General features: G+C 33.3%; 1 long non-coding RNA gene and 1 pseudogene across 2 annotated transcripts; one reads left to right on the forward strand and one right to left on the reverse strand.

The window, feature by feature from the left end:
* Positions 1-27,882: 27,882 nt before the first annotated feature.
* On the forward strand, positions 27,883-225,685 carry LOC306657765. Its single transcript, XR_013762869.1, has 3 exons — positions 27,883-28,124; positions 161,902-161,979; positions 224,700-225,685. It is a non-coding gene; the product is annotated as an uncharacterized lncRNA (long non-coding RNA).
* On the reverse strand, positions 213,848-214,719 carry LOC306658264 (ubiquitin-conjugating enzyme E2 C-like; annotated as a pseudogene). The gene is made up of 2 exons: positions 214,365-214,719; positions 213,848-214,260 (listed from the first exon to the last, which is right to left on the reverse strand). The product of its transcript is annotated as a ubiquitin-conjugating enzyme E2 C-like (transcript).
* Positions 225,686-288,358: the final 62,673 nt, after the last annotated feature.

The following is a 288,358-nucleotide window of genomic DNA, read 5'->3' on the forward strand; positions in this document are numbered from 1 at the left end:
CCTTTCTCTTCACTTCAAATAAAAAGAATATTCTTTAGGATACGCTTTCCATTTCAGAATATCTCTAGTTTAAGATTTTAAAAATAGCACAAAAAGACAATTACAGAAAGGTTTTTAAAAAGTTTTCATTATTTAAACTATAAAATTAGAAGCATTAATAGAAATCACATCAGATTTTTCAACAGAGTTGTGAAAACTAACATAGAAACAGAACTCTGACACAGAATATCTATTATTTACAATCTAACCCAAATGAAAAGTTCAAATAAATCTAATATTATTATTTTGAATATTTAAACAAACCTTAAGGATCAATTATAGAAAATACCTTGTATAATGAATGCTCTAATAAAAGAGAGAAAAAACATTAAAACACTAAACACTAAAAAACATACCACTTTTTAATAATACTTTAAATTGCATGTTAAAGTTTTCCTCACAGTGCAAAATTGAGTCCTTAAAAAATGCAGTCTATAGATCAAAAGAAAAAATTTAAACTTGAAGACTCACTTTAAATTTTTTATTTGTTGTTTATCATTAGTCTTTGTCTTGATTGAAGTAACGGTTACATTGCAGCATATATTTTTGAAACACTATCAAATTGGTACTTTCCCTTCCAGGTATTGTGGGATAACACACTTGATTTCCCTTAAATAATTAACTATTCAGAAAAAAATGTAAGAGGCATAATTTTTATATTTGAACCAATGCTTAAAAAAATTTAAAAAATGATCAATTAGAGAACAAAACAGTAATAAGAAACAGCCTTGGAATTCAGAGTATGGAGGCCTCCTCAAGTGGGTGATCTAGAATTTACAATTTGAAAGAGGCAATGCATCTGTAATTCTCAGGGCAGAATACCAGAGGGAAAATAAATGCACAAAGAGGTTCAGATATCTGGAGGGTATGTCCCTTGAATATTCACCTCAATATTGATTAATGCTACACAGAAGAAAATTACTTGAGAGAAAGAAATATAAAAAGAACAGGTAGTAAAATTACCAGAGAACCTAAGGCCCTAAGTATGGTTTCATATTCTCATTAACCAGAATGGAAATATCTCTTCAACAGAGAAACAAGTAGATACTCCAAAAGGACCAATGTCAATAATGGGGTCAAATTAGTCATACTTTAAAGACTGCTTTACATTTGCCTTACAAAACTTAAAACCAAGTCTGAAAGATGATAAATTGCTTCTATATAAGCAATAAATGCTTCCAAGTACTAAGCAAGTCTAGTATTTAAGAATATATTAAAAAAAAAAAGCAAAATGAGAACAAGATCCTTAACATAAAATCACAAAGACTAGCATCCAATAAAAAATTTCCAGACATTTTGATAAGGTAGAATACATGATCCATAATGAGGGGGAAGCCAATCAATAGACAGACCTATGAATGACAGAGATTAAAAAAAAAAAAAAAAAGGCAAAGACATTAATATATGAATATATTTTGTATAACTGTGGAATTTACGTAGGATAAAGTATGAGTAAGATAAAGACAGACATTAACAAAAAAAAAAAAAGACAAATAAAACTCTTAGAAATTAAAAAAAAAGCCTCAGGGGGAAACACACTAGTGGTGTTAATAAAAGATTAGATATTGTAGAAGAAAATATTAGTTAAATTGTAGTTGCTGGAAAAACAATAAAATATCTCCAAAATACATTTTAACTTTGTCTTATTTACTTGTGAGCCTTTATAAATTTAGTGCTAAATTTAAGTATATGTTCTATTTTGTATTGAATTTATATATGGCATGAGGAAAGTGGCAAGACATTTTACATAGGGATATTCAGGAGTTCCAGCACAATTTGCTGAGAAAAACATTTGAAATGTCTTGGCTGTTATGATAAAAATTGAGCATACATGTTGAGGTTATTTCTACACTCTTTAATTTTTTCTATTGATCTGTACATCTATGCATTTTTATTACCAAAATTTCTTTTCTACTGTAGTTTCTATACCACTCTGAGTATTGCATCTTTCTCCACTTAGAAGTCCTTTAATTTTCTTCAGTAAAATTTTATAGTTTTCAGGATACAGATGTCCTAAATAATATGTTAACTTTATTTCTTAGTATTTCATATTTTTGTTACTGTAATAAAAGCTTTTATTTTAAAATTTTAAAAAATTTAAATTCAATAGCTTATTGCTAGTATGTAGGTATAAACAAACTATTATTATGCGGATAGTTCTTACCATGTATGGTAGTGTGACAAAATAAAAATTACTGTGCAAGCTAAAACTTTGCAAAGCAGTCATGATAATCAATGGTAAAAAATAGTTATTACATTGTGTATGTAGATACCACATTTTCTTTATCAGTAATTTCTTGAGTTATTACATTCTTATAACTACATATTCTTTGTATACCAACAATGGCCTTTTGAATACAGCAGATGACTTCTTCTGAAGTACCCTGGTGCTAAAATGCACACCTCTGTTTGAAATAAAGTTACCTGAAGGACGAGGGATCATAGATAACTGTACCACCTTGGACATAAGGACAGGAATAGTGGGTGATAATATACCTGCTTCTGTCTGAGGGTCACCAGGACCCCCAAGAGCCAACAGGCTAGTCTATGGGGAGGGTCAGTTTTCCAGTTATTGCAGTGTTTGCTTGCAATCCACTACTTATCAGGAAATGGGTGCAGTTCCAGGAGAAGGGAAGTCCTTCAGAAAATCTTATGTTATAGATCCAACCTGAAATGAGAACCCAGATCAAAAACTACTAGTAATCCTAACTATATACCTTTCATTGTTTACAGGGACACAAGCCTGCCTATAATTCAGTCCACTGCCTCCCTCTCATGGGTTTCTATTCTACTTTGAGTCATAAGGATAAATATAATGAAAATAAAAAGATTAAATGGCCCATACCCTGTACAGGGGAGATGAAGCAGTCTAATAATGTAAAGCCATCAAAGATACTGGAAAAATCTTATTTATGTGACACCGATTCCCCTCAAGAGTCAGAGTTTCTAAGTCTTAAGAAATTGCTAGAAACTTAAATGTTGATTTCTCCTTATGAATTATGGCTATAGTAGGACAGGGTTACATGGAACCTCACTTCTAACTGAAACACTAGATTGATCCATCACAAGATGATAAGAGAGCCGCTGAACTCCAGGAACAAAAAAGACTTCCTGAGACTCTAATTCCATTTGGGGACAGCCTACTGTATTAGAAAAGTTCTCCAACTGAACTGCAGAAATGTCTGAGAGATTAATGTTTGCTGGCACTGAGCCAAAGTCCCAGGAATTTTGCCAGCAACTGAAGCTCTGTGTCTGGAACAAAACCCAGACTGAATATGAAAGAACTGACAAGGAGAAAAATTTCAAGAATGGAGCCATTGGGATAATGACAAGAAAGCTAGAACAAGTCTAGGGAAAGACATATTGGGAGGAAGGGAAATATCACTAGGAAGACATTGCGTGGGGAAGTCCTTCGTAAAGGGAATACAATACCCTTCAAAGATCTGGGCTCTTGATTCTCTCCACACTGCACACAACCTGAGTTTTCAACCACATAAAAAAGGGAAAAATTGCTTGTTTTGTCTCAGAATTAAGAAAAAACAAAAATCTTTCCAATACTTTGCCACCCTGCCATTGGTCTCCTCTGAGACTGCTCAGATCAGAGAACCAATCCTGGAATCCAACAATGGCTCTTGAGATTGTTGCCATATTGGGGGAACTCCTGACATTCCTTAGTCAGGTGATCTAGATTCCTGGAAACTGAACTTTGGCTCAATTGATAAAACTGCTGTTTCTTCCACAAGAGCCAAATAGAGCCATCACAGATGACCTTGCTCACAGTAACAATAGCTGATGGATTATATGATGATACGTGAATCAAATTAGAAATTGCAGGATGGAATGCAGATGGGAAAGATGTCTTTGCAGGATTACATAATAAGAAGGCTTTCTAGACTTTAGGAAGAAGAGAATATAGAAATGGAAGGCCACAATGTACTTCTTCTCTTTTCCCACTTCATTTCAGTAGTTTAATGAATCTTTTAACAGGATAAAACAATTCCTGAGTCTCTATGGACAAACAAAAGTAATGTGACAGACTATCCAACTGATTCAGTTTTGGGGGAAAACAAGCAACCACAATTGGTTAGATATAAACATGATGCATTCTGAATACATCCTGAAGAGTAGATGAGTATTCAAGGCTGGGTAGAAGGACAAATAACCCTTCTTTTAACATCTCAGTTAACTGTGAAGAGCCCCTGAGTCAAGGGATTGACCTGGAGAACAATGAGCTGAATTTTCCAAGAGCCTCAGAACTTTGATATGCAGCTAACATATACTTTTAACAGAAAACTTATAAACTTTTCTGAAAAACGTATACAATGGTATTTCTCTTTTATGTGAGACAACAGCCCACACTTACTCTTGCTTCAGATCCTTATTCCTAACCCTGTTCTCTCAATATTGTCCACAGGGGTGTTGATATTGACATTTCTTAGAGTAGTATGAATATTAATGACATCAAGGTCATATGTACCCTGAGAACCTTGGTAAGTTGTATATAAGCCAAAACAAGGGAGGTGAACCTCACAAAATTTCCAGGGGCAGCAATACTGGTGAAATTATTATATACCCAGTGTCGTGGTCATGCTGAGACATCGTCCTTAGAGATAAGGCCAGACTATTGTTCTTCACAAGCCCTGCCATTAAGGAAATATTAAGGAAATAGCTTTGGTCTTAGTGAGTCTCTATGGATTTGGGAGAAATATCTGTCAAAAAATAGTATAAGAGCATGGTGTGTGAAATTCCAAAATTAACTCAATTGCTGTCAACCATTTGTGTCCTTCCCTTGATGTGCGCAGAACCTGTGAATACAATGCACTGTCACTCCTATGATTAAGATACATTAAATATGAAAAGATATTTTGCTAAATTAATTGTTTACACATTATTTTGTCTTAAGATAAAGAGATTTTCCTCTATGAGCCTGACCTAATCAGGTGATACTGTGAAGGAATGGGAATGAATCTTCCTGGAGACAAAGATTCGAAATGTGACAGAAATTTAGCAAGAGGGAGGTTCTCTGTAGTTGGCATTGAAGATGGCGAATTCCAGGTAACAAGGTTTGCAGGCAAAATCTAGCAGCTAAGAACAGCCACATGAAATTGAATTCTGCCAACACTCTGCATAAACTTGGAAGCAGACACTTCCCCAACACCTTTAACTTTCAATCCTGACAAAGAACTAGACAAATTCAGACCATACTTGGACGTATAATCTTTGGAACTATGAGATAAAAAATGAGTGTTAAGCAAGGCCTACACTCAGGCTTCAATATATTATAGTCCTTCAAAACGATAATAAGACACTTAAGCAAACATTCATTATATTGAATCATTTTTACCCCAGGAGGAACAACAATTATTCCTTATTGCTCATGATACTATGGTTTGTTTTTCCTTACTGCAATTTCTCTCCCAGCAAAATACCCTTATAAGACCCCACATAGTATCAATCCAGACCAAAGGATTTATTTTATGGTAAAAGAAGTTTCCATGGAACCTGAAACTATGACTCTCACCTGCTCATTTTGAATGTATTGTTTTGGTGGTACAGCAACCAAGGAAATGAGTTAACATGTTTTTGTATATTGCTAGAATTTCAGTAGTACAGAGAGAACTATATCTGGAATTCAGGATATTCACTGGGGCAATTCTTGATGATGTAGGCCCAATAATAACTCTATAAAAATTATAACAATTATTACTTGACTAGTGCAGTAACTGAAGGCTCTTTTCTTCAGGAATTTTATTCATTAGGTAAATGTGACCAGTTGAAGTGTTGCTGAAAGTGAAAGTAATCTGAAATACATATTTAAAGAGATAATGAAAGTTTTTTTTGTTGTTGTTGGAGATTTTTAGGCTGGTTGCTAACTTTATAGGGAACTGGAATCAATGAAGGCACAGGTCTTCAGTGGTGCAAGGATAGTAGTCTTCTAGCCCAAGCTTTACCATACTTTTTACTCCAGCATGACAGCTCCTTGCTGTGGGTCTACAACACATTTTTTGCTTTCTGAACAAAGCTCTTGTGCCTGTGCTGCATTGGACAACTGTTGAAACCTATTGAGCCAAGCAGATGAATGTACAGAGCTATGAGGCAAGAGAAACTCTGTGAGTAAACAAATATCACCCTCCTTTATGTCTTAGGTTGATAAACACCATACAAGATTCCTCGTAGAGTCCTTAATGGAATTAAGCCCCACTGGTACACATAATGGAAACATCCAATAATGCTCCCTCTTCCTTTGTTTCACTTCCATTTCTTCCACTTGAGTTCTTCAGTGTCACTTCTGAAATTAAAGCCTGCATGTGTGGACATGTGGTGGACAGTAAAGTCTCTGAAAAACTCTGTGTCAAAGTCACTGGGATAGATTTTCTCTTCTATACTGTGGTCTATCTGTTCAAGTTTCTACACTGGTTACTCATCTTAAGGAAGTTGTAATCTGGGCCAACAGCAGATATTGAACAATAAGAATAAAAAGAAAAAATAAAGCATGAGGAAAAATCTTTCAGAAACTGAAGCTACAAAACTTATCTTAAACAATAATATAGGCTCAATACAAATTTTAGCTAATTTACAACATGTCTTGCCATCAGACACAATAGTTTATAGTTCTTTCAATATGTCTAACTTGACTCAGGTACAATTAACCACATACCATATATGAAAAGTTACTTTAGTTATGCATTTGGCTTTTTCTTTATATAGATGCCAAACTATCAAAGTCAGAACACCCGAATGACAGTTTTATTGACATTAGAATTACAGATGAACTACTTTGTTATTTTTTTTGCAACATCTGTAGAACTTGACAGAAAAAATTTCCTTTTCCTTTTTCTCAATTGCCTCTTTATCTGTACTTTCATAGAAAAGAAGATGAAAAAGAGGCACTATAATTCTCTGATAGCTACTCTATTAATATATTTCCTCTCCTTTTATTGGAAAAAGGAAAGGGGGATATTTCAGTATATCAAAGCCTCTGAGACTGGGAAAACTTTGACCATGTGAGACTTTGACCATGTGTGACTATGTGTAAATAGCTAGCACAGCAATACGTCTGTCAATGATTTCATATGGATGTGAATACCTCAGAAAGAATACACTGCAATTAATCTATTGCTAAATTTGTAAACTAGATTGATGGTGCTCTATCAATTTCTTTTTAGACAACTGATGAATAAGAATTATGGTATAATAAGTATTAAAGCAAAAATAAGTGCTATTGTCAGTAATAGCTCCAGACCAATCCAAAATGTATAATATTTTGTAATGATAGCAAGTATTCAATCATTTAATAAGCAATACATCAAAGGTTTAGAGAGATTAAATAGGTACATTTTGTTTTAAAAATAATTTAACTTCATGTGAAGTTTTACATAGAAATCTATTCTTCTTCCTTGTAGAGGGGACTTAATTTTATAATTTAATATCTGAGACACTTATGAAAATGAATAGGAATGTGTATCATTACATTTTAATCTGAGCACTATAGCATGTTTTCATTGTGGGTAAATTTATATTAATATTTGGGTATAAGTATTCCATTAGATATTTGAGTAGCAGTCACTAGGTACACTGCATGATATTGAACAAAATATGATTTTAATGGAAACTGCTATAAACACATTTCATCCTCAGAAATTTAATTAATATCTTACAAGCCTTGCTTCTAACACACATTGATTATAGAATGGATGTGGATATCATTTGAAACTAAAAAAAGAAAGGTGAAACATACTCATAGTTACTTCATGTTTTCATTTAATTTTACTAATATCATATTTTCTTCAGTGATCAAATTAATAATTTTATGTACTTTAACATTAAATGATAGACAACTCACAAAGGACTTAAAATTAGTATACTACATTGATGCAATCACATCAATGTTCATAGCTGCTCAATTCACAATAGCTAGATTGTGGAATCAACGTAAATGCCCTTTAATTGATGAATGGATAAAGAAACTGTGGTACATATACACAATGGAATATTTCTCAGTCATAAAGAAGAATAAAATTATGGCATTTGCTGGTAAATGAATGGAGTTGGAGAATATCATGCTAAGTGAAATAAGCTAAGCCCCCAAAGCAAAGGCTAAATGTTTTCTCTGATAAGTGGATGATGATACACAATGGGGAGGGTGAGGGGGTAAGAGAAGAATGGAGGAGCTTTGGATTGTGTAGAGGGAAATGGGGCAGGAGGGGTGGGGAAAGGAAAGATAGTGCACTAAGACAGACATTATTATCCTATGTATATGTATGATTACATCAATGGTGTTAATCTACATTGTGTACAACTATAGAAATGAAAAGTTGTACCCCATTTGTGTACAATGAATCAAAATGCAGTCTGCAAAAAAATTTTTTTTTAAATTTTCAACTTTTTCAATAATAAAAAAAATTTAAAAAGGTAAACAACTAAAAATAATTAATATTAAATTTGATTTCATCACCTGTTCAAACACCGTCATTTTTCAAACTTTAAAATATGAAATACATTTTGAAAAGTGTATACATTCATATTTATGCCCCAAAGAAAAGACAAGCACTCAATGAGTTATGTATATTAGTATTCATCAAGTCATTGATCATAGACACTAAGGCAGACAGTTTGTTCTGAGAGACACAGTTGCTTTCTGAGAGTCCTGTAAAGGTTCTGAGAGTCCTGTAAAGGACAGTCTTTCATTGCAGCACTGTGCATGCTGGTGCAGCACTGTGAAGCAGCTTACTTTTCACAGAAAATAACCAGAGGAATCATTTCCAAAAGGGCTGAATTTATTGTGTCTTTCAACATTTTCACACTGAATGATATACCTGGTAAAGCAGAGGAAGGACTCCCATTTCGAAGTGAAGAATCACACTGAACATTTTTTCCTATTGTTTTTCATAGTATTTTCTGGAGATCAAATTTGGTATTAACATGATTTTAATAAAAAATATGCATATATGGAGAGAGAGAGAGAGAGAGAGAGAGAGAGAGAGAGAGAGAGAGAGAGAGCGCCAGCCTTTTAAGTCTAAAACTTCTTGGAGTAGAACAATGTTGAACAAAACACGAACAGTGTAATATTTTCAAAATATTTTGTATAGTATATTGCATTTTATGCATCTGATTATTTTTAGAATATTTGACTTTTAATCAAATTTCCCATCAAGAGTACAAAAATTAACTTTTATTCACAAATATTTTTAATTAGTAATAATCCTAGTAATTATGTTAATAAACTTTACTGTGTTTCCACTGTCAAACTATCTCAAGATCTGACTCCTAGCCACTGCCTTTTAGCTAAAATGGTTTAAGACCCTTCTCTGAAGAGTTTAGGTTTCTCATTTGGGAAGTGAGAATAATAACCATAAATGATAATTCCCTGACAACAGTGCAGTGGCTATATGATCAGGCTCAGAGTCACACATCTAGGGCCAGGCAGTATTCCTTGAGCTCTATATAACATTTTAAGCCCCCAAAAGGAGGTAATATTGCCAATGCTTCCTTTAAGAAGGCCAGAGAAGTAAATGAGATATGCTATGCAGCATTTTACACTGTATCAGGTATACATTAGGAAATATTATTATGTCTATTATTTTTATATCTAAGTATTGTGAATAGTAGATAATATATTTGTAAAAACAATTTGCATGAGTATCTGTTAAATACAATTTTCAAATGTAATTCATTTCAGTTTAATTAACTATTAATAATTTAAGCAAAAGTATAAATAGATGTTAATTTAAAATTTACTATTAATGTTTAAAAATATGCATTTTAAATATATAAGCATTATTAAAATTTTATCTTTATTCAGTCCAAATCTCAGGAAATCAGTTTACTGAAGTTGATCTCTATTACATGTCTATTAGGAAACAAATTTCTCTATTAATTTTTGTAATGTGGGGGAAATTATTAGATTGTGATAGAGTATAATAAATGTATATATTAATCATATGTCACTTATCCTGGCTCTCTTCTGCTCTGGCCCTAAGTCTTAGGAATGGACATACAGTTAGGTTTTCTTTTCTATTTTTTTTTAAACTACAGATGGCAGTAACCATATCAAACAAAGCATCTATGTTGGCAGGCTCTAGACCTTGCTACAAGGTAGCCAGACTAAGATTAGAATAAGACACAGGAGTGATGGGATGCCTAAAATTTAATTCAAGAGTTAAATTAAGAGAGCCTTAAACAGTTAGATGGCAAGGTATGGTAGATAATTACATGAACTGCCTAATTCTATCTTTAAAGAAGGACTTACTGCCCACCAAGCAGGTACCTCCAGCTGTCAGCTTCATGCCAGCCTCAGCTACAGAGAACCAGCCAACCCTGCCTTCCTGTGGCAGCACACATAGTTGCTAAGTCAGGTGGGGATACAATGGTCATTTCGGCAGGGCCTGAAATAGTCTAACAGGAACACACTCACAGACTTTCTGGCTTGTTGACTGAGGCTTTGTCGTTGCTGCATTGTGGTGGATTTCTTAGCTCATTCTGACTTCTGACATTCACAAGTGTTGATTTTCGATAAAGATTTTGCACTGTTCATCTCAGTGTCTGCTTGTGGGGAGTATAATTTGTGACACTAGGGCAAAGTAAGAAAGGTCCTTTCCTGACTTAAGCTTGAGATAGAAAATCAATGTAATATTTTTCTCTAAAACCATTATGGAAGATAAGAAATAGGTGTAAAGATTAAAATAATAGTTACCTTTGATAATTTCTGATAATAAAACAAAAGTTAATGATCTGAAATGTATATGAAGTTGAAACACTATTGTTTCACTGAGAAAATTAGAAAGTATAAAGTGTAAGAACCCTATCAATATTAAGGAACATTCATAAGATAGAATATCATGTAGTAATTATTTATTATATAATTATTATGTGTATTAAGTAGTTTGAACATCAAAAATGCATTTAACATTTTAGGAGTAAGGGGGATTTTTAAAAATTCTATAAATGTCATTAATGTATGCTTAAAAGCGATGTGAAGGATAACTATCATTTAATTTATGTTAAAAATCATTATGCATAGGAGATAGTAAAAAATTTAAAAACAGCTATTATTGTTTATTGCTTGTATAATTTAGATTATTTGTACTTTCTTCATGGCATGTATCTTGTGTTTTCCTTTCAAAAAATGAGCATGGAAACATTAGGCATTTCCTATTAACTAGATTCTGCCCTTAATCACTTATTTTTTACCCAGAGAGAAAAAGAGCATGTAATAAATGAATGTAATTGTCACAGGTTACTCCAGATCCTCTATTTCTTTTTGGTAAAACAGTGACTCTCGATTTATTTTAAGAATCTCGTTTTTCACCATTCTTACACTCCATGGTAGAACTGCAGTCTGCTGGGACCTTGCTGGAAATCACAAAAGCAAAGAACGTTGGGAGAGGCGTGTTAGGAGTAGGTGGTCAACTGAGCCCTGAGCATCCTTTTAAAATATACAACTGATTGCACACACGATATATGTGCGCTTACATTAGTATGTGCATATGTGTTCTGTAATACAGTCTGCTAACCTAATAGCACAACCTGCCAATCCTGTAACTGAGTAGTGAGCCACCATGAAGCAGCGAGATACACACTGGAATTAGAATTTAAAAATTATGTGTCCTACTTCAGGAAATTATTAGGTATGAGAATTAACCTTCTTGGCCCCCACCTTTCACACTTGTTCAGATATATATATCAAATATTTATTAAATACTCTTTACCATGACGGTCACCATTTTTGGCTCTGAGATACAGCAGTAAACAGAAAAAGGGTCCCTGGTCTAGTGAGATTCCAGTGACATGATACAGAAAACAAACAAGTTAAAAATAAAGAGTCCAAATAATTACAGTGTGACTTACTCTTAGGAAAACAAAATAAGGTAATTTGAATAAGATCGGGCCATGGTTGAAGGTTGAAGGAATTTTTTGGTAGGATAGATAAGACAATGTCTCTGTTACAAGTCACAATGAGAAGTGTCAACCACAAGAAGTTCAAGAGGAATAAGATTCCAAGCAGAAGAACAATTGAAGAAATGTTCTTTTAGAGGAGAGGATGTGATGTGTTGGAAAATGAACTGAAGGCCACTGTGGTGTATCTCCTTCCCTATTTTCCATTCTCCAAGTTAGATTTCTGAGAACATTAGGATAACCAATGTGAAAGTGATTTTCACGGGTGATATATGCCCCTTCAAAGAAATCCTTCAATGTGCTCATGAAAAAGTATGATTAACTATGAATTTGACATTGACTAACCAATAGTTTTCTGAACACTGGACACAGCACTGACATCCTTCAGGACGGCACTCCTTTGTGGAATGTTCTGGGTGTTCCTGGTGTGGCATCTTCTCCTGATGTGAGTGTGTGCAGGAGTGAATTACAGGATCATAATTTGTAGACAATAGTTAAAAAAAGATCTACTGTCTTCAGTGATTATGTTAAAAGCAGAGGCCAGGAGGAGCCCCAAAAAGTAGAGGGGAAAAAAGAAATTTAGAAAGAACATAAAGTTACTTTGGTGATTATCCATGCATAGTATCCATGAGTAGAAAAGCAAAAAAAAAAAAAAAAAAAAAAAAAAAAAAAAATGAATACTTAGCCATTTTGAAAAGGGAAACCATTTCAGATTCACTTAGAAATATGTGTCTCCTTCCACCCATACATATCTGTTAGCACACTCACATCAGGAGAAGATGCCAGATCCTCTATTTCTGTGTGGTAACCGGACAAGTTTAGATCTCATTTGGTAATTTTGATGGCCACATTGTTTCACATTAATTAAGAAGTCAACTCAAATGTTGCAGCTACTCTGTCACAATTCCTCTAAACACAATTCCTCAATGAGATTTTGGAAACTAAGGTCAGAATGTGTTCTGTATTGCTATTAAATTTTATCTTTCTAGATTCAGCACTAGTCACCATCTTGTTAAAATATTTTTGCATGGTGATAAATCTCCCATTCATCAAAGCTGTATGTCATCTGAGGTTAAATCACTTTCCATTATTATCTACTCAAAAATTTTGTCAGAAACACATTCCTTCGGCTACATAGTGGTCCATTATTTAGCACTGTCTGTGTTAGATTATTCAACATGTTGTAAATCCACTCAAATGCATACTTTCTACTTTGTAATTCTTAAACTTATTCCATCAATATAGTAGGAATCAATAGAACAAAAGGGGGAAAAAGGTTTGTTGAATAAAGGAGTTTCAGGGAGAATGAATGATATCACTGTAACTTTTATTATGATATTTGAAAGATTGATGAATATTTACAATGTCCAGATTGACATATGGACACTGGCAATGAGTTAATGTGTGAATGATCATAATATTTTATTATTGGTCAATTGTTCTATACAAAAAAATGTACATTTACAAAAAACAAAATAAAACAAAGACATTTTCCAGAGGACTTTTCCATTTGTTTCCCTGACAACTTCAAATCAGGTTTATAGGATAATTAAATTCAGCTTTTATTTTAATCAGCACAGAAGTTTCTTGTCCCTTTTGGTTATTTCATTTTTTTTTTTTTTTTTTTTTTTTTTTTTTAATTCCTGAGTGATTCCATGTTTCCCAGTCTGTAAAAATTTGGATTACTGAAATCAGTTGAGTATCTTCTTCCCTGAATTTGGAGACATGATCAAATTATTATATTCTAAGATCTCTTAACAATGTCTGGTTCATTTTAGAGGCGAATGGTTTCTTATTTTCAAAACTATTTATAGATATTATGCATGGATAAGCACCAAAGTGATTTTATGTTATTTCTGAATTTCTTTTTCCCCCTACTTTTTGGCGCTCCTCTTGGTCTCTGCTTTTAACAAAATCACTGAAGACAGTAGATCTTTTTTTAACTATTGTCTAAAATAGTCTGTCCACTGTTCCATACTCATTGATTCTTGTTCTTTTAAAAATCAATGTTTTGACCTTGAATATTCTTAATTTGAGTACTGAAAATAAATTTCTTACTTCAATTTCATTTTCTTTGACTTTGTTTTAATCTAATGGTCTAAGAGCTACGAAAAGAAAAGGTAAAGATTTTAGATATTTTTTTCTTAGTGAGTTTTCAATATTTTATTTAAATCAGGCCACAAAGATTACAATAAACCTGGAATTTTATACATTTTAGTATTTCCTGTGGTTTAGGTTGAAAGTACATCTTCTAACTCAACAATTTATTGTCTTACATAATTACTCGCTTTTCCCCCCCTTTCTACCTGTTTTCTGAACACAGTAGAGTCTTAGTTACTCCTTTCTGGATTATGTTTACTATACTCATGTAGTTTTCTTACTATGTCAACATATCTTTGCAAGATTTTCTTTTCTACTTTTTTTCTAATCTATTTCATTCACACCTTTTAGATACCATTTAAAATGTTACACCATTTCGTTTTACTGTGTAGTCACATCCATTCTTTCTACCTTCTCATATGTATTTAAATGTAATTCCTAGTAGAGTGATTTAAATGTATTCATATGTTCCATTTGCTTTCAAAGTTAGTTTTTCTCTGCTTATAGTCAAAATTCTTCCATCTTTGATATAAAGTTGTCATTACTTAGATATTTTCCTATTTCCACCAAGCAAAATTAATTGTTTGATCTTTGGTGTCACTAAATGATTATTTTGCATGTATCTTTCATTATAGGATGAATTCTATTAAATATTGCTTGCTTCTTAATAAGGGACAAACAGACCCCTAGTTTTGAGATTAAAGACTTTCTTTTGCCATTCATTCTTATTTTACTAAAGAACCTAGTTAGGATTGTGAGTGGAGTTAACTTATTGACTTAAAATATGAACTGTAGCCATCTTGAGATGTTTTATTATACTTTCAAACATAAGTAAGTTAACCATCAAATAGCAGTGTTCAGTAAGTATTTGCTGAATTAATTTTCATAATTAGAGTTTAAATGGTATTGGTTGCAATATATTAGTCACAGGAAAAGTAATTTTAAGAGCTAGGTAATCTAAATGACAAGATACTATGAAAATTTCAAAAGCAAAATATAAACTAGAATGGTGTGTTGAAAGTATAAAATATTTGTTCAAATACATAAATACTTATTTTCTGTACATTCCTTTTGATTTTTGTTCCACTATTTTCCTTTTTCTACTTTTATGTCATTCATTATCTTTTTTGTAACCATTTCTGTTTGTCTCTTCAAATTATTATATTTTCCTTTTTTATAAGTTTCTAGTGGTTGTGCTAGATTTTGGAAGTTTTTTGCTGGCCATATGTTCTCTGTTACACTTAGTCTGTTTTGCAGGTACATAAGAAAAACAGTCAATATATAAATGAATGGGCATGGCTGTGTAACTATAAAATTTTACTTATAAAACAAATGGAGGATATTTCATATCAAGGACAGTAATTTTCCAACTACCACCATGCTAGGCATTGCAATCTACACATACAATTTCTTATAGTTTAGTGATATCACTACCACTTCAAATAAAATTTTTGATAAAGATCCTTTATCTTCTTTATTTTGGATATGGTTTTTCTAATTATTATTTTCACTGCTTTGAAGATATTGGTCTGTTTGGGCCTTTGGTCAGAAAATATAATTCTATTAAATCAAGAAGACATTGATTATATACATATATATGATTTTATATTTTTAAAATATAAAATATGCAGAACATATGTGAAAAAAGGGAAGACTATTTTAGACCACAGTTTTTTAAAAAGTCTGCTGTTTTATTGATTATGTTAAAGGCAGAGAATTCGAGGAGCCATAAAAGGCAGGAGAATCAAGATTCAAGTAAAAGCAATAAAACTCATTTACTTGTATTACTGTCTCAAAAGGGTCTCTAATATGCTCTTCACTTTTTCACTGCTTCTCACACTTGGTAGTATGTACCAATCTACTTTTAAGCTGAATATTATTTGCTCTGTTGTCTCCATTCTCTCATTGCATCCATCCAGTGAATTTTAAATTTCTGGTTATTATAGTTTTTAACTCATAAATTTTCAACTAGTTCTTCCTTTTATCATCCATTCTATTCCTGATAATTTTTTTCCATTTGTTTCAAGAGTGTTGATAAGTATTTATTTGAACAGTTCTTTGACAAATACTTTAAAATTTGGCAGATAACTCCAACATCTGTTTCATTTTAGTAATGGTATCTACTGACTGACTTTTTTTCATGAAAGTTGAGAACTTCTTGATTCCTGGGCATGGGATGGTAAGAAATTTAGGGTTTATCCTGGAAATTTTGACTATGTTAGGAGTATGCTTTCTATTTAAATATATATTTTTACCCCAGATACCAAATATGTTCAGGTCAGAGCACACATCCTGGTCCACTCTGTGGGATGTGATTGAAATATCAACTTGGTTTTCATTGCCTTTGCAAAAATATTCTGGTCTGCCTCACTTTTGTGCTAGCTAGGGGTTAAACAGGAACCTGTGGTATTCCACACCAGAATTCATATAGCAAACGTTTTGCTGGTTTGTATTTGGTTGCTTACATATATGAATTGCTCTATGGTATCCCCAACACTTCATAGACCAATTTAACATATACTTGTCTGTACTTCCATGCCGTTTGCATAATTTTCCAGCCCTACAATTTTGTTGGGGATGAAAAAAAAAGAACACTGCCTCATTCTTCCAGGAAAGAGTGGTGGACAGAGCTCTGACTACTACCTTGAGAGCTGCAGTGTCAGAAGGACAGCGAGAAAAATGCAACCTCATTATTGCACTGTGTGGATAAACATCTGTTCTCCTCCTCCGTCTTTTGGTGAGGAGTGATGGCCCCTCCCATTGTGGGGCACAAATAAATGGTGAGTCTCCTTCCATTACCAGGGTGGTCAGGTTAGAGACATCACCTCACTGTGGTAGGATAGGGATAGAAGACAGAACACTGTCCACATTCCTGCTCATGATTAGAAGAAAGAGAGATGCAACTCTTTTTGGTAGTGCTCATTCCAAGCAAGGCAGAGATGATTAAAATGTTTCCGTCCCAAGGACCACCATCTAGCTCATCATCTGTCTAAAGAGATCAGACTTCTTTTGTTGGTGTGTTTTAATCTGTGTTTGATTTCTCTGCATGGTAGACTTCTCCATTTGAAAATTTCTGATGAAAAGATACAATTTTTCTTGTCAGATGCAGACAAAAGTAGAGTTGAGAAATAATGAAAGGGAGAACTCATGCCTGCCTCTCTGAGATAAGTATTATTAGGCACCACAGGAAATTCCTTCACATGCTATGTGCGCTCCCTGTTTTGCATATCTTTTGTGCATACACAGATTTCTGTAACAAATTTTATTTTTAACAAAAGACTACAGGAATTTAGATAAAATGTTTTCCCTAAAACACTTACTTGCCCAATAAAGTCCTTTTCATCAATGAGTTCACACCAATGTCTGCCTTGGGTCTACAAGATCAATGAAGTATGAATCCAAGGCAGCTTATATGAATTTCTCCTTTTATTTTTTTATTTTTTTGGCTAAAGAAAACTTTCCCAGCCTCAACATCCTGGAATACATCCATAGTTTACTATAGTATGTATTTTTCCATTTCTTTTCAAAAATCTCTCTCTGATTATTATTAAGTTGATATCCAGGACCTATACTGGTTATATACGAAGAGAGAGAAGGGGAGAGAGCAGGAGAGGGGAGAAGAATATAGAGATTTACTGCTGGGTTATTTTTTCAAGTCCCATGGTTCTTAGCAATTCCATCCTCTTTGCTCCATCTTTTGCAGTTGTTAGTCAATTGCTTAATGAGCTTTCTTCAGAAACTTTTAGTTAATGTCAGGAATAGAATAGGGTATGCTTACACTTTCATTTCTAGAACTAGAAACAGGAGGTTATTTTTGACATTTAAATAGTTATTTTAGTTGAATTCTCAAGGTGGAAGACAGGCAAGAATAGGTTGACATGAGAGAGGATGAAGGGAAAATATGAACATAGACACGAATTTGAGAAATTTAGCATATGAAGAATGCAAAAGACAAGGCTTGGTAGAGAAACACATAGGTTCATGAAAGGATGTTTTTCTCCCTAGAGAATGTCACAAGTGTGTATTTAAATAATGATGGGCATTTGTCTATATTGATACAATATACTAAGAAGAAGGAACCTTGGACAAGAAAATAGTCACATCTTCTATTGTAATATGACAGCATAGAAAAATAAGCATGTCAAAGAAATTCAGTATATTTGGTTACAAAGTTCTTAACTTGAAACTATAGCCCCTCTGAAGCTAGGCAAAGTAAAATTTGAAAATTTAAAAATAGAAATGACTTTGATATCTTCCACAGAGCTGCAGAGAAAGTTGTAGAGCTGACTGTGAAAATTAAAACTGGATAATTTAAAGGCATTTTCCAAAGGATTTGTTGTAGTACTGGTAAATGGAGCCTAGGAAGAATGACAAAGTAACTGATGACAAGAATGACTAACACATTGACATTAGATAAATTGTCAGGTTCAAATACTGAATATTTCTGAGATAGAAAAATTGATAAGAACAAAGTAAATGAAAAGTTTGGAAAGACAGAGGTAGTCATCAGAGAATGATGTAGTTAAGTTTACAAATGCATAGGGTAAGTAGCTCTGAATGACAAGATCTATAGTTTGAACAGAGTGACCATTTCAGAAGTCAGTGAATTAGTGAGGGAGCCCAGGATGTTATAGAGATTAATTTTGTGAATGTACTTTTACATAGGATGGTACCAAAAATTGAGATATGAAATATATATTATTTTAATTTTAACAGCCTTGATGATGGGAGAAAGGGAAGAATGGAGGAAGGTGTTTAGATGTGGGGTAGGTCAACAAATGGCAGCTGTGAGGTTAATACAAGCAGAAGGATTGGAAATAATGGGCTTATAAAAAGCAGGGTTAAATAAGTAATTCCCTGCAAAATAATTAACTTGGAAAAAATTCCTGGGATTAAATTGATTTGGAGTCATATGAAAAAAAATGTAGCTTTGATGGGCATCTTCATCAAAGTGTATCTTCAAAGAAGTACCTGAAGATGCAAAACATTTGTAATACAGAGGCAATAAGAGAAATGATTAAAAGTACAACTTTGGTTCAATTGGTCATTCTATATTTGATTTTCGAGAGCCTCATTTTGACTTTTGTAGTGGCAGTACAAACTTGCATTCCCACGAATAGTGTAAGAGTATCTCTCCTTTTCTCTACAACCTCACCAACACCTTTTCCCTTTTGTCCTTTGGACAACAGGTATCCTAATAGGTGTGAAGTGCTTTTTCATTGTGGTTTGAATTTTCATTTGTCTGATGATAAGTGATGCTGCTCACCTTTAAAAATGCCTGTTGGACATTTATATGTCTTCTTTGGAGAAATGTCTCATAAGCATGATGTCACTTACATATGAAATCTAAAATAGTCAAACTCACAGGAGCAGAGTGCAGAATGGATGGTTGCCAGGGACTGTGGGAAGTAGAAACGGAAGGAAATTGGTCAGATAATACAGTTTCTATTATTCAAATGAGTAAGTTCTGGAGATCTAATGTATAATAATGTCACTATAGGTCACAATACAGTAATGTATATTTGAAGTTTTCTGAGAGGGTAGATTTTAAGTGTTCTCAAAAAGGAAAAGATAAAGAAATGTGAACCTGGCATATTTCTTGCCTATAATCCCTGTTACTCTGGAGGCTGAGGTAGGAGGGTCCCAAGTTGACGAGCAACCTGAGCAATTTCAGGAGAACTTATCTCAAAATAAAATTAAAAGGGCCAGGATATAATGCATTGGTAGAGTGTTCCTGGATTCAATTCCCAGTACTGCCATTTTTTTTTAATGTAAAATAAAGTGAGGTAATAGATATGATAGATGGCAGTGATCATTTGTGTATACATTTATATGTATATATGTGTGTTCACACACATATTTTATATATAGAGAGATAAATATATATATATATATATACAAATATAAACATGACATTATTTATGTAATTTTTTCTTCCATTTTCACCTCAATAAGGTTGTTAAAACCAAAGTAAAACCAAATAACTTTGGGAGCCAGACTTCATGGGCTCAAATTCTGGTTAGTTGTGTAAAAATTAAGTAATCTTTATAACTTTCAGGTCACTCATCTTTAAAATTAGGATACATTGGTGTTCAGTCAAACTATTAAACAAGCTACAAATAAGCTCTGTACCTTATTAAACTCTTGCAGCTCATCCTTAACCTCACCATCTTAGAATTACCCTTCTAAACTCTACAGCAGAATTTGGTTGTAATAACAGCCATTGATGTTCAGTATTCAGATTTTTAGGCAGTTTTAATAAACAACCTGATACTATCCTATCAAAGACAAAGCACCAGATGGCTGGGTCCTCTTTCCTAGAACTATGACTCTCATCTCTGAAAGATCATCTCCAAGATCCTGAGGCAACATCAACTGTCAGGCAGCATTTTCTCTCCAGAGATCTGGGTCCTATATTATTGGTTCCCTTCTCCAAACTCCAAATTAAGTGCCAAATGCTTTGCTAGCTTTCCCTAAAACTTGCACTAAAACTTCATGTGTGAGAAAACTTTATTTTCCTCATCTTTTAGCCCATTGAGCCCAAACTTCTGTATTTCAAATGAAATTGATCCAGATGCATTAAAATATATTGTAAATCATAATTTAGAACTTATATATTATTGTGTTTATTCATATTAACTACTATTATTATTATATCAGAATACTAATTATTGTATATAATATATTTTGTATACTATATTTAGTTTTTATAGGCACTCCATATCTGGGATGATGGAACAAATTTCTTTCAACATTGTTTAAATAATTATTTGCATTCAGTTATTTCTCTTAAAAGAGAAGGATGTTTATATTTTTCTGATTATATGTTTATTGATTAAATTGCTAGGACATATACTTCTAATTATTCTACTTTTTTTTTTTTTTCCAGTGCTGGGGATTTGAACCCAGGGCCTTGAGCTTGTGAGGCAAGCACTCTACCAACTGAGCTATATCCCCAGCCCTATTTTGCTTTTGTTACAGCAGAAATATTTTGGAATAATGGGGAGTATTGGTTGTTGAGTTAAGGAAAAGAAAGCACAGATAATCATGAGAATGTGTACACAGAAGAGGATGCATCACTGTTTTCTCTTATGTTGCTATTAAGAATGATATTTGGGCTCAGGGGGGACTTAGATTTTCATATGCCTTTACTTTAATGACTCCATCCTGGTACAGACTTAACTTTGTTTCTAAGCAATAAGGTTGGCTCAGAACAGGCTCTAGTTGCCAAGGATCTGTCATCTAGGTATATAGACAACTCTAGTTCTGACCTTGATAGGTACTGGCTATGTTTTAGATCTCTGGGTTTGGTATTAATTAAACCCCAAATGAAACAAAAATGCATAAGAAAATGACAAAATGGTGTTTTTTATTTGTAAAACCAGGCCCTGCTGTAGTTTGCTTCTTTAATGTCCTCCCTCCAAATGCCATGTATTTAAGTCTTTGTCTCCAGCGTGCTGCTGTTGGGAGGTGGTGAATTTTTTAGAAGTGGGACCTACAGGGAGGTTTAGGTCACCAGGGGCATGGTGTTGAAGGAGCCCATCCCCATCCTTGCTCTTTTTGGCTCTCTGGTATGGCTCCATCATGATATGCTGCCTCACCATAAAGGGGCTAGATTGGCACCTCCAAAGCTATAAGCCAATATCTACATTTAATCTTTATAATTTGATTACTTCAGTTATTTCATTAAAGTGATAGAAAGCTCACAATGACAAAAAACATTGCAGCAGACAAGATCCCCAAAGTGATTATGACAATGTCACCTAAGATATAGTACTACATAAAAGTCATCTCACTCATTCAAGGTAAAAATATAAACTGGTACTAATGCTTCATACTGTGTATGTCTAGTTATTATCACGAGGAACATATAATAAAGAAAAAATTTTGAATTGCAGTAAAAACTTTGCTTAGGAGTTTACCAATACAAAGAATATCTATGGTATGGAAAAATTATAAAAATCTACTTTCTTCTGATGAAGGAATATCTGAATAAATTATCAAGTACCAGTGTGATGGAATAGTTCTCAGCTATTTAAAATGAGGATTCAGAAGATCACTTAATTTTATGAGAAACATTGAATCACAAAAACATCTGAAACGCATATATAGGTATATAAAGTATCAATCACCCCCTCACACATACCTCAACATGTAAAAGAGAAAATATAAGTACAATAAGTTTAAGATGATATTTTGGGTATCTGAAATTAATTTTTCCCATTTTATTGTTTTCTCTTTTTAAAACATTATATGTTTAGTCAATATTACTTTTATGGTTGTGCTGACAATGGCAAATAAAATTAAAAGAATATATGCATGGGCCATTATTCCTAGTAAAAATTGCTGAGCATATTAACTATAGAGATTACAATTTATAGAACCATTGTAAGATTCTTATTGCACTGGTATTCTTATTGCACAGAGTATTGTCTTTCAGTGCTGAATTTCCCAGGTTCTCTACTATATAGAGATAACAAAATAATTTATAAACCCCAGAGAAAAACATAGAGGCTATTTGGTTTGTTTTTAATCTAATTATTTGTGATACAAAATTTACAAGTAGTGCTGAACCAAAATATAAGTAGGCAAGATTATGATGCCTTAGGAGAATGAATAAAAAATGCAGAAACCAAGCAAAAAAACATACTTTATTGAATAAAAAAATGTATTCATGTATTTAAAAACCCTCATCTGAATTAGGCAAATGAGTAATCTAAGCCTATTGATTGTGTCCCTGCAAGGGATAAGAAGAATTCTATAACATCCTATCTCTTTGTGTTTAGGTCTAGTCAATATGCTTTTTCCTCTATCTGGATGAATTCTTCACTTTTACTGATATGTATCTGAAGACAATTTTTTTATGGAAGAACTGTCAAATATAGTCTCACTTTTTGAAGTACTGGATTTCTATTGTTTTACTCCTCTTTCTTGCATCTCCTCAAACAACTTTCCAAAATCGTTGTATCCGTATATGTGTTTTGCCTTAGATTTTTTAAAGTTAAAAGTAAACCAATTTGGAATTATAGAACATAAACAAATTATAGAGATCTTCCATGTACTGTAGTGCCTATTGCTAACTATAATGTATTGTATATCTAAACTTTGCTAAGAGGTTAAGTCATTTTTAACTGTTGCACTTCACACACACACAAATAATAATAAAAGAGAAGAGAGAAAACTTTGGGAGGTGATAAATATGTTTGTTGTCCTGATGGTGATAGTTTCATATGTATATCTGGGGATAAGTTCCCCAGATACATGGGGTTGTGTATATTAAATATGTACAACTTTCAAGTCAATCACAACTCAGTGAAGTGGTTTAAAAAATTAGGATAGAAATTCTAAATATTAAATTAGGTTATTGTATAACAATTTTAAGAAAATAGGTAATGAATGAATAGATTTAAATAGCTATGAGAAAGAAAGAAATACAATAAGTAAATATAATCATAGAAATATGCTAGTTTTTATTTATATGATTTCCCCCTCAGATATTATTTCAGGATAGTTCATAATATACAGGTGTGTAATTAGGAAGTGAAAATTTTAACAAATATTGGCATGCACATGAAAACATCTAATCTGGGTAGGTTGTAACTTTCAACCAAAATTCAGAATTATAACATACTCTGAAGTTAGGAATTTAAGGAGGGGAGACAGTAATTTTATATATGAGGATTTAATACTTTTTGATTTGATAAAGCCTAAAAGGTGAAAACAGAAGAAAATATGTTGCTAAGTGCTATATTATATGTGTTATTAAATACTCAATGATAGCAGGAAACTCTTAATGCAGATTGCAAAAAGGTTAGGGTCCAGGTATATTAAAAGTGAGAGACCAGATTTACCTGGAGAAATTCTCTGTGCTTTGTTTGACTAGAAAGTGGCCTATATAAATTTGTTTTATACTTTATTGGCAACATTATTTTTTGTGAAGATCAAGGCTATGTAGACTAGAACGATTGATCTTTATCTAATTGTGATGAAGTGTTCTTGGAGGATTAATAAAATAATGGGGAACTTGAAAAAAAAACCAATCACATCAAGGAAGATTTACTGAGGAGGAGGTATATACCAGAAGAAGCAGATTGTACATACACAAATTTCCAAATAATGAAGATCAAAGATGGGTAAACAAATAAATGTACTTAAAAACAATGAATTGTGAAGTTTTATATATTAATTAATCCAAGTCTTTCAATTAAGCATTTTGAACCTACATTTACAATCATGAATAAGGTCAGAAATTTTATCAAAAAGAATAGCCTACAGTGATGGGGACGTGTATAAATATTGTTAACAGGGCTCAAACTTGGTTGGTGGTTTTGCTCTGTGGTAAAATCTGTGCTTGTTATTTTTCTCAAAGGAATGAAAAGTCCTTTAGAGCCTTACTGTATAAAAAAAAATTATATATGACAGAACATTATGAATTCACTAATAGCATAAGATATGTGGGAAAATGTACTAGTATTTCTTGTCTACCCATAAGAACATTAAGAAAATTCTATTTCCCCACACCTTGTGATCTGACTTGTAGTACCTTCCCTACTTCAGTGATAGCAGACAAGGTGTGTCACCTCTGGCTAGTGGAACAAGACCACAAGTGACAATATGATGATTCTGAGTAGAAACCTCAAGAATCATTGCACGGATTTGTTGACTTTTCTTGTTCTTTTTCTTCACCATGAAAGGGATTTTTTGTATAGAGTCTTCTCCTTCAGTTTGGATCCTGGAATGAGAACAAATACAGGAACCAGAAAACCAGAGTATAACTGCCATGTGATACCAGGAGGTCACATCCCTTGTTTGCTTAAGTCATTGTCATTGTTAGGGTTACCCAGAAATTTTATATGTAGTACAAATAGCAGAAAACAAAGCTATAAAATGCAATACTGTGTGCATCTTTCAACTACAAAATTGGTATAAAACCAGAGACACTTGTTAAGTGAGGGGTTATCAACAAATCATGCAGTTATCTTACATAAGTCTTTATTTCTTAGTTTTAACAGGTGATAGTATTTTGAAGTTCTTTGATAAAAAAAGAAATGTGACGGTGGATTCTAAAATCAATTATTAGAGATATTTTGCCTGATTTTTTTTTTCAAGGAAGGGAGTACACTGCCCTTTAATTAAAGACTAGGTGAAATTAATCTACATGAGCTTATTATGAATGTGGCATGAATGCTTATCAAACGAATATGTGATTTTTAAAAAGACAGAGAGGGCAAATTCACAGAGAATTGCTAAGTCAGGTTGCTCACATTTACTTTGAGATGGAGCTAGTCAATTTGTGGATAGAAAAAACCTGAAGAGTATTTGAATTTTAACAAAACTTATGGCAAAGTTTTGGGATGTATAAGTATGACTTGGCCACTGACACAATATAGTGATTTCCTAACCATTAAGCAACCATACTTGAAAGCTGATGCATGAATTTGTATACTGTCACATAGCTTACCTTTTTAAGGAAGTCTTCTGTAACTACCCAATCACAACTTGCCTCATCCATTCTTTGCTACATTACACAGCTGACAAATTTTTGCTAGGATTTTAGACCCAGATATTGGACTACAAAGTAGTTGAGATCAAGCCTGTTGTATTTAACAGTGTGTTCTCTTCTTCAAGGATAGTGTTAGGAAGATAGTGGGTTGACCAATGAACATTCTGAATAGATGGAAAGAAATTTAAATACACCTTTCCACCAGTGCCTGTATTTGCCCTAATTATGAAACTAAAGTTTAAAAACTTTATTTTACTCTTTTTAAATGTGCTTTAAAAATTAAATATTATATTACTGTCCTTCAGTGAAATACCTCATTATGCCTATCATTACCTAATACTTGAATAAGTTAATTATGAAATATTTGGTGCTTTATACAGGTTTACTTCTGTTTGATTCAAAGTACATGAAAAGTCAGTATATTCAATGACTCATCATTTTAGTACAATGAAAATTTATGCATTTTTTATTTCAACTAATTAATAATTATGTAAGGGCAAATAGTTTTATGATTTTTTTCATATTTAAGATGCAGATATAAATGAAAAAGCAAACACCAAAAAAAATATCTTGCAGTAAGTATAAATGCAATCTATTTAGAATAAGTAGAAGTTCAGTCTGAGATATAGATGCTCTATCAATGGCTTTAATTGGAAGAAAAGAGGTTTGAAATCACTCCAAATAAAATATGATGGCTTGTGTCAGAGTGTTAGAAAACATATTCTTCTTAAGAACAGGAGGGAAAAAAAGAATGAAAAGCATGATGGACCTTGAATAACAGCTCAACAGTAATGCTGTATAATTGCTTTTCATCCTTTCTATCAGCACTGAAGCTTTAAAACATTGATCAAAGATGATGACTATCACAAAGTGCTTAAAGTGCAGCACATTGTTAAATTTCCTCAACCTCTGGAATAATTATAGCATGAGCAAGCATAAAGATGATTCCTCCACTTCCACCCTCCTTCCTCAAATGATTTTCCAGCCAAGGTAGATGGGATTAAAGGAATCTGACATGAATAAGCTATATTAGAACATCAATGTTAAAAGATATATCACAGGCATTTGCCTCAAAAGGATAAAATACCAAAAGAACATTTCACATTAATGCACACCAGAATTCATTCGCTCTCCTTACTAACAAACACTACTGAATAAAGGATGCAAAACAAAACCAATAGATGAGAAAGTGTAACCCAGAGAAATGAGAAGTGTTTATTGATGATGTAAAGGAATAGCTCTGGGCTGCTAAAACTTTACAGCTAAAGAAATGATTGAAGGAGAAAATCTCTTCATCATCTTATGGGAATAATAGCAAAATGACTTTTAATAAATTTTTATAGATTGCACTAAATTAATATTTTCAGCATATGCTTTCATTAGAAAGCATCTCACTAATACATTCTTCACTGGCAAATTAAAAAAAAAATTATTGTCATCCTACTAAGTAGCAGGCTCTGTGTAGGGACAGATGTGCTGCCCTTTGCAATAGTTGCCCTGTAGGCTGCCCTGCTGCATCCCTCCTAACCATGTGATTTTAGCACATCTGGGATGGAAAATCACACAGCCTTGTCATTTTACATCAATTTCTCACTCCAGTGTCTCTGATATGGAATGTCACTCAATTATAATTGGAGGAATTAAGAAATGAAAAGAATTTAATGCCCTGGGATGGAGTCTCAACCAGTGGTATAAATGTATGAATGATTCATTCCCCACATTCTCCAGACGGGTAATGGTGAGATGCATTCTCCATAGTGTCCAATGATTCCTTGAGAGCAGGCTAAGCCCTCATTGCCCATGGCAATCACCAGCTAATTAATGCTCAATCATTGACTTTTTCCCCACCTGTCTAATTTTATAGCTCCACTGTTTTACTATACTCCCGAAACTACATGCTTCCAAGTGCTTGTTTCAGGATCAACTTTGAGGGAGGAACTTAAATCCAGAGAGCTAGTACTGAAAACAATGATAGAAAATAGCCCCTAAGACTGGATTCTGAGGTTCGTTTTTCATAGGTCAAATACCAACAAGGACCTCATTGTGTCTGATCTGTGAAATCTGATCACTGCTGGTCTTATTTACCATCACACTTTTAAGGACTCATGGATGGAGTTAAATGGGATTCAGATGGAAGGAGATACAGGTGTAGGGAATAGCTCTAAATGGTAATCACTATAAGGGCAAAGTACATAAAGGGTTCCTGGAGCCGGCTTACCTTTTTTACTTGTCCTGGGAGGCTTGAAGTGAAAGAAATGTCAGACTCAGTTCGGCTAACTATTAATTCAGGACGTACTGAAAGTGCAGAAGGTCTGCCTTGCAGTGTTCAAAACCTGAAACTGGAGGACAGAGAGCACAAAAAGCTGGCCTCAATTTTATAGTAAGGATTGAACAAATCCAAAAGATACTTAAGCTCAGCTTGTGGAAGTTTCCTAACATCAGAGAAGTAGTAAATTTGGGGGACCCTGAAAACTTTACATGAAACACTGGAAAAGATTGACCTCAGAACCTGGCACCTTGATATCTGTGATTCATCTGAACTTTGACAAACAAATGCCAACCTCTGAGAACAACCTAAAGAAATTAGGTAAGTGCTTTATAATATGTTTGTCCCCCTTGAGATCATTCATGTCTTTGGTGTTTGACTCAAATGTATAAATGTGCTCAAATGTTAACATTGTTTAAAAAGGGAAATATCTCTTACAAGTAAGGTAGCACACCAAAAGGTTTCAGAACTGTGGAAATAATACGTACTAGCAGATTTGGGAATACATGTATAGGACTGAATATTGAGAGTGTTTCTATGGATACTTATATAATACAAGGCTAGAGAGAAGTAAAAGTTCAATCACTGGGAACTTTGGAGTGACATAAAGTATGACCTTCCCTGTGAGCACTGGAAGTTAGCACTAATGTCATGCAGAAGGACCACTTGTATCTTTCATGCAGTAGTGAATCACAGTAAATGAGGCTAAGAGGCCAGAACTTCCTTAGCAGAGTATTACAGAAGAGTTCACAGTAGTGGGCCTGAGCAAATAAGTTTATTACATGAATCTTGAGTTCTCGTAACCTACCTATGTCCTTTGGAAAACTCAGAGGACACTAAAGCAATATGTAATGCATGAGCAAGAAGGTCATCAACGTATCTGAGAAGGTTAATGTTGGTCATTCTCTGCAGGCTGGGATTGACAGTAAGTGACGCTTCCATGGAGCTTAGACTGATAGAATCCTGGCATAGGTAGAGACAGGTGATGGCATTTAAAGGCAATGTGCACATAATGATGATAATGGGGATAAAACAGTGCTGATAGAATGACTTTACCCAAAGAAATCTGAGGCTAATGCTATTAGGTCGTGATCACCCAAGAGAGGACAAACGGGTAAAATAGGGTAAATTTTCTTTAATTTGCTTAGCTTGAATAAGTCGTTAAGATCTATAAAGTGTCTTGTCTGGTTATAGTGTGAATGCATTAAAAGGAATAATGCAATATAAAATTATATTCATGAGAACTAATCATGACATGGACATATCTAAAACCCAGCAGAGGTGTTTGTATTTAATTTCTTGGCAAGGCAAATGTGAAGAAGTTATTTTGTAAGAAGTACATCAGAGGAAGTATATAAGATGGATTTGAGAGGGTTCATTTTGGAAATAGTGAAATAGTTTAGCTTAACTCTTTTCAATCAGTTATCTTAATATCACACACTGACAATGATGCATTGGTTTAATAAAAAGTGTAGGGCTAGAATTAAGATACTTGGAATTACACATTCAATATGTTACCTATAGTCTAGGGTAAGTGACCACCAAATGTTGGAAATGTCCATGAGAGTGAGTTTCATAATATATATCTCAAAAACATTATTCTTGGTGAGAATGAAGACACAAAACTAGTGGAGTTATATTTCAAAACTGCATGTTCAATCATGTCATTCCCTTGACAAATAGTATTAAGTATTTTCACATTAGGCATAGAATTAAATCCTGTTGTCTTGGCATTGCCTAGTCATTCATTTACTTAAATTTCCACACATTCACCATATTTTCCAATCTTTCTAAACACGAGCTCCTAGCAATAAACTTTCTCTGTGTTCTCAAACCCTTTTATAGAACTATTTATAGAGTATTTCTTCTTAAATAATTTTCTAGTACATTCCACCTAAGAAGCTCAATTGTGAGAATAGAATTGTTCACAGTCTCTCCTTGATATTCTTTAGTGGCTGTGGGAACAAGAGGGATGTCCTGACTTTCATTTGGTATTTTAAATTTCCCATGACTCCTTCTTGATTCATGGGTTATTTAGGAGCAGATTGATATTTTGATGTGGTATAGATATTTTTCTGTTATTGATTCATAGTTTAGATATGTTATGGTCTGAGAACAAACTTCAGATTATACCTATTCTTTTCAATGTTTGATAACACTGAAATTATTACCTGATTATAGTCTGTCCTGGTGAATGTTGCATTTGCATTTGAGAAGAATGGGTGTTCTAATACCCATTAAGAAGGCCATCCTGATGCCAATTACATTACATAGATTAATAGTGTTTTAAATGTTTCTTATGTACTTCCTTCTTGCCTACTAGTTCTATCAATTACTGAGAAATGAGTGTTTAAGTATCAACTTATAAATGTGAATTGTCTGTTTCTGCTTTCTGGTCTTTGTTTTGCTTCAAGCATTTTGAAGCTCTGATATTAAGAGCACATACATACATCATCATTACTAACATTTTGTTTTGGTAGTCTTCCATTATGAGTTCTCATTTCTTTTTGTGCACATTTTTTAGATTTTTTTTTAGTAGTTATAATGATGATTGTTTATTCATCCTGAAATAAAATATACATTAATCTAACTTGAATTGTTGACCACTTACTTTCAAATAGCATGAACACTGCTCCTATGTGGCTCCACAGTTCAAGTTGTTGTCACAGACTGGCCATCATTCTACCTGGGTACCCAATCACCTAGATATATAATTACATTTATTTATTTGACTTTTAAAACTTGTAAAAAAAAAATGGAGTTACAAATCAAAAGTACCATACTCACATTTACCTATACAATTACCTTTACTGGAGATCTTTGTTTTTTCATGTGACTTTCTAGTATCTTTTCATTTCAACCTAGAGAACTCAGTATTTCTCTGAAGGAAGATGATCTGGTAGTGAGCTCCCTATATTAGTTTATTTAGGAATTCTCTATTTTCTGTACTTTAAATGCTGTTTTTCAGATACAGATTCTTGGCTGACAAGTTTTTACTTTTGGGGCAAATATGTCATTCTACCTCCTTTGACCATCAGGACTTCTCATGGGTAATTAATTGGCTATTAATCTAATTGAGGATCACTTGTAGGTAAAAGTTAAATCTATTGTTTCTTTCAAGATTCTACTTTTATCTTTAGTTTGGAAATGTTTAATTATAATATGTGGTATGGGGTATTTTTTATTTTCACTTAACTGGAATATATTGAGGTTCTTGAATTTTTAGATTCACATGTTTAAGTATGAAATGTATGTATGTGAAACATATGTTCAAGTATTTTTTCTCTGTGTGTCTCTGGAACCTGCCTGTGGCTCTTCTGGAGCTCCCAAGATAAATATATGCAGATCTGCCTGAAATGTGATCCACAGTGCAACTAAGATTTGTTCACTTTTTAAATTTTTTCTTTCTATTCCTCATAAAAGATAACTCTACTTGTCCTATCTTCAAGTTTGCTAATTTTTCTACCTGCTTTAATTGCCTGAATTTTTCAATTTAGGTATTTTAATTTGCAGTTCCAGAATTTCTATTTAGTTTATTTTTAATAATTTGTATATTTGTAGTGATATTCTCATTTTGTTCAGACATTGATTTTGTGTTTCCTTTAGCTCTTGGAGCATATTTAAAATAGTTGATGTAGTCTTTGTCCAAAAAAGTGCACCATTTGGACTTCTGCAACCATTGCATTTGATCCATTAATATTTTTCAGGGAATGAAACATGCTCTTGTTTCTTTGTAAGATTCCTAAGTATTTGTTGAAAACTGATATTTACCATTGTCATGTAACTCTGTAAGCCAGATTGTCTTCCCTTCAGAGTTCACTGTTCTTTTTTAAAAAATTTATTTATTTTTTAATTTTTTACAGACTACATTTTGATTCATTAGTTATCCATTTGTTTAGTGCTTTCTCACATTAATTTTCCAAAGTTAGTTTTATTTGTCACATGCATTCATTGAAGTCTGCTTTTTTAAGATTATTTTCAGCTTTGTTGTTCACAGTGATTTCTGTAAACACTAGAAGCAAAAAAATGATTAAAAACACAAAACAAAACAAACAAACAAAAAACCTTTATCATTTTTCTATTGGCTCTCTAGTGGGAAATACCATTCACCTTCAACCAGTGTCCACAACTTTCATTGGCTGTGTGTATGATCCCCAGCTCTCCTTCCCAGTCTTTAGTCTGTCATGTATGTCACCACTGAATCTTTACTTCCAGTTAACTACATGATTTTTGTTCATCCTACAATGTTTTGGGCCAACACATGCTGCTTTTTAAGTCTGGGTGAGTTCTGAGATTGGCAAAATAGATATGAACATCTTTCATCAGTGTTTCAGGTAGCTCTCAGACAGTTTTGGAAAGATAAGTGCAGTATTTTATAAGTTTTCTTTTGCTTGTTTTTTGCTTCCTTGCTTCCTCTGGAACTAGTTATCAGTCACACTCTGAGAACATGGGTTGCTGTCTTTGAGACTGCTACCAAGTCACGGGAAGGTGAGGACAAGTAAAAATGTCATAAAGTTTTTCTACCAGTTTTCTCTTTTTACTTGCTTACGTTTGTGTGTGTGTGTGTGTGTGTGTGTGTGTGTGTGTGTGTGTGAGAGAGAGAGAGAGAGAGAGAGAGAGAGAAACAGAGAGCAAGTGAGCACATTTGCTTGGTTGCTATAAACCATGTTTTCCAGATTTCTGAGTTCTTTTTGGCAATTTCTTCTAGGTTTTTGATGTTTCTGTGAAGGGACAGGCATTTGTTATATACCTTCTTCATGGTTTTACTTACTTTAACTAAACACTTTTAATTTGGGTGTTAGGGCCGTACACACTTAAAGTGATCATTTATATGATTGCATTGAAGTTCACTTTCATTTTTTTCTCATTTTTATTCCATTTGTTCTAATTTATTTGTCTCTTCAAGTCTAACTTCCTAAATCGGTTTAATCCCACTGTTGACTATTTTTACTTCTCTAGCATTTTTTATTTTCTATATGGTCAGTAATATGAATTTCAAAATAATCTCACTATTCCTTTAAATAATGTTATACCCCGGTGCGTACCAAGGCCATATGACAATATTTTACCAATTTCCTCTACTTATCCCTGCCATTTTTATCATTCTCATTTTCATATGTAATAAAACATAATTTATTGCTATCAAATTATGATTTAAATATTTTTTAAAAGTCAAGATATATAAATGTTTTATCATCGTTTTTATTTCCAGAGCTTTTTTAAAATTTCTTTTTATAGTTTGTAGTTTCTGACCTATAGCATACCTTTTCTTCATTAACATTTCTTGTAGAATAACTATGCTGGCAATAGTTTTTATTTTTGTATCTCTGAGAAAAGTCTTTCTTTAAATCTTTTTTCTTCTGACTTTACTGAGGTATGATTGATGTACCTCAAACTGCACGTATTTAAAATGTATGATTGGACTGATTTTGACTGTCTTTATGAAATCATTGCGACATTCTTAAGTCTCTTTAGAGTTTTTGCTTCCATCTTTTTAATTTCTTTATTTGCAGTTTCTTTATAGAAGAAACCATGTTGTTCTGCAGTTTCCCACATTCTGTTTTGCTTATTCTAGTGCTATTGTGCTGTCTAACATGTTCCTTTTTTGTTTCCTGAAAAATTGGTAGTTAAATTTAGATGTCTAACTTGACTTAATCTTTATTTCCAAGCAATTGTGCGAAACTACTCCATAGACAGTCTTTTACCATAAGGAAGCCCTTTTTATTAATACAGTAAGGTTTCTCCTTGTGTTTGCATTCTTCATGTTTGGCAGATGTTTATTCTAGGTATAAACTGGAGGGAGAATAGTATTTTTTTTTTTTTTTTTTTTGCTTACACATTTTTATAGTTTTTACTCCATTTTATTCCTGTTTTCATGTTTTATATAAGAATCCTAATATATGCTTTATCATTTTTTTTCCTATGTGGGCAATGCATCTATTTTTCTCTTCACTTGTGCTTTTCAGCAATTTGAATGTTTATTGAATGTCATTCACCTAGGTGTGCTTTTGTTTGTTTGCTGTTTTGGTTGTGGGTATGTATGTAACAGAGCTTAGTGTTCTCCATTCTTAGATCTGTGAGTGTGTCTGTTACAAGTTTTGAAAAATTAAAATTTTCTAATATTTCCTTTGCTCTATGTTTAATCTCTATTATGTACAAATTTGAAATTTCATCATTATACCAGTTTTAAATGCTCTGTGATAACTTTCATTTTTTGTTCCCTTCTGTTTTTCTAGTACTATTATAGTATTTAAGCTGTCCCTTTGTTTTCAATTTTAATAATTTCTGTTGACCTGTCTTCAAGTTCACCAATTTTTTCCTTTAATGTCTCCTCTTTATCGCTTTTATTCTGCTTTCTTTATTTCTAACTCTCCCAATGGATGATTCTTCATAGTTTTTTCTCTCTCCTGAAATTGCTTCTCAAACCTTATCTAACTTTTCAATTAGAACCTTTAACACACAAACAAAATTACACGAAATTTCTGTTGAAAGTTTCAACATCTCTCATGTTTGGAGCTAGTTCTGCTTCCTACTTTGGCTCTTGAGACTGTAAAAACTCTCTTCATTTGCTTCAAATTTTTTATTTTTTAAATTTCATTTTATCTAATACATAAAACACAAAAATCATACATATTAATGGGATAGCATGTGTTTTAATACATGTGTACATTGTGTAATGTTTAAATCAGGTTAAACATATCTGTCTCCTCAAACATTTATCATTTCTTTGAGATGAAAACATTTTAAAATCTAGGTTTTGGAAATATACAGTGTGCTTCATATTTTTATTGCTGTTGAAAGATTGAATAGGACATAAGATACTATATTAAGTGATTTTTAAATTTTACTTCTTGGAAATCTTCAACATGTAGGTTAATGTTAATTTAGTCAGGTACAGAGCCAGTTTTGGAATTCTTATTTCTATGGTTACTCTCAGTGTACCAGAAGCTTCAAATTCTACCAGTGTTAATTTATGTTTAAGGAGAAAGCCAGTTTTCTAAAGAGTTTTTGTGAATGTATAACTTCTTTGCTTTCAGTCTATTTGTTTGACTTATGGTCATTTGTGCTGAACCTGAAAGAATATCACTGTACTGTAGTTTCCCCAATTATTTTATACTATTATTTTTACTTGATGTTTGTTAGTATAATGCTGTTTTGGGGGGTAGGTGATGAAGACACTACTTGTTTGATTGACTTTCAGACCTTTGTCAATACTATGATGCCTGAGGCTGGGTATTTACAAACGCTCCTCTCTTTCTAGATGCAGTGCTAAGCCTAGCATGTTTTGTTGTCCATCCCTAAGATGAGATTATTTTCCTGTGTATTTCTTACCCCACAAAAATAGGGATTCCCACCAGTGGATTTTCCACTTTTAGTTTATAGGTTTTTTTTTTTTTTTTTTTTTTTTTTTTTTTCCAGGTTATTTTGTTTGTTTGGTAACCTATTTATCTTGTAGAATGAACTTTTTTTTCCCCCCTAGAGGGAAAATGGGAAAGATAAGATAGATATCAGCAGTGGCTACTGTTGCCCTACTGCCACCACAGAGAAAGCTTTTTCAGATTTTTCTTGATCATCATCTTAGTGCTTGTTGGGGTTCCAGAAGAAAAAGTCTTCCAGAGGATACGAAACTAAGCGTCTGTGCGTCCCCTTTGAGCTCTTAAAGCTCACGCTAGCCCACACTTGACCCTTAGTAATTTGGTTAAAAACTTTGTTAACTATGAAGGTAGAATGGTTGCCACCAAAAGTTGTGGAAAGTAGAGGGGGAGGGAGATGGAGAATGATTGATCAGTGGTACTAATTTGCAGTTAAAGAGGAGTAGGAATTCTTGGGTGCCTATACATAACAATAATGAACTATACATTTCAAAAAGTAAAAAGAAAGTATATCCAAAGTTTTTACCTTAAGATATGATAAATATTTGAAGAGATATGTTTAACCTGATTTAAATATTGCACAATATATACGTATATCAGAACATCACGTTACTTCATTAAATAAATAAATTTGTGGTTTTGTGGCAGTTAAAAAATTAATTAAAATTTGCAAAGTTCCTAAGCTAATCACCTTCCTGGCTTGTGTGACACTTGGCAACTTCTGCCCCCCAATATCAAAATGCCTGCACCTTATTTCCCCCTTTGATCATTCCATTATTTGCCAGATTTTGTCATTTGTTTACCCTGTAATCTGTTTCCTCATGTAAAGTGGTAATTTGTACTTTTCTAGGTTTTTTTTGTTTTGTTTTGTTTTGTTTTTCCTAGATGTTAGCATGGAAGCAACATTTTCTAGTCTTAACATCTTTGAGCTGAGTGGAAATGGAAAGTATGCTCTGGAACTATTTTGAACAGAAATTTTTACAGAATGCTGGATGGTAGAATTGAAGGGGCTTATGTTGAGAGTGGAGGAAAGTTCCAGTTCTTCCCCTTTAATACTCATGCAACATCAGGTAGATAACTGGACCTCAGATATGCACAAGAAGAACCTAATACTAATCAATCTTATAGTTCTATTGTGAAATTTAAATGGCACAAGGAATTTGAAGAATTCAGCATACAAAATACACCCATTACTTTTCTTTCTCTTGCTATGATAAAATTTTAACATCAAATTGTTGGTTTATGTGTCTAAATGCTCTACATAAATACTGAGTTGCCTGAAAGTACAAACATTTTCTTGATTAGATTAAAATCAATCTCACCTTGCACAGAGCTTGGAACAAAATAATTTTTGTGGAAAAAAATATTCCACACACCCAGTTATGTTTAAAGTTAATCAGGGAGTACTGTTTAGGAAAAAAAATTACTCAATTTACTTTAGTCATGAAAACCTCCTACAAAAGGATTATGATATTAAATAGTAAGGAAAATCATGCAAAGAAGGGAGAACTGTCACCTCTAGGAGGTCATTTTTCCTACCTTGAGATCTTTGGCAGGTGATGAGTATAAAACACAGATTTTCCTGTTAGATAACCTTGGTTTTTATACTGATTTCTCTTCATTTTGTGAATTTGAGCATATTGCTTAACCTCTCTAAGGCTTCGATTTTTTTTTTTTTCCTGTCACTGTCTTCCAGATTTTTGAGAATTAGAATTTATGTGAAGGTTCTGGCACACAGTAATGCTCAATAAATACAAGCTAATCTTAGTTTTAACAGAAGATCACTTCCCCAGGAAATCTTATTATTTTAATAGAGAGGAATTTCCATAGCTTAAAGAAAAGGTACTCTATGCATGAAAGGAGATTTCCATATTCAGAAAGTAGGAAATGATGCATATCTTGACCCATAGAAAATGAGTTCTATGGAGAATGCAAATTCTTTTCAAATCATAATGTTTCCTGGGCCAAGAGTCAGGATGCAATAATGGTGAAAAATTCATAACTCAGCCAATTTTATACACATACTTGAATAAAGTTGTATTTATCTTTAAGTTTTAAAGATTAGTGTTGTACTCAATTATATAAAGTACCTCTTTGCAATTGCACTAATATAGGTAGTATTCATTTAGAAGCTAGAAGTGTATATCAAGTAATATCTCAACAATCTTTCCAACTCTCTAATGATTAATTAGGAAATGCAATAGTTTTTTCTTCTTTTCCTTTTTTCCTCTTGTAGTTTTATGCAAATATTAATATTAGTAAGGATAAGAACAGTACCAAGAACTTATGCAATCTTTTTAAAATTTATGTTGAATTTCTTTTTTGCAAAATTTTTAAAAACTTCATCTAATTCTTTTAAGCTCAATTTCTGTGGGCATGGTAGTAGCTTAAATCTATGATGATAAAATTATGGGCTCAGATTTTATCAAATACTTCTAGATTTTTAAGCCCAAACTGATCAGTCAGTTATAGAAACTGGAATTCACTATGTTTGTCTTTCCTTGAAGCAGGAAAGATTTGTTTTGACCTGTGGGTTTAGAGCTTTCAGTCCATTGTCAGCTGAGCCCATTGCTTTAAGGCCTGTAGTGAGGCAGAAACACCAAGATGTGGAAGGGCATGACAGAGAAAGGCTGTTCATCTCATGGCAGTCAGAAAGCAAGGGAGAAAGAAAGGGCTGGGGACAAGAGAGAGTCCCTAAGAGCACACCACAGGACCTACTTCCTCTAACTGGGTTCCATATGCAACAGTTTGTACCACCTCCCAATGATCCCAATGATATTGTCAGCTCTGACTCAGTGAATTAGTACATGATGAGGTCCACTTTTCTTGATCCAATCACTTCCCCAAATTCCTACCTATGAACATTTCTGCCTTCAATAAGTGAGCCTTTCGGGGACATTCTGGGTGCAAATCATAACATTAGTTAAAGTTCTGCCAACTGATGGATATAAAAAAAGACTCAAAATACTAACATTTCAAAATAGTTACAAGTAGGGAAGAAGAAATGTTTGGACATTATGGAATCTTTATTGTCAGAGATCATAAAAGAGACTTCAGAAAATAATGGGCTGGTTCAGTCTGTTCCCTGTTTAGAAATATTATTAGCACTACTAGTGAGAAATGTATTTCTATTAATAAAAGATAACCAGGACTGGGGATATTCAGCTCAATGCTTGCCTATGGGTGCAAGGCCCTGGTTTCAATCTCTCGTACTATGAAAACCAAACAAAATATCTGACCATTAAAATCTTTACATTTTTAAAATTATCTCTTTCAGTTTGATAGTAAATTTCCTTTATAAGCATTCAGAGGCAGATAATTTTCTCATCAAACTATTTAAATTCCTTAGAGTTTAATTATTGTGTAAATAACCAAATTTTATTAAAATGTATCTAACATTCATAAAAAGAAAATTTTAACTTAAACATTTGCATTATTTGGATAATTTACAGTTCATAACCAATGCTTTTATTTGTTCGAATGGAAAAATATGTATTTGAAAAGAAACATAAGATCAAATTCATAGAAAAAATGAAAATTAACTGATACATATTTTCAACTTATAAATGTATAGTGTGTAGAGTAGTTTCCTTTTATCTGTTCAACAGATTCTCAAGGTACTTCTTTTTTTGTAATACAAGAACATATAACTAATAAATGGAAGAACCATGACTGATCTCAGGACTGAATTCAAATCCTATACTTCATTCACCAAATATATTTCCAGTGCCTTTTATAACTCTAATTTTTTCATATTGTTTTAGAGTATACAATTTAAGCTCATGTTGATGGCAAATATATTTACTTTGTTCCTACTACTTATATGGTATATTTTTTCAAATTATCAAAGGAATATAAAACTGGCTTCTAAAATACTGGCCATTTTTTGTTGATAAAGATCTTGTTTTTTTAAATTCTGATTCATATAGGTCATAGATCATTATGTTGCCAGTTTTAATGTGAAACTGCTGCTGTAAAATCTTTAGTTTTGTATTGTTTTTCATGCATAAATGGGAATCTCCCTCTTCCCCACACTTCTTTCCTCCTTTCTTTCATAATGACAATGCAATGCCTGAGCTTGCATGCAAGATGATTTTAGAATCATTCTCTACAACAGGCAACTAATAGGCCAGTTACATAGGATTTCTCATTTGTAGAGTGAGATACTATGGAGTTCCACTCTGCAACAAGAAATAAGCTCTGTGAGAAGAAAACTATAGTGACTTAGTAGAAAATTATATATTTTATACAAATATTTATTTTTAAATCTATCATTCCATTAATTTTACATGTTGCTGAAATTCAAATCTGATCAGGTTCTGCCTTGGAAAATGATGCAGCAGGGCTTCCTTCGTTCTTTCACATAGCTTCAAACATAAAGACAACGGGACAACATTGGCACTTATGTAACCCTAATGTCCTCTTCTTTTCCTCTCTTCATGGGACTACAGGAAAATATGTATTGCCATTTTCATTGATGGTGGTGGTAGCATAAATTTTGTTAGGTTTATGTAAAAACTCACAATTGGCTTTGTGTTATGCATGACGCTGTCATAGGTTTATGTTAAAAGATATCTGGCTTAGGTTCAGAATGTTATTTGAAAATCTAATGGTCTACTCTCATTTTACTCATGAGTGCATTGTTCTCATTCTCAGAAATGAATCTTTAAAAGAAACATATGTTCTACATTTCTTTTAGTAAAGGATGACAGTTAAATGTCTGAAGGGGGAAAGAGTGGATCAAAGTGGAGAAGAAATAGAGATGGATGTACTCAGTTGTTAAATAAGAAGCTCAGTCATGAAATTTATTTGGAAAGCTCTCAAGGATAGAAAGTATAAAGAGAAGTTAATTAAAATAAATGTAAGCATCACTGCCTAATTGTGATCATTTTCCTCCTATACCTCCTTGATCTCACTTTAATCCTCACAGTCTAAATATAAAATAATGGTCAGCTATAGAAATTACTTTGCCAAAGTTAATCCTTCAATGACATTTAAAAAAAAAAGGGATCTTCGGAGGGATTTTGTTTTTGTTAAATAGTGATTGCTTATTTTTAACCTTAATCGTAAATTGGACGTTGCTCTAACTAGTTTTCTAGTTGGAAGATGAGTTCTCATATTCCTGCAGTATTACCTAGGACACCAGCCTTTGCTACATTTAGATACCTGCATAATTGCTCTATGTACATTATATCAGGTCACTTATGAGGCAAATATAAGAAAAGATTTAGCCAAGTGATATTTTAATAAAATGAAGTTTGCAAAATTATACTTGAATTATGTTATGTTTAACCTAGTCAAAAAAGGAAAAATGGCCTTTCTTTAATACAGATACTTAAATCAACCAATTTTTCATATGATGTTTATTGCTTCTAGTTTCTAATAACCCTCCTGCAAAACACAATTGAAATGTACTACTTTTTGTTATTGGCAATGACATTGATGACAGTAATTAAAAAAGAAAAAAAAAAACTATTCATTGCATTTTATATGTTGAGGTCAATGGTAATTTCTAAATTATTTTTAATAAAATTTGTATATAATCAAGTGAATAAAATCTCTATTAAAATTTTAATTGTATAGAAATACAAATTGTATACCAGAATCAGTCATCATATAAAATTATTCTATGTTTTTATCATCATTTCCTGACCTGCTTGCTCTCCAGGAATCCTCATTTTAGTGAATTATACCAGAGTTTAATTAAATGGTAAATCTAGTGAATTCTATCCCCTGCCCATGTTCACACTTCCCAACATCCCCTAAAAATCAAACCCAGGTTGCAGCAACTCATATTTTGGAATATTCTAATAGACTTTTAACAGATATTACTAGATTTTATTCTCATGATTCAATTTCTACACAGTAGCCAAATTGATCTTTTCAAAAGGAAAAGTAGATAACATCACTCACCTAGGCTAAATTCTCTAAATGTTCCTCATTGCACTTAATATAAAAGCCATACTTTTTTATTGACTTACAAAATCCTACATGATAGGTTGTTACTATTTGTCTGAATGTATCTATAATTACAGACCATTTCACCATGATCCATCCGCTGTACTGGTTATTGTATAGTACACAAAACAGCCAATTTTCAAGAGGCTGAGTTATTTTCACTAGTCATGTGTCATTTTCACTAGACTAGTCTAGAAGTTTTTCTCCGAGATATTTCATAGTTAACTCTGTATTAGTTACCTGCTCTTTCATAAAAATTTACCCCAAAACTCTAGAATAAAACAACACATTGCTTAGCTCAGTTTCTGTGGTTCACACATCCTCAACAAACTGCTATTCTTTCATATGGCTGCAGTCAGGATGTCTTCTAGTTCTAGGGTTTTATCAAAAGGGTTGACTGGGGATGAATCTGCTTTTAAGTTCAAATAGTCACTGGCAGGCTTCAGTTCCTCGCAGGCTATTGGACTAAGGGCCTTAGTTCCTTGCTGGCTGTTGGCTCAGGTTGGCCTCAGTTTCTTGCCACATGGGTCTTTTCAACATGGCAGTTTGCTTCATCAAAGCATGCTGACGCTGAAGGAAATAGAAAAAATCTAGCAACCTGAAATTCAATCTTTGTATTTCACTCACAGAAGTGATGGGCAATAATAACATTTGCTGTATATATTCTCTTGGCTTGAAGCACAGAATTCACACTCAAGTGAAGAGGTAATTACACAAAGACATGAATAATTGAAAGCTATCTTAGAAGCTGACCTGCCACATTCCATACTCCCTTCAAAATTCAATATTCACCTGTTCTAACTACCTTCCTATTCTCTCAAAGTTGCTGTTACTTAAGTAAAATGTGACTGAGTAAAATATCACTACTTTGATCTTTGGTTGAGAACTTAGAACACTGTCATGCATTTTGTTTTCTATAAGCAAGTATGAATCTTGTCTGTTACCTCTTGTGTTTCCTCAGTACCCACACAATGCTTGGTACATATTTAGTTTTAATAAATATTCATTGGATAAAATGATGGGGTTTTATGAAGAAGAAAGAGATCCTGTACAGACTTGTTTTGATAGCCTAATATCAATTCAATAGTATTCTAATTTATGAGCTCTCCAGAAGTATTGAATGAAGTAAAGCAGTAATCTCATTTTTCAAATTGTATTGCTTTATAATAATTGAGGGAGCTTCTTTTTTCCCCATCTATCCATTCATCTATTCATTCAAGAAAATTTGAGATACTCATCCTAAGCAGTCTGTGGAGCAATATGGATATAATGAATCTTGGCTCTATGGAGCTTACAGACCAGTATGAGTCAAATACTATTAAAATAATCATAAAAGGAAATTAATAAAAAACTTGGGAAAATGTTAAGGAGGGAAACTTTAGAACATAAGAAGAAAGTGACAATAGTGGTACGTGACCTGGTCTTGGGAGTGCTTCCATGAGAACATGGCATTTAATTTGTGATTTGAAGGATGATTAGGAGCCAATCTGTGAAGATTTTAGACCTTCAAAACAATGTAAAATCACTAAGATGAAAGGAGTTTAATCTCTTTTCTTTATTGTGATGTGTTCACTGATAGACCATTCACTTGGTCCAGTGTGATGCAATGGAAGGCAAATGTTTATCTGCAGTGAATTACCACAGGCCAATTGGAGCAGAACTTATTGATGAACTTAAAGTTCTAAGTGCCCTGTATTTGTCAAGTTAAAGCTCTGCGATGTAGATTCTCCCCACAATTGGCTTTCAGTCATCCCTGACTACTCGTATCACAGAAAGGGTACACCTTCAGTCTGCATCCATACAAAAGTGATTTTTGTGTGAACCATGCTTAGAATTATTTCATTATTTTGAGTAACACACCCAATTCAGTGTGATCAGTTTTTTAAGCAAATAAACACATATTAAGGAGGCATATAAGGGCAAAATTGAACAAGACAAGAATCTGGATTGCTTGTGCAGATTTTTACTTGTGAATCTACATGTACATTTTATAACTCTTCTATCTTATGACACATTGATGTAGAGCCTTCTTAACATTTTGGTGGACCTTACAAGACCTGATCATGGTGAGCATTATTAATGGAAGTTCACGTAATATTTCTCATTCAGGTTTTTTATCTCGAACAGTGCACAGTAGTATGGCAAGTACTGTTTTCATAGGGTGGATAATTCTCTGCTTTACATGTCATGACATTTCTACATAAAATTATAGGTTTACATTTTGATGCTCTGATCAGGACTTTGTATACATTCTAAGTAGTATGGTTTCTGTAGGATCTTAGAGCATCCACATTCTAGCTGCTGCAGATAATTTTTTTTTAAATTTTTACTCTGGATTTCACTACAATCTAGCCACTTTCCAATCACCTGGCAAATATATCAAATCAGTAATACCAAGTATATATTATGCTGTGTTCATAATACAAAAATGTCAAACAAGTTTTATGAGTTCTTTGTACTTGTGATTGGTGCCAACTGCATCTAAGGTACTTACTTTTGAGAAAAGCACACCATGGGGCTTTGGAATTGTGAAAACTTCCTGATATGATAGGTCCTGTAAACTTCATACTGTTCATTACATACACTCTGGCACACATGAATCTTACCAAGCCCTCAAACATGCTTCCTTTGTATTAGCTTTCCATCTCTGTGCTAAAATATCTAGAATCATCAACTTAGGAGGAAGAGAAGTTTATTTTGGATCACAGTTGGAAGCTTTTCATCCATGGTGGCTTGGCCCATACTTTGGTCCTGTGGCCAGACAGTAGGTCATGGAGGAAGTGCATGGTGGAGGATGCCTATTCACTTCATGGTGCTAGGAAACAGAAAGATAGGTGCAAGAGTCCCAAAATCCCCTCTAGGAGCATTTCCCTTGTTCTAATTTTCTCCCAATAAGTCCTACTGATTAAAGATTCCACTACTTCCCACCTTAGCCTGAGGCCCAAGCTTTTAATACATAGGCCTTTGTGGGAATTCCAGATCCCAACTACCGCATCCTGTTTAGGTCATTTGGTTTGATTATCATGCCTTTAATATAGTGTATCAGTCTAATAGCATATTGTCTCCTTTGATTAAATTCATTGGTAGCATTGAATGACAGGAGGAGAGTGCTTATATTGTACTGGTATATCCCACAGAGATATAAATAGATTGTAGACCTATTTAACATTAAGGTGTAAGAAAAATAGATTGACCAGGTCAATGAATATACATTCTGTACCCAAGGCAGAGTTAGCTTCTTTGATAGAAGTAGCAATCTGGATACTACTTGCTTAAGTTTAAAAAGGCTGATTGTCTAGGATCCATCTTCTTTTTGTAAGGTCTGACATGATAAATGAATGAGAAAAGAATGGAGACTATAATCCTGGAGTTTTTAAGGCAACAATGGTATTAACCTTTTCTATTTGCTCTGTTATGTGATAATGCTCTTCCTTAATAACTTGGTTCACAGACTTAGTAGTTTTGCAGGCCTTACTCAATGCATTAGTTTTTAACCACATAGGCCAAGGAAACAGTCTGGGGATTGGTTTACTGACAAATGTCAAGTTAAATTTTATATTGAAGCTTTGAGTATAGATAGTAGTAAATTCGAATTTAGTGGACCCCAGTCCAACATGAGCCAGACTTGGACCAGTTCTGAGCTCCTTACCTGATCCCTGAATTCTGCCACTCTAGAAAGGGTAAGGATGTTTCAAGTACCATATAATAGCATCAGCTAGGACTGTAGCCAACAATCCTCCAAATGTTGATGTATTTCAAATTTGCTAGTTTTGTTTTCTGAATCAATAGATCTTTTGGGGAAGGAACTAGATGAGTTATTACTGCTTACCATGTTGTGTTTCATGACCCTTCCATGAAGGAATTTGGACTTCCCCTCAGTCAAATAATTTTGGGACTGATAACGTGCCCTAGACCAAAAAGTGGGTGCAACATAATGACATTTTGGGAGAGGCTATCCTGATAATATATACTGATTCAACTTGATTATACAGATGGATTCTACAGATTGAGCCATCTGTTCTGCCATAGAGTTGTCTATATCTTTCTCCCAAAGAAGCTGTATCATATTAAAAATATCCCTAGTTTGGTATCAGTCCTACCCCAGTTTTACAGACATTGTTGCTTCAAAGAATAATTCCATATACCTTGTTTTCAATGGTGAAGAACTATCATGTGGCCTTCTTTCATTGAAGAACCTCAGTCCTTCTCCCATTGCTATTGAGGAATGAGTTGCAACAGCTTATCCAGCTGTCAGACCTATTGTGCACAGTTTATAGGGAAACCACTGCTCAATGAATTACTTATTATCTAGATAAATAGAGTGTCCTCCAGACTCCTTTAAAATATAGTTGACTGCTGGATCCCAGCCTTAAAATGTGTGTGTGTGTGTGTGTGTGTGCGTGCGTATGTTTTCCCTCCATCATTCCATTTTGATGATTTTCTCAACTTGTTTTTCTACTGGTTATTATAATAAGTATGAAATCTTTTTTCTCTCTCTCTCAGCAGAAGACATGCCTTCTCTAGGTTTTCAGTGGCCATATTGAAAGGTTAGAACTGTCTCTTACTCCTTGGCAGAGTTTTAAGCCTGGTCTCATAGAAGATTGCACCCAATTTATAAACTCTCCCTTTCCCAGCTTTCTGTTATGACTTTCTTTTTGATATAAGCTTCCCTGTGCAAAGTCCCTAATGTAGTCCTTTGACTTATGTCAGTACATGTTGACTAGACACTGCAGGTCGTTCTGATTATACTCTTCTTCTTCCCTTGGTAGATTATGTGCCATTCCAGCTGAGTTATGTTGTCACTTAACACTGTTTATGTCTCTGTTGGACAGAATGGGAGGAGGGGGGTGGAGATTCAAGGCAGCAACTGGTAGATAGCTCAAAGAAGGAGCATGTAAAATTTGAACATAGAGCTTTACTAGAGAATTTAGGGGAGTCCACAACTTTAGAATTCAGAAGATCCTAGAGGTTTGAGATGTTCATAGATATTTGATGCACATTCCCATCAAGTGAAAGGGTCCCCAGAAAAGTTCTAATCTTGGTATAATAAAATTACTAGGGTTGAGTTAATCTTCTCCAGTGCTGCATTACCATTATAACCACATCTTGACCTCAAGCCTTAGCTTTCTGCTGTACTAAGGAGGCACTATTGCTTTTAAACATCATCTAAGTTGGTGATGAATTAACTCATAATTTTGTTTTTCTCCAAGTTTTTGATCACCCCAGTCTCATGCCTAGTAATGTTTCTTAAAATTATTTACTTCCCCTGCACCTTTTATATGCCTGAGATATTGAAACTTACTGCATTCCTTATACTGGTATGCCACTTCAGTGAGGGTATGAATACAGAGATCTTTATCTTTTGCCAAAGGCAAAACGAGTGATGAGATTCATATTCCCAACTGTCTAATGAATAATACTTTTCCCAAATTCCAGTCTGAGACTACTTGTTCCTCCTGACATCATCTGTCATTAACCTATTTTGCAGAACACTGAGTCTTAAGAACACTGGGGAACACTTTGGGGAACAATAGTTTCAAGAGGCTGAATTAAGGAGGACTGGGCAAAGGGAACAACTGATCTACAGTGCAGTTGTAACAAAATTCTCAACCAATCTGGTGGTTTAATCTGTAGCTTTTCAGAGATACACAGTATTGAACTGGGAGGTTGAGGGGGAATGGGGAAGAATGCTTTGTACCTTGGCAGAAAATAGTCATTGTAAGCAGGCCATCCTGAGGAAAGAAGAGTAACTGTCAGTAAACAACTCTTAGGATCTAAAGAAAACTTTACTGGGAGATTCAATTGTGATCCATTGGTAGTCAACACTTTTAGTCCTGAGCAGGGTTATACAATTTATACTATAAGACACATAGTGAAATGGTCTACACAACTTTGCCCCACATATCCAGATCTATAACCTTTTATTTTTCCCTTCTCCTCTCTTACACACACATGCACACACACATAGCTCTTATAGAAACAAGACCTACCCTGATAATTTTCCATATAGAATATTACATAATTTAGGAATTCTGATGACAGATTACTTAAAATATGAGAAGTACAGCGGAGACTGAGTTAAAAATTCTTAATTCCTTAACTCCCCACATATATCACATTTCCATGGAAAGGGAAAGTATGGTATTAGAGTTGCCAAAATTAGTGGATGTAGAAACAAGAATGAATGAAGGGGAATGGAATGAAATTAATTCCATTTTAGACTCTCCATTCTTTTTTTTTTTTTTTTGGTAGTTCTGTGGTTCTTAAATCTAACTGCACATTTAGAATTCTCACAAATATATTTAAATATATACCAATAACTTGATTCACCACTGACCAATTAAATCAGAATCTCAGAATGATTCTCAGTCACTGCTAAATTATAAATGCTGAATAAACAATTGTAGAGTTTAGTCAGTAGGGCATACTATATTGTACTAATTGGTTAGTCTTACAACCATTATAAATCACTGTTGTAGCAGCTGGTTTTCTGAGGAAAGAGACCAGAACTCATATGTCCATATTTACAATTCAGATTTTTGAGTATTTACAATTATTGCTTTATGCATATTTTTGGAACTACTGGAAGGCAGTTTATTTTGTTCTTGGTATAGGCTTTGATGTAGATCAAGTATATACTGCTCCCTTAGCATAAATATAACTCTATTCTGTTTTGTCTTAAATTGTTCCCAAACATAGGTGGTATAGTGAGTCTAAATGGCAGGATAAAAATTCTATAAATATTCAAAAATTGGCAAAAGATAATAAAATCATTGAGTCCTCTGAAAATATTAGCATTCCATGATGAAATTAGAGTTCAAGAAATAAATTATCTTCTTTTTTAAGTTAAAAATTCTACATATGTAAAGCATTCAAATAAATTTCAGTCAAATGTCATTGAGATATTTGAGTAATTTTGAACTTTCTTGATTCTCATTGCAATAATGTAAACTTGCAAGTCCTCTGAAGATCATCTTATTTCCAAATCTCTAACATACTCAATACTTTGAAATCAGATTTATTAGATAATTTAAAGTTATCACACACTAGTCCTCAGACAGTCTTGAAAATGCACATTTTAAACTTCTTAATACAGTTAATCATCTTTCCAGAATCAGTTTCCAGTTAAAATCATATCAGGAAACTAGTAATCTTGGAGAAATGATAAAGAAGAAACAATTTTCAATTGTATCCTTGTGCAGATGAGGACATCTGTACAAGTTTCCCAGAACCTACAACTCATGAATTTAAACTCAATTAAGATAATCACCCCTCAAGAGCTTCACTTTAACACTATCCACTGAATAATTTCCAAATATTCCTCATCTCTCAGTGAATGACTTCTCGTCTAATTTTCAAGAGTTCTCCTCCTCTGAAACCTCGTGTTCTCACCACAGGGTTAGAGCTATCGAGTGGGCTGACCATGGACCGAACCCCTGAAACTTTGAGTAAGGATAAAGTTTTCCTCCTCTAAATTGTTCTTGTCAGGCAGTTCGGTGACTAGAAAATTAACTAGATTAGAAATTCATACTGAGAATTGGATTGTTGTTCTAACCATGTGGTTCAAAACCTTTGAATCTAGTTTGTAGGAAGAGGAATTTTTAAAAAAAATCTTAAAGATGTAATCTGGAAAAGCTTTAGAATATTTTAAGCAGAGCTTCATGGCTGAATTTGTTGGGAGCCCAGAAAACCAAAATGCTGATAGGACTATGGAGCATAAAGACTGAGTTCATGAGGTTTCAGAGATGGAGAACTCTATTAGAAATTGGACTAGAGGTCATTTGTGTTACATTTTGTCAAAGAAGTTGTTTATATTTTTGCCCAAATCCTTAGACTTGCCATGAGACTGAATTTAAAGGTGATAGACTAATCTACAGAAGAAATTTATAGACAGCATAGTATTCAGGTGGTGGCATGAATATTGCTGGCAGCTTTTTTATCTAAGTTTACTGTGATAATCGTGAGCAGAAAGCAGAGCAGAAAAATTTTAAAATCATGCAGTTTGGTTGGAAGAGTGTGACACTAATGAAGGTGTGGCTGTTGGAAATTATAGTTACTACAGAGACTATAGTACTTTAACCCCAAACAGGAGGAAACACCTATCCTTGCCTCAAGGATATAAAATTAAAAAACAAAATTTCTTTGAGAGGAGACCAAGTGGAAAACCTGCTACTACAGGGGTGCCTAGGACATAATTTTCCCATGCTAGCTACCCATGTATTTAGAGGCTTCTACAGCTAGGATCCCAGGAGGCTTGGCTATTATTTGAGATGGTGGCAGAACTTGGCATCAACCATTTGGTACTGGTCCTGCAGGAATACAGTATTCTGGAGTTAGGGGGTCATGGAGGTTTCCACCCCAGTTTCAAAGGAAGACCTAGGAGGTTAGGCAAAGTGTATCAGGGTCAGAGTCTCTGTGGACTTCCTCTGAGAGGGTGATGCATGAAGAAGTGAAAAGAAAACTGAAGTTGCAGTAGAGACCCCTGTGATTAAGAGATGCCAGTAATGTGTGATGTCTACTGAGAAGAGCAGGAGTTCAGCAGAAACAAGCCAAGGAAGAGGTCATGAAACCTGCAACCAGCACTTCCATAGCTGCTGATTGCCCAAATCCTTCCTAGAGAACATCACAATGCCATGTACCCCAGAAGCCCGACATGGAGCAACAGAACTTGTTTCCAGCTGGATTTCAGTCTTGCTTTCTTCCCATCTCTTCTTTCTATGCCCCTATATCTTCCTTTTGTAATAAAAATGTTCATGCCATTATGTATTGGATATATGTAACATTCTTTTAACCTTTACAAAGGAAAAGAGGTAAGCGTTTACCTTGAGTCTTAGAAGAGATTTTGGACCTTTTTGTAATGCTGAAACTACAAAGACTAGGGGGATGCTTGGAAATGGACTAAACTGTATTTTGAATTGCGAGTTGGGCTTGAGCATTTGACCAGGGTTGGAATGTTATGGTTTGGATATGTGCTGCCCCATAAAATCTCAAAGCAATTGAATATGCAGAGGTAAATAATTGAACTATGAAAATTGTAAAATATTTAGTGGGTTAGTCCACTGATATGTATTAACTAGATGGAAACTGTGGGCAGGTAGAGCGTTAGGGAAGGTAGGTCACTGGGAATGTGTTTTGGGGGTTTACAGTTTGTCCCTGATGAGCAGAACATGCTCTCTGCTTCCTGGTTGCCATGTTTTGAACTGTTTTCTTCCTCTAAAACCTTCTGTCAGGATGTTCTCTTTCACCATAGGATCACAACTGTGCAGTGGGCTGACCATGTACTGAATCTCTGAAACTGAGAGACAAACTCTTCCTCTTCTAAATTGTTATCAGGTATTTTGGTCACAGCAAAGAAGAACTAACTAAAACATTTCTGGAACTATAGAATATCTATGATATCCAAAAAATAAAACAGGTGAAAAAGAATGAGGGCTTACACTACCAAATATCAAAATTATGTATGATATTTATATTCAAAATTATATATGATATATAATATGTGTGTGTATATATATATATATATATATATATTCTTGAAGATGGTCTGGGCAAATAGACACAAGGGACAAAGTAACAGAAAAGAGAATTCATATAAAATTATTTAATCAACTGGCTGTAAGGGAACAGAAAAGAGGATTCATATAAAATTATTGAATCAACTGGTCATAAGGGCAAAAAAACTTACCATATAATATATACATAAATTAAGTTGAATTAAAGGCAAGAAAATGAAAGGTAAAACAATAACACATCTAGGAGAAAAAAAATGAATAATTTCATATCATTTGGTTGACAACATTTTCTGAACCAGAACACTAAAAGCCCTAAAGGGTAATTTGCTGGACTATATTGAAATTTTGAAATTACATCAAATGTACCATTATAAAATGAAAAGGCAAGCCACAGTCTGGAAAATTTTGCTTTATTATATCTGACAAAGGAACCATGTTCTGAATACATAAAGACTTTCATCATTAACAAAATTCAGTTTTTGACAAAAGGGAAAATACATGAAGAATTGCTTTGTAAAAAAACTAAATGGCTAATGTGAAAAACTTCACATTTTTCAAGAGAACAGGAAAAATCACATTAAAATTCGAATGGCATATTACTATATATCCATCAGAATGTCTAAAATTTAAAATTGATGGTAGCAATGTAGAGGAGTTTGTGGTGGGATTGTGAATAAGTGCTTTCTTAAATTCCAGGCAGTATCTATGAAAGCTAATATAGGATATTGCTAGATTCCAGAAATTCCACTCTTTGTTACATACCCAAAGAGTATTACCTGTTTATACCAAGACATTCATATGCACCTTCATGCAGCATTATTCATAATAGCCTATGACTTGATTGAACTAAATGTCAATATCAAAATAAGTCATTACATTAAGGAACATTTAGAAGATTCGATATTGAAATACCAGTGCAATAATAAAAAAAGATTATTTTAAATTTTCTAGGTTCTAAGTTTTAAGGTTTGTTTGATCACCAGAGTTGCAAGAATTTGTTACGTGTTAAATTAACATGAATCTTTTTTGTATGTTAACTTAAGATTACATTATGTTACATATGATTTTATTTTTGGTTTGAAATTTATAATTTTTTTTTAATTGTTAGGATTATTTAGAATAGATTATATCAAATGGAAATACTGATTTTTGTTTTAAGCTATGATGATTTGACTTGTTTATTGGGGTTAGTGGTTCTTTGGAGAGATTATTTCTTTTAATTTTTTTTTTTTTTTTTAGTTTATAAGGGAATGACTTTTAGAGTTTTATGAAGTTAACTTTTCAAAATTATGACGCGTTCAAAAATTATCAGAATAAACTGTTCTTCCAAGGAGTGGGTGATTGGTGGATCAATATCTTTAAGTCTGTTTATATTATTTTAATAATCTTTTCACACTTTTTTTTTTGTCTTGGTATGTTTTAAAACATTGTACTAAAATTCCCAACTATGGGCATATACTTTTATATTTCTGCTTGACTACTCTTAGGTTTTTCTTCATAAATTCAGTCTGTTTGCTTAGGTACATACAATGTGGTAGCTCATTCATATTTATGGGGGATACTTGTGTGAATATAAAATGTCCCTTTATTCCGTCTCCTCCTTATAGTCTTGATCCTATAGTATGCAAATACCAAGACAGGCTCAATTAGAATGAACTAATTGGAATGACTGTGTTATAGGAAAGAAAGGGCTGAAGATACTCTATTGAGAGATAATGACTCAGTTCTACTTTTAGGTAAGAATAGAGGGAGAATGTTGGATGAGATCATCCTGGACTTTTGTGCAGTGGAAGGAAGACTGAAAAGTCATCAGGGGTTCTTATGTAAAAGTCATCTGACAAGGAGTCCTGTCTATCCCAAGAACGGTGCTGCACTCCTGTGAGATGGTCTCTGCAACATGGGGTAATGGATTTCGAAGCATGAGTCATCCTCAACAAATTCTCATGACTGCTACAACCAGATTGAATGATGCTGGCACAAAATTTTACATTACATAATATTGCCACAATTTCATTTATTAGCATTTATCTGTTAAATGATTTTTAATGCCTCTATTTGATTTTAGTTTTATCTTTTAGAAAACCATTTTAAAACAATTTTTATATTCCTCTGAGAGAATAAAATTCATTCTGATTTATATGAATTATTAGTAAGCTTAGAATTACTATGTCAGGTTTAACATTTTTATTTCTTATAATTTTTTTCTCTTTTCATTTTTCTCTTATTGATTTGGTTACTTTTAGTACATCAGTAGTTTCATTTTCCTCATTTGTTTTGCTAATTAACCATGTTAATTTCAGTCTATTTTTCTAGTGAAGTTTAATAATCGAAAAGATATTTATATTTATTTTTCAATCAATGATCTGAATTAATCTTTATAATATCCACTTTAGAACTAGATTGGCAGGAAATTTTGTAGATTCTCACATCCAATAATTTAAAAGTAATTTGAAGAAATTATGAAGCTTAGGACCCTGACACAATAATGGAATTATTCTGTAGTCTTGATAGTTTTTTACTTTGTTTAGAAGTATGAGTTTAAAATAATTCACATAATGTGGGTGGAAAATTATACCTGGCTCACAAATGATAATGTTTTTGCATTTTCATAATTTATATAGATTGGGAAGAAGAGATTATCTTTAAATATAAACATTATCTTCCTAAAATGATGTAATCACTCTTCATAGTTTTGTAACTATCTGCAGAGTTAATGGTATCTACATTGTATAAGTTGATTAATATCCTTGCAAATATACTTAAATACTCCAAAAACAAAAAGAAAATATTCATATTAAGCTGATGCAAGATCCTCTGATTCATGAGACAAGTTTGAGTACAGTGTTTCCTCCCATTCTAAATAACTAGATAATGATTTTAAATTACTAATCTGAAAACTGCACCAAGAAAAATTACTCCATTGTCGTCATATTTTCCTGTCATATATTCTTTCTCTGTGGGTGGTCTCTAAGCACAAGGTCTGTTCTTGACATTTTGTGCCAGATGATAACTGATTTTGAATGTCATCCCCTAATCCTATATTAATTTAACTCCATTTTGATTTTTCTTATTTTTCTATTAACTTCCACTTTCTTCCTTGCAAAATGTCCAATTTTATGTATTCTGTTGACTCCTCAAATTTCATCCTTAAAATAGACTGTTATTAACAAACTGCATATCTAGATGTGATCTTTAAAAACAGTCTAATTATTTCTCCTGAAGACCAGTGTGTAACGTCTTACAAACCAGAATGTGAACAATACAATACTAGATCTCACATCATGCAGAGACAAATTCTCTATCTATTAACTCAGCAGAATACCTGTGTATTGATTACATGGCAATATACCTCATAGTTATTTGGAATATAAAAAAGAATGAGTCAAAAGATGAAACTAAAATACTTGCAAAATATGACTTTGACTATTTGTGCATGTAATGGAAGACTCAAAGATGTAAAGTGGAAAAAAAAGGAATGTAAACAACAATTTGACAGAGATGATTTTAATAAACAATAGAGGAAAATAGACATTCTACATTTAAATCTAAGACAATATGCATCAAGAGCCTATAAGCAAAATGTTTAAATATTGGGAAAATATTTGGGGGCAGTCAATTCAGTTTAACCATTTCTTTCTCAAAGAATGGAAATTGATATCAATAGTTAAGGAATCCTAAATTTTCATGGAATATATTCCTTATGCAGTAATACTATTTACAAACACTAATCTGATCTTTTTAACTTTCCAGGTATGTTTTTAAGATCATATGTTGTGTTCTCCTAGTATCCCTTGATATTAGAAATCTCTTTTTCCCCCACATTAAAAGTTTTAAGTTGTCAATGGTATATGTGAAAGGAGAAAAATGAAAACACAGGGAATACCATTCTTTTAATGTGAGTCTGAAAAATAAGCTGAGTATGAATTATTTTTTCTTTACTGGATTTTGGTAAAGCAAGTTTACCTACAGTTGTTTATTTAATGATTAATTCCATGGGTATATATTTCATAGATGAGTCTTAAAGTCTTTTTAAGTCTAACCATTTTATGCCTGTTCTAACAAATACAAGTTAAAATTATTTTTCTTATAGTAAATGCAAACCTTTAAATTTTACTTACGTTGCTATTTTTGCTCATTTAATTTTTATGATTTTATACAAATTTGAAATACAGTGGTCTAGAATCCATTTTTAAACCATTATCTACTCAGAAATATGAAGCCACATAATTTCATTTTCACTTTTGTCTTATAAGTTCAGGAGCAAATTTAATTATTCATGACTGCCAGTGGAATAGGTCAGCTACTCTCATGTTTATTTACTTATCTGTTTTTAGATTTTGAAACACAGGTTAAGTGAAACTGGCTCTCAAATTGCCTTTGCTCTGTTTTAGCACTTTTAAAATTAAAAAAATAAAATGCATATGCCTGTGTTAAGGAATAATTAGCAACCATGAGTAGTCTTAATTTCATAGCTTATACTCTTCCTACCTGGATTTTGTAGAAAATATTGTGATTTCTTTAAGTCTACCTTTTATTTAAATACATTGATTCATACTTATAATAGGTTTTTATTAAACTCATGAATTTTCTTTTCCACAAATTTCTTCTTTAATATTTTAACTTGTTTAGGTAAAGATATACTAAATATTAACTGGTTTCTGAATTCATGCTTAATTACTTGTGAACTTGATATTAAATGAAACCTAAAACTGCACATAACTCTGTGTTCTATTTATACATGTTCCCATATAATCCTCTATATAATCCCATTCTATATAATCCCGAGGCAGTATGGTACAGTGTAAAAGGTGCTAGTTAGAAAAACTATGTTTAAGTCAGTCTTATCTCTTCCAAATTGTTTTATTTTTTTTAATTTTTTTTTTTTTTTTTTGCGGTGCTGGGGATCGAACCCAGGGCTTTGTGCTTGCAAGGCAAGCACTCTACCGACTGAGCTATCTCCCCAGCCCCCATGTGAGAGATAAATTAATATAGTTAGTTGGTAAACTAAAAGTAGTTCATAATTGTTTATATTATCATTATCAAAGAAGTCTTCTAATCAATATCATGTTCTACAGTTATAGAAAGGAGGACAGATTGTAAATTCAGAGGAATTTGGGGGTTACATTACATGTAATTATTTGAACCAGTTACTATTAGAGAATTAAGTAATGGAGGAAACATGGAAGTGAGTTCAGTCCCAGAATGGGATTGTAGAAGGTATTTGGTAAGGTAATTATGAGTGAAGTAAAGACTAAATCTCCTTAAGAACTATTGCTTAGATTCCTTAAAATATCTGTATTGAAACTAATCAACTGTGATTAGGAAAAAGTTCACAATGAAATATGATAAACATACTTCTTGATGTTTAACACATGGTTTAATTGATTTAGATCATATGAAATATCAGTCTTACACTTGTTAATTATAAACAGATAATTGAAAAAGGCTACAGTTAGGCCAGACACTTTCCATTAGAGCATATAGTGAGGCAGGATGGTCCAGAGTAGGAGTGAACAAATTAAGATCTGGCAAAGGTAAGCAACATTATTATTTTTCTAAAATTTTAAGTTTGTTATTGCCTTAATCTGTTACTCCTTAAAACTTTTTGTTACTGTCAACTAATTACATATAGCTCATAAACTCTATTATTCTCAACCACATTCTTTCATTTACTTTTTCTTTTTACATTTTTATGTACTTATTCCAGTTTCTCTGTATTTCAAGTAGACTGTACAATTTTTAAGTATAGGGATTATGTCTGTGTTATGAATGCCTATCATACTCCACTCTGTAGCTCTCCAAACACTATTTTTTTGAATGAATTAATCTAGTCTATCAGTTTGTTCATTCTCTACTGTTAATTATATTGTTCAAGATGTAAGTAAATATTTTACAGCAATAAATTTGGTATTTTTATATAAACTAATAAAGAAAATAAATGTAATAACAAAACTTTGCTTACACATGCACCCAGCAGGCATCTGACTAGAGATTTAAAGGCTATAGATATTTAATATTACTAGCTACAATTTGGTGTACTATTTCAGTTTTCTACTCTGCCAAGTATTAGTTCAAAGGTGAATTATTGAAACCAATATCAACTATAATTCCATGGCTATTTTGGTCCATTAAATACCAAATACCTATAGGTGTCTCCATTAGAAAGGATGGATAGCGTCTCACTACAACATCAGCTAAATGAAATTAGCATCCTCACTATATTTAATTAGCATAATGAGTATTCATTTATTATACTAAATTTAACAGCCACTCTTTCTTGAGTTTTTACTCTCATTTTCAGAAAGTTAAAATGAAGAGAGAAGTGACCCAATGCATAGTATTCGATAATTACAAATTTTATATGGAACTAATGTAACTCTTACAGAATGCCTTTTAAAGCTAAAGATGTTTTCTTAGAAACCTGTTTTTTTAAAATAGAATTGATGCTAAAATTAGTTAATTTAGTCAATCTGATCATTGCCTCTTATTTGTCTTCAACATTTTACCTACAAATTACCTCCATTTTGTTGAATTTGCATAGTATATTGGACTTAGTCTGATTCTAAGCATGAACAGAAAGGATTCAAAGGCATTTTCACAGCCACCATTTAATAAGTACATTATCTATTAATTATATCCATGATTCTGACATCTTTAGAATCACAGACCACTCAAACATCAGTGAACTAATTTATTTACCACTAAAATCTGTGTAGAATTTTTTTTTTATTTTTAAACAAGCACTTGCCTGTAAACTTGCTTTACAAGAACCTTTACAGTATTTCTCAATCTAATATTTTTATACAGGTTGGGCTAGCATCACCTTTTCACTGATAGACAGACTGAAATTCACAGTAATTTATTTAAGCAATTTACTCAGATTTTACAGTGATTTATTCAAAGATATGCAGGAACTTTGGGTAAGAACTATATCAACCTTGTCCTTAAATCCTAGTGTTCCCCTGTTAAATAAGCTTTGAAAAAAAAAAATTTAAAGTAACTAAATGAGATTTGGGAGGTTTGTTTAAAATACTTCACAACTGGTATATCTGGAGCAGTATTGTCATGATGCCTAACTTGGCTGGAGAGAACATGTGTGATGAAGGAATGAAAGGTTCAAAGGTCAGACCTGACCATACAGCAAAAGGAAAAAGGCAAGGAGTTTTCTAGTGACATTGTTGGCAATATTTTCTGTTACACTGAGAGCATCTTGTCAGCTGCCTACACTGAGAACCAAGCATGCTGGTTATCTTTGTGAGTACATAGTCCAAAGCCAATATGAAAAGATAATATTAGAAAATCACCAAATAAAATGTTTTCAAAGCGCTTGTCCTAGAACCCATGAATTAGTCACACAGACCTTGACGGGAAAACCTACGTGAAACTTTCAAAAGTGAGGTAATTAAGGACCCTACAAGTAACTACAGCCTTTGCTACTAAAGGGCTCTCTCTCCTTTTTAAGGCAGTACCCTCCCACTTCAGATTGCCCTAACCAGCATGCTCCTGGTTGGGGTCAGGTTATAGTCACAACCTCCAAGAAGTCTTTTTTGATCTCTAAATCTGCTCCACTCTCCTTTGAGTTATCCAAAGAACTATTTTTGTTTTCAGTCAGGCTTTTACCATATTTTATTGGCATACAGTTTTCTTTCTTTGATAGTAGTAACCAAGACCCATAATTTAGTTCAGTTTTTGGCCCATTGGCATTCAACGAGGGCTTTCTAAATGAATGAGTGAGCAAACGGATTAACAGAAAAAAAGTTATATGACAGAATGTTACTCAACTGACTCTGTATTTGGAGAATGTGTGTTTTAAAAAGCTTAGAATTAAGATGTGATATGATGGCCTGAGATTCTAAATGAGAAAATAATTCAGAAGGACCTGGAGACTCTGAAAAATAAAATCTTGACATGAATTGTAGATTCAAATTAGAACCAAAAGACTGGGGTATCTAAATAAAATCCATTTGGCATGGGATGGTTCATCTTAAAATGGATGAAAGATTTTTAAAACATAGTTACTCTTAAAGAAAAGACAAATAGAAGATATATTTATAAGTTCTGGTTGTCAGAAGATCTAGATGTGGCTATAAAAATGCACCGATAGTTGGAGTGAAAATTTGCGCAATTAACTTAGTGTTAAATTGACTACCCTCAAAGGGTAGTGGGACGCCCAAGACTGATGACTGTAGAAAAAGCTGACATCTAGGCACGGAGATAGGTAAACTCCAGGGAGTCTTTTGTAAAGACAAATGATAGATGGATAATTAAAATTGCTTGTTTAGGATTAAGGTCAATTTCAGACTTCTTTAACTTTCTCAGACAAAACTGGGTTGGAAACAGCCCAAGCATCTGAAGGTGACTATATTTTCACAAGATTAAATATAAGCAATATACTTAATATAATATAAATTTTTAAATACATATCCTCATGTATATATTTATTATGAACTCAGTACTGGATTTATGTTTACTTTTGTTTGAACTTTTCTGTCTGCTGCATCATAAGAGCATTAGAGAAGCAAAGGGCCAAATTCAAACTTGTGATCTCTTCCTACAATTAGATTTAAATAGCTAAGTGCTACTCTAAGCTAAGTGAAATAATTGCTTATGTATTACTTATAACTAGTTTGCCAAGGGAAACTGCACACTGTTATTTCAGAGCTATCCTGAAATAACACTAGAAAACTATTTTAATAAAATATTCATGTATTTTATAAATCAATCATGGAAGAAGTCTGGGCTTCATATTTATTATGTATAAATTCAGAAAATTAAAGTATATAAAGTATATATGTTGTCACTTTCAGAGCATTATAAAATCTCTGGATTCAATGTGCTTAAGTTTTCAGACCTTTATTTTTCCTCTGAGGTAAATGCTAAACAGTGAGCAAATGGCTTTGTTACAAAGACCACATATTATTGTTATGAAATTTAATATTATAGTTTAGATATTTTTTCAACTGTAGGAAGAATGAGACCATCACAATTTTTTATAAGATGTATATATTAAATGGAGTGTAAAAACACTCAACTAGTTCAGCTAAAATTATGTAATAGAAATAAAGCCCCAAGCAAGAGAAATAATACAAAATAAATATATTTTGAAAATGGATCTTTGATCACATGTTAAGAGCAGCCATTTTCTTTTTTCATAAAAGATAAAACCGAGTTTAGATGTTGGAGAATGTATTTACCCTACAATTTACTTTATAATTTGATGTCATTTGATAATAATTCATGACAGAACCCAAAATCCATAGCAAAAGTTTTAAGATCAGACTTTTCCCTTAAATTCTAGGGTGACAATAGCTAATGTCTGTTCAGTACTTCTCATATTCTATGCTGGCCTCATTAGACATAGTGCACAATAGGCAGGCATTGTTGATCCAATTTGCAAAAAAAAAAAAAAAAAATGAGCCTCAGAATAATTAGGTAGCCTTCCTCAGGTAACACATTTAATCTATTTTGGAGTCAGAATATGAATGTAGTAATTTTGGGCTTCAAACATAAGGCCATTCCCTTTCTATCAAGCAGACTGTTCAGTTTCAGATTTTACTATTTGCATTACCAATTCACTTTTCACTTGAGCTGTATAACCAATGATGCATCTGTTTTCTGAAAATCCCATGAACTTTGATACCTTGCAATTTTTTCTTTAGTTGGTGTCAGTTTCTTCTACTTTTTGAGAAGTGTCATGATAAACTGGCAGCAAATGCTTTCTTGGCTACTATCATTATTCTGAACAAAAGCATGACTCTCTAACTTTTGTACTTTGTATGTTCTTTGTAGTTAGCATTATGTTTTTATGTGTTTCTAATTTGTTGACTTATTTGGAAAGCATGTCATATTATTCTTGTATCTGAATGCCTAGAATATTGTCTGAGTCAATGTTGAAGCAAAATAAAAGGTATTAGTGATTTTTTGTTTTTAATGATATAATTTACAAGACAACATAAATCTGGCCGGCATTATGAGAAGAATATCACTGGTTTTTGACCCTAGATGAAGAGGAATTAAAAATAGAATTTTCACAAGTTGAATATGACTTGAAAAGATACTTGAAATCAGAAGACCTAAATTTTTATTGATTAGTAGGCCAGCTATGAGAACTTAGACCTTTTATTTCTCTCTAATCTATAGTCCTTTTATTCACAAAAAAAATGTTTTATATCATTCTTTTAAAATCATATTTTGGGAAATCCAATGAAAATGGAATAATGCATAGAACACTTGTGAACTGTAATCCAGTATGTGCCATTTCTCTTGCTATATGCGTGTTCCTAGTATTCCAAGGGGAGAAAGTGACTTAAGGTTGGTCATTTCCTTAGTGACCTAAGATTAGAAAGATATTCCAGAACTATTATCCCAGTAATTTAGAAGAATTAGGTGTCATAGAGCTTAACTGAAGGCTATATCTTCCAGATTCAGTGAATAAATTTAATGACTAACCTTTTATGTATGTTAGTGACATACCAGAAAGCTGAATTTAGTCTTCATCTATTTAGAAATTATATCTGAAATTAAACTGTAAAAATCACAAATGTCAAGGTGATTATTCTCCCATTTCCAAGATCTGTTTCACCAAATGTTTATAAGAAAAGGGAAGCAAAGAAAATGTGACTATAATAAAGATCACCTCATAGCATATCCTCTTGTGGTTTAAAATAAATAAGTACTTTTTAAAGTTCTAGGTTTCAGAAACTGAATTTCATTTTATGTAGTTCTAACCCAAGTTGCAATCTTTCAAAAAACTGCTTGGAAAAATCTGTCCTAGATACTTTTCATGAATGAATAAAGGAGCAAAAGAGGAGAGAACAAAGAGGTGAAGAGTTTTAAGTGTAACTGGAAATTTATCCGTAGCTAGATATTCAAATTAAGAAGGATAAAATAGAAAGATCTCAGCTTAGAATTGTTCCACTGAAAATGATTCAATTTGAAAGGTGCAACAGTGTTCTATCAGTTATATTTAGCAGAATCATATCAATCAAGTCTGGGCAAGTCAACAGTCATACATTTTGTAACTATTTTCAACTGATTTCTGATTTCTAGTAGATGAAAACTGGCCATATATGGAGATATAGTGGTAGTTCAATAGTGTGTTAGTTCTCTTAGGCTGCTATAGCAAAATACCAAAGACTGACTGACTTAAACAATAGAAATTTATTTTCTGTAGTTTGGAAAACTGGAAGTTTAAGATCAAGATCCCAGCAAGGGAATCTTCTACTCAGACCTCTTCTCTTGGCTTACAGTCAGCTTCCATTTCCCTGGATGCTCTCATGATGACTACTTTTTTTTTTTTTTTTTTTTTTTTTTTTTTTTTTTTTTTTTTTGTACTAGCGGCTGAACCAGGGATGCTCAACCACTGAGCCAAATCCCCAGTCCCTTTTATTTTGAGGCAGGGTCTCACAGAGGTGCTTAGGGTCTTGCTAATTTGCTGAGACTGGTTTTGAGCACTTGATCTTCCTGCCTCAGTCTTCAAACTGCTACAATTACAGGCGTGTGCCACCACACCAGGCCCTAGTGACTCCTTTTGTGTGAGAGGAGAGAATTTATGTGCATAAGCAAGTTCTCTGATATGTCTTTCTATAATGACACTAATTGTATTGGATCAGAGACCAAACCTTAATAACTCATTTAACCACATTTATTATCTTACTCTAAATACTATACAGTTATCCTAGTGTTTAGAGCATCAGCATATGGATTTTGGGGACATATACTCTTACTTAATTCATCAAAAGAGAAAACAAAAGCATATTACACAGCTAGTGCACAGCTACATGTATCATTAGAAAATGTTATATATTAATGTAGAAGTAAACAATGATTATTTTAACACTGATTCAAAGGTTGAATTCATGAGTAGTACATGACAAAATCTTGTTGGCCTTGTATTGAAAATATTATGCATAAATCCTACATTTGGTAGACAATTATCTACATCTATCAATGTATGTTGACATTAAAACAAGCTAATTCATTACATTTCTTAAGGGAATTTGAAGTATACAGATGTAGATCAAAAGGCAAGGATCTTCAGGTCAAATGTGGAATTATTTTAAAGTAATTCTGGGGGACAAAACTCTAATGACTTTTATATAGTGATTATATTTTTCTTTGATTTACAATGGTTCTTAAACTTTAATTTCTAAACTGATACAGCATGGTTCTTAGTATGCATTTAGAGAAATTCATGCTCTTTTAGCATTTTAAATCTCTTAACAAGTCTCCCTTTTATGCAGAATTTCACCATCTGAATGTTAATATAATTCTTGGTTATTGAAAAGAATATATTGAAGTTTCTTTATTAATATCTGTTTAAGAGAAACTTAATATTCAGGTAAAGAATTCAGATCTATACCTATAATAACATTAGAAACTTGAAATTTTATTACACAAAGTAAAATGACATTGGGTACTTTTGCAAAATTCATTTTGTGCAATATTATAAGCTTCTATTTTGAGATTTTATATCATTTGTGTTATAAGTAAAAACAGTAGAAACAATTTTGATTTATACTTGTATATGATTCTTTCCAGTAATGTAATTATTCCAGACCTGTTTTAAACAAAATAACAAAATATCTGAAAAGAAATCATGAAAGTCTGAGACTGGAAATCATAATGTATGTAAATAAACTGATTTTAAACTTTGAGGAAGTCTTAAAAGAAATCTTTAAAGAACTCATTCTCACCTTGCAAAAGATTTTTATTTGACTTTGTAAAGACAGAATTTCATTAAAAACACATACTACTGTGATACTTTTTATTTAAAATATTATGATTTATAATATATACAAATATTCTTGGGTTTTCATTATTTTCTAGGTACTTTCTAAGATGTGACATAGTATTTTAAAAAGAGCAAGTTAAATCATAGTTCTTATGGAACTTACCTTTAAGGATGGGGAATATTTGACAAATAATTAAATATATATAATATAAAAATGAAGAAAAATAAACTAGAAGGTGTTAGTGAGTTACAGGAGTAACATAAGTTTTAAATAAGAATAAGAGAGGGTAGCCATGAAGGTCCTTTCTGAAAAGAGGGTGTTTTAGCAAAGACTTTAAGGAAGTGAGGGAGAAATTTAGGCGAATGTGTAGAAGAAACCAGTAGAAAGTCTCATGGTTGCAATGAAACCTCAGAAAATTTAAATGTTTAATATGGTTAAATAGTTATAACTAAACCTAGAAAAATACATTTTCAAAGTGTTCACTAATTAACTGATATCCATCTGTAGTGAAATAGCATACCATAAATTCTGACTTCAAACTGCTCTTTATCATTTTACATAATAATTGGAAATCATGATGAAGAAGGTATCCTTTTCATATGTGTAGGCAAGTCAAAATGGTAATTTTAGTTAGCATTGTGTGAATAAAATGAACTTCTGAACTAAATTGCACTTATATATTTGGCAGATATAAATACAAGATCTTTTATTTGGTGAGAAAATAATTTTGTAAGTAGAGAATTATCGAGGCACAGCTGAACAGAAATTTTATTCAAGGTATTTGAAAATTTCAGTTAACTATAAAATTAATATTCTATGGTATTATGTAGGATAAAAATGGCTTTATGAATTTAGACAATACCACACTGAAGAAAATCAAAGGTTGTTTATTCTTTATAATTTTTTATTATAACCAAAACAATGTATTCAATGTTAGAAATGATATTTTAAGGGAGCACTACAATAATGTCACCCCAGGAAGGAACAATAACCTTAGAGAAACTTACATCTGATCTTCAGAATACACTTGATACAGATAAGACTCTTGACTTAGAATTTCTTAGAACTACCCATTTCCTCAGTGATTTTCTTAGGCTGTTCAAGACAGGTATTTATGCCATTCACCTCTGAACAGTGCTTTTAATCAATGAATTATTGCATGCTGGGTAAGCCCAGTTTGAAAAAAAAAAAAAAGTTGCAAAAGGGTTGTTCATACAAATGAGGCACTGATTTTGGAAAAGATAAATGTAAGAAAAAAATAATTACGAAGAGAGGACATTGAGATGATTATTAAAACACACACATACAAGTAAATCTTGAGTAAATCAAGAAACACCTTGATTTTTAACTAAATGCATGGTAAAATGGGAAATTATTATAAACTTTAAAGAATGATATTTGGTCAAACAGTATCATACTAAATACAAAATAAAACAACAAAAACAAACAAAACTCCCTCAAGAAGTAAGCTATTATATTGTTGAAGAATCCACTTGTGTAGGTACTCAGTCAGTCTCTGGGTCCTGACTGGCCCCTGACTAGTGGCCAGGGAGAAAATGGACACTTCAGTCCTATGTTCACAAAGAAATGAATTCTACTAGCAGGTACTTTTGACCATGATAATAGGGGGGAGAAAAAAGTGTGATGTTTTAAGCTTTTGTCATACTTGCTATTCATCAGTAGAAACAAAACCAAACCATTCCAACAGTTTTTTTTGTTTGTTTGTTTGTCTTGGCATGGAGGGGGCACTGGGGATTGAACTCGGGCACTTGACCACTGAGCCACATCCCCAGCTCTATTTTGTATTTTATTTAGAGACAGGATCTCATTGAGTTGCTTAGCACCTCACTTTTGCTGAGGTTGGCTTTGAACTCTCAATCCTCCTGCCTCAACCTTTGAAACCTTTGGAATTACAGGTGTGGTGCACCACACCAGCCCATTTGAATGGTTGTGATAGTGTGGAGTACTCTTGTTTGTTGTATGGCCTAGGTCAAACCAGATGTGACTGCATTTCCTTATCCAGAAGAACATTATTTAAATATAGACATGTGACTCAATCTGTCAATTAAAATTTGCTTTAAGATATTGCTGCTAGAACAGATAATAAACTTTCTAATAATATACTTAGTTTATGCTGTACATAATATTGCCAGGAAAGAGGGAAAAACTAAAAATATTATTTCTACTATCTAGTCATATCTAATCCATTGAATCCAAGGGTTCTATAGTAGTATAAGAAAAATGATCTGCCAATGAAAGATTCATGGCTAGTACAAAGACTAAGGATTTGGGTCTTCTATCTTTTCCCAGCATATTCTTCAGTAGCACTAAACTCTGGCAAGTATAACTATATGCCATCTCTATCTTTGCTCAGAATGTCTCTTCTGCAATGTGTTCCCAGGGTTTTAATCCCCTGAATTTTTCGTATCCATTTTGCTATAATCTGTGTGGAGGTTGCCTGTCATGCTTAAAAATTGAAAATAAATTCCTAGAATAATTGTATTTTAGTCATACAAATTACATTCTTATTATGGAATTTAATAAAAATGTCTGTAGCTTTGCATAGGATATTTTAAAATAACTACTCCAAACTTGCTTGAAATGAATGAATGTTCTCTTTTTAGAGACCTGTAATGCGAATGTAAACATAGCTACTCTAATTTAAAATTTTAAATATCATTTCTAATTTTGGTATTCCTAAAGGGGTTAAATTTGAAATTTGGAGATATATGATTGTTAAAATAGTTTTAGTAAAGCAAAGTGCTATCATTTTGACTTGAGAATATTCTTTTACACACCATGCTACTGGAATGGGATGTAAAATACCTCTTATTTTGGTCTATTCATTAGATTTTCAGTTCAGAATATTCCATTACTGACCAAGATTCTTGGACCCTAGCACTTTACTCTTGGTTTAATATAAGAATTGAAATTAAAGCATTCAGTGCAACCTTTAAATATAGTCCATATATTTAATTATGTATGCTAATTTAAAGTTTAATACTTGTATAAATTTCTGATTTCTAGAATGTAAAAATTTTCTGACATTGGATATTATCTGATGTATCTTAAATACTTCTAAAATGTGCCACAGTGATTGGCACTTCATTTTTACTCACCACATATTCAATTAAAAAAAAAAAATAAATGAATAAGGAGGCAGTGTGAACAACTTAGAACTGCATAGTTAGTAAAAATGCTTCCACTTGGTGGCAGCCTGGGAAGTTTGCTTGCTATGAAGTTAAGAGTGACTTAATCTGAAGGAAGGAGAAAATATGTGATAACTTCTTTGAAATGCACATACTGATATTTTTCAATTGAACTTTAGGACCTTGTTCAAGTGACATTTATTTAACTTTACTATGATGTATGCAGAAAGTTTGTAGATAGTATTTACCGATCTACCTTCAGCATCTTAGTACTCATTATGTCTTTGACAAATAGTAAATAAATGGATTAATGGGTCAATTGCCATATCAGTGATTACAAACATAAATGAAAAGATAATTTGCTAAAGATGCATTGTTTGTTTTATGAATTTATGTCTATCAATGCAGCAGAATCTAGAGAATTTGAAAAATACATTTTGCAGAAACTCTGAGATTAAGAAAGATTTATCCTTATCTCTGAGTTCTGAAATTTTTATATCTATGTTCCTCTTGGTCTTCAAACACAGCATATCTAATCCTAATGTCATCACATTGCATTCAAAATGAACTGCTCCTTGCCTTCATTACATTAGAGGTACTGTAATTTTCCTATCCATCAAATCCTGCAAACTTCTGATAATTTTGAAATGTCTTTTTGCTACATTGTATATATAACTAATTGTTTTAGACTTCAAGGACAGTTTGATGACAACCTGACCAGATGTGACAGAACTCAATGTACCAAGGGGAAGCTGATGAGTCAGTTCTGCAAAGTTTAACCATTGTTTAGACCTGGAAACTTCCTCATTAGCTCTTTTTTGCAACATTTCCTATAATATTTTACTTTCTCTTGATAATCAATAATGCACTTTATCTCCTGTATAACTTTATAAATCTTGTGTTGTAGTTGATTTGCTTCACTTGCACTGACCATGTTTTCTCAGAGGTACAGTAAACTCTTTGATGTCTTGGACTAAGGCTCTTTCTGGCAACCTCTAAAGGTGAATACCTGCAGCACCTCCGTCTACGACATTCTTTCCTGATGCTCCCTGTCTGGGCAATTGCCATCCTCATTTCGAACCAGCTTTATGATCACAGAAAAACTCCTAGTAGGCACCTCTAATCTTCTATTTTATGTTTTTTCTAGTGCATTGGATTTGTACATCAAAGAGTTTAAACTATGAGACTGACATGAGTTATGCCCATGAACTCCAGTCTAGATGAGCTTATTTCACCTCAAGGAAACAAAAATTTTGAGAGAATCTCCTAGAATCATACAAGCTGACAAGTCTTTGTCTAATTAATTTCAATACTTGGACTTTCTCAGAAATCATTTGATTTTTGTCAGCTTTTTCAGTCACTGTGACCAAAAAAAAAACTGACAAAAATACATGGAGGAGAAAAAGTTTATTTGGTGCTCAGGGTTTCAGAGGTCTCAGGCTCTATATTGCTGACTCTACCTCTGGGTCAGGCAGAAGGGCTTGATGGAGAAAAGCAGCTCAGAAAAGGACAATTAGTAAGAACTCTGCTCACCAGGAAAAAAAGCATAAACCCCAAAGCCAAGCTCCTAATGACCTACTTCCTCCAGTTACTCCCTACCTTCCTACAGTTAGGCCCATTTAATCCAAATCATTGGATTGGTGCGACGATTAGGATAAAGTTCTCAGAACCCAATCATCACCTTTAAACTTTCTTACCTTGTCTTACACATGAGCTTTGGGAGATACCCCATATCCAAACCATAACATTTCAACCCTGGCCCCCAGAAGCTCAGGCCCATCTCATGATGCAAAATGCATTTAGCTCATTTTCAAAAGGACTTCGTATTGTCTTAACAGTTCCAGTGTTACCCAAAGTTCAAGTCCAAAGTTTCTTCTGAGATGGAAGGCAAACTCTCAGCATGAGCCCCTGTAAAAATCAGAAGCAAGTTACCTATCCGATATGTTATGCCCCAGAGTAAACATTTCCGTTGCACAAGGGAGAAATAGAGGCATATAAAGAAAGGATGGGATCAGAGCAAGACTGAAATCCAGTTGTACAAACAAGTTTTGTAGCTCCAAGTCCATGACCTCTCCTTTGGCTTGTTTCTGCTTGATACCTGCAGTTTTCCTTGGCAGACATCCCATGTTACTGGCATCTAAATCTCAGGGATCTCCACTGCACCTTCTTCTTTCTCTTTTCTTCATGTGTTACTCTTTCAGGGGCAGCCTGTGGGAACTCTAACCCTGCTACACTTTGCCTGGCCTCGAAGCCTTCCTTTTAAATATGGATGAAAGACTCCATGACCTTCTGAATCCAGCAACCTGCATTTCTGCCAAACCAGCACCATGTGGTTGAGGCCAAGATCTGCCACCAATATTGAGCAGTGGTCAATCTGCTCAGGACCCTGGCTACAGCAACCTCTGAGTGCCTGGGTGACTGAGCATGTTGAAAAACCTTTGTAGACACATTTTAGAGAAGATAATAAAGATGCTCAGAAATCTTTATGCCATAATATATTTGGATTTACTTTGGGCAATGGGGTCTTAGTAATTTAAAGTAGATTAAAATCATTTTTGTGAACATTATGAAGGATGGATGGGAATGCATTTAGACAAGAAATTTAGGTGAGGGGCTAACATAAAAATCAGAAACACAAGGCAGTTGGATTAAACCAAACAAAGAAATGACTCCTGAACTAGAAAAACTATGGGGAAATACTTAGGAGGAAAATTGATAAATATCTCCAATCACTTCAGTGAGGTATGGAGGAAGAAAGGAATGTTGAGAAGAGGAAGGGCGAGGAAAACATCTACAATGTTGCTGCTATTTTGGCTTCAGAAAACCAAGAGGTTGGTGATGCCATTTGATGAGATTAAGCATACTGAATATGAAGTGAATTTGGAGAAGGAAAAGAAAGCCAGATGAATTCCTATTTAGACATGAAAGGATTGAGTTGACTAGGATACATACAAAGGTGATATTCAGCAGATGCTTGGAGACACAGATTTGATAAGAGAGTTGGAAGATGTCAACACAGATTTGGGGTAGCCTGATGTACATTGTTATCGTTCAGATATGAGATGTTCCCAAAAATTCATGTGTGAGACAATGCAAAAATGTTCAAAGGTGAAATGATTCGATTATGATAGCTATAACCTAATCAGTGGACTAATCCACTGGCATGAATTAAAAAGGTAACTGTAGGCAGGTAGTGTATGGCTGGAGAAAGTAGGTTAGTGGGGTGTGCCTTTGGAGTTTATATTTTGTTCCTGGTGAGTGGAGTTCTCTGTTTCTTGACTCTTGTATCCTGATTTGCTTTCCTCTACCACGTCCTGCTATTAAGATATCTGCCTCAACTTGGGTCCAGAGCTATGGAGTTGATCAGCCTTGCACTGAAACTCTGAAACTGAACCAAATGAAAGTTTTTCTCCTTTATGTTGATTTTTGGGTGTATGGTTACAGAGAAACAAAGCTGATTAAAACATGCCTATAAATTATAAAAGAATAATGGGTATATATAAAGTAAAAATAAAATGTGGAAAAGATGGTCAAGACTACACTGGAAAGCTTTACCATTTAATTGAATAGACAACTTTTTAGTAGTATTACTAGTCAAATTGTATCATAAAATAAAAGTCAATGAAAAAAATTTGTACCAATTCATGAGTATTCTACTCTTTCCTAATTATGTATTTTAAGTTTAGAAACAGTTGGGGTTTCACACAGTCAATCCAGAAGGTTTTCTGTTGTAGTACTAAATCTGGAGGAGGCACTTTGTTCCAACAATGTAGAACCAAAGTTACCATTTATACTATGGAATTACAGCTTACCTGTAGAAAACCTACTGTTTTTACCTCAGTTATCAATACAAATTTTGTTCTTAATATTGTCAGTCAGAGGAAGACAAATTCTTTTAAGAAGACAAGACATGGGAGTCTGAAAATATAATTGGGAAAAAGAAAAGCTGCTGTTGGGGAATCTGAGGATAGATAAATCACCTAATATTAGCCTTATAATTTTAATATATTCCAGTGTTGGAGATTTAAAAGAATAGATCCAAAGACAATATCTCGTGTTTTGAAAAATAAATATTCCTGTTTAAATGTGAAGGTATTTGAGGATAAGGAATATATATATATATATATTTTTTTCTTACTGGCAATTTTATTAAACAAGAGGTTAATATTCACAGAAAAAATAGGAAAAAAATACATATAAAACCAGAAAAACATTGCTTTTATTATTTTTAAATGAAGATTGTACTCATTAGCACATACCACTATTTAAAATGAACATCTGAATTTCTAATTAAAAAGAGTTAACAAAGTTTTTCAAAAATGATTACTTCAATATGGTTGGCTCTATTCACACACTGGGATAGTTTTCGAGTAAAAGTCTCATATGTTAGTAACTTATGTAAGGGGAAACAAACCTTTCTGTAAAGACACAGATAGTAAATATTTTTTGCTCTCGGTTCATAAGATCTTTCATAATTACTGAGATCTGTTCTTGGAGTTCAAAAACAGCACCAGATGAAAGATACATAAATTATCATGACTATGTTTTTGAAGAGCCTTATTATGGACACTGAAATTTTATTTCCAATAATTTTCATTTGTCATGAAATATTAATTTGATTTTTTCAATATTTTAGAAATAATTTCTTAGCTCATCAAACATACAAAACATGTAAACTCGGGCAGAAGGCCATGTGAGTTATTTGGGCCAAAGGTGGTTGATCCTTGATCTGGACCCTAGAATTTACTATTTTCTTAAACTTTTATATATTAGCAGCACAAACAGAAGCTAAAGTCAAATTCTCTGGACCCTGAAACCCTAAAGCTGGAGCAGGGCACTTTTTTCCTCGGCTTTCTTCTGCTTTTATTTGACAGAGTGATAGATTTTTGTCTGTTCTTTTTGTGGTTTATAGGCTAAAGAAAATAGTTTGTTGAATGATTTTGTGTGCACATATGAATGAATGAACATATTGACACCATTTCTATTCTGGCACAGCACTGAAAAGAACCAAAAATAAAAGTGATTCAATTTTCTTTCTAAACATTTTTATAAAGCTGCATTATGAGAAGCTGAGTTAATTCATAGCTATTGACTTAGCCTACTGTTTAAGGATAACAAGTTTTTACAATTCCACACCCATTTCAGTGGTCAGCAAAGGAGCATGATAACTGGTTATCAAAGAGTCAGAATAAATACAGTGCATTATTGATTCTGTGTTGCCAAAATCATGCATTTTAAATCTCTGGGCATATTTTATAACTATGGAGTGGAATTCTTTAAAATATTTCATGATTTAATATGTATGTTTATAAATATTAAAAATTATCAATATATGAATCAAATGATTTAAATTCACATTAGTGTTATAAAACATTTGAAAATTATCTTCACTGTATCATATATTTCATTGTACTAACCTTTTAAGATTTTCAATTCTTTGAGAATTTTTTAAACAGAATTGGGTATTATACAGTAACAGTGAAGAGAAAATGATCTGTAGTTAGTTAAAATCGCTACAAAGCTCAAACTGGGATCCCCATACTAGATATGTGACCCTGCATGATTTACTTATCTGAATTATTGCCCCTTTGCATGGAGATAATAGTTATTAGCACATTGGGTGTTGCTAATTAAAATAGTGTAAATTATTTACAATAGTTTAAGTACATTTAAGGTACATTTTAAGAACTCAGTATATGTGAGCTTTTAGCACATATTTAAATTGATTAATGAAATATTATCATTATTTTTGTTGTCTATTTCATCCCACCCAACAAATATAAAAAGGGAGAAAATAATTAGGAGTCAGTAAAGAAAATTTCAGACCATTTGGTGGTTAAGTGTACTTTTTTTTCATCACTCAAGTAACATACATTGAAAATAAGACATGAAAGAAACTTCTATCAGCAGAAATTAGCTAAAGGCATAGTGACAATTTTACCTGAAATAGAAGTAGGCATTCCTTTTCCTTTTAGAAGGACATACTGCTATTCATCCACAGGCATGCATTTATTTGTATTGCTTCTTTTTTGAAATATTTTTTTAGTTGTTGATGGACCTTTTATTCATTTATTTATATGCAGTCCTGAGAATCAAGCCCAGTACCTCACACATGTGAGGAAAGAACTCTATCACTGAGCTACAACCCCAGTCCATGTATTGAGTTTCCATATTTTATGTTAGAAGGTACATGAGTCTCTTTTGATGTAAATAAATCCCTTTTGGACAAATGCTACTACTTCCTTGGCTGTGGAAACATTAATGAGAAGGTTATTTATAAAACTAAATTATATCATGCTCACTTAAAAGATATAGTGATTTCAAAAGTAGAAATAATAAACTGATGTTAAGATGAAAGTGAAGGAAAAGAAGCCATGAGCTTTTCTTTGGAAGTGGTTATAACTTATGAACAATAGGGTAATAAAATTTAATTCATTTGGAATCTTCTAGAATAGCCATTTAGATAAATAGCAGAGAGAACCTGATTATCTTCTTGGGTAACTGGACTAGTATTATTGTTGCTTTTGGATAGTTCCTGCTGTGCTGTTGCCACAATTGCTCATTTTAAGTGATTATGTCTCTTAGAAAACAACATGTGGGACTGCACATGGTTTTCAAGTAAACATCATCTTCAGGGGAAAGATTTCTTTCAACATCCTAAGACTCGTTTGTATTTTATAATTTAGAGAATGCCAATTCCTATATTCCAAAATCAAACAATTTTTTATTGATGGTATCAATCACTATTAAATCTCTTCATATAAATTTTGATGGAAAAGTTATATAAGAACATATGAACTCCCTTCCCAAACTATTAATTGATCATAGTTTCTCTGTACTTAAGGCAGTGACAAAGATGTACCATCTATAACCTGCTTCTTGACAACACCTAAGTAACCATTATTGCATCTTATTTTTAGGCAACACTAAAATTATATTATTTATTTATGTAGTTAACTTTTCAATTTAAAGAATGAGGCCATAATCTACATAGCCATTTATTTGCCATTTATTATATTGTCAATTATATCCACAATGATACCTATATAAATATAGAAAAAACATTATTTACTGTTTTTATTTTAAAATATTGATCATTTTTTTTCACTTGATAGATCACTTTGTTAAGGCATACCACATAACACAGCTTGATAAAAGAATATCCCAATTAGATCAAGTATGCATTTCATTTAAAGAAAAATTGTATTAAAAATCAAATTCTTGCCATGCTTATTTACCAAGAATTTCATCAAAGAAAGCATTATGTAGCTAGACCTTCTATGGTTATGTGCTTACAGGTGTAACAAGGTTCAATGATTTCTAATTTAGTTTTAGAGATGGTACATATTTTACAAATAAATGGAAAAAGTCCCAAGACTAATTTGTAAGTCCTTCTACATTTCTTCCACAGTGAATTGGATAGACACACCCTTTATCGTAGATAACTAAATTTCTCTTGGTGGATTTAATTACTATTTTCTTGTAAAATGGGCTTTTACTAAATCAAATGGCCATTTAATACTATTCATAATAAAGAATTTAATAAGTAATACAGAAAATTATTAAAACTTTCTCAATTTCTATCTAACAATTTAACATGTCAGATTTTGAATGTTAGCTAAGATATATTCCAAAAGTAAGCGTTTGCTAATGAAGCCCAATTACAGATTATTATATAAATATAGCATTTCTCAAAATTTTTCATGTATTTTGGTAAAATTGGAAGATTGTTATTTAAAACAGGAATACTTGGGACCTCATTCTCAGATGTTCATTTTGTTGTGGGTTTGCCTAATGCTGGAGTTTAGAGTTTCAGTGAGTAATCTAGATTTTTTAATACATATTTTCTACCCATATTACTTTGAAAACTACCATGTCTGGTTCCTTCTCTGACTTTATCTATAGTATTCCTTTATTGATAAACAATGAATATATAGTTCACTATTGCAAATTGTGTTTCTGATAAGAATACAATATTATGAATGGATATACAATTGTTTATATTGTTTTAATTCATTGATATTAATTAAAATGGATTTTGTGGGTAAAATATCAAGTAATTAAGTTAAAAATCAAAATATCTTAGAGGTCTTTTTCTTGAATACCAAATTATCCTTAGAAATCTTCATCTATGGCTTATTTTAAGTTTATTTCTGGTATTTGTCCATGCAGCTACTATTTTTATATAAATAATTCACGTTAATTTATTTTCTTTTTTGAGAAAATAATTACTGCTCATCTACAGCATGCCATGAACAATTCTTGAGTTCCTGGGATGGTAGTCATAAAGTTTTCTCCTTGAGTGAACTCTGATAGAGTACTATGTCATGGGAAAGGAAGACAAGCTATAAAGCTATAAATTATTACATAGAGAGTGGTGATAAATGTTTTTGAGAAAAAAGACAAAGTTGGCTGGATCACAAGTGGTCCAAGAGAAATTACTGTCAGTGACATAGCTGGTGCCTTGCAGGTCATTTAAAAACTTTTGGCTTAATGTGTATGAGAAGGGAAGCTACTTGGTTGTTTTGAATGGACAGGTAATATGAGCTGATTTCTGGATGCTTGATGGAAAATAGAGCATTAGGGGAAAAGGAGGATGTAGGAACCCTGGTTTGGAAGCTATGGCAATGACAGGTGAGAACTGACACTGTCTTCAATCAGTGGAACTGTGGTGATGATTATGAGAAACAGTTGTATTCTGGATTTATTTTCAAATGGATTTGATAGGATTTTCTGGTGGATTGTTTGGGAAATACTGAAAGAGATGGAAAAAATGTTGAAAAATTTAAGCCTGGAAAACTGAAAGAATAGATTTCTATTTACTAAGAAATGTAAGATAACAGTGGAAGTGTGTTTAAAGTTCAGAAATAAAAATTACCTTGTACATATTGAGGTACCTCTTAGATATATTAGAAATTGAAGTGGACAGGGCTATGAGAATTTCATATGATGAAGAAACATATACATTACTAAAACAGACTTTATTGTCTTCTCCAACCTCAAAAAACTAAATATATGCTAGCTATTAGTGGTAATTCATAAAATCAATCAAAACTTGGTCTTAAGCCTGGATTCTCTGGTAATCACCTTTCAAAATTCTGTATCCAAATAAAACCATATTAATTTCTACATTTTGTTTTTGTGTCCAGTATCTTAAGCAATAAATGAATAAAACTTTACCCTTCATTCCCTTTTACCCTCTTTTCAAACTAATCCCATACTAATACACACTCATATTCATTCATATACTCTCTCTGTCTCTCTCTCTCTGTCTGTCATTCAAATATATATTGAAATTTTTCCTAGTAAAATTCATTTTTTTCATATTTTTGTTTCATATTTTGTTTTCATAATCTTATCCCTTTTCTTTCTTACTCTATTAAAGTTCAATTAATTTAAGATATATATTATTGGATATAGGTCTTCAAATAATTTTTATGTTTCTATATAATTTTTGTGGACATTAAAAAAGGTGAAAATGGTATCAACCAAGATTTGGGGTATTTTTCTGTATAGTATGGATTTAAATTTCCTTTTTCTACCTTTATAAATATAGAAGACAGACTGGCCTAATGTTCAAAGAACAGTTATAACACATTTTGTTTAACTATAGGGAGAGTAGAGATTTTTGTAAGAGTTAATGTGATATGTCTGTAGAAATATTTTGCTTATAAGCAGAGTAAACCCCTCTTTAGTAATAAACAGATATTGAAAACTACAACACATGAGGCATTTGCTAAGGACTTTATGTGAATTACCTCATTAACTACTCACAAAACCCACAGAGCTTTTCTCTGGGTCATGCATTTTCTACTTTTTTTTTTTTTTTTTTTTTTTTTTTTTTTTGCTGTGTTGGGGATTGAACCCAGGGCCTTGTGCTTGTGAGGCAAGCACTCTACCAACTGAGCTATCTCCCCAGCCTGGGTCATGCATTTTCTATATTATAAGGGAATAAATGTAATAATAAGGTAAGATATTGGAATGTGGTAATACCTTACTAGGTGTAGTGGGAACAGATTACCAGTTGTCTTAGTTTGTTTTCTGTTGCTGTAACAGAACTTAGGCTGGGTAATGTAGGAAGACCTTTATTTGAACTCGTGATTCTGGAAGTTGAAAAGTCCAAAACAGAGTAGCAGTGTATGGTGAAAGCTACATTCTGCTTCTGCTCATGGTGGGAAAATGGAAGGGAAAGAGAGCACATGTGAGAGAGAAAACATGAAGGGGTAGCCTTGTGTGTTACCAATCAGTTTTCTTGGTAATTGGGTTCTATGAGAATTCTACAAGGAAGGCGTTAATCCTGTTAGGGCTGTGAGCCCTGTGAAAGGTCCTACCACTTCAATGCTGATATCTTGTGACCAAATTTCAACATGTGTTTCAGAGGACACAAAGCATATGCAAACCACAGCACCAATTCCCCTCAATACCAGCATGACAACTATGTAGGCTAGCAGTTTCTTGGTACTGACCTATAAATAGCATCATGTCTGTAAGCTACTTTTAGGCTTAAAATAGCACCCTCCCATCCTTGTTTTTACTCAGTTACAGAACATCAAGCTCTACTCCCTCAGGTCTTTGCACATTTCTGTCTCTTCTGAGAAGGTGCTTCTCTGGATTCTAGTTAGACAGATAGATCCATACGTAGATAAATACATGGACTGGTCAAGCTTCTGAACTCAGCTTAGCTGTCCTATCTTCAAAGAGGAATTCCCTGAACAAGCAATCAAGAACCTGAAACTTACCCTCACCAGGTACAAGGCATCATCATCATCATCATAATTATATATCATGTCCTTGTGTTCATTTCCTTCACAGTATTTTACATTGTTTATATTTACTGTTTCTGTGTCTCTCTAAAATGTTTCTCTGTTCAGTGTTTAACTGTTTATCACAGCATCTTACACATCATGGATAATCAAAAATAACTTATTAAATAATGAATCAGTAGTGTCATTTCTCTCTTGTTATCTTCCTACTATACCCTACAAATAAGATTTTGCCTCACTTCTCAGTGCTTGATATTAAAGAGTACTTAATTTGATTGACAGATGTGTCAGAATGTGAGAAATTAAACAGACTTTCTTTAAGTTAGCTCAATAACCATTTGCTGCAAACAGATTTGGAGTTTATATTGAAATTAGCCCAAATTGCTAGCTAAAAGTCATTCCTAAAAACATCATTATCACTTCACATTTATAATAATTAAAATAAGACCTGGCATATGGAACCTAAAATGTTCCCCTACTCATTAAGCATGTTTCTGTCACTCTTTATTGGGCCTGAAATCTCAATACCTAATCTTTATTTATGAGTCCTCTCTGTTCCTTTCCCTGTAAACCCATGTGGTCATGAAATTTTTTACCCATTCATTTAGCTTTAAATATATTATGGGGTCACAAATACAGAGTCCTGAAATTTTAAAAAGGGGATAAATTCTTCTCTCTGAGCATGGACAAGTTTTAATATCTTCAAAGCCCAGATTGTTGACTGAAATGAAGAGTGTGGTATTGTTTAACAAGTGTTACAATTTTGTAATGATGCAAACTAGATGTTTGCAATTTGAAAAATTTTATTTTAGGTCCTGCTATCTCTCCTTTAACAACTGCATGACTCTCTAATAAGTATTCCAAACTGAAAGCCTAAACTACGTATAACATCTACTTCATATGGTCATGGTATTTATTTCATGCATCAAGGAGTGAAAAGGACACTCCCAGGCACAAAGTAAGCACTAGATGATAGCTACTAAAGAACTTTATGACTAGAAAGGAAAGTTGGGCATAAAAATGTGAATGCAATAAAAAGGTTACATGCAGAATAGAAACTATTTTCATAGAGTTATCACAAAAAAAGTAATCTGATGGAGGAATTCGTTAAGGTGAAACAGTTGAAATGAATTGAGAAAGAGTACTAAGTTTCATTGATGGATAAGATAGAAATGCATTTCTATCAAGAAGAACTGAGGTAGAGAATATGAAACATTAAGTGGTATAGTTAGTTATCTTAGTGTTCAAGTTTAAACTGAACTTGAAATGGATGGGGATGGAAAGAGGAGGAGCAAATAGATTTCAGACAAATTATGAAGGACCTTATGAAATGTGATTTGATTTTTATGGAGATAGAAAACACTTGGGGTTTGAAAAAGGGAATCACCCAATCTCAGAAAACTTTTAGGCAGCCAATTAGTTCCTGAGCAGTGGTGCAGGGGCAATTTCTAGAATGGCTCATTACACTCACATAGATTCGATTGATGACAAGTCAGTGAACCCCAGTGGATTAGAACATAGATTATTCACAGTGCAGCAGCTAGCATGAGCTGCTTATTTGCATCATTTCTTTTGATCTTCCAAATCTCCTTGGGAGCAATGCAGAGGTGGCCTAAGTCAATGCAGAGGTGGCCTAGTGGAAGTTACATGATCATATGTGTCATAGTTGAGGGATGCTGAATTTAGGAAACTTACAATCTTATAAAGTAACTGCTAGAAAACCTGGCCATCTTTGCCTCCACAGAGACACATTATCACCTTGGAATATAAGCAAAATTTTCCAGGGTAAAGAAGATCTTTATTCTGGCAATCTGGGACTATATTTGAGGAGGGAGACATTCTCTAAATTTCTAAATTCTCTAAATCTCAGTAATTGTGCTGTGAATACCTAGGCAGGAAGAAATGTTAGGTTATTCATTGCAACTTTTTTCCCCCTCCCAACTACGAGATTTCTTGAACATAGATTTTAATGAAAGTGAGGAAATTTAGCATTAGAAGACTTAAAAAAGTGTTCCTGTAAATAGGGACAACAAATTTAAAATTCTTGAGTCATAATAGATGACATAATTGAAGAAAATAAGGTAACATTTAACAAAAGCAGAGTAAAGAGTATAGTAGTAGGAAGTTAAATCATAAGAAAAGAAATGGGTTAAATTATGTAGAGTATATATTGTAGATTGAATTTGAATCTCATGACAACTCTGTGTTGGGAACATATGGGATAGAAAATTTCATTTGGATTTTAATAACTATCCTGGATGCCACATGGTTATTAAATTTGGAGGACCAGTAGATGAGTATGATAGAATTAGAAAACTGAAGTGATTGTGGCATGTAATACATTAGTAGATTAGATACATATTTTGAAAGCAGAGTTGATAGTTTTTTGATCGATGAGTATAAGAAAATAATGATCTACAGGAAGAAGATTGGGAGAGGGAGAAGATAAGGGACAGGTATTGGGGAATGAAATTGATCAAAATATATTATGTGAGCCATTGGGAGTGGTGGCGCACACCTACAATCCCAGCAGCTCAGGAGGCTAAGACAGGAGGATTCATGAGTTCAAAACCAGCCTCAGCAAAAGTGAGGCACTAAGCAACTCAGTGAGACTCTGTCTCTAAGTAAAACACAAAATAGGGCTGGGGATGTGGATCAGTCATTGAGTGCCCCTTAGTTCAATCCTCAGTACCACCCTTCTACCCCAGGACAAAAAAAAAAATACATTCTGTGCTTGTACAAATATGTAACAATGAATTCTGCCATTTTGTGTAATTATAGCACACTGATTAAAACATGAAAAAACAATAACAAATGGTATTTTGGACTGTTTGTGTATATTGATTTGCCAGTATTACCATGTATGGAATTGAACTGGGAAGTGAATTAATAGGACAACTAGGATAGAAGGTGCATATATTTTTTTTAAATTAAGATCCTTGTGAAGTTGAATTGGAAGAGCATTTAATAACTACGTTTAGACAATAAGTGTAAATGAATATTTTCCTGGGGAGACTGGGGTTCTTGTTCATACCAGTTTTAAGTACTTGAGATGTTTATTAGATATTCAGTTGTGGAAGTCAAGTTAGAAGTTGGATAAAAGAGTCTAGTGCTTTGTGGGGAGAGTAAATGGAGATATAATTTTGGAAGTCTTCAAAGAATAGTGTGTAAAACTATGAGAATCAATTATATAACTTAGATAAAATACATTTAAAAAGATTAAAGAGCAAGCTCTGGGTAAGCCCAGCTCTGAGCGTTTGAGAACGTGGAAGCATAGAGGAAACAAACTCAAGTTCCATAGAAACAGAATTTTTGTCTGTTTTCGTGCTGTATCATGGTCTTATGAAAATATATGGCACATAGTAGGCACTCAACAAATATTTGTTGTATTAAATATTTGATGCAAAATCTGTTGATTAAAAATGAATTATTTGGGAAAAATCGCAAAATGGGTGAAACATCCATGAAAGCCCATTTTATAGTTATATATAGTTACATTTATATAGTTATATATAAAATGTATAAATTATACATTTTATAGCCAGACATGATAATATTATTAGAGTTACTCCAGTAGGCACTAGGCATAGGGCAAATAAAACAGTAAATCCTTAATCAGAATCACATGTCATGTTCATGTAAGGCCAGCAAAACCAAAACAAGCTCATTTAATTGGCTGTTTCAGATTCCAACCATCAAAATAAGAAAATACATTTCTTTAATATTTCTGAGTGAAACTTATGTATGATAAAATGCAGAGATCTTACATTTTTAATTTGGTGAGTTTTGAAATTGGGTACATCTATTATACAAAATCAGGTGCAAAGCAAAATCTATTATGGAAAGTTTCTTCATATTCTGTTCAATTCCTAGTGCCTCTCTGTATGCCTTTATAGGTCCCTAAGGAGACCACATTCTAAATTGCATTATTCTGGGTTATTTTGTTTATTCTTCAGTTTCATATAAATAGTAGTATATGATTAAATACATTTTGAGTCTCATTTATTTTGTTCAGTTTAATTTAAGTGTATTGCTAGTTTTTTTTCATTTAATTAAAGATTTCCCTTATTAAACTGAGTAAACATGTAATTCCAAACTATACAATTTTTTATAAGTACATCTTTCAAATTATTTCTTCTGCATCTACAGCAATGATCAAATATTTTTATTATTAATGTAGTCAATTAAATGTTTTTTAAATGTAAAATCTGTTCATTTTTATATCACTCAGTGATTTATTTTTCTCTTTGTATGTCACTAGAAACAATTTTCTAATATTGTTGAGTTGCCTATCTATGGTAATGAGAAGTCATTCTGTGATTTTAATTTTATATAATCTCATATTTTTATGTCAAGCTATATTGGTCTTATCAAATGGGTTTTGGATTGTTTCATTGAACTAGATTTTCTGAGATTTGTATAAGTTCCTTCTTTTTTCCTTAAATGCTTAATAAAAGTTACTAATGAAGACATTTGACCAGGAGTTTACCTCATAGATTTTTCTAAATTATGTATTCAATCATGCTGATTGATATAGAGATCTTTACATTTTTTATTACTCTTAGCTACATATAATATTGGGGTTCATTTTAATATGATTATGCAAGCATGAAATATAATTTGATCTATTTTAGTCCAAGGTATTTCCCCTTTCCCTTCTCTCCTTGCTCCACCTGTCCCCTCTACTGATTTTTCTATGTTTATAATTTTTTTAAATTAGTACCTTGTACATTTATTGTTTTGCTTTGAACAAGTTAGCTTTTTGTTTTCTTACAAAAGTTTTGAATTTGAGCTAAAAGTTTAAACATATTGGCATAATGTGGCTAATAACATTTCATTATCTTCCCCTTTATTTCTGTAATATCTGTACTGATGTCCCATCTTTCATTGCTGATACTATTGCTTTTTTTTCTTCTTAATTAGTCTTGCAAGAGTAGTATTAGTTACTTTAATTTTAAAAAATAAAAGGCAAATATCTTTTTCCTATCCCTGGGGAGATTTAATCATGCTGCAATGATGGTTTCTAGAATCGTTTAAAAAAAACTATGAGGTAGAGAGTCTCTGTAATGAGCATGTTAGGTGGAATGCACTGGTCCCTCTACAAAATCCACCAAAACCCACCAAATAATCATGTGCCAGGGAAGGGCTTAGAGGTCAGACAAATTTATCAAAGTGGTAAAGTATTGAACTGGTATGTGTGGCATCTGAGTCTTGGATGCTTTCTGATGACTCTTCTCTGAGATCATGTCTGCTCAAAGAAGGTTGTACTAAAAACAAAACAAAGCAAAAAAAACCACCACAACAAAAAATAACTGGGCTCACTATGACAATAGGGAGGTTACAGCTACAAAGCTAAATTAGACCAGGTGTCAATGCTTATCCATCACAAACTAGATGTTCAATTATCTTAATAAGTAGCTATGGCAAAATGACAGTCCAGCACAAGAGTGTTATGGAATATTTAGTAGGATACAGTATTGCAGAAGTAAACTATGTCAGGCAATAAGAACAATTTTTACTTTGTCCAATCAAAATAAATCAAGGAGAAATGCTCATGAATCTGAGTGCAGTTTCCCCAATAAAACATCAAGCTTTTTCAGTTTATAGTCTTAAGTTAGTTTTAGGATACAGAGCAAATAGACTTAACTACAAGTTTAGTACCCAGAAGGAAGGACTCCATGTTGAGATTCTATGTGGTGCTGATTATCTAAGCTTCTCAGTATAACTGAGGAACAATTACTTGAATCATGCTACCTTGATAGGAAGGGAAACTGCGGATACCTAAATATTTTGAATACTGCTGGTCACAAAGTCCTATTTGATATGGTGTCTCCCTCTGGGGAAATATTGACCATATTTTCTTGCAGCCACTTTATTCCAGATTATAGTTGTGTGTGCTTGGGATCCCTCAGCTGTGATGCATTCACTGTTTGTTCCGTATTGACCTGAATTGGTCTACATGGACCCCAGTGGACTTAGAGAATAGAAGGAACTAATAGAAACATGAAAATTAAAATTCTTCCTATGCCATAAGTAATAAAATAATTTATCTCTGACCCAGAAGTCACATATCATCTGCCACCATCCCTAAACTTGTAGAAGCTTGACTTGTTAGCTTGAAAATAAAGAAAATGCCAGGATCATCATCTTTCCTGGTAATCCCCTACCCAACACCTGCTTTAAAGATTTGAGACATAAAGGGGAATAGTATTAAATTGGTTTCAGACCCAGTGAACCCATAAAGAATCCAATACAGACCCACTTGATGGTCACTTACATCCCAATAACGACCTAATCAAAATGAATTTACTTGTCATGTGTTACAACTACCACATTTGTTCCTGGGCCTATGTCATTATACTCTGAAAGTCTAGATGGTACTGTCTCTGAAACTATTCTTCCAAGATTTTTATTTAAAAAAATTATGTATTTGATGGAATGACAAAAATTGATAGAACCTTAAAGAACTAGCTGATGATACAGAAGTGGTAGACTTGCCATAATTCAATTTAATTCATACCTCCAGATCCTACAAAAATCAAGTGGAATCTGGAATATGATAATTGAATACCATTATTTCAAGCTAGTGATTACTTGTTTCAGACACCATAGTATCAAATTGTATATATCTCTATTAGGGAGAATTAACATTATCTCAGATACAAAGTATAAGACCATACACATCAAATTTGTTTGATTACATTGTCATTGGAATAAAGTCAGAATGAGTCCATATTTATTTATTCACAATAATGGTATAAAGTTGCAGATTTTCCCAGGGCCATACTAACTAATCTTCCTCATCTGTACTATCCTAAGAGATTCATACTCTGGGATATTCCATAGTATATCACTGATACACTGAACTGATGATATCACAAAAATAATATTGGAGAGCAAAAAAAAAAAAAAAAAAAAAAAAAAATGGCTCATGGAAGACCTTGGTCAAACATGTGCTCCAGAGGAAAGGAAATGAAATGAAGACTCAAATTTCTGCAATGTTATTTAAATGGTAGGAGGTCAACTCTTGGCATATTGGCAAATCCTCTTAAAAAGAAAACAAAAAGTATTTAGTCTGGCTTTCTCATAATGCAGATTTCTTAGGTTTATTTATCCATGTTTCTAGTGGTGATCCTAGAAATAATATTTTGGACATTACCAGATTTTATCTTCAAATAACATCATACTACTTGATGTAGGTACTTATAACTATATAATTTCACTTACTCATCTTCCATACTTTGTTCTCTTGATGTCATATATTTTATTTCCACATATATTATAAATGCTATTAAATATGTAAATTTTCTTTAAAATATTTAGTTTATCTTTTGAACATATAATAGCTGTTTGGTTCTAAGACATCTACCTCCTGGTGTCACTCCCAGGGATATGTCACAAGGAAAAAGGAACTTAGCCAGTGGTATTAAGGTCACTAACTACTTGACCTTAAAGTAAGGAGATTATCCTGGATAATCCACTTGAGTTCAGTATAATCACATGAACCCCTAACACTAGATAGGAAAAGAGGAAGTCAGAATTAGAAGCACAGAAAAAAGTTGACCTTCCATTGCTGACAAGATGTTGGAGGGGTCATGCAGAAAGTATGAAGAAAATCAAGTCTGGCAGCCCTCAGTGAACTTGGAAGTGGATCTCAAGTACAGCAGAGAACTGACGCTCAGGCTAATGCCTTCATTGGCCCAGTGAGACTCTCAGCAGATAATCTGGTCAGCATGTGATAGGCTTCTGAGCTATAGGAAGAAGTAGATAATATATTTATATTGTTTCAAGTACTGATATCTTGTTATACAATAATATAAAGGCCCAGGAACTTCATAGGCTGAGGCAGGAAGATCACAAGTTTGAGACTGACCTCAACAAACTTAGTGAGACCTCACTCAAAAAAAATCTTAAAAGGACCAGGGATGTAACTCAGTGGTAGCCTACTCCTGGTTTCAGTCTTCAGTACTACCAACCCATCCCCAGCAACAAACAAACAAACAAACAAACCCCAATTGGTAATTATATGTATTATATCCTAAATCAAAAGTCCATTTAATATACCTAAACTATGGAATATGATAGGTTAATGTAGACTACCTTCAGCATTGGCCTGTGGTTGGGCAAAATCAGGTAAAACACAGTCAAATATATAATAAAGTATCAACCATTTTATGTAATTGATTGAAGACAAGTTGGGATGTGGAAACACAATAATCACAAGATAAAAAAACTAACAGCACTTAAGACAGACCATCATAAACTGGGAAATATATACATATTGCTCATAATATAATCAGATGTACTACCAATAATATATAAATATACTATAAATGATTATGTACATATGCATATATGCAATGCACTCCTAGTAATAAATATGTCCCTTTATGTTTTCCTCATTCCTTGTTTCCTCTAAATGGATGTGGGCTTCCATCTTTTATCAGTTACCATTAATCTAAGGAATTTAGCAATTATTGAAGAAAGCTTCTATTAGGTATGAAATCTAGACTATGTAAGAAAATGTCTTTATTTCACCTTTTTTGACTTGTTTCACTGGACATATGCTTCTACATTGAATTTTATTTTTTTCTATATTTTAAAGATATCTTTTCATTTTCTTTTCAAATTGACATGCAAATCAGCTGTCATTTTTGCATTTGTAGAATATCATCATTTTTCTTGCTGCTTTTAAGAATTTTTCCATGATTTTGATTTTAAAAAATACAAAATATGCCTACCTGTATTTTTCTTTTTATCTTCTTTGAGGTTTATTACATTTCTTGAATTTGTGGTTAATTTTCCACAAATTTTTTGGAAATTCTCATGTTTTCAGATACTTCTTCTGTCATTCTTTCTTTCTCTTTCCTCCTTTTTAGACATACCAGTTATACATATGCCAATTTGATTTTTGTCTCAGAAATCTCTAGCATTCTTTTTAATTCACTTTTATTTTGGTATTTGAATAGTTTCTACTTATCTATCCTTACCTTCTCTGATCCCTTCTGATCCCATCATGTTGCTAGTCATCAAAAAAATCCTTTTTTCCTGATAAAACATCTGTTTTTTTCTTTTCTAACCTTTCATTTTTTTCCTCTGATTTCTCTATAGGAATTCTTCATTTGTTCATGTGTGTTTCTAACCAGTTCCACTATCATTTAACTTATTTATTATGCTTTTATCAAAATGTCTTATTTTAAAATGAATCTTCTTATGTATATTTATGATAAACATTATGGTTTTAATCTGAAATGTCCCCTTCAAAAGAATATGTATTTGGCAATGCAGCCATGTTCAGAGATGAAAACACTGGATCATGAGTGCTCTGACTTCATCAGTGGATTAATCCATTTGACAGATTGATAGTTTGAATAGACCACAGGGTGGTAACTGTATGCAGGTAAGGCATGGTTGGAAGAAATTGGTCGCTGAAGGAATGGCCTTGGAGAATATATCTGTCCTCAGCCCATTCCTCACTCTGCTTCCTGGCTGCCATGAGCTGAGAAACTTTCCTTTGCCATGCCCTTCTGCCATGATTTTCTACCTTGAAGACAGCCCACCATGGACTGAGTCTTCTGAAACCAGCATGAATCCTTCCTCTCTATGATTCTTGTCAGTTATTTTGGTCACAGTGATACATAGTTGGCTAACAGTATTATATTGCAAGATACATATATAGTGAAATGGTTACTATAGTAAAACAAATGAATATATTCATCATCTCACACAGTTATCCATTTTTATCTCCTGTGGCAACAGCAGCTGTAATCTACTTATTTAGCACAAATCTTGAATATAGCATACATTATTAACTATAGTCTCCATGTTGTAAATAGACCTTTCTACTTGTTCACCCTTATATTTTCTATTTTGTATCTTAATCCTCAGACTTTCAAGACCATTTCTTGGTCTGCTTCTATTAACTATTTCCTCTATTAGGCAACACTGTCTTGCTTCTTTTGCTGGACTCACTTTTCATTATTTTATTCTCAACACTATGTAAATGCTCAATAGAGAATGAAGTAAATAATTACCCTGGAGAAGGACACATTCCTTCTTTTGTCAGGCTGCGGTAAGACATATATATATATATATAAAACATATATATATATAACTTATATATATGTGATATGTGTGTATATGTAAATAAGTTTATATAGATATATATGTATCTGAATTGATGCAATTGATTTTGACCAGAGTCTTGTAAAATCAACAAAGAAACAAAACAAAACAGTACTGTCTCCATTTATTTTTGAAGGACTGTAGGCTAAAAGGGTGGTGGTTTCTATTATAAATCACGAAAAATTACTAGACCACTACACGCCAGCTCTGTTTGTTTGTTTATTTATTTAAACATAATTGTAGGGCTTGAAGTCAGGGCACTAGGAAAACTTTGATCTTACACTTTATATAAGAACAAAGCCCTCAGTTTCCTAAAGCACAGTGTAGTTCCTCCTGTGCCACTCTGAATGGCTTTACATTTCTTGCTCTCCAAGCTCAACCCTCCTAACCTACACTTTCAGTCATCAGTCTATCTCCAGTTTGTGGTTCAACATCAAACCTGTGATCTGTGGTGTCTTAAATAAATTACTTTAAGCTCTTCTGAATAGTGGTAGACTTCAACAGGTGGCTACCTTTCACTTGCTATGGCAAGCAGATTTGGACATGTCCCCCAGGTACCTCACCTCCTATTACTCATGCCTTTTTGAAATTCCCTCTGATTCAGTGTAGATGGGATCTGTTATTTCTTCTAACAACTCGTTGTGGCAAATATAACAAGATGCATGGGATCACCTAAAAATATGGGACCCATCTCTAGAATCACTTCCGTTTTGGCCTTTCCCTCACCTTTTTTCTCTTTCTCTTTCCTGTCTTATCCTGTCACCTGCTATTAGTTCTACAGGCACAAGATTATGAAATATTCCCGTGGATGAATGTAGTCTCAATGTGGATTATTTTTAGTTAAGCCTCTGAAGAGATCCAAGAACTGGATCTTGTGTATACTGCAATTAGGTCAACTGCAGAGAAGCTGTATAAGCAATTATGATTTCTGTATCCAGAGAAATCATGAAATAAAAAATATATATTAAGTCACTAGATTTGATATAGATTTTTGTGCAGCACAGACAGTTTGGGAGGCCTAGTGTGTGATAAGAATGATCTTCCTCAGTTCCCTTGCCCTATCTCCAGTCTTCTGTGTATTACTTCCAAACACTTGATGAAGACTTGGAGTTCTTGGGTTAGTGAGGACTTGCCCTGTATCTTGAGGACCTCAAGATTTAAATTTAAGATCTTATTGAGTCATGACAACCAAAACATAGACTATTTAGAAATGTAGCACAATTTCCATTCTGTGACATTTCCTTCCTTTGCTGTTAATCCATCAAAGTTAAAAGTAGTACTGGTCTCTCTACTAGAAAAACATCTCATGTTCTAGAATTGAGTTCATTTAACATTTATGCCACATCTTGAACAGCTGTTACTATAGGGGACAGTGCATTGTTGAGCCAATGTATAGTAGTCTAGAGAAATTTTTCATCATATTATAGGAACCACCACCCTTGCAGCCTTTAGCCCTTCACTAATAACTGACTTTTCTCTAATTTGTAATACTAGTTGTATTTATCTTGACCTAGGTGGAGGACAATTTTATAGGCTTCAGTTAACTTCCTACACTATGATAGCACTTACTGCATAGGCTCAATTGAGCTACTCCCACTTTCAAATAGACCACTCTCAATTATCCCTCAAGAAATGAATACTGGGTAGTAGATCCATGGCTTAGTGGACCCACTGTAAGCTAAACATGGCTCAAATATCCTTTTATTACACAATCACTGACTGGTAGGTCTCATTATAACAAAGGATTCAACAAATATCAATGTCAAGTAAGACCTTCTAATAGTCTTTAACATGTCTGAGTACGGCATTCTCCTTTCTCCAGAGTACTATATAATCTGAGTAAATGGAATGGAAAAGTCTGGTAAAATCATTATGGCTTGTATTTTTCATAGTACTGCAAACTTATTCCTCATAAATCCTGGGCAAATGATAGGCAATAGAAGTAGACCATGAGAATATTCTGAAAACAATAACAAGATATCTTATAATAGGAGAGAAGGAAGGTGGAGAACTTTGTTAGAAAAAGCTTTGGAATATAGCACAGTTCTTAGAAAAATTAATCCCAGTAAATGAGTATTCCCCAAGCAAAGATTTCTCATTAGAGATCGCCTTCATTTGGCAGTAATGGCTTAGTCATAACTGGGAACAGCCAAGGGAAAGTGCAGCCTCAGTATGAATACTGGAGTAGTTCCAAATGTATGGTCATCATTCAAATATGCTCCTTACAAAAGCTTGTCTAAAGGGACATCTGAGAGGCACACGTCCATGGACACTACAGAGAGAAAAGGTATTGGCAATGGGGACATGAGTTGCAAGGATAATATTTTATCAATAATGAAAGATAGCACAGTTTGAGAATGCTAATACAAATAATGGATACAAGAACAATTTCGAAGGTGTGATTTTTAAAACTTCACATTTGATTGGATATTGGACTATTAAAAAGCAGAAAAATTCATAGGTAACCTCACACGTCTGTCCTCTCAAGTCACCAGTACATCACTGCCTAAAATGACAGAAGCAATTCATCTGTCTAATTTTTGGCAGTTTTCTCTGTGCCAAATATATTGAAGAACTAGAATTAAATACATTAAAGAACTAGAAATGCTGAGGACCACAGGGGACAGTGTGTGCATGTGTGCATGTGGTCACTGTAAAAATGTATTCCAGGCTTGTGTTTATGTCTCACAGAAGGAAAGCATATCTCAAGGCCCAAATTTGCAGCAGGAAGGTTGAGATTTGAGTGTCTATTTCACTGTCAAGCCCTTATGAGAGGGGAAAGGAGGGGACAAAAGTCTTTTCAGAACCAACCTCTAGAATCTAACATTTTGGTATTCATAATATGCCTTCAAATGCTAGAAAAACATCAATTAAGGCTCTAATTTAAAGATTTTAATATAGTGAATTCATTTTACTATACCATTTATTTAATTGACTAGAATGTAATCCTGATTTATTATAGTATTACACTTTGGAAAGATGCCTTGTGTGTATGCACACATATTTGATGATATTGTAAGGATGTATGTGGAAGAGAGAGAAACTGATTCTGACTGCCCCATACTTTCAAATTCCAGTAACTTACTTTATACTTAAGCTTATATGTTGGAGTACTAGCATTCAGTTTTGTCATTACAGGAAAAATTGAATCAAATTTTTAGAATAAGGAAACATTTTTAATGTCTTTGCTTTATAGAATCGGTGTTATTTAATAGGGTTGCCATTTACTTTGAATAAATATAATCCTATGAGAATTGATGTAGTCCCTTTAGTGTTGGCATATGGGAATGTAATAAAGGTAGAGACGATAACTTGAGTAACAAGAGTAGAATTGTTCTCAAAGGTACAGACATGGAGGTTTCACAAAAGTTGGGTGTTAATAGAATGAATAAGCATAAACCTAATTTGATTCACATTTAATTAAAATAATTAGAATATGTTATAAAAGAAATTTGAATTGCTATATACTATGTTTTACTGAGGAGTTAATACTCAAGTATGGTTTTATTGATGTAAAAATAATTTAGGTGATTATTTTACACATAGTTCTTTGCCTTTAGAATATGTCTCACACAAATCTATACTGAGGTTTAAATATAACTATACTTTGTAGATTTTATTAAATAAAGTTGGTAAAGGAAATACTCGAGGAAACAGTTAAGGTTGGATTTACATTTTACATGACCCCAAATCATCCTTCAGTCTCTCCTGGCCTGTAGTAATGAAATTATATGAAACATTTATCACAATCAGTAGGAAAATAAGGATAGATTTGCCAGAAAAAATTCAATCTATGAACCACTAGGCAGAAACTAATCAAAAATAATTTTAAAGAAAATGATATTAATGTTAACGAAAATAAGAATATACTACTTTTCAAAAAAAGGAAAAGCTCATGACAAAAGAAAATTGGAAATTCAGTTTTCAAATTGATAAAAACTCAAAATAATGAAAATAGCTAATGTTCAGAATTTGATTTGTCTATTACTACAATATTGAATGTTATCTTTATTTTATGGTAAACTTTATTAATTGCTTCTTGAAATGTATAAAATACATTGAGTGCTAAAATTGTTCTATATTTGTCTTGTGATAAAATTTTACCTATTAGAATGGTAATAATATTCATTGTATCCCTTAACAGTGGCGTTCTAAGGATAGGTTTTTCTGTAATGTGATAAAATTTTACGATTTCTAAATAGAGTCTTGAAAAATCCGATATTACTTCAGTGTCAATCTTAGAACATTATGATCATGGAATTACTATATACAGTACATTCATGTATATAGCATTTCTTATTTTCAAATCCAGACTATTCATTATGGAACTAATTGGTAAGTTCAAAATCTGACAGTTCTCCTTTGGTTCTCTTTCACTGTGTGCATATAAATGGGCAAGACTCATGGAAGAAGCAGAAGCATATAAAATACTTGTAATTGTGGGAACATGTAAAGTATGGATGCTAAATAAATTTTTATGACACATTTAGATTTAGAATATGCTTAAAATATAATAAAACTTCTGCTTGCTCTATGTCTCCTTATCTATTGAAGACATAAAAGTGACTTTTAATTCTTAAATTATATCCCTGGGAAACACTTAGTGTCTTATACTCTGTGATTGTTGAAGCCATTAAGGTGGTGTCTTCTCCCCTCAAGACTGTGTATCTCCTTTTTTCTGAGTTTTCCTGGAAATATTTCTTCTCAGTTTGAGTAACTCCTTCTGTTTCACAATTTGGTAGCATTTCTCCCAATGTCTGGGCAGATATTTCATATTTCAGTCATGTTAGCTGGAAATTCCCAGGACATAATGCTTTTGTTTTTATTTTTAAAAAATTATCTATAACTATTGTCTGTCTATATATTCACCAAAGAGTGGTAAAATTACCACATGCAAGGGAATGCTAAACTCAGTTTTTAAAAGTACCAAATGTCTGTTTAGTTTCATTGCAGACTTATACAAAAATATTTGTTTGTAAAGAAGAAAACAAAAGAAAGGAGGTAAATCCTCCAGGAGGATGAAGATGAGAAACATGGATGCTGAAATTTTTTAAAGTATAAGATGCCTTCTACAGAATACACATTCAGTCTATAAATCATACAACTTGATATTCAGGTTTTAGATTGCTTTCTTGATCATAACCCATTTAATAATTAAGTTTAAAGGAAATGATGCAAAAAATGAATGATCTTGTGTACATTACACATAATAAGTATATTTTTAAAAAGATTTTCCCTTTTCCTATGTGATTTTTTTGTATACATTTGATAAAATTTTTGTTGGAAAATGATAAAATATTTAATTTTATGGTATGTGAAACACTTCCATCTGACACATTTTTATGAAGCTTAATAATTTAAGTTCATGTAATTTGAATGTTATATTTAAAATTTTTGGATTTTTCCATAAAAATGTATGACTTTATATTGAAAGTTGGTGGGAAAATGCTCTAAACTAAGAGGATGAAAAAATTTAAGAAGTGTTGCTTTTTAAATGATTTTGCTGTTCATGAAAAATCTCAATATAAAATAAATACATGTCTAGAGTTTGGGAAAATAGTTTATAGTACCTGTTAACAACATAAAGAAGTTACTGTATATAGTTATATTAAGTAGTAGTAGTTGATAACATAAAGAAAATTACATGAAATATTTTTCCTAGTGTTATAAGCAATCCTTGAAATTGATAACACTTGTCATTACTTACTTAGAATGTATTATAAACTCTTAGCTATCATCAGGAAATGTATTAAATAAAATGGACATAGTCCATTGAAATACAGTCTTTCCCCTCCCTATCCTTGTAGGCCAGTTCTCTTCAGTAGACACCTCTTTGGTCCTTTCAAAACACACAACTTACTTGGTTATATATATATATGTTAGTGAAAAATCATCTCTCTGTTCTTTACACATATAGCTATGTATAAATTGATATAAAATAATGCCTAATGAGTAATAACAATTAAAATGGTACAAAACTTGAGACAAATACAGAATATATCAAATGAAGAAATAAATTATATCCCATGTTAAAATTTAAAATTTTGCTGCAGAACAAAAATTGTCAGGTTGAGCTGAGCTGGGAATGCAGCTCAGTGGTAGAGCAGGAGCCTAGCATGCCTGAGGCCCTGGGTGGATTGATCCCCAGCATCTTAAAACAAAAAGTTACAAGATGAGATTTTGGAGTATGTATTTTAGCTAAATAGTGAATCTGAACAAAACTGCTGTAAGATAATCAAATATTTCAATATTTTCATGAATTTGGATTTCCTGAAATCATTGCAGTGTGTAACATAGAAATGTTTTGCACAAGCATCACAAGATAAATACTGCATTGCTAACCTCACCTCTCATTCTTTCTCATGCATCTGGATGTAGTCCTGTTTTTAGTCATGTAGACAAACATTTCACATTTTTGTGTTAATTTATTTAAAACATTTTTTTATAGTCAGATTTCTCCCCTCAAAAGATAAACTATAGCTTCCAATGAGAACATTTATAAAACATTAGTGGTAAAATACAAATGTCTAAATAAAAACTAATACAGATACACAAGACACAAATATTGGCCTGGTTGATGTAGAAAAAAAAATGCCAAGATTTTTGTCATAGTGGACACACGCTGCATAAGCAAAATGTGGTGATGCATGTACTATGGAATGTTATTCAGCCTTAAAAAGAAAGGGAAATCTTAAACATGCTACAACATGGATGAATCTGGAAGACATTAAGTAAGTGAAATGATCCAGTCACTAACAGAGAAATAATATATGATTGTACTTATATGAGATACCTAGAGTAGTTAAACATTTATGCCCCCTTGGAATTAAAGAAAAGTGAGGAAAGGGCTATGGATTTTGAATTTTGCAATGGCATTGGACAAAGGTAGACTGGGAGCTTCCAGCTACACCTAGCTTATAGTCTATGTCCCATCTAATTCCTTTTTTTTTTTTTAATAATTTATTTATTTTGATTCATTGTAAACAAAATGGGGTAAAACTTCTTTCTCTGGTTGTACATGAAGTAGAGTCATACCATTTGTGTAATCATACATGTGCATAGGGTAGTGATGTTTGTCTCAATCTGTTTTTCCTTCCCCCCACCTCTCCCACCCCTCTTTCCTCTATACAATCCATCCTTCATTCTAATTCCTTTTAAGGGAGATGAGAATTTGCAATACCCAAGTGGATCTATCTCCCTTAAATAGAATGTTAGAACTCATCAGGTAGTGCAGCTTTATTTTACCTAATAAACTTCTGGAGTATTATTATAAAAGAGGAGAAGAGAACTTGAGTTGGCTACATCTTAAGGCAATAAAAGCAAGTTGTGGAAAACATTCTTGAGTTTTGTCTTACAACATTAGTACAATAAATTCTTCAAAATGAAATGTTTCCTGTAGAAAACAAGTTTCTGAAATGTAATATCAGTTCATTAATAGGACTACAACCAAGACTTTCTCCAGGGGAATGAGGAATTAGAAGAGTTTGCCCTTGAACTAAGGTAAAGGATATATTTGGTTTCATATTCAGTATTTACTGGAAGAAGTAAAAGGAACCCATAAACAAATTTCTTATGCCAAGATAGAATTTCCTAGAGATTATTTGATTGGGGGATGGCAATTAAGAAAGCACTGGTATCACTTGGGATTGTCTGCTACCAGGAGGTATAGATATGTTGTGTCTGACCTGGAAACAATGGCACTGTTTTGAATATTTGGTCACTGTTAGAACACTGTACAGTGATAAGCATAAGAGGAAGGGACAAAAGATGTTAACTAACAAAGGTTTTGGATATGCAATAGGAGCCACATGGTCTCCAAACTGCCAATGTCTGAAAGTTGAAAGCAAAATTATTGATTAAATGGACTGTTGAGTATGTCAAACATTCAGCATGCTTGGACCTTGATAAGTCTACCAATGTTCTTTAGCTTCTTAAATCAGGACTTGAATATTATCTTAGTTTGAAAACTGTAATGCATTAGCTCTCTTTTTTCTCTTTGTTCAAATCCTTATGAAGGATACTCTACTTTTTCATTTTTTTATCAGTTTACATTAGCTCTTCATCCTTTGATTTCCCAAAGCTTTCTCTTTACCCACACTTCAATCTTTTTCTGTCCTTGTGTTCTTTTGCAAGGCCTCAGCAAGCAAACGTGAAAATCACATACATAAATTCACATAGAATCTTGAATTCTCACAATATTTGCACAAAAATTTAAAGATGGAAATCAAGGTTCTTTAAAACTGGGAATATTAATAGAAAATCATGAAACTCAGCTTCTCTCTAGTCTTCATTATTTGTATACCATCTTTTGAACTTTTTTTCAGGTAATAGGTCTTCTGATCATAGTAATTATACTGCCCAAATAATCATACCAGGGTATTGCAAGTCACTGAGGCATGAATTTAGCTAAAAATTCTCCAAAAAATCATACAAGTTTAAGGACTATCATCTATATTTTAGCCATTTAACACCAATCCCTATACTTTTCATTTTATAACACTACACAGTGATTATTTTATTGACTATCCTCACCAACAGAATTATAAGGATGAAGCTTTTAATTCTTCCCCACTTCATTCATTATTGCAGTGTGCTTAATGAAGTATTTAAACATGCTGAAAGTCTAGGATCCCTGTGATGTTTTCAGGTTCAATTCCTGCACTGAATCAAGTGCTCTCTCGCACTCTTAGATTCTTCCCTCCCATATAGTAACTGTTTATCCCATTGGGATTGTGATCTGTTGTTTACATGACAGCTTTTAAAGCCACTGATTTACAGCTGGATGCTGCAGTGACATTCTTACAACCTCTTGATCACTAAAGCAGGTGCTTCTGCTTCTATTATGGCTGTGTTACTTAGTAATGGGCTAGAATGAAAAGCAAAATGGACTGGGAAAATATAAATGATTGCCAGGATAGGTTACACAGCACTTTAGGATAGTCTCCAGCAGTGTGTGATTTGAAATTCACAATAATGGACATCTCACTTTGTGAGATTTTTGCTATTGTGGATAGAATATACTATAACAGAGAGTGGTGAAGGAGAGCTAAAAATAATTCATTGCATTGTGCTGGTATCTATGTGGCAGTTCTACTGTTTAAAACTTCTGCCACTTTGTGGAAACCAATTAGATACAGGAAGTTTTTGGATGGTATGCATAATCCAGCTAGCCTCATTTCTTTTCAAGAGGCATGACAAGAATAAAAGAGTGAAGAGATATCTGGAATTTTTGAGTGTGGTTGACAGGTAGCCCAGAGGCTAGGAAAAAGATCCAATTTCCACCAATTATCCTTGTTGAAGTGTTATGGATATAAGTGTGCTATTCACACATTTATTTTAGTAGTTTTAAAGAAAATAACTAAGGCTACTATATTGCATGAAAATAATCATTAAAGTTCCTTACTCTTGAGAAGAACCACAAGAATAATTTCTAGAAATTTATATATCTAGAAATTTACATTTCTAGAAATTTATATTTTTCTTATTACTCAGATACCTGATGGACTTCTAAAAAGTAATTAAATGTAGATATTTTAATGCAAACTGTTTTTAAAAAATTGATAACTTGGCTTTAAAAATCAGTTGTAAGCTAGGGAAAAGGTAATACTTCAAATACAATTTTCTTTATTAAATCATAAACTCAGTTTTAAAGAGATTGACTAATTTAGTGCCAGAACAATTCAATGTCCCCCACCAAAAAAAAAACATCGAACCTGGGTGTCCTATTTATGAATACCCTTCAAGTATCTTAGAATTCCAGAAATGAATAACTCTGAGAAATCTTAGCAGAGCATAGAGAACATATGGGTAACTTATTCTGAAGTATTGCTGCTTCAGTGAGCTAAATCATTACCTTTTATTAGAGTTGTAGGGTGTTGCAGGGAAAAAAAGTTGGAAAACTAGCAGATTCCATTTGGTGGTGTGGACAAAAGATTACATTTCAAACTTTTTTAAGTGAAATCATCTCAGATACACCAAATCAAAATAAATGGAAAAATAGTGATCTATGTGCAATGCTCAATTTCCTGTGCTTCAGTTGAACAGGTCATTAAAGGCAGAAAGGCAAACAAGGTGGCCAATGAGGGTGAGAAGAGTGTCTTGGTATGGGAACAACAGAAGCACTAGGCTAAGAATCAACAAATGGGGTTTGAGTTATTAAGCTATAACTTATGGACAGTGACAATACAGCAAATTGTCTCCCTTTGTAGATCCATGCTCAGAGACATTTGGTACAAGGTCATCTAACTGCTCAGAAATTTGATGATTTAATTCTATGGAATGTTGTGATTTCATTTTTATTACATAAATGCTATCTTAAATCCTTTTAGTTTTATAACCAATTAAGAACTTTATGCTTATGGAATAAACTACTAGACACTAAAACATATCTGATTTTATCAGTTATCCTTTTTGATCATGAGATTTTTATGAGCTGTGATGAATGGTGGGAATTTATAATATTGAGAGTAGTATGGATCATGAAAGTCAACAATGTACGATTTAGAAAACAAAGTGTGTAATTAAAGTTTTTTCTCTTCCCTTATGAAAGGCATAAAAGGTTCAGGAAAAGTTATTTTCACATAAAAAGAATGTCCTGGAGTCATGGGGCATTTGAGACTTTTAAATTCAGGCAGCTGGGCCATTCAGGCCTGCAGGCATTTTTTGGCTGTAGTTTGTGGCTTCATCCATAATGTTTCCCAGTTCATATTATAGGATGTTACTATAGGGACAATTTTTTATACATATATATATATATATATAAAACGTATATAAAGTATATATACAAATATATATATTTCTTCTTTTTTGAATCCTATTTAATTGCCACAATTTCCATTTTATTAAGCACACTGTCTTTTTTCTGATAAGAATTTCAGTCTTTCATGTCTGAATACTGCCTCTGGTCTCATAGAGAAGACCAAGCCTGGTCACTTTTCTCCTTACCAGGGCCTCAGAATCTCCAAATGTCTGCCTTTTGCAGATGGAATCACTGGACCAAACCAAAGGTTAGAGTTTTGCCTTATCGTGGTTTCATGTGCTTCTTTCTTTTAGGGAAAGCTATTTGCTGTGAGATGTTTATTTTTGTTGTTATTTTGTTTGTTGTAATTGTTGGCCAATATTTATTTTCTAAGTGTGCTATCAGTCTCCCCTGCCTGCCATATATATGAAAGTTATGAATATGCAATTATTATACAATACATATAATAAATATATATATATGCAAATAAATTTTAAGGGAAAACAAACCACCTAAGACTCAAAAAGAGGCATATAAACATAATATCATGTGGCATATTTTTATCTCCCCTCCTCACTGACTGGTTTCTTAGTAGCAAATCTGTCAAGTTGCTCTTCCAAATAGTTCCTGCCTTTGCCAAAGTGGATTAAAGTACCAGATCTGAGATTGTATTCTCTTCTTGCAATGCTGGAAATGGGCCCACAAGTCTAAATGTAATAAAATGAGAATATATGCCTCATCATCCAAAATCAGGGAAAGTGTTACATTGCAGATGGCAGAGGTTTGAAGACTTATTAAATTGAAGTGCAAATACATTTTTGAAAATGTAGATGAATAGCTTTGGTGGTCACTCCTCTGCCAATTTGGCACTCTCTATTGAGAGTTGTATTAATTTAGTGGCAAGTGGTGAATATGATAATGAAAGGAACTCACAGGCAAGGGAATAGTTTATAGTTGCAAGGAAAGAGAACTGTGGCAAACATGAATTTGTCACTGAATTCAAAAGCCTGGCAATTTTACAGCTGTACTACTTAATACAAAGCAAAACAAGTACCAATATTATTGAATACTATTTTAAAAAGTGATATTATCATACTCTTATCCTCCCATATCAAATATGATATGATACAGAGTACAGCTTGTCAATAAATTTCATCATACTTTTTATGCTTTTTCACTATCTCATGAAATAAAAATAAGTCAGATTTTAGTTTCCACCAAGAAAAGAACTTGAAAGATTTTTATACCTGTTCTCACAATAAGAAAAATCTAGGCAAACTGACCATCAGTGGAACTATGATCGCAGAACAAACTGCCAGCCCCAAATGCTGGAAGACAGATTCATCCAGAGAGTTCCATCTGAGATCTGGTTACGGGAGTAAGGCATGCTGGCACCTTAAACTTGTTGGAATACTTAAAAGATAATTTTGATGAAGTGCTGAAGAGTGAGTGTAAACTATGAGATTGCGAAATGTCTGGAGGCCCTGGTTTTAGGGGAACTCCCCAACACTGCTGTACCTATCTCAGGGAACAGCAGCACTTGTCATGGTCAAGGTCTGAGAAAGGTGCCTTCATGGCTCAGAAGTAGAAGGGGGAGATGATCCTCATGAAATAAGCCCCAAAAAATCATCTCCACAACAAAAACCTTCTCTCCAAGAAGAAAGACTGCCAGTCTTAGCTAAGGACAGGCCTCTCCCCCAGTCTAGTTGCTTTTTGGCCTTCACTCTCAAAGTTCCTAGATGAGGAGTTAGGGCTTGAAGAAAATAATTTGGGAATACAGCAGTAGGGAAGGGAATAGGGGAGGGGGACAAGGCAAACTGTACTACTGGAGAAACACTTGGAAGGTTCACATCCCCGAGGGAGAAAAATAAACACATCTGAATAATGAATGCTTCAGAGAATCTGTTTCAAGTCAAATGTGAACATTTTTTTTAACTAAATGTAAATGTATTCTTGTTACTTAAAATTCCAATACTTTTTATTTTATCTTTAATTGTCCTAATACAATGATAGTAGCTTTGATCCTTGGTAGACAGTAGCTGTGTCAGAGCTGTTTAATGTTGGTGTCCACAAAAACTATCGAAAGCGTTTTCCAGAGCTTATACTGTGAAATGATTTCAATGTACTTGTTCATTAAGAAAATACAAACAAAATGGAGCACTTAGATGTAGATGAAGATTCTGGAATGAGAGTATGAATCGTGGGCTCTACTCATAAAAGGATATCAAGTTTAAGTAAGTTGAAATATTCAATGGTAGTCTGTAGAGTTCACCATGATCATTCTCCCTCCTCGAGTCTTCCACTAAGAAGTCATGAGTGGGTCAGGGAATATAAGCAGAGAGAAGAAAATTGTCATTCTTTGGAAGTCTATCATGTTCTTGGTATTTTACAAATGTGAGGCCGCTTGTACGTATATGCTTATATTTATAAAAGCAAATGAGGGGAATGTGTACATGTACTCCAAGAATTAAGTAATTTAAGAAGCACGACACACAATGGAGAAAAGAGACAACTTAAATTTTGGCAAAGTTGTGTCAGCTGCTCTGGTTTGTTCTTTAGATTTGAGGTGAAATGAGACTGCTATTGCCCCATATTGGAGGAGGGGCTTAGGGGAGGTGTCTGGTTCATGAAGGTCCTGATGCCTTTCTCTCCTGCTTCGATGAATTCTTTCTTTCTTTCTTTTTTTTTTTTTCTCACTTGTTTTTATTTTGATTCATTGTATACAAATGGGGTAAAACTCTCTTTCTCTGGGTGTACACAAACTAGAGTCATACCATTTGTGTAATAATACATGTATGTAGGGTAATGATGTTTGTCTCATTCTATCTCTCCTGCCCACTCCCCACCCCTAATTTCCCTCTAAAAAATCCATCCTTCTTTCATTGTTGCCTTACCTCCTCCCTGCCCCCTGTTATGTACCATCATCCACTTATCAAAGAAGTCATTTGGCATTTGGATTTTTTGGGATTGGCTTATTTCACTTAGCATGATACTCTCCAACTCCATTCATTTACCTGCCAATGCCAAACTATTATTATTCTTTATGGCTGAATAATATTCCATTGTGTATATATACCACAAATTCTTTATCCATTCATCTATTGAAGGGCAACTAGGTTAGTTCCACAATCTAGCTATTGTGAATTGAGCTGCTATAAACAATGATGTGGCTGCATCATTTTAAGTCCTTTGGGTATAGGGCCAAGATGTGGGATAGCTGGGTCAAATGGTGGCTCCATTCCAAGTTTTCTAAGGAATCTCCACACTGCTTTCCAGACTGGCTGCACCAATTTGCAACCCTACCACCAGCAATGTATGAACGTACCTTTTTCTCCACATCTTCACCAACACCTATTGTTGCTTGTATTCTTGATAATTGCCATTCTAATTGGGGTGAGATGGAATCTTAGGGTAGTTTTAATTTGCATTTCTCTTATTATTAGAGATGTTGAACATTTTTTCATGTATCTGTTGATTGCTTGTAGATCTTCTGTGAAGTGTCTGCTCATTCCTTAGCCCATGTATTAATTGGGTTATTTGTATTCTTGGTGTAAATGTTTTTGTGTTCTTTACACATTCTGGAGATTACTGTTCTATCTGAAGTGTGTGTGGCAAAGATTTTCTCCCGCTCTGTAGGCTCTCTCTTCACATTATTGATTGTTTGCTGAGAAAGAGCTTTCTGTTTGAATCTATCCCAATTATGGATTCTTAATTTTATTTCTTGTGCTTTGGGGGTCATGTTAAGGAAATCTGGTCCTAAGCTGACATGATGAAGATTTGGACCTACCTTTTCTTCTATTAGGTGCAAGGTCTCTGGTCTAATTCCAAGGTCCTTGATCATTCTGAGTTGAGTTTTGTGCAGGGTGAGAAGGGTTTAATTTCATATTGCTGCTTATGGATTTCCAGTTTTCCCAGCACCATTTGTTGAAAAGGCTATCTTTTCTCCATTGTATATTTTTGGCTCCTTTGCCTAGTATGAGATATCTGTATTTATGCAGGTTTGTCTCTGTGTCCTCTATTCTGTACCATTGATCCACCTGTCTATTTTGGTGCCAACACCATGCCATTTGTTACTATTGCTCTGTAGTATAGTTGAAGTTCTAGTATTGTGATACCTTCTACTTTGCTTTTCCTGCTAAGGACTGCTTTGGGTATTCTGGGACTGTTCCTCCAAATGAATTTCATGATTGCTTTCTCTATTTTTAAGAGGTTCACCATTGAGATTTTAATTGGAATCACATTGAATTTATACAGCAGTTTTGGTAGTATGGCCATTTTGACAATATGAATTCTGCCTATCCAAGAATGTGGGAGATCTTTCCATCTTCTAAGATTTGCTTTAATTTCTTTATTTAGTGTTCTTAGTTCTCATTGTAGAGGTCTTTCACCTCGTTTGTTAGATTGATTCCCAAGTTTTTTTTTTTTTAGGCTGTTTTGAATGAGGTAGTTTTCCTAATTTCTCTTTTAGAGGGTTCATCACTTATGAATAAAAATGCATTAGATTTATGAGTGTTGATTTTATATCCTGCTACTTTACTGAATTCATTTATGAGTTCTAGAAGTTTTCTGGTGGAACTTTTCATCTCCTTTAAATATAGAATTGTGTTGTCAGCAAATAGTGATAGTTTGAGTTGTTCTTTTCCTATTCATATCCCTTTAATTTCTTTGGTCTGTCTAATTGCTCTGGCTAGAGTTTCAAGGATGATGTTGAATAAGAAAATGTATTACTTTCCCAAAATATGTGGGATGTAGCAAAAATATTGCTTCAAGGGAAATTTTTGGAATTAAATCTACATATTAGAAAAGAAATTCTAAAATCTATCATCTAAATTTTCAAAAACTAGAAAAGAACAACTTAAAGCAAGTGAAAAATAATGAAAAGTTACATAAGGTAAAATTCAGTGAAGTTGAAATGAGGAAAATGATAGAAAATATTAATGAAATCAAATACTGGTTCATTGAAAAGACCAGTAAAACTTTAACAAATCTCTGGACAGAATATCCAAGAGAAAAAGACAAAAGACATAAAACACCAATGTCAAATATAAGAAGAGGTTAATGTCACTGATTTCATGAACATTAGAAAACCAAACAAAATCTATGGGAATACTATAAAGCAATTTATGCCCATGAACTTCATAAAGTAAAGGATATGGGAAATTCACTGGAAGACACTATCAAAACTAAAAAAGATAAACCCAAACTTTTAAAAAATATTTTGACACCAATACCAAGAAAAAAAAGACAAAAATAATTTAACATAAGGAAAACATCTTTTTAAACATCTCTTTAAGAAATTTATTGGGGATCCAAGATGGTGGACTAGAGGGTGACTGCATCTCGAGTTGCCCCAGAACTCAGGATTCAAGAAGGGGAGACATTGAGAGACTCGGACTAAGATAGAACCACGGGGTGAGTCTCCCCGACCCAGTGAAGCTCAGCTGGGCAGCAAGCCCCATTCGAGTGGCTTAGTAGAGTGGGACAGGGCAGATAGCGTCTCCCCCAGGCAGCTCGGTGCAGTCTGGCGGTGGGCTCCGCCCACAGGGACAGATCCTCCAGCCTCTCGGAACAGGCCCCCCAGTGAGAGCCCTTCTGCACAGAAGAAGCGCGGCCAGCTCCGGCCCGCCCTGCTGCCAACTCCGGCCGCCTGCAGGTTGCTTCAGTGACCAGCACAGGGCGCCAGGGACTCCCCCAAGCAGCCCAGCCCCCTCCGGCGGGAAGCGCCTATCTAGGCTAGCTTCCCGGGGCAGACCGCCCAGTGAGAGCCTCTCGACGCAGAGCCAGCCACAATTCCCCAAGCCAGTGGAGATATTCGACATGCAAGCGGCTTCTGGGACCAGGGCTGGGCAGCCAGAGACCTCTCCAGGCAGCATTGTCCCCCTCCAGCTGCAGGCTTTTTCCACAGGGCGATCCAAGATGACGGACTAGAGGGTGACTGCATCTCCAGTCGCCCCAGAACTCAGGATTCAAGAAGGGGAGGCATTGAGAGACTCGGACTAAGATAGAACCACTGGGTGAGTCTCCCCCACCCAGCGAAGCTCAGCTAGGCGGCAGGCCCGGATTCGAGTGGCTTAGTAGAGTGGGACAGGGCAGATAGCGTCTCCCCCAGGCAGCTCTGTGCAGTCTGGCGGTGGGCTCCGCCCACAGGGACAGATCCTCCAGCCTCTAGGAACAGGCCCCCCAGTGAGAGCCCTTCTGCACAGAAGAAGCACGGCCAGCTCCAGCCCGCCCCAGCCAGCTCCAGCCCGCCCCACTGCCAGCTACAGCCCGCCCACAGGTTGCTTCAGTGACCAGCACAGGGCGCCAGGGACTTCCCCAAGCAGCCCAGCCCCCCTCCAGCAGGAAGCGCCTCTCTAGGCTAGCTTCTCAGGGCAAATCACCCAGTGAGAGCCTGTCTACACAGAGCCAGCCACAAGTCCCCAAGCCAGTGGAGACCTCCAACCTACAACCAGCCTCTGGAACCAGGGCTGTGCAACAAGAGACCTCTCCAGGTCTCTCTCCCTGGAACCGGTAGCGGGCTAGGGGCAGCATTCTTCGGAAGCACTGCATTATCAAATTAGTCCAAGACTTCTGGCTACTGAAGGCTGGTAGGTGATACACTGGAAATCTACAGGGTCACTATAAGCCAATAGAGGAAATCTACAATATCACAGAGTCCCATTGACATCTGACCAATATGAGAAAACAAGGGAAGAAAATGTCCGAAACAAACCTAGATACTATATCAATAAAACCCAATGACAGCACAGCAGAAGAAATGTCAGAAAGGGAGTTCAGAATGTACATAATTAAAACAATCAGGGAAGCAAACGAGGAGATGAAAGAACAAATGCAGGCATTAAATGAACGCACTAATCAACAGTCAAAAGAGCAAATAACAGAAGCAAAAGAACATTTCAATAAAGAGTTAGAGATACTGAAAAAAAAACAAACGGAAATCCTTGAAATGAAGGAAACAATAAACCAAGTTTAAAACGCCATAGAAAGCATAAACAATAGGATAGATCACCTGGAAGACAGAACTTCAGATATTGAAGACAAAATATTTAATCTTGAAAACAAGTTTGATCTAACAGAGAAGATGGTAAGAAATCATGAACAGAATCTACAAGAATTATGGGATATCATGAAGAGGCCAAATTTAAGAATAATTGGGATTGAGGAAGGCTTAGAGTAACAAACCAAAGGAATGAACAATCTATTCAATGAAATAATACCAGAAAATTTCCCAAATCTCAAGAATGAAATGGAAAACCAAGTACAAGAGGCTTATAGGACTCCAAATATGCAAAATTACAACAGACCTACACCAAGGCACATTATTATGAAAATACATAACATTCAAAATAAAGACAGAATTTTAAAGGCCGCGAGAGAAAAGAATCAGATTACATTCAGGGGAAAACCAATAAGAATATCAGAAGATTTTTCAGTCCAGACCCTAAAAGCTAGAAGGGCCTGGAACAACATTTACCAAGCCCTGAAAGAAAATGGATGCCAACCAAGAATTTTATACCCAGCAAAACTTACTTTCAGATTTGACTATGAGATAAAATCCTTCCACGATAAAGAAAAGCTAAAGGAATTTACTAAAAGAAAGCCAGCATTACAGAACATTCTCAGCAAAATATTCCATGAGGAAGAGATGAAAAACAATGATGTAAATCAGCAACAGGAGGAACTAGCCTAAAGGAATAGCCAAATAAAGGAGAAAACAAATCATGTCAAAAAACAAAAATGAGTCCAATGAATAGGAATAAAATCATATCACAATAATAACTGTGAATGTTAATGGCCTGAACTCAGCAATCAAAAGACATAGACTGGCAGATTGGATTAAAAAGAAAAATCCAACAATATGCTGCCTGCAAGAGACCCATCTCAGAAAGAGATACCCATAGACTGAAGGTGAAAGGATGGGAAAAAACATACCATGCACACGGACACAGCAAAAAAGCTGGAGTATCCATCCGCATTTCAGATAATGTGGACTTTAAGCCAAATCTAGTCAGAAGGGATAAAGAAGCACATTACATACTGCTTAAGGGAAGCATAAATCAGCAAGACATAACAATCATAAATATCTATGCCCCGAACATTGGCTCATCCATGTATGTCAAACAAATCCTTCTCAAATCCAGAAATCAAATAGATCACAACACAATAATACTAGGCAATTTTAACACACCTCTCTCACCGCTGGATAGATCATCCAAACAAAAATTGAATAAAGAAACCATAGATCTCAATAACACAATCAACAATTTAGACTTAACCGACTTATATAGAATACACCATCCAACCAAGAGCAAATACACTTTCTGCTCAGCAGCACATGGATCCTTCTCTAAAATAGACCATGTTTTATGCCACAAAGCTACTGTTAGCAGATACAAGAAGATAGAGATACTACCTTGTACTACTTGATACTACTCTATCAGATCATAATGGACTGAAATTAGAAATAAATCACAGAATAAAAAACAGAAACTTCTCCAATACTTGGAGATTAAATAATACACTATTATACGATGAATGGATAACAGAAGACATCAGGAGGGAAATTAAAAAATTCTTAGAAGTAAATGAGAACAAAGACACATCATATCAAAATCTCTGGGACACTATGAAAGCAGTACTGAGAGGAAGATTTATTTCATGGGGCGCATTCAACAAAAGAAGTAGAAATCAACAAATAAATGAGTTAACACTACAGCTCAAAGCCCTAGAAAAAGAAGAGCAGACCAACACCAAAAGTAGTAGAAGACAGGAAATAGTTAAAATCAGAGCTGAAATCAACGAAACTGAAACAAAAGAAACAATCAGAAAAATTAACAAAATAAATAGTTGGTTCTTTGAAAAAATAAACAAAATTGATAAACCCTTAGCCACGCTAACAAAGAGAAAAAGGGAGAAAACTCACATTACTAAAATTCGGAATGAACAAGGAAATATCACAACAGACACGAGTGAAATACAAAACATAATTAGAAGCTATTTTGAAAATCTATACTCCAACAAAACAGAAAACCTCGAAGACATCAACAAGTTTCTAGAGACATATGAATTGCCTAAACTGAAAGAGGAAGATATACACAACTTAAATAAATCAATTTCAAGCAATGAAATAGAAGAGGTCATCAAAAGCCTACCAACAAAGAAAAGTCCGGGACCAGATGGGTTCTCAGCCGAGTTCTACAAAACCTTTAAAGAAGAGCTCATTCCAATACTTCTCAAAGTATTCCATAAAATAGAAGAGGAGGGAACCCTCCCAAACTCATTCTATGAAGCCAATATCACCCTGATACCTAAACCAGACAGAGATACATCGAGGAAAGAAAATTTCAGACCAATATCCTTAATGAACATCGATGCAAAAATTCTCAATAAAATTTTAGCAAATCGCATACAAAAATATATTAAAAAGACAGTGCATCACGATCAAGTGGGTTTTATCCCAGGGATGCAAGGTTGGTTCAACATCCGGAAATCAATAAATGTCATTCACCATATCAACAGACTAAAAGTTGAGAATCACATGATTATTTCAATAGATGCAGAAAAAGCATTCGATAAAATACAGCATCCCTTCATGCTGAAAACACTAGAAAAAATTGGGGTAGTGGGATCATTCCTTAACATTGTGAAGGCCATCTATGCTAAGCCCATGGCCAATATCATTCTAAATGGTGAAAAACTGAAAGCATTCCCCCTAAAAACTGGAACAAGGCAGGGATGCCCTCTTTCACCACTTCTATTCAACATTGTTCTTGAGACTCTAATCAGAGCAATTAGACAAACCAAAGAAATTAAAGGGATACAAATTGGAAAAGAGGAACTCAAACTATCCCTGTTCGCTGATGACAGGATTATATATTTAGAGGAACATGGAAATTCCACCAGAAAACTCTTAGAACTCATAAGTGAATTCAGTAAAGTAGCAGGTTACAAGATCAATGCTCATAAATCCAATGCATTTTTATACATAAGTGATGAATCTTCAGAAAGAGAAATTAAGAAAACTACCCCATTCACAATAGCATCAAAAAAAATAAAATACTTGGGAATCAATCTCACAAAAGAGGTGAAAGACCTCTACAATGAGAACTACAGAACACTAAAGAAAGAAACTAAAGAAAACCTTAGAAGATGGAAAGATCTCCCATGTTCATGGATAGGAAGAATTAATATTGTCAAAATGGCCATACTACCAAAAGTGCTATATAGATTCAATGAAATTCCAATTAAAATCCCAATGATGTACCTTACAGAAATAGAGCAAGCAATTATGAAATTCATCTGGAAGAATAAGAAACCCAGAATAGCTAAAGCAATCCTCAGTAGAAAGAGCGAAGCAGGTGGTATCGCACCACCAGATCTTCAACTCTATTACAAAGCAATAGTAACAAAAACGGCATGGTATTGGTACCAAAATAGACAGGTAGATCAATGGAACAGAATAGAGGACACGGACACAAACTCAAATAAATACAATTTTCTCATACTAGACAAAGGGGCTAAAAATATGCAATGGAGAAAAGATAGCCTCTTCAACAAATGGTGCTGGGAAAACTGGAAAACCATATGCAACAGAATGAAATTAAACCCTTATCTCTCACCCTGCACAAAACTCAGCTCACAATGGATCAAGGAACTCGGAATCAGACCAGAGACCCTGCATCTTATAGAAGAAAAAGTAGGCCCAAACCTTCAACTTGTTGGCTTAGGAGCAGACTTCCTTAACAGGACTCCCATAGCCCAAGAAATAAAAGCAAGAATCAACAACTGGGATAGATTCAAACTAAAAAGCTTTCTCTCAGCAAAGGAAACAATCAGTAATGTGAAGAGAGAGCCTACAGAGTGAGAGAATATCTTTGCCAATCATACTTCAGATAGAGCGCTAATTTCCAGAATCTATAAAGAACTCAGAAAACTCTACACCAAGAATACAAATAATCCAATCAACAAATGGGCTAAGGAAATGAACAGACACTTCACAGAAGAAGATCTACAAGCAATCAACAGATATATGAAAAAATGTTCAACATCTCTAGTAATAAGAGAAATGCAAATCAAAACTACCCTAAGATTTCATCTCACCCCAATTAGAATGGCGATTATCAAGAACATAAGCAACAATAGGTGTTGGCGAGGATGTGGAGAAAAAGGTACACTCATACATTGCTGGTGGGGTTGCAAATTAGTGCAGCCACTCTGGAAAGCAGTATGGAGATTCCTCAGAAAGCTTGGAATGGACCCACCATTTGACCCAGCTATCCCACTCCTTGGCCTATACCCAAAGGACTTAAAATCAGCTTACTACAGAGATACAGCCACATCAATGTTCATAGCTGCTCAATTCACTATAGCCAGATTGTGGAACCAGCCCAGATGCCCTTCAGTTGATGAATGGATAAAGAAACTGTGGCATATATATACAATGGAATATTACTCCGCCATGAGGAATGACAAAATTATGGCATTTGCAGGCAAATGGATGAAATTGGAGGGTATCATGCTAAGTGAGATAAGCCAACCTCAAAAAACTAAAGGACGAATGATCTCGCTGATAAGCGGATGAGGACATACGGGGGTGGGGGGTAGGAGGAGTTAGTGTTAGGGTTAGGGTTAGGTATAAGGAGGGTGGTAAGAATGAGGAAGAAAGGAATGTATAGAGGGAAAAGAGGGGTGGAAGGGGAGGGGGGAAGGGGAAAAAATAACAAAATGAATCAAACAACATTGCCCTATGTAAATTTATGATTTTTAATTAAAATTAAAAATTTTAAAAAAAGTGCAAAAAACAAAAAAAAGAAAAAAAAAGAAATTTATTGGATATGTCAGATTTCCATTGATGATTTAACAAATAACCTCATACCCAGTGTTTTAAAACCACACACAAAAACATGGTTATGTGTCAGAAGTACAAATACATCTCACAGAAATTATTCCTAATATCTTAAATTTTACAGAGCTGGTCAAACTCAGTGCAGTATAAGAGCCTAATTTATAAAACTAATAACATTAAGATTTTAAAGTACACATTAGTAAAATTAGGATACTGCCGTTAGTTGATTTAGTAGGGACTTTGAGTTTGGTAGGACAGTATTTACTAAATATTTGTGCCTGATAAAATTTTCTTTAATACATGAAGAATTGGTTTCTCTCTGGTTTATTTTGGTCAACAGAAAGTGTGTGCTTGCAATTAAAGCTGCATTTATGATTTCATGTGTCTCAATTAGACTGTCTTGAATTCTCATTTTCTTCTTGTTTTGATAACCTGAAATTTTATTATTTCTGACTACTCAGAAGGGGCAAATGTGACAGTGTCCATATTTCCACACATAATATTCACCCATGCCAACTGTATATAGTGAACCAAGTTTATTACCAAAAGGATAAAATATATTTAAAATATAAATTAATGCATTTTGTAGAGACATTTGAAATGTCACTAGACAATAAGAGCATGTACCGACCATGGGGCTGTGAGAGACATCAGGGGCAGGTATGGTCTTACAAATACAGCAGCTACAGAATTCTTAAAGAATGGAAGAACAACTCATGTTCTTGCCTAAATGAACTGCAGTGTTATTTTTGTAGCCACCCAGGCTTAACAGAAAGAACTAGGGTGCATGGCAACTATCAGCACGTTCAAAGTAGCTGTTTTCCTTTTCTGCTGGGAATTGTCAGTCTCAGGAAAATCCACACATGACACAACTTTTTGAAAAAACACTGCCATCATAAAAGTTCCTGGGTTTTGTACTACTTGGTTCTGCTTTGGCAGAACCTCTGCCACATATTCTGGCCATACATGTACCCAGTCCATCCTGGTTTTATGTTCCATTAAGCATTTCACCCTTTCCGTGTCCCTTAAACGTGTACTTCAAGCTGGGGGGAGGTAGGAGAAAACTGGTTTACCATAAATGCCTCATTATTAATTGTTTAAACAAAATGATTTTAATGTTAACAGAATTGACTTAAGCATTTTTGTAAATACAATGAATAAATAAATGCTAAGTTGCTAACTTTTTAAATACATTTTTAAATTAAATGTAAGCCATCAGGATGATTTCACCTTAAGATGGATTCTGTTGGGTAGTGATCCTGGATTCTCGGAACAGGTATTCATTTGTCCACCTGGACACATTTGAGCTGAATAACTTCGTCTAACTGCTTACTTGACACTCTCCCTTGGCTGCCACTCAGGCACTTTAAACAGAACAGTTTTGTAGCATGATCAGTGCTAGGTGTCACCATACTTTTTTTTCCTTTCTGGGCAAACGGGCACACTTTATTTCCCAGTCTCTCGTGCAATTAGGTTTGGGGCTTTGTAACTAAATTTGACCAATGGAATATAGATGAAAGCAAGTGATTTCCAGGCCAGAATCTGGAAACACCCCTTCAGATGCTTTAGCTCTTAAGTCACAAATTTGCAAGCACCGTGAACTAAATGACATAAATATAAAATGGCCAATGAGGCATAGTTAGGAAGAGAGCCACTTGACAATCAGCATGCTCTGTGACATGAGTGGAGAAATAAATTTTTATTGTTTTAAACCAATTAGATAATATTGCTAGTTTACTACACCACAGAGCCCTCCTTCAACTCAGAGAGTGATTGCACCTTCCACCCAAAAGGTCTTTTTTCTATTGTATAAACATGCCAAGTTCTTCCATGCATTGAGGGAGTCCTAATAGGAAGGTTCCTTTCTCTATAATGCTAACTCACTTGCCTTTTTCATCAGTTGGGTCCTTTTCATCCACTCTGTATTCATTTACATATTTGAAGCTGTATATTTTGTTCGTTTTATAATCAGTAAGTGTTTTTGTGCAGATAATGGTGTATTTTCTTTTCATTTAATAAAACCAGGGTATGGGGTATACAAAGATTTTTTTATAACCTTATTTTCCCTGCTTAGAAAGAAAAAAAAAATTCCAATAGTATTGAAAAATCCAAAGATGAAATAATTTCACTTTCCCTTATAAAGGCTTATAAAAGTCCCCCTACCTATTGATTTTATCCTTCTTTTGTGTGCAGTGGAGCCTCACTATTCTTTAATGACCCAGGCATTTTATTGGTTAAATGGACTTGCCTATGGTTTTCATTAAACCTAAGATTCATGACAGCAGGAATTAGGTTTGTCTCCTTCTCTGATGCTAACTCCAGATTTAGAGTGCATTCCTTCATAAGTTCAGTATAGGTAAGAATTCAGTAAATGAGTTAAGTGAAATTAAAAAAAAACTTAATCTATTTCATGACTAACATGGCTTAATATGTTGAATTTTTCATTTTGCCTTAATAAAACGTGGTCAAGGAAAAGTACCATGGTAAGGGAGGATATGGGAGATGTTTAGAGCTTTGAGCAGGCTTTGCTTTCAGTTAGACACACACACACACACACACACACACACACACACACACGTATGCACACGCACGCACACACTGCTCAAGGATTGCTTCACCTCTTCCAAAGCAGGAACTCAAAAAAGTCCAGGTGTAATGTTGGTAAGAATTAAGCCTGAATTATGTAGAGAAACAAAGGTCTTCATCTCTTTGTTCTCAAAAGACCCTTAGCAAGGGCATAAAGGAGAAGCCAGAATTCCATGAATGTGGCTGTCATTAACCACAGAGCTACTGACTTACAACAAAGAAATTCATGAACAGAAATATTAAACTGAGATTTCCAACTCTAAACAGCATAAGCAAATGGAGAAGAAAGATTCCACTTTTGTTTACCTAGCCTGCTGTGGGGAATTCACTTGATGCTTGCAATGTGATTTCTGTCATAAAGAGAAAGTCAGGACTGCTCTCCTACTATCACCAATTCAGAATCTAAGCAACCGTGACAGCATTCATTCATCCTCAAAGCTTTTAAGAGGATTTGAGCTTAGGACTGGAGAGAGAACCCAAATGTTCTTCTTGAAGTTACAGTCACACAAAGAAGAGGAAGAAAAAAAAAAAAAAAAAAAAAACCACTCATAAGAGACTATGTTTTTGATGAAATGCAACAGATTCCATATTCATAGGAGTTAATATTGCTGGGCAATTTTCAACAAACTTGATTGAAACTAATACTTTGGAAGTTACATAGTGATCAATGTTTGTTCACTGTCACGAATAAGGGCTGCAATATTAGCACTGACATGAGTACATGGGATTTGCTGAGGAAAACATGTTTTTAACAGTAAGGAAAAATACCTCTGACTTTCAGTCTACAAGGGGAATACATAAGGCTTTCTTATAGCGTGGGCACACAAGGAACATGAAAAAGAGCTTTAGTTACACAATGTATGGTTAAATCTAACATTTTCTGTGCTAACTGCATAATTTTTTAGTATTTACAAACTAGGAGTAAAAATATTGCATTTACAGCAGTAAGCCACTAATCAATGTGTCACGTATTATATCTTATTTCTTACACACTCTGTGATCAGAGTACTCAGTGGACAGCAAACATTTTTAAAATTTGGGAATTCATACAAATGCAAAGGCATACCATCACAGATATTCTATTCTGGACTACTGACTAGCCCAGTAGTCAGTAGTCTAGATTAGGTATGATTATCATAGGAATAATACCAATAAGTACCAATAAGTAACTGGTGAATTGTTCACTTTCAACGGGTTATATTTATTCTCAGCCAAAGGGATATAGTAAGAAGGGAGTTTCATTTTAAAACATTTCGTATAATTTTGTAGAATAAATTTCACATAATCTTACCCCTGAAAGTAAAATGAGAAGAATGTCTAACACCAGTGAAATACAAACAGGAGAGTAATATCTAGATTTGCAATAATTATAATAACGAATATCTACTATGATCTAATGTATTTGTACAAAAAATATATACAAATATTATGTGGATTATGCACTTCCAAGTTTTTAGATTTTTCATTAGTTGTCATACACATGCATGCACATGTTTCTTATTTGGAAAATCTAATCATATTGTGTAGAAAGTTTAATGATTTCCATCATTTGTTTATTAGGGGAGTCAAATACCTTATTTTTGTTATATGAGTATATGAAAAATCTATTTCTTATAAAATATAAAAATTATGAAATATATAAATATGCTTTCTATTTTAGATCTTTAAAAAACTGTAAGGTAAATAAGTATACCTGTAAAAAAGCTTAAACACAGAGTTCAAAGTGCCTTACATTAGCATTTGAACTCTGCTCAGCGAAGAATGACAGTCTAACAAAGACAGACCTGCATATCAGTATAGTATAGCTGAATCTACATTTCAACTGTCTTCCATTATTCCCCAGAGGACCTGAAGTATAAATGGAATGATGTTCATAGCTATGAAAGTTAGAAGTTGCTATCAATGAAACACGAAGTGTCTGAACATCAGTACTCAGACATGCAGTTGGAAAGCCTGAATCTTGGCACTAATTTTGGGATACCAACTTTCTTCCTAGAAAATTTAATTTATAACAACTGAATTGTTAACACATTCTGGGTTTGGAGTAATTTAATCTTGCCTCATTAGTCACCATTTTATCAAGACCATCATCTTTCCAAATGTATTTAGTAATGCAAGATAGTTTTCTCTCAATTTATACTATTCAAAACTAGTCAAAAAGATATGTATTTCCAAGATTAACTTAAAAGGTTTCAAACCAATAATGGAGGCTAAAGATAAACATTATATTGTGAACTGAGAAAAATTAGTCTTTGCTATTAGTCTCCTTTTATGAAATATACAGCATTTCATGAGAGCTCAGTCATGTTTAGTTTGTGAATTAATGAATGACATATATATTCATTCTCATTTCTGTAACTCCCAAGGGATTCTCTTCCTTTTATTTTTAGTTTTGTACCAAGGCAGATAGCTAGTATGATGGAAAATACTTTATAAAACCGTATGTGACTATCATGGTATTTGCTAGCTATATGGAACCATTGACATGAACTGTACCATGTATTTTTCTCCCACTGACAATTGTTCAATCTTGGTTCTATGGCAAATTTTTAAAAATAATAAGTGTAATGAGATGTAAGCTGGTGTTTTCTTCTGAACTATTATAAATAAGGTACACTTTATTATAAATATCTACTTTCAAGAAATTAAAAATAATAAGAATAATAATTGCTTATGCAAAAATACAATGTTTATTCTTTAATTCAGAAACACATGAAGATAATAAGATCAAATCAAAAGAATTTCAACAGAATTCAGAAAGAATGTTTGATTAATAAATAATGTTTTCCACAAGAGCATTGTTTGAAAATATTCAATTACCCATTTCTTACTTTCTTTTTTTTTTTCTTTTTGTTTTTTCTTTTCTTTCTTTCTTTTTTCTTTTTCTTTTTTTCTCTTCTACTTTTTTTTCTCTTTTTTTATATTACTTTGGCTTTGACTACTGGGTCGTTGGCAGATGTGACCTAAGTTAAGGGTTGCTTTCTCACATTTGTGCTACAACCAGGAGAAAATCATGCCCTGCGTTGACTACTGGTCCTACAGGCAGGGACCTTTAGGGCAGTGGTAATTTTTCCAATCTTTGCCCAGCCTAAATCAGCTCTGCATGAATAAATGATAGTGGTTTTTGACACACTGACTTTTAAGAATTTTTTGTAGACTTGTTATGACAATAGCTAACTGATTACGTTGAACTGAAGAAATACTAAAATATTCAACATTTTTACAGTGGTCTTGACACATTAGATTTTCTTGGCCTGAGATTCTTACGACCTTTTCACAGCCTGTCATTTATGGTCCTCTTCAAATGCCACATTTCTCTGGAAGTACCCACCTATCAGTTTTTATTTACAATTCAATATCTGTATTCCAGATACAGAACACGACTTTTGTATTAATTTCCAGCACTGTTAGATTATGCACTGTTGTTATAATTTTCTGTGTGTGTTCTTTATATATCTGCTACAGGGTCATATCAGTGAAACAGAGTTTCTCTATTGCAATATTCTGTTTTTAGAACATGGATATTTGTTGTTTTGTATATTTAATAAATAGTTTTAGAATGTGGTAATATGTTGATTTTATAATGTGTTTGGGAGTCCTAACAAGCCTAGAGATCATTTCTTTAACAGATTGATGTTCTTACCCAAAAAAACGAAATTGAAAATTTTTAAACTAGAATATTAAAGATCTTTGAGCGTTATTTTCTGCTACAATCCTGGGATGCATAGGAAACCTGGGTACATTGTTGTTGGAAAGCGGCATTTAGGAATCTAGAGGTGAGCTGTTAGTGTTCATGTTACTACTGGGGTAGCCTTACTTCCAGATGTTCTCAGTATTCAGAGATAAGGAACATAAATATGTAAAATATCCACATGAATAAAATCTCTTTTTATATTAAGTATGTATGTAAAAATATAAATACACATACAAATATAAATATATATACCTCTTACCATAAGTTTGTAATAATGCCAAAAAATTGGAATTACAGTACCACAGAGTTCACTTTAGTTTTTCAGCTTAGAGTTTTGTAAATTCTTTCACACTCAGTGAAAAACTTGGTTCTTTTAGCTACCATACATTTATTTGATTAATTCTGGTATATATTTAAAACCGTTTCAGAATTGCCAACTGATACTTCTGTGAGGAACATACATTATTTCCTTTACATAGTTTTTCTTAATCCCATAATATTCAGTCAAGAAACATTTTCCAAAGTTACTTAGGATAGTTCTTTTCTTCTACCCAGTTTATTTAAGTAGAGTTAAATTTATTTACGAGTATTTGTATTCTGTTTTTGTTTGTCCCTACATTCCTGACTGATTGTAATGGTACAGTTTTCTTTGGGATATGTGAAGGATATTTGAAATATTACTATGGTTCTTATAGTCTTATTCATGTAAATGATATATTCATAAGAACATCACTTACTCTTAAACTCTGCCATCTCATTACTGATACCTGCTTCTTTTTATTCATTTTAACCCACCCTTGATAGGAAACTAAACTCTAGTTTCTTCCTTCCTTCCTCCTTCCCTTTCCTTTTCCTTTTCTCTATTTTCTTCTCTCTCTCTCTCTCTCTCTCCATATATATATATATATATGTATATTTATTTATTTATTTCTACCAGGCATTGACCTTAGGGGCACTAAACCATTGAGTCACATCCTCAGCCCTATTTTGTATTTTATTTTATTTTGTATTTTATTTAGAGACAGGGTCTCACCGAGTTATCTAGCCTTGAACTCTCAGTGTTCCTGCCTCAGCCTCCTGAGCCTCTGTGATTATAGCCACTACCACCCAGCCTGATTTAGTCTTTATTTAATGCTAAAATGTTACTGCATGCTAAAAAAGATACAAGTTGGTTGAACAACAGAAGAAGGCAACTTGAAGTAGTACTACCCATAAAACAAAAGAGGTGCTAATGTGTTTGTGTGTGTGTTCACTATAATGGGGAAGATCACAACTTTATAGTGGAGTCACTGAGCCGGTCATATCACTAGTAATAACATATTGACATCATGAACTCTGTGGTATGGTGAACTGAAGAACTCAACATCGGCTCCGTGACAGACCCAATAAAAATATACAACATCATCCCAGTCATAAGGAGCATCAGACCCGTCCACATTGACTGACATTAGACAAAATACATGACCAATATTTTTTGAAAGTGTCATGGTCATGAAAGACAAGGAAAGTCAAAATAATTACTTGCAGTCTATAGGATACTGAGGAGAAAACAAATGCAATGTAGAATCCTGGATTTGATCCTGTAGCAAAACGAGACAATTGATGGGAAACTGGTAAAATTTGATCAAAACCTTTAGTTTAAGTTAATAGTGCTGTACCAAGGTTCATTTCCTTGCTCTGATCTTTGTTCTCTTGTTATGTAAAATGATAATAATAGAGACAGATCAGAGAGGGATACACAAAAATTCCTTGTAGAATTTTGTAGCTATTTTATGTCTATAGTTAGTTCAAAAAAGAATTTCCTAAAAAGATCTTTCCAATATTTTACTAAAGATTATGAAAGTTGTGAGTAGCTTTGAATATCTTTCACGACAATTTGAAGTGGAATCCTATTCTTCTGATTCCAAGTTCAATAATTTTTCTAATACTCTGTGTTCTTCCAAATCTTTTGGTGACATTTTTACTCAAAGTACAATTGATTTGGTAATGCATGCAAACTAAAGTCTATTGTTTGGCATTGGAAAATGCCAGGTTAATTTAAAAAAATCTGTGTATATTTATATTCCTGGCTCTCCTAAAAATAATCCATAAGCTCATCCACTTTTCGAAGGATTAACCATCCTCTAAAAAAGTGATGAGGAATTCAAGATTTATTTTTAAAGAAGGCAGTATGTTGTATTTTGTTTGTTTGTTTGTAAATATTAGAGTTAGAGAGCTAAGGAAAGCATTTAGAAGACTTTCATATTCCTCTTTTACCTAACCTAAGCTTGTTCTTAAAATTGGTTGCTTCAAATTATTCCCATAGTTTTGTAATTCTTTTTATGCTGCTTTTGGGGTCATTTAATAATTCTTCTTAATAAGACAAGATTTTTTTTTAAAAAAACAGAAGAGAACAAATAGTAATTGTCAATTATGTACAATAAATATTCCCCACCATCACCAAAATCAATATTGTCATTCTTTAAACTGACAATTAAATTAAAAATCTTGGGTATTAAAGTACTAAATAATAGTATTAGGAATTACTAGGTACAGTCTCTGATTTGCTTTTCAATTTTATTGCAGCTTCCAGCACTATATTCTTATTATCTGACCAGCAAATTAGTACTAAAATGATACCAGTGTCTGTTAAAATATGTAGAAAATTAAGTTCAAAGTTACATGCTGAATTTTTCAGATGGTTTTATAGTGCTATTGTTGTTAGTATTGAGCTATCGAAGTTTCATAGTTATTAATGAAAATTGTATAATTAGTATACAGAGATATATCCTTGGCAACAAAGGGGAAAGTTTATTTTAGGACTTACTGATAAAAGTATAGGTTTGATTAAGTTATCATTCCAGGTTGTGAAATAATTAGGCTGGTTGTGACACCCTGCAATATTTTTCTATTCTCACAAAATTAATTCCTTCCTAAAATTCCAAACTTAACATCTGTTTCCTATATCTTGCACCATAGTACTGTTACTCAAATAATTGATTTTGCATAATTTATGTTCTGATTATGATTAGCTAATTGGGAAGATTATAATTGTCATTTTAACTTGGAACTTAAAGTGCATTTACTTCAGGAAAGATCCTGGATAAAAACACATAGAGACAAATCCATTTAAACAGCACATTACTTTGAGAATCCCACAGAGCTGAACTTGATAGGAGCTGTTGGTAATGCAAACCCTGGGGACATCCTTATTAGTCTACCACTGAGTGGACTCTGTGTGTGTTGTAAACTCCATGGACTAGCAATAGCTAATAATTTAAAGCTGATAGAAGAGTCACTCCAGACATTTAAAATGCAATCACCTATCCTTTGCTGACATTTAAAATAAAATGAACCCATGTAAAGTTTGTGAAGTTAACTTAAGACTCTCCAAAAGGATTCATGAAATTGCCAGGAGGTCTTATATTCCCAAGAAGAAGTTGAATGTAAACCTGCTGGTCATCAGGGCATATCCTCTATTTTGATACAGTGGAAATGAGGATGTACTATCATCAAAATGATAATTAGATAACTATAGTTCCAGATCTCTAGATGCAGAAAGTAAAGAAGGATGTCCTAATTCATTTGGGAAGATAAACTATGCTATAATGAAGTTATTTACCAAATGGCTGCCAATGCTAACAATGATAAGAAAATATTTAAAATTTGAATTACAAAAGAAATAATAAAAAAAAAAAAAAAACAGAAGGCATTGATATAGATAGGGCTGTGAGTGTAAGAGTTCAGAATAGGTGTCCCCCGAAGATCTGTGTCCTCAAACTTGTTTTCTTCTGAGTTAAGTAGTACCAATAGTGCTTTGATGAAATCACTTTCACTAACTTATGTAGACTAAAAAGGGGTGAAGGCCAGTTAAGCTTTGTTCAATCAGTTCTTATTTGTGCTATAGATAATGAGTGTTAACATTTAAAAAGTCACAAGGAGTTTAAATTTACAGTGTCTTAGAAACCAGTGCCAAATTCACTATTTTTATTCTCTCAATCATTTAATCAGGAGTCTTGGAAAGAATAAGGAAACAGATTTTTTGCATTACTCTATTACTTGGAAACCTATACATTAGAGTTACCCATTTTCCACTACAAGGTTAATATCTTATACTGAACGTCAAGACACAAATCACATGGGATCAGTTAGTTCAACTTACATAAAATCCATGTCCCTTAATAGAGAACAATTAAGGTATGTCTGATCACGATGCCATTAGAAGAGGCATGAGGCACAAGGAGCTCATTCACACTTCAGCTTTGTTTATAAGATGGGGACAGAGATTGTGAGATTCACATAAGCTTTTAATTTCATATTGTTATATAGTATGTATTGTACAGTGGTGGAGGCACTTTTAGTTACCAGTGAATTATATGACATTTCCTTTTACCATCCAAGAAAACATACCATTTAGGTTTTTAAGCTTCACCTTCAAGTGAACTTAAGCACTTAAGTGTGTATTACCTCCAATTCCCTGTTAGATTTTTCATTCTTAAGCTTCAGTGGATTTCAAGCTGTGGTGGGGGAAGCATCAAAATCTAGTTTACTTTGGCATTTCTAGAAATACCATTTATTTTATATCCATTCTTCTTGTCCTTGCTTTGGTAATCATGCATAGTATTGTGATTAATACTTCTGAAGACTTATTCATCAGGAGTTGTGATAGGTACTTTAGTATATTATTTCATTGACTCTTCTTCTGATCACTTTATGGATAATGAGACACAGATTGAAGATAGGATTTCACACAACCAGTAGAGGAGGGAAGATTTAAACAGAGATCTGACCAATTGGGAACCCTATGCCTTTTAACCCCTTATAAACTAGTTCATAAAATTATGAAAAGTTGGTAAACAGTTTGATTAGTATTTATGATCTGTCCTTCAGATGCTCCAAGACTCCAAGGAAACATTTATTTGTAAGGTGTATTATTTTTTTCCTTCTAAATTCTTAAGAAAACACTCAGCATTTTACTTACAATGCTGCCTGCTGGATCTCTTATTTGCAGTCTTGTGTTGACCAGCAGGTAGACAATTTAAGTGCTTTTCCTTTACAAGAAAATTGTAGTTTCTGGGCTACCATTTCCATAGTCCTACTGAAAACCCAGGGTAGTGATCAACATTTATATTGCCTGGCAAAGTTGAGAAATTCCTCTCTAGCTAAAAGAAAAATTTGCCTTAACTTCTAGTTGGACAAGAGAGAAAACTATCAGGAAAACTGTGGATTTTTATGTTGACATGTTTACATTTTGAACCCATAAAGAATTTATCTCTACTTGGAGGATAGATGTTCCTTTAGGAAATGGGCTCCTCATCTATTATTGATTATTATTCACCATTGTCATCCTTGTCCTTGAATAAACGTATACAAATCTGAGAGTTTATATCAAGTCCTACTTGGTCACAAACTCTCACTTTTTTGATTTCTAAAATGCTAATTAAGAAATTAAATTAACTGGTGTCTTTCCTACAATCAATTATTCTAAGGATAAAATATAATAATATTTCTAATAAGGCTAGCCCTATTTATATTAGAAACAATGCATTAACATGATTCATTCACTAGGTTTTTATATGAACTTTGTAGGGAATGGGTGAGAAGAAAAAATTACCTAACAGTTAAATTTTATATGAGGATATTGTCAAGAAATATCTCAAACTTGACTGTAACACTCAGTTAAGGAGGAGTACTAGTGGGCTAGTGACATAGCTCAGTGATAGAGAGCTTTCTATCATGTACTAGGTCCTTTGTTCAATCCCCACTACCTGCCCAGTCTGTGATAAAAGCTAGTATTAACAATGTGGAAACCAGGGATATTGAGAAAGGAAATTCTTGAGCTCATATTATGGTTTATTTAATACATGCATCCTGATTTGGGGTTTGAGAATTAACAAACTGGCATGCAGATGTTTGGTCTAGATGATAATTGGTAGTGATGAGACCCCAGGATCCAAAGTTCAGTGTTCCAGAAGAACATGCCTTCAGGAGCTCCCAAGTATCAGTGTAATTAGGAAATAAATTTGGACAGGTTTTTTTTAACACAGAAAATCTTCCACAATGATTGCAGAGTCTCACAGATAGATACAATGGGTAGATAGTAGATCTAGACTGATTAGCAAGTGGTTTCATGTGGAAGGGACATGCTACAAATCCTTTCTGAATTGAAACAAAAATAGTATCTCTTATCAAACCGGAGTTAATTGCTGAATTTTCAACATTTTCCTGGCTTTCCACTTAGCATCCCCTTTTAGTCACAGGAATTTGATATTTTCTTTTGGGGAATTATTCATTCTCTTGGAGAAACTGTTTTTGTTTTGCTTATTTATCAATCCTTATGTCCCTCTCCTGATCTTGTATGCAGGCCCAGTTTCAAAATTAAGAAAGAATAAGAAGTAGAATTTGGTTTAAAGTTACTTTCATCTTAGTTTACTATTGGACCAACAAAAATACAGCACAATTATTTTAAAAATCAAATAATTGAGTTGCATTCTATTTCTTACTGCTTCTTTAGCTTTACCACAATTTTGATCAGACTATTACTTTTGAGTGAGAGTTAAACAATTGGTCTAAGAGATACCAATATAATTTTTTTTCCTCTTACAATTTGAACATGAGCTAACAAAAGTTGATTTTTCCAAAGTTGCTAATCTGATGTTCTGTAGAATCTTTCTTTTTGTTCCTTTGTTCCTATTATTTATGAAATTCTATACTGTGGGCTGTCTCTTAGTTTTCTTATTCTAAGTTTTCTTTCTTTGCTTACATTAGTTTTTATTGATTGAAACCTCAATAGCATAATCCCTTTTTTTCTCATATACCAAGTTACTACTAATTTTGTTTTCTTTCTAAAGCTAGAAAAGGAGGATGCATTTCAATCCAAAATATCCCTGGGAAACATATTGACTTAAACATTATAGTTCCTCTGCATCAGTGGTTTTCCTGTTGAAAATTATCTTTTGCTATTCAAGAATAAATATTGGTATTAGTATAAATTTTAGTGCCTTGATTTTTAGTCTAAACACAATTATATCACATTCCCAAAAGTCAGGTAATTTTAAGCACTTACAGTTCCTAAGTTAGATCCCTTGGTGTTAGTATTTTTGCATATGACAATAGACTCTGGTCACTAAATAACTATTTCTAAACCCCAATTTAAAAGCTTTACAAATTGTTTTGAAGCATCACATTTAAAAATGTAGTTCTGCTAATCTATTTTTCTTTCTACCTATAGAGAAGCCCTCCATTATTTTTCCCATTATAGTTTTGATGTCTTAGGAGACTATTGCCTCATTAACAGCCATGGTTTTTACGGCTTAGTTATTGTGTTAGTTTTTCATCACTGTGATTAAAATACCTGACAAGAAAAATTTAGAGGAGGAAAAGTTTATTTTGAATCTTGAATTCAGAGGTCTCCGTTCATGGCTGATTCTATGGCTCTGGACTCCAGGGAAGGGAGAGCATCATGGCAGAAAGGAAGTAGATAGCAGAGGAAAGCTGCTATCTACTTCCTCAAGCCATGCCTAAAGTTACTACCTACTAATCCATTCATATTATTAATTTATCAAATAGATTAATCCACTGACTAGGTTATAGTTTCATAATCTAACCCCTGTATTAGTCCAGGAGTTTTAGGAAGATACCTCATATCCAAACTATTACAGTTATATTTCAGATTAATTCATAAAAACTATACTGATTTAAGATAAATTTGTAATTATCTAGCAATAATTGCCTTAAAAAAACTTGGCATTACACATTAGACTTTGTATAATATTTTTCTGAATGAAAGAGTGAATGAATTAATACCAGAATGAATTCATTTGTAGTAATGTAAGCAAATAACAATCATCATTTATTTGAATGAAAATTAAATCCATTGCACTATTTTTAAAATTCAATTTAAAAATGCTTAAAATGCCAATATAATATTTGGAGAAATGACTTATGCACATGTATTTGTTTTCCAAGTGAAACAATAAGTTCTAGTTCAACATTGTTTTACCTATAGCAAAAACTTCAAATATATATCTGTACTTAGAATTCAATTTAAAAAGTCAGAAGCTTCCATTTTTGTACTGTTGTAGCCTTCTTATCACATAGTTTCTATGTTTCTATTCTTTAGTTGTATCTAGCACTAGATTCTTGGACCTTAAAGATAAGGATTATGATGGATTAATTTTGGATCCTTAGTTTTCAAAATGGAGTAATGGGAAATGGGCACTCAATATTAATTTAGAGATTAAATCAGTTAATTAACAATGATAAATATTGCTTCATAATCCTTTCATATCACAAAGCTGCACTGCATAATCCTGTTTAAGAAATATACTATGTCAATTATTGATGTGTACTTTAATAACAATTGTGGTCAAAATATAACTTACATATGTATTCAGTAAATATATTATATTTATTCTTATTTCAGCTTTCTCCTCAATACCTTCTTAGTATTCAAACCATAGTTTGGCATTATTTCCTAAAACAGTGCACTGAATACCGTTTCCAAATTACTTGGTTTTGAAAATTTTCCTTGAAGAGAAATATGCTTGTCCCTGAAGAGCTCTCTCATTTACACTTTTCACAGTTTTCTAAGTTTGTTACTTGACTCCAAGTCAATTTCTTTTCCATATAATTTTTATGCCAATTCCAGAGATCTGCTTTCTACTCTAGAGACTGTCCCTGAAGAGTTTTGTTTTTAAAATGCTGTTTAATTAATATTCAGGTATGGCCAGGCCAAGAGATTAGGAGACTTCCACTATTGAAAGGTAGTTGGTGTTATGCTCAGATCCTGAGAGAAAGTGGGCCATGGGAGCCACCCAGGGGAGCAGGGAGCAGGTCAGGAGACAAAGGTAACACCTGCCAGGAACCTTTACTGTGGTTTCTATGGCAAGTCCCTAGCAAGGCAAAGAAAGCAGATTTACAATTGGCTAATTTGAAAAATTTTGGCAGGCTCTGGGGAAATAGAGGTTCTGCTTAGCTGTTGGACACTTGCCTCCCATTTGTAAGGCATGGGGAAGTTCTGACTCAGTGTGAGAGCAGGACAGAGAAAGTAGTTGGCCATGCAGACCCAGGATCAGGATTGGGCAAATCTGTTATCATCTCCAAGAATTAACTAATCCTAGGAGGGGCAGGCCTTCCTGTATTTATAAGCCTACTTATATGAATGCATTAAAAATATAAATAATAAAATGCCCTGCTTAATCTACTTTATTCTTTTAAAGTTCTACAAATTTTTATTTAATTTGATCCATCACCACATCATATATCAATTCAAGTACTCAAGAGGTATTAAGCACACTTCCCTTCAGAAATCTTGCTGACCTTTTCCTCTAATCACACCAATTTTAGGATTCAATTCCAACAGGCTGCCAATCATATTCCTTCACATCTCTTTGTACCTGTTTGTATGCTTTCTGGATCCTGGTAAGTATGGTTCAGAGGAAAAGTCATCAAATTATAATTTAGTAGTAAAATGTGATATATTGTGGACAGTGGCAGGTTTCTACTTTTGACTTGCTTTACATAGTGGATGTACCTTTTATTTTTCATTGTTATCTTTAATTGACAAAAATTGGATATATTTGTGGTGTACAACAGGATACTTTGTGAAATGTTTTATTAAATTAGTTACTTTAAGCTTTATATTTATTTCTGGTGACAACATTTATAATCTATTATCTAAGTAACATTGAGATATATAGTACATTGTTATTAGATATGGACACCATATCTAATACAATCAATTGTACAATCAGTCTTTTGAATTTATTCCTTCTGTCTAACTGAAATATTTTGTTTTGGCCAATGTATTTCCATTCCTTTCATACTCTCCATTGCCCTCCAGCCCCTGGTAACTAAACTTTGATTCTCTGCCTCTATGAATTCAACTTTTTCAGATTTTACATGTTAGCAAAAAATCATGCAGGATTTATCTTTCTATACCTGACCTATTTCTCTTGAAATATTGTCCTTGAGGTTCAGTCATCTTGTCACAAATGACAGGGTTCCTCCTTTAAGACTCAATAGTACATGTGTGTTGGGAGGGTTGTGCACATGCATATCATATTTTCTCTGTTTATGTCTTCATAGACACTTAAGTTGTTTCCATTCCTTTGCTTAAGTAAAAAATACTACAGTGGACATGGAGTGCAGATATCTCTTCTACATACTGCTTTGTCTTCCTTTATACATGATTATAGATCATATTCTGATTATATTCTTATTTTTTAAGAAATCTCTATACTATCTTCTTCAAAGTCTTTACTAATTTGAATTTCTGTCAACATTGTACAAGGATCCCCTTTGTTCAAATCCTTGTTAACATTAATCTTTCACCTTTTTACCCAGAGGTGAAAGTATACACCTGTATTATCTAAAACAAAGACTAAAAGAAGATAGTATCTTTAATTTTAAGAAGGGACAAAAGTTGTTATTAAAACATCTACATTATTATTAAGATTCAAGACATTATGAATATTTAATATTAAAGTGGAATAGTCTTAAATTTTTAATACACAAACATTTTAAAAGGACCATTAAGTTGATTATTGCCCTACTTAAAAATTGCATCCTTGCTCCTCACCCCGTGCCCACCCTCATTCTGCCATTCTGTTCTGCCTCTGCTTGCTAGGGATGGCCACAGACTGTTCTGTATGAGAGGATACTTCACTGTGGTTTTACTCTGCATTCCTGATGATGAGCTATGCTAAGAATTTTTTATGTATCTTTTGTATGACGTCTTTTGAAAAATATCTGCACAGGGCCATTGTCTATATTTTAATAGAGCAATTTAATTTCCTACTATTAAGTTGAATTCCTTATATATTTTGAATATTAACACCTTATCAAACATGTGGTTTGTAAATTTTTTTTGTCTCTCCTTGGTTGTTTACACTGCTATAGAAAAGGTTTTTAGTTTGATGTAATTCCATATATTTTTGCTTTTGTTTGTGCTTTTGAGATCATATCCAAAAAATTATTTTATAGACCATTATCATGGACTATTCCCCTCTTTTTGATTCTTGTAGTTTTACAGTTTCAGGTTTTATCTGTAAGTATTTAATCCATTCTGAGTTGATATTGTAGGTGGTGTGAGACGAGGGCATAGTTTAATTGTTTTGCATATAAGTAGTATCTTATTTAATGTATATTCAAATTCATCTGGTTTTATTTGGTTAGTTTGCAGAACTTGAATTGTGCTAGAGTTTTAGCATTTTTTCCAACAGACATTAAAAAAAATTATTTTAATTCGAGTAAAAGTTTGTGTGATTCAAGTATTTCCCCAAGCTTATTTTTCCATAATATTTTTATAAAAAAATAAACAAAATAATTTTTACAAAAATTTTATAAAATTTCTGTCAGAATTTTACCTTATGATCTTCTAATTTTAAGTCAGTCTTTTGAAAGACATTCCATACTTTGAAATTATAAAATTATTTAAGCAGGCTTTCTTCTCATAATTTCAATTTGTATCCTTGATCTATCTGGAATTTATGTTATTTTTAAGGAATCATTTAAATCAGATGGTAAATTTTTGTGTGTTTTTGGGACTATAAATAGTCTTCATTTTCTCTCATTACAAATTTCAGTTAATTTTAACAAATATTTTGTGTGATGGTTCTCTTGTTCCTCTATTTTTTTTATCTTGAATATTTTCTGATTCTTAAGTCATGAACTATAGAAAAACTAGAAATACCTAATTTTCAATTCCTAAGAAAATTAGAGGTTCTTTTAATTGAAATTAAGTTCATCATATTGGTAATTTTGAGAGAATTGACATTCTTAACTATTTAGTATTTTAATTCTAAGGCTTTTGTTTTTGTTAGCTTCTTGTTGCTGTGAGCAAAGTACCTGACAAGAACAGTTAAGAGGACGAAAAATTTATTTTGTTCTCTGGTGTCAGAGCTTCAGTCTATGGTTAACTGAATACATAGTTCTAGGCCTCAGGTAAGGGTGTAGCAAAGGATAGCATCTCAGACATGGTAATCAGGAAACAAAGAGAGTGTGAGTACCATTAACCAGGGATAAAACATAAGCCCCAAAAGCAAGCCCCCTGGTGATGTACTTCTAACTACATCCTACTTGCCTACAATTATCACCTAGTTAATCCATTCTAGTAAATTAGCACTCTGATTAGGTTAAAGTCCTCTTAATCTAATCATTTCACCTCTGAACATTTTTGTATTATCTCATACATGAGATTTTGGGTGATACCTCATATCTAAAACAACATTCCACATGTAACCCCCAAAAGCTTGTGTCCATCTCATAAAACAATATACATTTAGTACATTTCCAGGAGAACCCATTAACAGGTGCAGCATTGCCCAAAAGTCCAAGTTCACAGCCTCATTCTGAGAAGCAAACCAATGGATGATTTCCCCTGTAAAGATCAAAAGCAAGTTACACATATGCAATATATAATGGCACATTTCCATTCCACAGGGTAGAAACCAGAAGTATAGAAGAAGGGATGGGACCAAAGCAAGACAAAAATTTAGCAGGGAAAACAAATCCTATAATTCCATGTCAGCATTTGGGGCACATGGCATCATGATGTTCTCTCCAAAGGGCTTCTTGTGTAGTTCCATCCTTATGACACTGCTGCATGTATCCCACATGTCCTCTCTTGGTTTGTTTCTCCTCAATTCCAGCAGTTTTCCTCTCCTCAATAGAAGAGAGGCATCTTTTAATCTCTGGTCTCCAGTGTAGCTTTAGCTTCCTTTTTATATCTTCATGAATTACCCTTTCTGTGGCTTCCTGAAGGGAATTTGAAACTGCTACATTTTGCATGACCTCCCAGGCCTCCTTTTGAAATGTTGTAGGAAGCCTCCATGATAACCTCACTTTAGCATAATGCATTCCTACAGAACTAGCACCACATGGTTAACATCAATGTCTGCCACCATTTCAAGGAACAGCCAAGACTCCTGGGACCTCGCCTGCAACAGCTTCTGAAGCCCCTGGGCAACTAAGCAGAGTGAAAAACTTTCTCCATCCTCCTGTCCAAGCAAGGTGTCCCCATGGTCTCTTCTCACGGAATTTTTACTTTCATACTCTTGAGGCTGAGATGGGTAAATTATTGCCAATTCTAGAGATGCCTTTAAGTCATCTTTCCTTTTATCTCCACGGTCAACTGATTCCATAGCTCCAGACCTGAGATAAGGTAGAATATCCTGGTGGAAGGGCATGATGAAAGGAAGCAGTTCAGGACATAGAACCAGGAAGCAGAGAGAGCTCTGCTCCCCAGGGACAGGATATAAACCCAAAGGTATGTCCCCAGTGATCAATCTTCTCCATCTACATCCTACATGCTTATAGTAATCTCCCAATTAATCCATATCAGTGGATTAATCCACTAAATAGTCTATGACTCTTAATGTAATAATTTTACCACTGAACATTTTTGCATACATACATTTAAAATGCATTTCATATACATATATATTTTTTTCTTTTTTGCAGAGGGTACTTCACATCTAATCCACAATAGCACTATTTAAATACTATTTTTTAAACATGTTAGGAATGATGCAATGTCTTCCCAAGTGGTCTCCACATCCTTGATTTACATTCTGGTAATCCTTTCTCTTTTAATATGGATGGGATTTGTAACTTGCTTCTAGCCAAGAGAATATGTCAAAGATGAAGGTTATGTTACATGAGATTGCATTTTTCATTTATAAGAAGACCCTCTGCATTAGTGGTTTAAAGAAAATTGTAATGTGTAATAACCTATGTAGAAGGGTATATGGCAGGGACCATGTGGAATTTCTGGCTCACAGCCAGAAAGAAACTGAGACCCTTAATCTAACAGCATCAAGGAAGTGATTTTTGCTAGAACTAGGTGATGAAGAAGCCCCAGTATACTGCTTATCAATTCCAAAGGAAGAATTTGTAGTACTCACCAGAAAGATTTTGCACATTTTTAAAATTAGTGCATTATGGTCATACATAATATTATAGTTAATTTTGATATAATTATATAAGAATGGAATATAATTTGCTCCAATTCAGTCCCCAGGACTTCCCTTTTCTCTTCCCTCTTTCCTTCCTCTCCTTTCTCACTATTCTCTTGGTCTTCTATTTATTTATAGTTTTTAAAAATCTGCATTAAAATATGCATAGATGTAAAATCCACTGGAGTACATTGATATATGTACATAGCATATTTTAGTTAATTTCATGCCACCATTCCTCTCATTTACTGTCCCATCCTCATCTTCTACTCCAATCATCTCTTAGTTTCATGGAATTCCTTCTGATCCCCAGTTTCCTTTTTTTTCTTTTTTTTGGTCTAACTCATATTTGAGAGAAAACATTCATCCCTTGACTTTTTGAGTTTGGCTTATTTTGCTTGGCATGATGTTCTTGATTCATTTACCAGAAAATGCCATAATTTCATTCTTCTTTATTGCTGAATGAAACTATATTGTGTGTATAAACCATGATTTCTTTTTCTATTCATCTTATAATTGGCCTCTGGACTGGGTCCATAATTTGACTATTGTGAATTTTGCTTCCATAAACATTGATGTGGGTGTATGATTACAGAATGCTAATTTTAGTTCTTTTGGGTCAAAATTGAGGAATGGGATAACTGGGTCATATGGTAATTCTGTTCCTAGCTTTTAAAGAAATAAAACTTTTTTTTATGTATTTGTTGACATTTTGAAGAAGTGTCTAATTCTTTTGCCTATTAATTTTTTGTGTTAAGCTTTTTGAACTCTATATATATTCTAAATATTAATTCCATGTCTGAAGGGTAGGTGGCAAATATCCTCTCTCATTTGGTATGCTCTTTGTTCACATTCTTGTTTACTTTGCCATGCAGAAGATTTTTAATTTAATGCTGTCCCATTCATGGATTCTTGGTTTAATTTCTTGAGCTTTCTAGTAAAGGAAGCTGGTTTCTGTTTCAATATGTTGAAGTTTTTGAACCCCCCCCCCCCACTATTTTCATCTAGAAGTTGCAGAGTTTCTGTTCAAATTTCTAGGTCTTTGATTCATTTTGAGTTGGTTTTTGTGGAGGGTGAGAAATATGAACATATTTTCTTTCTTTCTTCTAGCTATGGATATCCTGTTTCCCTAGCACCATTTGATTAATAAATAAATAAATAGATAAATAAATAAATAAATAAATAAATAAATAAATAAATAAATAAATAAATAAATAAAAATCCCACTTTTTTCCAACATACATTTTTGGCACTTTTGTTGAGTAGCAGATGACTTTATCTATGAGGGTTTGTCTCTGTGTCTTCCATTCAGTTAATCATCATGTCTTTTTTATTGCCAATACCATGTCATTTTTGTTACTGTAGCTCTGTAATAAAATTTGAAACTCAATATTGTGATGCCTCCAGCATTGTTCTTGTTCAGGATTGCGTTGACTCTTATGGGCCTCTTATTCTTCCTAATGAATTTTAGGACATTTTTTTCCTAGTTCTGTGAAGAATGTCATTGGTATATTGATGAGAATTGCATTGAATATCTTTAATATTTTTGCTTGTCTGGACACTTTGATAATTCTGTCCATCTAAGGACAAGGGAGGTCTTCTAAGGTATTCAATTTCTTTCTTCAGTGTTCTATAGTTTGTGTTGTAGGGATCTTTCATCACTTTCTTAGATTTCTTTCCAATTTTTTTGAAGGGGATTAATTTGAATGGGATAATTTCCCTGGTTTCTTTCTCAACAGATTATTGCTGTATAGAACAACAATTGACTTAATGTGTGTTGATTTCATATTCTGCTATTTTGTTAAATTTATCAGCTCTAGAAGTCTTCTGGTAGAACTTTGTGGGTGTTCTAATTATAGGATCTTATCATTCACAGAGAAAATATAACTTCTGATTTTCCTATTTGTATCCATTTAATTTCTTTTTCTTGCCTGATTGCTCTGGCTAAAGTTTCACGGACTATATTGAATATGAATGCTGAGAATATCTTGTTCCTGATTTTACAGAAAAGGTCTTCAGTTTTTTTCCAATATTTATGATATTGAGCTTGGGTTTGCCATACTTAGCTTTTAAAATGTTAAATGTTCTCTAGTTTTTTAAACACAAATGTGTTCTGGACTAAGTTGAATACCTTTTCTGCATTTATTGAGATAATCCTGTGATTCATGTCCTTAACTCTATTTGTGTAGTATATTACATTCATTGATTTGCATATGTTGAACCAATTTTGCATTCATGGGCTGGAACCCAGTTGATCATGCTTGTGTTCTCTTTTTAATGTATTTTTGAATGTGGGTTACCATATTTTATTAGAATTTTTGCATCTCTTTTCATCAGAGATATTTGTCTAAAGTTTTATTTCCTTCATGTGTCTTTGTCTGGTTTGGGTATCAGAGTGACACTGACTTTATATGAATTTGGCAGTGTTCTCTCTTTTTTATGTCAAGGCATAATTTGAGGAGGGTTACCATTAGTTCTTTGGTAGCGGTCCGATAGAACTCAGCTGAAAATCCATCTGGTTCTGAACTTTTCTTTGCTGGAAGGTTTTAATTTTACATCATTTTCATTGCTTGATATTTGTCCATTTAAGTTTTCCTCCTGTCTTAATTTTGGTAGGTCAAATGTGTATAAACATTTGTCAATATCTTCAACATTTTCTAGTTTATTAGAGTATAAATTTTCAAAACAGTTTCTAATGACTCTGAATTTCAGAAGTGTTTGTGGTGATATCTCCTTTGTTATCCCTAATTTTGTTGATTGGATCTTTTCTCTTTCCTCTTTTGGTTAGTTTGGCTACGAGATTATCAATACTGTTTATCTTTTCAAAGAAGCAACTCTGTTTTATTGAACCTTTGTATTTATTTATTCTTAATTTCATCAATTTCAATTCTAAATGTTTCCTGTCTTCTGATTTTGGAATTCATTTGTTCTTAGCACCTTGAAGTGTAATGTTGTATTGTTTATTTGGTATTTTTCTTCTTTTCATTTTTTTTTCCTAACATAGTGCTATAAACTTTCCTCTCAAATTGTCTTTATACTGTCCTACAGGTTTTGACATGTTGTGTCTAGTCTCATTTGTTTCCAAAAAATTCTTTATTTCTCCCAATTTCTTCATCATTCCAAAATATGTTATTTAATCTTCAGATTTTTTTTTATCTTTTTTATTTCTGATTTTATTCCGTCTTGATCTAATAGGTAATGAGGTGATAGGACTAATGACACCTTAACTAACTCAGGCTGACTCCTTACTCCCTAGTGAGTGAGCAAAATCAAGGCTCAAAGGTGGTTTCAAAGGTTCATGACGATAAACCGGACCACCATCAGGGATTGGTTAACAATAGTTCCGTGAATGTGATCAGCTTGTGCTTGCCATATAGTCCTATGGGACTCTTGCCTGCGTGAACCCCCCTGCCTTGCTGACCTTTAAGCTGATTGGTTCCCACCTAGCCCCCACCCTACACAAAAGCTGTGTAATTTCCTCAATAAACGAGTTCCTGCTGTGAGGGGTCTCCCTGACTCTGATTGTCCTCCGATCAGAGGGCTGCGGTGGGGACGGTCAGTCGGCCCTACCTATCCTGGTCTGACCTTGTTGGGGAGTGTCCCCTTCCCTTGTCGCTGCTTGAGAAGAGCAAGGGGGCTTAAGACCCCGACATTGAGGAATTTTTTTTTAATTTGCTAAGATTTTCTGTGTATCCTAAAATATGACTATTTTAGAGAAAGTTCCATGTGCTGCTGAGAAAAAAAGTGAATTCGGCTGTTCATGAATGTCCTTGGGATGTTCCTGCTGGATCTTTATCTTTTGGACCATCTAGCTTCTATTATATCTTCATCCTCCACTTCAGCTTCTTAGTCACTGGAACTAGTGGACGCCCCAAGTGACTCCCACATTCTGGTGTTTACAAATCGCTAATGCCCTAATATGAACTCTGGGCCTATGATGTCCCTTCAGTTTAACATAAGTGCAATCCATGACCTTCAGGCATTCATCAGCAAGTTCTAAGCACCAGAACAACCCAGTCTTGCCAACAAACTTTGCTAAACTTGCATCTCTTTCTAGTTTTAACTCTTCCCAAGCTCTTTAGAGCTGAGCCTGAGTGGCTAATTCTTGGTCTAACTTCAATGCACACAGCAGGAGATTTGTCAACACTCTCAGTGGCATTGTCTCTCTTCCTTTGGATTCCTTTTGCTTCATCAAACCTATTTTGGATGCTGCTATTTGGATGCTTTCAACACTTGAAACACCATTCTTTGCATCTTCAGGGTATCCCCATACTTAGGTGGTGGTCCCAACCTTCCAATAGGTAAGTCACCTCCAACCACATCAAGGTTTGTGGACAAACCAGGATTTTCCCCACAAACCCTATGACCTTTCCCAGTTCCTGAGCCAAATCAACATGCCCAACTTTGGAATCCTGCCAACTAAATCAATTGTTCAACTCCAAGACTGTCCCACCATACAGTTTGCCAATCCCAGAAAAGAATGTGGAGTACTCAAAGGAGAGGTTTTGACCTTTTTGGTGACAGGCCAGGACACCATGCCTACAAGCAGGGGAACTATGTTGGATAGGTTGTATGCCCACTGCACAGGTGGATTTCCTCAGATGTTTTATGAGAACATTCTTTAAAATCAGATTCATTCTGTTTAGGTCCTTCCCAAAAGACTGAAGATAAAGGAAGTGGCCTGCTTCTCCTTTCCATCTCCTTTGTTATTATATTCTTTAGATATCTTCTTATCTCACTGTAAGTTTTTCTAGACACTGATTAGTATTTAATCCAACACCAAGTGATCTTCAAAGAGTATTTTTAGCCAGTCAAACTTTAAATGTACCTGTGACTCCAGTCAACAAATTTGTTGCAATATTGTCAAGCCTAGAGCCCACCTAAGTCGTACTTGAACCCTTGAACAATAAAAACTGTGAAATAATAAAGTCATGTTGTTTAGATCATTATGTTTAATTTATTATGAAACAGTAGATCACAAATATAGGAAGCTATTCAGATGTCTTACACATACTAGATGTTTCATCTTAAAAATAATTTTAATTAATAATTTTAATTAATATTTTTCTATCTTAAAAATAATTTATTTTCCTAATTTAAATAGTGTTTCCTTTCTTTATATTTTCTAAATGGTTATTTTTATATAAAATACTATTGATTTCCTATTTATTTGAATTTCATTAGGACTCTGCTTACTTGAACATATTATTCTGTCTATTGAGTTTCAGTTTAATCCGTTGTACTTTCACTAAAATATTATCACATATTTGCAAATTGTAACAGTTTTACCTTCCTTAAGTATTTATGCAGGATTTATTTTATATTTAATAGTATTACCTAGTACTAGAAAAAAATCAAATAGGCATTTTTCCTTCCTGACTTCAGTGAAAATACACCTGGATTTTCACCAGAATCAGAGTTTTAGATTATTGAATATTTTTCAATTGTAAGAACACTTCTCTGTTTTCTTGACTTAAAAATAGATTTGTGAGGATTGCATATTTACTTTCTTACATGTCTCTTCACCTTTGATTAATGATATGGGTTTCCTTTCATGATTCATTATGGTAAATTCTGTTAATCCATTTAACTTTGAAACATATCATTATCCCAGAGAGAAAACTTGTTTATATAAAATATACAGACATTTAATACATTAATGAATTTTGTGAGCTAATAGTTGCAGTTTGTTTTGTATTAGGATTTTTTTGTTAATGTGTAATTTTCACTAAATGCAATTTTTTCTTTTTATAATCTGAGATTTATGTTTCATATTCTTATAATTGAAAAAAATCATACAACTTTCTGATATAAACTTCATCAGAAGCAAATAAAAGAATCTGTGAACTTATTTACATAGAGCTTAGATATTTGGTACCAACAAATGTTCATTTTATTCATGATAAAACTCTTGATAGTTTTATTAATTGCCTCTACACTATTTAGCTGATTAGGTTTTCCATGACAGATAATGTTTAAAGAATTTATATCTGTTTTATCTAATATTTCAAATTGTGTCCATGAGTTCTACAAAATACTCTTTAAAGTATTTCAATTTACCCTATGTATGTTGTTACTTTTCATGTTCCTACTTCAGTGTATGTATGGCTTCTCCATTTTATTGTTTTAGAATGTATTATTCTAGTCATTCTTTGTGTTGTAATAACTAGTTTTGTTTTATATAATTTGCTTTTATAAAAGATCCAAGTTCTTAAAAATAGATGATTAATTCAATTTTATTCTCCAATTTAGTAATATAGCAGGTTAAAGTTGTGATTTAAAATAAAGTTGTGATTTTAGAAATAAAAATCCTGATTTTTTTTTTTTTCTGTAAGCAGGACTTTTGGAACATTCACAAGTTTAAATACGTAATATTTTCATTAATATGATTTTCTAGATATTTAAAACTTTTGGTTGTACTTTACATTTTTACATTATTTTCAGTGTTCATTATTTTTTTCAGATTTTCTTTTGTTTCTTCTATCTCATTACTTTTACTACTTTTATTGTTTTGGTCAAAAATATTACCTTTAATTTTGAAATTTTATTGAGATTTTCTTTGCAGAATAATATACAGCTAGCATTTAAAATGTTTCTGTGAATGATAGGAAATTTAAAATTTGACAAGACTTTATATGAAACATTGATTTCAGTGTTTTCTAAAAACATTATTAGTCAAATAGTCAACACTTCAAATCCTTTCTTGATTCAAGTATATTCTCTAACATGAATTAATTGGAGCATGTTAAATATCTTTATTTCCCTTATTATTTTTTCTTTTATTTTATTGTGATGCTTTGATTTTAAGGATTCATGGCATTTTAAACTTAACTTTGGACATTATTATATATCATTTTATGATATACTCTCTTGGTTTCTTTTAATGAATTCATCTTGAATTTAAACTTATACAATTAGGTGACACTAATATTTCGAACTAGAATTTTCTTTATTTTTTGCTAATGCTTGTCTAGAAACGCTTATCCCTCTTTCACTAGCCTCCCTATATTTCCAAATGTGAGTTAAACTACAGAGTAGTGATGAGTATCTGTGGTATCTAAGTAATTGACTACTCAGACTCTTTATCCATTAAGTGAATTATTCTGAATCTATCCTCAAAATATTACAAGAATGGCAGTTTCTATGGCAATTACATTAAAGAGATGAACAAATAGAGGTCTCCCTGTGTTATAATACTATCAGAACAAGTACTTATGGGAATCCAAAGAATGATTGTAGTCAGCATTATTTTAAGCACTACAGGGCAACTTATTGAGCCTATATACCCCAAAAGGAGCTTTACAGAACAGCCTTGGTTTTTAGGATAGCAAATATTCACAGTGTCTTTTGCCACATAACTTACTCTTTAGGATCACAAACAGAAAAGTGTTTAAAAAATGAATGTCCCCAAAGATAGAAGTTAAAAAGTGATTTAAATCCTATGCATGTTCCATAATATTTTCTGAATTTTTTATGTGACATGGTCTTAATCTTTTATTGAAATACTATTACAAACTAAAGATCTGGCATAATGCTAATATCTAGAATATATAAGGAACTACAAAAGCTAAATTGCAAAGTAACAACCTAATTTTAAAGTGGACATCTGACCTAAATAGATATCACTCAAAAAAAGAATCCATACAAATAACCAATAGGTATAAGAAAAAAAGAAAAAAGCTCAACATCACTACTCATCAGGGAAATGCAAAGCAAAACCACAATGCATAAGCCTCACTCTATTAAGAATGACTGTCATTAGGAAGACCAAGGATAGTAAGTTCTGGCCAGGATATGGAGAAAAGAAAACCCTTCCACACTGTTAATGGGAATGCAAATTAGTATTACCATTATGGAAAATGGTGTGGAAATTCCTCAAAAAATTAAATATAGACCTATCATGATTCAGTAACCCTACTGCTAATTATATATCCAGAAGAAGTGAAATTGGTATACTTCAGAAACATCTGCCCTCCCATGATTTTGCAGTACTATGTACAACTAAGCACTGATGAGTGGATAAATAAATGTGGTACATATATACAGGACAATAATATTCAGTTATAAAAAGAATAAAACCTTGTCATTTATTACAACATCAGTGGAACTCATGATAATTATGTTAAGTGAATTAAGCCAGGAATGGAGACAAGCACCACATGATCTCATATATGGAATCTAAAAATATTTGACCTCATAGATGTTGAGAATAGAATGGTGGTTACCAGAGACTGGGGAGCATAGAGGTAAGGAAAGGATGGGGAGAAGTTGATCAATGGATACTAAATCACAGGTAGAAAGGAGTAAGAAGTTCTGAGGTCCTACTGTACAGTAGGGAGACTATAAATAACAATAAAAAGAACAACTAGAAGAAATGATTTTGAATGTTTTTATTATGAAGAAATGATAAATATTTGAAGAGACAGATATGTTTAACCTGATTTAAATATTATGCAGTATATACATGTATCAAAACAACACATGGTAATCTATTACTGTGTACATTTTTTATATATCCATTAAAATAAATGTGAATTAAAAGATGAGAAAAAGATGTAGTTGTTTTCTTGAAATATAAGACAACAAATAGATATTCCCACTTCCTTGATTCAAAATTTTACAAGAAGAAACACAATGTTTCTTAGATCCTAGATGAACCTGATATAAAAAGTACTTTTATGACAAGAGTTCCTGATGGCTGTAACTCAAGAGGCACATATGTAAATTTCTTTTGGACCTACATATGGTTGAATGAGCCTGACCCAATTCTTATTTGTACTTGGGTTTCCTGGGTTACATGTAGACGAAGTTCCATGTCTTCCTTCTTGGATCAAGTGAAGAAACTTCCTACATAGACATATTCCTCAGAAGTAGAGGTTGGCCAAGTGAAATTAGAAGTGGCAAATACAAATTATATTCTCTTTTGATGCCTAGTAATTAGCCCAATATCCCTATCATGGATTTTCATAGCATTCCCTCATTCCTTGTTCCACTGATTCCCAAAAGTGTTATAGTAAACTGTCAGTGGAGATAAAGGTAGGCTATGACCCAGAATCATGTAAGAACTCTTCCATGAATCCTCTTTTTCTGCTTAATATTAGTTTTGTGAAATTTATCCATATTTAAAGAACTGCCTCTGGCTCTTTTATTTTCATAGCCAAAGTGGATAAATATGGTGTTCTACAGTTTTACTATATTATAACTTACTAATCTGTGCTTTTGTTAGTTAGAGTTATAGATTATTTACTTTTTTGTTATGATAAACAATGTCTCTATGAATATTTTTGCATTTCTCTCCATGAACATGTAGAAGAATCTCTTTGGGAGGTATTGCTAGATTATGTTGTTTGGATATAATTGAATGGATAATTCCACATTTTCCCAAATAAGTTTTACGATTTTTAACCCACCATCAACACTTAAATGTTTCTGGTGCTTTACATCATTACCATTCATCTATCTTGCCCAAAGTATTAATGTTTGCTAATTAATGTGTGTTATTTGTAAAAAACTCATGGTGATTTGATCCCTGCTAATTTCACCCATCTACTGATGCAGTAACAAATCTCCAGTAAATCCATTCCTTGTATTCTCACTGCCTAATTCTGTACGTGGTAGGTGCACTACTGTTGCTCAAATTAAATATTTTTTCATTTAACGACTGAAGGAATGATTGAGGTTGGCTACTACACCCAATCTACCACCCATAATTAGAAACTTGTTATTCCTGAATGGTGAGATTTTCTATGGAACTGGCTTCTAAATTAGTAGGAAATGGTTGTAGCTTAGTGGTAGAGTGTTTGCTTAACATGTACAAGACCATGGATTCAATACCCAACATCAAACACAAAAAACCAAAAGAAAAAAAGCATAGCCAGTAACAAGTGTGAATTTGCAGGTTGTAGGCCTTGTGCTTGTACTGAAGATTTGTATGAAATTTGAGCTACTTATTCAGGAATAGAATTGATACCACTTTGTTATGTTAGATTCCATAGAGCTTCAAAATTTGAGAAATTACATCTAGGGTAAAGTTACATCTAGGGTAAAGTTATTTGTCGGGAAGAGCTTTTTTGTCAGTTGTTTAGGAGTTGTTCCTTAAGAAAGGAGTGTATTTATATATTATACCATTTTGATAAACTTGAAGGTATTCCATACGAATAATATTCATAGGTATGTTAGTGAGTAGAATGTCAGAACTTATTGCTGTTTAAAAGAAAGCCCATAGAAATTATGAACAATCTGGATAGCAGAGAAAACACTGGTGATTTCACATAACATACAAATTTGTAAGACAAAGTCATTTAAAATATATTTTAAACTTTCTTAATAAAATTTTAGAATGTGTATAATCTTAGAGACAAGCATATGTATTTAAAAACTAATGCATTTCCTTGGAAGTCAGAAGTTTTAGCTTAAAAAAGCATTACGTTAACAGTTGTTTAAAAGAAGCTATTGGTCATCCTTTATCCACATGATGGCAAAAGTTAACAGCAACAATCAATTAGACTTTAGGTGGAGGCTATTGTTGAAGTCTGAAAAAATCAAGCAAGTCTACTGGGAGTAAGTAAATCTTACTTTTCCATAGAGAAAGTATTAAGATTAAGTAGAGATGAGAAGCAGAAGAGAACATCTGAAGTGTGATGTGAATGAATCATGAGGAAACAATGACATAATCAACATGCATTGTAGATGTTCAGAGTCAGGGGTTCGCTGAGGGTGAGGACGTACGATACCTACCTAGTATACTCAGGTATCAGAGATCAGGCTCTGAAGGCACAGATCTAATTTTACTTAGGATTGTACAAGACATATATAGACACATTATCCAATCAGGTTAACACACTTGTTAAAGCATAACAGAATCAGCCTATAGGTGAACTATACATTGAGCTAATGTAAACAAACCAAGTATGCCTAAGTAATTCTGCCCAGCAACAGGTCTGAGACAAAGGACTGGGGGGATGGCAAGCTCCCGCACACAGCATGAGGCAAGGCAGCACAGGCCAGCTTACATCACAGCTTGCTGGGATGCTTGATAAGCGAGGCCCTTCCTTCAGCTTCTAACTCAGCCTCAGCAGCTGCAAAGACCTTCATTCCATGGCTAGTCTTTACCATTACCTCAGTTTCTCTGTCCAGACTGTTTGGCTTACTTAGAATATGGTGTCAGCGACTGCTGTCAGATAAGCTTGAGGAATGTTCCCTACGATGCATGACTTCAACATCATGTCTTTGCACTCAACTAACTTAAGCAAACAAGTAAATAAATATGTTAAAGAAGGAAAGCAAAGGCATATACTGTGATATGTGTGGTATGATGTACATATTCTATGACACTAGGTCAGATCATAATAACAGCTTCCCCTAGTGTAACACTTTTTTTTTTTTTTTTTTTTTTTTTTACTTCAGGCTTTGGTCTAATTCAACCTAAAATTGAAAAGTTCATTTAGAATGAATAATGGCCTATATTTTGACAACAGATGAACTATTTTTATTTTAGTAATAACAATAGCAAAATTGTCCATTGCACAAGATATTATGTGATACTCTTTCTAGTCATGTTTCCAAATATTCTATGTCTTTTCAAGGGACTTCCACTCTTAGATCTGACAATATTGTCACTCGTTTAACATGCATACACTAGTCCTTGACAATTATTAGGAGTTTTGATGGGTACAATGTGCTAAATGTCTATTATAAGAAAAGATAATGAGAAAAAAAAGATTAAAAGGCTTGAAGTTTGATTTGATTTAATTAACTCAAAACACTTTGCTTATATTCTAAAATTATACAATAGACACAAGTAGAATAACAAATTTCCACCCTGAGAGTGATTAAACTAGAGCGTATATGGGACTATATACTATGTAGAAGTGTAACAAGTTTTTATTAAGAGACTGCCACTGGAATAGAAGAGTGGCTAGTTTAAAAAAAAAAAAAAAACAGAATTACAAATATGCAGAAATGGAAATCCCCATTGGGTCTAAGAAGTACACAGGATTTTAACTAACAAAATAAAAATAGGAAATGTCCTGCTAAAGGATAAACAAAAATGTAAACAGGCAAACCATGAGCCAGTGTAGGAGTATTCAGGGAGCATCAAGGAATGCCACCTACTGATTAGGAGAACAAGAGAAGATAATAGAGGTAGTCCATATCATCAAGATTGGGGATATTAATCTGGAATTTATTTTTCTTTGGTCTGGGAGGATTAGAGTATGATTATGATTTCATTATCTGAGTCATGTGACAGGACATTTGCTTGGAAAAGTTATCCTTTCAAAGTAGCTGGGGAAATGGTTTTAATATGTTTATATTATAAAGTACAAATACAGCTATAAAAATTAGAAACATTTAAAAATTTACTTTAAAAATTTTAATGATAAGAAATTGTTAGACTTAATTATTATCATGTGTTCTGATTTTAGCTGGTTTTCTTTATAATACTTAGAGATTTTAGGACACTTAGAAAACCAAGAAATAATTAAGAGCAAAATGAAATAGAAAATGTCATCCCACTACTCAGGTGAAACCATTGTTAACATTTTGTTTTGTATATTATAAGACTTGTTTTCATCAGCATTTTTGCTGCCATGACTAAAAGACCTGACAAGAACAATTTTCAAGGAGGAGAAGTTTATTTGGCACTTCCAGTTTCAGAGGTCTCAGTCCATAAATGGTCAATTCCAATGCTCTCTGCCCAGGGTGAGGCAGTACATCAAGCAGAGGGTGTGGTGCAAGAGAGACACTCAGGACATGACAATCAGGAAGCAGAAAGAGAGATCCAGAAGGACAAAATACAAGCCCCAAGACATGGCCCCAGTGACCCAGCTCCTTCAGCTATACGCACCAGCCCCGCCCTGCTGTCTACAGTCACCACTCTTAATCCCTATCAGCAAATTAATTCACTGATGAGGTTAAAGTTCTCAAAACTCAGTCATCTCACCTGTAAACTTTCTTGCACTGACTCCCACATGAGCTGAGCTGAGCTGTTGGGGGCATCTCATAACTAAACCATGATACTTAAGTTATGTGAGTATGCATGGATGCTGCCATTTTTTTTTCATCTATATTTCCATTCCTTCTTTATTTCTCTACATAAGAGACCACTCTAAATGTGGATTTCTTTTCATCACACATTATTTGGATAGACTTTTTATATTATGCCAAATGAAACATTCTAAATACATTTTAAATAGGTATTGACTTTTTTAACTATATAGTCTGATTGTCACCTGTTTATTAACCTAACACTTTATATGAATTCTGGGTTTTTTGCTTTTGTTTTTTTATGTTATTTTTTATTTCTTGGTGCTGGGGACTGAACCCAGGGTTTTGTGCATGCTAAACTAAGCATGTGCTCTACCACTGAAATACATTCCTAACCCTGTGAACACTGTTTCAATTTTTGTTATTATAAAAGATAATAGGTTCTTTGTATAAGTTTATGATTATGTCCCTAAAATAAATTACCGAATATAAAATACATTAATTTACACAAACATAGGGTCCTTTATCTGTTTGTAAAGGCAAAACAAAGAACCATTCTTAATATTATTTTCAAGTATTTTATATATCCAAATAATCTTATAGCTAAAATATTTCAAAAACCCACATTAATTTAAAATATACATGACCAAAAAAATTCATAATTCTGTTCATCACTTGATATTTTGGAAGAATCCTCAAGAAAATAAGCACAGATTCAAAATGTTAAAATAAAAACAGCAACTTCCTACAAGCATTAAAATACTAATAGGAAGCTGGGTTCAGTGGTGCATGCCTGTAATCCCAGTTGCTCAGGAGGCTGAGGCAGGATGACTCAAAGTTCAAAGTCATCCTCAGCTAAAGCAAGGCACTAAGCAACTCAGTGAGACCCTGTCACTAAATAAAATATAAAAAATAGTACTGGGGTTGTGGTTCAGTGGTCGAGTGTCCCTGAGTTCAATCCCCAGTTACCCACCCCCCACCAAAAAATACTAACAGGATAGTAAAAAATTAATGAACCAAAAGAAGACAAGAACCCATATAGTGAGCAGACCTCAGGGTCCCTTTTTGCTTTCTTGGTGATTGTTTTAACTAGCTTTTATTTGCTGCTGTGACTGTAGGATCTAAACAGCACAACTATAGAGGAGAAAAAGTTTATTTGAGGGCTCACATTTCAGAGATCTCAATCCATAAGCAGCACTCTCCATTTGGGGCTGAAAATCAAGGTGAGACAGGGTATCAGCGGGAAGCAGCTCATATCATGCACATCAGGCAGCAGAGAGACTCCACGTGCCAGATACAAATATATATTCAAAGCCATAACCCAATTCCCTCCTCCTTCAACTACATCCTACTACTTCAGTTATAACTCAGTAATCTCTATCAGGGGATTAAAGCACTGATTAGGTTAAGACTCTTGCAACCCAATTATTTCTTCTCTGAACCATCTTGCATTGTCTTACATGTGAGCTTTTGAGGGACACGTCACAGCCAAACCACAACAGTGATCTGTGTTAATTAGCAGGAGATGGCTGAAAATTCTAGGAGTATAGTGTAAAATAATTTTAAGTAGACCTGATAGTTTTGCAAATTTATTAGCTTTGTGGTACATAATAATTGAAAAGTGCCTGCTTTTATGAAGCTTACATTCTGAAAGAAAGAATGTAGTATAAATAGTTGATATAATTTATAATAGCAAGTACTATGATTTAAATGTAAAATTAGTGTTCTGAGGATAATAAGGTACATATAGATAAATATAGTTTCTCTTTTTATAAGCCGTATGGAATGCATTTAGACCTCCAGAGATTCTAAGATCTAAATTGCATCAATTTCAATATATATGATGAACAGGATTTTACTTTGTTTTATTTTAAATTTGTGTAGACTTCTACAGGTTCAAGCATAAGGGCTCTCATTTTTGTCCCATGCAATCATATTGTTTTACTCAGGAATAAAACCTTAGAAATTTGGGATAATGGTCAACTGAGGCTGTGTATGCATAAAAATAAAGTGAACATTTTAATACTATAGCCAATGAGCTGGTAAGTCTCTTATTTTTAGAGTAGACTTTTTTTTTATTTTCACTCCTTCAAGGAAATTGAAACACTAGGTGATTAAAAATGTATATTACAAGCTTAAACCAGTGTATTATTTTTCTGACAGATTGAATGCCTTCTTACTGCTAATGTGCTCGTTTGTTTTACATTACATTTGGAATTGAGTGATTCACAGTGTCCACTATTTTCAGCACTTCCAAACCATGGTTATAAAAATAATGAACTAAAACTGTCTCTTTTTATTAGCAGGAAGTTAAAAAAAATCAAAGTGCCAATGAAACCCAGAATCATGAGGCCCTAATAAAAATGTTCTACTTGTTCTTTAAGTTAATAGGATTACTTGAATGATGGGGAAAATAATAGAATACCAAACATACTCATGGATCCCAGTCAACTATATTGTTGCAATGTTTCATTTATTGAACAACTATCACTACATTCATTGCTAAATGCAATGTAGAAATAGCTATAGACCTGGCATTACTCTAGTTCATTCTAGCAAATTTATCTGTTTGCCTATCTCTTTCTCTACTCAAAGAACAAATTGAGGATAGAACTTCAATCTTCCCTCTCACTAATATTAAAAACGACAGTAACAATAAAACTTATAAATGCTGTTGCATGCACATGTTTAAAACCTTACAGATAATAAATTACTCAGTACTTGGAAAGACCACATGAGTAGGTTCTCAAAGCCTGAACTTAATTCCACTACTTGGATTCAAAGTGCATGATCTTAACCACAATATTATGCATTTTTTACTATCAAATTTTTTCCGTCAAAAACTGCTTCTTCTACATATCTCATGAAAGGAAAAGCAGGTTTTTAAAAAAGAAGTGACTGAATAGATAAATACAAAAATAAAACAAACTTTGTTTTCTCTAGACTCTCATAATATGGAAATAGGAATCTACCTACATACCCAATTATGTTCATATCCTTTTGTACATTATTTTTCACCTTTTTGTTTTCTTATCTAAGTTTTGTGGGTTTTTTTTTTTGTTTTTGTGAACTGTAGATAGCATATTTTTGAGTATGATTAATTATTAGTATCTGGGAAGGTAAGATTTTTTTCCTATAGAGAAAAATTTATTCAAAGTGGTCCCTGTTGAACAATATCTACAGTAACACTAAATATAAAAATATTTTGCATTCCTTAAATATGGAAAATTGAGAATAGTTTTTATAAGGTTATAGTATCACAGTGTAAATTTGAATTGTGATTTTCATGACAATTACATACTCATTGAAAAATGTACATTGTAAGCAAATATTAATCATTTCCTTTTTGTTAAAAAGGATAACTTCTGTCTCTGTTTTACATTCTAATAACACTTATTTTTAGAAAATGCAAGTAAAAAAATTTAACATTCCATCTATGAACAGATTAATGCAAATTTATGTTAAAATGTTTGTGATCTAATTTTTAAACTCATTAAATTAATGAAGCATGATATTCTTTACTGGGTAATTTCTATTTTCCTCCAAAGATTTCTCAATACAGTTTCAAGCATTTAAATATAGATATAGTATACATTATGACTTTTCAAAGATTATAATTTTTTATATAATCATTATTTTGTCTATACTTTCTATTTTCACTTTTATAGTCCATTTTCTATTTCCCCTTATCCTTTCCAAGAAGGGTTTTGTAAGTTTTGTGTACTAACACATGACCTACTGAGGATGAATTTAGTTACCTAAAGAGATTAGGGGCCTTTAGCTTCCAGCATAAAGTCATGTGGAAGAGTGACAACACTTTTTAAATTTTTGGTCTAAACTGGGCCACTCTTGGAATCAAAAGAGAATTATTAATAATCAGCAAACTTTGTATGGAATCAATGTTTAGATTCACAGTTTTGTGTGCCTGAGGTGCCTGAGGCCATTCCTATAAATGAAGGTATGTGGGGTAGTCTTGGCTGCCTCCTCAGAAGGGAGTGCCTAGTTCTGAGGGTTTTCCATCATCTTAATCTCCACCAGTTTTGTGGATGATAAAATAGCTCCTTTTCATTTATTAGTTCTTAGTTTTGAAAGTGCAATACCAAATGTTCATTTTTATTTCTATTTATTTTCCTTTACACTTTCCCGAGCAATTCCTTGTATATTGAAAAATTAGAAAAGTGGTTCATCTATGTAAGAACTACATTTTCTCAGTGTAAAATGTGAATTGTGAAGTTTGGGGTAATTATTTACTCAGGTAAGAGTTCCAATGGTCTGTAACCAAATTAATCAATCTTTTCCTTTTTGTTAAAGAAAAGTGCAACAAAGATGAGCATAACCTAGGTCTATCCTGAGACAATTGGGATATAGATTCACCCTATATAAGTTTTCCAACCCAATGGAAGGTTTCCTACCATAGAGGGGGAAAAAAAAAAAGGCAATCACAGGTGTCTCACATACCTCATTTAATGCCCCCATTTGGATATCTAATGAGGATAAATTACAAAGCAAAAGCAAGTTTGACTTCTAGCAGCATGCTGACTTAAGGTGCTGCATATTAATTCGTCAACATATTCATGTGTTCAACAAATATTTACTAAATACATGTCAGGTTCTTATTAAAACCAGTATGCTAATATTTAGGATTCACCATCGAACAAGATGGGATGTGATTTTAAATGGAGTTCTTAGGCTAATGGAGACAGAAAACAAGCAAATGCAATGTGATGTACAACATGATAAAGCACATGATAAAGGTTAAGAGACAAACAGATAAACTTAATTTGGTTTTGATGAGTGAGAGAAATCTACAGAGAGTAAAATTAAAGGTTAATATATTGTTTTGAATTGGTCAGATAAAATTGAGGAAGACTATTTCATTCAGATGGAATGGTATATGTAGAGCCTTAGAGGCTAGAAGAACCATGGGTTATTTGGAAGAAACACATACAGTTTTAATAACATGGGGACTAAGAGAAATGGGGAAATGGTGAGAAACTTGAACAGTAAGAAAACAAAACCCATTCCTAAAGAAATTATAAGTATTTTGTAGAATTTAAGTTGTATTGGAGTCTACTAACAACTGATTTTAGTAGAATAGTCCATGCGAATAGATAACCATATGCACTGTTATGATTTCTTGCTGTGAGGAGCATAATTAACAGGATGTCCCAGGGCCTGCCGTTCTGGAGCCACCATCGTTTTTGTGGGGGATACATTTCTTTCTGTGTTTTTCCAACCGATGACTGAACATGGTGGGTATGCCAGGGTGTACCTATTCCTTAAGAGCCCTTCCCCATCCATCATCACTGTCTCCAGAACTCCCTGTCAGTCTATTTGAACTTTTTTGCAACTGCACTGCTGCCTGAGATGCTTTGTATCTAATCTTCCTCCTTTCTAGTAGTAAATCTCTTGCTCATCTCACCAAATCTTTATCACACAAATTAGCACAACTACTTGTCTGGTGATAATTTTTAATTACTGCTTTAGTTTTATTTTTATTGGTGCATATTAATTATACAGAATGGTGAGAACGGTGGTTTTCATTGTAGCATGTTTGTACATAATGAAATGTAACTTCATCAATTTCACTTCCTGATTACTCTTCCATGTTCCCCTCTTCCCTCCCCTTAACCCCCTTCCTCTACTCTGATGGTCCCTTTTTCCCTCCTCATTTTCTCCTCCTTCTACTGATGGAATGGATAAAGAAAATGTGATATGTGTACACAATGGAGTTTTATTCAGCCATAAAGAATGAAATTATGTTATTTGCATGAAAATAGAGGAAACTGAAGACTATCATTTTGAGTAATATATCTGACTCAGAAAAGTATCATGTTTTCTCTCCTATGTGGATGTTGAAGGAAAAAAAAGTGACAAGTTTTGCATACTGAGATTCTGTAGACCTGTCAGCCTTGAGTAAGTCACAGACTTAGTTTTGTATAACATCATGACCCATGCCATGGACACTAGTCACATTTTATGGCCCAGCGTTAATGAGACAAATGTTAAATAAGTCCTGAATGACATATCCTGATAGATTCTTACCTGATTATCTTCTAATTTAACCAATGTAATATCTATCACACTATATTTATAACTGTTTGGAGGCAGAACTTTTCCTTTTCATAGTCATTAATGTTTACCTTGCCCATAAAAATGCTCAGAGTAAAATAGGTAGACAATAAATATTTTTTGATGGATATTCACATCATACAGTTTTTATTTAAAATTCAGACTCTACTTATAAGGTGAACAAATATATGTAACATTAAAAAATTGCCATGCAAAAAATGAAATAATGCCTATTCATCTTTATTAGATTCGTTGTAAATACTTATTACATTAATTAGAATTTTTATATATTATACATGTCAAATATAAAATGAGGGAAATAAATTTGTTCATTCATTTCTAAAGTCATTTTCACACTTAGAGTCCTATATTTCATATTACTTTTTAAGTCACCTTTTCAATAACAAGTTTCAAATCAGGTTTTTGATTCCTCTGCTGTCTCACACAATATAATTATATGTCTCTTGTGAATATAGATGAATCTTACAATAGACATAAATATTTTCATAACACATCTTGAAATCAATGGAAATGGTTGGTTTTTCAACTTAAAGGAGTTAGCTATCTTTTTCAACTATTTCTCATTTGTATTTACCATCAATGAAATTAAGTTTACAATTTGCATATATATACAAAAGTGAATATACCTCATAACTACCTTCTAAATCAAGATGTAGAATATTACCAGCAAGCAGAAATCACCTTTGTGTTCCTTCTTAATCATTACCTCTCAAAGTGATGGTCTGATTTCTGCAACCACAGATTAGTTTTTCTAATTCTTATGCATACATACATACACACAGATCATTATTTCTTCTTCTTCCTCCTCTTCCTCTCTCTCTTCCTCTCCCTCTTCCTTTTCTTCTTCCTCCTCCTCTTCTTATTCGTTTTTTTTTTTTTTTTGGGGGGGGGTGGGGGTAGTACTGGAGATTTAACCCAGGGGTACAGTCCTACTGAGCTACATCCCCAGTACTTTTTGCTTTTAATTTTGCAGTAAGACCTCACTAAGTTGCTTAGGGCCTTGTTAAATTGCTGAGGCTTGCTTGAACTTGTGATCTTCCTGCCTCAGCCTCCCAAGCCCCAGAGATTATAGGTGCGAGCCACTATGTCTGGTTGATCCCATTTTTTGTCTAGCTTTTTTGTTTAATAGTTTTGTCCATAGGACTCATTCACACATATAATTGCTTTTATTTTTCATTGCCACATGTTGTTCTTCATGTAAATATGTCATAATTTATTTAGATTTTCTATTGAAAATGGACGTAGATTATTTTTGTCATGGAACTAGTTAATTCTCTGAAATTTTGAAAAATCTTTTAAACCCATGTTTAAGCAATATATATATTCCAATTCTTCCCTATTCATACTAGAAGTAGGTATTGCATATTATTTAATTAGGAGTACCCTACTGGTTGTAAAATGCCATTATATGATGGTTTCACATTTGTGTTATATGGTGCATTTATTTGACATTTATAGGAGTTGCATATCATTTTATGTTTTTGATAATGTTCATGCCCTAATAAAAGTTCATTATGCCAAATATTAGAAATATGTATTAGTAATCCTGTAGAAAGACAAGTTATGATTCCCATAGTTGAAGTTAGAAAACAATCACTGTACTTGTCCTCTTATTAAACCTGAAATAGAAAAGTTTAAGAAGGATACTTCTTTGTTGTGTGGAGCTGAGTTATGCAGTGTAGTACATTTAGCTAAATCTTTGACTTATACCACTAGATGCAGTGATCTCTACCTTCTCCTCCAGCCTCAGATTTGACAACCCCAATATTGCCAAATGTTCTTTGGGAGGCAAGTTCACTCAAGGTTAAGAATCATTAATATAAGGAAGAATTCAATCAGCTTTATTTTTGACACTTCAGCAAATGCTTTGAAATTTTATCTTAACAGAATGTTATATGCGGTGGGCATATTCTAAAAGGAGAAGGGTGGAATACTCAGGAGTTTCATAGTATATCTACCAAGAAAATAGGGCATTTCTTAAAAGACTTGTATTCATGAAAAGTATCTTGAATATAATTGACTTCATCAATAAGAATGTTTCTAATACCTGTTGTTATGATTTGGATGTGAGGTGTCCCACAAAAGTTCACACGTGAGACAATACAGGAATGTTCAGAGGAGAAATGTTGAGTTGTGAGAGTCTTAACCCAATCAGTGAATTAATCCCAGATGGGATTAATTGAAGTGGTAGGTATGACTTGAGGAGGTGGGAATTGGGTTGTGGCTATGGGGTACATATCTGGTATCTGGAGAGTGGAGTCAGTCTCTCTCTCTTTCCGCCCCCTATCTCCCCTTCACCTCTCTCCCCATCGCCCTCTCCCTCTTCCTCTCCCCTTCCTGATGATGCAAGCTGCTTCCCTTTGCCACCCTCTCCCGCCATGATTTTCTGTCTCACCTTGAGGCCCAAGGAATGGAGTCGGCCTTCTATGGACTAAGTCCTCTGAAACTGTGAGTCTTCTAATAAACTCTTCCTCCTCTACAATTGTGCTAAGGTAAATAACTGTCTTATAAAGTAACTTAAACTAAGACATACATAATATCCCACTATTTATTTAAAAGTAAATCACAGCCATAATAATTGGTAATAATTTCTGCCTCTTAATGATTTACTTTAATTGTGTGTGTTTGTGTGGCTTTATTGAGGGAAGGATCACTTGGAGATGTCCACAAACACATAGATATTAACTTTTTATAGTACTTAACCTTACAAAGTTGTAATGTTGATTAAGCAATCTCTGTAAACTATTGATCTGTGTCTGTTGCTATAGTCTGAGGTCCACAGGGCATGCATTTGTGAAGAAAGGAAAGAGGGGAAACATCAAGAGCAAGCTGCATTCCGCAAGCAATGGATAGAGTAATGATGCTATGAACTCATATTAGTTTGGACCACTTCAGTATGGAGCTTAACCCAACTGTCCCAGGAGTCAAAGGAACTGAAAACAACTCAGGAGCAGGTATAGCAGTTCCCTCATGCCAATGATACGAATTAGCAGATCTATTGCAAAATGGCTCCTCCTTCTTTTACTCTCTCTAAATATCCTGACATTCTCCCCTGTGACCTACCTTAAATAGAAATGTACAAGAATGAAAGTTCTAAATAATGTAGTGTAGCTTAGTCAAAATGTAACATTATGAAACTGCTGTGGTTCATATTACAACTTGATGTATCTTGACTTTAAACATTACGTATTGATTTTTCTACCTATTGATAAATAATGAATTAGCTAATCTATACCAACAACCCTTTCTCTCCTTCCTCTTTTTCTGTTAGTTATCTTTGATTCTTCGCATATTATGCTTAAAAATCTAGTTCACAATTTTATGAATTAGAGCAATTTTTTCTTGACTCTTAAAGATAATTATAGCAATTACACTTTATCTTCTGTCTCCTCTACCTACTTATTTTATTTTCCATCATTTGTCATCTTTATTTTATCAAGGGCAATTTAAATGATGATTATTGTGGTTTTCTGTTATAAAATCTTACTTAAGCTTGATTTGCTTTTTCCAAAATGAGTAAATAAGTTTGTTATAATGAATATCTTGTTCATTGTTAAATAGCCAAAGTATGCTATATTTATAATTTCTTTCTAAAATTTTTTATATTGCTTTCAATTGCCTTATCAATTTTTTTATTCTTTTCTTTATCATGTCTATAAATTCATCTACTCTATAGTTTCAATAATGTACTTTTATCCCAGATGCTTCCTTCCTAGAGCTCACTCTTCTGCTTCAATTAGGACAGCTTGCTCTCTAGGCAGGCTACACCTTCTGAGATGGAGAGACCACGCATCCTGTCTTTTGTCTTCCTCCTTTGCTTATTCTTCAGTATCAAGAGAAGTATATCTTCAAATAATGTCATAAGAAGAGAAATTGCTGTATGTTTACCCTGTGAAACTTTAAATTTCAGACCCCCCTACACACACTCATACCTCTTTGTTTTCTTGTCACTTGGTTGATAATTTATGCATAGCATTCTAGGTTCAATATCATTATCTCTGAGAACATTTAAATAGGTGCTTCAATGAAATCTTCCTGATTTTCACACATTGCTCACTCTTTCATATACATTTTGTGTTTCTTCATGAACTATAAAGCTCCCTGTGAAGAATAGGTTGCTGGGTTCTCTGCTTTGATTCATCTATATATCATGTTTGATGGTTAAATTTATGTGTCAATTTGTAAGGTCTTTTCAAAGGAGATCAGTGGTCACGCTGGTGAACTTTTAGTAAAGCAGATTGCCTTTATAATGTGAAGAGCTACTAGAAGCACACAAAGAACAAAACTGCCGGCCCCACGTGGCAGGAAGGAATTCTCCAGCAGACTGCTTCAAATTGGAACTTAACTTTGGGTCTATGTTTCATTTACTATGAGTACATGTCTTTGGAAATTTTTGTTATGTTTGGTCAATTTGTCTTGAACTCATGGCTCCCTAGAAAGATTTTGACTTAATTGACCCCTTTGAATTCTATTAAGTATATCTTTGTTTTACTAATGTTTGACTAATTTGGAGACAATCCCTGAGCCTGAGTTGCTAGGCCATGACCTGGGCTTGGTCTCTTTTCACTCCAAATGAACTGCAACTCCAGGTAACAAAACCCATGATGAGTGGATGATGAACAGAATTTCAAAAGGATCTGTTTCACTAAATTGTCCATCTGTGTGCACAAAATCCCTTTTTAGTCTTTGTCATATATTCTGTAATCCTCATTTTACTAAATTACTTAATTAAACTCCATCATTCAATTTCCCAGACAACTAAACTCTAACCAAACTGAAATACATCAGACATTTACTCCCACCACAAATGAACAATACTAAAGTAAATAGAATGTCAATATGCCAGACATTCGTAAGTACTTTACATGAAATATTTAATATGAAAATCATCATATTATGAGATACATAAGTATTTTTTAATTTTTTTTATTGGTAATCATAAATTTACATAGGGCAATATTGTTTAATTCATTCTTATTATTTTTCCCTTCCCCCCACCCCTCGCACCATTCTTTTCCCTCTATACAGTCCTTCCTTTCTCCATTCTTACCACCCTCCTTCTCCCTAACCCTAAACTTAACCCTAAACCTAACGCTAACCCCTCCTACACCCCTTTATATGTCATCATCCACTTATCAGCAAGATCATTTGTCCTTTAGTTTTATGAGATTGGCTTATCTCACTTAGCATGATATTCTCCAATTTCATCCATTTGCCTGCAAATGCCATGATTTTATCATTCTTCATGGCGGAGTAATATTCCATTTTATATATATGCCACAGTTTCTTTATCCATTTGTCAACTGAAGAGCATCTAGGTTGGTTCCACAATCTGGCTATAGTGAATTGAGCAGCTATGAACACTGATGTGGCTGTATCTCTGTAGTATGCTGATTTTAAGTCCTTTGGGTATAGACAAGGAGTAGGATAGCTGGGTCAAAAGGTGGTTCCATTCCAAGCTTTCTGAGGAATCTCCATACTGCTTTCCAGAGTGGCTGCGCTAATTTGCAACCCCACCAGCAAGGTATGAGTGTACCTTTTTCCCCACATCCTTGCCAACACCTATTGTTCCTTGTGTTCTTGATAATCGCCATTCTAATTGGGGTGAGATGAAATCTTAGGGTAGTTTTGATTTGCATTTCGCTTATTACTAGAGATGTTGAACATTTTTTCATATGTTTATTGATTGCTTGCACATCTTCTTCTGTGAAGTGTCTGTACATTTCCTTAGCCCATTTGTTGATTGGATTGTTTGTATTCTTGGTGTAGAGTTTTTTGAGTTCTTTATAGATTCTGGAAATTAGCGCTCTATCTGAAGTATGATTGGCAAAGATATTCTCCCACTCTGTAGGCTCTCTCTTCACATTACTGATAGTTTCCTTTGCTGACAGAAAAATTTTAGTTTGAATCTATCCCAGTGGTTGATTCTAGCTTTTATTTCTTGTGCTATGGGAGTCCTGTTAAGGAAGTCTGATCCTAAGCCAACAAGTTGAAGGGTTGGACTTACTTTTTCTTCTATAAGATGCAGGGTCTCTGGTCTGATTCCGAGGTTCTTGATCCATTGTGAGATGAGTTTTGTGCAGGATGAGAGATGGGATTTTAGTTTCATTCTGTTGCATATGGATTTCCAGTTTTCCCAGCACCATTTGTTGACGAGGCTATCTTTTCTCCATTGCATATTTTTGGCACCTTTGTCCAGTATGAGAAAATTGTATTTATTTGGGTTTGTGTCCATGTCCTCTATTCTGTTCCATTGATCTACCTGTCTATTTTGATACCAATACCATGCCGTTTTTGTTACTATTGATTTGTAATAGAGTTGAAGATCTGGTATTGCGATACCCCCTGCTTCGCTCTTTCTACTGAGGATTGCTTTAGCTATTCTGGGTTTTTTCTTCTTCCAGATGAATTTCATAATTGCTTGCTCTATTTCTGTAAGGTACATCATTGGGATTTTAATTGGAATTGCATTGAATCTGTATAGCACTTTTGGTAGTATGGCCATGTTGACAATATTAATTCTGACTATCCAAGAACATGGGAGATCTTTCCATCTTCTAAGGTTTTCTTTAATTTCTTTCTTTAGTGTTCTGTAGTTCTCATTGTAGAGGTCTTTCACCTCTTTTGTGAGATCGATTCCCAAGTATTTTATTTTTTTTGATGCTATTGTGAATGGGGTAGTTTTCCTAATTTCTCTTTGTGAAGATTCATCACTTACGTATAAGAATGCATTGGATTTATGAGCATTGATCTTGTAACCTGCTACTTTACTGAATTCACTTATGAGTTCTAAGAGTTTTCTGGTGGAATTTCCAGGTTCCTCTAAATATATAATCCTGTCATCAGCGAACAGTGATAGTTTGAGTTCCACTTTTCCAATTCGTATCCCTTTAATTTCTTTGGTTTGTCTAACTGCTCTGGCTAGAGTCTCAAGAACGATATTGAATAGAAGTGGTGAAAGAAGGCATCCCTGCCTTGTTCCAGTTTTTAGGGGGAATGCTTTCAGTTTTCCACCATTTAGAATGATATTGGCCATGGGCTTAGCGTAGATGGCCTTTACAATGTTAAGGAATGTTCCCACTATCCCAATTTTCTCTAGTGTTTTGAGCATGAAGGGGTGCTGTATTTCATTAAATCCTTTTTCTGCATCTATTGAAATAATCATGTGATTCTTAACTTTTAGTCTGTTGATATGGTGAATGACATTTATTGATTTCCAGATGTTGAACCAACCTTGCATCCCTGGGATAAAACCCACTTGATCGTGGTGCACTATCTTTTTAATATATTTTTGTATGCGATTTGCTAAAATTTTGTTGAGAATTTTTGCGTCAATGTTCATTAATGATATTGGTCTGAAATTTTCTTTCCTCAATGTGTCGCTGTCTGGTTTGGGTATCAGGGTAATATTGGCTTCATAGAATGAGTTTGGGAGGGTTCCTTCCTCTTCTATTTCATGGAATACTTTGAGAAGTATTGGAATGAGCTCTTCTTTAAAGGTTTTGTAGAACTCGGCTGAGAACCCATCTGGTCCCTGACTTTTCTTTGTTGGTAGGCTTTTGATGACCTCTTCTATTTCATTGTTTAAAATTGATTTATTTAAGTTGTGTATGTCCTCCTCCTTCAGTTTAGGTAATTCATATGTCTCTAGAAACTTGTTGATGTCTTCGAGGTTTTCTGTTTTGTTGGAGTATATATTTTCAAAATAGCTTCTAATTATGTTTCGTATTTCACTCGTGTCTGTTGTGATATTTCCTTGTTCATTCCGAATTTAATAATTTGAGTTTTCTCCCTCTTTCTCTTTGTTAGTGTCACTAAGGGTTTATCAATTTTGTTTCTTTTTTCAAAGAACCAACTGTTTATTTTGTTAATATTTTCCGATTGTTTCTTTTGTTTCAATTTTGTTGATTTCGGCTCTGATTTTAACTATTTCTTGTCTTCTACTACCTTTGGTGTTGGTCTGCTCTTCTTTTTCTAGGGCTTTGAACTGTAGTGTTAACTCGTTTATTTGTTGATTTCTACTTCTTTTGTTGAATGCGCCCCATGAAATAAATCTTCCTAAATACTGCTTTGATAGTCTCCCAGAGATTTTGATATGATGTGTCTTTGTCGTTTACTTCTAAGAATTTTTTAATTTCCCTCCTGATGTCTTCTGTTTTCCATTCATCATATAATAGTGTATTATTTAATCTCCAGGTATTGGAGAAGTTTCTGTTTTTTATTCTGTCATTTATTTCTAATTTCAATCCATTATGATCTGATGGAGTACAAGGTTGTATCTCTATCTTCTTGTATTTGCTAACAGTAGCTTTGTGGCATAAGACATGGTCTATTTTAGAGAAGGATCCATTTGCTGCTGAGAAGAAAGTGTATTCATTCTTTGTTGGATGGTATATTCTATATAAGTTGGTTAAGTCTAAATTGTTGATTGTGTTATTGAGATCTATGGTTTCTTTATTCAATTTTTGTTTGGACGATCTATCCAGCGGTGAGAGAGGTGTGTTAAAATCGCCTAGTATTATTGTTTTGTGCTATTTGATTTCTGGAATTGAGAAGAATTTGTTTGACGTACATGGATGAGCCAATGTTCGGGGCATAGATATTTATGATTGTTATGTCTTGCTGATTTATGCTTCCCTGAAGCAGTATGTAATGTCCTTCTTTATCCCTTCTGACTAGTTTTGGCTTGAAGTCCACATTATCTGAAATGAGGATGGATACTCCAGCTTTTTTGCTGTGTTCGTGTTCATGGTATGTTTTTTCCCATCCTTTCACCTTTAGTCTATGGGTATCTCTTTCTATGAGATGAGTCTCTTGCAGGCAGCAAATTGTTGAATTTTTCTTTTTAATCCATTCTGCCAGTCTATGTCTTTTGATTGATGAGTTCAGGCCATTAACATTCAGGGTTATTATTGTGATATGATTTGTATTCCCAGTCATTTGACTCATTTTTGTTTTTTGACATGATTTGGTTTCCCCTTTATTTGGCTATTCCTTTAGGCTAGTTCCTCCCTTTGCTGATTTGCATCACTTCCTCATGGAATATTTTTCTGAGAATGTTGTGCAATGCTGGCTTTCTTTTTGTAAATTCCTTTAGCTTCTGTTTATCATGGAAGGATCTTATTTCATTGTCAAATCTGAAAGTAAGTTTTGCTGGGTATAAGATTCTTGGTTGGCATCCATTTTCTTTCAGGGCTTGGTAAATATTGTTCTAGGCCCTTCTAGAATTTAGGGTCTGGATTGAAAAATCTGCTGATATTCTTATTGGTTTCCCCCTGAATGTAATTTGATTCTTTTCTCATGCAGCCTTTAAAATTCTGTCTTTATTTTGTATGTTAGGTATTTTCATAATAATGTGCCTTGGTGTGGGTCTGTTGTAATTTTGTATATTTGGAGTCCTATAAGCCTCTTGTACTTGGTTTTCCATTTCATTCTTCAGATTTGGGAAATTTTCTGATATTATTTCATTGAATAGATTGTTCATTCCTTTGGTTTGTTTCTCTAAGCCTTCCTCAATCCCAATAATTCTTAAATTTGGCCTTTTCACGATATCCCATAATTCTTGTAGATTCTGTTCATGATTTCTTACCATCTTTTCTGTTTAGTCAACTTTGTTTTCAAGATTAAATATTTTGTCCTCAATATCTGAGGTTCTGTCTTCTAGGTGTTCTATCCTATTGGTTATGCTTTCTATGGAGTTTTTAACTTGATTTATTGTTTCCTTCATTTCAAGGATTTCTGTTTGTTTTTTTTCAATATCTCTAACTCTTTATTGAAATGATCTCTTGCTTCCCGTATTTGCTCCTTTAACTGTTGATTGGTGCGATCATTTAATGCCTGCATTTGCTCTTTCATCTCTTCATTTACTTCCCTGATTGTTTTAATTATGTACATTCTGAACTCCCTTTCTGACATTTCTTCTGCTGTGCTCTCATTGGGTTTTATTGATATAGTATCTCGGTTTGTTTGGGACATTTTCTTCCCTTGTTTTCTCATATTGGTCAGATGTCAGTGGGACTTTGTGATATTGCAGAATTCTTCTATTGGCTTTTAGTGTCCCTGTAGATTTCCGGTGTCTTACCTTCCTACCTTCAGTAGTCTGAAGTCTTGGAGTAACTTGATAATGCAGTGCTTCCAAGGAAAGCTGCCCCTAGCTTGCTACTGGCTCCAGGACTTGGAACTGGCTCTTGTGGAAAGGCTCTCACTTGGGGGTCTGCTCCGAGAAGCTAGCCTGGAAAGGCGCTTCCCACCGGAGGAGGCCAGGCTGTGGGCTGCTTGGGGAAGTCCCTGGCTGCACTGTCCTTGTCCCTGAAGCAACCCATGGGCAGGAACTCGCTGCCCTGTTTCAGGGACTTGAAGTTTGGTTCTGTGCAGAAAGGCTCTCACTGGGGGGCCTGCTCCAAGATGCTGGAAAATCTGGCCCTGTGGGAGGAGTCAACCTCCGGAGTGCACAGAGCTGCCTGGGGAAGACTCTAGCTGCTCTGCACTACTCTAATAAGCCACCCTAATCTGGGCCTGCCACCCGGGCAGCGCTTCACCGGGTGGGGGAGACTCACCCCATGGCTCTGTTTTAGTCCGAGACTCTCAATGCCTCCCCTTCTTGAATCCTGGGGTCTGGAGCAACTGGAGATTCAGTCACCCTCTAGTCCGCCATCTTGGATTGCAAGAGATACATAAGTTTTTAAGCATTGTTTTATCTATGAGAAAGCTTAGACTTTGTAAAAATACTTAGCCAGAGTACTTTGCCAATGTCACCTATTTTTGACTTTGTTAGCAAATATATCATATTTGCATTACAGATTTCTATGTTGAGAAGTATATCCCAAGCTTATGCTAACAAATGGTCCCCAAGTATCACTGCAATAAAACAAGAAAGGATTTGCTTCTCAGTTATGCGACAGGTCTCATGTATCTTTTCAGGAAATTCTGATCCCCGCAGTCTTTCAGATTCAGGCTGACAGAGGATCTACCTTTTAAACACATGGCTTCAGTATTCACCCCTTAAGAGAAAGACAGCACTGATGACTTTTATTTTCTTTCCTACATTGTGCCCTTTAAGTGACATATCATCTCAAATAACCTAAGAGCCCTAGAAAGTGTAGTCTTTTGTATTCATGGAACAAAATCTAGGTATTGATGACCATTAGGAATGTATACTCTGATAGAACTCCTAGAACCCAGGGGTGTTTGATACTAGGCACCGAACTCTTCAGCACTGGGTTATCCTTGCTCCTCTCAGGTCTAGTAATTTTGACAAAAACACTAATTTAAAATTGTTTAGAATAACAAAAAAAAATTTTAGGAGAAAATCATTGGAATGATTGTTGCAATCAACAGAAGGAAATGCTTGTTTTTCATGTTTTCAATATCAAAAATTTAAATAGTTGATAGTTTTAATTTGTGTATCCTATATTTCACTTACTAATATTTTTGAAAATTCAAAGCTTGTGAAAAAATTAAAGATGATAAAATATGTCAGATATTTTGGTTAACTAATCTTCGATGTTGGAAAAATGTGTAAAATGACTTAGTTTGACTCAGTTGCATCCCACTAAATATCTTGAAATCTGAACCTTTTAATATAAATTCACAAATATAACAATACTCAGTTTTGGAATCTATTATTATTTTACACTTTTATAAAAGAATCCTACATTTAATATCTTACATTCACTCTACTTGTGCTTTTGCTCTTTTAGGGCTTACTAAATTCATCAGAGAATTTTTGAAATTTTTGAGGAACAAATTACTTCACTATTAAGAGATGGTGTTTGTAGTATCAATTTGTAATTGCCTAAAATTAGATTTTTAAGCAATAGAGTCTTTATCAAAATCCCTAGGGAATCTTTGCCTTTGCTTGACTCATAGCAAATTGTTTTCCACAAATTATCTACTTTAATGATTTCTTTTCCTATTAGTAGAATCCTGTTTGATGTATCTTTTTGCCTTCTCTCTCCTCTTGGTGTTTTCCTGGTGATTTTGTGAAATAATGTTTTCTCCTCAGCTTTTCCTGTAGAAAATTATCAACTCCAGAATAGTTCTGAGCTCTAAAAATTGGATTTATATTTAATAAACAGGGAATCCATGAAACTTTCCAAGAACAGGTGAAATAAACTCCAATATCTTAGTAACTCATAAATTCCAAAATATTCTATGCCTTCTAATAAGTGGCTACTTACACAATAGGACCTTTATGTAGCAACAAAGTTCATAAACCAGTTTTCAGGGGCAACTTTGTAAAGTTGCGCCATATATATTTTGAACAGAGTGATTAGTGCTGAAATAATAACACTCATTTTAAGGACACTCATTTGTAAATATATTGGGTTTGCCATATTACTTGCATGTTGCGCTAGAATTGTATTTTGCCTATGAACCAATATTTTCCAACTCTAAAATTTGTCAAATGGGTTTATTTTGGGGAGGCTATACTTCCTGTATATATCTGGCGCAGGTATTTTATGTTTACAGTGTTGTTCTTTGAATTTAAAAAAAAATGATATCCTCTCACATCTATAATATTTCATTTAGCAGGCTGTCATTATGTGAACACAGTAGTCAGAGGATGTTGTGGTTAGGAGACAATAATTGCTATCTCTTTAAGATATCAGGGGGTATGGAATCGACATATAGACAGCTCACATTTTTTCAGGAAGGGAAAGGTCAATTTTTCTCCAAATTAGTAAGTTGTTGTTATCACTTTATTTTAAATATGAAGATATTTTATACCTAAAAGTTGAGAAAAATATGATGTTTTGAGAAGGATGCATTTAATATCATTTCTCATTTATTGCTCTAAGAAGGAAGCAAATTTTATGGACTTAGAAGCTCAGCTTCCAAAAGACTTATAGAATTCATTCTTAAGTAGGGTCTGCGCTGCAGATAAATCAAGTACTTAAAAAATTTTGAAATCTTTTTCCTTTTGATTATACTATAGTCAACTCAACTCAATCACTGTCATGCTATAAGAATAATGGGAAACTGAATTCTGTGGATACCAACACTAGAACAAACTTAGATAATAAAAAATGGCAATCTCATAATCCAATTATTAATTTTTTAGTTGTGTTAATAGAACATTCCCTCCCTTTCAAAAGTTTGTAATAACAATAGCAAAGCAAGTTATGCTGTAAAATATCTCACTTAGGCTATCTAACTATCTGGCATAAATGCTTCAATAGTCCATTATTTACCCTAGAGCTTGTCTTGACTAGTCTTTGGTAGTCAGACTTCTGTTCATATAATCTTGAACTTTGACTTGCCCTGAAGTTTAAGTACTAATATGCATAAACCCCCTTAATAGCTCATTCCAAGAATCCTTTACCACTCAGAAAAATATTTCCTATTAAGACACCTCACTCATGCTTTCTGCTCATCCCCAAGACTTTTCCCCTTCCCCAGTAATTTCTACTAACCTTCCTTACCTCTCCAAATAAAAAGGACATTTTCTGTTTAATTTTGAGAAGACTGGAGATCTTTGTGGCTAGACCATTCTTCTCCTTAAAATAAACTTTGAAATAAAATCACTCCTTACCTAAGTCCAAGTTGTTTTTATTTTGCATATCCAATGTAATTACTGTTATTCTCATTTTTACCATTTTTTCATATAAAAAGTAATAGCAGAGATTACACACATAATAATGTGAATACTAGAATTTTAACATAGGTCTGTGTTCGACTTATTCTCACTGCATAACTTCATACAGACTCAAATGTAATATTCATTTTCAAGGGCAGGGAAGGGGAAATAACTGGGAATGATATTGGCCAAATTATATTGTTATTGCGTGCATGTAAGAATATATGACAAATCGCAAAATTATGGACATCTAGAATGCACAAATGAAAATATGGGAAAATAAAACATTTTTCAGAACTTTCTTATAAGCTTTTAATGTGCTTCCAAACCTTCCTTAATGGTGGAAATGGGTCCTCCCAAAGCATCCTTCAGTAGAATTGTTTGGTGCTTATATACTTTTGACTTTTGACCAGATATTTTGACCTCATCACCAAATAATACAAACTGAATACCCCTGACACTCAGTGCACATATACTGTCTCTTGGCTGGAGACATCTCCATGATACCCCATCCTTAGCAGGTGGGATAACATGAGTCTAGATCTTCATGTGGCTCTCCTGTCATTCATTTGCTCAGAATCATAGATGTGACATGATAATCATACTCTAGGAGTTGATCAAATCAATAGGAGATGGTAAGAGACACAATTCTCTTTTATATGATGTAAGTGGTGCATTATAGTCATACATCATATTGGGGTTCACTCTGGCATAATCATATATGCATGGAATATAATTGGCTCAACCTCGGTCCCTAGAACTTCCACTCCTCCTTCCTCTCCCTTTTGCCCTTCTTCTACTTGTCTTTTATTTATTTTTTTATTTATTTTTAGTTTTTTAATTGTTGCTTTATAGATATACATAACAGTGAAATTCATTATGTTACATCCATATATACAGAGTATAAATTGATCAGTTTCACTGTGTGGTTTACTATTTTTGGCACCCCTCCTCCCTCCCACTCAGTCCACTTCCTCTGCTCCACTGAGTTCCCTTTTATTTTCATGGGATTCACCATCCCCCCTTTTCAAACTTTGGTCTAGTTTGAGCATAAGAGAGAAAACAGTCAACACTTGAGTTTCTGAGTATGACTTATTTCACTTAGCTTTATGTTCTCCAGTTCTATTATTTATCAGAAGATGCCATCATTTCATTCTTCTTTAAAACTAAGTAAAATTCATATATATATGCAATTTATATATATATGAATTATTATTGATATATATTATTGATTCTTGGTTTTACTGCACTTGCTATTATTTGCACTCTTGATAATTGCCATTCTAACTCGAGTGAGATGAAATCTCTGTAGTTTTGGTTTTCATTTCCCTGATGGCAAGGTGTGTTAAACATTTTTTCAAGTATTTGTTGGCAATTTGTATTTCCTTCTTTTGGGGAGTGCCAGGGATTGAACTCAGGGGCACTTGACCACTGAGTGACATCCCCAGCCCAATTTTGTATTTTTTTAGAGACAGGGTCTCACTGAGTTGCGTAGTGCCTCACTTTTGCTGATATGGCTTTGAACTGGTGATCCTCCTGCCTCAGCCTCCTGAGCACTGGGATTATAGAAATGCATCACCTCACCTGGTTCAGTTTCTTCCTTTAAGGAGTTTCTGTTTAAGTTCGTTTTCTCATTTATTATATAACTATTTATTTGTTTAGTGTTATGTTTATTCATTTGTTTATTATATATTCTGGATGTTAGTTCCCATCAGAGGAGCAGCTGGCAAAGATTTTCTCTCATTCTGTTTTTTTTTTTTTTTTGGCAGTGCTGGGGATTAAACGCAGGACCTTGTGCTTGCCTTGCAAGCACTCTACCAACTGAGCTATATCCCCAGCCCGATTTTCTCTCATTCTGTAGGCTTTCTCTTTATGCTTGTAAGCTGTACAGAAGCTTTTTAATTTGATGCTATCCCACTTATTGATTATTGGTTTTATTTCTTGCACTTGCTTTGAGGTCTGGTTCAGGAAGTGTTGCCTTCACCAATATGATGGAATATTGGTCCTATGTTTTTTAACAGCAGTTGCAAAGTTTCTGATCTAGGTCTTTGATACACTTAGTTGTGTTTTTTGCACAGTGAAATTAGGGGATCCAGTTTCATTCTTCTATATATGAATATCCAGCTTTCCCAGCACTGTATGTTAAAAAGGCTATCTTTTCTCCAAAGTATGATTTTAGCATCTTTGTTAAATATGAGTTTATCTATGTGCATTTGTCTATGTGTCTTCTATTTAATTGGTCATTATTGCTCTTTGATTCTTATATCATGCTGCTTTTGTTACTGTAGCTCTGTAGGAAAATTTGAGGTTCAATATTGTGGTACCTTCAGTATTGCTCTTCTCGTTCAAGATTGCTTTGGCCATTCTGGGTCTCTGATCCTTCCTAAAAATTTTAAGAGTGTTTTTTCTAGTTCTGTGAAGAACCTCATGGGTATTTTGATGGGGATTGCATTGAATTTGTACAATGCTAATGTAGTTTAGCTATTATGTCGATCTTAATTCTTCCTACCCAAGAATATAAGAGGTCTTTCCACTTCAAATCTCTTCGATTTCTTTCTTTAGTGTTCTTATCATAGAGTTCTTTCACCTCCTAGGTTAGATTTATTCCCAAGGTTTTTTCTTTGTTTGACTGGTAGGTTGATTGTTTATTGTGCATGGAATAGTTTTCTGATTTCTTTCTTTCTACTGAATCAATTCATTATTGGAATATAGAAAAGCAATTGATCTATGAATGTTGATCTTCTATCTTGCTACTTTGTTGAATTCATTTATTGGGCCTAGATGTCTTCTGGTAGTGTTTTATGGTACTTTTTGACAAAGGATGATGTCACCAGCAAGCAGATAATTTAAGTTCTTATTTTCCTATTTCTATACCTTTAATTTCCTTTTCTTGCCTGATTACCATGGTTAGAATTTCAAAAATTATGCCAAACAGGACTTAGGATAGCTTCTTTTACCCTATTTTTGAGACACAATTCTGAAACTCAAATTAGAGAACCTATCTCTCACTGGATAGCTTTTCAGGGTCAGTTTCTTAGAAATGAGGGTCTTTAATTTTCCTACTCAAATGATACTGTAGAGGAGTTTTTTTAAAAGTCAAATTGTCTGTAGTCATTGCTAAAAAATTTCATCTCTAAATCTTACTACTTTGCACTTTAATAGCAAGATATATGAATTAGTGCCTCTTAGTTTTCAGCTGTATTAGAGAAACCAACAAGAGAAAATTTACCAACTTTCCACTTATGTGTATAAATTTAGGGTAATTTGTTCACCATTCTGGGTTTTGATTATGTTTAATAAATTTGTTTTCAAAAGGATTTAGAAAAGTCATAAAAACCTTGGGAGAATAGTTTACAATAAGCTAGTTATTTAAATTGTTATCAGATACATAGTATATGGTTCTGTATAAGAATTACTTTTGTGATGTGACCCATGTAATTTGTGAACAGAACTTTCTTTAAAATAAACAGAAATGTGGGCACAAAAGAGGAAGATGTAACCTGACAACAAAATAAAAAAACATTTCTGAGATTCTAAGGTTAAGATATTAACTATTGTTATTATGCTTTCAACAGAGAAGAAAATGTCTACTTTTACCCTGGGATGAAGAGGTAATCATTGATGTGTGACCATGTACAAAGATTAGAAATAGAAATTTACTTTTCATGTTAGGCAGAAAAAACAATCAGATATAAATCGATCTTAAGTTGAAACCCCAAAGCTGAATCATGTGCTCAGGTGTAGGCCATTGTGCTCTACTTTTTACATTTGAAATATTTTACTTATATCCTCTAGAAGTGGTGGATAGTCACAAAAATACAGAATTATAAAGTATCCTCAGAAAAAGTGATGTTCAAACTAATACGAGCTGAAGTGTAAAAAAAGTTAAATGAAGATAAATAGAAAAAAAGTGCGAAATGAAGCCTTCAGTAGGAGTCTAATAATTAATAGCTTTTAGAACTGACTTTACTATCCATTTAAACAGATAATTTAACTTTTCTAGTTTTAACATAAGTTTAGAATTAAAAATGTGAGTGAAAGTTTAAAAGGTTAACTATATACTTTTTAAAGGCCTTTTGCCTCAAAGATCCACACAATATAAATATAAATCTCTATATAAATGTCGATCTGTATTCAATTCTAGGTTTTATTGTGTAGAAATTAATTTTAATTTTAAAAGTTTGCTGCTATATTATGAATATTTGAAAACATTTATGTTTTGTCATTTGACTTTCAATTTCCCCTTCTTATTTTCAATATATGCTTCTTTCATAGTTTCTTCTCATAAGCACCCAATCTGGAAGCTGTTATTTTGCTAGAATTCTAGAGTTAGACAATATTTATGAAATCACTAACTCCTTCTCCTTATATGGAACTTAAGACTTTTTTTTTTTAACAGTAATCATATATGTGGACTGTCTTCAGGTTTCCCACAGAATTTCTGCTTTGAGTGAATGTCACATGTAACATTTTGGAACTATAAAAGGCAGTATCTGGTGGCTTATATTTGATAGTATTTAAAAATTAGGGAAAAATAGAAAATTCAGCATGTATGGAATGTGAATCTTTTTGTTATATTAAGTATATTTTTAATTGACTATAGATAGTTCTGTTTTCTTTTCAATTCTTTTGAGTGTATATCAGAAAGGAATCTCATTCCATTAACTAAAGAAGGTTATATAGTAATAGAGATAGTTATTTCAGCTATATACAATGACTTGATTTTGACAGAATAGATATGAGGTTGATGATGAACAGATAAAATAGATATGTGCAGAAAGCTACTGAAAAATATTTCCTTGTAAACTCAGAAGAGAATTCTGAGTATTCTAGTAAATATTAAATTGAGGAATTGCATATTTGGTCAGTAAGGCTTTATTTAATGTTTACCACCCTTCTATATCCTAGGGATAAAGCTTCATTGAGGTTCTGATTTTAGTGTACTGAAATTGATAAATATACAAATTAAAAAATACATGAGAAAATCTGAAGTAATTAAAATTCTAGGCTCCAATAAAGTAATAGTTTCTTAAAGAATAGGCAAGAAGAAAGATGGAGCAAAAGGCATTTATAAATGTTTTCATGGTCAATAAAGTCTAAGGAGATAACTTGAATAGATTCCATCACAAACTGAGGGAAACTGATAAAAGATAAAACAGTTGGTAGGGAAAACTTTAAGAGATGATCCTCAGGACCCATGTCCTTTTTGCACGTGCCCTGAATAACTCTGGGAATATGAATACAATGAATTTTATTATTGCGATCAGGTGTATTATATGCCACAGTAGTTTTAAGAAATGCAGACTATGCAGGTATAACTAGCCTAGTACCTGAGCTTCTAAATCTGAGTCCAACTTAAAAAAAATCAAGAGATTAAGCAAGAGCAAGACCAAATGTACTATATTGGATTCGAAGGCGGATGGACTCAAGTGGCAAGGGATGGCAACAGCCTCTAGGAGTCCAGACTGGCTCAGAGTGAGGGAATCTGGGACCTCAGAGGTAGAGTCAAAGGAACCATATTCTACCAACCCTTCAAATGAACTTGGATGTAGGTTCTTATTAAAGTCTCTGAACAAATTCATCACACCAATGCCCTCATTTTAACCTTACGTTATACCTTATGTCAGTAGAGGGACTAATCTACTGAGTAAAACCTCTTACCTGTAGAATCACGAGCTTACACAGGGATGTTGTAAGTTGTTCTGTGCGGTAATGTTATACAGCATTAGGACACTACTATAGACAGCTACTAGAAAGGCCCTAGGGCAGAACAGATCCAAGAAAGTTCCATGGGTGGAAAGGAGACCAGTGTGGTTGCAGCATAGGGAGTCCCAATAGGAGGAAAAATGAGAGTCAAAAACACATAGGTGCTTAAATTAAGGCCTGGTAATGAATAAGATTTCCTAGGAGTTTATATTACAGAGTGAAGAAAGAGAATAAAAGACCAAGGAAGAGTAGAGAACAACATGCTATTAGGAAGTGGTAGATGAGAAATTAACCAATGGAAAAAAATGAGAAATTTCAATAAAATTATTTGGAAGAATAACTCCTAAAATATTTAAAAGTCATGGAATCCATGACAGGACGTTTTAATTATGCTATGAGCATGTCTGAATATGGCATGATAAATTCCATTATTATGCATAATTATTATATGTCAGTAAAAATGTCAAAATGTTAGAAATGTTGACTGTCTTAGGGACAACAAACAAGATGCCATCAGACTCAGTCACTAGGATGCTATTTGTCATCAGTTTTATGTTATTGTCCCTTTTTAACCCATGCAGAGAAACAGCAAGCATATAGATCTTCAAAACTTGGAAAGTGTATTTAGAATGGTATGATTTAAAATGTACAAAATATGCCATCTTTTATTATAAGAGGTACATATAGGTTTGGGGGACAGAAATATTTCAAGGAGGTGGGACTACCATTCACAAATAAAAAAGGTTAAGAGCCTTTTTATAGGTATAATTCATAAAGAAAAAATTAAAGCAAATCGATGGCTTCAAACATGGAACACAAATTCAATGTTCCTAGGCAGACACTGTGCATTTTAGCTTTGTATTATTGGGTAATTCTATCACATAGTTCATAGTTACAACTGAGATTTATTCATTGTAATTAGTGATATGCCCAAAATGGACAAAATGTCACCAAGTGCTAAATAATCTCAGTGGAAGGTGATAAGAAAGGTAAAGGGGGAAGTTAGTGGAAATGCCAAAGAGCAAACTTCATGAACAACCATGAGCAAAAACATGTTGCTTGGAGAGTGTACATTAACCCAAAAAAACTTAGCTGTACTAATGGACTGAATATGTGTGACCTCCCTGCCTAATTCATATGTTGAAATCTAATCCCTAATTTGATAATATTTGATGGCAACGCTTTTGGAAGGTATTTAGGTCATGAAGCCTTTGCCTGAATGATGCACACACTCTGAAGTGTGCTTCAAGGAAGGGACACAAGTGAGCTCTTTTTTCCCTGTTTTCCTCTGGATGATGATACAGTGAGGATTTGGGTATTAGCACACCAAAAAGTAACCCTCACCAATCACTGGGTATTCTAGAACCTTGATCCTAATCTTCCTAACCTTCAGAACATGGTGTTTAAGTCACTCAGTTTATGGTATTTTAATATAGCAGTCTAAACTGACCAAGACATCTAGTTTTACATTTTTATATGCAAAATAAATAATATTTCATAATAGCCTAACTACGTCACTCACTAGCCTTATGACCTTGACCAACCCTTTTAATCTTTTTATATTTCAGTGTCCTGATTTATTAAATGAAGGCATTGATATTTAGATTCTAATTAAGAATAAATTAATAAGATTAAAGATATAATGCTTACAAAACACTTAACTGTTGGCCTAATAAATAGTGTTCGCTCAGTAAATCTTAGTTATCAGCAATATTGGTAATTATATACACTAGCTAAATTTTGAACATCTTTAAGTTTCAAACCCTTCTCTTCAAGTAAAGTAGCTAAAAGCCTGATAGGTAAAACTAATACAGATATTCTTGTTGAATGGGGTAGGTTAGGTTGGGAGCTGGGTATCCTCCTGGCCTCTTGCTACTACCTTAGGTGTCCCACAGTGCTCTAAGGAGCACGAGGAGAACACTATTGACTTGAGAAAGCAGACAGTTAACAAGCTATCTTTTAAATGCAAGACAGTAGACTATTAAGCACAAGCCCTTATCAATGACTCAAATCATGTTGCTAAAACTGAGATAATTATTGCTAATCTTATTATTTTAGTCTCTTTCCTCCATTTTTCTTAAGACTTTGGCACTACATTCTCTCCAAAATCATATTTAACATTAAAACAAACCTATCAAAATGACCTCTGGCTTTTTTAAAGTAACAAGTTATAATCTCTTTAGATTCAGATCCATGGAGTAGTTCTGAGCCATCTGAATGTTCACTTAAAGGTCTGGGTATTTGCCTGAGCTGTTTTCTTTGGACACTACGGCCTGACTTAGATATGTCCCTAATGATATGGCCCAGAGAGCCTTTAGAGACAGCATTTTCTATTAAATGCAGCATATCCAGCGATAAAGTTTCTTAGGTGAATTCTTACTAGGCTCTTTACTTTGGTTGTCTTTTCTTCTAAGGAGAATGAAGAGATTGTAGAAAGCTATTTTTGCATGTGCTTTGTCCCACTCCATGGTATTTCTGGTCCAATGAGAGATTAGTTGCCTACCCAAGTGATTAAGTTACTAATTTGGCAAGTCATATGCCTCTTTTTTATCCCTGTGCTTTTTTCTCTGTTACATTCCCTAGGCCTTTCTTAAGAATGGCTTCATTAACATTGAATTGGTTTTCTTTATGGAGGCTGGAGCTCCCAGCAGCTTTTTAAAAATATTTTACAAGCTGTGCAGCCCTCTGCTAATTGATGCTTTGCCCTTTTTCCAAGCAGCTTTAAATAGGCGAATCAAGCAAAAGCCAGAATATCTTGAATTTAATATTGAATGATTAACTATGTAAACCTGCTTAATATTTTCATGTTTATTAAAATAAAACTTTTTTGTAATGTTCAAAATATACAAATTAAAGTTTATAAGATGCAAAATGTAATTCTGACAAAGCATATTTGGAGTAATCTAGTTTCTCAAATGTTTAATTGATCAATTAATGCTTATTAAACAATTCAGTATTACTCATAGATATTATACTAGACTGTTAGAAGAGTTAAGTTATAAACCCTGATTTTGAGAAATAGATTTCATCTGTGGAGATTGTACTGATGCTTATTGAACAATATTAATTGAGATGATTTGTAAATATATATTAAATTCTGTTTTCTGTAGGATAGCTTCATAAAAGGTTCTGAGCACATATAAATTAAGAGAATATATCTTGTTAGAATATGTTCTTGGAGTAAAGATTCATGGAGAAGGTGAAAGCTGGTTAGACAAATATGAGAGTAAAAATTTAGAGTCTGGGGTTTAAGGGAAAAACCTGGATTAAGAGGGAAAGAACAGAACTCAAGTATAGAATGAGTAATGAGCAATGATCAGACTTGCTCTTGGAACATTACCAATTATTCTAGTTCTATAGAGTGAATCTTAAGAAGGTGGCGTATACCTGAAATCCTAGCAACTTGGGAGGCTGAGGAAGGAGGATCAAAAGTTCAAGGCCAGCCTTAACAACTAGATAAAACCCTGTATCAAAATAAAAATTTAAAAAGGTCCAGGGGTGTATCTCAGTGGTAAAGTAGCCCTGGATTGAATCCCCAATATTAGAGGGAAAAAGATAAGTAGATATTTTTATAATTCCAGGAATTCACAGATATCTAGAATTCCTCTCTGGGCCACTGGATTCTGTTCCTGGTTGCATAGTAAAATACAATTTTCTTGAATGACTCAATTTCAAGACTGGATAATGGTAAGGTCTGGACAGAACAAGACTACAGCTAAGACACTGTAGAGCTTGTGGATCTAGTATGCAGGCTGTGATGTGAAGGGGAGCTGTATGATGGAGGATAGCAAATAAGAAATATTTGAAATGCTTTTTTGTATTATGCTTTTAGTTCTTTTACCATTTATAATTTATTTTTGGAAAAATATGAAGAAAATTTAAATCCTATTTTCAATTTTTTTTTAACTGCATAGGACTCAAATATTATGTTGAATTTACTGTCTAAGTTGGAAAGATTTTAGCACCAAAAAAAGTGCCTAGTATCAGCTAGGCAACAGCAAATGTGCATTGAAGGATGAAGGAGAGATTTATGGCTAATAGGTTTTTTTAAATTTAAGCCAAAGATGTAGACTGCTTATCCAAATTATATAATATTCTGGATAAACTTTTCAAAGAAATGTATATATAGCTACAGTTTCTATAATACTGTTCTAATTTCCTTTCTTTTGGTTTAAATGTATTGATTCATATAATGGCAAACCTATAAGTACATTTTATTAGTAGCCATGTGTGTTAGCTTTTCATCACTGTGACCAAAATACCTGAAAAGAACAACTTTCAGGAAAAAAGTTTACTTTGGCTCACAGTTTCAGAGGTTCAATTCATGGTCCTGGCAGTCTTGCTTTAAGGCAAAAATACCATCACAGAAGGACATGTCGGAGGAAGGCTACTTACCTCCTGGCAGCAGGAAGCAGAAGGGAGCAGAAGCCCAAGGAGGAAGTAAAGAAACCAGAAACAATATATATTCCCCAGGGACATGTCTGCCGTGACCTAATTATTTCTGCCACACCCCACCTGCCTACATTTTCCACCCAGTAGACCATTCAGATTATGAAACCATAAAAAGTATTTATCTACTGGTAAGGTTACAGTCCTCACAATTCAGTCATTTCCAAGTGCCCTTTCTCTGAACCTTGTTGCATTGGGAACCAGGTTTAAAATACATGAAACGTTGGTGGGAAAATCAAGACCCAAACATAATACCATGGCAGCCCATTCAGGCTGCCCTACCGAAAATAACTCACTGTGCAATTTATAAACAATAAAAATGTAGTTCTTGCAGTTCTGGAGACTGGGGAGTCCAGGGTCATGTCACTAACATGTCTCATGAAGCTTCTTTGCTTCAAAGATGGCACTTTGGTCACTGCATCCTCACAGGATGCAAAGGAGGATCAGAAGCACATGGAAGCTTCCTTTGACTTTTTAATCTGGGCACTAATCACATTCTTGAGGGTAGAAACTTTCCATTATTTAATCAGCTCATAAAGGCTCCACTTCTTATGCTATTTTGTTGGAGGTTAGGTTTTCATGCATGGATTATAGGGAAACATCAGCATTTAGACCATAGCAACAGTCATGTCACCACATATTAGAAATAGCAAATATGCAATTCCCAACTCACTGAGAACATATTCATTACAAAATTTATAGGAGCCATCCCCTTAAATTAACAAAGAGGTTGGTACTTGTGATGATAGTATTAGTGGATCTGTTTATCATTTTGAATGCTTTGTAAAAATAATTTCTATTCATATAAATCTAAAGTGATAGTATATAAAAACTTCATTAAATTTAGATCAAGGAAGCCAAGCACTGTGGTGCATGCCTGTAATCCCAGAAGCTTGGGAGGCTGAGGCAGGAGGATTGGGAGTTCAAAGCCAGCCTCAGGAACTTAGCAAGGTCCTAAGCAACCCAGCAAGACTCTGTCTCTAAATGAAAAAAATAAAAAGGCCTGGGGATGTGGTTCAGTGGTTAAGCACTCTGGGTTCTATCCCTGGTACTGAAAAAAAAAAAATTTGGATCAAGGATTATTCTTTTGAAATTTAATAAAGTAATATGTACCAAATACATATCACTAACATTATGATTAATCAAAATGAATATATTTTTAATATTTGCTAAAAAAAGTATAAAATATTTATGAATATAATATTTCTTAACAATCTGAGTAATAGATTTTGACTTCTATCCCATGTGTATTCTATAGCTGAAATGAAACTTAAAAATCATTTTAATAAATACACATTTCCTGGAGCTTTAAACAGAGGTTTATACTAAAGCTAAAGCCAACAAATGCTCATTGAAAGCTGTAACTTTTACTATTTCCATGACGTTGAAACTTGTATGACTCATTGAGTATCATAGTAGTACTGGCTCTTACTTCTGATTATGAATCCTTCAGAAAAAAACCACTACACAAAGCACTATTGAGTTGAACCCTTAATTCCATCTTATTCTGAAATAAAATATATTTTCTTTATAAAATATATTTCCTTATGGAGTTCTTTAAAATATAAATTTCAGTAACAAAATATAGTTTCTTGTATTGTTTTCTTCTAAAGAAGAGAAGTAATGTTAATCTTACATTATTTTATTCATAGGAGCCTTACTAATTATCAATTTTCTCCTAAATTAAAATTTAAGGCATTGATCTTTTCATTCAAATTCACAGGCTTTACCATAATCTTTATTTGTCACAAAAATAAAGATCAACCACTCAAACAGAATGGAAATTATGTGTTCTAAAAAGCCTTAAAGAACTATCATTTCATATTTGCTATGGTTTCATCCTTTTTTTTAATAAAAATGTGTCATATTTTATAACAAAAAAATGAATTAGGACTTTCATTAATATTAAAATTTTGAACTCTATTAACAAGTATGCAAGTAACCCATGCCATATACAGACAATTTTTTTTAAATCAGTTGATTGATATCCATTGATTAGTATATAGGACAAAGACAACCAATTGAAAGAGGAAAACACATTTCATCATAAAAGGACAAATAAAACATTTGACTGATTTAGGCAGCTATCATTCTGCCATTTGACCACTTCATTAAATTAGAAGTTTATATGGGAATCTTAAATTGTTTGTATACAGAAGAGACAGGGAAGACAAAGGAGAGTCATGCCAAAGCCCTAAAATGGCAAATGACTAGTTCAGCACAGTTGTTTTCAGTGGAAAATAAATTTTTAAAAAAATATCAGGGAAATATAATGAACCACCTTGCAATTATATTCAAGGCCAGTTACATGAATAAGAAAAGCTGTGTTTATTATTTATATGCCTCTTACATGGTTGTGTGAATTAAGTTGACTCTGGGTTTTTCATAGTTTTCTCTATTCTTTTGAATTCATGGACCTCACTGAAAAAAATTGTTATTTTTTCAACATAGAACAACTTGACTTTTTTCTAAAGACAGTCCCAATGTTATTTATATGATAAATACGGTGATACCAATTGAAAAGTGGTACATAGTTACATTAAAAATCAAAGAATAAATGGGGAGATTTCATTTGGTTTGAAAGATATGTTCATGTTTCAGATAATTCTAAATCTTTTTAAGAACTCTCATTGATTTTTCAAAGCTTTAGTCTGAAGTGTATAGCTTGTTGTATAATGGAAAAAAATTGTAAAGTCTACAAGGGATCTCAGGCTAATCATAATCAGCGGCTTAAACAGACTTTTAATTTAGCTGAAATATTAGCATTTACAATAATAATACTTAGTGAATTCCTAAAAAGGCTCTGCTCCTATATTCTTCCATAGCTGATATCTATCAGTCACTCCACAAATTTCTACTCTGGAGGTGAAACACTTTGCTTCTTCTTCCCTGTTTCTTCCAGAGTCCTGTTTGCCCCATCTTCCTTAACATTCTTTTCAAACTATGCCTTTAGTTCAAATCAGCCACTGAATCTTCTTTTGACTACTATACTCTCTGTGGTTCCCTTAAATTTCTCTATTTTGGCTTCTGCCTGACTATACTTCTCTGTACCCAATTCCACCAAATTTCTAATTCTTTTTAGGAGTAGGTTCACTATCACTAGGGATAACTCACCTAGTATAGCGCCCACTTGGTTCTCTCTGTGTTTTACCCTAAGATCTTGTCTTCCACACTGACTTCCCCATCCACTTCTATAATGATACTCTCAAATTTTTCACTACTGACAATTATTAAACCTTCAGTTTCTAACCATGCTTGCCACGTTCTAACCCATTTGTGCTTAATAGTATGCAGTCTGTTAAAGCACTGGGACGATGATTTGACTTAATGTTCTTTTTCTTGTCCAGCATTACCCTTAAACTCTCTTTATATATATGTCTGAGAGCTTAGGATCTTCACTTTACTGGTTTGCATAACCCCCATTTCTTTGCAAATCTTTTTACCTTGAATTTATGACTTCAAAGAGACCTTTGCAATTTCCTGGTCATCCTGTCATATTTTCATAATCTAATTTGTCAAACCGTGGTAGTTGTTTTAAAGCTTTGTGTTCTCCTATTACAAAAAGCCCCTACTCTCTTCATCCTTACTAGTAATCTGTCTTAAGTAAACTGCCTTATCTTCCTACCTCTAAATAGGACATCATCTTATCTAGAGTATTGTATTCTCTTTTCTTTACTTCCATGTATGAACTATCTCTGTTCATATCTAAGTTTAAACCTTTCAACTGTGCCATAGATTTCAATTCTTCTTACCTGTTCAAGCTTACTCCTGAAGTGATCTCATCTCCCTCCATTTAAAAATTATGACTCTCAGCTAACACACCTTTCCCCCATACTCACTCACTCTCTCTCTCTCTCTCTCTCTCTCTCTCACGCTCTCACTCGCTCTCACTTACTTAGGCTATAATATCTCCCATGTTAAAAATACTTCTACATCCTTCCCAGAATTCCTGTTAAATGAGGGGTGACAAATCAATGGTTCACATAAACAGTACTTGCAGTGTTTCCAGTGCTAAAGGTGATCATGTCTGCTCTACCCCCTATCATTTCTACTCTTCACCAACTAATTTTTGGAAAGGAAAAGAGCCTTTTTAAAAAAACATTTGGATCCCTATTTTTAGCAATCCTCCTAATATAGCATTCAGCATGATATGAAGAGGAATTGTGTTGGCTATGAGAACTTTGCATTTCTGACAACATTTGTAACTGTGAACACATGTCTACTGATAAAGTACTCATGAAATAGTGCAGCACAATAAAATGCAATCTGAAACTATGAAGTGATCATAATAATCAAAGGGAAGATTTATTTTTTAATGAATTTAAAAAATGTCATCACAACATGGTGCATAGGTTTGGAGAAATGAAATATAGTATAGTTAAAACTACTTTTGCTTTCTGTAACTGAAAACATTAGGTGTGTTTAGAATTGTATTTTTTGTGAAAACTTATCAAGAATAGTTTGAAACAATGCTTGTCTTTACATTTTATAGCTTATAATTCCATATGAATTTATTTTCCACAATCTGGTGAATTGTTACATTGACTTCTAAGTTTAGATCAGCTATCACAATTTTATACTTGGAACTTAAATTCCAGGAAATATCTTCAAGAGTTTCTTTAATATGAATTGTTCTGCTGCCTTAACAATCTGTAAGACATCTCCATCATTTTGTCACAGACATCTTCCTCATTTACATTAATAAGTTCATCTTTACTATGTTTCTTGCAGAAGAGCAGATTCTTTGTAATAGTGAGATTGTAGACATTCCTACCATCCACTGTTTCCTCTCTATGTCAATTTATATTCTATTCAAATTTCATTTCCATGATTATCACTTCTTGTGTTTTAATGAAGTATTATCATTGTTGGCCTAACATTTTCATAAAATGTCATGTGGGTTTATTATTGGGAGATAGGGAGGCAATATAACTATGCCTTTGGCTATTATTAAGTGAGTTGAGTAATTGATGTCCAAAAACCAGTTATTGATAGACTTCAGAAGAAGTGATATAATTGGTCACTGTCGATGATGCGCACCCATTTTATGCATAATGAGTTGTAGACAGAAGAGTTTTAGCAAAATTTTTCTATGTCATTATTCACGATTATTAGCATCCAGCAACCGAAATTTGAACAGGATTGCTGGGGATCAGTGTTAATTAACTGAACTACAGTAGCATGCAAAGTCAAAATTGCCTTATTCAGGTTTACTTCAGAAAGTGTTTTGCTATAGGGACAATATTGAAAATGTTGCTTTTACTTGTTCTCATGATATACCTGAGGCTTTTTGTACTGTTCCAAAATCTCAACTAATCACAAAGGATAATATTGTTTTTATGGTAAAAATATCTGAATTTCTATTCTGAATTGCAAGAACATGCTGTTCTACCATGGTAAACAAGTCTCCTTTTCCTACGGTGCTGTATAGAATCAATAGACTTGTCAAGTACAGTATAATATATAGTCTCCATGATTTTGCAGCCTTTCAACCATTGTGTTGCATTAAAAAAATGGTCAATAGGGTGGCCACAATGTAGGACTTAGAGTTTAAACTTTAGGCCTACATGGAGAACTAGAGAAAATACTATATAGTGTACTCACATAATGTTAGATTATTCTACATAGGCATTTGAAAGATAACCATGGCTTTCTCAGAGCATGCAGTTATCTCTCATTGTTGTTTTTAATTGAAATATTTTAGTAATCATAGGTTTAAAATGTGTAGGAGAAAGTCATAATATATAGCTTAATTTTACAAAATCAGTAGTATTTGGAATATTGGGTTATTCGCATTGTCCTATAAATTTATTTCCCTGTGATTTTTTGGTAATACATTATTAGATGGGTTTGGATAGTTTGTTGTTTTTCCTCTTTATGTTTAGTATTCAATTTGACATTGTTCTTGTTTAGATCTGAGATATACCATCATTGTGATAAGAAATGCTCATCATTGTGAGTTTACATAATATTATGGTCTTTATGTACATAAATACTTTGTATTAGAGGTCATTTTTCACAGATTAATCTTTTTTTGGTCCTGAAGCTCAACCAAAAAAATAAATCTTACAGCTCCCTAGTCTAGAAAAAATCAGTTTACCTGCCTTATCAGTATATCATTTTAATCTCTTGCCTTGAATTATACATATTTTACTCTTCAGATGTAGGAATAACTACTTCTTTATTCTTCACCATTATATCACTAAATTCTTTCACACAACCAATAAAATATAAATCTATACATACCCTAATTTAAATGCATAAACTTATCACTAAGTTGTTTTCAGGAATTCCTTTGGAGAAATAGGAGAAAAGGAAAGGGAAGTGAGAAGACAAACAGAAAGAGAAATAGGGAAACAAAACAACCTACCAACAAGAGATATTTAGACTCCTTTCTTTGCAGTCTACTACATCCTGGACTGGAAGTTTGGGCCACAATAATGTAAACTATGGGGCATTTGAGAAGGAACAGACAAATAGATAATGAAATATATTTGAAATATAACCATTCTTGACTTATGACTGTTACAGTGGGCAATAAAAGAAAAAAAAGTATTTTCACAACCTGGTCCTGGGTGAATTCACTGAATAGGAAAAATGAAGTGAAATTTGATCCCCTTTCACAGCAACTACAAATATAATGTGGTAGATTATAAGTGTGAAATATTTAACACTATAATTTACAGAGAAGATGCAGAGAAAATTTTGGGGTATGCAACTACTTTTTTTTTTAATTTTTTTTTATTGTAAACAAATGGGATACATGTTGTTTCTCTGTTTGTACATGGCGTAAAGGCATACCATTTGTGTAATCATAAATTTACATAGAGTAATGTTGTTTGATTCATTGTTATTTTTTTCCCTTTCCCCCACCCCTCCCACCCCTCTTTTCCCTCTATACAGTCCTTCCTTCTTGCCCCCCTCCCTAACCCTAACTCTAACCCTAACACTAACCCTTCCCTCCCCCCACATTGCAACTATTTCTTGATCAGGACAGTTATAAATTAAAAAGTTATATTTGAAGACACCATTAACTTACTAAACTATCAAGTGACAGATGGGCCAGATATTTTTTTACAATAAATTGCTACCTAAAATACAAAAGTAACCTTGCTAAGCAATAAGAAAAAGATAATTTTTGAAATGAGGAAGAGGTTTAAACAGAAGGTACTTCTGAGAAGGCCAACAATCATATGAAAAGTTGATTAACCTCCTTGGTCATCAATGCAGCATAGACAATCTATAATCAGATGCTACTATAAACCCATGAGAATACTTAAACAGACTGACAATTCTAAGAGCTAGGACTAATAGGAACTGGGGTTCTATCATTAACAACATATGGTGGGTGAGTTGGGAAATGAGCATAGGAAAATATTCTAAGCACCATTAGTCATTAGAAAAATAACCTATTAAAACCACAGTGATAGTTTGAATCACTGTAATTAAAAAGATTGACAGTAACAAGTATTGGCAAAGAGATAAAATAAATAGAACTTATATTGGTGATAGGAATGCCAAATGATAGACTCACATTTGAAAACTGTGATAGGATCTCATAATGTTTATAAACATATACTTACCATGTAGCTCAACAGATTTACATCTCATTATCAACCTAGGAGAAAGGAAGGTATATGTCCCATGAAGGCTGTCAGTTAATTTCTATAGCAGTTTTATTCATAATAGCCCTAAACTAGAAATAACCCAAATACCCACTAAGTATAAGTTTAAAAAATATTATGATATATCCATACAACACAATATTACTTGGCAGGAGAAATTGGTACTTGTAATAACATGGATCAATTTTTGAAAGCATGGTAAGTAAAAAGGATTTGGTGTTATTACTATATGATTTTCATTTTAACAATGTTCTAGAAAGTACAAACTATCATAAGAAAAGGACATAACAAACATACCACGTAGAAGGAATAATTGATTCTCCTAAAATCCCTGAGATACATATTAATAAATTTTTTGATCTTCAAATTAAAATAAGAATCATTTGAGCAGTCAGGAAAAAGTGATTAACTTTTTTCTTAGAGAAGAAAATAATTCTGCAAAGATTTTTCTACATTAGTATTCAGTATGTGGAAACAGTGGCAAAAAATTCAGGGTAAGACTTTCAGCTTAAAAAAGAATCTGCTAAATATTTTATATCAAACCAAGATCCTCCTCATATTAAGTGGCTACCAAAAACATAGCAAAATCAGGGAATGCTTTTCCCTGCAGATCTTCTTAGATAACAACTAAAAGGTACTATTAACTCAACCAACAAATGACTGGGAAAGCTAAAGTAGATGAGCTAGGAATGAGCATCAACTATGGGGATCGAGTGACAGGAAATGCTATGGACAGTTTATGCTAGAAGTTTGTGGAAATGATCCATCAAAATAGAAGACAAGATAGAAGTCCTGAGATACTTGTTAATACATCCTATGTGGGAATCTTCCAATCAGTGGTTGGTATTAAATACTGGGAAAACAGGAAGATGAGCAATAATAAAAAAGATCTTGAAAGTGTGTACTAAGAGATTCCAATTCGTGTTTTGATCTCAAACTTAATGGAACTGTTTTTACCACCTTCTGCCACCCTAATCCCCATATTCTCAGTCTTATTCCTTCTTCAGTAGTTTTCTTAGTCCTCTGTTGACAGGTTTAGTTATTACCTCAGAAGGTCTGTAGGGAATTTAATATTCCTGAATTTCCTTTTCTTTTCTTTCTTTTTTAAAAATTTTTTTGGTATCAGAGATTGAACCCAGGGGCACTTAACCACTGAGCCACATCCCCAGCCCTTTGATTTTCTGTTTTGTAACAGGATCTCCCTAAGTTGTTTAGGGTCTCCCTAGGTTGCCTCAGCCTCCCAAGCTTCTGGGATTACAGATGTGTGCCACCACACCAGGCTTGAACTGTAAATTTCTGAAGATTGAACATGTTTCACTTAACACTCATTTATATACTTCATATTTTCTAATGTATAATGGTCTCTTTTATATTTTCATAGCAGTTGACAATTTAAAATGTAATAAGGTTAATTTCTATGATTTTATTTTCTTGTTTTTTTTTTTTTTTTTTTTTTTTTTTTTTTGTTTTGTTTTGTTTTGTATTTTTGGTACCAGAGATTGAATTCAGGCTCACTTGACCACTGAGCCACCTCCCCAGACCTATTTTGTATTTTATTTAGAGACAGGGTCTCACTGAGTTGCTTAGTACCTTGCTTTTGCTGAGGCTGACTTTGAACTTGTGATCCTCCTGCCTCAGCCTCTTGAACCACTGGATTATAGGTGTGCACCACTGTGCCTGGCTAGTTTTCTTATTTTAAGAAAGAAAAATTTGGAGGAATCTCCACACTGCTTTCCAGAGTGGCTGCACCAATTTGCAACCCCACCAGCAATGTAAGAGTGTGTCTTTTTCCCCACTTCATTCCAACACCTATTATTGTTTGGTTTCTTAATAATAGTCATTTTAATTGGAGTTAGATGAAATCTTAGAGTTGTTTTAATTTGCATTTCTCTTAGAGATGTTGAACACTTTTTCATATATTTGTTAATCACTGTATATCTTCTGTAAATTGTTCAGTTCCTTGGCCCATTTATTGATTGGGTTCTTTGTATTTTTGGTGTAAAGTTTTTTAAGTTCTTTATAAATTTTAGGGATAAGTGCTTTATCTGAAGTGCATGTGAAAAGATTTTCTCCCACTCTGTAGACTCTCTTTTCACATTATTGTTTGTATCCTTTGCTGAGAAAAAGCTGTATGGAGATTCCTTAGAAAACTTGGAATGGACCCACCTTTTGACCCAGTTATCCCACTCCTCAGTCCATACCCAAAGGACTTAAAATCAGAATACTACAGTAACACAGTCACATCAATGTTTGTAGCAGCTTAAATCACAATGGCTAGATTGTGGAATTAACCTGGAAGCCCTTCAGCAGATGAATAGATAAAGAAACTGTTATACACACACACACACACACACACACACACACACATGGGAATATTATTCAGCCATAAAGAAGAATAAAATTAAAATTTTCAGGTAAATGGATGGAATTGGAGATATCATGCTAAGTGCAATAAGCCAAAGCCAAAAAATCAAAGGTTTAATGTTTTCCCTGATAAGTGAATGATGATACATAATGGGGGTTGCAGGGTATGGGGTAAGAGAAGAATGGAGGAATTTTAGATTACTTAGAGGGAAATGAGAGGAGGGGGTGGGGTATGAAAGATGGTGTACTGAAACAGACATCATTATCCTATGTACATGTATGATTACATGAATGGTGTGAATCTACATCATGTACAACCATAGAAATGAAAAGCTGTACCCCATTTGTGTACAATGAATCAAAATGCAGTCTGTAAAACTAAAAAAAAGAATTAAAAAAAACATTTAAATCAGTGATTATAAAAATTTTATTTTTAAAAGAGAATATTACAATTTAAGTGTATATATATCTAATTCCATTATAAAATAAATGTACAAATTTAATATAAGTAGTATTATCAAGCAAAATTACAATTTAAGGCTTTTAGTAGGATATATTACAATGGATATATTACATTGAAAATGTTTACCAATGAATTCATTTTAAAATTTGACCCACTTTTTAATGGACTAAAGAAATAATAACACCAAATAAATTATATAAAAGTACCCACTGGTAACTCTTCTACTACAAAATAACATAACTTTTTGGGTGTGAAACTGAACTTTTTTTACGTTTCATCTTGTAATTAAGCACGATAAAATGAAGGTTCTTTTGCGCTTGATATCATTTTATACTGGGTAGTTATAACTGTATTAAAAGTCCAAGTATTGCATGAGGTTATTGCTGTTACATTGGTATGAATATATAAAATTTGTATGATGTCAACATGAGCAGGTGACTTCATAAAAACCAACAGTTCTAATGATGGACAATTGTTTCATCTCTACATTAACACAAACCAAAATTAGCAGTGAGATATACTTACTAAACATATGTACACCAAGTAAGTCACTTTAATCACTTAACATTGGTACAATTCTAAGACACATACTTTAGTCCTGAGACTGGATAGCACTTCAAGACTGTGAAGTTGCCAACTGGGGGAAGGGTAGCATATTTATATTAATTTGTTCAATCGTTCCATCAAAATTTTTAAAAATTAAAAATTATTGCCATATTCAGTTTTAAAAAAGGTAAAGATACATGAAAATATATCCTATCTTGAAAGATAATGAGCAAGGTCTTAAGGTTGATCCTAAATGCAATAATTAGTCATTATTTTCACCATGATTTTGAATTCACATAGCAGTACTTAAGTAATCTATTATTCAACCAATTTGGCTCCATTTAGGCCATCTAAATATTTTTAAAAAATTTAATTATATCTCTTTATTTTCTAAGTGACATATTTAAAGTGCTGTCTTCTCAGTGCTCTCCACTCTCAGAAAAACCCAATAAGCTGTGCTTATCCCTGGGTCTTTGGTGTCATTATTGTCTGACTTGTGAAAATCCAACCTTGAAAGTAGCCTTACGTTTTGCACCCTCAGACTCAGTCTGTGAGAACTCATCCATGATTGTATGCTGAGATATTTGCAAATTTTTACTGTGCTCTCTTAGACCAAGTCTATATGATAATGAACATGTAAAACTGTATCAAAATACATCTCCAGGTTTTCTACATGGAGAAGCGTACTAGAAATAAGTCAGAACCTGATAATTTTATCATTCATTTAATCATACAGTTCATTCTCTTGATAGTTGTATAGATGTTGTTAAATATTTAAAGGTAATAAATAAACTTATTCAACTTTACACAGAGAATAAAGAAACAATATCTTCAGGTTTTATTCTATATATGCATAACAAATTTAAGAAGCAGAGTGGTTTAACAATAAACAGTCGCTTAAAGTACATGATTGTTGTCGAAACCAGGCCAGTTCCAGCAGATTATTGCTGGCCATGTTGCCAGGGTCTCAGGGCAAAGCCTGTGGCCCAAGGGACTCAAAGTTGCTTCATAAAAATATATTTCAAAAAGCTAAAAATTAATTTGAATTCAGTGTTCATTAGTGGGATCTTCACTCTTTGGAGTTGAAGTGATGGTCTATGAAGTGGAACAAAATGACAGAATTAAAGAAAATAGGTAATGTACCAAGAAAAGAAGAGTTTTATGAAATGTACCGCTGTTTAACGTCTTGGCCATTGTTCAGATTCACTTCTCTTCTCCCTACAATCTGAGGATGTCTAGAACAGTTGGTAATAATTCAAGGGAGCTCTTCTCTGTTTCCTTTTCCCAGTTTTTCAAGGACGATATCATGTTACAACTTCAATTCTTAAGTTCAAAAGATTTTTTGACTTTCCAGGAAGCTTGTGAATGGCAGGCTTAGAAGGATTAGGACACAAGGTTAAACAGTTGAAGTCAAAATAATGACTTTGATATTTCTCTCTCGTCTCCTTTTAAAGCAAGAATAGAACTCCTCGGTGAAGAAGAATGAAGGTCAACAGACGGGAGGTGTTTGGTGGCCTCTATTTAACTAATATGCAAATGCTTAAAAACATTCTTTTTATAGCACTTGGGTCAATTACTAAATCTGACATGAAAGGTCTAACTTTCAGGAAGACTAAGCTTAGGATTCAGTGTGCAGCACAATGGAACCAGAGGACCAGCCAGGACTCAGCACGGAACGTGATGTTGCATAAGTAAGAAAATTGAATTACTCTCCTGAACTATGGATTTATTGTCTGTGAGGAAATGACTTTCAGTGTGGAAATTATCAAAGTGAAGTTCACTGCAAGGAATAGAAAAATGATAAGAAAAAGAAACCTTCCAAGAGAGTTATGTTCTACAATACAAAAGTATTATAGTATTTTGTAATGTGTGATGATGTTTTTCTTCATTTTGAAGACAGACTTAGATGAATTTAAGGATCATTTACTTATAGGAAAGCAAACGATTGACTCTTTTAATTTTATGAAATACTATCATCCATTGAATCCTAAATCATTAACTAAAAAAAAAGAAATAATCAGATGTTTGGAGGAGTTGTAAGATGCAGTAAAATGAGTGGGGATTTTGTGATAAGGCCTAGAGATGAAATCTGCCTTTGCTTCTGAGGGAGAATTTTAGGCAGGTGACAGGTTCTCCATATCTCAGGTTTCTTATTTTTGAAATGGTGTAATGACACTTACTTCACAGGAGTGCTCTCATGATTTATTGAAATAATATAGTAGTTACCCCTTATCCACAGGAAATATGTTGTACGCACTCCGCTCGATGCCCGAAACCACTGATGGTACAGAGGCCTATATGTGCTGTCATTTTTTCTATATGTAGGTTCCTAGCATAAGGTTTGCATTATAAATTAGGCATAAGGAAAGATTGACAATAGTAATAAACTAGAACAATTATAATAACAAAAAACTTATTAATAGCTTATGAATTACTTAGTTCCAAAATTTTCCACTATCTACAGTGTTGTTTGATCACAGAAAACTGAAACCATGAAAAGCATAATCATGATCAATTGGAGGCTACTATGCGTAGATATCCTGGTGATTTGTGGCTATTTCCTAGATATTTATCTCCTTCCCCTTTTCAAATAAGCAGCTCTGTGTTTTGAAATGTGCATTCAACTTGATAACCAAAGGTTTGTTGGACCCTGTCATTTTTGGAACTGTTTATCTAAAAAATGAGGACTAAAAGCAGAATGCATCTGAGTGACCTATCATGTAAAAATGTTAATGACGGTCAAACAGACAATTTTCCAATTTTTAAAACCTGTGAGGGATATAGGTAAGGCAAATTATTCTCCTAAAATTTAAAATCACAAACACACAAAACTATATGGAGCTTACTACGTGCCAGTAACTTAGGATGAGAAGTAAAAATAATATTTAACATAATGGAAATTATATGTGTATCTTTCTCTGTCCCCATTCCTGTCACACAACCCCTCACCCTTATACACATAGCTATGAGCCTGATTTGATAGTCATCATCATAACTTTCTCTGTGCTTGTAAGGTATATGAATTCTTTCACAAAGATTTTAAAAATTTTATTAAATTGAATATATTATGATACCTATATTCATCTGTAACTTACTATTTCATTGGACATGAAATCTATTTTGTTGATAGAATTCAAAAATCATTCATTTTTTAAACTTTCTTGGAGTACAAAGATGTATTTTCAAGATACAGATATATATTATATACAAAAGCTTATATAAATTATATACAAAAACATATATAATATAGAACATATATATGTAATTTTTAAAAAATATAGCATAAGAATTTTGACATAGTGAACTACCTTTGAAATTAATGCCCTAATCAAGAAACAAGAATCCAGAATTCTTGTTCTAATACTTCCAGATGTCTACCATATGGCCCCTCCCAGAGTCCTGACCACTACAACTGCTCTCCTCCTTCCATTATCCCTCTCCTTCCTCCTCTTATAACTGAGGTAAAATTTGTGTAACGTTTAATTAGCTGATAAGCCATTTGAAAGTGCCCAAGTCAGTGACACTTGGTGCCTTCATGATGCCATTCAACTGCAAGCTCTCTCTAGGTTCAAAGATTTTCATCATTCCTGAGGAAAACGCAATCTTTTCAAGTGATTTTTTTTTTTTTAGAACTGTCTAGAGTTTTCAGTCTATAATTCTTTCACTTTGATAGTTAAATCTATTCTTGAATGTTTTATATTATCTTAAAAATGCTATCGTAATTGGATTTTTTTCCCCTTTTTTGGATTGTTCACTGCTGCTATATTAAAACATGACCTATATTTTTGTCTCTACATTTCTTTTTTTACTTTTTAATGTAATTCTACACACTATGGGCTGCAATGTGAGGTTTCAATTCTTGTAGGTATTGTGTATACTCAAATCAAAATAATTTACAAATATATTACCATAAACCTTTATCATTTCTTTAAGGTGAGAACATACATAATCTTCTTGTAGAATCTAAAAATGTTGCTTTCATAGAAGTCGGGAGTACAGTAGCAGTTACAGAGGCTGTAACACAGAAGAGATGAGTGTAGGTTGGTCAACACTGCAATGTTACAGCTTAGAGGGATAAGGTCCAGTGTGTTATTGCACAATAGAATAGCTAGTTTATAGCAATGTATTGTATGTCTAAAATTATCTGGAAGAGAGGATTTTGAGTGTAATTAGAGCTGATTTTTGAATTTTAAACTTGTACCAAGTCATGTCATCTGCCAACAGAAATAGTTTTTCTTCTTCTTTTCCATTCTGAATGTCATTTATATGCTCCCTCTTGCCTAATTGCTCTGGCTAAGTGTAATGTTGAATGGTGGAGGTGCCTGTCTCACATCTGATCCTAGGTGAAACATTTCAGTCTTCCATCAATGAAAATAACATTAACTGTAGATTTTCATAAATGCTGTCATTTTAAGGAAGTTCCCTTCTATGCTTCATTTCTTCATTCTTGCCACTCTCTAGAACACATCCAAAGAAAATGATTTCTAAGTGAAGTCCAGTTTTTAATGTTTCTTTGTCTTCATTTATTCCCTTGTCCTGTATCACTAACTTTCACATAACATAGGATGAGGCAGATAGGATCCTGTTTTTTTCCTAAAAATAAAGTCATTATTTTTCACATTCTAGTCAACAGTTACATAGAAAAACTATGTACTCATTATCACATTCAATTAAGATTCTTATTTCCTCATGCTGTCCAACTGACTCAAGGTGATTATTGAATAGCCATATCTTTCCTCACTTCACTACAGTTTCTCCTTTGTCATACTGCTGGTGAATATATGTGTACATCTGTTTATAAAATTTTATATTTTGCTTGGTTGAACTTTTTGAGAACTAGTACAGCAACTGTTAGACTGTAAGTTATCATAATTTTGTTCTTTTTGAAAAGTTCTTTGGCTTTTATTTATCTTCTGCACTTTCACATGAATTTTATGTCCAGTTTGTAAATTGAACAAAGTATAAATGTGCTGGGATTTTGATTTGAGTTATATTCATTAAGTTAAAAAATACATTGGAGGAAAATACAAGTTTTATAATTAAAATCATTTATAAATAAGGTATATTGCTCCACTTAGTAGGTTGAATAGTATGAAATCACTATTTCTCTTGGTCAAAAATGATAAAGTATCAGAAATTTCAGGAGGTTTACATTATTTTTTTTCTATATATAGTGTTTTATAAATTTTGGCACTTGGGGTTTGATACTATTGTTGGTGCTGTATTTTGTAATGTTTTATTTTTTAAAAATGTCATTGCTGGGCTGGGGATATGGCTCAGTTGGTAGAGTGCCTGCCTCGCAAGCATAAGGCCCTGGGTTTAATCCCCAGCACGAAAAAAAAAAAAAAAAAAAAAAAAAAAGTCATTGCTGCTTATTATTCATTGAATTTTATCAACTACCCTGAAATTCCACTCGCCTGTTCTAGGAGTTTGTTTACATCAGCTTTTGCATTACCTACATAGACAGTGTCATTTGTGTGTTTCCTCATTGACCCCCTCCCTAAACACCTGAACTTCCTGCAATGGCCAGTCAGTAAAAACATTGATTATAAATGATTGAATAATCTTTTTCTTTTCTTATTTTGGGTCTCAAGTAAAAAACCCTAAAAATTTCAAAGTCATTTATGATATTTGCTGTGAATTATTAAAGTATTTTATAAAATGGAAAAAGTTCCCATTTATTCCTCATATTCCATTAGGAGGATGATAATCACTGTCACTAATATTGTCATCATGATCAGTGTCTATGTTTTTTTTCCACATACATTTTTTATACCACCAACATGATCCTTTGTTTTTTTAACTATATTGTGTATTATATTCATTGATTTTCTTGTTAAATTCCTTTATATTCCTTGAATAAACCCAGTGTGGCAACATAGATTTTATTTTTAAATGTCACTGCATTTAATTTCTAATACTTTGGTAGGATTTTTCAACTAAATTTCTGAAAGAAACTTACCTATAACTTTTATTTTTTGAATTTTTCTTGTCAGAATTTGCCGGGATCCAGCCCTAGCAGGGGTCGTAGTGGTCACAGGTGATGGAGTAGGCATCGGCGAGTAGAGAACAAAGCAACACAAACTCAAGGAATGGATGGTAAGTTCTAAATTTTATTTTTCCCAGCCAGCTTTTTATACATTAAAAGGTTGACAGTTACACATGTTTTTCCAGAACAGAAGAAGATCACAAGGAAAAATAACAAAAATATCTTGGATAATCATTACTAGACCAGGCAATGAAGTATTCTAATTATTTTTAGTAATTGCTTACTGGCGATAACCTATAACTAAACAATAAGACATACTAATATTGCTTAACTAATCATAAAGGTTAAAGCAAGTTCAGCAGGGTTGAGTAAATGTCAGTTGTGTGGCTACTGCTGTGGTTAATAAGTGCCAGACAATTTAAGCTAACAATAATATGACATCATCTTCTACTGTGTGAACTTAACATTGAGGAACTTTTTCTCTGGGGGATAGGTGGCCAATAATATTTACAGCATTTAGTATATCCTAATCTTTAAGAAATGGAATATCTTGCACTCTTTTATGTATACTCTCAAACCAGATTATAACATGTCCTGATTTTACATCTAAATATCCCATGGGAGATAAAGGGGGGTCTAAATCCAGGGGCTTAAGAGGCATCCCTCTGTAAGGGATGACATCCCTCTGTAAGCCATGACAATGGCTTTCCATTAATTAAATACACATCGTCATAAGGTGTTTTAACTGTAGGAACTCTATTTTCTTTATTTCTTCTGTTCCTGTTAATCATTCCTGATGGGGTTGGAGTTATTTGCCTACGTACTTCAGGTCATCTGAGAGTAGTCAACAGGGGATTGGCAGGTAGAATCTACTTTTGTATTTTTTCATAACATTCTTGGTTACTCAAAGTTTCATTACAAATGACTAAATCTGAAAGCATTGTTCCATTAGAAGTCTGGTTTTTATGTTTTAACCCTGCTTCTGTTAAGACCCCTGTTTTCAGGGAAACCACATAAAATATTAATAGTAAACCTACACATATTAAGCAAGCAAGGAAGGAAAGTCCGCAACTGAATTCCCAACATGATGAGACTTTGCAAACACCTTTATTCCTCAGCAGAATCCTTGTCAAACACTGAGGAGAATTGCAGGTGGCATAACAAGAATCGATATCAACACTTTATTGGTCACATTGAAATAGAACAATTTCTGTTCTCTGGATGTCTTTCTTAAGTTTGGTGTTATAAAAGCTTTAATGATTGGCATAAATCATCACTGAGCCAATTTTTGTCTTATTTTTCTTTTATTTATGGAAAAATTTTTTTCTCTTTTTTAATTATTTTATTTGTGGTTACTGGGGATTGAACTCAGGGTCATTTAACTTTTTGAGCCACATCCCCCATCCTTTTTTGTATTTTATTTAGAGACAGTCCTGTCAAGCTGGTAAGGGCCTTGCTAAGTTGGTGAGGCTGACTTTGAACTCACAGTTCTCCTTCCTCAGGCTCCTGAGCAGCTGGAATTACAGGCGTACACTACTGCACCCAGGTCATATGGAAAAGTTTTCAATTGCATAATAATTATCAGTAGATATAGACGCATGCATATAGTCTATGCTATTTTTATATTTTTTTTAACAAGGGGTAACACAACTTCAAGGCATTAATTTAACAATTTCTCTTATTAATATTGTATATTTTATATATAAGCATCATATAAGCATTTTAAAAATCTACTTGGCAGTCTTTTATATATGTCCTATAACTTTTTTTTTTGCCTCTTTAACATGTAATATTATTGGAATAGTATTTGGGATTATATATACAAGCTTGTTATTTTTTTCTGTTTGACTCACCTTTCTGTTTTGGTCTTTTTCTCTCTTATTTTGTATTAAAATATCTATTGTTTCATTTTTACTTTTCTTGATGACTATATATTTTTACTGTGTAGTCAGTGTTTACTGTAGAAATTAACCATTTATGTTTGACTTATTACAGTTCAATACAGTTTATCTCTTCTGCATAATATATAACAAATTTAATTTTCTTCTTTCTGCCATATTGTTTCTATACGTTTCAAGTATGTCTACATTTAAAACTCCAAAGACATTACTATTGTTTTGCTCAGTCACTAGCCACTCAATATTCATTTATAATTCATGCTTTGCCAAAAAAAAAAAAAAAAAAAAATTTGCTAAAAATTTCCTTCTACAGTCATTTGCTGTGCTTGGAATTTTTTCAGCATTTACTTCACTACAGATGTAAGTGAAAAGTTCTTGGTGTTCGAAATCAACTTTTTTTTTGCGGTGCTGGGGATTCAACCCAGGGCCTTGTGCTTGCATGAAATCAACTTTAGTTTACATTGAAAAGGACATTAAACTTTTGAAAAGTACATTAAAAAGTACACAGATTTTGGAGTTGGCAGCATATTTCATTTAGAATTTTTGAAGTTTTTATGCTGTTGTTTTACTTTATTTCTTTTGAGAAGTCAGCTCCTTTGAGGAGTATATGTCCTTTAGTTTTCTTCTAAGCTAATTTAAACTATTTTCTTGATCTTTGATTTTCATAATAATATCTCTTATTGTGGTTTTCATTGCTCACATTTTGAGTAGGTTTTAATAGAGCTTTTTGAATACATGGGTCTTTATCTTTCAGAAGTGTTGGATAACTCTCATTCAATGTATATTTAAGCATTGTTTCTCCCCATTCTTTCTCTCCTTTCATCCTAAATTCTAAGAGTATGTGCACCAAATGTTTCCAATATCATGCTAGTTAGACCTCTTTACTGATTCTCACATTTATCTAACTTTTTTAAAACTATGTTTATGATTAGTTTTCTCTGTATTCCGTTTGAATATTTTCCTTTGGAGACATCTTCCAGTGTACTAATTCTACCTTCTGCTGTATCTAGTCTGCTGTTAAAAATATAACAGAAATCTTTAATTTGGTTTACTGTAATTTTCTCTTTTAGACTATCCACTAAGTCTTTTCTTACACATTCAATTAACTGTAAAAGAAAACTGTATTTTCTGTTATTTTGAACTTTTCTTTCTGTATTCCAGAACATATACACCATAAGCACTTAAGGTCCTCATTACCTAGTTCCAATATCTGAACCACTTATAAATTTGATTCAAGTTTTTTTTTTTTTTTCCTTTTGGTATTCAGTGGTAAAGCCTTATTTCTTGGTTTACCTTGTAATTTTTATTTAATGACAGAAATTATATATAAAATATATAGAAATCTCTAAGTTATCTTCCTCTTAAGACTATGCCTACTTTACTAGTCAGAAATAGAGTTTATTGGTAAATTTGTCTTAATCGAGATCTGTTCTTGATTATAACTCTGGAAAACCTCCATTAACTTCTGGTTCATCTGTCTTTCCAGGTTTACACGTGATGAGTCTGTTGTATTCTGAAGTTCTTTTTCATTAGGACTACACCAATATATATCTGCTTACTAGGCTTTGCACAAGAATCATAGCCTTCTGCTGATAATTTTTAATAAGTACCTGTTTTAATAATTCTGAATTTTCAATAAGTAATATTTTAATAATTTCTATTTTAATATTTTAATAAGTTCTGTTAATAACTTATGTATTACAGGATTTGGTAAGGTACTATCTGTAGGTCAAATCCACAATATTTCACTTCCTCATAGGATTTTGGTGACGTAAAGATTAAGAACATTCTTATGTATTATAACATGGAAAAAAATCAAAGTAAGAATATTTCAGGGTACATGAAAATTAAGTTAAAATGTCAGTGTCCATAAATATACTTTTTTTGGAAACTACCACTTTTCTTTCCTGCTATATCAGAACTCTTAGATAGTTAAGATAGAGAACACATATGTTCTTGGCACTTTATACTCTGCTCATGGCACTACATACAGTGGGAAGTTCTTGAGTGCCTAATGCATATCCATGTGGAAACACATTTTTACAGATGGAATCTGTAAAAGTCTCTTTAAAGATCACCAGTATCAGATGAGCATTTACAATCAATTTTAAAACAGGAGAGACACAAATTTTTGAATCCCAATTAAGAGAAATGTTTCTTGTCTTAAAAACAATTTACATTATGATCTAGATAAGTATTACAAAAATACTCTCTAATTTTACAGTGATATTTTGAATTCCATCAAATTATTTTGATATATGTTGCTCCTTATAAGATATGTCTGTATGGAATATCCTATTTTGTTTCTTTGTCCTCAAAAATTAAAATATTTACTATGTGGTTCTTCAGAGAAAAGTTTGCTAAAGGCTGCTATAATGGATCCCAAATATTAATTTTTTCCCATGATATCAACAATTTCTCCATTTCTATTCAAGTGATTTATATTTAGGCTTTAAACAACTGTTTGTTCAACAAATATCCTAAGTCTGTGAATGCAAAAAAAAAAAAAAAAAAAAAAAGTACCCAGAATATTTGAGAACAAAATGATGATCCTTTAAAAAGGAAGAAACTCCATGTAGTAAAATTGCTACCAAATGGCCATATTATAGTTCAGCATTCTTCCCAGCATTGTTGACAGGTGGAAAATCCAGTGGTAGGTAGACTGATCTTGAAGTGTGAGTCTGTGCTGCTGGGCCCAGGTTCACTACTATCTCTGACCTTGGCTGACGCATCACACTTGTCTTATCTGTGGTGAGATGATAAGTAACAAGCTAGATGATAGCATTTGGTCTAAGTTTTTTGGTCTGCTTGGTTGTTAAATTCCTTTTCTAAAGGAGATGATTTTTGTTATGAATTAACATACAGTAGAAAATCATCATGCTTTATATATATAAATATAAACATATTTATGTATACATATATATGCACATACTCATATATCTCTATTTAAAATTGGTTAAGAATCAGATCATCCCCTTGTGGTCACCTTTGTATGAACCTCCTTCATCTCTTCCCTGTATTATTGCACTAGTTCTATTGGTTTTCTATAGTTCTTCCCTTTCTACTATGCATTCTTATGCTCATTCAATATTTTCTCAATTACTAGTTATATTTCCAGACATTGTCTTGCCCTTTACATCTCCTGCAAAGGAAAATAAAAGCAAGTAAGTTGTGATTCTCAAAACCTGCCAAAACAATTTAATGGGCAAAAATTCTTGGCTAATTCTCTAGACTAATATAATGTTAAGAATATTTAAGTTATCACATTACATTAAAAATATAATTTTTCTAGAATCTATTTTGGATTAAGGTATAAATGGATATAACCATGCAGTTTGCTCATTGACCCTTAATTATGAGATCATGTATTGAATAATTAATCAATAGTCTTATCAGTGGCCATTTTACTGTTGATGATGTAATTGGTTACCATCTTTTTCTAGCAATAGTACATTCTGTAGGCTTCTCAGAGACAGCACAAGTGTCTTCTTCACTGTGGCACTGCCTATTCCTTTTTAGGCTCATGTTGACCCTTCCCTATCACTCATTTGCTCAAGTACTATGGGGTTCAGCAGTATGGCCTTTTCTGCTATATTCTTTGCCTAAATGATTACATCCAACCTCTTTCTTCACATATCAATTATACACAGATTGCTCTTAAATTTTCATTTCCAACCCAGACACCCACCCCTATATTTTAACTTGAACATCTAGTTGCCTACCTAACATTGTTGTGTGAATGCCTAAGAATTATCTCAAACTTAACAAAGCCAAATAGAACTACAGATTTTTATTTTCATTACCTCCTCTGTCCATGGCATACATGTTGCTGCAGAAAACTGTGGCTGCTTTGTCTTTTCGCTTACTGAAAACCGCTTGCGGAAAACCACCGCTCCTCCCGTTTACGGCCTGACCAGCGGGGCAGAAGACACATACTCTTTAGAAGTTCATGAAGCAGCTTCCCCTTTATTCAAATAACACCCTCAATATATAAGCAGTCTCATGCATAAGCAATTGTAACCAGATATGTCCATCCAATCCTGTTAAAGGTCAAGCAGTCACTCGCTCGAGCATACATACAAAGTATATCTGTCCACGTGCTAGGCAGCTGAACTGACTATAATACAGCCAATTGTAAATGTGTTCTGCCTTTCTCCATGCATATTCAGAATGCCATTTGCTCTCTGCCAGTTGCCATCTTCGGATGCACGTGGCGTAACCCTGGGCCCCAGGTTTGACCCACCACAACTCCCCCTTTCTGTTTATAAAAGGGACCGTGCCTGTCTTAGGTTGTCCTCGGCAGAGCAACATCCTTACCCGTCATTGGACAATGAGGTTCTAGCCCTCATTTCCTGTCTTAGGTTGGTATGCACTCCCCATGAATCTTACCTGTCATTGGCTACCAGTCCAGCATAATAAACCAGAATTGGGGGGATGGGCCAGCATCAATTGTGATGAGAGCTTGGCGAATAATGGCTGTTTTTCTGTGCAGATGTATATGCATTTTGTATATGCACAGGACAGATACAACACACAAGAGACCTCCCCTGGACAAAAACTTAAACCATTGTTTTCCCCATAGAACAGCAGACTGCAGAAATGTGGCCAAATGTTGTAACGTTAGGAGGATATAGAATAGAGGAGTTGGTAAGGAGTACAGGATAGGGCCACATCTTCACTATCCCCCATAGTTCACGTGGGTCTCCGCTGTTAATTTGGCGAGAATTCGCCAGCACCATTAGCGGGAAAAGTCTCCTCATCTTCTTCCTGTTTTTGGATCTCTGTTGAGGCCTTGACCAATTTCTCCGGCACCCAAATCAGTGATTGTGTGTCCTGTGGGAAAACACAAACAGACCCTTGGGTCCAGATTAATACTGGATCTGGGCCTTTCCATTGTCCTGATAGAATGTCCTTCCAGAGCACTTCAGGTAGATGCTTTTTATTAGGCTCTGAATGACAGTCAGCAGCCAATCGGCCCTCAGAATCAAGATTTAAAAAATTTAAAATTAACAAGACAACGGACAATTTGTCTTTTGGGGATCTGTATGATGCCCCTATTCCCCCTTTTTGTTTATAAAGCATGTTTTTAAGCATTAAATGGGCACGCTCAACAATGCTTTGTCCAGTAGGATTATAGGGAATTCCTGTGACATGTTGAATATCAAAGGTGGAACAAAATTGTTTAAAGGCCTGGGACATATATCCAGGACCATTATCTGTTTTAATTTGTTTGGGAACTCCTAGGATGGAGAAAGAGTGTAAACAGTGTGTTTTTACATCTTTGGTTTTTTCTCCAGTAAGAACAGAGGCCATAATAAATCCTGAAAAGGTATCAATAGACACATGAATGAATTGTAGTTTTCCAAATTCTGAATAATGAGTTACATCCATTTGCCAAATATGATTGGGCTGAAGCCCTTTTGGATTTACTCCTAACGAGGGGTTAGGGATAAATGTAACACATTTAGCACAAGACTTGACTATGTCTCGAGCTGTTGCCTTAGTAATTTTATAGCGTGTGCATAGAGTGGAAGCATTTACATGAAATTTGGAAAGAAAAGTTTTTGCATTTTCAAGCATATTAAAGATGTGTGGGTCTCTGGTGGCCATGTCTGTTAAATCATTGTGTAAACTTAAAGGACCTGGAAGGCCAGTATGAGCCCAAACATGCCCAATAAAAAAAAAGGATTTTTTCTGTCCCAAATAAGTTTTTGTAAACTTTGCAAATATTTAGTAATAGTGGAGGTGAGGGAAATCAGACCAGTTAATTATAAATTTTGAACAGAATTAACAACATATTTGCTATCAGAGAATAGATTAAAAGGCTCATGGTGGGTTTTGAATACTTCTATAGCTACTAATAGTTCCATTTGTTGTGCAGATAGAGTATTAAACAACAGTGTTTCTGTAACATTATCTATAGTAATAGCACCTGTAACCATTTTTTGATCCATCAGTAAATATAAGGGTAGCTCCTGTAATAGGTTCTTTTTGGGTGACTTTAGGAAAAATTATAGGGTGTTGACTCCAAAATTGGAGAAGAGAATCAGATGGCAAAGGATTGTCAGACACAGCAGAAGTACTAGTAAAGAATTTGAATTATTAATAAGATATTGTATCTGATCAGTAGTATATGGAGTAGTGATAGTTGAGGGATGTGATCCAAAGGTGGAAAGGGATACTTTTAAAGCCCTAAGGATTAATTCTGCCACAGATTCAGTAAACAAGGCTAGGACCTTGTTAGGGGCATTATTCATGTGAACCCATAGAATAGGACCCTTTTGCCAAAACACTCCTGTGGGTAACTTATTTGTGGCCAAGACAATGAATGATAAAGTCTTAGGTCAATATGATCAAGATGAGCCTTTTCCATAGCTGTTTCAACAAGCTTGAGAGCTGTTCGAGCCTTAGGGGTAAGCACCCACTTAGAAAGAGGGTCAGAATCACCTTTAAGAATATCAAACAGGGGGCCCAAACTTGAGGTGGGTAAATGAAGGTAAGGTCTAATCCAATTAATATCACCCAAAAGTTTTTGATAATCATTTAAAGTTCTAAGTTTGTCCACCTGAATGGCAACTTTTATGGGTTTAACCATAGTTGCATTTATGATAGATCCCAGGAAGTTTTTGGTGTCTGTGATTTGTAGTTTATTAATGGCAATATGTAAGCCCCATCTTTCCAGTGACTTTAGTAAGGAATTATAACATTGCTCTAAGACAGGTTTTTCCTTATGAGCTAGCAAAATATCATCCATATATGGATAGATTAAAAGTTGAGGTTTAATTTGTTGATACACACCAGGGTGGAAATTAATCTGATTACCTTGCCCTTCATATGGTCCTTGGCCTGTCAGCATGTTTAGATTCCATTGAGGATTGCCCGCAACTGCATTACGTCAGGCAGTATCAGAACATAACTCCTGGTTAGCCACCTTCCATTTTAATATGGCTGCCCTTTTGTTAGGTTTGGAAGTCCTACCCAATCCCCTTAAAGTCTGATCTGCCTGTTGAAGTGGACAGGCTTTTGGCCATTCTGTAATTTTGATAATACTTTTGTCAGCTCCAGTATCTAATAAGCCCTCAAAACTTTTGCCTTCTATCACTAACTTTGTCATAGGCCTATCTTTTAAACCCCATGTTAACATGACCATATTTTTGCCAGTAGAACCTAACCCTTTATTTCCCCTAATAATATTTTTGATGAATATTGATCATAGCAACTGGGTAAAACCAACAATTGTACTATGCGATCACCCTGAGCTATTATTGCTACATCTCTTGGTGAAGAAGCAAGGATTTTTATTTCTCCTGTAAAATCAGGGTCTATAACTCCAGGGACAATATTTAATCCTTTTAAAGCAGAAGAACTCTTCCCCAGAACTAGTCCCACTGTTCCTTTAGGTAATGAGCCGACAACCGAAGTTGGCATTGGTTGTACTCCCATTTCTGGAGTTACTGCTCTGGCAGAGGCACAGAGATCTGAACATCTACTTTCTCTTTCAGAAGCTTGACTTGATTGTTCTTTTTTTACAGATTCTAGTATCTTTTCCCCTTCTCTTAACTGTTTTTGAGATTTTGGTTTTTTGGAAGTCAGACAAAAATGAACTAATGTACACAATGCTATAACAACAACAAACAGAAACCAAACAAGAAAAGGTAACACAAACATTAATTTACACATATTTGTTATGGAAGGTCCTTCGCTCTCTCTTGGGACAGCCTTTCAATATATTCTCTCTCTAGGAGAATCTTCTGTTAATAATCCCTCTGTAGGGGACTCTTCTGTTAAAATCTTAAGGTAACCGTTTCCTCAAATAGGGAAACCTTCTCGTTAATTACCCTAGCGAACTTTTTTTTTTTTTTTAATACCTGAGCGCTCACCACTTCCCAGTTCGATCCTAGTCTGATCCCAGTCTGGGCCACAACTTACGGAACACCATGGCTTCTTCCCTGGGCGGGCCACCATTTGTGGAAAACCGTGGCTGCTTTGTCTTTTCGCTTACCGAAAACCCGCTTGTGGAAAACCACCGCTCCTCGCGCTTACGACCTGACCAGCAGGACAGAAGACACATACTCTTTAGAAGTTCATGAAGCAGCTTCCCCTTTATTCAAATAACACCCTCAATATATAAGCAATCTCATGCATAAGCAATTGTAACCAGATATGTCCATCCAGTCCTGTTAAAGACCAAGCAGTCACTCACTCGAGCATACATGTAAAGTATATCTGTCCATGTGCTAGGCAGCTGAACTGATAACACAGAAAATTGTAAATGCGTTCTGCCTTTCTCCATGCATATTCAGAACGCCGTTTGCTCTCTGCTAGTTGCCATCTTCAGAAGCACGTGGCGTAACCCTGGGCCCTGGGTTCCGCCTGCCACATGTTGCCCCAAATCCTTTCCCATCTCTGTAAATAGTACCACTGTCCATCCAGTTTCCCAGCCCCAAAATATTGGCATCACCACTAAGTCATTCTCTTATTCCTAGGCCCCAAATTCAATCTATCACCTAGACCCGAAAGTCCATCCCTAGTCCAAATTATCAATCCTTTCTATACTACCTCAATATTGTTCAGAGAAGAGTCACTAAAACCAAAATCAGGTCATAGTATTCTGTACCATTTAGGAATAAATCCAACTATAATTTGAAGAAAATCATAATAGTGACTTAAGGTGAAGTCTTGTTTCTTTTTTGCATAACTCTAGGCAGACCAGAAATGAGGCAGTTCCAAGAACTTGAGAAACTCAAACTCTCTTAATTCTGTTGCTCTGTGATGCTAGGCATATAGATTCTACTTCAGGATCTGAGATGGTTGTTCAAAGGCCTAACATCATTGACCAGAACTTAATCATAGATTATATCTAGTTACAAAGATAACTTGGAAGAGTAATCTATATTCCAGGCATGTGCCCTAATAGAAATTGATAGTTCAATTTACAAGGAAAAATAAAAAAATTATCAGAAGATAGCCTCTCTGCCATACTGTTGCCTAAAATCCTCTAGTGGATTTTTACTACACTTGCACAAAATTCAAACTTTTTTCTATGTCCTATAAAGAACTTTATGGATTGACTCCTGGTTACCACCATGGTCTTATTCCCATATACCCTACTTCTAATCTCATTTATTTTACTAGAACTAGCCAGCAGTATTTCTGTTCTTCAACCAGATTATTTCATTCATATTTGAAATACTGAACTCATTTTATTTATGTTAAAATTTTTCTGTTTCCCCTCAGCTCATTCCTTCCCCCAAATAAGAGGTCAATCCAGAAATAACCAATAAATATTATTCCTTCATATTACAATAAAGCATCCTCTGATATATCACATTTTATCCTCTTTGTAACTCCAGGAATATCTAAAATAAACTCATATATCTCTTAGATTTTGTTTTTTGCCCTTTATTACTCCAGTGAAATGTGAATTGTGTCTTAAAGCCCAAAACGTTGCCCAATTATTTTAATCACTTTATCTTCTACTTAGTATGTGCTGGTATATTTAAAAATACTAATAACAATTGGTTTATATTTCTACTTTAATTATATATCCTTACATTTAACTTGAGGAGTCTATTGTCTATTCCTATTTCTTGTTGTACCTGTTTCTAGTAAACTATTATTCTATTTCATTTATTATGGTTTTAAAATACTTGCTAATATCTGATAAAATGAATTTTGCAAATTACCTTTTTATGTTCAGAATCCTATAGCTAAGTCCAAATGTTTTTTAAGATTAATTTCATAATCTGCTAACCAAATTTCAAGGAAGCAATAATTTTTGCTGCAATCATCATGGTGTTTTAGTGTTTAAATTGGAGATAATTTAAATGATTATATTATTGAGACTTTTCTCTGAGCAATATGGCATAATACCTAACTAATTTTTATTTTATATTGTGTCATAAATTTTATAGTTTCCCTCTCACAAATTTAAACACATTTCTCAGTTTATTATATATTTGTTGGTGTTGAGAAACAGGTTGTTTATATCATAATATTTTAATTGGAAAACTGAAAATTACTAAAATGAATTTCTCAATGTACTGCCTAGAAAATCTGATTATCATTCCACTCACCAGTTCTTTGTATTTTCCAGGTAAACAAGCACAAATCTTCAAATAAACATATATTTCTTCCTTTGGTAAATAAAATGCTGGTTTTCATTTTGAAAAAAAATTATATTTAAAAAAATATTTTTAAATTATATTTTAAAAAATCAAAAAATGCATTAATGCATTCTAGACCTCAAATCATTTGATCAGAAATCACCGTTCTTTATTAATTTGACATCTGTTAATACCTCATATATTTTAAAGCTACAATACAAATATATAATTATGTCCTTTAATATTGAAGTAGCTATTTTTATCTACTAAAATAAAAAACATCTGCTGCTAGACTTAACTGACAACATTCTCAAACCTCATTATAATATTGAATATGTCTAGGATATCATTAAAATATTCAGCTTATGAATATCCAGGTTAAATATAATAATAGATTCCTTCAACTAAAATGGCAGAGTGAGGCCTGCTGCCTTGGCACATGATTGTAATCCCCATGGCTCAGGAGGCTGAGACAGGAGAATTGCTAGTTCAAAGCCAGAATCAGCAACTCAGCAAGACCCTTTATCTAAATAAAATACAAAAAAGAGCTGAGGATGTGGCTCCATGGTTAAGTGCCTCTGGATTCAGTCCCTGGTACCAAAAAAAAAAAAGACAGAGATATTTAAATTATGTGACAAAGACTTTAAATGTTCTAACCTGCAATTATGAACACTCTTGAAATAAAGTGACAGAGTCTCTACAAAGAAACAAAAAATAAAAATGTGAATAAATATATGGAAATTTAGAACTAGAAATTAGTAACCATAATCAAATCTGTTTAAGAGAATGGATGTAATTATGGCTCTAAATTCATACTCTGTTCTGATAAGACCAAGAAATTGAAGTGGCTTAGGACTTTTCTCCCCTCTTTTACCATAACATATTAATATTAATATTACAGAATTAGTACATAAGAACCTCTTCAGTTTCATTCTTAAAAATATTAATATTTCAGAATTAGTACATAAGTACCTCTTCAGTTTCATTCTTAAAAAAAAAAAAAAATCAGATCTGAGGGTATGGAGTTGGTCAGAAAAATGTGCTACATGAAATTACCCAGGATTTATCTGATATGGATTAAGGATCATATTGCCCTCAATAAGACTCATATAAAGGTGATTCATGAATAAATTCTATATTGAATTATAATCTACATATCTACACTTATAATTCTACTATACTGATTTATATCTACAATAGTCCAGGTACCTTATCTGCTCCTCTTTATATAATATTTTCATTCCATCTGATAACTGTTTTCATGCCTATGTTAGTTGTAAATAGAGAGTTGAGGTAAGTCACTCAAAAGATGTTTTTAAGTAAATATAAAGTAACACCATAAATGAATCGCATTCCTATACACCAATGATGAATCAGCTGAAAGAGAAAACAGAAAAACTATCCCATTCACAATAGCCAAAAAGAAAAAAAATTACTGGGAATCAATCTAACAAAAGAGGTGAAAAACCTCTTCTATGAAAACTACAGAACACTAAGAAAGAAATTGAAGAAGATCTTAGAAGATGGAAAGATCTCCCATGTTCTTGGATAGGCAGAATTAATATTGTCAAAATGGTCAGACTACCAAAAGTTCTATACAGATTTAATGCAATTGCTATTAAAATTCCAATGACATTCTTCACAGAAATAGAAAAAGAAGTCATGAAATTCATTTGCAAAAATAAGAGGCCCAAAATAGCCAAAGGAATATTTAGTGAGAAAAGTGAAACAAGAATCCTCACAATATCAGACCTTAAATTATACTACAGAGATAGACTTAAAAAAAAATCATGATACTGACACCAAAACAGATATGAACAAATGGAACAGAATAGAAGACACAGAGACACACCTACATATGTACAGTAATCTTATCCTTAATAAAGACACATTGGAGAAAAGATAGCCTCTTCAACAAATGGTGCTGGGAAAACTGGAAGTTCACATGTAGTAGAATGAAATTGAACCCCTATCTCTCACCCTGCAAAAAACTCAAAGTGGATTAAGGATGTAGGCATCAGACCAAAAAACCTGTGCATACTAGAAAAAAAAAGTAGGCCCAACTCTCCATCATGTCAGCTTAGGAATCAACTTCCTCAATAAGACTTCTTAAAGTGCAAAAAATAAAATCAAGAATCAATAAATGGGATGGTATCAAACTACAAAGCATCTTCATAGCTAATGAAAGCAAAGCATGTGAGGAGGGAGCTTACAGGATGGGAGAAAATCTTTGCCACCTGCAACTCGGAGATTAATCTCCAGAATATACAAAGAACCCAAAAAACTTAACAACAAAGATACAAATAACCCAATCAATAAAGGGGCAAAGGAACTGAGCAGGCATTTCACAGAAGAAGAGATATGAATGGTCAACAATATATGAAAAAATGTTCAACATCTCTAGCAATTAGAGAAATGCAAATTAAAACTACATTAAGATTCCATCTCACTCTAGTCAAAATGGCAATTATCAAGAATTCAAGTAACAGTTAAAGTTGGCAAGACTATCATGCTAAATTAAATGAGCCAGTCCCCAAAAACCAAAGGCCAAATGTTCTCTTTGATGTATAGATGCTAACACACAGTAAGGGGAGAGGGGAAGAATAGAAGCTTCCTGGATTATATAAAGGAAGGGAGGGGAGATTGGAATAGGAAAGATAGTAAAATGAATCAGAAATAACATTCCTATGTGCATATATGAATACATGACCAGTGAAACTCCACACCATGTACAACCACAAGAATGTGGTTAAATGTCCCTTTAATAACAAGCTATGCAGAAACAAATACTCCGTGTCTGTTATACCCTGGATTACAATTATATTACTAGGGTTTCAGATTTATTGTGGGATAAAATTAATTAAAAAATATGTAGTGCCTATATAAGTATATCATTATTATTTATCAAAAATGGCCATAGTGGTATGGGTACAAAAAGTCACTCAGAGCTCTAACTGCATCCTTGAGACAGAAAGATACAATGTGGTCAGATTCAGATTATCATCTTACATTTAACATCTCTGAACTTAATTGAGAATTCTAGACTCCCATTGGGAAGGTGCATCAGTGAAAATAATAAAATCTCTTGTAGTCTTTTTATCTTTCATTCCTTGACCCACACACGCCTTAGAGATGAGATTCTTTTACCAATATTGATGCATCTTTTTGTTACAGAAAACACGAGATGGAAAGGATTACTCTCAAACCAGTTCCATCTTTCTATCAGTCCTGCAGAATTATTTATTTGGCATGGGTCTTAGTGAACAGGGTTACGTTTCAACTGATAATTCCTAAAGTAAGATGTCATCCATAGTCTCTCACTGATGGAACAATTATAATAGAGAAGAGGGTCTTTTCAGGGCAAAAGGACCCATTATGTTACAAATGCAAGAACTGTACATTTTATTTTGTTTTCTTACCCTTCCTACTTTTCCAGTAAAATCCATTTCTTTCATTCCCATTTGTTCACTGACACCTTCAGATTCTGCTTTGAAATTTTTCATTGTCCTTACCTAAATAAGATTCTGTCAACTTCATTTTGTTTGTGAGATAGCAAAAATAGTGTTAAGTGCCCAGCTTTGGTGTAGCGCTCCTTTACTTGATTCTCAGGTCTGCCAGTGACAGAAACTTAATTTTGAATATGTTATACAATCTGAATAAGCCACATATTATCACTCTAAAAAGGGAAAAACTATATCCTGGATCAGAGCCTTCATAATTATATGGCATTGTATATAATATTATTATGGTAACTTACATATAAAAAGTCTCAATTTGAGAAATAAATTTTATTGAAAATTTGTTTATTTTAGCAAACAGAATATTGAGTCTTTTTTATTTATTTTTTAATTAAAAATCATAAATTTACATAGGGCAATGTTGTTTGATTCATTCTGTTATTTTTTACCCTTCCCCCCCTCCCCTCCCACCCCTCTTTTCCCTCTATACAGTCCTTCCTTCCTCCATTCTTACCACCCTCCTTATCCCTAACCCTAACCCTAACCCTAACCCTAACGCTAACCCCTCCTACCCCCCATTATATGTCCTCATCCACTTATCAGTGAGATCACTCGTCCTTTAGTTTTTGAGATTGGCTGATCTCACTTAGCATGATATTCTCCAATTTCATCCATTTGCCTGCAAATGCCATAATTTTATCATTATTCATGGTGGAGTAATATTCCATTGTATATATATGCCACAGTTTCTTATTCATTCATCAACTGAAGGGCATCTAGTTAGGTTCCACAATCTGGCTATAGTGAATTGAGCAGCTATGAACATTGATATGGCTGTATCTCTGTAGTATGCTGATTTTAAGTCCTTTGGGTATAGGCCAGGGAGTGGGATAGCTGGCTCAAATGGTGGTTCCATTCCAAGCTTTCTGAGGAATCTCCATACTGCTTTCCAGAGTGGCTGCACTAATTTGCAACCCCACCAGCAATGTATGAGTGTACCTTTTTCCCCACATCCTTGCCAACACCTATTGTTGCTTGTGTTCTTGATAATCGCCATTCTAATTGGGGTGAGATGAAATCTTAGGGTAGTTTTGATTTGCATTTCTCTTATTACTAGAGATGTTGAACATTTTTCATATATCTGTTGATTGCTTGCACATCTTCTTCTGTGAAGTGTCTGTTCATTTCCTTAGCCCATTTGTTGATTGGATTATTTGTATTCTTGGTGTAGAGTTTTTTGAGTTCTTTATAGATTCTGGAAATTAGCACTCGCTCTATCTGAAGTATGAGTGGCAAAGATATTCTCCCACTCTGTAGGCTCTCTCTTCACATTACTGATAGTTTCCTTTGCTGAGAGAAAGCTTTTTAGTTTGAATCTATCCCAGTGGTTGATTCTAGCTTTTATTTCTTGTGCTATGGGAGTCCTGTTAAGGAAGTCTGATCCTAAGCCAACAAGTTGAAGGTTTGGACCTACTTTTTCTTCTATAAGATGCAGGGTCTCTGGTCTGATTCCGAGGTCCTTGATACATTTTGAGTTGAGTTTTGTGCAGGGTGAGAGATAGGGGTTTAGTTTCATTCTGTTGCATATGGATTTCCAGCTTTCCCAGCACCGTTTATTGAAGAGGTTATCTTTTCTCCATTGCATATTTTAAAGTAGAAGGTTACAAGATCAATGCTCATAAATCCAATGCATTTTTATACATAAGAGATGAATCTTCAGAAAGAGAAATTAGGAAAACTATCCCATTCACAATAGCATCAAAAAAATAAAATAAAATACTTGGGAATCAATCTCACAAAAGAGGTGAAAGACCTCTACAATGAGATCTATGGAACACTAAAGAAAGAAATTAAAGAAAACCTTAGGAGATGGAAAGATCTCCCATGTTCTTGGATAGGCAGAATTAATATTGTCAAAATGGCCATCCTACCAAAAGTGCTATACAGATTCAACGCAATTCCAATTGAAATCCCAATGATGTACTTTACAGAAATAGAGCAAGCAATTATGAAATTCATCTGGAAGAATAAAAAACCCAGAATAGCTAAAGCAATCCTCAGTAGAAAGAGTGAAGCAGGGGGTATCGCAATACCAGATCTTCAACTCTATTACAAAGCAATAGTAACAAAAATGGCATGGTATTGGTATCGAAATAGACAGGTAGATCAATGGTACAGAATAGAGGACATGGACACAAACCCAAATGAATACAATTTTCTCATACTAGAGAAAGGTGCCAAAAATGGAGTCTTTATAAGTGTGGAAATTTTTAAATTATAAGTATATAATGGTTTCTATCTTATTGACTTAATGATGCCTAATAAATTCTTGCATTAAAAATATATATATTCTAACTAACAGCATAGATCAATAGAGAACAAAACTATATTAGCAGTCACAGAATGAGGAGTGTTTCTTAAGATCATGTTAACCTCATTACATTCTAAGATTTATTAAATGTTTTGTGAAAGTATTTTATAGTACCCTGAGGCCTTATAAACAATATATCCAGAGAATCTTAGAATTGCCATTAAATACAATCATCTATTCAGTCTTTCTGTAGGAAGATGAATTCTGCCTTGTGTTTCTAACAATGGCAGTTAAAACCTTAAATTCAATGCTTTATGGAGATCATCTTCCTTCAAATATGTTCTTTCTCTGGGGGAAGTTCAGTGGCAAATTTTCTGGTAATTGGAAAGACTAAAATTATTATTTTCTTATTCTTTTTTTTTAATTTTAAAATGCTGGAGTACATTAGTGTTTAAAGCTTTACCTTAATAAGTCACTAATAATGTTAAATTAGGAAATTTTTTCTCAAATTATCCTTGGTCAGAGATCAGCAAATCTTTTTTCAGTAATAAGCCAAACAGTAAAATATTTGAGTTTTGAAGGCATTGTGAATATTTCTTCTTTGCTTTGTGTCCCTTTAAATTAAGATAATAATTGTTTGCTTTTTCCTGGAAAATCAACAATATCTCTGGGCTTTTGTTTCTCCAGGGGTTACTAAGGCACTATGTCCTTTAGAACCTTAATATTTTCTGGGGTTCTACTTTTCCCCAGTATCTGAATGGCCCTGTGTTGCTTTCTAAAGAAAAGGGACATCTGAGATGTATCTATCTACTTATATTTTTAGTCAAAAAGGGCACAAGTTTGCCAAGAAAAGTAACAGCTTTTTTCAAAGTAAAGTGTATTTCATGGGATGTGACTTATCCAAAGAACTTAGATCCTTTACTCCTAACATACCATAAACACATTTAAAACTTTTCAGGACTGAAATGAAGGAGTAATTATGAGGATTTCAGGACATTCTTGGCCACTGTCATCAAAAGAGCAGTATGAAATCACCATACTGCTATGTGACTTAACCTAAACTGTCTATAAGTCCTTCTGTGGAAGCCAAAACATTAATGCAGTCCTTTGTGATTTAGAATTAGCTCACCAGTGACCTCCTACTCAGTCATAAACCTTTTCACCATTTTATGCTCGATAGGTTTGGACAAGCCCTTAAATTCTCTGTTACATAACTTATACCAAGAGCATATTATAGTGGCTATTTGATAAAGCAGCAAAAGACTTCCCACTTTATCTTGAGGAGAAATAGACACAGCAGCTAACTCTGTCATTGTGGTTTAGAATCTCCTTTAAACATGAGAATTTTCATTGTGTAAAATCTTTTTCACTCATTGAAGAAACATAAATATCTGTGTAGGCATCCTTACCTCCTGTCAAATCCTATTACTTTCTCCTCCATGCACTTTAATTCATTGTAGTAATATTTTACTTCCTGCTATTCTTTTTTTTCCATTACCTGAAGAAGCAGGAATGGTGATTTACTATCTTCTATTCACAAGCTATTTTATCTGAGCTAGATTTATTATAATCGTTAGAAAAACTTGATTATTTTTGGTTGATGGCTTGTATCTTCAGATCAAAATTGGAAAATATCAGAAAGGAGGCATGAGAGTCAACTCACCACTGGAGTATTGCCCCTTGCTGGAAGCAAACTCTACCAAAGTGATAGAAGTCATTGCTCTCACCAGAACTTGTTAGAGACAAGAAGGCTAATGAACAAACATGAGACTGGAGAGCTGATAACAATTTCCTAGCTGACCATTAAACAGACATACCTACCTTATTTAAGTTCTTACTTCTTAAGAAGAGTTTTATTGAGACTTAATAGGCAAGTTTCAATGAGTCTATATTATATAATCCCAGCAATTGAGTAAGAAAATGAATCCTGCGAGAAACACAGGCATATATTTCATAAGAATAATTTCTTGTGTTCTCAGGAAGACTGCATAATGTTATCACAGAAGTACATGAAAAACTGAAATGATTTTACATGGAATTAGTCACTTAAAGAAGGACAAATTGAGTTCTAACGCTTTGTAGGCAAAATTCACTAAAATTGATTAGTAAATTTTCATAGTATATCATAACTTCAATCAGTACAATTCTAGTTAAACTACAAAGTGCCACATGGGCAAGATTTCAAACCCAAGGACACTCCAAATGGACATTATATCCTATAGTTCTGCAGTGGAATTTAGAAATCTTCTCATTGCCTTTCTTCGGGCCGGATTAAAGGCTTGCTTTGATGGAGAGCTGTGGCTTTAATAGTAATAAAAGCAATAGCTTGATGTCGCATTCTCACCTTGAGTAGTATCAATCGTTAATGACAGCAGTACCCAATTAATTGGAGTAATTACTGAAGAGTTTTGTAAATACTTTGGAGTTCATTGTTTATGAAGGAGTTAAAATTTAAGTGCCCATAATTAAAGCACAGAATCTGTAGTCTAGCAAATGAACTTAGGAAAAGAAACAAAGAGGGACAGGCCTGAGGCCTGAACATACCTAAACAAGCCTAAAATAAGACTGCCAAATTATCAAAAACTAACTGGCCATGGAGGATAAACAATCTCCACAAGGCCGTGGACCATCTGGTGTCACCCACTTTCCCCCTTCTTCCCTTTTCTTTAAGGTTAACTTGACCCCTGCTAACCAAAATAAACTGCCCTACCACATTGCTGGAATGTCAATTTGCACATACTACTTGCTGATGTAATCAATGTAGTCATGTGCCCGCTTATGTTTGAATCAGCCAATTATGTGTACCCGCGCCAAACTCCCTAACTTTTCCTATATAAACCCCTGATTTCTAAGCCTCATGGTCAACTCCTCTATCTCCTGCGTGAGATACGTGTTGGCCCGGAGCTCCGCTATTAAAGTGCCTCATGCTTTTGCATCAAGCCGGTCTCTCGTGTTTCCTGGAGCATGCCATCCTGAGACTCGAGTAAGGGTCTTCCTTTTGGGGGGTCCTACATTTACATCTGATTCACTATAGAATGCCTATATAATCCCCAATCTACATGAAAATTGGAAAGAATAAATAAAAGCTCAAATTAAAACTTTAGAGAACCTGATACTTTTGTACTTTGATGTATTGTCATTGACTTGAATGACAATGAATTTAACACTTTCTGGGTTTTTGTCAACTTTTTGGGTATGTATAACCAAAATTATGTAAATATCATTTCTGTCTTATTACTCCTAATCATAGCATCACAAATGACCAAATATTTAAAAACGCATGAAATTTATCCCTTTTTTCTTCAATAGCTTCCAAAATAACCATTGTATGATCTAAAATCCTGAAACATGGTTTCAGGATGTGACATCAAAGAAATGGGTCCTTGATTTCCAGTGGAATTTGTACCTATCAGACACTGAACTTTAGAACAGTAGTAAAACCTCAAAATGTTGGGAGTGTTGACTGAACCATAGGTTCCAAACTGTCCTGTGGCAGAGGTGATGCCCTTCTAGAGAACTCTCTGTACAGTGGTGTCGAAGGCATGTCTCAGTTGCTATGGTGATGCCCTGTTCAATAGGTGATTTTGTGCTACAGAGCAATTTAGTTCTTGACCTTGAGTTCCAGACACAAGCTGCTTGGGAGTAGAAAGTTATGGATGCAAGCTGATAATCATAATTGGGTTGCTCATACTCATGACCTTGGCTTTGCTTGCTTTGAATAAACTTTCCCACAATAACCCTTTTAATTAATAAACTTATATAATAAATGTGCTGAGCTTGCTCGTAGTCAGTTTTCCTCCACCAGAGGTTGACTGAACCACCAAGCCCCAGCTTTTTCTCTATTCATGTGTCACTTTGTTCTTTCTCCATCCCCTCATCGCCTGGTCCAGTTATCTCCCTGGAATAAATTGTCCTGCAGGTCATGATGCCAAAAGTTTGATTCACAGATTCATGTCTCTCAGTTAAAAAAAAAAAAAAAAAAAAAAAAAAAAAAAAAGTCAATTCTTTCTAACAGCATCCTAAAAACATCAATATTATTAAGAATTTTAGTAAGAGACTTCTAAATGAGAAAGCTTCAACCTAAGACTTCAGTGCCAAATATAAGACTATGTAAGAGACTTCTCTATCTGTGGAAGAGATCATAGATATTCGTGTGTCAACTTACATTCTTTTGCTTTTTATTTTCTGAGATATCTTTCCTATTTTGCACGTTAAGTTCTCTTTCATAGTCTCTCTATAAAAGCCCATTTCTTCCTGTAGGTTTTTGCATGTTTAGTCACACTTTATCTAATAGTAGTCTAATACATGAGTGCATCTTATATCTAAACTAGCTAAAGCATAGAATCAAAATGAATGTTTTCTGGGCTTGTACTTATTTCTATTTGGAAGATATCTAATTTCAGATAACTAATTGATTTCCTAGTAATGAGGCTCGACCATTAAATAGTATTTAGATAACAAATATCATAGAAAGCCAGACAACTAACTGCCTAAAACTTCCTACCTGTCATACTTAGGAGTTATATCTGACTTCAGTCATGTCTAAGTCTTGCCTTCATTCACAGCTTGTGTGACCAAATATTGCAGAGAGTGGCTGGAAGAGAACCAGTGGCATATATATGAAAGCAATGTCATTTTCTCAGATTACAAGATATATTAATTCTCTTTTGTTTTATATCTACCCCAAGATCTAAGTTCTACATTTTTTATTACCTAACTGTTGGACTGCTTTTAATTTTTGGTGTGTCAATTATTGGAGACTTATTTTGTTCTTTTCCATCTATATATAATTTGTCATTTTTATCACTTAAACATGAAGTGAAACTCAAAATTATTCTACCAAGTGAAGCAAAGATCCTGTGAGAGACTATTATGAAAGATTTCATTCATGTTTTAATTAAGCTTTTTCCCCACTTGAAGTACCATCTACATATAGAAAAAATACTTAAGTGTTAAGTAAAGATAATTTGGCTTATATTTTTCTCTGACTCCTGGGTACTGGTATCAAATTCTCCACTTCTGTTATTCTGAAAATGATTGCATTTCTCCCTTAATTTGTGGATTCTATTTTTACTGGGTTCAAAATTGTAGGTTGGCAATTAGTTCGTTTCAGAACTTGGAAGTTGCGATCCCATTGTCAGTCTTATTGTTCTTCTTCAATGTAATGTGTCATTTTGTTCCTCTAACCTCTTTTAAAATCACATCCAACCTGATTTTCAACAATTATTATGCGTGTGCAAGGCTTTAAATATTTTTCTTTTGACCTTCCTGAAACTTCTTTAAAATGAAGCTTGAATAGCTAAAAAAATCGCTGTCCTGCCCTATACCACCATTTTCTCTTCATCTTCAATTTCACATATGCTGAGACTTTTCATCCTTTCTCATATTTTTCTTATGGATTCTTCTGACATTTCCATGATTTTCCTTTTTATTTTTTTTGCCATGTTATTTGCTAGTACAGTAATTCCCACTTAATCAAACCTCTTCTCTATATCTCAAATCTGCTGTTAAACTTTCAATGAGTTGTTTTATTTTAGTTATTGTATTTAGTGGCTTAAAAACTTTCACTTGATACTTTTTCATGGATTCTAACGTCCTGATAAAATTTTCCATCTATTATCCATTTTTCTCAGTATCTTGTTTTGATAATTTAAAGGTTTTTTTTTTTTAATTCTTATAAGGTCATCTTGGTTCTGTTTCTAATTGTTTCTCTATCAACTTTATTTTTGTTAGAATTAATTTAATTCCTTTTCAAAAAATTTATTCTACTTTATCATACATGACAGTAGAATGCATTTATACATTTTGATAGATCATACATAAATGGAGTATAATCTCTCATTTTTCTGATTATACATATTGTAGGACCACATCAGTCATGCAGTCATATATGTACGTGAGGTAATAATGTCAATTTCACTCTACTATTCTTTTTACCCCAATACTGCTTCCCCTTCCTTCACTCCCCTCTACTTAATATAAAGTAACGCTATTCTTCCCTATCCCCCACCCCGCTTATTGCAAATTTGCAAACTTGTCATGGAACCACCATTTGATCAGTTATCCCACTCCTGGGTTTATACCTAAAGGACTTAAAATCGACATACTACAGGGACACAACCACATCAATGTTTATAGCAGCTCAATTCAACATAGCTAAAATATGGAACCAACCTAGGTGCCCTTCAACAAATGAATGGATAAAGAAAGTGTGATATACGTGTGTGTGCGTGTGTGTGTGTGTGTGTGTGTGATGAAATACTACTCAGTTTTGAAGAAGAATGAACTTATGGCATTTGTTGGTAAGTGGATGAAGTTAGGGTATATTATAAGAGGCTGGACAGCCCTTGTCAGGGCTATTGGCTGGAGACCTGCTTTGAGTAGGTTTCTTGCAGGTACTTCTTAAAAGTTGTAGGGTTTTTCCAGAGCTCAATAGCATGTGTGTTCAAAGGGCTGTCAATGTTGGATTCTGTGAGTAGAGAGAGAGAATGGTCAAGGAGGTAGAAGAGGTTGACCCACAGGAATCCTGACAGGCAACTATGTTGTACAGGAAGGGGTGGTCTCAGAAGTCACCTCCTAGCAGGCTCTGGATGGAGAATAGGATGGTCCTGATGTCCTTGAGGATGTCCAGGCAGATGTTACCCTGAGTGTCCACCTTAGGTGGTAGCAGGATGTGAGGAACTTCACTGTGGGTATGTTGTAAGGGTAGCCACTGGGGAACTCTAAGGACAGCTTATACCTCAGGTCTTCATATACTGTACCAGCTGCTCCATGGATGTTCCCTACCCATTTGAAAAGGTCATCTGATTCTGGGAAGGTAGAAATTCCTTTGTCACCAGACATCATAAGGGTCATCAGTTCCTGCTGTAGCCTTTTGCCCATAGGGCCCTGGGTGGTACCCCAGCTGGGCTCCACTCCTTTTTGCCTCTGCAGCAATGCTAGTGACGACTGGGTTATGTTTTGCAGTTTTGAGACCATGGCAGCAGCGCTGACAGGGAGACAGAAACTCAGAGAACAGGATTGTAACTAGCTTGTAGGGTCTTCCTCAGTGCAGTTAAAGAAACAAACAAAAACCGCCAGGAAACCATAAAGTGGTGACTCTCTTCTCTCTCAATAACCTTGGGAAATCAAATTCCAATATATTTTCTTACCAGTCCCCTGAGCTTCCCCAAAACAGTGCTAGATTTTCTGTGTTTAGCTCTGCTCATTTCTCTTGATTCTTGGCTTTTGGCCTTGTGTGAAGAATCAGCAAAAGTTCTACAGGGAAAGGTGGTTTGATTGAGGTTTCCCAGATGTTGCTCTCTGAATCCTGCTTTCCTTGGGCACTTTCAAATCTTTGAAGCCAGATCTCTAATGTTTCCCTTAGCCAGCACCATCTTAGCTGGAAGAAGAAACTGAGGCTTGCAATGACTCTGTGCCCTGCCACAACCAAAAAAAAGAAAAAAAAAAAAAAAAGTATTTCTTAAGATAGTTTCAAGTTCTCATTTTATTTTGAAGTTCTGAAAATTAACTGCAAAATTTAAAAAGGCATTGATTCTCACTATAGCAATTGTATATATGCAATACATTACACACACACACACACACACACATACATATATATGAATGTAATTATAGAAAGAGCTTCTAAAATTATCATTAAACTAACAATTATACCTCTGAATTATATTATAGTGCAGATGTTTTATATGTTTTGTAATGTTTTTGTTTTTTGGGTCTTTTTTAGGGGGATACCAGAGATTGGACCTAGGGCCACTTAACCACTGTGCCACATCTCCAGCCCTTTTTTATACATATATTTAAATTTTGAGACAGGGTTTCATTAAGTTGCTCAAGTCCTTGCCAATTTGCTGAGACTGACTTTGAACTTGTGTTCCTCCTGCCTCTGCTTCCTGAGTCTCTGGGATTGCAGGATTGCTCCACCACACTGGCTCCTCCAGGTTTTTATGCTAATGAAGTTGACTAAACAGGCGATTCAGGTTTTGCTATTTTGTTTTTGTTGTGCTGGAGATTGAACTCAGGGCTTCTTGCATTCTAGAAAAGCCCTTTACCACTGATCTACATTTCCAGCCCAGGTTCTCTTGGCTTTCCCAAATAAGGTTGGTTATTAAACTATAAGGAAAATTTACATAAATTTTGCCATTAAGGTATCAAATTTTGAAATATGTTGCTTTTCTTATCAAATATTAAAATCAGTAGCATTTTAAAAATAAATTACCATCTCCTAAAAATTAAATGGTGATGGACAAATAATTATAAAAATAAAATTAAAGCCACTGTGGTGGAGATAGGAAGAGAAATTGAATTTCATGGTAATTTAACCATCCCTACCATGGACAAAAGAAGTAATGGAACTAACTGTGATGGAAAGAGCTGGACCTCCCAGGGCTTCTTCCTTGTCCTCATGTTGCTCTCTTCAAAATGTTACAAATAATCAAGACAATATTATAGGAACCAGTCTTTAATGTGAGCTATATTTGTCTGACATAGGACATCTGGCACTGTTGGATGTAGGTAACGCTTCTCTAATAAGGCATCTAAATTGTGAAGAATAAGAAACACTTTTTCTCAGCATAAAACAGAAAAAATTCTCTTGTACATTATGATCAGGACCTATAGCAGTCCCTTGAAGCAAAAATTGCAAGTAATTGGAAGGCAAAACATAACAAGAAATGCAAGTTTTATTTACATTCAAGATTTGTTGAATTATGCAAATTTAGTGACTGATCTATGAACACACATACAGAAGCATGGAAATAACAGCTTAGTTTTGTGATATATACTTGCTCTCACAAGTTTGTGAAAACTTCTCGAGATACTTGTTTTCAAGTGTCTCAAGAGACACTTGTTTTTATTTCTGAAGTTCATATTGTACATTGTATTTGATACTATACTCACATATTTTAACAAAATGTTAAATAAACAATATATGAAAAAGAATCAAATGAGACTTCTTAAACTATAAAATACAATGCAAGTAGCTGTGTCATCTTTCTAGAAAAATCCACACCTTTATTATCTATAATTTTCTATTAAAATTTCTTTGAAGTAGAAGAAACATATAAGGCATTTTGAAAACATTCTTTGCAGAATCCTTTCAAATACATACATTTTTCTCTGTTTAATAGAGCTCAGTTTTTTTTAACTAAATTGATCATACTTTCAATGATGTACATGTTATGGTTTTAAAAAGGCGTTCAATTAGTTTTCCTTTATAAATGGCATTTTTTTCATACTGAGTTCTATTTATAATGTAACAGTTTGTTAAAATGTGTGATTATAATATAAAATATAATGCATAAAATGAACTTCAGAACTAGTAATGCACAAAGTGATCTTCAGAAATAAAAACCAGTATCTCTTGTGAAGTACTCAAACAACTTGTGTGTGCGTGTGTGTACATCATCATAAAAGTTGGTTATTTCCATGCTGCTGCATGTGTGTTCACATCAGTATATCTGTGTAATTCAACTAATCCTAAAGTGTTTCAAGAGACAGCAACATGAAGGATGGCTCCCTCTATTCAGAGGAGCAGTTTTCTGAGGAAGGGGTATCAACGTTAGATTGTGGGGCTGAACAGTGGTAGGAAGATCAAAGAGAAGAGAAAGTTTAGAACAACAAAGAACATTCATATGTGTACTATCTTTTCAAAGACCTAGTCATAACCTCGCCTTTGTTCCATGCTATGAAAACTTTATTATAATAGAATTTCTTCTTGTTTCTTTCCATGATGTATAAATGGGTTAAACGTGGTGCCTGTATACAGGTCTTACAAAAATATCATTTATTTCTTCATAGTAAGCTTGAACTCATTAATAATCAAATTCAATTTTTATATGTGTAGTCATTTTAAATAAGCTCAAATAATCTGTTGGTTAAAATTTAGAACCTGCTCTCTTTGCATACCCTGAAATAATGTAACAAACATCTACTAACCAGAGGTAAGATAAACCTCTGAACAACAAAAAATTCCCAGATGCTGCTGCACTTTGGAGTTGTCTGGTATAGTCTCCCCCTCACACTGCTGAGTGACATCATATAGCCTCCTCTTAGATTTCCTCTCTCTTGAGAATTCTTTTATCTTCTTCCCTTTCTGGTAAGTCACATACTGGCTGGTCATTCCCTCTGGAAGTTGTCATCCTGTGAGGGACTTGTAGCATGCAAACCTATCCAAGAACTGCCCCGGTGAGAGCTTCTTGTGCTCTACTGTCACCTTGTGGTCATGTATTTTTCCTTGATACGTCTCAGAGTAAGTCACTGCATTTCACTATATAAATACCATTTATAAGGTTTAAATTATTTTTCACATTGGTAAGTAGTGTTCGATGAAGAATTAAGCAAGTGGCATATTTATAAAGAAAGAAGAACTTCTTTTCATATGTTGTGAGTTTCACTTTGAATCATCTGGACAAATTATGGCACAGACATCATTAATTATTGGCAACAACCAAGAGTGCTAGAAAACTGGAAACCCAAAGCAGTAAATAAAAGCCAGCTGAATTATTACACAGAGAAACATCTCGAGTGAGAGATGCTGCTATTGAACCAATGGACTTGTCCTTCAAAATAGAACTAGAAACTGAGCTGGTTTCAATGAAGACAATACAGATTATGTCAAACTAACTCTCAAAGGGAATAATTATAAACCCTAGAATCAAAATAGAAAAAAAAAATGAGAACAAGACCCACCAATAATAAAACAAAACAATACATATGTGTTTTAAGGAAGGAAATGCAGGTGATTTGATCCTTGAAATAGGGCGTCACTAGATGGAATCCACATTTATAACCCATTTTTTTTCTTAAAGAGGAATTAAAATTCATATTAAAAGTTCAGTCATAGTAATTGGAAAAATCATACAAGACATTAGGAATGTCAGAGCATCTGGATGTTGAGGGAGAAAAAAATTTCTGGAAAAGAAAGTTTCAGAGGGAGAGGCCAAAATGTAAATGCTTAGCAACCTTCAAATTTCAAATACTGAATAATAAAAATTAACAGAATCTAAAAAGCAAATGAAGAATATAAGACCTTATTACAAACAAAGAGAAAACAATAAAAATAACAGCAGACTTTGTGGAAATAGTAGAGGCCAGAATTTAGCAAAATGTAATCATTAAGAGGGGAGATTAAAAGAAAAAAAAAACTGTTAACCCAGAGTTATATATCTGGTGAAGATGTTCAAAAATGAAAGTGAAATAAAAATTTTTTGATTAAAGGAAGCTATAAGAATTTGTCTCCAGTAGATGTGCACAAATGAAATACTAAAGAAATAACCTTAGAATGAAATAAAATGACTATACATGGAAATTCAGATCTCTAGTTAGGAGTAAGAAACCCAAGAATTAAATAAACAAAATATTTTTCCTACATTCTTTGAAAGTCAGTTTATTGTTGGACTGAGGGTGTAGATCAGAGGTAAACTACATGTTAGTTAAAAATGAAAATAGGGTGTAATCTGGGGTGTATAGGATACATAGAAAAATACATTTCACAAAGCATGGCAAGGATGTTATTGGTACAACATTATTTATATATAAATATGTATACATATTCACATTGTTATATACAGAAGTATAATACTAATTCAAGGTAAATGGTGATGTTATACAGGGATATTTTCATTCCTAGAGGAAACACTAAAAATATGTAAAGCAGTAAGTTTAAAAATCCAAAACAGAGATATCAAAGCATAATTAAAATATGTGTTAGGTCAAAATAATAAAGGACAAAATGGAGTAAATATATAGCAAACAAAAAGGACAAAGCAAAAATTAATATCACAATGGTAGATATAAAACTATATTAATAATTATAGCAATTGAAGATGAATTGAACATTAAAATTAAATTTCCAATGCATTTGAATTGAATTAAATCATAACCTGAACCAAAATTGTATACCTGGACTATATGCACTGAGAAGGATAATGAATGCATGTTACAACATACCATACAAATAATAATCACACAAAAACTATATGCTGAAAAGTGAGGAATAATACCAGAAATAGAGAGAGACATTACATATGTCTGAATCAATTAGCATATAAAAACAGTTTTAAAATTGTATACATCAAAAACTGACAGAAGAAAAGGGGAATTAGGCAATTTTACAATTTTATGGAAAAATTTTTAAAACATAAATCAGAAAAAAATTATTCCATGCCATAGCTGACATGTACAAGTATCACCTCAGAAGTCATGTTGAAACCTAACTCCCTAAGTAATGTTAAGAGGTACAGCCTTTGGAATATGATTAAGCAAGTTGATCAGTGCTCCTTGTAAGAGAGACTCTGAAGGGCCTTCTGCCTCTTCCTCCATGTGAGGAGGGAGAAGACATCGTCTATGAAGATCTGAAGAATGAGCTTCTTTTTTTTTTAAGGTCTCAGTTGGTGTTTATTCATGTTTCTAGAACCCAGCAGCCCTCAGAACTTGAACAGGCTCAAAAAACATGCAACATGATCAGGCAGTATTTATGAACAGAAAACAGAAGTGACGTATAGAGACAGAAGTGATGTACAGAGCTTCATTGGTTTGACATACTTGAATTAGTTGTCAGTCTATCACTGACTAAAACTTAGCTGCTGTAACAGAAATGTGGTCATTTGTTACTTGAGTAAACTCCTAAGTTAATTAATTTTACTTCACACAAATGATTCCATATTGGTTTGGTCTGTTGTGTAAAATAGATAATCTTCATTCAAATCAATGGTCTTCTACAAATGTTTTAAAAATTTGTTCTAATTTGTTGTACGTGACAATAGAATGCATTTTGATAGATCATACATAAATGGAGTGTAATCTTTCATTTTTCTGATTATACATATTGTAGGATCACATTGGTCATGCGGTCTTACAAGTACATGAAGTAATAATGTCTGTTTCATTCTACTATCCTTTCTACCTCCATAAGAGTGAGCTTTTGTCAGACACTAAATCTGCTGACACCTTGATCTCAGACTTCCCAGAGGTGCACCTTACTTAGTTCTTTATTCACGTTCCAGATTCTTAGTGAAACTTCCTTTGACCGACCATCAAATTTTTAAAACAACCACTTTCTTTATCACTCTCCATTCTCCTTTTATACCCAACTTTACTTACCGTCATAACATACCCTTCCTATGTAGTTTAATGTCTGATTATTATTTGTTTACATGCACTGGTATGTAAATAAATGCCATGGCAAGCTTATACAATTTGTTCCTAACCATATCTGCAGTGCTTAAAAACAGTGCTTATTTAAACCATTGCAAGAAATATTAATGTTTAATAACACAATATTTCTCTAATTCAATGGAGAATGTAGCATCTATGAATTATGAGAAAATATAACATATTAAAGGAATTTATGAAAAAAATGCAAATAATTAAAGTTTGGAAAGAAACACTTTGGCCTACAATAATCATTTCATTTTACCATTGAGAAAACAGATCTGAAAGATTTGCCAATAACACACAGCAAGAGTGAGTGGCAGAATACATTGGCCTATACATTTTTTATCTCAATGTTGTGACCATCCCAGAATGTGGGATCATTACAGTTTTCAGTTTCTCTGATATATATATTTTTTAAATACAGAATTAGCTGCCAATGTTTAAATATTAGCATATTTCTTAGAAGAGTTTAAATACAAGGTTATTTTGAAAAATTGGAACATATAGCAAACAGAATCCATACTTCCATTTGGCAATATTTTGTACTCCTTAAGACCAAGCATGTGCCCTTAAGTCATCTTCCACTTTTACCATGTCCTCTGGGTTATGGACAAGACACTCCAACTTCATGTTTATCATTGATTTTAATATTTTATGTGTTTCCATAAAATGTATGATTTTGATAATTATAGCATCATAGACTGAGGAGAAAGTGAATTGGTATTAGCGAAAGAAAATTTATTTATTTATTTATTTTTTTTTTTGCGGTGCTGGGGATTGAACCCAGGGCCTGTGCTTGCAAGGCAGGCACTCTACCAACTGAGCTATCTCCCCAGCCTGCTTGAAAGAAAATTTAATTGACACTGTCTCAAACTTCTGCCCTCAATATTTTAGTTATTTAATATCCGTATACCCCTGTTTAAATGCTCTTTTCATGTTTCTATCTCCAAATCAATTGATTCTACTCAAAAAGTCACCTAGGGAAATATCACATATGTCATTTGTACTTTGTTGTAAATGACCTTAGTAAAGGCCATAAATTTTTATCTTCTAGTAGATATGGGTTTTTTTGATTAAATATGTCTTGACTGAGAGATGGGAAAGATTATTGCTTGGTTTGTGTATAGTCTGAGATCCTAGGAAGGAAGCCAAATCCAGACTGATTTCATGAGGTTAGTTTTTGATAGTCATAGATGAATATTCCTATTCAAAAAAGTTTCTGGACAGTTGAAAGACAGGATGTTGGGAGAGAAATATGAGGGAAAGAAGGGGGAGAGTTATGTTAAATTGTACCAAACTGGTTTTGTTGCTTGTCCTTGGTGTGCATGGCTAATGCTAGATTACTGAATTTGTTTTTTAGAACACAAGTTTGTATTTCTATTTCAAGTGTTATAGAATTCTAGAAAAATCAAGTCTTATATTTTATATGAATCAAATTTTCTTTTACCATATTTACCCACTGCTTAATTGTTGGAGGCATCAAAAATGTATCCAGCCTGTTGGTTCTTGGTTTGAAGGCAGCTTATTATGTGCACTTTTTGGGAAAAATGGGAATTAAGAGAAAGCCAAATCATTAACATTTTTGTCTGTTTTAATGATATCATAAATAATTTTATGTGGTTGTTTACTTTTTCTTTATTGCCCACATAACCTCCTACGTGGCCAAATTCATTTCTTGATGGCATGCTGGTGATCAAATTTGTAGGTGCTTACTAAAATAATTGTGCTGATGAGACATATGGGTATAGTTTTCTTCCAGCTAATTTAATATTTGTCCTTCAATGTCTACATAATATTTTGGTTTCCTAAACAGTATAACCAGCATTGATAATTACCAATTTTGCAGGATTGTCTTCTCTGTTCTCAATACTGCTGTTGTCATCTGTCATCTAGGATGTTGTTTTCCCTTCTTGCATTAGAAAGATTTAATGTGACATTCAAACTCAGGCAATTGCAGGTTAAAGTCTGAAATATTCTCTCTGTACCTTTATTTCTTAAGAAGAAATACCTTAGGGCACAAAAAAAACTTTTCTTCCAGAGGAAAGAGTTCTGTCACTCTCACTGGTAGGTACAGACAATTTGATGGCATAATACACTTCAATTTAATACAGAATAATTTGAACTTTTTTAAAAAAGTGTGCATCAAAAAAAAATATTGTCACTACATAACTAAAAATATCATTGCTTATGATAGCTCTAAAACTGGGGTGACAAGATTTTGGAAAAGATAAATAGGTATTAGTTATGAGGATTCTGTCATTTGTTTTTTTCTCATGACATATATTTAGAGTAAAAATGTGACTAATTGCTCAGGGATTCCTGTAAACTAACACTGGAGAAAATAAACTATTCTGTAACTTAAGAGAGAATATGTTTATGCACAGTGCATGAAATACTGATCCCTCTAGCCTATTTTAAATTTTTTAATATTCTATTTTGTCCAAAATTTTGTATTTTTAGCTTTTATATTTGGTTTATAAATTCACCTCAGAGTGATAAAAAAGAAGTCTGAAAATACCAGGAATGCATTCTTACACCTTTTAGACACATTGTTGAGCTCCAGAAAGTGTACTGAAATATAGAATGTATTGACCAGACTTAAACACAGCTTATGGCCTATCTTTCTAAGTCCCTTATCTCCTGTCTTCTCTAACTGCATCTTCTGTTTAGTACTCTTAGTTGATAATTGCACAAGAGTACTCCAATTTTAGATAGACATTTCTTAGTTAATTGTAAAATTATCCTTATTGAAACTACAGGGAATCACATGCACATACTAGATTAAGACTCATTGGAGAAACCCTTGGTGAGTTATTTAAAATTATTAAAAACCTAAAACAATTGTGTAAAACATATGTTATAAATCAACTCATTTGTTTATTACACAAGTATATATTTGGTATTAAGAGGCTGTAATACCAGATTGCCTGGTTCAATCCTATATCAAGCACTTAAACCTGGCAAGTTAAATTCTTTTATGTGGGTGGGATTCTCTATTACAAGACTTTTGTAAGAACTATCAATAATGTCAGAAAGCATGCATATTATGTGAAAATAATCAGTAAATATTTGTCACCATTAGCAGTTCAATATCAATCATAAAGATCACAATGATTTTGTTTATATCTAACTATATGTCTCCATAATCTCTTTAAGGAAGTCAGTAAAGAAAAACACAAATTCACTATATCATGAGGATCTGGGAAGGTTTCTAATGAAACTTGAATATATGGAAGTCACTAAGTTAACAAAAAGAGAATGAGTTACAGGCAGAAGTTTCAGGAAATTTAAAGCCTCCTGAGGCAACAGACAGAATCAAGAGCAAGTAATAGATAGATTTTACTGAAAAGAAATCTACCAAAATAGGAAGGAAAGAAAGAATAATGAACACACAATGTAAAGACTGTTATGGACTCTGAAAAATAATTGACTCCTTGAATGATCTCTCTGATAAGCAGATGATGATACATAATGGGGGTTGGGAGGGAGGCAAGAATGGAGGAAGGGTGGATTGTGTAGAGGAAAAAGAGGGGTGGGAGGTGCGGGAGGAAGGAAAAATAACAGAATGAGACAAACATCATTACCTATGTACACGTATGATTACACAAATGGTGTGACTCTACTTCATGTACAACCAGAGAAAAAGTTGTACCCCATTTGTTTACAATGAATCAAAATAAATAAATTATTTAAAAATGATTGAATCCTTTAAAAATTTCAAGCAGGACAATGATATGGTTTAATTTCTTTCAGGACATGGTATAGGAACTGGGAATGAATGCAGGTGTGAAAAAGATAAGAGGTAAGTCCTGTTACCTGGGAGGGTTTTGCAATGGTGAATGTGAGATTGAGCCTAACTTGTACTAAACAAAAGGAGGAGAGGAGGAAATAAATGCATGCTTTTGAAATGGAATCAACCTGACCCATGGACCCTGCAGTGAGTTGGGAGTAAATTGAATTAGAAGTCACACCCAGGGGTGTGACTGGATCCTCCCAGGAAAGTCTTCCTATGAGTAAAAATGATAAGTTGGTTTTTGTTATCTGTTGCTGGATCTATGGGACATTTAGAAGGTGTACACACACACACACACACACACACACACACACACACACACACACACACAGATGGTGATCCAGGATCAGATAGCCACCCCAGAATTATTCATTTCAAAACGGTGATAGTAGTTACCATTTTTATTTTCATTATTCTATGAGTGGGTAGAATTGTCTAGGAAGGGCTCACCAGTAACAGAAAGGTGTAAAGAATTTGTAAGAGAGAGGAGGAATAGTAGGAAAAGGGAAAGTCTGGAAAGTGAGTGATAAAAGTAGGTACTGCTAGAAACTCAAATGTGTCCTTTTTACTGGGAATTTAGAAAAGTGGTGACACTGCAAAATAGTTTCAATAGCATGTTGCTGACAGAACCCGTTGTAGTGATAGGGCAGAAATATTCTGTTGTCAAAAAATATGTAGTGCTAGAGCTGGGAGATAGCTCAGTTCTCAGAGTTCTTTGCTTGCATGCACAAGGCCCTGGGTTCAATGCTAGCACCACAAGAAAAAAAAAAAAAAATTGTGCTATACATTGATTGTATTAAATAGTTTGTGTAGTGTGACCTCATTTCTACTAAAATATTTGTTAATGTATTCATGTAGGCAGGAATACATGACTTTTAAATATAACTGTTAGCAGTGGTTCTTTTTAGTGGAGCTACTGGTATTCATAATTTCTTCATTGAACTTCACTGAGATATTCATTTCCATAATACCAATGAATTCCTGTAGAAATTAGGAAATATTATTTTAAGATTAACTGCTAAGAAAAAAAATGTAGGAACTGAAAAAATATTCAGAGTCTGAGGGACTTCTCTGAGATGGAAGACATATGCTTATCTCTTTATGTTAGGAAAAAGAAATCAGTGGAGAGAGGAGGCCAAATATTGGAGAAGAAAGAACAAACATGGAAAGAACAAACTCAGGAGAAGAACGAGCTTCAAGAATGACAGCATAGGAAAAACTATTAGTTTTGGATAGGCAGACAGTGTCCTCATGAGCACTAGGGAGTGATGTGAGCTGAAGAGGAATATGTGGTCTTTTTACTATTGTGGACATTAATTTAAATATCACCTAAAATGAATGGTAAAATAAAATAAAGCATGAATTTATTCCCATATTAGGTGTTGGTAAAGTTTGTTTTAAATCAGTTTGGTTCATTTATGTAAGATATGTTCAGACTGGGAGTAAAACAATAAGGAAAAGTAGAGATTAGTATTAAAACTTACTAAAAAGTAAAGGAAATGACTGTAGGGACACAGACAAATCCAACCCACATAAATATGAGGTTGCCATCTTCATTTACTGAAAGTACCTACTAAATTCAGCAAATATATTCAGATATTTTTTAAATCATTCACGTATACAGAATACTTAAACCCCATTTAATAGAAATCAGATTACTGAAGATTTCTTCATTTTTACACTCATGTAGATTATGTCCCCTCTTTGGAGAAAAACAAACAAACTTCTGTTTCCTTAAATGCTTACACTTTTGGTAGCTTTCTGAATAAAAAAATCATGACTATAAATATGATTTTTTTGAAATTACATGTATATTTTACAGTAATTTTTTGGCTAGCTTTTAAATAAACAAGATTTTAAATAATAAGAATAAGAAACCAATAATATTATAACAGAATTCATTTTGAACAAAATAAAGTGGATCATAAAATTTAAAACTAATATCTGATAATGGCACTTTGGGAAATGCATGAAATTTTACATTGTTCTCATACTTTTTTTTAATAATAGAATAAATTGTTCCATACCTTTTGTATTTGGAGGCAAAGTTGTGGGTTATATATTTCATATGGAATCTGCTGTAAGTTCACAGATACCAGAACACTGGAAAAGATTGATTTTTGCCAATGTATTTATATTATCATCATCTAGGAGGAAAAAATTGGCCAAGTGTTTGCTCAGTTTTCCATAATATAACAGTTACACTTTTGTATTTGCTATCCAGTTCAAAGGCTTACAGAATAACCTATAAGCATTCTTATCTAGGTAGGGAAGACTAGAACAATCATTAACAGGGTTAGATCATTTTTATACACATTGACAGTTTTGCTTTAGAAATTAGAAAAACAGTTCTGTGAATATTCTGTTTTTCATGTCTTAGAGTTGATTGATAATGTTTGCACATTTATATTTCACTAATGAATTTTTAATTAGCTATTTTTTCAGTATTTTGCCTGAAAAGAGCAGGTTTCCTGAGATTTATCCTCTGAAATGAGATAGTCACAAATTTCCAGGTAGTTTATGGTGATAACATGGCCATTTTCTCTACCTTATATCATAAACAAACTCTAAAATTATGGAAAATGTTTTATTTTATAAATTTCTTAATGAAATTGCATGCTATTGACAATATAGTACTTCCTTTTATATTCCTCATTAATGAGAAGAAGCTCTGAAGTAGCAAATATTTTCTTCAATTCAATTTGCAGGCAATTGTGTATCTTATCTGTAAATTGAACATTTATAATAATAGTAATTGATATAACAAGATTTTTTTGTGTTTATGAATACTACTATTATATATGCATCTGAATTTGGTAAAGTACTTGGAAAAAATATTTTTATTAAAGGATTTATCAAAAGATAATAAGCTGTAATAACATTAAACATGGGTAGTTTTATTAATTTTAATTAATTTTAGCTAATTTAAGTACTACCTGTACTACCTCTACTGCTACTATTGCAATTTGTACATTTTCTTATTGTTTCCCAGTTCTTAAAATACACTGTGCTACAAATTACTAATTCAGCTTTTCAATTATTAATTAAGCAAGCCAATTTATGACAGTTCTTTGGAACAACTCACTTTAGGAACAAGAGACTGTGATTGTATATCACGTTTTAAAGTTTTTGTATGCCAACATTTTACTAGGTGGAAAATTTATTTAACACATTTTTCATATTATAAGAAAATCTCTTAGAAATTTATTGATACGTGGAATTTTAAAGAAATAATTTCAATTTGCCTACATACATATATATATATATATATATATATATATATATATATATACCATAAATCAATATAGTCTCAAAGTAACATCCTAAAGAGAGGAATCATTCATGTAGGAAATGCAGTAGTTATCAAAGTATAATGACAAATTATTTTTGCTACATTCGAAGCACTGAACCAAGTAAACAATTACAATTGCTCCTGACATCAGATAGGGTTATGTGCAAATAAACTCAAAGTAATCTGAGAATATTTAAAGCTCCAAAAACATTTAATATACCTACTTGCAGCATATCATAATTGAGCAGTACAGTACAACATAGAGTATTGGTTGTATACCCTCATGATCATGGGGTTCAAGGGGAGCTGCAGCTCACTGCTATTGCCTAACAGCATACCACAGTCATTATCCCCATTAAGAAGAAATTCCAGATTCAAAGAACCATATCAACTAAATGATACACTTATGTATCATTGTAAATTCAAAAAATCATAAGGTGAACCATTGTAAGTTGTTTACCCACTGTATTCTACCATCAAAGAACTACCCTTTATACCTACATGGCAAATTCTGCATCTAGTTACTGAGCAAAAGCAAAATTCCACTTTTTTTTTTGTTTCTTTGAGATTTTTCATTAAATTGCATTTGATTCTGCTATTCTTTTAGCAAATGCTTCTTTTCAGATATTAAATGTATTTTATGTATCTCCAGTTCTGTTCCTCATCTTTTAAAATTGTGCTTGTCTATCAGCAGGTAAATTTGAAGTGTACACATACATAATTTATTACACATTATTTCCCATTAGCTGTGTGCATGTGCATATATACATATGCAACTTTGGCTTTTTTGTTGCTCTTGAATTGTTATTGTGTTTGACAATATATCAATTTCTTTTAAGCTTCCCTTGAGGCAGGTTAAGGAACAACATTTAACATTTATCCAAACCAAATATGAAATTGTGAACTTTGGAATTTATGTTTTTATAAACTATAACTTTTTCTCATTGTTCAATAAATGCTAAGCAGTGTCTGTAGGTTATGAAAATAATAGGAAATGAATTGAGAAAATATTTGCATAACTAATTTTATTTTTCCATCATTTTTCAAATTAAAATCTTGCCAAATTAAAATATTAAAAAGTCAATTGAAGAAGCAATTACAGTTTATTTTAAGAGGCTATTGACCTAAAACTCAACTTGAGGCATGGGACATGGAACTTTAAAGACTAGTATGAGAAAATCAATAAGATGTCTGTTTTAAGATTTGAGACATTATAGGACCAGACCACAGAATACAAGATCTTGTTAACAGAAGAAGTAGCCCAAGTGTGCAAGTGAGATCCTGGTAATGAAGTTAAGAGTGGCAATTGAAATTTAGTTTCAGGCAAAATGTGCTGACTTAAGGGACTAAAAGTGACAGACAAAATAATCAGGACAATACAACTTTTGCTGAACAGCATACCTTTGTTTTGGTGAGTCATTTCACAGGCCACATGAGCACTGTATCTTAAAGGTATCTTAAAGGCTGTAAGTAATGCTTGTCAGTTGGAACCTTGTTAAAGGAACAGTACATTATGGATATTTACATAAAATTATTGTTAAATACATTTAAACAATGACAGTAGACTAGGTATTGTCAGTTGCAGATTAGAAAATTAGTAAAATAACTCTATTTGAGCTTGTTTTAAATTCAAAACTTGTATTTAAAAAAATCATTAATTTTAACCAGAGAAGGATGTTACATTTAAGTTTGTAGGTTATATGGGGACTATAATCTAATTTACTTATTGATACAATATATTACATGTTTAATACACTTAAAACAGAATTACAGTATGGAAATATCACACTGAACCCATTAATATATGCAACTAACTAGTTAAAGGAAATGTTCTTATGTCTATAGTAATAAAAGTCCTTGAGTTTGTTAAGAATCTGATAAAATTTTTCATAGCTTAATTTTTGGAGATTCCCTATTAGAAAACAAACTAATAAACTAATACTTAATTTTTGGTATGTGTGTAATTGCAGGTGTGTGAGATACACACAAACACAATTCACACACAAATAATTCCTTACTTTATATATACATATATATAAAATTATATATATATGTCCTTATATATATAATTCCTTATATTGTAGGTATGTTTTCAAAAATACACTGAATTCCTAATTTGGAATAAATGAAGAGTAAGCAGAAAATGGTTTTACAGTTCTTGTAGTCAAATTTCAATACTAAAGTTGAAGAAAATGGGTTTCCAAAATGTGAAGTCAGTTGCTCTGAACTCTAAAGCAATGATTTTATTAAAGAATTCTTATTTTTGCTACAAAACATTGAATAGCCTTAATGTGAATGTCTCTATCCAAGCTTGTCAACTGCTGTGGTTAAGAAGAACATAAAATTCTGCCCAGCAGCTCAGGAGACTGAGGCAGAAGGATCTCAAGTTCAAAGTCACCCTCAGCTATTTAGTGAGGCCCTAAGCAACTTAGTGAGACCATATCTCAAACTAAAAAGGGCTGGGGTGATATGGCTCAGTGGTTAAATGCCCTAGGTACAATCTCTGGTACCAAAAATTAAAACAAAACAAATAAAAACCAAAAAAAAAAAAAAAAAAACCCATAAAATTCTGGATGAAGAATTCCATTCAAGTACCACTGTTATGTAGACAACCCACCTAGCCATTCTTTTCCATCAGAAAGATGTAAATAGTAAAAATTAGTGGGACTGTTATTTTACACTCACCTGGTCTGAGACCCTGTAAACAATCGATTATATTCCTTTTCCTCAACATTTTCCCTTTTACAACTGCTTCTTTACATATGGCCCTTTCTCTTCTACAGATGTGGTCTGTGACACAGATAAAAGCTTTAGAGAATTAATAATGATACTGGTAATGACAGAACCTATCTTTTCAGTAGGATTTCAATCTCTAAGGGACAGTATAGAGTCAACTTTGCTGAGGGGAGTTTGAAAGATGTGGAGAGAGTTTTCATGAGAATGAACAAGAGACAGAGTAAAACAAAGAGTCTTTGACAATTTGGAAGTCCCTGATCCACAATGCCTAAATCTAATTGTGCTTTTTAGATCATGTAGTCTATTAATAATCCATCAAACATTTGTGAACACCTATTATGTGGCAGATATATTTAAAGCACTGGTTATAAAGCAAAGGATAAATAATTCCCTAGCACCACATATTCTGGAGGGAGGGAGCCCTGAAAACTATCATATAAGATTACAACAAAACTGTGCTGAAAAATATAAAGCAGGAAAAGTGAGTGGGAAGTACTGATAGTCAGGATGGGGCGGAATTTTGAATAGCATCATTAGGGGAGGCATATTTGAATTGGGTGTTATCTGAGAAATGACCAGTAGGTTTTTATGAATCCACACAGGTGGAGGGTAACAAGAATATTAATGTGTCTTTTACAGGGAGAAACAGTGGGCACCACTTTTATTTATTGTCTATCAATCTTTATAAGGGCATAAACCCATGAAGAAATGGACTTTTATTCTTTAGTTTACTCCTGTATTCTCAAACACCACCAAGTTGATAGAAGCACTGAATTGGCAGTATACATTTTCCTTTAATATAAAAAGACCATTATGGTGAGAGAGCCAGGGGCTATGTTGCCATTGTGCACAGGTGTGCGCGCGTGTGTACACACACACACACACACACACACACACACACACATATTTTATCTGACAATAAAGACAGGTGAATAAAGGCAAGTAGAACCAACGAAGAAGCCAGAGAGTTCTATATGTAGCTAACTATATCTAAAACTTGCTTAATCTCTTTTATCTCCTTGCTGAAGCCATGAATTATTTCCAGTTTTTCTGCTTCAATGGATTTGGTTGGGTTTCTGTAGCATGATAATGAACAAATCCTGAATAATACACTGGGTATATTTAGTCCTGAATAATATACAGGTATATTCAGCCTTAAAACTAACTCCATCTTTTGAATTGGTCATTAACAGTTTAGAGGGTATTTTAGAGGTCTGATAAATGCTAAAATTTATAATTTCCCCATAGCACTTTTTTTCCCAGCAAAACATTTCTTAAACTATAACTAGGGATGAAGCTCCTTTGTCTTAGCTGATAGAAACTACCATCGCAATACATTTAAAAACCTAAAAAGAAATATGTTTTGACTTCTGGAACTGTCATAAAAACATTTTTCTTAAGAGACAGATTTATAAATCTTTCTTACTCCTTTTCTTCTTAGAAGCCATGTATATAACCTGACTACAAGACTTTGATGACAGAAGTTCTTCTGCTGTTTATTTATAACTGTAATGAGTTTTTATGGGGCCATTATGAGTTTTAAATGTTTGGCAGGAAAAAGGGGAAAATTTTTAGCAAGGAAAAAACTTATAGTACTTTCAGTTATACCAAATGCTTTTAGTCATATCATATCAAGTATACAAAATTTACTGTATTTTTTTAAGCAGTGGAATAAATCTCAATTTTTAAAACTTAGGGTAGTAATTACGTCTTTTATTTTGCAATAAATTCAACAATAAATTCAAGGTGCATAATAATTGAAGAAATCCTGTCTTAAAAATAGAAATTAAATATACCTTAGTCAACTAATAAAAACAGTTTTGAATTATGTGTGTGTGTGTGTGTGTGTGTGTGTGTGTGTGTGTGTGTGTACAGGGATATATGTGGACATATACATATATGTATAAATGTATGTGTATATATGTATGTGTATACATGTATATATACATATATAAATAATTTTTCTGATGACCTAGCTTTATTTAGGAAAAGAAAAGTAATGTTATGCAGGCAAATTATTTACCAGTTTTTGTATCTTAGTTAAAGTAAGGCAGCTCCATATATTAGAACTGGAGAGTTGTCACAAATATACATCTTGCCACCAATACAATAAGAATGTAAATAAATAAAGACCCCAAGTGTAAATACAGTGATTCAAACCTGAGAGTTATGTAGAATTGTAGCAAAATTTTTAGAGAGTTTGTGGACATAATATAGTAATAATCAGAGAAGGGCAGTGATCTAAAATAAAACACAAGGCAATATATAGAGAGTATACAAATTAAAATATAGATGACCAGTAGCTGTAGGTGTTAAAAAATCAAGACAGCCAATCATCTCACTATCTGCAATTATTTATAATTTGTACTCCCAAGTAAAATGCAATCTTTCTCCAATGTTACATTTACAATTACAGCATTCAACTGTCCTCCTACCCAAAGGCTAGTTTTTCTCCCAGAGCTATTGTAGTTATAAGTCTTTAAAGATTAGTTTCCTATTTCAAAATCTAGGGTCTCTAATTATCTGAGAATTGGGGGTGGTCTGCCAATGTCCACTTTTCTTGATTTAAATTCTAGGAACGTTTGACTGATTAAATATTTTCTATCTCCTTTTATTTGTTTTATTACTTTGTGCCCTTCTAAAGCATCTGGTATGTGATATATACCATGTTTTATGCTCTACTGTATATTTTATTAATTTGCCTAGAGGGCCAAATGTTGATTAACAGGAAAGAGTAACCTCTGAATACTAGTAACTTGAATTTATAATTTAAAAACAAAGATAGGGGAGAAAGTTGCTCTGTTTTCAGAATAATTGCAGAGAGTAACAGATGAAACAGGTAATTTCTGTATCTTTATTTCTTTTTTTTTTCTTAAAATATAATAAATGATGAGAGCATCTGCTGCATTTCTAACAAGTAGCAAGTATGTGCTTGCTTTGAACTACTGGTTTTGAGGTAAATGAAGGGAAGGTACCAATTAATAGAACCTAGAAGCAATGCTCCAGGGAAGAGCAGAGGGGGGAGAGTTTCAGGCTGGAGAAACATTATAGTTACATGAATCAGGATTGTTTAAGCATTGTCTCAGATTCTGGAAGCTACTATTCTGTATTGACAAATACATACACATGTAAGCAAGATACCTGCAAAGCAATATGTAAAAGAGGTGGTAAAGGATTTATAAATCTTAGCGTTTCCAAATGCAAAACTCAGTTTGTCATATATTTTTATTAATGGTCTGAATGAAATATTTTGAACTCTAGACCCCCAAAATTATTTGATGTGACCTCAACTATTTCATGGCAAGTAAATGCACACTTTCTGCTCAGATATTAATTTATGAACATTTTAAGTCTAAAGACTTTAACTTATTCATATCTATATGTAAAAATTTAACTCATGTATTTGCCTACATTGGGCACTCACTAAAAGATGACAAATGAATCAACAACAACCAATCCTTTTAAGAGCAACTTACAGAGGAATATGGCATAACTGATATTGGGTACTTTTTTCAATCTATAAAAGGATCAAAGAAAGAAACCTTAGTAAATTGTTGCTTTTATTATCCATGTTAGGATGACGCAGAACTGTAAAGAAGTCTAAGATCAATTTTATGAAAACTGTGAAAAGTCTAAGATCAATTTTATAATTTATTAAAGTTCACAGTTACCGTTTACTTGATGGAAAATTATTTCATGCACTAATATTAAAATATGATTTCTGGTCTAGTCTCACACTGAGATTTTAATAAAAGACGGTTCATAATACGTTTGAATTATTGGGAAATAGTAGTTTGAAGAGACATTTTAATTTGTAGTACATAAAAAAGAGATGGTTACCATTTAAACAGTTTTCTTAGGCACCAGTCAACAACATACACATACATACAGCTGTACATACACATAAATAACCATGTATATGTACAAAACAAAGTTTGGAAGAAGATAAACAGCAATCTTAAATATAGGACCTAAAATAACAAAGCTATAGTTGAAAACAAGAAATACAATCTCATTATTCATGTGGGATTCAACACATGCATTAAATTTAATTCTTTCAGTTTTTTTATTTTTTTAATTAAAAATCATAAATTTACATAGGGCAATGTTGTTTGATTCATTCTATTATTTTATACCCTTTCCCCCCACCCCTCCCACCCCTCTTTTCCCTCCATACAGTCCTTCCTTCCTCCATTCTTACCACCCTCCTTATCTCTAACACTAAACCTAACCCTAACCCTAACCCTAACGCTAACTCCTCCTACCCCCTATTATATGTCCTCATCCACTTATCAGCGAGATCACTCGTCCTTTAGTTTTTTGAGATTGGCTTATCTCACTTGGCATGATATTCTCCAATTTCATCCATTTGCCTGCAAATGCCATAATTTTATCATTATTCATGGTGGAGTAATATTCCATTGTATATATATGCCACAGTTTCTTTATCCATTCATCAAATGAGGGGCATCTAGGTTGGTTCCACAATCTGGCTATAGTGAATTGAGCAGCTATGAACATTGATGTGGCTGCATCTCTGTAGTATGCTGATTTTAAGTCCTTTGGGTATAGGCCAAGGAGTGGGATAGCTGGCTCAAATGGTGGTTCCATTCCAAGCTTTCTGAGGAATCTCCATACTGCTTTCCAGAGTGGCTGCACTAATTTGCAACCCCACCAGCAATGTATGAGTATACCTTTTCCCCACATCCTCGCCAGCACCTATTGTTGCTTGTGTTCCTGATAATCGCCATTCTGATTGGGGTGAGATGAAATCTTAGGGTAGTTTTGATTTGCGTTTCTCTTATTACTAGAGATGTTGAACATTTATTCATATATCTGTTGATTGCTTATACATCTTCTGTGAAGTGTCTGTTCATTTCCTTAGCCCATTTGTTGATTCGATTATTTGTATTCTTGGTGTAGAGTTTTTGAGTTCTTTATAGATTCTGGAAATTAGCGCTCTATCTGAAGTACGATTTGCAAAGATATTCTCCCACTCTGTAGGCTCTCTCTTCACATTACTGATAGTTTCCTTTGCTGAGAGAAAGCTTTTTAGTTTGACTCTATCCCAGTTGTTGATTCTAGCTTTTATTTCTTGTGCTATGGGAGTCCTGTTAAGGAAGTCTGATCCTAAGCCAACAAGTTGAAGGTTTGGACCTACTTTTTCTTCTATAAGATGCAGGGTCTCTGGTCTGATTCCAAGGTCCTTGATCCATTTTGAGTTGAGTTTTATGCAGGGTGAGAGATAGGGGTTTAATTTCATTCTGTTGCATATGGATTTCCAGTTTTCCCAGCACCATTTGTTGAAGAGGCTATCTTTTCTCCATTGCATATTTTTGGCCCTTTTGTCTAGTATGAGAAAATTGTATTTATTTGGGTTTGTGTCCATGTCCTCTATTCTGTACCATTGATCTACCTGTCTATTTTGGTACCAATACTTATGCCATTTTTGTTACTATTGCTTTGTAATAGAGTTGAAGATCTTGTATTGGGATACCCCCTGCTTCGCTCTTTCTACTGAGGATTGCTTTAGCTATTCTGGGTTTCTTATTCTTCCAGATGAATTTCATAATTGCTTGCTCTATTTCTGTAAGGTACATCATTGGGATTTTAATTGGAATTGCATTGAATCTGTATAGCACTTTAGGTAGTATGGCCATTTTGACAATATTAATTCTACCTATCCAAGAACATGGGAGATCTTTCCATCTCCTAAGGTTTTCTTTAATTTCTTTCTTCAGTGTTCTGTAGTTCTCATTGTAGAGGTCTTTCACCTCTTTTGTGAGATTGATTCCCAAGTATTTTATTTTTGTCAAGGCTATTGTGAATGGGGTAGTTTTCCTAACTTCTCTTTCTGAAGATTCATCACTTATGTATAAAAATGCATTGAATTTATGAGCATTGATCTTGTAACCTGCTACTTTACTGAATTCACTTATGAGTTCTAAGAGATTTCTGGTGGAATTTCCAGGTTCCTCTAAATATATAATCATGTCATTAGTGAACAAGGATGGTTTGAGTTCTTCTTTTCCAATTTGTATCCCTTTAATTTCTTTGGTTTGTCTAATTGCTCTGGCTAGAGTCTCAAGAACGATTTTGAATAGAAGTGGTGAAAGAGGGCATCCTTTCTTGTTCCAGTTTTTAGGGGGAATGCTTTCAGTTTTTCACCATTTAGAATGATATTGGCCATGGGCTTAGTGTAGATGGCCTTTACAATGTTAAGGAATGTTCCCACTACCCTGATTTTTTCTAGTGTTTTGAGCATGAAGGGCTGCTGTATTTTATCGAATGCTTTTTCTGCATCTATAGAAGTAATCATGTGATTCTTAACTTTTAGTCTGTTGATATGGTGAATGACATTTATTGATTTCTGGATGTTGAACTCTTTCAGTTTTTTCAAAAACTGAAATATTTGGTAACATGAACATTGAGAAGATATTCTTCTTTCCAGCATGAATACTGTAATCTTTTTGTCTAGAAATTTGTAATCATAGCACTCATATGGGCATTTTGTAAAGTAGTAACTCAAGTTTTAGAACTATTAAATGGTGATACTAGAGTCTAATAATTCAGGAGAAAACACTGTTAATTCTAATCCTATGATGAATTCTAATCCTGATATTCCTGGAAATTAATAATTTTTCAACATCATGGGTTAAACATTTGGAACTATCTTATGTAAACATAAGATATTTATGTGGTATATATATTTTAAATCTCTATATAAATCTGTGTATATGAATCTGTAGGGATGTATTTTTTATTAACATGAATTTTAATATTCTGTGCTATATTTTTATTTTTCTCTTTCAAAACTGAAAATTAAGTTTAGTCCAGCAGAATATACCTTTTATATAACCATCATAAAGGTCAGAGTTTGAATCCCAGTTCAAACATTTGTTATCAGATTTTGTAATTCATTAGATTAAACCTGTTAAATATTCTAAGTAAATAATATTTCTGCATCTTACAAAAGAAGCGCAAACATTCTTCTAATGTATACATAAAATATAAAGGTTCAATCAAAATTAGAAACAATAACATAGATTAATTTGGCTGATTCATTGTGTGACAAAGGTGTAGATGATAAGTATATGGTATTCATGTCATTGAATAGTAATTAATGAAAAATATTATGATATATAAATTATAGATGATCTTGAATAGGCCAATAATGACACTTGTTCAATAATCAGAGTATTGAACTCTTTTTTTTTAACTATGGTTCATGTAGAATAAAGATAGAAATTTATTGTGATGGAATGGCATATTAAGATATGTCTAAATGAAGACCATAGAGAAAAAGATGTTACCATTGTTTCTGAATATATAAGTGATGTATGAAATAAATGGTCAATTTGTGTGGTATCATATTATTACAATGTTATCTTTGTTTCATATTATCACCATGCATGTCTAAGAAAGTGTATATAAATGTATGTACTTAAAAGATTGGATGGAATGTTCAATACTATCCTACTTATGTCTCACATTTGACAGAAGGAGTAACTGTAGAAGTAATATTGGAAATTCTGTAGCTGAGAATTTTCTGAAATTGAGGAAGGAAGATGTATTATTACATCAAAATTACATTGTTAATCTGAACATAAAAACATAAAAGTCTGCTTATCTAAATTAAGTGATGATTGGATTAATGGTATGCAATTTGCATCAATGGAAGGTAGAAAATAGAATAATATTGTATTTGCAGTGTTAAGAACTGCTAACTTCTTGGAATTTTGTAAACAAGTAAAAGATCTTTAAAGACTGAGGCAAAAGAAACAAATTTTCATAGAGAAAGGTATGAACATTGTCCATACAAACTCCCTAAGAACAATTATTACACAAAATGTACTTAAAGGGACTAACACAACAAGAACGAACATGGAACACAAAAATCTGGGGTAATTTATTTTTATATTTCATTAATTGTTGTAAATAACCTCCCCGAAGGGATAAGCAAATAGCTCAAGATTGGTATTTGTCAAGAAAGAAAAAAAAAAAAAAAAGCCAGACTGCTCTCACGGCCAGCAGTCAAATATGAAAAGCTCCATTTAGAGCATGCTTCTCTATTTCCTAATCCATCAAATTTAGACCCTAATGTTTGATAGGATTGCTTCATCCTCTCCTCTTCCTAATTTCATTTGCTAATATAATAATATAATTACACTGAAACTGAGGCCTTGCACATACTAGGCAAGCACTCATTCTTAACCTTAAATTAGTAGCAGTTATGAATACATGAAGCTGTTAATTTAAGTTTAAAAAAATGAAAAAAATGATCCCATTGAATACTATTATTTTTAAATTTCTTAAATGTGATGATTCACTAATTTTCCCATTGCATTGGGAAGATACTTGGTATACTTCTATGAACAGATAGTTCACAACTGCTAATAGCATCAGATGTTCACATTTTCTTTGTTGATTGAGGCATGAGGCTGCCATTCCTCCTCCTGCTGTTACATTAGATTCTCCCCAAGTTGAATGAAATAGCTCTTTGGTCCTTTCCTATGACACTTCTCTGTATTAAGATTACCAATTCTTCTTTCATGGATTTTTTTCCTCTTTATTTTCTAGAAAACATCTTGTAGTAGTTTCACAAGAAAGAAGAAAAGATATATGGGAGGCAAAATATTGACTACCTGTATTCTTCAGAACACCTGCATTCCTCCCCGCGCACTTAAGTGACATATTTCTCTAACTTGCAAGGGTTTTATTCTTTCAGGTGTTGCTATTGAAAAATCCAATAGTGTTTTTAGTCTCAGTTCTTTGCGAATGCTCTATTGTGGATGTTTCTTTTTCTTTCTTTGTGGAAGATTTAAGATCCTATTTTTACCTGGAATTCTAAAATTCTTCACTGAGTAGCATTGTTTTTATACTTATTCCTTTAAAAGTAGTTGGCACACAAGAGGTCCTTTCACTTAGAACACCAAAGTCTTTATATAATGGTGATTGTCATATCAGTTTCACTTTCATGTTAGAAATGAGTTGAGGTTTGGTGATCTATGTGTAACCATTAATTATTAATAGTGAAAAATTGTTTAAAACTGATAATATGCCTGGTTAGCATAGAGGAGGCTAATCAGCCAGTAGACACTTATCTAAAAGTGGCCTGACATGTATTTTTGATGGGTAACAAAATGACAGTGTTTGTAGCTTTTTCTCTTCTAGGTCTATTCAGTTGTTTCCAATGAAAATATTTGAATCATCTGTGGAGATTAGTAGTTTTAGGGAGAGAAGTATGATATCTGAAATCTGCAAACAACCAGGCTGTAAGTTCCCAGAGATACTTTTCTATAGTTACCTACATTATAAATTGATTTTCTAATTAGTACTAATATTTGATTCACTTTCTTCTAAAGAATGGAAATTTTTAAATTCATAATCATTACCCTTTATGTTCTCTTTGTCCCTTTGAGTTTGCCATTTGCCATATGTCTTTCTGTCATTCCAACAGGTTTGGGTTGGAGAATAAGGATAACTGGCAGCAGTCACTTGATGCTTCATCATCTGATTGGTATCAGGTGAAACTGGGTCCTTATTCTTTTTCCAGTGATCATCTAAGGAGTGTAAGTTTAGGCAATTGACATGTAAAATGTCTTTGGAAGTCACTAAATTGTTTCTCCAAAGATTAATATTGTTTCTTTTTAGATACATTTGTATATATTGTATTAATCATTGTGCAATTAGGATTTACACTGAAAAAATGAGGATTGACAGACTGATTCCAACCTAGGGTGCTGAGGTTAAGGAAAAGTTCTCAGATGATCTTTGTCTTTAACTCTTTCCTTGTCCCATCTTATATAGTAGTTGGTAAGGATAAAAAGGCACAATAATAAAAATTTAGTTTGACCTGAAGCTTGTAATGAAAATTCTTATGTCAACTGAATAAGTCAGATTTTAAAAAGGGACAGCACAATGTAGAATTTTTTCAAACCATAAATATGAAACTTAATGAGTCTAAAGGATTTTTGAATTTGAGATAAATAATTGAAGAAGCAAAACACCAAATACTGATAGATTGATGACAGTTTATTTAAGAGGATCTAAGCATTTTATGTAACATCCTTAGGGTATTTTTTATGTAAAAATAATGATAGAGGCAAATTATTATTTCCCACTTTGATGAAGTAACTTATACCAGATTTCCCATTCCACACAAAACAACTGTAAAGCTAGATAAGATACATCTGGTATCTTTTCTCAGGAACCTAAAAATAGACATTGTGAGACTGTATTATCGAGAAAAAATAAACACACAAGGTAAGTTTCATACTCAACTTAGATTTCTTCCTGAGACCTTTATTTGGACCATGGTGGAGGAACAAGGAACTGAGAGCATAGCATTCTTTTTTATTAGTAGTATTAAATTTTATTTTTATCAACATAATATTTTTAATTGTAAAAATACATCTAAAATATTTTTTATAACTACATTATGAATAAAACAAATTTACTTTGGAAAAAATATTGTATTTTGTTGAAGATATAAGATATTACAAAATATTACACATATTTTAAATATATATATATTACATAGAGTAAATATATTACATATAGAAATAGATATATTACGATCACAGTTATCTGTGTATAGTTTTGTTAAGATATAATTTCTTTCTAAATTGTTCTAGAATTCCACTACAATATCAATCAAAAGTATAGAACATAGTTTTAAAGTAAAAATTGAAACACTGATTCTAAAACATATAGGAATGCATGGGGTTTATAAGAGCAAACAATCTTGAAACTGGAAAACAAAATATGGATTTACAAGGTACCTGATTTCAATGTTCAAGATAAAAATCACAGAAATCAGTAATATATGGCATTATATTTGGATATATAAATCAGTAATAGAAAATTTGAGTCACAATGTTGATCTCTTCACTGAGGAAGCTAGAAAATGAATAAATATGTGAAAAAAATTAACACTAAGTTTTCTGACACCCTCCTATGAACTATCATTAATTTGAGATGGGTCATCAAACATAAATGTAAAAACTAAAGTTGAAAAGCATTTGGAATGAGAAAAATGTCCACACAAATGATTTCCCAAAACTACTATGATAGAAAAATAGAGAAAATTGGCCTTTATCAAAATCAAAACATTTTATAAAATACAGTGTTATATAAATAAGATGATACATCTAAACTGGGTGGGGAAATGTTTGCAATGCAAATACCTAATAAAGGGCTTGTATCCAGAAAATACAATTTCACACAAATGAAAAAATACTTATTAAAACTTGGCAGAAGTCTCCAAGAGATTTTATAATGAAAACAGCATAGAAATGACCGAGGGACACAAATAAACTGCCATCACTAATTAACAAGGTAGTACATACAAAAATTATAAGGAAATTCTCCTTTGCATGTACTTGCATGACCAAACTAAAGACACTTACAAGGTAACTGTTTGGCAGTGGAAATATAAAATGATGCAATCAATTTGAAAATCTTCAGGGCACTTTCTCATAGAGTTATACATACTATATTATCTTATGACCTTTGATTTCCATGCTTAGTTATCCATCCAGGAGAAATGAAAACTTAATACCATGAAAAATCTTGTACAATAATGTTTCTGGCTTTATGAGGATCCAAACTCTAAATGACTAAAATGTCCTAATAGGAATGTAATTTAATTGTATTATGTTTATATAATGGAATAGTAATTTTAAAGTGTAATCTACTGACAACACATGAAAACATCAAAGAATTTTCAAGATATGATGTAGAACAAAATAAATCAAATGCAAAGAATATATAATGTCTACTTTTTAAGTAAATTTCTGGAGAAAAATATAATCCATGGTGGCAGAAAAGATGTAGAAAAAAATAGTTTTCTCTCAGTGGGAAGAATTGACTAGAAAGTAGCAAGAGGTAACTTTCTGAGGTAATGAATTAATGAAGTTTTTCTATTTCTTGATTTATAGTTCAATTCCATGTGCTTCTGCACTTTTAAAACACTGAAGTATACACTTGACATGTGTACTTTATATAAAGTTTACCTTGGTGTGAAAAGTCATATAAGAATACAAATGATATAAGCTGAAAGATTCTAAGCCAAAAGTTTCATTAAAAATATTGTCTTCTGAAATGCACACATACACACATATACAACTTTGCATCTATAGATATAAACATTTAAAAAGTATATAGAATGCATCTTGATGTTTTTATATAGACAAAGTCACCTTCTAGGAGTCAGAATTTCTATATTCTTCAGTTCATGTCTCCATACACTTGTGTTTCTCCAGCTGTAGGACAATAATAGAGATTAGGGTTAAGTACACACCATGATGCAATTCCTACTGTGTTGCTATGTCGACCCAGGCTCATTGTACTCTGACTTGCACCTCCTATTATATTTATGTATTAGATTCTGAAAACCCACTTTTCAATGAAACCCAGTGATTTCATGGTGCCTCTACTGTATGATACCAAGTACTTTCTAAGTATCAGAACCATGTAAAATGCTTTACATTCATCAGTTTACCCACTCTTCACAACAACCCATTAATTTAAAGAGTATAATTACTCTTATTTAAGTGAGAACTGGTTTTACTTTAAGGAAGTTAGTCAGTGAATATAGGCCTCATTTCTGGTGGAGACCCTTCTAATTCAGATAGTCTAATGTGAAATTTTTTGCTCCTATTTTTCTCACATTCTAGCTCCCAATGAAGCAAAGAGATGATTTTCATTAGCTTAAAACTATATATTTTTAAACCATAAAATGTCTATTTTGCTATAATCACTTTAGTAATTAACTTTAGCTCTTGTAATGGACAAGTATTTTTAAAGTTTGTTCAAGTTTTTCAAGTGTTAAAGATCCTGCAGCTTATATTCACTGACAATGGGAAAGGTCACTATTACTTGACTTGAGGATTAGAACAACCAGAAATAATATTGTAATTTATTTTGAATTTATAGTGAAAGTGAATTTCTCTGACATATAGTTTGCTAGAAAATTCATCCTAAGAACAGCGATTTTTTAAAATCCAGGATTTAAAATATTAATAGCAGTGTCAAGTAATGTCTAATTGTTTCCCATAGTGTATTTGTTGTATATAATCTCAATTTTGCAATAAAATTCTCATCTGTGTGTACTTGGAACAATGGAAGACAATTTGCAATGTGTCAAATTTTAAAAACTGAGAACACAGCCTGAAATTAATTGTTGGAAATTAATTTCTAAATTTTCTATTGCTAAATATAAAAAGTGAACAAATATTTCTTAGTTATGATAAGCATTATTATTAGTTTCTTTTTCTTTCACTATCTTTTTTCATTTTAGATGAAAGAACAGAAAACAATGTTGAGGGTTACAGTTTGATTACTAATGTAATGAATGAAACTAAGTAATGCATAAATTTATTCTGTGAGCTACTGAGTTTAAAGTCATAAAAGAGACCAAAACACTTTTTCATGATTTCATAGCAAGTCACATTTTTTTAAACTAATTTTTGTATAGACTTCGTAGTACATTGGAACTACACATTAGGTTTAGGAATATTAATTTGTTCCCCATTTCTGCTTGTAGCATGAGATTTATGGAATTTGATAAGTTGATGACAGGATATGCCTCTGGGCTAGCATTAGTTGCTTTTAGTTCAAAATGTCTGGTCTCTGAAACCCAATTCTAGTTTTGAGAATTTATATTTGTATGCTTCTTGGAGAGGAAAAATATATTTCTTCAAAATGATATAGAGGGAACATATTCCTCATTATCCTTTGGGAGCAATGACAAGAGCATGTTATCTAATTTTGGCCAGTGAGATGCACCCACTAAGGATATTGTATTTTCAGCACGTGACTCAAGATAAAGGGGAGGTGAAATGAGAATCTTGGTATTGATGTGTGGTGAGGTCATTGCTATCCTTATCAGTAGTGTACATGTCTAGATAAAGACAGGAGTATTTATGAGAAACAGTACTTTCTTTTTTTCAAAAGTTTAGTTCTCTATCTTGTAAAAGCTGTAAATTGAATCTATTTTCCTGCTAGGGTTAGAGTCATTTTTTGAATGCATCCAAAACCTTGACTGGAGCACCAATTGCACAAATACTTTGGATCCAACTTTAACTGATTGAGATAGACATATAAAACCAGTAAATGTTAATGGCTATGCTCATGAAGTATGGAGAAAAAGAAGACATGGTTCTTTTGGCCAAAACAAAACAAAACCAACAGTAAGCAATGAATTGAGAAAACACAAAGAGAAAACTAACAATTAGACAAAGGCAAAAATGAAATTAGAAAATGGACCTGAAGCAAGACACTCAATACTTTTTACTAGTAAATTCATTGTCTAGTGATATGTTATTTCTGTTGCCTACAGAAATAAATAAATAGGTAAAGTCAGCCTATTCTTGGGAGGGAAAAAGTGACAAAAGAATCCAGATTAGAGTGTTTCTTAAACAGCATGAGTAAAGAACAGAGGGTCATGGTAAACTGATATTTTTAATTGCAAGTCCACTCTGGGAGATATTTAAAAAATCAATTATGATGGAATTTCTAAATAGTGTATGTATCTTATCTTTTAAATGAACCAATATTTTATACAACATTTTTCTTCACGTTCAGGATCGACTAACTTCTGAAGTTTCATACATGTTTGTGCATAAAGTCTCGTTGGAGGAGGAGGGGCTTGCATATGAAGCCCAGTTCTTCTTCTACTTCAGACATCTATAAATGTTTATTAATTTAGACTAAAAGTGTGTTCTTTTTGCATCTTTCCTTAGAAAGACAAATATGTAAATATAATATCAGGAAATAATAATGTGCTTATATAGAAGTTGAAATTTTGAGAGATAAATCATAATGATGTATTGAAGAAAACCACAATGCAGCCAATAATTTAAAGAAAACATAATTGCAGGTGAAAGTATTTATATAAAACATATAAAGTGATTCTGTTAAACACACAGAAGGAGTAAGGAAATCACATCCAGTTTATATCTGTTTGGGTATAAGAGAGGTTAGCAATACGTCTTTGTGTAACTCCCAAGACTTCTAAATAATTTTGATAGCATAGTCCCATAAAATCAAACACTGAATTAAGATGTTGCTCATCAACTCTGATAATAACTTGAGTTTACCAAGTAATATTTTATTGGAAGTGACACCAGCAAATCTTAGGAACAATATTAAAAGATGTCAATAAGTTTCAGAGATAATGAAAATCTCAAGGAAAATCTCTTGGCAATTTTTAAGCTTTTTGTACCATGATGAAATACCCTAGCTAGGTGTGCATGCTTGTTAGCCACCAATAAGGAATCTTATTCATTCTTTAGTTCAACTTTACAATGATATATTTGCCTTTATTTGAGGTCTATAAACATGAACAAATTTTTATGATAAAACATTTCAGTGTTGAACTGTATAACAATATTATCAACACTTTTCTAGGAGATTTTATATTGATTATAATATTTTTACTAGAAGAGTCATTTGATATATAATATAAAGAGGCATACTGATTTTATTACGTTTTGAAAAGCAGAGAATAATTTTCCTAGATTTTGAAATTTATATGAATAAATGTATTAGCAAATACTATGTATATAACTTTTAATCTACAAAAGTCAGTTAAAAAGTGTACAGATATTAGACTTTGAAATATTCACTGCTTGTAATTCTTCTAGTGTTTAGTGTAACATAATTTTAGTTTTGTACCTGGGTCAATTTGCTTTGCCTGGAGAAAATAAGTGCCTACAGATATTTTCATTCTTTCTGTGAGGGCAGGACATGGGAACTGGGGAGTGGTATCTACCAAGGTATGCTGTGTCCGTGTATGGATATACCATGGTGAAACCTGTGTTTATATGTATGTGTGTACACACACACACACAATGTACTAATAAAAATAATAGGGAGGTCAGTAGAAGAGTGTAAGCAAATCAGAGGGAGGATAGGGAATGGGAAGGTACTGAGTTATGAGATTGATCAAATTCAGTGCATGTACAAATATGACAAAAAATTCCATTATCATGTGTAATTATAATGTACCAGTAAAAGTAATTTAAACTTATAAAATAAAAATCTATAACAATATTTAAGAACAATTATTTCTGTAACCATTCTGCTAAATATTCAAAGAATTTTTAAAACTTGATATTTTAATGACTTTAATATACATCAGGAAAGTAAACAACTAAAATCCTCTGTGAAGAGGAAGATTCTATGCTCTATATGAGCTTATTGGCTAGTTGAGAAAAGAGACCTGTAATATAAGGAAAAAAGTGAATGACAACTAGAACTCTATGTAAGACAGGTTGTATTACAAAGGAAAGAGTTATTCATTATGCTCTGTGGATTAAGACAAAGATTCACAAGGGAGGTGCATTTCAAGCATGGCCTTGAAGGGTGAATAGAATCTAACCAAATAGAAAAAGAAGAGTACCCTTGGGAAGTCATAGGGAAGAAGTTCACGTATTGAAGCAGGAGTGCCTGGAGTGCATGATCCTGGATCCGGAGGATTCTCACAGCTAGATTTTGGTTTAAAGAACTTCAGTGATTTGTACAGCCCTTTATATAGACAACTGGCTCTGAAAGATTGACATTTCTCCTGAGACATGTTTGAGGGAAAATAATTTATAAATCTGGGCGAGGAATAGTAACACACACTTGTACTCCTAGTGACTCTGGAGGCTGCGGCTGGAAGGGTTGCAAGTTCAAGGCCAGTCTGGGAAACTTAGCAAGACCCTCTCTCAAAAAATAAAGACAGGGGATGTTGTTTAGTGGCAAAGGGCCTCTGGGTTCATTGTCCAGTAATGCTAAATAAATGAATACAAATATTAAATTTAAAAAATTAATCCTCAGAAAATTAGAGTTATTTATGGAAATATTTCAAAAATAATACTAGTTTGATATGAATGTAGCCCAGACAATGTCACAAATAGTGACTTAAAGACACTGGGCTCAAATTTGATGGCCTCTTAGTAAGCTCCAGTAGTAAGCTTAGTAAGCTGTTTTCCCAGATAGCAAAATTGGAGGAGATGGGGGTTGGGAAGAGGAAGGAGGAGGGGGAGAACGAAAAAAGGAAAAGAACAAACAATAACATTTTTAGAGAGGTAATTTCTAGGTCATTAGAATACCTAAGTTTCTACCAACTACAGTCACAAGGTGTCTTCAATTCAATTGTGTGACTGAATTAAAGCTGTTGAATGAGAATCATTTATGGGAAGAAGTTGGAAAGGATAACCTTATACATTCTAGTATTTTCTAATTTGTGTTGTTCTAAAAGGCCACTTTCAAAACCATAGAACATGTAGTACACAGGTGAATGACACTTTTGGTGACTGTATTTCTAAATTTTAGTGATCTTTTCCATGAAAGTTTGAGAAAATGTCTCTAAAATAAAGGAAAAACTCGTTGGTGCATTTCTTGTCACCTTTAAAGATTTTGTTCTTTTGGAAACTTCATTCCCAACTAAGGAATTAATTACAAGAGCTAACTGAACTTGAGAGGCAGGAAAGGAGTGTGGCTGTTCTCCCCACCCTGTTCTGTCACTAGCAACTGGAGGAAAATTTGTACCATGTATTGATGGATCAGTTTTGAAAAGTTGAAAACTCACATTTCTCATCTCAACAACACAACATCAGTGACTTTTACCACCTAGGAGTGAGGATGATATGGTAATGCTGCACAAGTTAAATTCTGGTGGATGCTTCCCATTTAGGACTCAATAATACCAGGAAACACTGTCTTGACTACAGTATTCTAATGATGCAACTTGCCTTAATATACATACATTGTAATCAAAAGACACACACACATGTATATATGTGTGTGTGTATTCAAAATAAAACACATGGTCATCTGTAATGAAGATGGTTGAAGGCAGACAGGGAATTGGTGGGGAGCAGAAAGTGCAAAGAAAGGTATTCCAACCTGACATCTACTTAACATGATGGAATTAGAACAAGTGACCATAAAAAAATCAACTAGGGACACAGGTACAAGAGCAAAATACCATTGAAACCAATAAAAGTTATGTGCTATTTTAGTGGCATAATGCTCTACTTACCCATAATAATACTAATTCAAAAGGATATTTATGACTTCTGTCACATTTCATAATCAACCTCAAGGTTTTTTTTAATTCATTTTACTTATTTCTAGCCACAAAATCCATTTATTTTCTCCTTTCTTTATGATAATGCTGTGAGATAATCATCATTATTATGGATTTTCAAAACACTTCTTCACAGAATCGTATTTCTAAAAGCCCTGTGAGAAAGGTGAGTAGAATAATTTTTCAGACAAATGAAGACATTGAAGCATTAAATAACAATGAAGCTTCACAGCTGTGACTTTTGATATATTTTGTAGATTCAGGATGACTTTGTAAATCCCATCTAAGGATTGCTATATTGATAATATTCTATGCAGTACTGAGTCTTCTGGGTACTGTGATACTCTTGTTTCCCTTCTTTAACCACTTGTAAAAACTTGGCTAACTGCACTGTTTGTAAATTACATTCAACACACACAGGGATATACAATTAACTCCTGTTTTATTTGTCTGTATTAAAACCAACACCTGCACCTTGTTTAGCAAGCAACCTGCAGAGTAGGATAAATTAAAGTGATTAAAAAGATATGTGATTTTCACTCCACATTTTCTTCACATTTTCATCTTCCTAATATCAAAACAATTGATTTTTTTTTTTTTTTTTTTTTTTAGTATTGTTGATATTTGGGCGTCATGGATGTAAGAAACTTTTCTGTTTTGGTGATCTGTGTGTTCTTATTCTGTTCAAAAATATCAATTTAGTATCCACTGTATTTTCAATGTTCTCTATGTTTCCTTGGGAGATAAGCAACTGGGTTCTACTTTACTGGTGAATAAGCTGAAGTTGATTGACACAGTGCTTTGACTGAGTTCATGTCTGCACAAAAGTGGTGAATTCTTTTCTGTTTGAATTCTAATCAGATGCTCTTTCCATTAGAGTAAATTTGGTGATTGGGATAGCATACTATATTTCCATTTGCAAAAGTGCTTGAAGAGGACACTCATCACAAATCCATTAATATTTCTATTGCCTAGAATAACTTTTTGTCTCCTAAAGTATGAAAAGTGGAATGTGACTAAAGACATTTGGGCGTGTACCTGCTAGCCACTTGTTATCAAGGATCTTAAACAAGTCATTTTGACTTGTTTCAATTAACTTACTTGTAAATACAGAATCAACTACAGTTCGTTAATCATTTTGATGTTCTAGGGAAATACTGTCTAATAATGTATATAGATGTAGTAATGCATATTATATAAATATTGTATGTATACAAATGCACAAAAAGAGGGTAAACTGATTTATAGTTTAAGGGTATTTGTGCACTATTCAGTTAATTTGTTTTTCCAACAATAGTTTGGAACAGAATACTAAAAAGAGAGTCAACAGAAATAAACACACAAATAAATAATAAGTGGATTGCATTGTACTTACCAACTAATTACTCTTCACTAGAGATGGTATTTTTCTTCCTCCCACCATATAAGAGAGTACAGTTTTAAAGAATATGAATATTGCTAGACTTCCCACACATCAGCTTTTTTAACCGTCCCAATTCTTTCAAGAATGTGGTTTGTTCTCCTAGTGCTTCTAACTTTCATTACTGGCATTCCTTTCCCAGATAATATCAAGCCAGTGTCTGTCTGCAACCAACTGCCACTGAAACTCCTTTCTTTAAGGTTGTTGGTTCTTCCTAGTTGCTGGTGTCTATTTTCCTTTTAGATTTGTATCATGATTGCCATTTTCAGCTTTTGGAAATTACCTCCTTGTTGGTTTTCCTATTACTGTTTCTTGTTTCTCTCTCTTACCATTCCTGTTTTTATTTTATATCCCTCTCCCTAAAGGTGGGTCCCTAGGTGCTCATCACGAGTTCTCTCTGTGATTTCACTCTGCCTGCTCTTTCTTCAGCGATTACATTTGTCATTGCAACAGAGCATCCACCCAGCTTCTTAGATGCCATCATAGCTTCTCCCTCTCCTACTGTCATCAGGATGAGTCGTTCCCTCCTCTTTTGACGTACCAGATTAGACCAAAAGTGTATACTCATCAAAGTTGGGACAACACGACACTTTCTCTCTCTCTTTCCAAACAGAATTCAAACTAAGAGCTGGGAGGCAGCCAGTTCACTTTTATTTTTGCCAGAGCAGTAGCAGGCAAGTTCAGGTCATCCTGATTGGAGAAGGGAGAGAAAGAAAAACTTGATGAGCAGTAATGGAACCAGTATATAAGATACCAATCAATGAAGATGAGATATAGAAATTGTGCTTCTTGCGTTTCTGATGTCAATTCAAGTTCCTTGAGTTTTTGCGATAAACATTCTTTGTTATAATGTTTTCACTTTGTTTTCTTAGACAACAGACCATTTCTATGACTTGCAATTTAGCCAGTCTTAATCTGAATTTTCTTTGTTCCTTCTGGTCATCTTTAATCCCCAAGTACATGAACTACAATACACATGAACTACAAAACCTGCCTTTTCTGTCCTGATAAACTAGGATCTTCTTGAGTTGTTTTCTTCACTAAGTATTTGTTGAATAATAACTTAATAGGGGAAAACAGTATAGTTATGGAGAGAGAAAGATATTTGTAAGACTTGCTTTGCAGAATCTGACTTAAAACATTTCATGTAACAAAATAGAGTTTGTAGAAAACTTGGGAGCACTTCAAAATTTGGCATTTTATCTTCTAAAGCAGCAAAAAGTGCCTGAGAGGTTCTTATGATAAACATACCAGTGATTGTGTTTCTTTATTTCAGATCCTGATGTTTTGTGGTTGCTCTAGATATGGATAATTTTAACACACTATAGAAAGAGCAGTAATAAAAATGTACTTATTCAGTGATAGCTGAGAAGCTCCCAAAATTACAAATTAGAAGCAAATACCTTGAGCTAAAGATTAACCTTCTAGGTCCAGATCAGAATACAGGGGTTGCGTGTATCGTTCTGTCTATATAGTTACATATCAATTTATTTTATTGTGTTGTTTCATTCCAAAAATATTTTAAGACAACTCTGACTAAAATGGGATAAGACAAGCATTTCATAGATACATAATGACAAACCTACTATATATCATTCAGTATTGGTTATATGTATTTTGTGTGGATGCCTGTTTACTACTCATGTTACCTTGCTATATAAAATGCTCTCCTCAACGACTCTATTGCTTCGATGCACATCCATATTATGATGATATACAGATATTAACATTTATTACAACTAAAAAGATGAATTGAGTGGAACATGCTGAAATGGCCATCCTGTATAAGACCATTCTGTTCACACAATTAGGTTACATGGGTTTGCTCATACTATCCATTTTGATATAAGATAATATATTAAGGGAATGAAAGCTCATAGAACTTGCATGGACTTGAGAAATCAGCAAACAAATACTGGAAGGCAGAGATTAAAGCCAATTTAAGAAATGATTGTAGCCATTTTAGAAAATTTAAATATTTTGAAATGTTTTCAGTAAAATGCCTGATTATGTTTTTAATTAATATTTCTCAGATACTACATTGATTTTAAAATAAATGTTCTTATTAAATATGGATTCTTAGCTTTCCATTATAAATGTTTGTTCCTTAATCATCTAACCAGTACCATAAGCGATAAAGAAGAGGTACACATATCTAAGTCTCTATTTCTGCATTTTTTCTTCTAAATAAACTTATAATTAAAGTATTACATACTTATAAAAAGGCTTAACTCATTACATACTTATAAAAAGTCTTAACTCATAAGTATACTTCTCAAGGAATTTTCACAAAATGAACACATCCATGTAACTACTGTAATAAAGAAATAGAACAGCACCCCTGGAACTTCCTTGTCCCTTTTTGAACACTATTCTCTTCCTCTTCCCCAGAGATAATATTATTGTGACTTCTATCACCAATGATTAGTCTATTTTCAACTGTATTTCAATGGAATCATATAGTATATATATATTCCTCTGTGTATTTATGACATTCATTCACATAGTGGAAGTTTGTTCATTTTTGTTCTGTGGTATGTGGATGTGGGAATATACCACATTGAATTTTTTTTTTAATTGTAAACAAATGGGATACATGTTGTTTCTGTTTGTACATGGAGTAGCAGCATACTATTTGCGTAATCATACATTTACATAGGGTAATGATGTTTGATTCTTTCCGTTATTTTTTCCTTCCCCCCACCCCTCCCACCCCTCTTTCCCTCTATACAGTCCCTCCTTCCTCCATTCTTGCCCCTCTCCCACCCTCCATTATGTGTCATCATCCGCTTATCAGTGAGATCATTTGTCTTTTGGATTTTTGAGATTGGCTTATCTCACTTAGCACGATATTCTCCAATTTCATCCATTTGCCTGCAAATGCCATAATTTTATTATTCTTTATGGCTGAGTAATAGTCCATTGTATATATATATACCACAGTTTCTTTATCCATTCATCAATTGAAAGGTATCTAGGTTGGTTCCACAGTCTGGCTATTGTGAATTGAGCAGCTATGAACATTGATGTGGCTCTATCTCTGTAGTATGCTGATTTTAAGTCCTTTGGGTATAGGCCAAGGAGTGGGATAGCTGGATCAAATGGTGGGTCCATTCCAAGTTTTCAAGGAATCTCCACACTGCTTTCCAGAGTGGCTGCACTAATTTGCATCCCCACCAGCAATGTATGAGTGTCCCTTTTTCCCCACATCCTCTCCAACACCTATTGTTGCTTGTATTCTTGATAATCGCCATTCTAATTGGGGTGAGATGGAATCTTAGTGTAGTTTTGATTTGCATTTCTCTTATTACTAAAGATGGTGAACATTTTATCATATGTTTGTTGATTGCTTGTAGATCTGTGAAATGTCTGTTCATATCCTTAGCCCATTTGTTGATTGGGTTATTTGTATTCTTGGTGTAGAATTTTTTGAGTTCTTTATATATTCTGGAAATTAGTGCTCTATCCGAAGTATGAGTGGCAAAGATTTTCTCCCACTCTGTAGGCTCCGTCTTCGCATTGCTGATAGTTTCCTTTGCTGAGAGAAAGCTATTTAATTTGAATCTATCCCAGTTATTGATTCTTGCTTTTATTTCTATTTCTGCATTTTAAAACTTGTCATACCAGTTCATTATTTCTTTCTTTCTCTATTATATCAATGACTAGGTGTGGTAAAATATATGGTATCCATAACACATTTCTAGAAAATTTTAACTTTTGGAACATATCTTCATGTTTTAAAAAATAGTATTCTTGGGTTATATTGGTAGTATTTAGTGCATATACATTGCTATTATTAGCTAAGAAATGCTAAGCATCATTATAATTTGTAAATATTGTCCTTTTACTGTCACTTTGATGTCACAGGTAAGGATTTAACTGTGTGATGTCATATTAACTGCATCATACAGTAATTGGCAATGGATGAAATTACAGTTCATTTTTCCTTAATGAGTAATAGGAGCAATAATAATCCTCTGGGAAGAAAGATAAAACTTACTCAAAATACAAAGTGGCATTTGCGATTTATCTTTGGGTTAAGTAGTGGCATGAGATTTCTTGTTTAATTTCCAATTATACCAACTAGAATTTTCCTCCAAAGATGAAATTCATTGAGAGCCTTAGCCTCCATCATAGTCAACCTCTGCCTTTATTCTTGTTTCAGAGTTGGTTCTTTATACAGCAAATGGTACTTGTCTTGGTACTGGAAGGACACAATGTGGTGAAGCAAAAATCACACAGGGTTTAGAATTTTAGTGTTAGAAATTCAACTCGGTTTCATGATTTTTCTGACAGATCATATTTCCAAACCCAGACTCTTTGCCGGGGATGATAGTGTTTACATTACCTTTTTCAGTCTCAAATAAGATCTAACAAGTTAATAAAAACATAAATTCACTTTGAATTATTTTAATGAATTCATAGTTATTGAATACCTACATTATGCAAAGCACCGTATTAAATGCTAGGGAATAGGCATCTTCTATAGAAAAACCTAGAATTACTGAATACTATAATTTTTAATAATATTAATCATATAGTAAAAGGCCCAAATCCTTCACACTTAGGGTGGTGGGAAACAAATCATCTGTCATTAGATGGGCATATTATACACGTAATATGACCTATAAATTTGACCTAATTATATTTCTCTGGCTCTAAAAAAATAACAAATAAAATCACCTGAGTAGTCAATGCAATATCTCATGGACTTTTACAATGTGCCAAGGAGCTTAATGAAAGATGTGTAATCCACTTAAGATTTTCTTAAGCAAATTTCTAACAATTGGGCAGTCATCCCACAAAAAGAAATTGGTATTAATATATAAAAATGGTATTCATTCTTTTTTATGGTTTTGTAGATGGATTTGCATATAAATCTTATTAAAAATTTGATGCCTGTTCATTCCAAAGCCAATATTCTAAAAGGCTTTGCTATATATTACAAATAATGAGAATGGTATATTATAGAAATATAATGATGGAGATAGAAAATGTCTTATTTATTATGGTAATAAGTCAAGTAATAAAATATAACCTATGTTGGAGCTAGAGGATTAAAATATATTTTAAATCAATTTAAAACAGTAAAACCCAGACATTTAAAGTTTATGGTAAACTGGGATAGAGAATTAACCTGACTGAAATAAAATGAAAGTCTTGTCAGGAGCTCAGCTGAGCTTCCAGGTCCTAGTCTCACACTTAAGCCTTTAATCACTTAATATAAGTGATCCATAAAAGAGGACAAACCAAAGAAAGTACAGCTCCTCTCCCCAAATCCATTCCACTTTCTCCCCTGGAAGAACATGAGTTTAGGTCAAGGTCAGGTGAATAAGAATGGAGTTAAAGTACTGAGTCTACTTGATAGTGGAGAACAGTGTCTTCAAGGTATCCTCTTTCTCCTTGTAAGGACATCTCCTTGTAAGGCTCCTGAGCGTCAGCTAGTGGAAGGCTCCATGTAAACAGGCCTCTGAATGAAGGCTTCTATTTTAGGAATGCAGATATGAATAAAATCACAAGTAGCCAGGGGAGCCTGAGGCCTTGACTGCAGCTCCCTTCAGAGATGTGGATGCTTTAACCTTGCATGAGATATGATATGGGGAAGGCATAGAGCCTTCCAGGTAAAGTGTCTGTAAATTAGCCTGTGGTTAGGCCTAAAATGATCATATTTAGGTTTTTTTTTTATTTTTCTTAAAGCAAGAGTCATACTCTTCAATTCTATTCCAATCACTGGAATTCTAGAGAGACATTTGATTTGTGCCATTAAAATTCATTACTTCCATGCACATATACCTTGCAATGGTTTGAATATTTGTGTCCCCTCCAAAATTCATGTTGCAGTTTAAATTTCTGGTGAAACTATATGGATAACTGCTGCTTACTTATGTTTACAAAAAGAGGCAGTGATTAAACTATGAGAGATCTGCCTTCATAGGTGGAATTACTTTCTTATAAAAGGGCTGGCAAGAACTAACTAGTCCTCTTTTGTCCTTCTGATTTGTAACTTCATTTTTGGAACCAGAAACCTCACCAGACACCAGGCCTGCCATCATCTTGATCTTGGACTTGCCAGTCTCCAGAACAGTGAGCAATGAGAAAATTTTTATTATTCATAAATTAATACCAGTCTCAGGCATTTGGTGTAGTAGCATAAACAGACTGAGACATATATAATTTTCCTAAGCCATTTTTCTTGCAGCACACATTTTTTTGGTTCCAAAAGGGAATTTCTGCATATTTTATGACTATGATCCCTCTTCCTTGCATACCCATGAGAAAAGGTCAGTTCTATGAAGTAAATCACATCACAGTTGCAATTCCCTTCTCACATTTATCCCACAGACTACGAACATGTTATCTATTCCTATTCTAAATGACCAATTCATTGTATTTAGTTTAATGACTTTAGGGAAGTAAACTGGCCCTAGGATTGACATTTGGGTTATGATGTGACAATTGAAAACTATAAATTAGACTTGATTTAATTTAGGCTTCTATACGTATCATAAATTTCTCCATTTCATGAAAACTGTTAGATATTTGAATAGTCTCTCTTATATAGAACTTAAAAGTCTTTTGCTTGGACTGGGGCTCTAGTTCAGTGATGAAATGCTTGCCTAGCATATTCAAGGCCCTGGTTCACTCTCTAAAATTGGGGGGGAAAAATCCAGCTTATGATCTATCATTGACATTCCATTGTATTTAAAATGGAACCAAAAATCCATAACATGCCTTACAAATAATAGATAATCTATTATTTTATACCCCACTTCTAGCCTACCTTTCTATATAGCAATTCTGCACAAGGATCCAGTTAGCATTTAGAAAATGTGTACTGAAAGAATAAATAAGTAACAGTAACATTTATTAGATGAAGAATAGTAAGTATTCTGTATGATAAATGGAATATGCCTATATTTATTAAATCTCATTTACTTTTCAAACATACTTTATCTTCAGACCTCAATTTACTGTAAAATTCAGGAACTGAAATTTGATTATAGATAAAGTTATAAACTGAAGGTTCTTTATAATTAAATCTTTCTTTGAGAAAATTATTTATTAAAACATAGTTTTAAATAATAATGCTGTGAAATCATCTATATATTTTTCTCAGCTTCACCAAGGTAGTTTTAAAAAACAGTATGATATACAACCAAAATACTGACTTTGGTACAGTAAAATTTTTAAACATTTCTATGACTGTAAGAATTCATCCCATTACCCTTTTGTAGATATTTCCATCTACCTCTCATCTCCAGCCCCTTATTAATCCATGGCAACCGTTAATATGTTTTCCAGTTCTATAATTTTATCATATCAAGAAGGTTATATAAAGGAACTATGCAGTATGAAACCATTTGATGTCATTTTTCCACTCTGCAAAATTCCATGAGACTCACTCATGTAGTTGTCTACATCAATAGTGTGCTCCTTTTTATTGCTGAATAGTGTTCCTAGAATTGATGTTTTCGTTTTGTTTTGTTTTTGTTTGTTTTGTTTTTGCCATTCAGTCACTGAAGAGCATCTGTGTTATTTCGGGTTTGGGCTACTAAAAATACAGCTGCGAAGCACATTTGTCAACAGGTTTCTCTGCCTGATGTAATTATGTCTTTGTGGTAAAAGAATAGGACTGTAATTACTGGGTTGTATAGAAATGTATACTTTGTATTTTTAATTCCTTTTTTTTTTGTTGTTTGTTTTTAAGAGACTGTCAAACTGCTTTCCAAGAGGACCTATATCATTTTACATTCCTACCAGCAGTGCACAATTGATCCATTACTCCCTATCCTCTCTAGCATTTGGTATTCTACTGTTTTTCACTTTAAAAACTCTGATAAGTGTTTAATCTTATGCATGTTTTCAATTTGCATTTTCCTGATGGCCACGAAAGTCAAAAATCTTCATTCTTTCTTTTACCTGTTTTCAACTTACCTTGTGGTCCTTACACTTAAGTCTTGAGAGTTCTTCATTAATTCTAGACATTAATTTTTGTTGGATATGTGGTTTATAATTTTTTTTCTATCAGTAGTTTGTCTTTTCATCCTCTGTAGGATCTTTCATTGAACACTTTAAAAAAATTAAATGAAATCCAACTTTTATAAATTATAATTTTGGTTTGACATATAATAACTTGTTGCTTAGACCTACATCTGATTATTTTATTCTGATTTTTTTTCCTAAAACATTTATAGGTTTACATTTTACATTTAATTCTGTGATCCATTTTGGGTTATATTCTGCATAAGGTAAGACTGAGGTTGCGTTTTCTTTACTATTATTTACTTGACATATAAAATCATATATATTTATCACATACATGATGTTTTAAAATATATTTACATATGCAGAATGTTTAATCTAACTAATTAGCAAGTGTATTATCATTTGCTCCAGGCTCCATAAAACAAGGTCTTTCCTGTATTAAAATAATTGCTTTTTATTTTTGCCAAAAAGCATCTGGACATATTTGCATGAGTATATTTCTGTGTTCTTCTATAATGTTCAGTTGTTCTATGTGGGGTTGTCCCTCTAAAATACCACATATTCATTCTTAATTTAGGTATTTAATATTGAAATTGGAATAATTACATCTTATTCTTTTAATAAAGCTTATTTTCAAAATTATTTAGTTGTTTTAATCTTTTGCTTTCCATATGCATTTTACATTATTATTGATCATATCGAAAAAACTCTTTCTTAGATCTGATTAAAACTGAGTTCAAGATAAAAATCAATATGTTAATTTTGGAAGAATTATCATCTTTACTATGTTGATATTTTTAATCCATGAAAATGTTATGTATATCCATTATTTAGATCTTTGATTTATTTCATTAGTATGTAGTATTTAGTATATAAGTCTTGTAGCTTTGTAGGTGTTTTACACCCAAGTATTTCCTACATCTTTTCTTTTTCTTTCTTTCTCCCCTTCTCTCCACCCTATTTTTTGTGATTGTAAATGTTATTGCATTTCTACTTTTGTTTTTTATGTGCTTAGTACTAATATATGGAAATATTTATTTCCATTATTATTTTATATCTGATTACTCATTTGTTAGTCTTAGAGTTTATTTTTTGTTTTTGCTCTTTGTTGGTTCTGTTCCTTGGGATCCCCTGCATATAAAATCTTATCATCTGTAAATAAGGTCAGTTACATTTCTTCCTTCTAATATATTCAACTACCTAGAACTTGCACCCTGAGGGGTGAGAGGGGACATCTTTGTCTTGTTGAACTTTAGGGTAAACTTTAGACTACAACATTAAACATGATGTTAGATATAGTTTGTAATCAAGTTGATGAAGTTCCCTCTATTCAATTTTCTGCGACATTTTGTTTCTGATTTTCAATTATGAATTAAAAGTTTTGTGTAAAACTTTTTGTAAATCAATTATATGATTGTGTGACTTTTCTCTCTTAACCTTGTAATATGATGGATTATGCTGTTTGATTTTTGAATATTGACCCAGCCTTACATCTGTGGAACAAATCCCACTTGGTCAGATTATGGTTATGGTGAATTCTAATTGATGAATTAGAATTAGAACATTGATGAATTCTAATTGTTTATATTTAGTTAACATTTCTCCATCCATTTTTCATGAGGAATATTAGTCTATAGTTTCTTATTTACACTATCTTGGTCTTTACAGGTTATAGGGGTAATACTATTCATGAATTGGAAAGTGTTCTCCATTCTTCTATTTTCTGGAAAAAATTCTATAGAATAAGAATTATTTCTTTCTTAGTTGTCTAGAATTCTCCTGTGAAATCACCTGGGCTTACAGAGATCTTTCACAGATCATTATAAATTATGAAATCAAGTTCCTTAATGGTTGTTATAGTGCCGTTTAATCATTTCATATTGGATGAATTGTAGCACTCGGTGTTTTGTTTTGTTTTTTTGAGAAAGTAATTCATTTTATCTAAATTATCAAATTTACAGGTGTAGATTTGTTATATTCCCTTATTATCAGATTATCTATTTGGTGTTTGTCAGGGTCCATGGTGATAACGCCTTCTAAACTTATATATTCTCTTTTTTGAAATTACTTTGCTAGAGGTTTCTCAATTACAATGATCTTTATGATTACCTTTTCTTTGTTTCAGTGGTATTTTCCATTTGTTTTTCTCTTTGTAATTTTATTGACTTTTTGCTTTTATCTTTCTCTGAATAATTTTTTTTATTCTTGATTTGAGTTGTTTGCCCTTTTGTATTAAGTAATTTTCAAAATGTTATACAGCTAAATAATGTGTTCTTGCCTGATACCTTCATGAGAGTGAGATGGCTGGTTTTACCTGGGATTTTATTTTCTTTTCTGTTTGAATTTCTGGTTTTCAAACATTGTTAGCTCCTAGTTTGGTATAGTAGGAACTCAGGAAACTCCTACTGTGTTGTTATTAGATTCTTTAGTTCCATGGCTAGTCTGTCTGTCTTGTTTCTTGGATATAATGCCCACATCTATATTTGTACTTAGCAGAAATTAAGGTAAAGTAAGCCTTCTTGAAAAATGAATTCTTTTTTGAAGTATCTTAGACATTCTTTATTGAAAGAAGACACTGGGTTGTTTAATCATGGAAAATTTTTGTTTTTTATCAATTTCATAGAGAAACTATAACCAATAAGTGTCTTTCCTATAGGTGTAATGTTAATTTACCATACAGATTAAGAAGCAAATAGGACTCAATTATCATTTACAAGACACAAAGTCAGAATGAATTACATTTTTACAGTACCTATACTTTATGTATTGAAATAAATTTGTAAGCAAACTTGTCAAAGAAAAAAATAAAGAAAGTTATTGCCCAGGCAAGTAACTTATAATTGAGCCTACTAAAGCACTTTAAGATAAATAAATGTAAGATTATATTTAAATTCACAGCGTGGTAGTTGGACTGATATACCTTTCTGTGCATAGTATGAGTTTAGAAAATTGATATCACAATCTTATTTTATTAAAGGCTTTAGGTTTTTCTTACTACTCAAATGATAAAATCTGACTATTCATTTGAGCTCCCATTCTATCTCAGTTGATTTGGTTTAAGTTTTGAAAGTAATACGAGTATGTTAGTATCCTTGGTGTCCATCCAAAAATGACTTATTTTACATATATTTAAATGTATTTATGTATCTTTGTCTTGGTAGAAGTTTTAGTTATCAGTAAAATTTCCATGAGATCGTTGTTTTTAAAATCATTTGCCTTCATACTTGTGTTATTATTTTTTAAAACAAGTTAGAAGACACATATCTATATCTATAATTGAAAAGTAACATAAAGAACACTTATAAAACTAAAGCATCTATGCCAACCAAATAAAAACTCTGTATATATGTGTATATATGTATATATATATCAATATTTTATTTGAATCAGAGTAAATTTTAAGAGCTAATCTGATTCAAGATTCTCTGAAGGAGATCTTCATTCTTCTTGTTCATTGTTATGCAACTTGAGAATGATATTAAAATAGCAAAAACGAGACTCAACCACCCAACAAAAACAATAGCAACAAAAATCCAGCATTGATATAGGACTGAAGATAAAGGGAAATTTTTCTTTTTTTAAAAACTTTGCCTCATATTTGATGAGAATATTACATAAATTTGTACATAGAAGTGTTTTTGATAATGTAAATTCAAACTGGAAGCATTTTGAAAGATCTTACAATTGAAATATTTTTCCTTGTTTTAGATTTTGGTCCTATGTAAAATGTGTAGATGAAATACAGTAGAAGGTTCCTAAATACTTATTATTGTAGGTAGGAGAGACAATAGGTAAGGTAAATTCAAGAATGCAAAGGACTGCCTGTCATAAAGATGATTATGAGTGACCATGGAATTTATACACCGTGTAGTCCATAGTGGTTTGTCCATGCAAATGTAGTATTGCAACTGAATTCATATATCTTCTCAGAGTTAAGCTTATTTATTCCCTCTGTCACTCAATATACACTAAATGACTGCGCATACATAATGTAGTTTCAGATGCTTCAGGTGCAAGGAAAAACAGGTATTTTTTTCCATTGATATTTTAAAATTTATTTTTATTTGACATGACAGTAGAATGCACTTTGATATATCATATATAATGGAGTAGAATTTCTCATTCTTCTGGTAATATGTGATGTAGAATCCCACTGGTCATATAGTTATATATGTACATGGGGTAATAATGTCTGATTACTTCTACTATCCTTCCTAACCCCATGCCCCTCCCTCCCTTCACTCCCCTCTACCTAATCTAAAATAACTCTTCCCTATGCTCCCCCTGCAGATGGTGAATTAGCATCCGCATGTCAGAGAAAACTTTCAGCTTTTGATTTTTGGGGATTGGCTTATTTCTTAGCATGATATTCTCCAGCTCCATCCACTTACTGACAAATGCCATAATTTCATTCTTCTGAGTAATATTCCATTATACACACACACACACACACACACACACACACCCTTCAACCACAGGGTTTGCTCTGCTCTTGAAAACAGGAAATTTTGGTACTTTGATTATCTGTCATTTAGAAGTACACATGGGAAGATCTCTAAGATTAAAAGAAAATACATGAAAAATGTTAGCATAAAAAAACTGAAAGAAAATGAAAGTTTACTGGAGTTGGTGATATTTAAGATCAATGGCAGAGGGCAAAGTGTAGATATTGGGTGTATAAAAAGAAGCAGAAAATCTGTCCAAGTACTTTCCTACTCTTGGTGGTATTGACCTTGTGGAAAATTATTATTTTAATTTTTTTTTGTGGGTACTGCCTCATATCTCTAGAACTACAATAGTATGTTTTATAGTAAACTCTTGTAGTAAAAAGCATTTTACTATAAGTATGTCCCAGGTTTATTGTTGTTTGTCTAAAATTAAATTTTAGCTGGGCTGCCTGTATTTCATCATATAACCCTAACCAGAGGATTGAATCTCTTGAAGTTGAAAACCACGAAGTTAGAGGACATACACAACCAAATTTCACATTTGGGAGTACACCATTTGTGTTTGAGGGATGATTTCACCTGACCACAGTATAAATTTTTAAACTTATTTGTTGCCTATATGTCTAGGATTGTTCTAGATAGAGGACATATAGTAGGGAATAGAAAATGCAAAATTCCCTGCCTCCTGGAACTTACAGTGTGATGGAATTGATGCAGAAAGTAAATGGAGAGCTGAGTAAATTATAAGCTTCATTGATTTGTTCTGTTTTAATACTAATGGTAATACCCCACCCCATCCCCCAACAAATCTATATAACTAAGAACAGTGATTTTCCCTCCTTCTCTGTTATCTGTCCGATATGATGATTGACTGCAACCACATTTCATGTCAACTTCCCTGAGCATCCTGGATGACACAATAGCCTCTGTTTGCAACATTTCTGTTTGTCCTTGGTGAGGAAAATGAGAGTGTAACAAAACATATGCTGACCCGGAAAGCTTTCATTCAGGTTCCATTAGCCAAAGCAACTGCATTGCTCTACCTACATGAGCATGTGTATCTCTCCCACCCCAGGTGTAAGTTACAGGACATTAAAGGAGTTAATAGAAAATTAAAGATCATAATATCTTAGATTTGTTTCCCACACAAACAGAATCTCCTATAAGAACCTGATTTCAGATTTTATATAATATTACTTCAGAAGGATAAGGCAGTGAGAGAGACAGTAAATGAGGAAAAAGCTAACTTATTAGTATCACAGAGAGATTGCTGGATTGCTCTGGGAAACGTGGGTTTGTATTGTCCTGAGAAGCAACTATTCTGTCTACTGGAATTGTGTACTAAGAAAGAATGCTGAAAAAGTTATCCTCTAGTTCCATTCCGGGTTAAGGGACACAAAATAGGTGAACAATAAAACAATCTACCATATGTAGAAGGTCACATGTTGATGAGGACTACCAAGAAAAAGCAAACACCAACCTCCAAAACAAACAAAAAACATAAAGGGTATATGGATAAGGAATCCCAGGGAGGGTTCAATTTTATGTTTATAAGATAGTTAGAAATGGTGACATTTGAGCAAAATTCTGAAGGCAGTGTGGGAGAGAAAGGAAGGGATTTTAGGCTGAATAATAGAACTACAACTATAGAAGTGGAATGAAGAGAAATTCAAGCAGGAAATAGATGAGAATCATCAGTGTTAATATTCAAATCATGAGATTCAATTAAATAATAAAGGGTATAAAGTATCCCAGGCTTAAATAATTGTCTTTTATTTTGATTCCTCCAGAAAATAAAATGTAAAAATCAAAATTAAAAAATGTAAAAATCTAGACCAACAAACCTGTCACAGCCTACTGGACTTTTTCAGTGAACTGGAAGTGGAATGCTACCAGGGAGATTGGCAGTGGTTAAACATAAAGTCAGGAAGACAGTGCCGATCTATGCAGGTGTTTGTAAAGATTCAGGATTTATTCCACATAAGATTGGGAGTTATTAGGGAATTTAAAGTAGAAGAATGGCATTATCTAACAATATTTTTTAAATATTACTCTTGCTACTGTGCTGAATTAGGTTGCAAGAGGGCAAATCGAAAATCAGATCAGTTCAAAATTTATGGCAATAACAGAAGTTAGAAACACACATCCAAACAAGGGGATAGCAACAGAGGTAGTGAAAAATACTCAGAAAGTAGATAAAGTGCAAATGCATAAGGTTTTGTATTGCTGATGAATCAATGAGAGATATTAAAAAAAAAAAAAAAAAAGAAAGAAAAAAGGAAGGGAATAACCCAAAATATCCACAAGACAGGGTTTCCAAGACCTGAACTTAAGAATATTGCAGAAAGTTTAGGGATTGAGAAGAAAAGACATGTGCCTTGGTCATCCTCATTTTGAGATGCATCTAAAAAGAGATGTTCTATAAGTCATTGGAAACAGAGAAATTCAAGCAGGAAATACAGAACAAAAATCATCAGAGTGTTAATTGAGTTTTAAATCATGAGAGTCACTGAAAGGATAAAAGGGGTATAGGAGATCCAAGGATTAAATAATTGTTCTTTTTTGATTCTCCTGAAGAAAAAAATATATAATTATCTAGAACAAGTAATAAACCCATAGACTACTTTATCCTGACCATAACATGCATTACTAAGGACTAAAAAAGATTGTTTCTAGAAACACACAAAAGATTTGATCCATCCCTATTCTTGTGTAATTGTATTTCTAACACTTGCTTCAGAAAATAAGGATAGATATTCTGTGAGGATTATAGCAAAGATGAAAAGTTTCATCACAAAAATATCAGTGATTGATATTTTAAAGTTGTATTTATTTAGTCCTAATCCAGGATACCCTGTGGACAGTTTTACATAGAAATTTAACACAGAAATAATTTTTGTACATCATTTAAATGGGTTACCTTTTTTGTAGGATTATATTTTGGGTATGATTATATAGCAAATAATGTTGAAATTTAGATATAGCATCTCCCTCCAGAGCAAAAGGCAGATGTTCTTTACTGCCATTTAAAAAATTCAGGTTCCCTAAATTCTTAGTACTCCTCCTGCATTGTAACCTACTTTGGATCCTGATTACTCTTGGCTCCTTTTACATTGCTTTGCATCATTTGGTGTTCATGAAACTGGTGCAAGAAAATGCTAATGCACTTACTATTGCCATTGCTAACTCCAAGAAGTCCTTTGTCTCTGATCCAGTGTATTGTGTACTATACCAATATCCATGAAATTGTAGCAGGCTACACTGGTAGGTTGCTTGAAATCAATACCTCCTTCCTTTTGCAACTCTTGGCAGTTATTCATCTTGTTGCTTAGTTCTCTAATGCACCTCTGAGAAGCTGCATTTGAATGTCATATTTAGCTTCTTCTAGTATCAGGGATTCAGATGCTTAGGAGAGAGATGTCAAAACTATATACCTTTTCTTGTTACAGGAGGTGGATTTTTGAACCAGCACTGCTGATCCAGTCCACAATATGCCCAGCCTTTATTGACCACAGAATATCCAGAAAGAAGGAATTTTTTTTCATGACCACTTTCCTAATCTGTTGATGTTCTTATATATTTGAGATCTGATGCAAGGTATCAGTAGTAACCACTGCAGTCCCAGAGCCAAAGCTATAAAAAAGGCTACAATTCTTCAGATCTTCCCAATCACAGCCTTGCATCTGTCACCCAAGGATGAGGTCCTTTGACCAGGACTCTGCTGTTATACTTTAAGATTATTCTGAAAACCATTAGTGTCTTCCTTTTTCTCCTGTGGAATATTTTCTACCTATATACTAGGATAAAAGAAAATCTGAGATGCAAACTAGATCCACAACCCAGTCTTCTGAATGGACTTTTACAACAGAATGCTTTTAGTCAGCTCATACCTGATAATATCTGAATCAAGGTAGAAACTTCCTAAGGTTCCTGAAATGCTACACTTCTGAATAGCCTAGGTATTAACTTTTTCTCTATCTCTTCTGATATCAGTTGCTTCTTTCGTGCTTAAGGACTGAGTTGGGGAGACAGTGAATGTTTCCAGGATGGAAGCTATTAGAAAGATACTGACAGTGGAACTTTCTCTAAAATAGAATGACTTATTCTAATGGGGTAGTTAAGTAGCCTCCTTCTTGCAGTGTGCAGGTCAAATGACCATCTCCATGATATCGTACAGAAGAATCCTGCTCTACTAGGAGATTGGACTAGAGGACCTCTGAAGCTTCTGGCAATGTTTTGGGTTCTTGAAGGCCTTCATGTGCACTCCTTCCCACATAGAATGCACATACATGAACATATACATTCACAAAATCCAAACTGTGATTGTTCTTACAACTGATGTACGTATGTGTGGGTTGCTTAGACTTTATAAATAATTCAAAATTTAGATCTTTGAATATTCTAGCAACTTTTGAAATTTTTGAAACTTATTCTGGTATCAGTTATTAGTAGCCATGAAGTTGATAAATGTCTCACTTTACTGAATAGTTCACCAAAACTTGCGCATAAATAATATTTATAGAGGTAGACACAGAAAATGCCACTTTTATGGTAAGAATCTTAAAAGTTCTAGACTATATCTAATTTATGTTGTGTTTTGAAGACTCCAGAAATGTGATTGTAACTTAGTGGACTTGTTAATGTCTGATGAATGAATAGGATTTGATTATAACAGAGAAAAATAATTTGCATACAAAATGAAAATAATAATAATAATAATAAAATGACTAACATAATAGTAAGGGAAAATGATAAAATTAAAATAAACTGACATAAAACAAGAAATCAAAATGAATACCATTTCAGCTTTTTCATATATTAAAATTAAGATATAAATATCACAAGTTAAAACACTGAATTATAATTAATCATTCTTAATTTTAAGTAATCATTAATAAATAGGTTATTTTCCAAAGGTGAGATTTTAAAAAAAATCTAAGGCTCTGATAAGTAACTTTTTACTAGGTTAAATAGTATCTCTCCAAAATTCATGTCTACTAGGAATCTCACAGTATGATCTCATTTATAAATTGGATCTTTTCAAGAATAATCAGTTAAAATGAGATCACACCGGATTAGAGCAGGCAATAAATTCAGGGACTGTAATCTTTAAAAGAAGACTGAAGACACAGACATGGTGAGAGGAATGCCATGTGGCAATCAATGCATAGCTTAAGGAAAGTCAAGGATTTTCTGGAATTACCAGAATCTAGAAGAGAGACAGAAAATGTTTTCCTTCAGAGAAGGAACTGTCAACATCTTGATTTCAGATTATGACTTCTCCATGGCCCATTTGTGTCAGATCAAAATTTGCACATCAAAGTCCTAACTCCCCAAGATTGTGGTGTCAGAGGTTGGGGCATTTGGGAAGTAATTAGGTCATAGAGTTAAAGCCCCCATGAATAGAATTTAGTGCCCTTATAAGAGGGTCACCATAGAATTTTTATGTTTTTCTGTGTTTTTGAGGATAAAAAGAGAAGATGGCAATCTGTTACTCAGAAGAGGGCCCTCAACAGAAACTGACTATCTTGGCATGCTAAACTAAGATGTACAGCCTCCAAAATTATCTGTTGTTAGGGAGCCACCCAGTCTATAATACTTTGTTGCAGTAATCAGAACTATGAGAAAATAAATGTCTGTTACTTTAAGCCACCCAGGTGTCATACTTTGTTCAAGAAGTCTTAGGTAACTAATATACAATTTAAAAATTGAGACCTGGCATTTTGGAAAAATGGACATTAAAATAGACAAAACAACAGAAACTCTAGTAAGCACTTTACACACCAGAATTTAGGTTTTAAAGTCAGACAGAACTACATATTTTATTGCTTTCTGTTACCTAAAAACTGATTATTGAGGAAAAGTAAGTTCTCCCTCCTGTGTTTTGAGTTTGCCAATTTTTTTTCTCTGTTGTCATCATCACCATCATCATTGTCATTATCATTATCATTGTAGCCATTATCATCTTCAACAAAATTATAAACAAATATCACACATTTAAGCACTTTATTTAGCTCAGTATAATTTTTGATGTATGATCTCTGTCTTAAAGAACATAAAGAGCAACCAAATATTGAACAAGTGTATAAATAATTAAGAGTGCTCTTTCCTCCCTTAAACCCATTTTAGCAAACATCATTACAAAGAAATGTTCTTTATAACCAAGTTATTTCTACCATCGGCAGATGGCCAAAACTGAGTGAACTCCAATAATATGATTGCATTGAGCCCTCTCAATGAATCAAATTATATTGTGAATGATTCCTATGGTCTTCATCCCAGCAACAGCCATTTTCAAAACCAACTATTAAGTGCAATTTGCATTAACAGATTGACTCAAGTGGTTCCAAGCCCAGAACCGTTGAGACAAAAGCTGAAACACAGCTTCCATTAATTTTTTTTCTTAATTCCTCATTACTCATTTTCATTTTACATGTTCCCAAATATGAAATACTTTTTCCAGTCCCCAAAGACCTCCTATAACCTTAAAGCACTTAGTCGAACTAAATGGCCACAGTTATTACAAAAGACAGAGCGAGAGGAGGAAGTAAGAAGAGAGGGAGACAAGGGGAATAGGAAAATGTGGAAGGGGTATAATAAGAAGGAAAGTGTAGGCAATAAGAAAATTGAAAAAAGAATTATTTCTGTCATTTATTTCATAGGGACATAGAGATGACAGGAAAATTTCCCCTTTTTTCTCTGCTTAGTTCAAAGCTTTTTTTCCCTAATGAATCAGAGAAACTGGGCATCAACTCAAATTTTACTTTAATTTTGCTGACTGGAAATTTGATATCAAATAAAAGATTCATTATAAGATAAGCCTATCACAACAAAACAGGATAGAAGTACAGCATTTGATCATAATAGAATTTTACCTCTATGAGCCTTCTCCTCATATTAATGAATTGTAGAATAAAGGTACAAGTATTTGAAATACAAAGCAGTTTTTTAAAAAAAATTATGTGATCATTGCAAATTTGTACAAAACAGCACGCATTTTATTCATAAAGAAACCTCATTACCATTTTATATAATATAATCACTGAGTTATTTTGTTCTGTGATATATGCCCTCAGTAGTATAATATAATTAGTGTATATTAGTGCATTAGTTTAAGAAGCAATGGGTATAATTTAGTTTTTAGAGATAAGAAATAGGACAGTTTTCAGAATACACACACACACACCTCAGAGGGTAACATTGTGTTTTGTACAGAACAACATTTTTGCATGGAATTTGTATTTTACAACAAAGCTTTCAAAATTATTATTTTGAGAATATTTTTTGTTCTTTCTAGGTGTCTGATTAGATCCAGATTACTCACATTTTTATTTTTTTATTTTTTGGTAGCAGGAATTGAACCCGGGGTCACTTAACCACTGAACCACATTCTCAGCCCTCTTTTGTATTATTTAGAGACATGGTCTCATTAAGTTACTTAGGGTCTTGCTAAATTGCTGAGGCTGGCTTTGAACTCATGGTCCTCCTGTCTCAGCTTCCCCAGCTGCTAGGATTATAGGCATGTGCCACGCACCCTCGCTTGAGATTATTCACATTTTTAAATGACAGACCCAAAAGATCATTCTAGTACCTTGAGACCCTTAAGAGAAGGAGATTGTATTCTAGATTTCCTAGGAGATCTGCTAAGGCAGAGATGATTAGAATTAAGGTACAGGAATAGTTCCATCTCATGTGACATGAATTCAATAGGCATAGTAAGAACAAAAACTTGAAAAGTTTTACATATTCTACTTCCTGTGGAAAATGTGATTTTCATTTTTTTCTGAAATAGATGCAGGAGGATCTTGATGTGACTTCATGCAAATAATTTTCAGAATTCATAATTTCTTTTTTCAGTGATTATCTAAAGTAGAAGGAGGTGGCATTAAATAGAGTGTGAAAGAGTTTTAGGCCTATCATGGAGAACTTCGTCAGGGTCTTCAACAAGAGATAGAAGCATTTATGTTAGCCATGACCTAAAACAACAGTAACCTAATGTGATTATATAATCTTTGAGTTCACAATGAACTTGCAAAGATAGTTTATTAAATCAGTATAGTACCACAATTGAAATTGGCATCTTGTTTATTCATTAGAACCAGAAATTGAACTCAGAGGCACTTAACCATTGAGCCACATCCCCACCCATTTTTGTATTTTATTAGCAACAGTGTGTTGCATGCACCTCATCATTCTTATATTTCCCTGTGGGGAAACTGGCTTAAGGTCTCCTGTTTAAATAAATAGAACTCATTCCTTAGAGTTAGGTATTTTGGGCCTTTTGTTGCACCTAAACAAACAAAAAAACAAAACAAAAACCACTGTACTCATATGAACTTCCTATTCCACTGTAAACTCTGGATTTGAAACATTCAGAAAAATTACCTGCCAATTTTGAAATATACAATACATGATTAATAATTATCACAACACTACATAATGGATCACTAAAACTTGTCCCTCTAGTATAACAAAAACTTTGTCTCTTCTGATCTTCATCTTCTCTTTTCCCATTCCTCTCCTTTGTACATTTAAAAACATGTCCTGCTATTATACTGGAATGTCAGAAAAAAAAACACTTTTGTGGTTATTATTTCCTTCCTTTGTAATTAAAATGACTCTCTAGGAATGATTTGCCATTGTCCATACATTTAAAAGCAAGAGCATTAGCATGAAACTTTACATTTATGCAAAATTTTGGAGACCAATCTATCTCAAAATCTATTTTCTTTACATTCATGCCCTGGTATTACTTGTGTACTTTTCTCCTTTTCTAATCAGACAACTGCCCTGAAAGCAGAGTGTATTTTATTATTTTCATATCCTTGTGTCAAAGTCCAGATTGATACAATAATGTTTTAGGAAGTCTTCTAAGAACTGTAAAAGGACTTCTATTACGGGGTTTCTCCATCTTGACCTTAAGCGTCTGCATTTTGGGTGGGTAGACAAATGGACAACAAATACTATTTTTGTGCATGAGATTTTGGTGGTAATTCCTTGGACGATAATTACAGATTCCTCCCTCCCTCCCTCCCTCCCTCCCTCCCTCCCTCCTGTTTAAATAAATAGAACTCATTCCTCCCTCCCTTCCCTCCCTCCCTCCCTCCCTCCCTTCCTCCCTTCCTTCCTTCCTTCCTTCCTTCCTTCCTTCCTTCCTTCCTTCCTTCCTTCCTTCCTTCCTTCCTTCCTTCCTTCCTTCCTTCCTTCCTTCCTTTTGAGCCCAGGGACACTTAGCCATTGAGACACATCTTCAGTCCTTTTTTATTTTTTTAATTTCAGACAGTGTCTTGTTAATTTGCTTAAGGCCTTACTAAGTTGCTGAGACTGGCTTTGAACTTGTGATTCTCCTGCCTTAGCCTCCTGAGTCACTGGGATAATCAGGGATTTCTTGAAATTGGAGAAGTTTCTGATAGTGAAAGAAGTTATATATTGACAGTGCACTCACTTCCAGGCAGAATATGATGGACAATTTAATCCTCATAGCAATCCTGTAAAATATATTTTTTATATCCCTTTTGATTTGAAGATGTTAGGATTTATAACTCAATGATTTACCTTTTAGGTAGCAAAGACTAGAATAGAAATCAATAAATTATTTCCTAAGCTTTTTGTTTTTATTCACAGTATAAAATATATAGGATACAAAGTGGTCCTCAACCTAGGGGCTTCTGGCTTCCATTAATTATGGTTGTTTTCGGCTGTTTCAATCTCCTGAAAGCAGCCATGTTTTGCAGCAATAGGAATTTGTACAAGGTACAATGTACAATGTACTATGGGAAAGTTACCAGAGAAGGCTTAGGAAAAAGCTGATTGTGAGATGGAATTTAAGGCTAAAGGGCTGTACTCCAGGTGGAGGTAATGCCATGTGCAAAACTTTAAAGGTGCCTTACTTTTAAATGTGCATTGAGACAAAACCAAGGAAACAAGCAACAAATTTCCCATAGTGGTAGTAATGTTGAAAGAGGAAATTTTCAGAAAATTACCAAGGTCAGTGGGCAAACTTATGTTACAAAAGGGGATTATATATTTGTCAAATAAAATAATAAGAAGAAGAGAAAGAGAGAAAAACAAGCCTGAAGTGCTATATTTGTGTTCAGTTAGAAAATTAGCAACAGTAGCACAGGAAGACATAATAATCATAGGAATAGTGTCTCATATTTTTTAATAAAGTAAGATGAATAATATATTAACATATAAGATAACAATACTAAGAGTGAATAAATATTTAAAATTAGTGAACTTAAATGCATGGTACAAGTTTAACAACCATATAAAATTAGGCTTTGAAGGGTATAGTACAGAAGGTCATAGGAACTAAGTAACACAACAGCTACCATCCAAAATAAATACATATTTATTTGGTCCTTTTATTTCAATCTTAGTTTTTTAATAACAAATATTTTAATAGATAAGTTCTTTGTTCCTTTTTTCCATTCTCATACCATTTTCCTTAGTTTGTAGGGGCAGCTCTTAAACTAGAATCATTATCCCTGAATACACATAGATTTTTCTGTCCTTTTTAACCTCACAATCTTAAAATATATGCATTAATAAAATATATTATTGATTTGCTAATTTTCAAATCCTACATAGATTATAAACACAGTATATTTACTTCTATTCCTTCCACCTCCTTTCTTTTCTACCAAAAGCCCTAAGACTAATGCCTTTCCTTTGACTCTTGTTGGAAGATGAAGGAAATAAAAGACAAGGAGATTTCTGAACTGACAAAAGACCTGATCTAATGATAGAAGAAGAGCAAAAATATCTCAAGAAAGGACACGATAGGTAGGCAAATGTCTGTATTTATAATGACATGGGTCAAAAAATATTCAGATGCCCATAGGTAAGTTAGATAAAAAACAAATCATGGTACTCCTATGCTGAGGTTGAGTCAGAGTCCCTCTGAAAGATAACATGTAGATCAACACCAAATGAGATTACTCTTTTAGAAATCTCTTCAGGGATTTAATTTATTAAAATATATTAACAAGAGCTTTATGCACATGCAGACCACATTCTTTTGAATTAAAAAAAAATCACATGTATTTTTCTCTTTTTTACTGAAATGCCTGTGTGGAATGGGCATATGCTGTAGTTAACAAGAAGCTATAAAATTGAGAAATGTTTTTCTAACCCGGCAGTGACCCGCTCAAATTGATATTCCCTTGTTCAGAACAAGGTACTTAATTTCTTCATAATTCCTTCAAAAGAGTTCTATATTGTTGTTTAAACCCTGCAATAAATACAGGCTGAGGAGAATTTAGAGAGCACATGAAATTCCCAGAGCTCTAGATATCTGAAGCTTCACAACTTGGAGGTGCAATTCAACAAACCCTGTGTGGACACCCATGTGTTCTGACATATTGAACAGCATTTTCAGTTAATTAAGAAATTATAAATTAACACTCATTATGCAGCTTCTGGGCTATGTCTTTCAGGACTAATTGTGGAATTAATTCATTCCACAAATATTTATTGGCTGCTCCCTAAATTTTGGAAACCATTCAAGGTTTTGGTGAGAACATGAAAAATAATGATGGCTGTAACAATAGTGCTAATAAGCACATTTATTCCTTTCTGGAATTCTAAAAAGATGGAGAAAATGAAATAGAACAAAGCTTTCTTAATGAAGTACAGAATTTATTATTGATTAGAAGGTATGAACTTTCCCAGCCCCTGTTTCATTCTCTGGGTTTCTATTATTTCAAGCATAATAAGTATTTTCAACTTTAGACTTTTTTCAACTTTTCAATTTTATTTTTCTTCATTTTCCCCTGGTATTTTAAACTTATACATTTCTGTGTAAACAAACATTTTCATACTTTCATAAAGATGAATGCATTTACTCAAATTCCGAGTAACCAAAATGTGATGTTAAATTATTGGAATGGGAATACATCTGCCATGTGTCAAGTCATATGAATACTAAGGTAAACATGTCCTTAGCATTCAGACATTATTACAATAGAATAAACTATATTTCCATTTTTCTAACTTTTCTTTTTGTTCAGAACATGATTTTTATTAAATCCTTCTCCCAAATTTTTTCTCCAGAGAATGCTGCTTACGGTATTATTTTCTATAAATGCAGAAATATACATGGTAGATTAATCTTTGAAATCATTCAGAAAAGGATATGCATTTTCTTTCTTTACACTAGCATTTTCCAAAATATCTTACTTTAGGATCTTCTACCTATATATCAGCAATTAACTTCTTAGTAAATCACTACCCAAACATTTTGCTATTTTTCCAAAATAAAACATACTTCAGAATAGCTTTAGTGACACATCTCATTTCCATGAACACTAATTACCAATAAAATCTATTCTTGCCATTAATAAAAAATAAAACTCATGGAAAACATCAATACCCCCACAGAGACTTAATTTCTAAGGGCCTTTAGGCATTTTGTGGCCATATAACTACATTTATACTATGTGACTGGGGTTGAACCATTTAAAGCAAAGTAATAGGTAAAGTTCTATGTTGTGTGTTTCAAGATGTATTTGCATGTCCAAGGCATTTTTCTTTGCTTCTTGCTGTTTTAAAAGTGGTAGAAAGAATAACTAGGTTTGGTCTAGAGAGCATGATAGAGTTGGCCTATCAAACTTGGTCTGTGGATGACACTTTGGAAAACTTGCCTTTGATGAACTATTATTAAAGAGAGAAATAAACATCAATGCTATGACATACTATGTATCCTTGCTATAGAGATTAGCATTCCATGTATTGCAGTAATATTTACTTTTTAAGCTTCAGTCATTATATTTTTCATTTTAGCGTTAAGTCTAGTCATTAATTCTTACACAGGGTAGCTTGTTTAAATTGTTTTCTTCCTCTTTTTACACTCATTCTCAGTGTGTCTTTGTCTTACTGCATCTATTGCTTACTGATTCTGCTATTACCTTTATAATATAATGTGTATGAATGAAGTATTTTCTTTTTCCATATTATCATAAAACTTCAAAAGAATTGGTACTTAGGATTTAAATAATGAAAGTCACATAAGCCATACACTTCTATGTGCTCCATAATCTTAACATGCATTAGTCTGATCTTTATTTAGATATGTAATTCCATTAAATTCAAATATTTTAAATTACAGTAAAATTTTTTATGATCAAAGGACTATTTACTACTAGTTTTCTGCCTTCACCTACATCTACTTGGTACCAAACCTTATCCTTTTGGTGATAGTTTACAAGAGATGACTATTAAAAATTATTAACAGCCTCCTTCAGAATGTATGGAAGTACTAGTCTTTCTAATCAATTTCTATCATCATGTCCTCTATATTTCCATTCATTCCTATTTGCATTTTATTTTATTTCCTGGAAAAGTGATAATGAAATCCTCCTCATACAAAATCCATCTAATTTTCTATGGCACTCAAGTTGGTCTTGTCTAGTAACAGGTTAACTATTCTGCAAAATGGTGTATGACATTAAGTCGTTTCAATGACTAAACCAGAAGAACATATCAGATTTTTGCAAATATGAAGTATGAAATTAAGTATCCGTAGGAATTTTAGCAAAGGCTGTCATTGTCATTGTCATGGTTGTCACTGTGGCCATCATCTTCATTGTTGCCCTCGTTGCCATGGTCATAATCATCATCTATCACTGACTGTAGGGATCATGGTGCTCACTGTTGACCCCACCTGCAGTTTCTGCTAGAACCCTTTACATCTTCCTGTCACAACTTTCTTCTTTTTCCTTTGTGTAGTTTATGTTTTCAAGGATGGCTTTTTCCATGAACACCCCTGATGATTTTTCTTTTTTCTTTTTGCTGAGCTAATTTAGCAGGCATTGAGACAATCACTACTTCTTGCTCTTCTATCCACTGTTCATATATCTGATTTCGGTTAAATCACTCGAATTAGATTAATGGTTGGGATAACATGCACATAAACTTAGTGAAGAATACTAATCTTTAGAGTGCAGCTCGATGACTTTTTACCCAATATACATCAATACAAACACCACCCATGCCAAGATGGTAAACATTTCCAGAAGACCATAAGTCTCACTCATATGCCTTCCAAGTGTATGTCACCCTCATTTTATCTATCCCTAGGACATCAACATTTTTGACTTATATTATATTAGTTTTTATTCTTATGACTGTATTTTTAAGTTTTATTTTGAAATAATTATAGAATCAGTTCACAAGAGAAAGTTGAACAGAAATGAACAAGTTCATTTACACTGCTTTTTTTTAGCTTTCTCCAAATTTAACATCTTGTATGACTATAATAGAACATCCAGATCAGAACACTGGTATTAGATCCTGCAGATTTCACCAGTTAATTATACATGCACACATTCATGTTGTTTGGTTTGTTGTTTCTATACAGTAAAATGTTGTATAGATTCTACTAGTTAAACCACACCAAGACACGGATCTGGGCAATAAGTCTCTCCAGTGTTATTCCTCTACATCCACATCAATTTACTCTAAATCCTTAAATTCTGGCAAATAATATTCTGCCTATAATTTCCTTAATTTTGTTACTTCAAGAATGTTGCATAAGTGGAATTATATATTGTATATTTTTTTGATGTTGACTTTTTCTTGAAGCATAATTCTCTTGACATCCATCCAAGTTGCTATGTATATCATTAGGTTGTTCTTTTCAACTGATGAATAGTATTCTATGCTACAGGTACAATAAAATCTGTTTTACAATTCACCATTGAAAGATATTTGGGTAGATTCTAGTTATAGAATATAATAACTAAAGCTGCTATTAGCATTCATGTAAATATCTGTGTAAATATAAGTTGTCATTTCTTTGGAGTGAAGGGCAGGTATTCAAATACTGGTTTGTATTGAAGGTAATTTTTTTTTATTTTTAAGGTAGAAAGTCAAACTATTTTGTACAGTGACTATACTATTTTATATCACCATTAGTGAAATATAAGTAATCAAGTATTTCTGTGTCTTTGCCATCATTAGCATTATCCATATATTTTCTAATTTTAGTGTTCTGATAATGTATGGTCTTAATTTGCACAAGATTGTGGTTTTATTTTTATTTTTAAATTTTACTTTTTTTGATACTAGGGATTGAACCTCAGGGTGCTTATCCATGGAGCCAGATCCCTGCACTTTTTATTTTACACATTGATACAGGATTTAACTACGTTGCTTAGGGCCTTGCTCAGTTGCTAAGGCTGGCTTTGATTTTACAATACTCCTATCTTAGCCTCCCAAGTTGCTTGGATTACAGTATGTGCCACCGTGCCCAGCTTGGACTGTAGTTTTAGACAGTATTTCCATAATTACTAATTGTTGTATGTCTTTTTATGTATTTTCTGTCATGTGTGTATTCTTTTCAGTAAACTACATTTTCATGTATTTGTCATTTTCTGATTGAATACTTGTTGCTTTTAATTTTGGGTTTGGAAAGCTTTTTTAAATATTCTAGGTACAAGACAATATGATATTTAGAGAATAATGGAGACATAGATCAAGAGAACTGAATGGAAAACTCAGAAATAGATTCACACAAAAATGTTTCATTTGCAAAAGCTCAAAAAGTAATTCAATTGAAAAGAGATTTTTCAATAAATGTGATGAAACAATTGGTTCTCTGTAGTTTTAAGAACCTTGACCCAACCACATACATTACATAAAAATCAACTCAAAATGGTTTCTGAACTTAAATGTAATTGTTAAACTACCTAAGAAATAAGAGAAGCACTATAGAATGTAGAAGAGAAAAACATCCTTATACTTGATAATAAAAGCATGGTTCATGCAAGCAAATGTTGATAAATCAGACCTTATGAAAATTGCAGAATTTTGTTCTGTGAAATGCCTTGTTAGGTTAATGAACAGAAAAATGAGAGAGAGGGACAAAATATTTGCAAATGATTCCAACGTTTTTTAAAGGCAGAAATTGTTTCTATGTCTCTTCCTCACACCTGTTCTATAAAAGTTCCTGAATATATACTGAACACCAAAAATTTGAGATTACCTAGTGAGAGAAAACTTGGAAGAGAATTTGCCAAGATATTCTCTTTCTACTTCAGTGTCAAGAAGGGCAAATTGTTTTGCAATGAAAGAAGGAAAGTGAAATTTGTTATTATGCAATCCATAAAAGAGAACACACAATTTTTTGAGAGTTCAGATTTCCTGTGACATTGTTCAACACAACTTTTCTGTGAAAATGATGAGCATTGTTTACAGTGACTGGGAGATAAACTAATGTCCTTGTTGACAAGTGTAATTGATTACAAGGGGATTCTTCTTGACAGGGTTCAGTCAGCTTGCTTTGCAGAATACAAGTGTCCCATCACAGTGTTGCTTCAAGTCAATAGGACAAAGGAACCAGTCTCCCTGAAAAGTCCTTTTAGGTATAGCTGGGCTATCAAATGTCAATACAGCTGACAAAGTGGCCAGCAAACTGCAAGTACTAGATATCACATGGTGATTATAAAAATTTACAGCTGTCAGCTAAAATGAGAATGTCTCCCATGGGTGTGAAACTAAAATGTGAGGATTAGCTGATAAAGCATTCTGCTCTGGCTTTTTCTTTCATGAACCAAGATCACAGAGATGTGAGAATGTCATCCACAAGGTTTAACAAAATGTTCACCAAGATTTAGAGCATAATATTGAATCTTTTGAAAACATCTTTCTTATACGAGACAAAAACCTTAAACTACTTTGAAAGACAGGATGAAGTTGTTAGGTACCACTATAAACTCAGAAAAGACTAAAATACACCTATATCGGTATTGGACATGTTAGACAAAATCATCTCAAAGTGATCAGTAATTGTTGCTTAGGTATTACTGCTATATTAAGGAAACTCCTAATTTAAAGATAAGAATGGGGACATTAGGTTATAAATTATGTCTTAAAAAGTCCTAGGGCTTTTGAATAAATATTGACCTCATACTGGTACTTCTCTAAAAGGAAATTTTCAGATGGATCAACATATCTATTGTTTGTGAATATCCTTTTATCAAAAAATCTGGATGATTCATAACTTTGTTGCTAAAATTTTATCTGAATACAGATGGGGTGGTGTTAATAAATGAAAGTGGCTATTCAGTATGCTATTGGGATCACCAGAAAATACAGAAGCTTCCTAGAGGTGAAGTAGACAAAAAAACAGACCAATGACTCATGTTTCTGTAATTAACATATTACTTTCTCAACCATCTTATCAACACATATGTGAAATCATTCTTCTTGGTTTACAACTGTTCGTTCCAATCATTATTTCTCTAATTAATACTTTATCTCTCTTGGATGTGTTACCTGGTTTTCTCTACCCATAATTTCTTTACCTAGCTTCTGCATTACCAGGTTAACTTTCTACACAGTATGGTTCTAAACACAATATTTATGGACTCACAAATGTCTCTTATTCCCTTATGACTACCAAGAAAAGACATACCAATTTAGTTTAACATTCAAAGTTTTTGACTCTTTGGTCTCAATTTATCATTGTAGGATTACTTCCTACTCCTTCCCATCAGCTAGTTATCCAATTTAATTAGATAGACCACGTATGCTGCCCCTCTTACAGGAGCCTCTTTTCCATGAAATGTTTCCTCTGGCATGCACCATTTTAATTTTAAATCTAGCACATTAAATTGGAATTGTCATTAAAACTGGAAGAAACTACTTTCTACAATAAATATGCTAGGAAAATGCACAATATGCCAGGACATTTGCAATAACTTGTTGGGAAAGAAAATAGAATAATAAGTTTTGTTAAAATTTGAATAGAAACATATCAATTAAATAAATTAATAGGAATCAATGCTAAAACATGCATATGTCAGTGCCTTGACTTTGATCTTGAGGCCATGAGTGATAAAGGTTAACTAAAGTTATAAAGTGATAAAATATATAAATAATTGGAAACTATGAAAGTGCATCACTCTATGATGGTGATGTGGAAATATCATCAATAAGTTTGATGGCATGATCAGAAGATACTAATTCTTGTACTGGACAGGCAAACTATGTAACAATTCAGCAAAAGGAAGGTGGCTCTACAAAGCAGGAATCAAGATAGCATTGTCAGTCAGAGGGAATCTTCCTTGACTCCAATCCCCATCTCTCACCTAACTGTTCATGATACCACTTAATTTGAATGAGGATTTCAATTTTATTATTTTTGCTGAGAAAGTATCTTCTCTATTCCCATAGAATTGTTCCTCTTGTCCTGTCAATGTGGTCCTGAAGATTCTGGTTAAATGCCAGCTTCCCATCACTTGTACCTATTAATGAAGCCAGAGTAAGCCTAAGTATTTGGTGAAAGACTGGTCCATTTCTGAAGTCACTTTATCACTAATTGTCCCAGAAGTTGGACCAGTCCAAGTTTATTCATAAAATGAGTGCTAGAATTATTGTAATAGTTTCCACTAGAGTAGGTTCTATTAAGTAGATTTAGATACTTTATGTTGTTAAAAAAATTTCCCAGGCTCAGTGGTGTGTTCCTATAATCCCGGCTACACAGAAGTTTGAGATGGGAGGATTACAAGTTCAAGGTCAGCTAGCAACCTAGCAAGATCCTGTTGCAAAATAAAAAAAAGGAATGAGGCTGTAGCTCAGTGGTAGAAGACCCCTGAGTTCAATCTCCAGTTCTGCAAAAACAAGTAAACAAACAAGTAAATACTAACTTTTACCAATGTCATTACTGTTCAAATTACTTCCCAAATTATTCTATCTGGAAAATGTGATATATCAAGTAAGCCAAACTGTCTATATTAATTTTCTTTTCTCACATTGATTCAAGAATTATGGGATGACTCAAAATTGTACAGAACTTAATGATACCCCTTAGGGATATTTTAATCTATACTCTCAACTAGAAAAACAAAGTTCTCCATAAAGAAATGATAAAGACTAGCAGGTATATAATTAAGAGAAAGTAGCAATGAAAGAGACAAAACTTACAAATGTAAACATTAGATCATTGCCTAAATTCTCTTCTTACTTCTGTGAATCTTTCTCTTATTTTTAAATACTGGCCACAAAATATTTTTAATTACAGTCTTTAAAAGGCATTGGAACAATAAAATAATAATTCTCAGTGTTACACTATTCTAATTTCTAAAAACTAATTTAGAAAACATTTAAAAATTAATATCATGAGTCATCATGTTTTAAAGGCATAATTCATAAATCTCCATATAGTAGAGAACTCCTTTTGTTTTGGAACATACTTAGGCCACAAGCAGAATAATTCTAAAGGTAAAAAGAAGTGGGAAATGTTGGTTTAAAATAGAGTACCTTTTGTATTAAATGGGGAAAACATTCATTATTGCTCATCTTGATCACAGTGCCTGGCATAAGATGATGAGAAATATTTACTGAATATATTTATTGAATAAAATCCACTTGAAGCTGCATGTCAAAATAGTTTAAATACAATATTGTGCAATATTTTTCAACATTGCAATTGGGGAATGAAAACTAAATAAACACTCATAACTCTAAAAGCAATAATACTGTTGGTTTGAAAATATTTTAAAGTATGAGATGAAAAGGAGAATTTTTGTTTCAGATGTTGAAATAAGCAAGTTCCATAACTAAAGCATTAAATTTGATAGAAAATATCTCTAAAAATCTCATGGTAAATTAGGAAAAGCAGCAATCATCCACCATCTGGTGGTTGTTTCAAAGATGAATTGTACAGGGATCTAGGCATTTCTATTGGGATTTAATGAGCTAGAGGAATAAGAATGTACAAAACATTCTTCACAAGTGTTATAGTTAGGTAATGTTCTAATTGCATGCAATAAATGTTACTGTTGTACAGATAAAATAATACCATAGAATTCAACTTTCTTCAACTTTGTAAGATGTGTGACCACTACATAATTGATGTCAGATCTAATGACTTTTTTCTTTCCTTTTTTTTCGGTATGTGTGTGTGTGTGTGTGTGTGTGTGTGTGTGTGTGTGTGTGTGTGAAAGAGAGAGACAGAGTGTTGACTGAGTAGGTGGAATATCCTGGTAAATATTATTTAAGGACTGTGAGATGCTGCTTTTAAAAATCCTAGTAAACATTAAGCAATTATTCTTTAAATATAAGTAAATTTGTTGTGGGGAAAAAAAGATAACGATGAATTTTCAATGTTGGAAATTCCTCTATTTTAGGACAGTAATCATTTAAGCAAGTTTTCACTTATGGAGATTTATATTTTATTCATTTTCCTTTTCTGTGCTGGAAAACAATTCCCCATTTTTCCTTTTTAAATAATTAACAAGATGGCAATAAATTTGACTGAGTAACATGAGTCATTTTAATTTTATGTTTTTTTCAATTGTTAGAATCAGACACTACTTTTATCCAGAGAATAACTGGCAAAATTAGCACTGCTTTCTTTCATTGCCTTTGTGAGTTTAATGATTAGATTGCAAAAGAAAAAAGAATCCTGAACTTTTTGAAAAATATATCTTGAGACATCTTATGATAACTGGCATAAAATATATTGAGCTTTTACTCCAATCTTGAGTCAAACCATGCCACTTTTCATGTCTTTTTGCATTTTTCTGAGAAAGCAAAAGAAACTAAAAATGCAGTTGTAGCCAAAATGAAACAAAGATTCCAGTTTGCAAAGCACTGCTTTAAACAAATTCAGTTTATTTTTAATAAACAGCTATTTAGTTTTAAAAGAAAACACATAAGGCACAAGGAAAACAGTTTTATAAAAATAATAAATATAATTGTATTAATATAACTCTATGGAAAGAATAAATACTATTTTTAACTATATAACAATGTGAAAATATTACCTATCAATATGTGTTTTTTGTTTTTATGTTTTTTTTTTTTTTTTTTTTTTTTACTTTCTACCTCATGAATATTTACTCATTAAATCTTAACATAAGGCATAGGGAACATTGTCACTCAGCATGTTCTTCCACTTAAATAAGTTGGAATGCAACGCACTGTGTTAGTATCATTGAGGCAAAAATTGCAGTGAGGGTCTAGAATGAAGGTCTAAATTTGGACCAAAAGAGTGAAAATGCTAGAACAATTTATCTCATATTGGAAAATAATTTAACGTTGATTTTATTACCTTAGATGAGTAATTGGTTAATAAAAATTATTTGGAGCCAGGCCCAGTGGCACATGCCTGTTATCCCAGCAGCTCAGGAGGATGAGTCAGGAGGATCTCGAGTTCAAAGTCAGTCTCAGCAACTTAGCAAAACCCTAAGCAACTTAGCGAGACCCTGTCTCTAAAATACAAAAAAGGGCTGGGGGACATGGCTTAGTGGTTAAGCACCCCTGGGTTCAATCCATGGTACCAAGAAAAAAAAAATTTGGGAGTGAATATCCCTATTCATTTATAATACATTGTTGTTTCCTTATTTTATGATCAAGGGTGTTGATGCCATAGATGTTTAGTTATGATCCAAGTTCATATTTTATATTTAAATAAGGAACAAACTATTTCAATTTGTTCATCTTGGGAATTACATTGAGAAGGAATAATAACATTTTATTTTGGATAACTCTTACAATTTGTTGAGCATCAATATCTCTACTAATCCATAAACATGCAAGATGAATCTCTGTACAATTGCATTTGTCTGATTTTAGAAGTAAAGACGAACAGAGTCAGCTCAAGGCAATTTTGTGAGAAAAGAGAAAAAAGTGGACATCAACTCATATATTTTCTTGTGTTTGATTACAGAACATTACATCATCTCTTATAAGCTTTAAAAACCTTCTTATTCCTTTCTGTGTTCCCCATCATGAGACAGGCTACAATATTTACTTCAAATCTGGTAGTTTAATATTTGAAGTTAAAAAACCTCAATAGAATAATTAATAGAGGAACCCTGTCATTTCCTCTGTAACCTAAGTTGCAAATTGTTTTATTAATCAATGCAATTGATAAGACTGTCAAAACTTACCTTGGGAATGAAAGGTCATGAGAAGGAGCTCTAAATTGTCGTTTAGTTTGTGTGTATGTGAGAAATATTTATACAGGTTTCCTAGATGTGAGTATTTCCTTCAATCCTTTTACAGGTTGCTCTCTGACATAAAGTATGTTAACACTAGAACTTTATGACTATTACCATCTAAATTAAGTCCCTATTTTAACACCTTTCTTTACCAAATGAATGCTCAGTGTGGGATGCTGATGACCACTGTCAAGGTGTCTGCAATCTTAACACTATTTTTATACCAATACGAGGGATTATTTGCCTTTTCTACTGTGTTGACATTGGCACTGATGGCACAAACAATGGTGGATAAAACTGCTGGTGACTTCATACAAGGCACAGTGACCCCAAACTGTACTTGTCATGGTGTTATTCACTACCAAGCAATTGTTATTTCAAACATTTATGGAAACAAAAAAGTTGCATATAAGATAGTACTTAATGAAATCGAAAAATAATAATTGACCTCTCCCATTAAATGAATATTTTTTCAGTATTCTGTGTGGAAGAACAAAGAAACCTGGAAACACTTCTGATGCACCTGTGAAGACTATGGCTCTTTAGAGGAAAATTACTTAAATAGTTATGAGAGTTCTGAGCTGAATTAGCCATTTTTAAGTGAAATACTATTTTTATTTGAGAAAATACCTGGCAGACAAGTTGTTTATGTGGGTATTTGACTGATATTTTAATTTAAGATATTAATTGATCCCATTGAGGAAAACAAATGATAATATTTATTATCAAAAATAAGATTTGTGGGCTGAGGTTGTGGCTCAGTGGTGGAGCACTTGCCTCACATGTGGGAGGCACTGGGTTTGATTCTCAGTACCACATATAAACAAATGAATAAAATAGAGGTCCATCAATAGCTAGAAATAATTTTATAAAACAAGATTCAAATTTTCAAGAGAATATAGATTTGGGGGAAACTTAATTCACTTTAAGATTATAAGTACTTAAAGTCTCTTTGGATGAGATCAATGGTAACATTAATTGTTAATATTGTATATCCAATAATGATTTTGGTCAAAATATGGAAAGCATGCATAGTTCAATTGGCCAACATTTACCAAATGACCAATTCATGATTTTGCATTGAATGTGGATTTTTGTGTCCTGTAACATCAGAATGCATACCTTAAATAAGCACAATAATATTCCTTTAAAAAAAAAGCAAAATATGTGAGAGTTAATGACCTATTCAAAGTTTAAGAATGTAAGAGAATATAGAATGTTCCATGATATGATTTGAGAGCTATCCCACTCCTCGGCCTATACCCAAAGGACTTAAAATCAGCATACTACAGAGATACAGCCACATCAATGTTCATAGCAGCTCAATTCACAATAGCCAGACTATGGAACCAACCTAGATGCCCTTCAGTTGATGAATGGATAAAGAAACTGTGGTATACATATATATATATATATATATATATATATATATATATATATGTGGTATACATTTTATATATATATATAATGGAATATTACTCAGCTATAAAGAATAATAAAATTATGGAATTTGCAGGCAAATGGATGAAATTGGAGAATATCATGTTAAGTGAGATAAGCCAATCTCAAAAATCCAAAAGAGGAATGATCTCACTGATAAGCAGATGATGACACTTAATGGGAGGTGGGAGGGGGACAAGAATGGAGGAAGGAGGGACTGTATAGAGGGAAAAGAGAGGTGGGAGGGGTGGGGGGGAAGGAAAAAAATAACAGAATGAATCAAACATCATTACTCTATAAATATATGAATATGCAAGTGGTATACTGTTACTCCCTGTACAAACTGAAACAACATGTATCCCATTTGTTTACAATAAAAATAAATTTAAAAAAAAGAAATTCCTATTTGATAAGTATTGGTATAGTATCAAAGAGGACTTTGGATAACTATCCTTAAAATATTTTAAATACCCCTACTTTTTCCCACTATGTGTTCTTGTGAAGGTGCATTATCTTCCTGTATTTCAGCGAAAACAATCACATGACCACAAAGTCAAATCAGAGATATGAGAAACTAGCGACCTTCTATTAGGTCAGACAATTAAACAATTTGAAAGTGTTAATGCTTTTCTGTTCAGTATTCTTTTGTCTTAGAAAATAGTTATTTTCCTAAAAATTGATTATGGTCACTTACAATAATTTTATTGTCATATGAAGTTATAAATCAATACATAAAATCATTTTATGGTATTATAAACATTGATAGATTAAGCCTATGGACATAAACATCCTTTGAGATCCTCAGAAAATTTCAGTAGTATATGAAGGATTCACAGAAAGAAAAATTACAAGGACTACTGCTTTATTATATCTTCCCCATCATACACTTTATGAAATGTCTCCATATTTGATCTTTAACTATGCTAGTTTTCACATAAAACTATCAAATCAGATATTACTTCCTTGTTGTCCTTTATGTTTTAATTTTACACTACTAAAAGCAGGGAGAATGCTTTTGATGATCTTATCTTCTGACATCAGTAGTTACTAAAACTTGATGTGAAGGTATTTAGCAGTGTTTGACCCAGTTTTGTCAAGGATATTTTTAAAACCCTGGATAAATCACTTAATTGTGTTACATTTCAGTTTTATATTATGAAAACTGTCTCTATTATTATTATTAAATTATGTCAGGAAAATTAATTTACAAATAATTATCAAACTATTTTTCATCTGTAGTTTCAAAGTAATACTAAAGGATAATCCTATACCAGTGATACATTAAAAATGGATAATGAAAATACATGGGGACACAAAAACAAAAAAAGAAAGCATTTAAAATATTTACCATTCCTTAGTTCATTTAAGGGTAATAGAGAACTATAACTGTTCTAAAAGAAGATCAGTAATTCAAATCAGTTATGGAACTATAATTGTGCTGGGGAGGTAAACTCATAGGATAAAATTAAATAATTAATACTGCATGTAAAATTTTCCAAATTTGAAGGACTGAAGTGCAAAAATAACTTTTTAACACATATCAGGATGTCTCATTATGTAGAAAATAAAATTAAACCATCCACAAAACACCAGGTAGATTTAAAAAGAAACTCATAAAACATATTACAAACCCTATAAAATTTTCATGTCTAAAAACTACATTACAATTCAATATATTGTAGTTTATCTTGAGTGTTCTAAATCCAATTGTCTATCTTTGTTGAGACTTATTTAAAAAAATTTTTATGTTTAGTTATATTGTGTCAACTCTAAGTCTAATACTCTTTCAAGGACTTAGATCATTCTGTAATGCAAGCATATTTATATAATATATTCTGATATAACTGCCTAAAATGAGTTCATAGAATTCTGGGAGCAAAGATGATAAAAATGAATGCCACCTGATATTTGCTGAGGGTCTCTTGTACATGGACACAGTAGTGTCAAATATGTTATCTATTATCTCCAAATTTACAACAGTTCTCTGTTCATAGACTGAAATAAATAACCAAGGTACATCCTTTTTTGCAATTGTGGTGTCTGGAAGAAACTCTTCAAGTGACCGATTATTAACTGCACTGTGCTCAAGTCTATACCCATGCCAAGACTGATAGAGGCAATTTTGTAACATTTGTACTATCTTGAAATTTATAATAACTTGACAAGCTTTCTCCCAACAGCTGTATCCCTATCTGAAAACAGCCTTTTAACCACCCACACGCAGATAAAAGGATGGGAAAAAAACACCTTATCAGGCTCCTC

The sequence above is a fragment of the Sciurus vulgaris genome (assembly GCF_902686455.1).
Source record: "Sciurus vulgaris genome assembly, chromosome: 1".
NCBI classification, from domain to species: domain Eukaryota; kingdom Metazoa; phylum Chordata; class Mammalia; order Rodentia; family Sciuridae; genus Sciurus; species Sciurus vulgaris.